Source organism: Triplophysa dalaica, chromosome 16, assembly GCF_015846415.1.
Source record: "Triplophysa dalaica isolate WHDGS20190420 chromosome 16, ASM1584641v1, whole genome shotgun sequence".
NCBI lineage: Eukaryota > Metazoa > Chordata > Actinopteri > Cypriniformes > Nemacheilidae > Triplophysa > Triplophysa dalaica.
In genome coordinates this window covers 22,545,432-22,755,625 of record NC_079557.1, presented here as the reverse complement: position 1 = coordinate 22,755,625, position 210,194 = coordinate 22,545,432, and the positions used below count along the sequence as shown (strand labels likewise).

General features: G+C 40.4%; 5 protein-coding genes and 1 long non-coding RNA gene across 9 annotated transcripts; 2 read left to right on the top strand and 4 right to left on the bottom strand.

The window, feature by feature from the left end:
- Nucleotides 1–89,066: 89,066 nt before the first annotated feature.
- On the bottom strand, nucleotides 89,067–113,034 carry plp1a (proteolipid protein 1a). Its single transcript, XM_056769312.1, has 7 exons — nucleotides 112,978–113,034; nucleotides 111,166–111,352; nucleotides 110,880–111,036; nucleotides 99,047–99,215; nucleotides 95,275–95,348; nucleotides 93,220–93,285; nucleotides 89,067–90,988 (listed from the first exon to the last, which is right to left on the bottom strand). Exons 1-7 carry the CDS (start codon nucleotides 112,979–112,981, stop codon nucleotides 90,908–90,910), a joined length of 738 nt encoding a protein of 245 aa, XP_056625290.1. The 5' UTR covers nucleotides 112,982–113,034; the 3' UTR covers nucleotides 89,067–90,907.
- A 9,976-nt stretch (nucleotides 113,035–123,010) lies between these two features.
- LOC130437758 (uncharacterized) lies at nucleotides 123,011–127,023 on the top strand. The gene is made up of 8 exons (XR_008909228.1): nucleotides 123,011–123,166; nucleotides 123,255–123,290; nucleotides 123,404–123,432; nucleotides 124,236–124,330; nucleotides 124,507–124,699; nucleotides 124,805–124,937; nucleotides 125,470–125,577; nucleotides 125,990–127,023. It is a non-coding gene; the product is annotated as an uncharacterized LOC130437758 (long non-coding RNA).
- Nucleotides 127,024–129,342: 2,319 nt separating this feature from the next.
- LOC130437716 (uncharacterized) lies at nucleotides 129,343–131,217 on the top strand. Its single transcript, XM_056769213.1, has 4 exons — nucleotides 129,343–129,444; nucleotides 129,546–129,704; nucleotides 129,848–129,943; nucleotides 130,437–131,217. The coding sequence occupies exons 1-4, from the start codon at nucleotides 129,343–129,345 to the stop codon at nucleotides 130,758–130,760; spliced, it is 681 nt and encodes a 226-aa protein (XP_056625191.1). The 3' UTR covers nucleotides 130,761–131,217.
- Nucleotides 131,218–134,064: 2,847 nt separating this feature from the next.
- On the bottom strand, nucleotides 134,065–137,829 carry LOC130437715 (retrovirus-related Pol polyprotein from transposon opus). The gene is given in 1 exon segment (XM_056769212.1): nucleotides 134,065–137,829. A coding segment is annotated over 1 exon segment (3,765 nt).
- A 534-nt stretch (nucleotides 137,830–138,363) lies between these two features.
- Nucleotides 138,364–173,303, bottom strand: LOC130438398 (uncharacterized). Its single transcript, XM_056770301.1, has 2 exons — nucleotides 173,244–173,303; nucleotides 138,364–139,999 (listed from the first exon to the last, which is right to left on the bottom strand). The coding sequence occupies exon 2, from the start codon at nucleotides 139,505–139,507 to the stop codon at nucleotides 138,605–138,607; it is 903 nt and encodes a 300-aa protein (XP_056626279.1). The 5' UTR covers nucleotides 139,508–139,999; nucleotides 173,244–173,303; the 3' UTR covers nucleotides 138,364–138,604.
- An 8,566-nt stretch (nucleotides 173,304–181,869) lies between these two features.
- Nucleotides 181,870–207,950, bottom strand: LOC130437997 (membrane-spanning 4-domains subfamily A member 8-like). 4 transcript variants are annotated; one of them, XM_056769728.1, is made up of 9 exons: nucleotides 207,734–207,950; nucleotides 206,571–207,296; nucleotides 198,898–199,100; nucleotides 198,282–198,392; nucleotides 198,119–198,187; nucleotides 196,524–196,676; nucleotides 192,719–192,835; nucleotides 182,570–182,636; nucleotides 181,870–182,420 (listed from the first exon to the last, which is right to left on the bottom strand). In XM_056769728.1, exons 2-9 carry the CDS (start codon nucleotides 206,623–206,625, stop codon nucleotides 182,344–182,346), a joined length of 852 nt encoding a protein of 283 aa, XP_056625706.1. In that variant the 5' UTR covers nucleotides 206,626–207,296; nucleotides 207,734–207,950; the 3' UTR covers nucleotides 181,870–182,343. The 4 variants fall into 4 exon arrangements, with proteins under 4 accessions (XP_056625706.1, XP_056625703.1, XP_056625704.1 ...); XM_056769725.1 differs by lacking the exons at nucleotides 206,571–207,296; nucleotides 207,734–207,950 and adding an exon at nucleotides 202,909–203,089; XM_056769726.1 differs by lacking the exons at nucleotides 182,570–182,636; nucleotides 206,571–207,296; nucleotides 207,734–207,950 and adding an exon at nucleotides 202,909–203,089 and having other exon boundaries at nucleotides 181,874–182,418.
- Nucleotides 207,951–210,194: the final 2,244 nt, after the last annotated feature.

Sequence of the window (210,194 nt, the reverse complement as noted above, 5' to 3'; positions counted from 1 at the left end):
CACATTCACACAAATGAACCCGATCGCCACATGATCATTAACCTTTCGAAGAATTACACACTCACACCAGCACAAACAACACTCTTACGAAGGGGCCTGACATTCATTCCCACGCTAAAATTGGCCAGGGACCGAAAGAAAAAATTAAAATTTGATTTACAGACCTATCATCGTAGGTTAAAGCTTAAGGTTTTCTTTGAAGGAAAACGTAAGGAATCAAAGAAACTACCATTCACACACAACTCCGATTGGACACCTTCACTATGCCGTCTACCAATCCAAATCAGACACATCATCACGGCAGACAATTATGCCCTGAGAAACTTGAATTGGGGGCAAAGAGTGACACCCAATTTAACCCGAGCGGAGGTCAGGGCCTTACGTGAACTACAAAATAACAAAAACATCGTCATTAAACCCGCTGACAAGGGAAATGCAATAGTGATCTTGGACCGACAACAATATGTTTGGGAAGCGGAGAGACAACTAAACAATGAGGACCATTATGCTAAATTATCCAGACCAATATATCTAGAAACGAAGGAAGAAATTAAGGACATCATACAGAATCTTTGGAATCTCAAATACATCAATCACAAACAGAGAGAATATTTACTGGGAAGCCACACTCCGAGACTGAGACAATTTTATTTACTTCCAAAAATACACAAGGACCCTACAACCTGGAGTACACCAAACGAAATCCCCCCCGGCAGACCCATAGTCTCGGACTGCGACAGCGAATCTTACTGTACCGCGGAGTACATTGAATACTTTCTTGGCCCGATCTCACGGAAGCACCCTAGCTATCTGAAAGATACGTACGATTTTATTGAAAAAATTGGCAAAATAAAGATTCCCCCTAATGCATTCTTATTCACAATGGACGTAGACAGCTTGTACACAAACATTGAAACCGAAGCGGGATTGCGGGCAGTACAAAAGTGTTTTGAAAAATACCCAAACCCACGAAGACCTACAAAACAATTAATGGAACTCCTAAAAATCAACTTGACTAAAAACGATTTCGAATTCGACTCTCAATTCTACTTACAACGAAAAGGCACGGCCATGGGTAAGAAATTTGCGCCCTCATACGCCAACATATTCATGGCTGAATGGGAAGAATCTGCTCTGGCATCGGCCCCATTGAAACCCCTTCACTACTATAGATTCCTCGATGACATCTGGGGAATCTGGACGTATTCCGAGGAACAATTTCTACAATTCGCACAACACTTAAATACACATCAAAGATCAATTAAAATAAAACACGTCATCAATGACACTTCGGTGAATTTTTTGGACCTAATCTCATTCAAAGGAACACGATTTCAAGAAACCGGACAGTTAGATTTCAAGGTGTACTTTAAATCGACAGACACGCACTCACTCCTACACAAAAACAGCTACCATCCCCGACATACGTTCAAAGGAATCGTCAAATCACAACTATTGAGATTCTACAAAATCTGTAATAATGAAAAACATTTCATGGAAGCAACCAGGACTCTTTTTAAGGCCCTAAGAATCAGAGGGTACACGAGGACATTTTTGAGAAAAGCCTTTAAACAATTCAAACAGAAAACTCAAAATGCAAAAAAAGACGACAAGATCATACCGTTTGTAAATACATTTTCGGAAATGAGTGTCCAACTCAACCTAGAAACTAAAGCAAATTTCCAGAAGTTTTTGTCACATACACCATATCTTAAAGAACACAAAATCATTTCCGCATTTAGGAGAAATAAGAATCTCAAGGATCTTTTGGTCAAAAGCAAATTAACCCCGATAAACACAAAACGGAGCAAAAGAGGGACCACACCTAAATATTATGAAACCAAAAATTGGATCACCAGTCACTACACAAAACACATTTTCAAATTAAAAAGACCCCTCAGTCCTCAGACCGAAAATTGTGTATACATAATTTCATGCCACAAATGTGCCAAACAATATGTGGGACAAACAAAAAATTCCATTCGAATAAGAATGCATCGTCACATACAGAACATCACAAAAAAAGAGGAGAAACACACACACATTGTCAACCATTTTAAAACACGATATCTCATCCTTAAGAGTCACAGGTCTAGAGTCAAACACACATTGGACATTAAAAGACAGATTAATGGCAGAAACAAGATGGATCAACAAACTAGAAACTCGTTTTCCGAGAGGTCTGAACGACTGAAACCAAAAAAGTACTCATGCTAAGAGCAATAACTTGGACCCACCATCCCCAATCCGGACCTTGACACCTAAAATTACACCCCTACAAAATAATGACCCTAACCCAATTTGGACCCACCCTACCAAAACTTCCTCCCTAAACCTAAAATGGAGACCCCTCTAAAATTCTCTAACCTAACAATTTTGGACCCACTTTAACGAAACTCTGACCCTAAACCTAAATGGAGATCCCTTAAAATCCTACACCCCCTAAAAAATGTGACCCACCCTACTACAACTCTAAACCTAAAAGGAGACGCCCCTAAAAATTCTCTAACCTAACAATTTGGACCCACTTTACCGAAACTCTGACCCTAAACCTAAAATGGAGACCCCTTAAAAATCCTATACCCTCAAAATTTGGACCCACCCTACTACAACTCTGCACCTAAACCTAAAAGGAGACCCCCTTAAAATTATTTAACCTAACAATTTGGACCCACCCAACCGAAACTCTGAACCTAAAACCAAAATGGAGACATCTTTAAAATTCCAGAAACCTAAAAATGTGGACCCACCCTACCAAAACTGTTCCTAACACCTAAACCTAAAAAGAGACCCCCTTAAAATGATGTAACCTAACAATCGGGACCCACCCTACCGAAACTATGCAACTAAAACCTAAATGGAGACATCTTTTAAATTCTAGAAACCTAAAAATTTGGACCCTCCCTACCAAAACGCTGAAAAAACAAAAAAATGTTTAACCTGATCATAAGCCGGGGTCTTTCGTGGACTGGAGATGGAGAGTGCAAAACTCATCCCTGGACATTGTTTGGGGTGTGAGATGTTTATTCCCCTAATAGAGCCAGTGCCTCTCCACCTGTTAGAGAGACCCAGGACATTGATTAATAAAAATAAAAATAAAAACAAAATTAATAAACAATTTGATTACTTACAACATGATGAAGGAAAATATGAATCCTCCCTAAAAGATTAAAACTCATATACAGCAGGAGACAAGAAACATCAACACTATGGAAACAAAACAGGTTTAAAAATTATTCTTATGTCATACATGATTGTCCTGATTTTTTAAGAAAAATTCATATGAATACAAACTAAAACCAGAAATAATTATAATAAAAACATGATCCTAAAATAAAAATCCTGAATGAACAAACCTAAAAAAGCATTGCTCTCAGAAGTGGGAGGAGCCCTGCTCACTCACTCTGTATAAATAGCAGCTGCGCACAACTCACCTTCACTTCTACTGAAACAACACACGAGAGCTTTTCTATAGAGCTATGAGATACTTATTCAAGCCAGCCTGAGGAAGATACAGATTGTATCGAAACGTCGCGACTGTGCTTGAATTTCACAAAATAAAAATCGATCGATCGATTCTACTCATTAAAACTTCCACTTATTATCCTGCACCTAGAAAAGGACGGATATAGAGTTTAGGAAATTAAATCTTTCCCCTCCTTATTTTTGTAAAACACCTTGAGACATCTGATTTCGGTGGGATCAAAAATAAGATACCAATATAACAACATTTGGAGACAATACTTTTACTGAACACCAGAAAAACAACACCTGGAAACCTTTAATAAAGAATTAAATGTCCAGTAATAAATATAACAACATTTTGAGACAACACTTTGACTGAACACCAGAACAACAACACCTGGAAACCTTCAACAAAGATTCTTTTATTGAGAGAGACGTATGAAACGGGTCATGTGGAGACATTCGCTGAACATGCATGATTCAGATAAACGGAGGCGTGGACCTCCTCGAGAGGATTATTACACGCAGAACCTATACCGTCGGGATAGGAGATTCACAAGAGCCCCGGGCAGGGATCGCTCTGGGTACGTTGAAAATCAAACAGATCATAGATACACAAAATCAGATCACACACGGAGGCCCTTTCGAAGGGATAGGTCTGAAGGAAGTAAAGAACGCGAATATATCCAAGCTTCCCCTCACTTCAGAACTACAACCAAAACCGTGTATAGAATCTTGCGTCTGGTACATCACCTACAAAACGTGACGACAAAGATTAAAAACAACCAACCGATTACATTCAAAAGAATGACAAACTATTTAATTGACACCGTCAAACCGGTTGCATCAACAAACAAATCACAACAACTATTAGAAGGCAACGCAAAAAACTGGGCCTACACGACACAATTGATTCTAGAACAACACTACGAGTCATTGATTGAGGTGTCAATTGGTGAGCTAAAAAATACTGTGACGAACGACGAATGGAGAGCGCCTTTCAGAATTGCAAAAAAGTGGGCCGTACGCAATTTTGGACGCAAATTTAGATCGGAAACTTTCGAACAGACGGAAGCACTCATTACCGCCGAATTTCCAAGTCGCACAGCACAAAGAAACAACGAGGCATCTACCTCACGTGTGGAAGCAGGACAAAGACCTCGAATGACCACGACCGAAACCCAAACATCTTCGGCCCCGGTCGAAAGCGCCTCATTCCATAAGGACTTTCCTCCTCTTCCTCCACCGGAAGGCGGTCCCGCCCCAAAAGAGCAAAGGACTAAAAAGTCCAAGAGAATCTCGGCACCTTGCGTGAACTTTACTCCAATGAATGAGATCGACATGTGCCCGACTCCTTCCCTACGCGTGATCGAGGAGAAGCCAACCGAGCTGAAAGATGGAAACGAGCAACAGTCTTCTCTGCCCACGGACACACATAAAGCACAAATTCACACACCGGGCAACACAACACCAATGTCATCCATCGAAGTGGAGCTATCGACCTACTCCGGATCCTTTGGAGAACAAAGAAGCCCACCGGAAGTACCGACGGAGGAACTTATTTTTCTAGACACAGACCCAGACCCGCTCACATACACACATCACACGGAACACAGATCTCACCAGAAATTGCTCTGGTGGGACGGACACGTACACGTACACAGGACAAAACTCCTGTCACACCAGACGATCAAACAACACCTACCAGGCCCGTCAGACACATATCGACGAACAAAAAATCCTCTGACTGGTGCCTGACGATAAGAAAGAAATTTGTGATCATTGGAGACTCAAATGTGTCAAAATTTCCTACGGTCATAGCTCCAGATCTACAAATGGATAGCTACCCGGCCAACTTCAAACATGCAAAAGACCTCATCAAAAAAGCCACCATCACCACGAACGTGGAACAATTGATTCTATCATTCGGAATCAATAACAGACAACAACGTCTCAAACAAACGGCAATCAAACAACTACAGAGCACTTACAGAGAAGCGAAGATCAAATTCCCAAAGACGGAAATCTTTATTCCTGTAATTAATTTCTCCCGGACACTACCGGTCGAGGACCAACTCATCATAGAAGAATTAAACACCTACATTAGAAAAAAGTGACACACATCCCGGCTTTGCCAAAAGAAAAATTCAAAGTAGAACCGGACGGCATACACTGGAAGGCGGACACCGCCAAAGCCATCCTACAACATTGGCAACAGCATTTAAACTCATAACCGGCCACATTCACACAAATGAACCCGATCGCCACATGATCATTAACCTTTCGAAGAATTACACACTCACACCAGCACAAACAACACTCTTACGAAGGGGCCTGACATTCATTCCACGCTAAAATTGGCAGGGACCGAAAGAAAAAATTAAAATTTGATTTACAGACCTATCATCGTAGGTTAAAGCTTAAGGTTTTCTTTGAAGGAAAACGTAAGGAATCAAAGAAACTACCATTCACACACAACTCCGATTGGACACCTTCACTATGCCGTCTACCAATCCAAATCAGACACATCATCACGGCAGACAATTATGCCCTGAGAAACTTGAATTGGGGGCAAAGAGTGACACCCAATTTAACCCGAGCGGAGGTCAGGGCCTTACGTGAACTACAAAATAACAAAAACATCGTCATTAAACCCGCTGACAAGGGAAATGCAATAGTGATCTTGGACCGACAACAATATGTTTGGGAAGCGGAGAGACAACTAAACAATGAGGACCATTATGCTAAATTATCCAGACCAATATATCTAGAAACGAAGGAAGAAATTAAGGACATCATACAGAATCTTTGGAATCTCAAATACATCAATCACAAACAGAGAGAATATTTACTGGGAAGCCACACTCCGAGACTGAGACAATTTTATTTACTTCCAAAAATACACAAGGACCCTACAACCTGGAGTACACCAAACGAAATCCCCCCCGGCAGACCCATAGTCTCGGACTGCGACAGCGAATCTTACTGTACCGCGGAGTACATTGAATACTTTCTTGGCCCGATCTCACGGAAGCACCCTAGCTATCTGAAAGATACGTACGATTTTATTGAAAAAATTGGCAAAATAAAGATTCCCCCTAATGCATTCTTATTCACAATGGACGTAGACAGCTTGTACACAAACATTGAAACCGAAGCGGGATTGCGGGCAGTACAAAAGTGTTTTGAAAAATACCCAAACCCACGAAGACCTACAAAACAATTAATGGAACTCCTAAAAATCAACTTGACTAAAAACGATTTCGAATTCGACTCTCAATTCTACTTACAACGAAAAGGCACGGCCATGGGTAAGAAATTTGCGCCCTCATACGCCAACATATTCATGGCTGAATGGGAAGAATCTGCTCTGGCATCGGCCCCATTGAAACCCCTTCACTACTATAGATTCCTCGATGACATCTGGGGAATCTGGACGTATTCCGAGGAACAATTTCTACAATTCGCACAACACTTAAATACACATCAAAGATCAATTAAAATAAAACACGTCATCAATGACACTTCGGTGAATTTTTTGGACCTAATCTCATTCAAAGGAACACGATTTCAAGAAACCGGACAGTTAGATTTCAAGGTGTACTTTAAATCGACAGACACGCACTCACTCCTACACAAAAACAGCTACCATCCCCGACATACGTTCAAAGGAATCGTCAAATCACAACTATTGAGATTCTACAAAATCTGTAATAATGAAAAACATTTCATGGAAGCAACCAGGACTCTTTTTAAGGCCCTAAGAATCAGAGGGTACACGAGGACATTTTTGAGAAAAGCCTTTAAACAATTCAAACAGAAAACTCAAAATGCAAAAAAAGACGACAAGATCATACCGTTTGTAAATACATTTTCGGAAATGAGTGTCCAACTCAACCTAGAAACTAAAGCAAATTTCCAGAAGTTTTTGTCACATACACCATATCTTAAAGAACACAAAATCATTTCCGCATTTAGGAGAAATAAGAATCTCAAGGATCTTTTGGTCAAAAGCAAATTAACCCCGATAAACACAAAACGGAGCAAAAGAGGGACCACACCTAAATATTATGAAACCAAAAATTGGATCACCAGTCACTACACAAAACACATTTTCAAATTAAAAAGACCCCTCAGTCCTCAGACCGAAAATTGTGTATACATAATTTCATGCCACAAATGTGCCAAACAATATGTGGGACAAACAAAAAATTCCATTCGAATAAGAATGCATCGTCACATACAGAACATCACAAAAAAAGAGGAGAAACACACACACATTGTCAACCATTTTATTAAACACGATATCTCATCCTTAAGAGTCACAGGTCTAGAGTCAAACACACATTGGACATTAAAAGACAGATTAATGGCAGAAACAAGATGGATCAACAAACTAGAAACTCGTTTTCCGAGAGGTCTGAACGACTGAAACCAAAAAGTACTCATGCTAAGAGCAATAACTTGGACCCACCATCCCCAATCCGGACCTTGACACCTAAAATTACACCCCTACAAAATAATGACCCTAACCCAATTTGGACCCACCCTACCAAAACTTCCTCCCTAAACCTAAAATGGAGACCCCTCTAAAATTCTCTAACCTAACAATTTTGGACCCACTTTAACGAAACTCTGACCCTAAACCTAAATGGAGATCCCTTTAAAATCCTACACCCCCTAAAAAATGTGACCCACCCTACTACAACTCTAACCTAAAAGGAGACGCCCCTAAAAATTCTCTAACCTAACAATTTGGACCCACTTTACCGAAACTCTGACCCTAAACCTAAAATGGAGACCCCTTAAAAATCCTATACCCTCAAAATTTGGACCCACCCTACTACAACTCTGCACCTAAACCTAAAAGGAGACCCCCTTAAAATTATTTAACCTAACAATTTGGACCCACCCAACCGAAACTCTGAACCTAAAACCAAAATGGAGACATCTTTAAAATTCCAGAAACCTAAAAATGTGGACCCACCCTACCAAAACTGTTCCTAACACCTAAACCTAAAAAGAGACCCCTTAAAATGATGTAACCTAACAATCGGGACCCACCCTACCGAAACTATGCAACTAAAACCTAAATGGAGACATCTTTTAAATTCTAGAAACCTAAAAATTTGGACCCTCCCTACCAAAACGCTGAAAAAACAAAAAAATGTTTAACCTGATCATAAGCCGGGGTCTTTCGTGGACTGGAGATGGAGAGTGCAAAACTCATCCTGGACATTGTTTGGGGTGTGAGATGTTTATTCCCCTAATAGAGCCAGTGCCTCTCCACCTGTTAGAGAGACCCAGGACATTGATTAATAAAAATAAAAATAAAAACAAAATTAATAAACAATTTGATTACTTACAACATGATGAAGGAAAATATGAATCCTCCCTAAAAGATTAAAACTCATATACAGCAGGAGACAAGAAACATCAACACTATGGAAACAAAACAGGTTTAAAAATTATTCTTATGTCATACATGATTGTCCTGATTTTTTAAGAAAAATTCATATGAATACAAACTAAAACCAGAAATAATTATAATAAAAACATGATCCTAAAATAAAAATCCTGAATGAACAAACCTAAAAAAGCATTGCTCTCAGAAGTGGGAGGAGCCCTGCTCACTCACTCTGTATAAATAGCAGCTGCGCACAACTCACCTTCACTTCTACTGAAACAACACACGAGAGCTTTTCTATAGAGCTATGAGATACTTATTCAAGCCAGCCTGAGGAAGATACAGATTGTATCGAAACGTCGCGACTGTGCTTGAATTTCACAAAATAAAAATCGATCGATTCTACTCATTAAAACTTCCACTTATTATCCTGCACCTAGAAAAGGACGGATATAGAGTTTAGGAAATTAAATCTTTCCCCTCCTTATTTTTGTAAAACACCTTGAGACATCTGATTTCGGTGGGATCAAAAATAAGATACCAATATAACAACATTTGGAGACAATACTTTTACTGAACACCAGAAAAACAACACCTGGAAACCTTTAATAAAGAATTAAATGTCCAGTAATAAATATAACAACATTTTGAGACAACACTTTGACTGAACACCAGAACAACAACACCTGGAAACCTTCAACAAAGATTCTTTTATTGAGAGAGACGTATGAAACGGGTCATGTGGAGACATTCGCTGAACATGCATGATTCAGATAAACGGAGGCGTGGACCTCCTCGAGAGGATTATTACACGCAGAACCTATACCGTCGGGATAGGAGATTCACAAGAGCCCCGGGCAGGGATCGCTCTGGGTACGTTGAAAATCAAACAGATCATAGATACACAAAATCAGATCACACACGGAGGCCCTTTCGAAGGGATAGGTCTGAAGGAAGTAAAGAACGCGAATATATCCAAGCTTCCCCTCACTTCAGAACTACAACCAAAACCGTGTATAGAATCTTGCGTCTGGTACATCACCTACAAAACGTGACGACAAAGATTAAAAACAACCAACCGATTACATTCAAAAGAATGACAAACTATTTAATTGACACCGTCAAACCGGTTGCATCAACAAACAAATCACAACAACTATTAGAAGGCAACGCAAAAAACTGGGCCTACACGACACAATTGATTCTAGAACAACACTACGAGTCATTGATTGAGGTGTCAATTGGTGAGCTAAAAAATACTGTGACGAACGACGAATGGAGAGCGCCTTTCAGAATTGCAAAAAAGTGGGCCGTACGCAATTTTGGACGCAAATTTAGATCGGAAACTTTCGAACAGACGGAAGCACTCATTACCGCCGAATTTCCAAGTCGCACAGCACAAAGAAACAACGAGGCATCTACCTCACGTGTGGAAGCAGGACAAAGACCTCGAATGACCACGACCGAAACCCAAACATCTTCGGCCCCGGTCGAAAGCGCCTCATTCCATAAGGACTTTCCTCCTCTTCCTCCACCGGAAGGCGGTCCCGCCCCAAAAGAGCAAAGGACTAAAAAGTCCAAGAGAATCTCGGCACCTTGCGTGAACTTTACTCCAATGAATGAGATCGACATGTGCCCGACTCCTTCCCTACGCGTGATCGAGGAGAAGCCAACCGAGCTGAAAGATGGAAACGAGCAACAGTCTTCTCTGCCCACGGACACACATAAAGCACAAATTCACACACCGGGCAACACAACACCAATGTCATCCATCGAAGTGGAGCTATCGACCTACTCCGGATCCTTTGGAGAACAAAGAAGCCCACCGGAAGTACCGACGGAGGAACTTATTTTTCTAGACACAGACCCAGACCCGCTCACATACACATCACACGGAACACAGATCTCACCAGAAATTGCTCTGGTGGGACGGACACGTACACGTACACAGGACAAAACTCCTGTCACACCAGACGATCAAACAACACCTACCAGGCCCGTCAGACACATATCGACGAACAAAAAATCCTCTGACTGGTGCCTGACGATAAGAAAGAAATTTGTGATCATTGGAGACTCAAATGTGTCAAAATTTCCTACGGTCATAGCTCCAGATCTACAAATGGATAGCTACCCGGGTGCCAACTTCAAACATGCAAAAGACCTCATCAAAAAAGCCACCATCACCACGAACGTGGAACAATTGATTCTATCATTCGGAATCAATAACAGACAACAACGTCTCAAACAAACGGCAATCAAACAACTACAGAGCACTTACAGAGAAGCGAAGATCAAATTCCCAAAGACGGAAATCTTTATTCCTGTAATTAATTTCTCCCGGACACTACCGGTCGAGGACCAACTCATCATAGAAGAATTAAACACCTACATTAGAAAAAAGTGACACACATCCCGGCTTTGCCAAAAGAAAAATTCAAAGTAGAACCGGACGGCATACACTGGAAGGCGGACACCGCCAAAGCCATCCTACAACATTGGCAACAGCATTTAAACTCATAACCGGCCACATTCACACAAATGAACCCGATCGCCACATGATCATTAACCTTTCGAAGAATTACACACTCACACCAGCACAAACAACACTCTTACGAAGGGGCCTGACATTCATTCCCACGCTAAAATTGGCCAGGGACCGAAAGAAAAAATTAAAATTTGATTTACAGACCTATCATCGTAGGTTAAAGCTTAAGGTTTTCTTTGAAGGAAAACGTAAGGAATCAAAGAAACTACCATTCACACACAACTCCGATTGGACACCTTCACTATGCCGTCTACCAATCCAAATCAGACACATCATCACGGCAGACAATTATGCCCTGAGAAACTTGAATTGGGGGCAAAGAGTGACACCCAATTTAACCCGAGCGGAGGTCAGGGCCTTACGTGAACTACAAAATAACAAAAACATCGTCATTAAACCCGCTGACAAGGGAAATGCAATAGTGATCTTGGACCGACAACAATATGTTTGGGAAGCGGAGAGACAACTAAACAATGAGGACCATTATGCTAAATTATCCAGACCAATATATCTAGAAACGAAGGAAGAAATTAAGGACATCATACAGAATCTTTGGAATCTCAAATACATCAATCACAAACAGAGAGAATATTTACTGGGAAGCCACACTCCGAGACTGAGACAATTTTATTTACTTCCAAAAATACACAAGGACCCTACAACCTGGAGTACACCAAACGAAATCCCCCCCGGCAGACCCATAGTCTCGGACTGCGACAGCGAATCTTACTGTACCGCGGAGTACATTGAATACTTTCTTGGCCCGATCTCACGGAAGCACCCTAGCTATCTGAAAGATACGTACGATTTTATTGAAAAAATTGGCAAAATAAAGATTCCCCCTAATGCATTCTTATTCACAATGGACGTAGACAGCTTGTACACAAACATTGAAACCGAAGCGGGATTGCGGGCAGTACAAAAGTGTTTTGAAAAATACCCAAACCCACGAAGACCTACAAAACAATTAATGGAACTCCTAAAAATCAACTTGACTAAAAACGATTTCGAATTCGACTCTCAATTCTACTTACAACGAAAAGGCACGGCCATGGGTAAGAAATTTGCGCCCTCATACGCCAACATATTCATGGCTGAATGGGAAGAATCTGCTCTGGCATCGGCCCCATTGAAACCCCTTCACTACTATAGATTCCTCGATGACATCTGGGGAATCTGGACGTATTCCGAGGAACAATTTCTACAATTCGCACAACACTTAAATACACATCAAAGATCAATTAAAATAAAACACGTCATCAATGACACTTCGGTGAATTTTTTGGACCTAATCTCATTCAAAGGAACACGATTTCAAGAAACCGGACAGTTAGATTTCAAGGTGTACTTTAAATCGACAGACACGCACTCACTCCTACACAAAAACAGCTACCATCCCGACATACGTTCAAAGGAATCGTCAAATCACAACTATTGAGATTCTACAAAATCTGTAATAATGAAAAACATTTCATGGAAGCAACCAGGACTCTTTTTAAGGCCCTAAGAATCAGAGGGTACACGAGGACATTTTTGAGAAAAGCCTTTAAACAATTCAAACAGAAAACTCAAAATGCAAAAAAAGACGACAAGATCATACCGTTTGTAAATACATTTTCGGAATGAGTGTCCAACTCAACCTAGAAACTAAAGCAAATTTCCAGAAGTTTTTGTCACATACACCATATCTTAAAGAACACAAAATCATTTCCGCATTTAGGAGAAATAAGAATCTCAAGGATCTTTTGGTCAAAAGCAAATTAACCCCGATAAACACAAAACGGAGCAAAAGAGGGACCACACCTAAATATTATGAAACCAAAAATTGGATCACCAGTCACTACACAAAACACATTTTCAAATTAAAAAGACCCCTCAGTCCTCAGACCGAAAATTGTGTATACATAATTTCATGCCACAAATGTGCCAAACAATATGTGGGACAAACAAAAAATTCCATTCGAATAAGAATGCATCGTCACATACAGAACATCACAAAAAAAGAGGAGAAACACACACACATTGTCAACCATTTTATTAAACACGATATCTCATCCTTAAGAGTCACAGGTCTAGAGTCAAACACACATTGGACATTAAAAGACAGATTAATGGCAGAAACAAGATGGATCAACAAACTAGAAACTCGTTTTCCGAGAGGTCTGAACGACTGAAACCAAAAAAGTACTCATGCTAAGAGCAATAACTTGGACCCACCATCCCCAATCCGGACCTTGACACCTAAAATTACACCCCTACAAAATAATGACCCTAACCCAATTTGGACCCACCCTACCAAAACTTCCTCCCTAAACCTAAAATGGAGACCCCTCTAAAATTCTCTAACCTAACAATTTTGGACCCACTTTAACGAAACTCTGACCCTAAACCTAAATGGAGATCCCTTTAAAATCCTACACCCCCTAAAAAATGTGACCCACCCTACTACAACTCTAAACCTAAAAGGAGACGCCCCTAAAAATTCTCTAACCTAACAATTTGGACCCACTTTACCGAAACTCTGACCCTAAACCTAAAATGGAGACCCCTTAAAAATCCTATACCCTCAAAATTTGGACCCACCCTACTACAACTCTGCACCTAAACCTAAAAGGAGACCCCCTTAAAATTATTTAACCTAACAATTTGGACCCACCCAACCGAAACTCTGAACCTAAAACCAAAATGGAGACATCTTTAAAATTCCAGAAACCTAAAAATGTGGACCCACCTACCAAAACTGTTCCTAACACCTAAACCTAAAAAGAGACCCCCTTAAAATGATGTAACCTAACAATCGGGACCCACCCTACCGAAACTATGCAACTAAAACCTAAATGGAGACATCTTTTAAATTCTAGAAACCTAAAAATTTGGACCCTCCCTACCAAAACGCTGAAAAAACAAAAAAATGTTTAACCTGATCATAAGCCGGGGTCTTTCGTGGACTGGAGATGGAGAGTGCAAAACTCATCCCTGGACATTGTTTGGGGTGTGAGATGTTTATTCCCCTAATAGAGCCAGTGCCTCTCCACCTGTTAGAGAGACCCAGGACATTGATTAATAAAAATAAAAATAAAAACAAAATTAATAAACAATTTGATTACTTACAACATGATGAAGGAAAATATGAATCCTCCCTAAAAGATTAAAACTCATATACAGCAGGAGACAAGAAACATCAACACTATGGAAACAAAACAGGTTTAAAAATTATTCTTATGTCATACATGATTGTCCTGATTTTTTAAGAAAAATTCATATGAATACAAACTAAAACCAGAAATAATTATAATAAAAACATGATCCTAAAATAAAAATCCTGAATGAACAAACCTAAAAAAGCATTGCTCTCAGAAGTGGGAGGAGCCCTGCTCACTCACTCTGTATAAATAGCAGCTGCGCACAACTCACCTTCACTTCTACTGAAACAACACACGAGAGCTTTTCTATAGAGCTATGAGATACTTATTCAAGCCAGCCTGAGGAAGATACAGATTGTATCGAAACGTCGCGACTGTGCTTGAATTTCACAAAATAAAAATCGATCGATTCTACTCATTAAAACTTCCACTTATTATCCTGCACCTAGAAAAGGACGGATATAGAGTTTAGGAAATTAAATCTTTCCCCTCCTTATTTTTGTAAAACACCTTGAGACATCTGATTTCGGTGGGATCAAAAATAAGATACCAATATAACAACATTTGGAGACAATACTTTTACTGAACACCAGAAAAACAACACCTGGAAACCTTTAATAAAGAATTAAATGTCCAGTAATAAATATAACAACATTTTGAGACAACACTTTGACTGAACACCAGAACAACAACACCTGGAAACCTTCAACAAAGATTCTTTTATTGAGAGAGACGTATGAAACGGGTCATGTGGAGACATTCGCTGAACATGCATGATTCAGATAAACGGAGGCGTGGACCTCCTCGAGAGGATTATTACACGCAGAACCTATACCGTCGGGATAGGAGATTCACAAGAGCCCCGGGCAGGGATCGCTCTGGGTACGTTGAAAATCAAACAGATCATAGATACACAAAATCAGATCACACACGGAGGCCCTTTCGAAGGGATAGGTCTGAAGGAAGTAAAGAACGCGAATATATCCAAGCTTCCCCTCACTTCAGAACTACAACCAAAACCGTGTATAGAATCTTGCGTCTGGTACATCACCTACAAAACGTGACGACAAAGATTAAAAACAACCAACCGATTACATTCAAAAGAATGACAAACTATTTAATTGACACCGTCAAACCGGTTGCATCAACAAACAAATCACAACAACTATTAGAAGGCAACGCAAAAAACTGGGCCTACACGACACAATTGATTCTAGAACAACACTACGAGTCATTGATTGAGGTGTCAATTGGTGAGCTAAAAAATACTGTGACGAACGACGAATGGAGAGCGCCTTTCAGAATTGCAAAAAAGTGGGCCGTACGCAATTTTGGACGCAAATTTAGATCGGAAACTTTCGAACAGACGGAAGCACTCATTACCGCCGAATTTCCAAGTCGCACAGCACAAAGAAACAACGAGGCATCTACCTCACGTGTGGAAGCAGGACAAAGACCTCGAATGACCACGACCGAAACCCAAACATCTTCGGCCCCGGTCGAAAGCGCCTCATTCCATAAGGACTTTCCTCCTCTTCCTCCACCGGAAGGCGGTCCCGCCCCAAAAGAGCAAAGGACTAAAAAGTCCAAGAGAATCTCGGCACCTTGCGTGAACTTTACTCCAATGAATGAGATCGACATGTGCCCGACTCCTTCCCTACGCGTGATCGAGGAGAAGCCAACCGAGCTGAAAGATGGAAACGAGCAACAGTCTTCTCTGCCCACGGACACACATAAAGCACAAATTCACACACCGGGCAACACAACACCAATGTCATCCATCGAAGTGGAGCTATCGACCTACTCCGGATCCTTTGGAGAACAAAGAAGCCCACCGGAAGTACCGACGGAGGAACTTATTTTTCTAGACACAGACCCAGACCCGCTCACATACACATCACACGGAACACAGATCTCACCAGAAATTGCTCTGGTGGGACGGACACGTACACGTACACAGGACAAAACTCCTGTCACACCAGACGATCAAACAACACCTACCAGGCCCGTCAGACACATATCGACGAACAAAAAATCCTCTGACTGGTGCCTGACGATAAGAAAGAAATTTGTGATCATTGGAGACTCAAATGTGTCAAAATTTCCTACGGTCATAGCTCCAGATCTACAAATGGATAGCTACCCGGGTGCCAACTTCAAACATGCAAAAGACCTCATCAAAAAAGCCACCATCACCACGAACGTGGAACAATTGATTCTATCATTCGGAATCAATAACAGACAACAACGTCTCAAACAAACGGCAATCAAACAACTACAGAGCACTTACAGAGAAGCGAAGATCAAATTCCCAAAGACGGAAATCTTTATTCCTGTAATTAATTTCTCCCGGACACTACCGGTCGAGGACCAACTCATCATAGAAGAATTAAACACCTACATTAGAAAAAAAGTGACACACATCCCGGCTTTGCCAAAAGAAAAATTCAAAGTAGAACCGGACGGCATACACTGGAAGGCGGACACCGCCAAAGCCATCCTACAACATTGGCAACAGCATTTAAACTCATAACCGGCCACATTCACACAAATGAACCCGATCGCCACATGATCATTAACCTTTCGAAGAATTACACACTCACACCAGCACAAACAACACTCTTACGAAGGGGCCTGACATTCATTCCCACGCTAAAATTGGCCAGGGACCGAAAGAAAAAATTAAAATTTGATTTACAGACCTATCATCGTAGGTTAAAGCTTAAGGTTTTCTTTGAAGGAAAACGTAAGGAATCAAAGAAACTACCATTCACACACAACTCCGATTGGACACCTTCACTATGCCGTCTACCAATCCAAATCAGACACATCATCACGGCAGACAATTATGCCCTGAGAAACTTGAATTGGGGGCAAAGAGTGACACCCAATTTAACCCGAGCGGAGGTCAGGGCCTTACGTGAACTACAAAATAACAAAAACATCGTCATTAAACCCGCTGACAAGGGAAATGCAATAGTGATCTTGGACCGACAACAATATGTTTGGGAAGCGGAGAGACAACTAAACAATGAGGACCATTATGCTAAATTATCCAGACCAATATATCTAGAAACGAAGGAAGAAATTAAGGACATCATACAGAATCTTTGGAATCTCAAATACATCAATCACAAACAGAGAGAATATTTACTGGGAAGCCACACTCCGAGACTGAGACAATTTTATTTACTTCCAAAAATACACAAGGACCCTACAACCTGGAGTACACCAAACGAAATCCCCCCCGGCAGACCCATAGTCTCGGACTGCGACAGCGAATCTTACTGTACCGCGGAGTACATTGAATACTTTCTTGGCCCGATCTCACGGAAGCACCCTAGCTATCTGAAAGATACGTACGATTTTATTGAAAAAATTGGCAAAATAAAGATTCCCCCTAATGCATTCTTATTCACAATGGACGTAGACAGCTTGTACACAAACATTGAAACCGAAGCGGGATTGCGGGCAGTACAAAAGTGTTTTGAAAAATACCCAAACCCACGAAGACCTACAAAACAATTAATGGAACTCCTAAAAATCAACTTGACTAAAAACGATTTCGAATTCGACTCTCAATTCTACTTACAACGAAAAGGCACGGCCATGGGTAAGAAATTTGCGCCCTCATACGCCAACATATTCATGGCTGAATGGGAAGAATCTGCTCTGGCATCGGCCCCATTGAAACCCCTTCACTACTATAGATTCCTCGATGACATCTGGGGAATCTGGACGTATTCCGAGGAACAATTTCTACAATTCGCACAACACTTAAATACACATCAAAGATCAATTAAAATAAAACACGTCATCAATGACACTTCGGTGAATTTTTTGGACCTAATCTCATTCAAAGGAACACGATTTCAAGAAACCGGACAGTTAGATTTCAAGGTGTACTTTAAATCGACAGACACGCACTCACTCCTACACAAAAACAGCTACCATCCCCGACATACGTTCAAAGGAATCGTCAAATCACAACTATTGAGATTCTACAAAATCTGTAATAATGAAAAACATTTCATGGAAGCAACCAGGACTCTTTTTAAGGCCCTAAGAATCAGAGGGTACACGAGGACATTTTTGAGAAAAGCCTTTAAACAATTCAAACAGAAAACTCAAAATGCAAAAAAAGACGACAAGATCATACCGTTTGTAAATACATTTTCGGAAATGAGTGTCCAACTCAACCTAGAAACTAAAGCAAATTTCCAGAAGTTTTTGTCACATACACCATATCTTAAAGAACACAAAATCATTTCCGCATTTAGGAGAAATAAGAATCTCAAGGATCTTTTGGTCAAAAGCAAATTAACCCCGATAAACACAAAACGGAGCAAAAGAGGGACCACACCTAAATATTATGAAACCAAAAATTGGATCACCAGTCACTACACAAAACACATTTTCAAATTAAAAAGACCCCTCAGTCCTCAGACCGAAAATTGTGTATACATAATTTCATGCCACAAATGTGCCAAACAATATGTGGGACAAACAAAAAATTCCATTCGAATAAGAATGCATCGTCACATACAGAACATCACAAAAAAAGAGGAGAAACACACACACATTGTCAACCATTTTATTAAACACGATATCTCATCCTTAAGAGTCACAGGTCTAGAGTCAAACACACATTGGACATTAAAAGACAGATTAATGGCAGAAACAAGATGGATCAACAAACTAGAAACTCGTTTTCCGAGAGGTCTGAACGACTGAAACCAAAAAAGTACTCATGCTAAGAGCAATAACTTGGACCCACCATCCCCAATCCGGACCTTGACACCTAAAATTACACCCCTACAAAATAATGACCCTAACCCAATTTGGACCCACCCTACCAAAACTTCCTCCCTAAACCTAAAATGGAGACCCCTCTAAAATTCTCTAACCTAACAATTTTGGACCCACTTTAACGAAACTCTGACCCTAAACCTAAATGGAGATCCCTTTAAAATCCTACACCCCCTAAAAAATGTGACCCACCCTACTACAACTCTAAACCTAAAAGGAGACGCCCCTAAAAATTCTCTAACCTAACAATTTGGACCCACTTTACCGAAACTCTGACCCTAAACCTAAAATGGAGACCCCTTAAAAATCCTATACCCTCAAAATTTGGACCCACCCTACTACAACTCTGCACCTAAACCTAAAAGGAGACCCCCTTAAAATTATTTAACCTAACAATTTGGACCCACCCAACCGAAACTCTGAACCTAAAACCAAAATGGAGACATCTTTAAAATTCCAGAAACCTAAAAATGTGGACCCACCCTACCAAAACTGTTCCTAACACCTAAACCTAAAAAGAGACCCCCTTAAAATGATGTAACCTAACAATCGGGACCCACCCTACCGAAACTATGCAACTAAAACCTAAATGGAGACATCTTTTAAATTCTAGAAACCTAAAAATTTGGACCCTCCCTACCAAAACGCTGAAAAAACAAAAAAATGTTTAACCTGATCATAAGCCGGGGTCTTTCGTGGACTGGAGATGGAGAGTGCAAAACTCATCCCTGGACATTGTTTGGGGTGTGAGATGTTTATTCCCCTAATAGAGCCAGTGCCTCTCCACCTGTTAGAGAGACCCAGGACATTGATTAATAAAAATAAAAATAAAAACAAAATTAATAAACAATTTGATTACTTACAACATGATGAAGGAAAATATGAATCCTCCCTAAAAGATTAAAACTCATATACAGCAGGAGACAAGAAACATCAACACTATGGAAACAAAACAGGTTTAAAAATTATTCTTATGTCATACATGATTGTCCTGATTTTTTAAGAAAAATTCATATGAATACAAACTAAAACCAGAAATAATTATAATAAAAACATGATCCTAAAATAAAAATCCTGAATGAACAAACCTAAAAAAGCATTGCTCTCAGAAGTGGGAGGAGCCCTGCTCACTCACTCTGTATAAATAGCAGCTGCGCACAACTCACCTTCACTTCTACTGAAACAACACACGAGAGCTTTTCTATAGAGCTATGAGATACTTATTCAAGCCAGCCTGAGGAAGATACAGATTGTATCGAAACGTCGCGACTGTGCTTGAATTTCACAAAATAAAAATCGATCGATTCTACTCATTAAAACTTCCACTTATTATCCTGCACCTAGAAAAGGACGGATATAGAGTTTAGGAAATTAAATCTTTCCCCTCCTTATTTTTGTAAAACACCTTGAGACATCTGATTTCGGTGGGATCAAAAATAAGATACCAATATAACAACATTTGGAGACAATACTTTTACTGAACACCAGAAAAACAACACCTGGAAACCTTTAATAAAGAATTAAATGTCCAGTAATAAATATAACAACATTTTGAGACAACACTTTGACTGAACACCAGAACAACAACACCTGGAAACCTTCAACAAAGATTCTTTTATTGAGAGAGACGTATGAAACGGGTCATGTGGAGACATTCGCTGAACATGCATGATTCAGATAAACGGAGGCGTGGACCTCCTCGAGAGGATTATTACACGCAGAACCTATACCGTCGGGATAGGAGATTCACAAGAGCCCCGGGCAGGGATCGCTCTGGGTACGTTGAAAATCAAACAGATCATAGATACACAAAATCAGATCACACACGGAGGCCCTTTCGAAGGGATAGGTCTGAAGGAAGTAAAGAACGCGAATATATCCAAGCTTCCCCTCACTTCAGAACTACAACCAAAACCGTGTATAGAATCTTGCGTCTGGTACATCACCTACAAAACGTGACGACAAAGATTAAAAACAACCAACCGATTACATTCAAAAGAATGACAAACTATTTAATTGACACCGTCAAACCGGTTGCATCAACAAACAAATCACAACAACTATTAGAAGGCAACGCAAAAAACTGGGCCTACACGACACAATTGATTCTAGAACAACACTACGAGTCATTGATTGAGGTGTCAATTGGTGAGCTAAAAAATACTGTGACGAACGACGAATGGAGAGCGCCTTTCAGAATTGCAAAAAAGTGGGCCGTACGCAATTTTGGACGCAAATTTAGATCGGAAACTTTCGAACAGACGGAAGCACTCATTACCGCCGAATTTCCAAGTCGCACAGCACAAAGAAACAACGAGGCATCTACCTCACGTGTGGAAGCAGGACAAAGACCTCGAATGACCACGACCGAAACCCAAACATCTTCGGCCCCGGTCGAAAGCGCCTCATTCCATAAGGACTTTCCTCCTCTTCCTCCACCGGAAGGCGGTCCCGCCCCAAAAGAGCAAAGGACTAAAAAGTCCAAGAGAATCTCGGCACCTTGCGTGAACTTTACTCCAATGAATGAGATCGACATGTGCCCGACTCCTTCCCTACGCGTGATCGAGGAGAAGCCAACCGAGCTGAAAGATGGAAACGAGCAACAGTCTTCTCTGCCCACGGACACACATAAAGCACAAATTCACACACCGGGCAACACAACACCAATGTCATCCATCGAAGTGGAGCTATCGACCTACTCCGGATCCTTTGGAGAACAAAGAAGCCCACCGGAAGTACCGACGGAGGAACTTATTTTTCTAGACACAGACCCAGACCCGCTCACATACACATCACACGGAACACAGATCTCACCAGAAATTGCTCTGGTGGGACGGACACGTACACGTACACAGGACAAAACTCCTGTCACACCAGACGATCAAACAACACCTACCAGGCCCGTCAGACACATATCGACGAACAAAAAATCCTCTGACTGGTGCCTGACGATAAGAAAGAAATTTGTGATCATTGGAGACTCAAATGTGTCAAAATTTCCTACGGTCATAGCTCCAGATCTACAAATGGATAGCTACCCGGGTGCCAACTTCAAACATGCAAAAGACCTCATCAAAAAAGCCACCATCACCACGAACGTGGAACAATTGATTCTATCATTCGGAATCAATAACAGACAACAACGTCTCAAACAAACGGCAATCAAACAACTACAGAGCACTTACAGAGAAGCGAAGATCAAATTCCCAAAGACGGAAATCTTTATTCCTGTAATTAATTTCTCCCGGACACTACCGGTCGAGGACCAACTCATCATAGAAGAATTAAACACCTACATTAGAAAAAAAGTGACACACATCCCGGCTTTGCCAAAAGAAAAATTCAAAGTAGAACCGGACGGCATACACTGGAAGGCGGACACCGCCAAAGCCATCCTACAACATTGGCAACAGCATTTAAACTCATAACCGGCCACATTCACACAAATGAACCCGATCGCCACATGATCATTAACCTTTCGAAGAATTACACACTCACACCAGCACAAACAACACTCTTACGAAGGGGCCTGACATTCATTCCCACGCTAAAATTGGCCAGGGACCGAAAGAAAAAATTAAAATTTGATTTACAGACCTATCATCGTAGGTTAAAGCTTAAGGTTTTCTTTGAAGGAAAACGTAAGGAATCAAAGAAACTACCATTCACACACAACTCCGATTGGACACCTTCACTATGCCGTCTACCAATCCAAATCAGACACATCATCACGGCAGACAATTATGCCCTGAGAAACTTGAATTGGGGGCAAAGAGTGACACCCAATTTAACCCGAGCGGAGGTCAGGGCCTTACGTGAACTACAAAATAACAAAAACATCGTCATTAAACCCGCTGACAAGGGAAATGCAATAGTGATCTTGGACCGACAACAATATGTTTGGGAAGCGGAGAGACAACTAAACAATGAGGACCATTATGCTAAATTATCCAGACCAATATATCTAGAAACGAAGGAAGAAATTAAGGACATCATACAGAATCTTTGGAATCTCAAATACATCAATCACAAACAGAGAGAATATTTACTGGGAAGCCACACTCCGAGACTGAGACAATTTTATTTACTTCCAAAAATACACAAGGACCCTACAACCTGGAGTACACCAAACGAAATCCCCCCCGGCAGACCCATAGTCTCGGACTGCGACAGCGAATCTTACTGTACCGCGGAGTACATTGAATACTTTCTTGGCCCGATCTCACGGAAGCACCCTAGCTATCTGAAAGATACGTACGATTTTATTGAAAAAATTGGCAAAATAAAGATTCCCCCTAATGCATTCTTATTCACAATGGACGTAGACAGCTTGTACACAAACATTGAAACCGAAGCGGGATTGCGGGCAGTACAAAAGTGTTTTGAAAAATACCCAAACCCACGAAGACCTACAAAACAATTAATGGAACTCCTAAAAATCAACTTGACTAAAAACGATTTCGAATTCGACTCTCAATTCTACTTACAACGAAAAGGCACGGCCATGGGTAAGAAATTTGCGCCCTCATACGCCAACATATTCATGGCTGAATGGGAAGAATCTGCTCTGGCATCGGCCCCATTGAAACCCCTTCACTACTATAGATTCCTCGATGACATCTGGGGAATCTGGACGTATTCCGAGGAACAATTTCTACAATTCGCACAACACTTAAATACACATCAAAGATCAATTAAAATAAAACACGTCATCAATGACACTTCGGTGAATTTTTTGGACCTAATCTCATTCAAAGGAACACGATTTCAAGAAACCGGACAGTTAGATTTCAAGGTGTACTTTAAATCGACAGACACGCACTCACTCCTACACAAAAACAGCTACCATCCCCGACATACGTTCAAAGGAATCGTCAAATCACAACTATTGAGATTCTACAAAATCTGTAATAATGAAAAACATTTCATGGAAGCAACCAGGACTCTTTTTAAGGCCCTAAGAATCAGAGGGTACACGAGGACATTTTTGAGAAAAGCCTTTAAACAATTCAAACAGAAAACTCAAAATGCAAAAAAAGACGACAAGATCATACCGTTTGTAAATACATTTTCGGAAATGAGTGTCCAACTCAACCTAGAAACTAAAGCAAATTTCCAGAAGTTTTTGTCACATACACCATATCTTAAAGAACACAAAATCATTTCCGCATTTAGGAGAAATAAGAATCTCAAGGATCTTTTGGTCAAAAGCAAATTAACCCCGATAAACACAAAACGGAGCAAAAGAGGGACCACACCTAAATATTATGAAACCAAAAATTGGATCACCAGTCACTACACAAAACACATTTTCAAATTAAAAAGACCCCTCAGTCCTCAGACCGAAAATTGTGTATACATAATTTCATGCCACAAATGTGCCAAACAATATGTGGGACAAACAAAAAATTCCATTCGAATAAGAATGCATCGTCACATACAGAACATCACAAAAAAAGAGGAGAAACACACACACATTGTCAACCATTTTATTAAACACGATATCTCATCCTTAAGAGTCACAGGTCTAGAGTCAAACACACATTGGACATTAAAAGACAGATTAATGGCAGAAACAAGATGGATCAACAAACTAGAAACTCGTTTTCCGAGAGGTCTGAACGACTGAAACCAAAAAAGTACTCATGCTAAGAGCAATAACTTGGACCCACCATCCCCAATCCGGACCTTGACACCTAAAATTACACCCCTACAAAATAATGACCCTAACCCAATTTGGACCCACCCTACCAAAACTTCCTCCCTAAACCTAAAATGGAGACCCCTCTAAAATTCTCTAACCTAACAATTTTGGACCCACTTTAACGAAACTCTGACCCTAAACCTAAATGGAGATCCCTTTAAAATCCTACACCCCCTAAAAAATGTGACCCACCCTACTACAACTCTAAACCTAAAAGGAGACGCCCCTAAAAATTCTCTAACCTAACAATTTGGACCCACTTTACCGAAACTCTGACCCTAAACCTAAAATGGAGACCCCTTAAAAATCCTATACCCTCAAAATTTGGACCCACCCTACTACAACTCTGCACCTAAACCTAAAAGGAGACCCCCTTAAAATTATTTAACCTAACAATTTGGACCCACCCAACCGAAACTCTGAACCTAAAACCAAAATGGAGACATCTTTAAAATTCCAGAAACCTAAAAATGTGGACCCACCCTACCAAAACTGTTCCTAACACCTAAACCTAAAAAGAGACCCCCTTAAAATGATGTAACCTAACAATCGGGACCCACCCTACCGAAACTATGCAACTAAAACCTAAATGGAGACATCTTTTAAATTCTAGAAACCTAAAAATTTGGACCCTCCCTACCAAAACGCTGAAAAAACAAAAAAATGTTTAACCTGATCATAAGCCGGGGTCTTTCGTGGACTGGAGATGGAGAGTGCAAAACTCATCCCTGGACATTGTTTGGGGTGTGAGATGTTTATTCCCCTAATAGAGCCAGTGCCTCTCCACCTGTTAGAGAGACCCAGGACATTGATTAATAAAAATAAAAATAAAAACAAAATTAATAAACAATTTGATTACTTACAACATGATGAAGGAAAATATGAATCCTCCCTAAAAGATTAAAACTCATATACAGCAGGAGACAAGAAACATCAACACTATGGAAACAAAACAGGTTTAAAAATTATTCTTATGTCATACATGATTGTCCTGATTTTTTAAGAAAAATTCATATGAATACAAACTAAAACCAGAAATAATTATAATAAAAACATGATCCTAAAATAAAAATCCTGAATGAACAAACCTAAAAAAGCATTGCTCTCAGAAGTGGGAGGAGCCCTGCTCACTCACTCTGTATAAATAGCAGCTGCGCACAACTCACCTTCACTTCTACTGAAACAACACACGAGAGCTTTTCTATAGAGCTATGAGATACTTATTCAAGCCAGCCTGAGGAAGATACAGATTGTATCGAAACGTCGCGACTGTGCTTGAATTTCACAAAATAAAAATCGATCGATTCTACTCATTAAAACTTCCACTTATTATCCTGCACCTAGAAAAGGACGGATATAGAGTTTAGGAAATTAAATCTTTCCCCTCCTTATTTTTGTAAAACACCTTGAGACATCTGATTTCGGTGGGATCAAAAATAAGATACCAATATAACAACATTTGGAGACAATACTTTTACTGAACACCAGAAAAACAACACCTGGAAACCTTTAATAAAGAATTAAATGTCCAGTAATAAATATAACAACATTTTGAGACAACACTTTGACTGAACACCAGAACAACAACACCTGGAAACCTTCAACAAAGATTCTTTTATTGAGAGAGACGTATGAAACGGGTCATGTGGAGACATTCGCTGAACATGCATGATTCAGATAAACGGAGGCGTGGACCTCCTCGAGAGGATTATTACACGCAGAACCTATACCGTCGGGATAGGAGATTCACAAGAGCCCCGGGCAGGGATCGCTCTGGGTACGTTGAAAATCAAACAGATCATAGATACACAAAATCAGATCACACACGGAGGCCCTTTCGAAGGGATAGGTCTGAAGGAAGTAAAGAACGCGAATATATCCAAGCTTCCCCTCACTTCAGAACTACAACCAAAACCGTGTATAGAATCTTGCGTCTGGTACATCACCTACAAAACGTGACGACAAAGATTAAAAACAACCAACCGATTACATTCAAAAGAATGACAAACTATTTAATTGACACCGTCAAACCGGTTGCATCAACAAACAAATCACAACAACTATTAGAAGGCAACGCAAAAAACTGGGCCTACACGACACAATTGATTCTAGAACAACACTACGAGTCATTGATTGAGGTGTCAATTGGTGAGCTAAAAAATACTGTGACGAACGACGAATGGAGAGCGCCTTTCAGAATTGCAAAAAAGTGGGCCGTACGCAATTTTGGACGCAAATTTAGATCGGAAACTTTCGAACAGACGGAAGCACTCATTACCGCCGAATTTCCAAGTCGCACAGCACAAAGAAACAACGAGGCATCTACCTCACGTGTGGAAGCAGGACAAAGACCTCGAATGACCACGACCGAAACCCAAACATCTTCGGCCCCGGTCGAAAGCGCCTCATTCCATAAGGACTTTCCTCCTCTTCCTCCACCGGAAGGCGGTCCCGCCCCAAAAGAGCAAAGGACTAAAAAGTCCAAGAGAATCTCGGCACCTTGCGTGAACTTTACTCCAATGAATGAGATCGACATGTGCCCGACTCCTTCCCTACGCGTGATCGAGGAGAAGCCAACCGAGCTGAAAGATGGAAACGAGCAACAGTCTTCTCTGCCCACGGACACACATAAAGCACAAATTCACACACCGGGCAACACAACACCAATGTCATCCATCGAAGTGGAGCTATCGACCTACTCCGGATCCTTTGGAGAACAAAGAAGCCCACCGGAAGTACCGACGGAGGAACTTATTTTTCTAGACACAGACCCAGACCCGCTCACATACACATCACACGGAACACAGATCTCACCAGAAATTGCTCTGGTGGGACGGACACGTACACGTACACAGGACAAAACTCCTGTCACACCAGACGATCAAACAACACCTACCAGGCCCGTCAGACACATATCGACGAACAAAAAATCCTCTGACTGGTGCCTGACGATAAGAAAGAAATTTGTGATCATTGGAGACTCAAATGTGTCAAAATTTCCTACGGTCATAGCTCCAGATCTACAAATGGATAGCTACCCGGGTGCCAACTTCAAACATGCAAAAGACCTCATCAAAAAAGCCACCATCACCACGAACGTGGAACAATTGATTCTATCATTCGGAATCAATAACAGACAACAACGTCTCAAACAAACGGCAATCAAACAACTACAGAGCACTTACAGAGAAGCGAAGATCAAATTCCCAAAGACGGAAATCTTTATTCCTGTAATTAATTTCTCCCGGACACTACCGGTCGAGGACCAACTCATCATAGAAGAATTAAACACCTACATTAGAAAAAAAGTGACACACATCCCGGCTTTGCCAAAAGAAAAATTCAAAGTAGAACCGGACGGCATACACTGGAAGGCGGACACCGCCAAAGCCATCCTACAACATTGGCAACAGCATTTAAACTCATAACCGGCCACATTCACACAAATGAACCCGATCGCCACATGATCATTAACCTTTCGAAGAATTACACACTCACACCAGCACAAACAACACTCTTACGAAGGGGCCTGACATTCATTCCCACGCTAAAATTGGCCAGGGACCGAAAGAAAAAATTAAAATTTGATTTACAGACCTATCATCGTAGGTTAAAGCTTAAGGTTTTCTTTGAAGGAAAACGTAAGGAATCAAAGAAACTACCATTCACACACAACTCCGATTGGACACCTTCACTATGCCGTCTACCAATCCAAATCAGACACATCATCACGGCAGACAATTATGCCCTGAGAAACTTGAATTGGGGGCAAAGAGTGACACCCAATTTAACCCGAGCGGAGGTCAGGGCCTTACGTGAACTACAAAATAACAAAAACATCGTCATTAAACCCGCTGACAAGGGAAATGCAATAGTGATCTTGGACCGACAACAATATGTTTGGGAAGCGGAGAGACAACTAAACAATGAGGACCATTATGCTAAATTATCCAGACCAATATATCTAGAAACGAAGGAAGAAATTAAGGACATCATACAGAATCTTTGGAATCTCAAATACATCAATCACAAACAGAGAGAATATTTACTGGGAAGCCACACTCCGAGACTGAGACAATTTTATTTACTTCCAAAAATACACAAGGACCCTACAACCTGGAGTACACCAAACGAAATCCCCCCCGGCAGACCCATAGTCTCGGACTGCGACAGCGAATCTTACTGTACCGCGGAGTACATTGAATACTTTCTTGGCCCGATCTCACGGAAGCACCCTAGCTATCTGAAAGATACGTACGATTTTATTGAAAAAATTGGCAAAATAAAGATTCCCCCTAATGCATTCTTATTCACAATGGACGTAGACAGCTTGTACACAAACATTGAAACCGAAGCGGGATTGCGGGCAGTACAAAAGTGTTTTGAAAAATACCCAAACCCACGAAGACCTACAAAACAATTAATGGAACTCCTAAAAATCAACTTGACTAAAAACGATTTCGAATTCGACTCTCAATTCTACTTACAACGAAAAGGCACGGCCATGGGTAAGAAATTTGCGCCCTCATACGCCAACATATTCATGGCTGAATGGGAAGAATCTGCTCTGGCATCGGCCCCATTGAAACCCCTTCACTACTATAGATTCCTCGATGACATCTGGGGAATCTGGACGTATTCCGAGGAACAATTTCTACAATTCGCACAACACTTAAATACACATCAAAGATCAATTAAAATAAAACACGTCATCAATGACACTTCGGTGAATTTTTTGGACCTAATCTCATTCAAAGGAACACGATTTCAAGAAACCGGACAGTTAGATTTCAAGGTGTACTTTAAATCGACAGACACGCACTCACTCCTACACAAAAACAGCTACCATCCCCGACATACGTTCAAAGGAATCGTCAAATCACAACTATTGAGATTCTACAAAATCTGTAATAATGAAAAACATTTCATGGAAGCAACCAGGACTCTTTTTAAGGCCCTAAGAATCAGAGGGTACACGAGGACATTTTTGAGAAAAGCCTTTAAACAATTCAAACAGAAAACTCAAAATGCAAAAAAAGACGACAAGATCATACCGTTTGTAAATACATTTTCGGAAATGAGTGTCCAACTCAACCTAGAAACTAAAGCAAATTTCCAGAAGTTTTTGTCACATACACCATATCTTAAAGAACACAAAATCATTTCCGCATTTAGGAGAAATAAGAATCTCAAGGATCTTTTGGTCAAAAGCAAATTAACCCCGATAAACACAAAACGGAGCAAAAGAGGGACCACACCTAAATATTATGAAACCAAAAATTGGATCACCAGTCACTACACAAAACACATTTTCAAATTAAAAAGACCCCTCAGTCCTCAGACCGAAAATTGTGTATACATAATTTCATGCCACAAATGTGCCAAACAATATGTGGGACAAACAAAAAATTCCATTCGAATAAGAATGCATCGTCACATACAGAACATCACAAAAAAAGAGGAGAAACACACACACATTGTCAACCATTTTATTAAACACGATATCTCATCCTTAAGAGTCACAGGTCTAGAGTCAAACACACATTGGACATTAAAAGACAGATTAATGGCAGAAACAAGATGATCAACAAACTAGAAACTCGTTTTCCGAGAGGTCTGAACGACTGAAACCAAAAAAGTACTCATGCTAAGAGCAATAACTTGGACCCACCATCCCCAATCCGGACCTTGACACCTAAAATTACACCCCTACAAAATAATGACCCTAACCCAATTTGGACCCACCCTACCAAAACTTCCTCCCTAAACCTAAAATGGAGACCCCTCTAAAATTCTCTAACCTAACAATTTTGGACCCACTTTAACGAAACTCTGACCCTAAACCTAAATGGAGATCCCTTTAAAATCCTACACCCCCTAAAAAATGTGACCCACCCTACTACAACTCTAAACCTAAAAGGAGACGCCCCTAAAAATTCTCTAACCTAACAATTTGGACCCACTTTACCGAAACTCTGACCCTAAACCTAAAATGGAGACCCCTTAAAAATCCTATACCCTCAAAATTTGGACCCACCCCTACTACAACTCTGCACCTAAACCTAAAAGGAGACCCCCTTAAAATTATTTAACCTAACAATTTGGACCCACCCAACCGAAACTCTGAACCTAAAACCAAAATGGAGACATCTTTAAAATTCCAGAAACCTAAAAATGTGGACCCACCCTACCAAAACTGTTCCTAACACCTAAACCTAAAAAGAGACCCCCTTAAAATGATGTAACCTAACAATCGGGACCCACCCTACCGAAACTATGCAACTAAAACCTAAATGGAGACATCTTTTAAATTCTAGAAACCTAAAAATTTGGACCCTCCCTACCAAAACGCTGAAAAAACAAAAAAATGTTTAACCTGATCATAAGCCGGGGTCTTTCGTGGACTGGAGATGGAGAGTGCAAAACTCATCCCTGGACATTGTTTGGGGTGTGAGATGTTTATTCCCCTAATAGAGCCAGTGCCTCTCCACCTGTTAGAGAGACCCAGGACATTGATTAATAAAAATAAAAATAAAAACAAAATTAATAAACAATTTGATTACTTACAACATGATGAAGGAAAATATGAATCCTCCCTAAAAGATTAAAACTCATATACAGCAGGAGACAAGAAACATCAACACTATGGAAACAAAACAGGTTTAAAAATTATTCTTATGTCATACATGATTGTCCTGATTTTTTAAGAAAAATTCATATGAATACAAACTAAACCAGAAATAATTATAATAAAAACATGATCCTAAAATAAAAATCCTGAATGAACAAACCTAAAAAAGCATTGCTCTCAGAAGTGGGAGGAGCCCTGCTCACTCACTCTGTATAAATAGCAGCTGCGCACAACTCACCTTCACTTCTACTGAAACAACACACGAGAGCTTTTCTATAGAGCTATGAGATACTTATTCAAGCCAGCCTGAGGAAGATACAGATTGTATCGAAACGTCGCGACTGTGCTTGAATTTCACAAAATAAAAATCGATCGATTCTACTCATTAAAACTTCCACTTATTATCCTGCACCTAGAAAAGGACGGATATAGAGTTTAGGAAATTAAATCTTTCCCCTCCTTATTTTTGTAAAACACCTTGAGACATCTGATTTCGGTGGGATCAAAAATAAGATACCAATATAACAACATTTGGAGACAATACTTTTACTGAACACCAGAAAAACAACACCTGGAAACCTTTAATAAAGAATTAAATGTCCAGTAATAAATATAACAACATTTTGAGACAACACTTTGACTGAACACCAGAACAACAACACCTGGAAACCTTCAACAAAGATTCTTTTATTGAGAGAGACGTATGAAACGGGTCATGTGGAGACATTCGCTGAACATGCATGATTCAGATAAACGGAGGCGTGGACCTCCTCGAGAGGATTATTACACGCAGAACCTATACCGTCGGGATAGGAGATTCACAAGAGCCCCGGGCAGGGATCGCTCTGGGTACGTTGAAAATCAAACAGATCATAGATACACAAAATCAGATCACACACGGAGGCCCTTTCGAAGGGATAGGTCTGAAGGAAGTAAAGAACGCGAATATATCCAAGCTTCCCCTCACTTCAGAACTACAACCAAAACCGTGTATAGAATCTTGCGTCTGGTACATCACCTACAAAACGTGACGACAAAGATTAAAAACAACCAACCGATTACATTCAAAAGAATGACAAACTATTTAATTGACACCGTCAAACCGGTTGCATCAACAAACAAATCACAACAACTATTAGAAGGCAACGCAAAAAAACTGGGCCTACACGACACAATTGATTCTAGAACAACACTACGAGTCATTGATTGAGGTGTCAATTGGTGAGCTAAAAAATACTGTGACGAACGACGAATGGAGAGCGCCTTTCAGAATTGCAAAAAAGTGGGCCGTACGCAATTTTGGACGCAAATTTAGATCGGAAACTTTCGAACAGACGGAAGCACTCATTACCGCCGAATTTCCAAGTCGCACAGCACAAAGAAACAACGAGGCATCTACCTCACGTGTGGAAGCAGGACAAAGACCTCGAATGACCACGACCGAAACCCAAACATCTTCGGCCCCGGTCGAAAGCGCCTCATTCCATAAGGACTTTCCTCCTCTTCCTCCACCGGAAGGCGGTCCCGCCCCAAAAGAGCAAAGGACTAAAAAGTCCAAGAGAATCTCGGCACCTTGCGTGAACTTTACTCCAATGAATGAGATCGACATGTGCCCGACTCCTTCCCTACGCGTGATCGAGGAGAAGCCAACCGAGCTGAAAGATGGAAACGAGCAACAGTCTTCTCTGCCCACGGACACACATAAAGCACAAATTCACACACCGGGCAACACAACACCAATGTCATCCATCGAAGTGGAGCTATCGACCTACTCCGGATCCTTTGGAGAACAAAGAAGCCCACCGGAAGTACCGACGGAGGAACTTATTTTTCTAGACACAGACCCAGACCCGCTCACATACACATCACACGGAACACAGATCTCACCAGAAATTGCTCTGGTGGGACGGACACGTACACGTACACAGGACAAAACTCCTGTCACACCAGACGATCAAACAACACCTACCAGGCCCGTCAGACACATATCGACGAACAAAAAATCCTCTGACTGGTGCCTGACGATAAGAAAGAAATTTGTGATCATTGGAGACTCAAATGTGTCAAAATTTCCTACGGTCATAGCTCCAGATCTACAAATGGATAGCTACCCGGGTGCCAACTTCAAACATGCAAAAGACCTCATCAAAAAAGCCACCATCACCACGAACGTGGAACAATTGATTCTATCATTCGGAATCAATAACAGACAACAACGTCTCAAACAAACGGCAATCAAACAACTACAGAGCACTTACAGAGAAGCGAAGATCAAATTCCCAAAGACGGAAATCTTTATTCCTGTAATTAATTTCTCCCGGACACTACCGGTCGAGGACCAACTCATCATAGAAGAATTAAACACCTACATTAGAAAAAAAGTGACACACATCCCGGCTTTGCCAAAAGAAAAATTCAAAGTAGAACCGGACGGCATACACTGGAAGGCGGACACCGCCAAAGCCATCCTACAACATTGGCAACAGCATTTAAACTCATAACCGGCCACATTCACACAAATGAACCCGATCGCCACATGATCATTAACCTTTCGAAGAATTACACACTCACACCAGCACAAACAACACTCTTACGAAGGGGCCTGACATTCATTCCCACGCTAAAATTGGCCAGGGACCGAAAGAAAAAATTAAAATTTGATTTACAGACCTATCATCGTAGGTTAAAGCTTAAGGTTTTCTTTGAAGGAAAACGTAAGGAATCAAAGAAACTACCATTCACACACAACTCCGATTGGACACCTTCACTATGCCGTCTACCAATCCAAATCAGACACATCATCACGGCAGACAATTATGCCCTGAGAAACTTGAATTGGGGGCAAAGAGTGACACCCAATTTAACCCGAGCGGAGGTCAGGGCCTTACGTGAACTACAAAATAACAAAAACATCGTCATTAAACCCGCTGACAAGGGAAATGCAATAGTGATCTTGGACCGACAACAATATGTTTGGGAAGCGGAGAGACAACTAAACAATGAGGACCATTATGCTAAATTATCCAGACCAATATATCTAGAAACGAAGGAAGAAATTAAGGACATCATACAGAATCTTTGGAATCTCAAATACATCAATCACAAACAGAGAGAATATTTACTGGGAAGCCACACTCCGAGACTGAGACAATTTTATTTACTTCCAAAAATACACAAGGACCCTACAACCTGGAGTACACCAAACGAAATCCCCCCCGGCAGACCCATAGTCTCGGACTGCGACAGCGAATCTTACTGTACCGCGGAGTACATTGAATACTTTCTTGGCCCGATCTCACGGAAGCACCCTAGCTATCTGAAAGATACGTACGATTTTATTGAAAAAATTGGCAAAATAAAGATTCCCCCTAATGCATTCTTATTCACAATGGACGTAGACAGCTTGTACACAAACATTGAAACCGAAGCGGGATTGCGGGCAGTACAAAAGTGTTTTGAAAAATACCCAAACCCACGAAGACCTACAAAACAATTAATGGAACTCCTAAAAATCAACTTGACTAAAAACGATTTCGAATTCGACTCTCAATTCTACTTACAACGAAAAGGCACGGCCATGGGTAAGAAATTTGCGCCCTCATACGCCAACATATTCATGGCTGAATGGGAAGAATCTGCTCTGGCATCGGCCCCATTGAAACCCCTTCACTACTATAGATTCCTCGATGACATCTGGGGAATCTGGACGTATTCCGAGGAACAATTTCTACAATTCGCACAACACTTAAATACACATCAAAGATCAATTAAAATAAAACACGTCATCAATGACACTTCGGTGAATTTTTTGGACCTAATCTCATTCAAAGGAACACGATTTCAAGAAACCGGACAGTTAGATTTCAAGGTGTACTTTAAATCGACAGACACGCACTCACTCCTACACAAAAACAGCTACCATCCCCGACATACGTTCAAAGGAATCGTCAAATCACAACTATTGAGATTCTACAAAATCTGTAATAATGAAAAACATTTCATGGAAGCAACCAGGACTCTTTTTAAGGCCCTAAGAATCAGAGGGTACACGAGGACATTTTTGAGAAAAGCCTTTAAACAATTCAAACAGAAAACTCAAAATGCAAAAAAGACGACAAGATCATACCGTTTGTAAATACATTTTCGGAAATGAGTGTCCAACTCAACCTAGAAACTAAAGCAAATTTCCAGAAGTTTTTGTCACATACACCATATCTTAAAGAACACAAAATCATTTCCGCATTTAGGAGAAATAAGAATCTCAAGGATCTTTTGGTCAAAAGCAAATTAACCCCGATAAACACAAAACGGAGCAAAAGAGGGACCACACCTAAATATTATGAAACCAAAAATTGGATCACCAGTCACTACACAAAACACATTTTCAAATTAAAAAGACCCCTCAGTCCTCAGACCGAAAATTGTGTATACATAATTTCATGCCACAAATGTGCCAAACAATATGTGGGACAAACAAAAAATTCCATTCGAATAAGAATGCATCGTCACATACAGAACATCACAAAAAAAGAGGAGAAACACACACACATTGTCAACCATTTTATTAAACACGATATCTCATCCTTAAGAGTCACAGGTCTAGAGTCAAACACACATTGGACATTAAAAGACAGATTAATGGCAGAAACAAGATGGATCAACAAACTAGAAACTCGTTTTCCGAGAGGTCTGAACGACTGAAACCAAAAAAGTACTCATGCTAAGAGCAATAACTTGGACCCACCATCCCCAATCCGGACCTTGACACCTAAAATTACACCCCTACAAAATAATGACCCTAACCCAATTTGGACCCACCCTACCAAAACTTCCTCCCTAAACCTAAAATGGAGACCCCTCTAAAATTCTCTAACCTAACAATTTTGGACCCACTTTAACGAAACTCTGACCCTAAACCTAAATGGAGATCCCTTTAAAATCCTACACCCCCTAAAAAATGTGACCCACCCTACTACAACTCTAAACCTAAAAGGAGACGCCCCTAAAAATTCTCTAACCTAACAATTTGGACCCACTTTACCGAAACTCTGACCCTAAACCTAAAATGGAGACCCCTTAAAAATCCTATACCCTCAAAATTTGGACCCACCCTACTACAACTCTGCACCTAAACCTAAAAGGAGACCCCCTTAAAATTATTTAACCTAACAATTTGGACCCACCCAACCGAAACTCTGAACCTAAAACCAAAATGGAGACATCTTTAAAATTCCAGAAACCTAAAAATGTGGACCCACCCTACCAAAACTGTTCCTAACACCTAAACCTAAAAAGAGACCCCCTTAAAATGATGTAACCTAACAATCGGGACCCACCCTACCGAAACTATGCAACTAAAACCTAAATGGAGACATCTTTTAAATTCTAGAAACCTAAAAATTTGGACCCTCCCTACCAAAACGCTGAAAAAACAAAAAAATGTTTAACCTGATCATAAGCCGGGGTCTTTCGTGGACTGGAGATGGAGAGTGCAAAACTCATCCCTGGACATTGTTTGGGGTGTGAGATGTTTATTCCCCTAATAGAGCCAGTGCCTCTCCACCTGTTAGAGAGACCCAGGACATTGATTAATAAAAATAAAAATAAAAACAAAATTAATAAACAATTTGATTACTTACAACATGATGAAGGAAAATATGAATCCTCCCTAAAAGATTAAAACTCATATACAGCAGGAGACAAGAAACATCAACACTATGGAAACAAAACAGGTTTAAAAATTATTCTTATGTCATACATGATTGTCCTGATTTTTTAAGAAAAATTCATATGAATACAAACTAAAACCAGAAATAATTATAATAAAAACATGATCCTAAAATAAAAATCCTGAATGAACAAACCTAAAAAAGCATTGCTCTCAGAAGTGGGAGGAGCCCTGCTCACTCACTCTGTATAAATAGCAGCTGCGCACAACTCACCTTCACTTCTACTGAAACAACACACGAGAGCTTTTCTATAGAGCTATGAGATACTTATTCAAGCCAGCCTGAGGAAGATACAGATTGTATCGAAACGTCGCGACTGTGCTTGAATTTCACAAATAAAAATCGATCGATTCTACTCATTAAAACTTCCACTTATTATCCTGCACCTAGAAAAGGACGGATATAGAGTTTAGGAAATTAAATCTTTCCCCTCCTTATTTTTGTAAAACACCTTGAGACATCTGATTTCGGTGGGATCAAAAATAAGATACCAATATAACAACATTTGGAGACAATACTTTTACTGAACACCAGAAAAACAACACCTGGAAACCTTTAATAAAGAATTAAATGTCCAGTAATAAATATAACAACATTTTGAGACAACACTTTGACTGAACACCAGAACAACAACACCTGGAAACCTTCAACAAAGATTCTTTTATTGAGAGAGACGTATGAAACGGGTCATGTGGAGACATTCGCTGAACATGCATGATTCAGATAAACGGAGGCGTGGACCTCCTCGAGAGGATTATTACACGCAGAACCTATACCGTCGGGATAGGAGATTCACAAGAGCCCCGGGCAGGGATCGCTCTGGGTACGTTGAAAATCAAACAGATCATAGATACACAAAATCAGATCACACACGGAGGCCCTTTCGAAGGGATAGGTCTGAAGGAAGTAAAGAACGCGAATATATCCAAGCTTCCCCTCACTTCAGAACTACAACCAAAACCGTGTATAGAATCTTGCGTCTGGTACATCACCTACAAAACGTGACGACAAAGATTAAAAACAACCAACCGATTACATTCAAAAGAATGACAAACTATTTAATTGACACCGTCAAACCGGTTGCATCAACAAACAAATCACAACAACTATTAGAAGGCAACGCAAAAAACTGGGCCTACACGACACAATTGATTCTAGAACAACACTACGAGTCATTGATTGAGGTGTCAATTGGTGAGCTAAAAAATACTGTGACGAACGACGAATGGAGAGCGCCTTTCAGAATTGCAAAAAAGTGGGCCGTACGCAATTTTGGACGCAAATTTAGATCGGAAACTTTCGAACAGACGGAAGCACTCATTACCGCCGAATTTCCAAGTCGCACAGCACAAAGAAACAACGAGGCATCTACCTCACGTGTGGAAGCAGGACAAAGACCTCGAATGACCACGACCGAAACCCAAACATCTTCGGCCCCGGTCGAAAGCGCCTCATTCCATAAGGACTTTCCTCCTCTTCCTCCACCGGAAGGCGGTCCCGCCCCAAAAGAGCAAAGGACTAAAAAGTCCAAGAGAATCTCGGCACCTTGCGTGAACTTTACTCCAATGAATGAGATCGACATGTGCCCGACTCCTTCCCTACGCGTGATCGAGGAGAAGCCAACCGAGCTGAAAGATGGAAACGAGCAACAGTCTTCTCTGCCCACGGACACACATAAAGCACAAATTCACACACCGGGCAACACAACACCAATGTCATCCATCGAAGTGGAGCTATCGACCTACTCCGGATCCTTTGGAGAACAAAGAAGCCCACCGGAAGTACCGACGGAGGAACTTATTTTTCTAGACACAGACCCAGACCCGCTCACATACACATCACACGGAACACAGATCTCACCAGAAATTGCTCTGGTGGGACGGACACGTACACGTACACAGGACAAAACTCCTGTCACACCAGACGATCAAACAACACCTACCAGGCCCGTCAGACACATATCGACGAACAAAAAATCCTCTGACTGGTGCCTGACGATAAGAAAGAAATTTGTGATCATTGGAGACTCAAATGTGTCAAAATTTCCTACGGTCATAGCTCCAGATCTACAAATGGATAGCTACCCGGGTGCCAACTTCAAACATGCAAAAGACCTCATCAAAAAAGCCACCATCACCACGAACGTGGAACAATTGATTCTATCATTCGGAATCAATAACAGACAACAACGTCTCAAACAAACGGCAATCAAACAACTACAGAGCACTTACAGAGAAGCGAAGATCAAATTCCCAAAGACGGAAATCTTTATTCCTGTAATTAATTTCTCCCGGACACTACCGGTCGAGGACCAACTCATCATAGAAGAATTAAACACCTACATTAGAAAAAAAGTGACACACATCCCGGCTTTGCCAAAAGAAAAATTCAAAGTAGAACCGGACGGCATACACTGGAAGGCGGACACCGCCAAAGCCATCCTACAACATTGGCAACAGCATTTAAACTCATAACCGGCCACATTCACACAAATGAACCCGATCGCCACATGATCATTAACCTTTCGAAGAATTACACACTCACACCAGCACAAACAACACTCTTACGAAGGGGCCTGACATTCATTCCCACGCTAAAATTGGCCAGGGACCGAAAGAAAAAATTAAAATTTGATTTACAGACCTATCATCGTAGGTTAAAGCTTAAGGTTTTCTTTGAAGGAAAACGTAAGGAATCAAAGAAACTACCATTCACACACAACTCCGATTGGACACCTTCACTATGCCGTCTACCAATCCAAATCAGACACATCATCACGGCAGACAATTATGCCCTGAGAAACTTGAATTGGGGGCAAAGAGTGACACCCAATTTAACCCGAGCGGAGGTCAGGGCCTTACGTGAACTACAAAATAACAAAAACATCGTCATTAAACCCGCTGACAAGGGAAATGCAATAGTGATCTTGGACCGACAACAATATGTTTGGGAAGCGGAGAGACAACTAAACAATGAGGACCATTATGCTAAATTATCCAGACCAATATATCTAGAAACGAAGGAAGAAATTAAGGACATCATACAGAATCTTTGGAATCTCAAATACATCAATCACAAACAGAGAGAATATTTACTGGGAAGCCACACTCCGAGACTGAGACAATTTTATTTACTTCCAAAAATACACAAGGACCCTACAACCTGGAGTACACCAAACGAAATCCCCCCCGGCAGACCCATAGTCTCGGACTGCGACAGCGAATCTTACTGTACCGCGGAGTACATTGAATACTTTCTTGGCCCGATCTCACGGAAGCACCCTAGCTATCTGAAAGATACGTACGATTTTATTGAAAAAATTGGCAAAATAAAGATTCCCCCTAATGCATTCTTATTCACAATGGACGTAGACAGCTTGTACACAAACATTGAAACCGAAGCGGGATTGCGGGCAGTACAAAAGTGTTTTGAAAAATACCCAAACCCACGAAGACCTACAAAACAATTAATGGAACTCCTAAAAATCAACTTGACTAAAAACGATTTCGAATTCGACTCTCAATTCTACTTACAACGAAAAGGCACGGCCATGGGTAAGAAATTTGCGCCCTCATACGCCAACATATTCATGGCTGAATGGGAAGAATCTGCTCTGGCATCGGCCCCATTGAAACCCCTTCACTACTATAGATTCCTCGATGACATCTGGGGAATCTGGACGTATTCCGAGGAACAATTTCTACAATTCGCACAACACTTAAATACACATCAAAGATCAATTAAAATAAAACACGTCATCAATGACACTTCGGTGAATTTTTTGGACCTAATCTCATTCAAAGGAACACGATTTCAAGAAACCGGACAGTTAGATTTCAAGGTGTACTTTAAATCGACAGACACGCACTCACTCCTACACAAAAACAGCTACCATCCCCGACATACGTTCAAAGGAATCGTCAAATCACAACTATTGAGATTCTACAAAATCTGTAATAATGAAAAACATTTCATGGAAGCAACCAGGACTCTTTTTAAGGCCCTAAGAATCAGAGGGTACACGAGGACATTTTTGAGAAAAGCCTTTAAACAATTCAAACAGAAAACTCAAAATGCAAAAAAAGACGACAAGATCATACCGTTTGTAAATACATTTTCGGAAATGAGTGTCCAACTCAACCTAGAAACTAAAGCAAATTTCCAGAAGTTTTTGTCACATACACCATATCTTAAAGAACACAAAATCATTTCCGCATTTAGGAGAAATAAGAATCTCAAGGATCTTTTGGTCAAAAGCAAATTAACCCCGATAAACACAAAACGGAGCAAAAGAGGGACCACACCTAAATATTATGAAACCAAAAATTGGATCACCAGTCACTACACAAAACACATTTTCAAATTAAAAAGACCCCTCAGTCCTCAGACCGAAAATTGTGTATACATAATTTCATGCCACAAATGTGCCAAACAATATGTGGGACAAACAAAAAATTCCATTCGAATAAGAATGCATCGTCACATACAGAACATCACAAAAAAAGAGGAGAAACACACACACATTGTCAACCATTTTATTAAACACGATATCTCATCCTTAAGAGTCACAGGTCTAGAGTCAAACACACATTGGACATTAAAAGACAGATTAATGGCAGAAACAAGATGGATCAACAAACTAGAAACTCGTTTTCCGAGAGGTCTGAACGACTGAAACCAAAAAAGTACTCATGCTAAGAGCAATAACTTGGACCCACCATCCCCAATCCGGACCTTGACACCTAAAATTACACCCCTACAAAATAATGACCCTAACCCAATTTGGACCCACCCTACCAAAACTTCCTCCCTAAACCTAAAATGGAGACCCCTCTAAAATTCTCTAACCTAACAATTTTGGACCCACTTTAACGAAACTCTGACCCTAAACCTAAATGGAGATCCCTTTAAAATCCTACACCCCCTAAAAAATGTGACCCACCCTACTACAACTCTAAACCTAAAAGGAGACGCCCCTAAAAATTCTCTAACCTAACAATTTGGACCCACTTTACCGAAACTCTGACCCTAAACCTAAAATGGAGACCCCTTAAAAATCCTATACCCTCAAAATTTGGACCCACCCTACTACAACTCTGCACCTAAACCTAAAAGGAGACCCCCTTAAAATTATTTAACCTAACAATTTGGACCCACCCAACCGAAACTCTGAACCTAAAACCAAAATGGAGACATCTTTAAAATTCCAGAAACCTAAAAATGTGGACCCACCCTACCAAAACTGTTCCTAACACCTAAACCTAAAAAGAGACCCCCTTAAAATGATGTAACCTAACAATCGGGACCCACCCTACCGAAACTATGCAACTAAAACCTAAATGGAGACATCTTTTAAATTCTAGAAACCTAAAAATTTGGACCCTCCCTACCAAAACGCTGAAAAAACAAAAAAATGTTTAACCTGATCATAAGCCGGGGTCTTTCGTGGACTGGAGATGGAGAGTGCAAAACTCATCCCTGGACATTGTTTGGGGTGTGAGATGTTTATTCCCCTAATAGAGCCAGTGCCTCTCCACCTGTTAGAGAGACCCAGGACATTGATTAATAAAAATAAAAATAAAAACAAAATTAATAAACAATTTGATTACTTACAACATGATGAAGGAAAATATGAATCCTCCCTAAAAGATTAAAACTCATATACAGCAGGAGACAAGAAACATCAACACTATGGAAACAAAACAGGTTTAAAAATTATTCTTATGTCATACATGATTGTCCTGATTTTTTAAGAAAAATTCATATGAATACAAACTAAAACCAGAAATAATTATAATAAAAACATGATCCTAAAATAAAAATCCTGAATGAACAAACCTAAAAAAGCATTGCTCTCAGAAGTGGGAGGAGCCCTGCTCACTCACTCTGTATAAATAGCAGCTGCGCACAACTCACCTTCACTTCTACTGAAACAACACACGAGAGCTTTTCTATAGAGCTATGAGATACTTATTCAAGCCAGCCTGAGGAAGATACAGATTGTATCGAAACGTCGCGACTGTGCTTGAATTTCACAAAATAAAAATCGATCGATTCTACTCATTAAAACTTCCACTTATTATCCTGCACCTAGAAAAGGACGGATATAGAGTTTAGGAAATTAAATCTTTCCCCTCCTTATTTTTGTAAAACACCTTGAGACATCTGATTTCGGTGGGATCAAAAATAAGATACCAATATAACAACATTTGGAGACAATACTTTTACTGAACACCAGAAAAACAACACCTGGAAACCTTTAATAAAGAATTAAATGTCCAGTAATAAATATAACAACATTTTGAGACAACACTTTGACTGAACACCAGAACAACAACACCTGGAAACCTTCAACAAAGATTCTTTTATTGAGAGAGACGTATGAAACGGGTCATGTGGAGACATTCGCTGAACATGCATGATTCAGATAAACGGAGGCGTGGACCTCCTCGAGAGGATTATTACACGCAGAACCTATACCGTCGGGATAGGAGATTCACAAGAGCCCCGGGCAGGGATCGCTCTGGGTACGTTGAAAATCAAACAGATCATAGATACACAAAATCAGATCACACACGGAGGCCCTTTCGAAGGGATAGGTCTGAAGGAAGTAAAGAACGCGAATATATCCAAGCTTCCCCTCACTTCAGAACTACAACCAAAACCGTGTATAGAATCTTGCGTCTGGTACATCACCTACAAAACGTGACGACAAAGATTAAAAACAACCAACCGATTACATTCAAAAGAATGACAAACTATTTAATTGACACCGTCAAACCGGTTGCATCAACAAACAAATCACAACAACTATTAGAAGGCAACGCAAAAAACTGGGCCTACACGACACAATTGATTCTAGAACAACACTACGAGTCATTGATTGAGGTGTCAATTGGTGAGCTAAAAAATACTGTGACGAACGACGAATGGAGAGCGCCTTTCAGAATTGCAAAAAAGTGGGCCGTACGCAATTTTGGACGCAAATTTAGATCGGAAACTTTCGAACAGACGGAAGCACTCATTACCGCCGAATTTCCAAGTCGCACAGCACAAAGAAACAACGAGGCATCTACCTCACGTGTGGAAGCAGGACAAAGACCTCGAATGACCACGACCGAAACCCAAACATCTTCGGCCCCGGTCGAAAGCGCCTCATTCCATAAGGACTTTCCTCCTCTTCCTCCACCGGAAGGCGGTCCCGCCCCAAAAGAGCAAAGGACTAAAAAGTCCAAGAGAATCTCGGCACCTTGCGTGAACTTTACTCCAATGAATGAGATCGACATGTGCCCGACTCCTTCCCTACGCGTGATCGAGGAGAAGCCAACCGAGCTGAAAGATGGAAACGAGCAACAGTCTTCTCTGCCCACGGACACACATAAAGCACAAATTCACACACCGGGCAACACAACACCAATGTCATCCATCGAAGTGGAGCTATCGACCTACTCCGGATCCTTTGGAGAACAAAGAAGCCCACCGGAAGTACCGACGGAGGAACTTATTTTTCTAGACACAGACCCAGACCCGCTCACATACACATCACACGGAACACAGATCTCACCAGAAATTGCTCTGGTGGGACGGACACGTACACGTACACAGGACAAAACTCCTGTCACACCAGACGATCAAACAACACCTACCAGGCCCGTCAGACACATATCGACGAACAAAAAATCCTCTGACTGGTGCCTGACGATAAGAAAGAAATTTGTGATCATTGGAGACTCAAATGTGTCAAAATTTCCTACGGTCATAGCTCCAGATCTACAAATGGATAGCTACCCGGGTGCCAACTTCAAACATGCAAAAGACCTCATCAAAAAAGCCACCATCACCACGAACGTGGAACAATTGATTCTATCATTCGGAATCAATAACAGACAACAACGTCTCAAACAAACGGCAATCAAACAACTACAGAGCACTTACAGAGAAGCGAAGATCAAATTCCCAAAGACGGAAATCTTTATTCCTGTAATTAATTTCTCCCGGACACTACCGGTCGAGGACCAACTCATCATAGAAGAATTAAACACCTACATTAGAAAAAAAGTGACACACATCCCGGCTTTGCCAAAAGAAAAATTCAAAGTAGAACCGGACGGCATACACTGGAAGGCGGACACCGCCAAAGCCATCCTACAACATTGGCAACAGCATTTAAACTCATAACCGGCCACATTCACACAAATGAACCCGATCGCCACATGATCATTAACCTTTCGAAGAATTACACACTCACACCAGCACAAACAACACTCTTACGAAGGGGCCTGACATTCATTCCCACGCTAAAATTGGCCAGGGACCGAAAGAAAAAATTAAAATTTGATTTACAGACCTATCATCGTAGGTTAAAGCTTAAGGTTTTCTTTGAAGGAAAACGTAAGGAATCAAAGAAACTACCATTCACACACAACTCCGATTGGACACCTTCACTATGCCGTCTACCAATCCAAATCAGACACATCATCACGGCAGACAATTATGCCCTGAGAAACTTGAATTGGGGGCAAAGAGTGACACCCAATTTAACCCGAGCGGAGGTCAGGGCCTTACGTGAACTACAAAATAACAAAAACATCGTCATTAAACCCGCTGACAAGGGAAATGCAATAGTGATCTTGGACCGACAACAATATGTTTGGGAAGCGGAGAGACAACTAAACAATGAGGACCATTATGCTAAATTATCCAGACCAATATATCTAGAAACGAAGGAAGAAATTAAGGACATCATACAGAATCTTTGGAATCTCAAATACATCAATCACAAACAGAGAGAATATTTACTGGGAAGCCACACTCCGAGACTGAGACAATTTTATTTACTTCCAAAAATACACAAGGACCCTACAACCTGGAGTACACCAAACGAAATCCCCCCCGGCAGACCCATAGTCTCGGACTGCGACAGCGAATCTTACTGTACCGCGGAGTACATTGAATACTTTCTTGGCCCGATCTCACGGAAGCACCCTAGCTATCTGAAAGATACGTACGATTTTATTGAAAAAATTGGCAAAATAAAGATTCCCCCTAATGCATTCTTATTCACAATGGACGTAGACAGCTTGTACACAAACATTGAAACCGAAGCGGGATTGCGGGCAGTACAAAAGTGTTTTGAAAAATACCCAAACCCACGAAGACCTACAAAACAATTAATGGAACTCCTAAAAATCAACTTGACTAAAAACGATTTCGAATTCGACTCTCAATTCTACTTACAACGAAAAGGCACGGCCATGGGTAAGAAATTTGCGCCCTCATACGCCAACATATTCATGGCTGAATGGGAAGAATCTGCTCTGGCATCGGCCCCATTGAAACCCCTTCACTACTATAGATTCCTCGATGACATCTGGGGAATCTGGACGTATTCCGAGGAACAATTTCTACAATTCGCACAACACTTAAATACACATCAAAGATCAATTAAAATAAAACACGTCATCAATGACACTTCGGTGAATTTTTTGGACCTAATCTCATTCAAAGGAACACGATTTCAAGAAACCGGACAGTTAGATTTCAAGGTGTACTTTAAATCGACAGACACGCACTCACTCCTACACAAAAACAGCTACCATCCCCGACATACGTTCAAAGGAATCGTCAAATCACAACTATTGAGATTCTACAAAATCTGTAATAATGAAAAACATTTCATGGAAGCAACCAGGACTCTTTTTAAGGCCCTAAGAATCAGAGGGTACACGAGGACATTTTTGAGAAAAGCCTTTAAACAATTCAAACAGAAAACTCAAAATGCAAAAAAAGACGACAAGATCATACCGTTTGTAAATACATTTTCGGAAATGAGTGTCCAACTCAACCTAGAAACTAAAGCAAATTTCCAGAAGTTTTTGTCACATACACCATATCTTAAAGAACACAAAATCATTTCCGCATTTAGGAGAAATAAGAATCTCAAGGATCTTTTGGTCAAAAGCAAATTAACCCCGATAAACACAAAACGGAGCAAAAGAGGGACCACACCTAAATATTATGAAACCAAAAATTGGATCACCAGTCACTACACAAAACACATTTTCAAATTAAAAAGACCCCTCAGTCCTCAGACCGAAAATTGTGTATACATAATTTCATGCCACAAATGTGCCAAACAATATGTGGGACAAACAAAAAATTCCATTCGAATAAGAATGCATCGTCACATACAGAACATCACAAAAAAAGAGGAGAAACACACACACATTGTCAACCATTTTATTAAACACGATATCTCATCCTTAAGAGTCACAGGTCTAGAGTCAAACACACATTGGACATTAAAAGACAGATTAATGGCAGAAACAAGATGGATCAACAAACTAGAAACTCGTTTTCCGAGAGGTCTGAACGACTGAAACCAAAAAAGTACTCATGCTAAGAGCAATAACTTGGACCCACCATCCCCAATCCGGACCTTGACACCTAAAATTACACCCCTACAAAATAATGACCCTAACCCAATTTGGACCCACCCTACCAAAACTTCCTCCCTAAACCTAAAATGGAGACCCCTCTAAAATTCTCTAACCTAACAATTTTGGACCCACTTTAACGAAACTCTGACCCTAAACCTAAATGGAGATCCCTTTAAAATCCTACACCCCCTAAAAAATGTGACCCACCCTACTACAACTCTAAACCTAAAAGGAGACGCCCCTAAAAATTCTCTAACCTAACAATTTGGACCCACTTTACCGAAACTCTGACCCTAAACCTAAAATGGAGACCCCTTAAAAATCCTATACCCTCAAAATTTGGACCCACCCTACTACAACTCTGCACCTAAACCTAAAAGGAGACCCCCTTAAAATTATTTAACCTAACAATTTGGACCCACCCAACCGAAACTCTGAACCTAAAACCAAAATGGAGACATCTTTAAAATTCCAGAAACCTAAAAATGTGGACCCACCCTACCAAAACTGTTCCTAACACCTAAACCTAAAAAGAGACCCCCTTAAAATGATGTAACCTAACAATCGGGACCCACCCTACCGAAACTATGCAACTAAAACCTAAATGGAGACATCTTTTAAATTCTAGAAACCTAAAAATTTGGACCCTCCCTACCAAAACGCTGAAAAAACAAAAAAATGTTTAACCTGATCATAAGCCGGGGTCTTTCGTGGACTGGAGATGGAGAGTGCAAAACTCATCCCTGGACATTGTTTGGGGTGTGAGATGTTTATTCCCCTAATAGAGCCAGTGCCTCTCCACCTGTTAGAGAGACCCAGGACATTGATTAATAAAAATAAAAATAAAAACAAAATTAATAAACAATTTGATTACTTACAACATGATGAAGGAAAATATGAATCCTCCCTAAAAGATTAAAACTCATATACAGCAGGAGACAAGAAACATCAACACTATGGAAACAAAACAGGTTTAAAAATTATTCTTATGTCATACATGATTGTCCTGATTTTTTAAGAAAAATTCATATGAATACAAACTAAAACCAGAAATAATTATAATAAAAACATGATCCTAAAATAAAAATCCTGAATGAACAAACCTAAAAAAGCATTGCTCTCAGAAGTGGGAGGAGCCCTGCTCACTCACTCTGTATAAATAGCAGCTGCGCACAACTCACCTTCACTTCTACTGAAACAACACACGAGAGCTTTTCTATAGAGCTATGAGATACTTATTCAAGCCAGCCTGAGGAAGATACAGATTGTATCGAAACGTCGCGACTGTGCTTGAATTTCACAAAATAAAAATCGATCGATTCTACTCATTAAAACTTCCACTTATTATCCTGCACCTAGAAAAGGACGGATATAGAGTTTAGGAAATTAAATCTTTCCCCTCCTTATTTTTGTAAAACACCTTGAGACATCTGATTTCGGTGGGATCAAAAATAAGATACCAATATAACAACATTTGGAGACAATACTTTTACTGAACACCAGAAAAACAACACCTGGAAACCTTTAATAAAGAATTAAATGTCCAGTAATAAATATAACAACATTTTGAGACAACACTTTGACTGAACACCAGAACAACAACACCTGGAAACCTTCAACAAAGATTCTTTTATTGAGAGAGACGTATGAAACGGGTCATGTGGAGACATTCGCTGAACATGCATGATTCAGATAAACGGAGGCGTGGACCTCCTCGAGAGGATTATTACACGCAGAACCTATACCGTCGGGATAGGAGATTCACAAGAGCCCCGGGCAGGGATCGCTCTGGGTACGTTGAAAATCAAACAGATCATAGATACACAAAATCAGATCACACACGGAGGCCCTTTCGAAGGGATAGGTCTGAAGGAAGTAAAGAACGCGAATATATCCAAGCTTCCCCTCACTTCAGAACTACAACCAAAACCGTGTATAGAATCTTGCGTCTGGTACATCACCTACAAAACGTGACGACAAAGATTAAAAACAACCAACCGATTACATTCAAAAGAATGACAAACTATTTAATTGACACCGTCAAACCGGTTGCATCAACAAACAAATCACAACAACTATTAGAAGGCAACGCAAAAAACTGGGCCTACACGACACAATTGATTCTAGAACAACACTACGAGTCATTGATTGAGGTGTCAATTGGTGAGCTAAAAAATACTGTGACGAACGACGAATGGAGAGCGCCTTTCAGAATTGCAAAAAAGTGGGCCGTACGCAATTTTGGACGCAAATTTAGATCGGAAACTTTCGAACAGACGGAAGCACTCATTACCGCCGAATTTCCAAGTCGCACAGCACAAAGAAACAACGAGGCATCTACCTCACGTGTGGAAGCAGGACAAAGACCTCGAATGACCACGACCGAAACCCAAACATCTTCGGCCCCGGTCGAAAGCGCCTCATTCCATAAGGACTTTCCTCCTCTTCCTCCACCGGAAGGCGGTCCCGCCCCAAAAGAGCAAAGGACTAAAAAGTCCAAGAGAATCTCGGCACCTTGCGTGAACTTTACTCCAATGAATGAGATCGACATGTGCCCGACTCCTTCCCTACGCGTGATCGAGGAGAAGCCAACCGAGCTGAAAGATGGAAACGAGCAACAGTCTTCTCTGCCCACGGACACACATAAAGCACAAATTCACACACCGGGCAACACAACACCAATGTCATCCATCGAAGTGGAGCTATCGACCTACTCCGGATCCTTTGGAGAACAAAGAAGCCCACCGGAAGTACCGACGGAGGAACTTATTTTTCTAGACACAGACCCAGACCCGCTCACATACACATCACACGGAACACAGATCTCACCAGAAATTGCTCTGGTGGGACGGACACGTACACGTACACAGGACAAAACTCCTGTCACACCAGACGATCAAACAACACCTACCAGGCCCGTCAGACACATATCGACGAACAAAAAATCCTCTGACTGGTGCCTGACGATAAGAAAGAAATTTGTGATCATTGGAGACTCAAATGTGTCAAAATTTCCTACGGTCATAGCTCCAGATCTACAAATGGATAGCTACCCGGGTGCCAACTTCAAACATGCAAAAGACCTCATCAAAAAAGCCACCATCACCACGAACGTGGAACAATTGATTCTATCATTCGGAATCAATAACAGACAACAACGTCTCAAACAAACGGCAATCAAACAACTACAGAGCACTTACAGAGAAGCGAAGATCAAATTCCCAAAGACGGAAATCTTTATTCCTGTAATTAATTTCTCCCGGACACTACCGGTCGAGGACCAACTCATCATAGAAGAATTAAACACCTACATTAGAAAAAAAGTGACACACATCCCGGCTTTGCCAAAAGAAAAATTCAAAGTAGAACCGGACGGCATACACTGGAAGGCGGACACCGCCAAAGCCATCCTACAACATTGGCAACAGCATTTAAACTCATAACCGGCCACATTCACACAAATGAACCCGATCGCCACATGATCATTAACCTTTCGAAGAATTACACACTCACACCAGCACAAACAACACTCTTACGAAGGGGCCTGACATTCATTCCCACGCTAAAATTGGCCAGGGACCGAAAGAAAAAATTAAAATTTGATTTACAGACCTATCATCGTAGGTTAAAGCTTAAGGTTTTCTTTGAAGGAAAACGTAAGGAATCAAAGAAACTACCATTCACACACAACTCCGATTGGACACCTTCACTATGCCGTCTACCAATCCAAATCAGACACATCATCACGGCAGACAATTATGCCCTGAGAAACTTGAATTGGGGGCAAAGAGTGACACCCAATTTAACCCGAGCGGAGGTCAGGGCCTTACGTGAACTACAAAATAACAAAAACATCGTCATTAAACCCGCTGACAAGGGAAATGCAATAGTGATCTTGGACCGACAACAATATGTTTGGGAAGCGGAGAGACAACTAAACAATGAGGACCATTATGCTAAATTATCCAGACCAATATATCTAGAAACGAAGGAAGAAATTAAGGACATCATACAGAATCTTTGGAATCTCAAATACATCAATCACAAACAGAGAGAATATTTACTGGGAAGCCACACTCCGAGACTGAGACAATTTTATTTACTTCCAAAAATACACAAGGACCCTACAACCTGGAGTACACCAAACGAAATCCCCCCCGGCAGACCCATAGTCTCGGACTGCGACAGCGAATCTTACTGTACCGCGGAGTACATTGAATACTTTCTTGGCCCGATCTCACGGAAGCACCCTAGCTATCTGAAAGATACGTACGATTTTATTGAAAAAATTGGCAAAATAAAGATTCCCCCTAATGCATTCTTATTCACAATGGACGTAGACAGCTTGTACACAAACATTGAAACCGAAGCGGGATTGCGGGCAGTACAAAAGTGTTTTGAAAAATACCCAAACCCACGAAGACCTACAAAACAATTAATGGAACTCCTAAAAATCAACTTGACTAAAAACGATTTCGAATTCGACTCTCAATTCTACTTACAACGAAAAGGCACGGCCATGGGTAAGAAATTTGCGCCCTCATACGCCAACATATTCATGGCTGAATGGGAAGAATCTGCTCTGGCATCGGCCCCATTGAAACCCCTTCACTACTATAGATTCCTCGATGACATCTGGGGAATCTGGACGTATTCCGAGGAACAATTTCTACAATTCGCACAACACTTAAATACACATCAAAGATCAATTAAAATAAAACACGTCATCAATGACACTTCGGTGAATTTTTTGGACCTAATCTCATTCAAAGGAACACGATTTCAAGAAACCGGACAGTTAGATTTCAAGGTGTACTTTAAATCGACAGACACGCACTCACTCCTACACAAAAACAGCTACCATCCCCGACATACGTTCAAAGGAATCGTCAAATCACAACTATTGAGATTCTACAAAATCTGTAATAATGAAAAACATTTCATGGAAGCAACCAGGACTCTTTTTAAGGCCCTAAGAATCAGAGGGTACACGAGGACATTTTTGAGAAAAGCCTTTAAACAATTCAAACAGAAAACTCAAAATGCAAAAAAAGACGACAAGATCATACCGTTTGTAAATACATTTTCGGAAATGAGTGTCCAACTCAACCTAGAAACTAAAGCAAATTTCCAGAAGTTTTTGTCACATACACCATATCTTAAAGAACACAAAATCATTTCCGCATTTAGGAGAAATAAGAATCTCAAGGATCTTTTGGTCAAAAGCAAATTAACCCCGATAAACACAAAACGGAGCAAAAGAGGGACCACACCTAAATATTATGAAACCAAAAATTGGATCACCAGTCACTACACAAAACACATTTTCAAATTAAAAAGACCCCTCAGTCCTCAGACCGAAAATTGTGTATACATAATTTCATGCCACAAATGTGCCAAACAATATGTGGGACAAACAAAAAATTCCATTCGAATAAGAATGCATCGTCACATACAGAACATCACAAAAAAAGAGGAGAAACACACACACATTGTCAACCATTTTATTAAACACGATATCTCATCCTTAAGAGTCACAGGTCTAGAGTCAAACACACATTGGACATTAAAAGACAGATTAATGGCAGAAACAAGATGGATCAACAAACTAGAAACTCGTTTTCCGAGAGGTCTGAACGACTGAAACCAAAAAAGTACTCATGCTAAGAGCAATAACTTGGACCCACCATCCCCAATCCGGACCTTGACACCTAAAATTACACCCCTACAAAATAATGACCCTAACCCAATTTGGACCCACCCTACCAAAACTTCCTCCCTAAACCTAAAATGGAGACCCCTCTAAAATTCTCTAACCTAACAATTTTGGACCCACTTTAACGAAACTCTGACCCTAAACCTAAATGGAGATCCCTTTAAAATCCTACACCCCCTAAAAAATGTGACCCACCCTACTACAACTCTAAACCTAAAAGGAGACGCCCCTAAAAATTCTCTAACCTAACAATTTGGACCCACTTTACCGAAACTCTGACCCTAAACCTAAAATGGAGACCCCTTAAAAATCCTATACCCTCAAAATTTGGACCCACCCTACTACAACTCTGCACCTAAACCTAAAAGGAGACCCCCTTAAAATTATTTAACCTAACAATTTGGACCCACCCAACCGAAACTCTGAACCTAAAACCAAAATGGAGACATCTTTAAAATTCCAGAAACCTAAAAATGTGGACCCACCCTACCAAAACTGTTCCTAACACCTAAACCTAAAAAGAGACCCCCTTAAAATGATGTAACCTAACAATCGGGACCCACCCTACCGAAACTATGCAACTAAAACCTAAATGGAGACATCTTTTAAATTCTAGAAACCTAAAAATTTGGACCCTCCCTACCAAAACGCTGAAAAAACAAAAAAATGTTTAACCTGATCATAAGCCGGGGTCTTTCGTGGACTGGAGATGGAGAGTGCAAAACTCATCCCTGGACATTGTTTGGGGTGTGAGATGTTTATTCCCCTAATAGAGCCAGTGCCTCTCCACCTGTTAGAGAGACCCAGGACATTGATTAATAAAAATAAAAATAAAAACAAAATTAATAAACAATTTGATTACTTACAACATGATGAAGGAAAATATGAATCCTCCCTAAAAGATTAAAACTCATATACAGCAGGAGACAAGAAACATCAACACTATGGAAACAAAACAGGTTTAAAAATTATTCTTATGTCATACATGATTGTCCTGATTTTTTAAGAAAAATTCATATGAATACAAACTAAAACCAGAAATAATTATAATAAAAACATGATCCTAAAATAAAAATCCTGAATGAACAAACCTAAAAAAGCATTGCTCTCAGAAGTGGGAGGAGCCCTGCTCACTCACTCTGTATAAATAGCAGCTGCGCACAACTCACCTTCACTTCTACTGAAACAACACACGAGAGCTTTTCTATAGAGCTATGAGATACTTATTCAAGCCAGCCTGAGGAAGATACAGATTGTATCGAAACGTCGCGACTGTGCTTGAATTTCACAAAATAAAAATCGATCGATTCTACTCATTAAAACTTCCACTTATTATCCTGCACCTAGAAAAGGACGGATATAGAGTTTAGGAAATTAAATCTTTCCCCTCCTTATTTTTGTAAAACACCTTGAGACATCTGATTTCGGTGGGATCAAAAATAAGATACCAATATAACAACATTTGGAGACAATACTTTTACTGAACACCAGAAAAACAACACCTGGAAACCTTTAATAAAGAATTAAATGTCCAGTAATAAATATAACAACATTTTGAGACAACACTTTGACTGAACACCAGAACAACAACACCTGGAAACCTTCAACAAAGATTCTTTTATTGAGAGAGACGTATGAAACGGGTCATGTGGAGACATTCGCTGAACATGCATGATTCAGATAAACGGAGGCGTGGACCTCCTCGAGAGGATTATTACACGCAGAACCTATACCGTCGGGATAGGAGATTCACAAGAGCCCCGGGCAGGGATCGCTCTGGGTACGTTGAAAATCAAACAGATCATAGATACACAAAATCAGATCACACACGGAGGCCCTTTCGAAGGGATAGGTCTGAAGGAAGTAAAGAACGCGAATATATCCAAGCTTCCCCTCACTTCAGAACTACAACCAAAACCGTGTATAGAATCTTGCGTCTGGTACATCACCTACAAAACGTGACGACAAAGATTAAAAACAACCAACCGATTACATTCAAAAGAATGACAAACTATTTAATTGACACCGTCAAACCGGTTGCATCAACAAACAAATCACAACAACTATTAGAAGGCAACGCAAAAAACTGGGCCTACACGACACAATTGATTCTAGAACAACACTACGAGTCATTGATTGAGGTGTCAATTGGTGAGCTAAAAAATACTGTGACGAACGACGAATGGAGAGCGCCTTTCAGAATTGCAAAAAAGTGGGCCGTACGCAATTTTGGACGCAAATTTAGATCGGAAACTTTCGAACAGACGGAAGCACTCATTACCGCCGAATTTCCAAGTCGCACAGCACAAAGAAACAACGAGGCATCTACCTCACGTGTGGAAGCAGGACAAAGACCTCGAATGACCACGACCGAAACCCAAACATCTTCGGCCCCGGTCGAAAGCGCCTCATTCCATAAGGACTTTCCTCCTCTTCCTCCACCGGAAGGCGGTCCCGCCCCAAAAGAGCAAAGGACTAAAAAGTCCAAGAGAATCTCGGCACCTTGCGTGAACTTTACTCCAATGAATGAGATCGACATGTGCCCGACTCCTTCCCTACGCGTGATCGAGGAGAAGCCAACCGAGCTGAAAGATGGAAACGAGCAACAGTCTTCTCTGCCCACGGACACACATAAAGCACAAATTCACACACCGGGCAACACAACACCAATGTCATCCATCGAAGTGGAGCTATCGACCTACTCCGGATCCTTTGGAGAACAAAGAAGCCCACCGGAAGTACCGACGGAGGAACTTATTTTTCTAGACACAGACCCAGACCCGCTCACATACACATCACACGGAACACAGATCTCACCAGAAATTGCTCTGGTGGGACGGACACGTACACGTACACAGGACAAAACTCCTGTCACACCAGACGATCAAACAACACCTACCAGGCCCGTCAGACACATATCGACGAACAAAAAATCCTCTGACTGGTGCCTGACGATAAGAAAGAAATTTGTGATCATTGGAGACTCAAATGTGTCAAAATTTCCTACGGTCATAGCTCCAGATCTACAAATGGATAGCTACCCGGGTGCCAACTTCAAACATGCAAAAGACCTCATCAAAAAAGCCACCATCACCACGAACGTGGAACAATTGATTCTATCATTCGGAATCAATAACAGACAACAACGTCTCAAACAAACGGCAATCAAACAACTACAGAGCACTTACAGAGAAGCGAAGATCAAATTCCCAAAGACGGAAATCTTTATTCCTGTAATTAATTTCTCCCGGACACTACCGGTCGAGGACCAACTCATCATAGAAGAATTAAACACCTACATTAGAAAAAAAGTGACACACATCCCGGCTTTGCCAAAAGAAAAATTCAAAGTAGAACCGGACGGCATACACTGGAAGGCGGACACCGCCAAAGCCATCCTACAACATTGGCAACAGCATTTAAACTCATAACCGGCCACATTCACACAAATGAACCCGATCGCCACATGATCATTAACCTTTCGAAGAATTACACACTCACACCAGCACAAACAACACTCTTACGAAGGGGCCTGACATTCATTCCCACGCTAAAATTGGCCAGGGACCGAAAGAAAAAATTAAAATTTGATTTACAGACCTATCATCGTAGGTTAAAGCTTAAGGTTTTCTTTGAAGGAAAACGTAAGGAATCAAAGAAACTACCATTCACACACAACTCCGATTGGACACCTTCACTATGCCGTCTACCAATCCAAATCAGACACATCATCACGGCAGACAATTATGCCCTGAGAAACTTGAATTGGGGGCAAAGAGTGACACCCAATTTAACCCGAGCGGAGGTCAGGGCCTTACGTGAACTACAAAATAACAAAAACATCGTCATTAAACCCGCTGACAAGGGAAATGCAATAGTGATCTTGGACCGACAACAATATGTTTGGGAAGCGGAGAGACAACTAAACAATGAGGACCATTATGCTAAATTATCCAGACCAATATATCTAGAAACGAAGGAAGAAATTAAGGACATCATACAGAATCTTTGGAATCTCAAATACATCAATCACAAACAGAGAGAATATTTACTGGGAAGCCACACTCCGAGACTGAGACAATTTTATTTACTTCCAAAAATACACAAGGACCCTACAACCTGGAGTACACCAAACGAAATCCCCCCCGGCAGACCCATAGTCTCGGACTGCGACAGCGAATCTTACTGTACCGCGGAGTACATTGAATACTTTCTTGGCCCGATCTCACGGAAGCACCCTAGCTATCTGAAAGATACGTACGATTTTATTGAAAAAATTGGCAAAATAAAGATTCCCCCTAATGCATTCTTATTCACAATGGACGTAGACAGCTTGTACACAAACATTGAAACCGAAGCGGGATTGCGGGCAGTACAAAAGTGTTTTGAAAAATACCCAAACCCACGAAGACCTACAAAACAATTAATGGAACTCCTAAAAATCAACTTGACTAAAAACGATTTCGAATTCGACTCTCAATTCTACTTACAACGAAAAGGCACGGCCATGGGTAAGAAATTTGCGCCCTCATACGCCAACATATTCATGGCTGAATGGGAAGAATCTGCTCTGGCATCGGCCCCATTGAAACCCCTTCACTACTATAGATTCCTCGATGACATCTGGGGAATCTGGACGTATTCCGAGGAACAATTTCTACAATTCGCACAACACTTAAATACACATCAAAGATCAATTAAAATAAAACACGTCATCAATGACACTTCGGTGAATTTTTTGGACCTAATCTCATTCAAAGGAACACGATTTCAAGAAACCGGACAGTTAGATTTCAAGGTGTACTTTAAATCGACAGACACGCACTCACTCCTACACAAAAACAGCTACCATCCCCGACATACGTTCAAAGGAATCGTCAAATCACAACTATTGAGATTCTACAAAATCTGTAATAATGAAAAACATTTCATGGAAGCAACCAGGACTCTTTTTAAGGCCCTAAGAATCAGAGGGTACACGAGGACATTTTTGAGAAAAGCCTTTAAACAATTCAAACAGAAAACTCAAAATGCAAAAAAAGACGACAAGATCATACCGTTTGTAAATACATTTTCGGAAATGAGTGTCCAACTCAACCTAGAAACTAAAGCAAATTTCCAGAAGTTTTTGTCACATACACCATATCTTAAAGAACACAAAATCATTTCCGCATTTAGGAGAAATAAGAATCTCAAGGATCTTTTGGTCAAAAGCAAATTAACCCCGATAAACACAAAACGGAGCAAAAGAGGGACCACACCTAAATATTATGAAACCAAAAATTGGATCACCAGTCACTACACAAAACACATTTTCAAATTAAAAAGACCCCTCAGTCCTCAGACCGAAAATTGTGTATACATAATTTCATGCCACAAATGTGCCAAACAATATGTGGGACAAACAAAAAATTCCATTCGAATAAGAATGCATCGTCACATACAGAACATCACAAAAAAAGAGGAGAAACACACACACATTGTCAACCATTTTATTAAACACGATATCTCATCCTTAAGAGTCACAGGTCTAGAGTCAAACACACATTGGACATTAAAAGACAGATTAATGGCAGAAACAAGATGGATCAACAAACTAGAAACTCGTTTTCCGAGAGGTCTGAACGACTGAAACCAAAAAAGTACTCATGCTAAGAGCAATAACTTGGACCCACCATCCCCAATCCGGACCTTGACACCTAAAATTACACCCCTACAAAATAATGACCCTAACCCAATTTGGACCCACCCTACCAAAACTTCCTCCCTAAACCTAAAATGGAGACCCCTCTAAAATTCTCTAACCTAACAATTTTGGACCCACTTTAACGAAACTCTGACCCTAAACCTAAATGGAGATCCCTTTAAAATCCTACACCCCCTAAAAAATGTGACCCACCCTACTACAACTCTAAACCTAAAAGGAGACGCCCCTAAAAATTCTCTAACCTAACAATTTGGACCCACTTTACCGAAACTCTGACCCTAAACCTAAAATGGAGACCCCTTAAAAATCCTATACCCTCAAAATTTGGACCCACCCTACTACAACTCTGCACCTAAACCTAAAAGGAGACCCCCTTAAAATTATTTAACCTAACAATTTGGACCCACCCAACCGAAACTCTGAACCTAAAACCAAAATGGAGACATCTTTAAAATTCCAGAAACCTAAAAATGTGGACCCACCCTACCAAAACTGTTCCTAACACCTAAACCTAAAAAGAGACCCCCTTAAAATGATGTAACCTAACAATCGGGACCCACCCTACCGAAACTATGCAACTAAAACCTAAATGGAGACATCTTTTAAATTCTAGAAACCTAAAAATTTGGACCCTCCCTACCAAAACGCTGAAAAAACAAAAAAATGTTTAACCTGATCATAAGCCGGGGTCTTTCGTGGACTGGAGATGGAGAGTGCAAAACTCATCCCTGGACATTGTTTGGGGTGTGAGATGTTTATTCCCCTAACGCCAAGGAACGAGGGGCCTCCCCAACTTAGTCATAAAACCCTGTTTTGACCAAAACTGTATACACAATTTTTTTTTCTTCAAAACAAACAACATTGAATATCCTGCAAGTGAGAATATAATATGCCTTAAATTACTTTCATGTAATGAAAACCTTCAACATCAGAAAAACATGTTTTGTTTAACAACACATTCACTTTAGACCCGTCATAACATGGAAATCAAAACCACAAACGCAGTGTGCAACAGATAAGAAACAATTAAGCCACAAAGGAAACAATTTATCAAAAACCTAATGAAAAATATGGTATAAAACAAGTAACGGGTCTCTAATTATAAATGGGCTACCAATATTTAAAAAAAAAAAAAAAGTTCCTTTAGCTGCTTTCACCAAATAGGCCTTCGTTAACACCGCAAGGTATCCAGACTATTTGGATCAAGAGCCTTCACTGGCAGTTGCATAAAGCTTCTTCCATCAATACCGAAGACCAAACATTTGAAATAAAAGCAATGATCAATAAAAATGTTTACACCACTCTTCAACTCTTTAAAACAACAGCAAACATAACACTTCAAGAAACAACATATCACATTTAAATTACATGGCTATAATCCAAATATACATAAAATATTCTGGGAAATTTAGATGCATTTGGGTCAATGAATCATTCTTAAAAAAAGGGCAAGATAATATTTAGGGCCTATGAATGAATTAAGCATGTTGGTAGAAACTCCGCAATATAATAAGTGTGAGGTGAAGTAAGAGGGAAAGTGTTCAGGATTAGTTTGATTTAAGAGTTGAAACCTCTTACAACTTGGGGCAAGGTATGTAAAGAACTATAGCAAGGAATTTACAGAAGAGAAATCAAGAGAGAAAGACATTGATGCTCTAGTACAATATTCCTTGCAGAGTGAAATGAAAGACAATAAAATCAATGTGCATGGAAGAATATCCTCAATAAGGAAATACAAATATCTTCAGTTGCCTTCATTGTCTTGCTAAAGAAAACTACATTGATAAGATTGCAGAAAACGTAAATGCCCATCAATTACACAAAGGTTTCCTCTGCAAACCATGAAACTTCTACAATATTTATTTTAATTTGTAATTTAGTATGATCTTAGTGTTCAGAGCAGTTCAGAGTTTAATTACCTTTTAATTGGACAGACTCTTCGTCAAAAACCCATTCGTTAACACCGCAAGGTATCCAGGGTTTTCAGGTAGAGTCCGTACAGATGGCTACATAAAAGTAAGCTTCTACGAGCAATTTTACAGAAAATTAACACAACTTGTAACATTTCTTTTAAATCCACATCTGTACACCAAAAAAAAAAAATATTCAACATCAAGAAATAACTTCAACATAAGAGCTAATTACATTCAATACATGCAATGATTCATCATTTAAATGTTTACATACAAACTCAAGGCAATTTAAATTAATTTAGAAACCAAATTTAATTAAATCTTACAATGGAGCACACACTTCCCACATAAATATTCTGCGCACCAAAAAGTTACAAATCAGGTGAATGTAAAACACTTCAAACATGCAGATGTTAAAATGTTATTTAGTGATACATACACCTGTTGAAAATAATCCCCAAACAATTTAATATACATTGTGTAAAACTGAATGAAAGGAATGTAAGATTGCAAACCACATGGGGAGTACAACAGAATGTAACCTGAATAAAGATGCAAAAAAAAAAAAAAAAAAGTTGTCAACAGAATTACAATTGTCTTTTATACACACAGTTTAGAGGTTGGCGTAACATTCAAATTTAAAACCAATTGCATTTAAGTGGGATGGCAAACTCACTTCAACAAAAGCTGCGTAGAAGTACTCCAATCATTCTTTGGTACAGCTGAAGGGATATAAAGACCAAATGGGGGAGCATAGGGTTTGGTTGAACTGCTGAACACACACACAAAAGGTAAATAATATCATTGGTGTAGTACCAGTTATTTTACACAAAAAAAAAAAAGCACTGTATAACACTACATACGCTTTATCACAGACCAGTCGTGTTACGGATAAGTCTAGTGCTAATTAAAATGTAAGCCACATGCCCCAAAAAAACCTGGCAGAAACAGTAACCCTAACCCTGTTTTGACGAAGGAGAAGAAACAAAATATCAAGACCACAAGTAAACCATGTAAATGAGAACATGATATAAAATGAGGTACAGAACAAGTAGCAACATTTCTCAAAGTAAAAAAAGAGATTCAGATATAAAACCGTCAGTAGACAAAGTAGTCCTTCTGTAATTGGAAGCAGCCTTTCATTAACACAGCTTTTGACCCAAATGACCTGGATACCTAGCAATCACTGGCAGACGCATTAAACTTCAACCATCAGTTTCCCCCAAGGAAAGGAAATGCAACATGCTAAAGAATATTTGCACCACTCTTCAAAACAGAAATGGCAGGAAACTAATGTAATTTTGTATTTAAATATAGAATGTAGAAACATCTTATGTCTGACCCAATGTTTATTCAAAGATATGGCCAAGCAGCTGTTAACGGTTCAAGACATTATTTAGGGCATGAGAATAAAAGGGGCAGGTTCATGGAAAATCAGCAAAAAAATAAGTGTGAGCTGGGGTAAGAGGGGTGAAATGTTGACCGTTTGTTTTGTTTAGATATTAGGGGTTCTCACAACCTGGGGCAATAAATGTAAGAAATAACTTATAGACAGTGTTGTAACAATCAATTACAACCTTGTGGCTTTGCTCAAGTTTCTTGCATGGGAAAAAAAGTCCAGGGTTCAAAGAAATGCAATAGATACTGAGCATAATTGAAGATGTGTAAGGTGTTGCACTCTACAGCTCCATTCCACACACTGTAGATGGCTATAGGGAGCATTGATTCTTGCATCGTCACAAATTGATTTACATTTAGCAGACGCTTTAATCCAAAGCGACTACCATTGCTTTATCCTATACATAGGTACTTGCAATCCCCGGGGATACAACCCACAACCTTGTGTTAACGCAATGCACTTACCACTGAGCTACAGTAAAGCACACATTTCACACTTTTAAGGCCAAGGGAGTTTACATAAGGCAAGTTTTTAAATGGAGGGGGAGCTGTACTTAAATGTATTTAGACTGATCATTTGTGAATTACTGCTATTATTAACTTTGCATCTTAATATGGTTAAAAAATTCCTTAAATGTAACAACACTCCGAAAATTTGTTTTTAACTTCTACACTGCAGCATGAACAAGAATGTCATGAGTCATATACACCAGTGTTAAAACTAGTGGTGGGCCGTTAACGCAGTGAGACTCTTATCGCGCGATAAAAATGTCGCCATTAATCCATTCTCAAAGTTGGGTTGGGAGCTGGGTCTATACTACACAAGCTATGATAACTTTCACCTTGATATTTTAGCGCAGATGTATACCAGCTTAACTGCACTGTACGAGGCGAGAACAAGATTTTTTTTAACTCGTCATTCGCGCCACCTCGTCATCTCATAACCAGGGCTTCATTCGCGCGGCAAGTAGGTCTATTGCCTCTTTGCATTAACACATAAATCACTCGCGCTTGACACGCCATTCGCGTTTGGTCTGAACACAACATAACGTTACTGTGAAATTACCGCATCAAACGTGACGTGCTAACATGGATGCAGCTATGAAGCCGCCGGGTTTGCTTCAGGGAATATTCATTTTTAAGAAGCTTCCCAATGGAAACATCGACAAGACTAAGGTTGTTAGCACCTTGTGCAATGCGGAATTGGTTAAAAAAAAAAAAAATAATAACTTTCAACAGGTACTGGTCTAGCTTTAGTTGAAACCAGTAACTTTGTATTGAGATCTAATGTATTATGGCTCCTGTATGACAGGTCGCTTGTTGCTCCCTCACTCTTTGTAAGTCACTTTGGATAAAAGCGTCTGCTAAATGACTAAATGTAAATGTACTGTAGGAGCTCTTCCAGTCTCAAGTACCACCTAAACGCAAAGCATCCCTTGGCTAATGCGAAAGTAAACACAAGTACATCTTATGGAACATAATTTATTTTCATCACCAATTATCATAGTAGAACATCTTTCTCAGGCAGTTTGTGATGCATTTTGGAAACAGGAGATGAGCCCCTGGTCTAATGCACCACCTGGCTTGAGAAATCCGTTCTCAAAGACTTACTTTTAGTCATTATTTGGGTAGCACACATATTCTGAATGCCTTCGGCAGAATTCAAATGAGCCATTTTAATCTAGATTAATTCCAAGATTAATCTAGATTAAAAAGAATTAATCTATGCCCACCACTAGTTAAAACCCAAGACATATTAAAGATCAGTTTGTGAATGCCATAGAACATTTATCAAGTGAAACAAAATGTTGATAATTTCACTTCACCACACACCTATAAAGCCTCAAAATGTAGTAAGTAAATTGACCTTATTTAACAAATTAAGCCATGAACAAAAAACCACTCAAGCAGATAGTGACTTTATACAACGTAACATTTATGTACAACATAAAAAAAAAATCAAGATATGCTAAAAAGAAAATAAAGTGTATATACCTAGCGTGTAAAAAGTTAAACTGCAAAAGAACATAACATACAAGAGGATCAACAATATACATCATTTACAAAGTCTGAAAAAAGTAAACAAACCTAAACTTTTGCGAATAAAAATAAAAATAAGAAACTTAAACAAAATAAAGTTTAATGTCCAGATAAAAACAAGGATGTAATAAACCGCTGCATAGCTAATTAAAAACAATGATGGAAAAATACAACAGAATACAATGACATGCAACACAAATTCAAAATACAATAAAATAATAAAATAAACCCATTTTCGAAACCAACTCAAAAAGGCCAGTAAACACATCATTCATACTTCTACACTTGGTTTGAAAGGACAAGAAATTCACTGGCAAATCAATGCAAATATTCATCTTGATTTATAAAAACTTTAATTTTAATTTGTTTTTAGTAATTCAAAAAGTTTCTGGTTAATCTTTGTAACGCAAAAACAAGATTACTGATTGAACAAAAAGTGAATCTGACTTTAACAAGATACAAATTACAAATACACCCAATGTTCCATCCAGATTAAGCACTCGAAAATGAATATAGCACATATTTTCAAAAGTTTGTACACTTACACACAATATTAAGTGAAAGTTAAAGACCTCGCTACATAAAACTAACTATCTGACAACATTTAAATATCGCCCAAAATGGCCATCAAGTACACTTCCATGAGATGCACAAATCACTTTACTCTACCGACAATGCAAATACTTCAAGTTGAAACGGAGCAAGAAATTTTATTTCAATTAAAAAAAAAAAAGTATTTAAGATTACATTCCATAACTAGCACCGAAACAGCTGAAAAAAAAACATTACTAGGCAAATGCTTCATAACTTTTGCACCAGTGCAAAAGCACAACCCAAAAAAATCGGCAGTTAGACAGAGATAGAAGTACCACTTAGACAGGACAAACAAACTTACGGTCATCGAAATGTCATCAACAAAACAAATTCCTTCCAAAACAAAAAGCCTTCCAGACATGCTCCTGATGAAGCTCCACAACTTGACACTGCAGTAAATGCTTTAGAGATTGTGCCAATGTCAGCAAGTTGTTACACACACACACACACAGTAGAGCTCAATGTGCTATGGAGGGATATAGGGGGAGTCTGAAAATCATCAATTCTTGTCTATACATTTTAAAATGCTAGAGAAAATCAAACCCCAAACAATCCCTAACCCTGAAAAGAAAAAACCTACACTTCTCTGAAAATGTTGTTTATAGAACATACAATTCCAGAGTAAAAAGCAGTAAAACCAAACCTAAAGACATCATCCTATTCAGTAGCTTTTTAAATGCATGTTTTTGAAGCCATGAAGAGAATGCCACTAAACATTTGTGATTAGAAAACACATATGACCTTGAGAAACAGACATTTCTTCCTGTGCAATCAAGGCACCTGCAGCTCTTCGGGTAAAAAGGAAACAAGAGCACGATAAGCAGTGGGGAAACACTAGCAACTTTGAAACATTTTTATGCAAATAACTGCATATACTGTACATTCACATATTTGGCAAACACTTCTGCCCATTAAACGTTGTTGTGTTTTGATTGTGTTTGATTCAAGTGAATATCCAATCACTTAATAATCAGACCTTGCAATAAGTTAAACAATACAGACCATACAGATGGAGGACTTTAGACAAGTTAAGTATTCACAAGGCTATTGCTCCCATTGAGCAAACAAATGACTATGTGGACAAAATGCTTCCACATGCAACATGAATCAGTGAACAAGTTGAGGACATACATTTATAATTCCTACAATCAACCCTCAAAATGCACAAACGTTACTTGTAACAAAAAGAATGGCTTCTGTACCTCAAGAGCCATCATTGTGGAAATCACAAACTAACCCATCTGCTGTAAATGTCATCTAAACTGAAAGACTGGGTAATTGCTTCAGATGGGTTTAAAGATCTACAGAAGCAAGGATATGTTAGTAGTGAAGGAAAAATAAGCTAGAGATAATTTCCAAAACAACAGTTCATATCCACTGCCAGTCTACCAAATCTACTGAAACACACATTAAAATCATGACAATACAATAAAAAAATAATAAACGGTCTTTGTATCCTTGCTCAAATGGAAGCAACAGCCCTTCTGTAGTTTGACAAAGTACTCAATATGGCTACTGTTAACAGAGACTAAATGCTTCAATAGAACAAACAGCATCAAGACACCAGTCAGTCATAAACAAGTAGTTGAATACTTGACAAAGTTGGTTAAAATCGTAATACAGCAGGCAGATTATCACAGAGTACATAACCCTAACTATTTATGAAGATAGATCTCCAGAAAGCATTTATGTGGTGTGTTCAGTCCAGTTCTTAGAGCGTACGTGATAAGCACAGAGCAGAAGTCTGATACTGAACCATGCCATATGATGAGCTGCTCTGGAATGACAGAACTACATAAATTCTATTGAATTGCGTTTAACTCGTTAATTTTATTAAATGGTGAAAAACATTGGCTTAAGTCAATCATGTAACGTACCACATTTAAAGTCTTGAACAAATAAAAAGCCTTAGTGTGTTTGAGGAACTAGCCAAATACATTCAGACAATCTGGAAATTTCTGAAAACTAGCTTGAAAAGGACTACATTTCCACTTTAGATCTATAGACTTTCATTATTTAGTGAGTAAAGCATACGCAGTTCAGAGAACAAACTGTCATTTTGCCTCAACCATAACATTTACCTTCCTAAAGAGTTTAGCTAAAACCACATTACACATATGCCTGTAACAAATGAACTCTAAATGCATCTGAAGCTGCTAACCCTAACCGACTCTTACAGTAATAACGGTTGGGTCAAAACTCTACAGTTGGATTTAAAATTCCAAGAGCAAGATTGAACAGCTTTAAAGCAGATAAAAGCAGAGAGAGAGGAAAAACAAACACTAACAACAAAAAGTTGAATTGATCGATCAACTGCTGTGAACAATATAAATTGCTCTCTTTAAATTGCTTTCCAGTGACAAAATTGTGGACTCCAGCAGGTAGATGTGCTGCACTGTGACAACTCTTCTAAACAAGCACGCTACATTTGTTTTCCCAAACATACACCACGAATGGCAATACAAGTTGTTTTACCTAACAAAGGCTTTGAGATGCCAAAAACATACAGTGGCTTCAACTTTAAAGATTATAAAGTGCTGCAAGTAATAAGAAACAAGGTAGAGAAACTCACCAACTGCAACATTCCAATGTAGCAGACATGACAGACAGTGATCACTGATTACTGAACCAAAGCAAACAAGCCAAGAGTCTCAAGGAACCTCAGGAATACAGAAACAGAAGTAAAATGTTAGCAGAACAGGTCAATAAAATCATTTTTTTTTGTAGTCCGATAAATAGATGACATGGAAACCATAACGTATTGTTTAAACCTGTTTCAATGTAAAATAAAACTGCAATAAACTCAGTGGTGACAATCCACATGCATATTCCATGTGCAGAGTTATGCATGCACAGATAAAGATACAATCCTTACAACCTTAAAGCACTGCAAGCTATAAAAAACATGTCATTGACGAGTCTCTGGATAACCGCCGGAGCATTCGACAGACCAAAAGCCGTCACACGATACTCTAAGTGGCCTTTGTGAGTGTTAAAGGCGGTCTTCCACTCATCCCCCTCCCTTATCCTGACCAGGTGATAAGCATTCCGTAAGTCTAACTTCGTAAAGATGGTAGCACCCTGCAAGAGACCGAAAGCGGACGACAAGGGCAACGGATGGCTATTCTTGACAGTGATATCGTTCAGTCCCCAGTAATCAATGCAGGGGCGAAGGGAACCATCCTTCTCCACGAAAAAAACCCACCCCAGCCGAAGATGAAGAGGGACGGATAATGCCGGAGAACAAAGAATCGGCCACATACCTTTCCATGGCCACCCTCTCAGGACCAGAAAGAGGTTAAAGGCGACCCTTAGGTGGAGAAGTGCTAGGTAAAAGGTTGATTGCAGAGTCGTACAGACGGTGCGGAGGTAGAGATGTCGGTCAAGACTTTCTAAAAACCGCTGAGAGAGAGAGAGAGAGAGAGAGAGAGAGAGAGAACCTTGTCGTTCCAGCCGCAAGACGAAGCCTAAGTGCGAAACTCAATGGAGTACTCAGAAACTGTCCTGCGACCTTGTTGTAAGAGGGACAATGAAAGAGCTGCCTCGTGGTTAAGTGCAGACCGATCAAACACCTTCCTAAACTCCTGGGAGAACAACTAAAAAAAAAAAACGCAGCAGGCATGATTATTGTTCCAGAGCACCGTACCCCATTCCCTGGCGACACCCTTCAGCTGCATGACCACGAACGCTACCTTCGACTGCTCGGTGGAAAAGCAGGAGGGCTGTAGGGAGAAGGTCAGAGAACATTGTGAGAGAAATGAGCGACAGGAAGTGGGCTGACCGGCGTAGGGAACTGGAGGATTGAGACGAGGCTCTGGTCGGCAGGAAGAGACTGCGTCCGTCTCGACCGGTGCTGCACTTGCAGAAGCTGCCGCTTGTATAGCCTGGGTCTGGTCCAGGTGCTGAGCGATAGCAGCAAGTTGATGGGAGAGAGTAGAGATGCCCACACGAATCTCCGCTACCTCCTGCTGTTGACGTCCTAAAAGCACTCCCTGGCTTGCGATGGCTTGCGATGGCTTTGCAAACGTCGACCTCTCCTGCAGAGTCCATTTTTGGTGGCGATGTACTGTCACCGTTGCGCAAAAGGACTCAGATGCAGGTAAGGTCAACACAGTTTATTAGACAGGGCTCCACAACAGCAACAAAAGATAGGTAGGGAACTCCTGACCAACACACAGGTAGACAGCTGGCTGAGCTCTCGGAGAAAAAACAAGAAATCCACTTAATCCAGGAAAATGTAAACGGGAACCTAAAAAGAGCAGTGAAGGAGAAAAATAATCCAAACCGGCTCAAGGGTTGCCACGTTCCTACAAATATAATGAAAACGTTAAGCGCACAGGGAGAGAAACACGGTTGAAAATAATTACATCGCCACAAAGAGAGCTGGCACAGCCAAGCTAAAATAGAGGGAAACACAAATGAGGAACAGGTGTGGGTAATTATCAAAGCAAGGAGTCTAAACAGGGTACCAGACGAGATAAATATACAAAGGACAAAATACAGCAGAAAAGAAAAACACCAACCAAAAAATAAAATAAAACTAAAGGCAAAGCCTGACAGCTGACAAGCACTGGTGAGATAGAAGATTTTCAGCTATATGTTTGTTGTTTTGCTCTTTGGTGGCATTGTAAGTTAGTTCTGGTTTTGTGTCTGTTTTTTCATCTGTTGATTCATTTGTTGATGTCCCAATCTTAAAATACACTAAAGGTTTGTTTTGAAGCAATATTAAGAAATGTTACTATCCTTCCATACCACATGTGCTACACTTACTTTTAAGTAGAATGTCTTAGTAGTTAGTGAATTTCAAACATTTGTTTCTCTTTTGGTAGTCTTCTGCAATTGTAACAATAGCTCTTGTCTTCAGATTTTACAATTTGGCACTATTTTCACAAACATTTCACTATTTCAATTCTTACTAATTAGACAACGGATGATGAAAAATGCATTTAATTCTTGTTTGCGTCTTGTTAATGAGGAATTCTTGATTCATACTCTACTAAATGTTTATCTCTGTTTTACATTTCCGTCTATACTTTTTTTTCTGCCATCAACGATTCTCTCTTTGTTGGGCATTGCAAGGCAACGTTTATTTATATAACACAATTCATACACAAAGGTAATTCAAAGTGCTTTACATAGAATTGATTCACAAAGAAAATGATACTTAATGAATGAGTTCTTTAGAAAGTAAATTAGTTAAAATCACAAGTGCTTAAGAATGCATAATACAAAAGGAAATTAAGTTTATTTTGAAATGCGTACTAAAAAGAATGACAAGTAAAAGGAAAAGAAGGCGGTTTATTTCAAACTACTACCATTTGTCTGATTTGCATAAAATGATGTTATTTTGTTACAATATTGGTCAGTCACATCAAAAAAAGTGATCAAAAGCATTTTTTGTTGGGGGGGCAAAATAGGTTTCATAGATAAGCAATAGATGCAATTACCTTTTGAGGCTTTTCCTCCTTATGGAGGGTGTCAATGATGGTTTTCTGCACAATTGTCAGGTCAGCAGTCTTTCCCATGATTGTGATTCATACTGATCCAGACTGAGAGACCATTTAAAGGCTCCGGAACCCTTTTCAAGTGTTTTGGCTTAATCAGCTGATTCGAGTGGGACACTTTTAGTCAAGAATATTGCACCTTTTCACAATATTCTCATTTTCGGAGATTGTGGATTTGGGGTTTTCATGAAGCCATAATCATCACAATTATGACAAGTCACGGCCTGAACTATCTTGCTTTGAATGTAATGAGTCTATCTCATATATTAGTTTCACCTTTTAAGTTGCATTAGGGAAATAAATGAGCTTTTGCACGATATTCGAATTATTCGAGTTTCACCTGTAAATCTCAACACTGCGCAAACTTCAATACTGGAAAATGGCCACTAGGTGGCGGAAAAACACCATGATAATTGGAGGACGTGTTGGCGGTGTCTATAGCAATTGATTGACAGCGCTCTGCACTCATTGTTTAAAAATGTTACAGAGTGGGACGCGAGGGTCTCGATCAAGAGAATAGAAATGGGATTAACACATTCCTGGTGAGTTGACTTTTAAAAGTCTCTCTCAGCACAGCGCAAATATAAAGGAAGTGATTGTTTGGCCTCGGTAGCGGAGGTATGCTGGGTTTGGATTCGTGGCAGAAGAAAGTAGTTCCCCATTTCCTTCAAAACCGGAGGGGTTTAAAGACACTCCGACGTTGTTTCTGGTTTATCTACACACTTGTGCCGTCGAACTGATGTATTCATGCAATATCGCTCGTGTATGTTGTGTTCTTATATCTGCGTGACTGTGATTGCCTCGTGCCTCGTGCCCTAATCACAGCCATGATGATATAAGAACACTACACGCACTTCTGCTCGAGCGATATTGTATTAATATACAAATAAATTGTCATGTATGTCTACATGAGCCTCACTCATGAACTTAAAGGACTAAAAAAAGGTTTCTATGAATAAATGGATTCGCTGAAAGAAGCACATTCATTAAAATGTAAATACATTTTAACCAAAATTGACACAAAGACAGCGTTTCCACATTTGACCACGAGATGACGCCGTTGTGAACAGTTTTGAAAAGCTTCGAGTAATGAACCATTCTATGATACAGTTGAGGGAAAAGCTTAATTTCAACATCACTAGTCTGGGTTCTTGTCAGAGAGGGGCATGAGGGGCATTACCCAATAAATAAAATATAGAAAGTTTCTCTCGTGTTTTACTGTTTGAACTGTTCATTCGTTCAAAGTCCTTCATTCAAGGGCGCCGCCTTGTTTGTTTACGCTGCAAAGCATTCTGGGAATTTGAGTGTGGGGAAATGAGAGGCGAACCCAGTCAATCATTGTTTGTGCACGTAGTCCAGTGGACATTTGCGATTTATAAATATATTTAGTAGTTCATTATATATACGTTGAATAAAAAGCGACTTGCTGACCTAACGTCTTTACTAGCACGGAGGTAATACAATTCCCAGAATGCTGCCGCGTAAACAAACATGGCGTCGCCCGTGCATGAATGACAAACAACCCACAACACAACTTTAAGGTAAGAATCATTTGTTTTAGTGAATGTCGAAAATAAAAAAAACACAAAGAGCACAACATGGACTATGAATCTTTCTTGTGTTAGGTTATTGTACTTGTTTGTTGTTAACTGTCAGTGTCCCGTATATGGGAAACATAACGCGAAGTTTGCGTCAATATTGTGCTTTAATTTCTAATCGAATCACGACAAACTATATATTATTGGAAAGCTCTGAGACTCTTGAATACACATCTGATCAGTGTCTCGAATAATAATCTATTTCGTAAGAGAAGTTGATACAGAAATGATAATTGATTCATAAATTAGTGTGGATCAAAAGTATAGTTTCATACAAATATATTGTTTTATATTGTTTCTGTGCTTTTGTATTTTTCAATGTGTCTGTTAATTGGAAAATTAAAAAATTAATAAACAAAAAGCATCTCAATGTCTGTTGTGGTCAAATTTCAGACAAAGCGTTAAAACCAATGGAAGCCTATGGGCCCCCTAGTGGATTTTGGTGGTAGGGCGGCTAAAAAACTCAAAGACCCCTCCAAAAATAATGTGCTGTATCATGACCAAACTTGATACAACACTTGGTGACCCTTTGTTCATTAGGTCTAAAGTCTGGTGAAACTGAGGCTCATGTGCACTCACTGGTAAACTTGTACAAAAAAGTCACTTTAACAAAAATACAAGTATGTGTACTATAAATTCATTTCATTTTATTTTAAATCTTGTTCGAAACTGAAATGATTAATGAAGCCCCTCCCAATTTCAGACCCTCCCTCTCAGGTAGATATAAACGACGAGACCTCACAGGACCAGTCTCCCACTTTCTTCTAGAACATCCGACACAGATTTCTTTTGCTGCAGTTTTTGGATTTTCTTCAATCAAGAATGGCTTCTCAAAGGTAAGTTGACAAGATTTGTATGGCATTTTTGTCCTGTTTTCTAGTAAAAATAAATAAAAGCTCAAGAGTTTAAAAGGGTTTCAAATGGGTGAAAGTAACAAACTTCGTTTTTTTCTGTCAAGATGAAGATTTGTCGATGTTTAATGTTCAGTTATCTTTGAACAAACTACTGCCATTAATACTGTAATCTCCACAGATATGTTAACAGTGTTTTTTAATTCATTTATTTAAGAGCCGTAAGTCAGTCATAATTTGATCAGCCCTGGCCCTGGACTGATTCTGACTCGCTAATGTCTCCATTCACATGATCATTATATCATGCTGCAGCTTCATTCACACATCTGAGGCCATCGCTAAACTGGTGGAGAAGGCCAAGGCCAAATCCCTGAAGATTCTGCAGACTGGCATAGTCTTCAGTTCTGGCCACTTGGCAAAGATCAACTCAACTTTATTTATATAGCGCAGCCCCCCCGGCCAGGCAGATAGTGCAAAACAATATGCAAACGGTGGTGAGGAACCCAAAACTCCCATCGAGAAAAAAACCCTCAGGGGAACCCAGGCCCAACCAGGGGATTCCAGTTCCCCTCTGGCAAAAGCTGCTGCCTCTGCACAAGCTCCACAGTGCTTGCACAACAAGGCTTAATAAAATATAAAAATTAAGGATTTAAGATTATCATTAACAATCTAATAGCATTTTAAATGTTGTAGGAAAAACAAAGTTGTCGCGTCCTTTATCCAGCTCTATCCTCTTAGCTCTTTTCAGGTCACCGCTTCCCATTCTCAGCTCTGCCATCAGGTCTGGGCATGAACTGCATCCTGCGGTAACCTTGGAACAAAGAGACAAGACTGGCTGAGAGTAGAGTACTGTTCTGCACTCTTTGATGCAACAAGTACATCATTTGTTGTTGGATGTGTTCCTGGTTCCGGTTGATCTAAATAATGCAGCCTAAATCCTCTGAGGATTAATATTATGGAGGTATAGTGTATGCAAGATTGAAAAGATGAGTCTTTAGTCTTAATTTAAACTGACAGAGTGTGTCTGCCTCCCGGACCGTGCAGGGAAGAATATTACAAAGTTTAGGCGCTAGATAAGAAAAGGATCTACCACCTGCACTCGATTTTGAAATTCTAGGTATTACCAACTGACAGGACGCCTGAGAGCGTAATGTACGTGGAGGTCTGTAATACAATAGAAGTTCAGTCAAATACTGCGGCGCTAGACCATGTAGGGCTTTATAGGTAATAAGCATGATCTTAAAGTTAATGCGATGCTTTATAGGTAACCAGTGCAAGGTGACAGAACCGGGGTTATATGCTCATACTTTTTTGTACGTGTAAGAACTCGAGCTGCCGCGTTTTGAACCAGTTGCAGTTTTTGTAATAGGCCCGCAGGGCAACCACCTAGAAGTGCATTACAGTAATCTAGTCTTGATGTCATGAATGCATGAATTAATTTCTCTGCATCTGACAGTGACAGCATATGACGTAATTTAGATATATTCTTAAAATGGAAAAATGCAATTTTACAGGTGTTGGCGACATGGCTTTCAAATGACAGAGTACTGTCGAATACAACGCCAAGATTCTTAACTGATGACGAGGATTTTATGGGGCATCCGTCAATCGTTAAGCAGTATTCTTGGTTGTTACACATTGAAGTTTTCGGTCCAGTAAGTAGCACTTCTGTTTTGTCTGAGTTTAGTAGTAAAAAATTGTTACTCATCCACATTTTTAAGTCAGCTCATGTTGATCATGTTGGACTCCAGTCCCATCGACAGGTTGGTGAAGCAGAAATGTGTCGTCTTGCTTTTTCTTTGTGTGATTTGCAGGAGCTGTGAATTTAGCTTTATTTAAATTCTTTCTAAAAGGTGGATTGAGGTGGTGGTGACTGATGTTCCTCCAGCACTGACAGGTGCAGTGGCACCAATGTCTTCCACCGGTACCAGCCCAGAACCTCCAGCTGTGGCAGAAACTGAGGAGACTGAGCCCTCTGAGGTTGGCAGTGACCTTTGAGATGTGAGAATAAAGCTCTTTGTTTTGAACGTTGTTATACTCACTTATATGCACTTTTATAACATCCTTTGTTTTTCACATTTCCGCGAGCCCGACATGCAGTGGAAGAGTCATGCGAGGAAGCTGATGGCAGAGAAGGGACTGTTTAGAAACACTCCCTGGATCATCCGCTCCTGAAAGACTTTGCCACTTACCTAGAGAAAGACGTCCAGAATGAACATTTCAAACAGGAGGTGAGAATATCATTTGAAAGTGTTCGTTTTAACATTGCAAAAAGTCTGAAAAAATCTGTCAAAAATCTGTGTGGTCATGTCAAATGCTTTTCTTTCTTTTCAGGTAGATAATGTGGCTAGTTTTCTTCCCTTCATGGACCCACAACAGCCGTCCCTGTTGTCTGGTAGGAACAGGGAGAAATCAAAGCTTGATCTCTGTGAGCCCACTGAGGCCAAATCGACCAAACAGACTCCGCTCAACTACCTGAAGAGCCTGAAAAGGTTAGTATGTTGGATGTGTTTTTATATTTGGACACTTCATTGGGCTTAAAGCTTCTGTGTGTAAGTTTCAGAGGCAACTATTGGCGATGTAGGAAATTTCAACCTACAGCTCCGCTACTCCCCTCTCCCTCCCTTTAGAGAAGCTACGGTTGCCGTCACAGGACCAAAGGGTTCCGTAAGTGATAGCGGCCATTATCGGTGTTGATAATTGCAATCTACATCTCACAGGCGAACAACAGACTGAAGTTACGGACACAGGACATAGATGTCGTCGTCTGAGACAGCTGAGAGTAACCTTTGCAAGTCAAGTGACGAGGTTTATTTACAAAGAAAAATAAATGAATTAAATTGACTCTAATCGTTATAGTGAATATTATTGTTACTTTTTTAACATTGCGTCAGTGATTTATTCGCTTATTTTGCATAGCATTTTTTGGCAATGTAACTTGGTTCGTAATTTACAGCATATTGAAACGGCTTGCCAATGCTAAAGACGTGTAATCCAACCGCGAAAATCTAAGCAGACGTTTTTCTCATCATCACAGAGTCAATCAGAGGATTTAACACTGGAAGTGAGAGGGAGAGGTAGGGGTGTTGAAGATGCAGGCAGGGCGAGGAGAGGCAGAGGAGCTAACGTTACCCAGGAGGACCGCACAAGAGAGGATGTGGAAGCTAAGAAGTATTACAATATAATTTATACAAATTATGATTGTAAACATGATTTCTAACTTGATTTGCAAACGGCCATGCAACAAGGACTTATGATACAATTACAAAGTGCTAAAAATTTTACAAGGAAAAATCCTGATGATCAGCTCATCTATTAGCTAAAGCTATCAAACAGTTTCCTGCTTCAGTGCCCTCCTTTTTGAAAAGAACCACGCCGATGTTTATTCAGGTTTTCTGCAGTATTTTTATGTCTCGACTTGCTGCATCGTATTTTCTATTTTTTGACGACACAGATTGACGCTCTGTCAGCTCGTGTGCAGTGTATGTGTGGTCTGCCATTAGCGCAAATTTTACTTCTTACTGCAACAAAGAACCGTTTCTATTTCTAATAAAAAACACGACAAGTAAATTTTGATATTGTTCTTACACTTATTTTGCTAATCCTTCTATGTATTGGCTTTGCAAGCTGCCTCCAAAACACAGCCGAAGAAGAAGAACATAGTCCCGTGCTCAGTTTGTCCGTGTAGTGCTACTATAGAAACATGGCCGTGCAATTTGATAAATTACATGTAAGGGTGTGCCCGCAGTGTATATACATAAAATTGCTCATTGTAAGGTAATATAAACATTTCGGTTCATTTTTTTTTTTAAGGTATTTCTTCACCACTCACAACATAGTTTTGATTTATATATTACATTTTGGTAAATAAATCCTTCAAAATGCTGTTCAGTTCAAAACACACTGTACCATTAAATGCATGTCATGACTTAAACGCTTGTCATTCTTTCTCCAGTACCACACGGTCAACACAGACCTCATGCACAGCAAAGAGCTGCCGTACATCGAGTACATCAAGTACATCGGGTCTCTGCAGAAAAGCTGCGCGAAATTGGTCAGCAAGGAAATCGTCCAGAAGAGGTAAGCATCAGCCCTCCTCGTGTGAAGACCGATGAGTGTTAAGACCTGCGACTCTTCCAGCGCGACTCCACCGAGCAAAGACACGACAGTATAAGGCACAACAGTTTATTTAAAACTGCAAGTGAGCTGCTAGTCTCCGCCCCCTTTTCAGCAGAAAACGTGCTGTGAGCCTGTGCTTCCAGCGACAAATAAAATAAAGTTTAGTCACATAAAGCAAACGAGAAACAAGGTCTCGTCTTTGAACACCAAACACATTGTTTTCGATTTGCACATCAACTTACTCCAGGGCCATTCCCGAAGCCCCCCCGGCTCTGTTGGTCCGGTCACGACCACATTCGGGAGAGAGAACCGCGTCACGTATTAACAAACCATACACACAGTTTCTGAAGTGAAGAAACTTAAGACAAACGCATCGCTATTTCTCTAAGTCAAATTAACGTTACACAGGACCATCCCGTCACATCTTTATAAGCCACAGACATTGCTTTCTAATAGTGAACGGACAAAGGTGTCACAGTGACATTTTATCTACTTTTAAGTTGCCGCAGGTCCCTGAGGTTAAAAAATACCTGTACAGACAATGTCTTTATTTGCAGCTTTGACTCGTTCAGTGTGGATGATTTCCATTGAAAACAAAATATATCCATTGCTCTCTTGTCTCCCGTGAGGTTGGGAACATTGTTCTGTGTGGGTCTGTGCAGCCAGCAACAGAACAGTTTGTAAGGTTTGCTACTTTTGCCATGGTGTTGAAACTTCACACACACACAAAAACAAAAATGGCGCCGGCGCAATGGGTAGACACGTTCAGAACAAGTGGCGGAAATATTATAATCAGAACGACTTTTTACATCATTACACATTATCTGAGTTGGCAGATGCATAAGAGACCGGATTTTAGCATGTAAACATGGAAAAAGTCTGTTTTTTTTCTTTAACATACCTTTGCTTTCATTTAATTGTAGACTAACATCATGTGTTTCAAGTTTATTCCTGTACTCTACGGCAAGGCACAATGCGCTCACTCTCACACAAGTCCCATTCACACCTTCCCTTCTACACATCTGTCTCTCTCCTGGAAAGGAAAACACTGGAAAAGGCAGCTTTCAACCAGGTGCCTTCCTACCTCTCCCAGAAAAAACTACTGGATAACAAGCAGTCTGGTTTCCAAACAAACCACTCCACTGAGACTGCAATGCTATCGATCACAGAACCACTGCGGATAGCCAAGGCGGAATCTAAATCCTCAGTCCAGATTCTGCTTGACACTGTAAATCACCAGATACTGCTAGCAACCCTATAATTTCTAGGAATCTCAGGCATTTTCTCATTTTATTTGTATATTAATTATTAACTTTTTAATTCAAACAGGCTACATAAATGCATTGTCTTTTTTAAACAACCCTCATTTAAGTTGTTAAAAAACGAATTGAGGGCAATGAAGTGCCATGATGTACAAGCCAAGCCATGTGCATAATTTACATGACAAAAGTCACAAACAGGGTAGCCAGAATATCTCCCTCTTTCCATGTCTTTAAGAAATTGCTAAATCAGGTTAACCCTAACCGCCACATAGAGCAGCCTTCACCTGGGTAAACCCCATCTGGCACTGCTCCGTCCATTGGACGGTATCTGGTGTCCCCTTTTTAGTGAGGTCAGTCAGCGGGCTTGTGAGGTCCGAATAATTGGGTACAAACCGTCTATAATATCCCGCCAGCCACAGGAACGGCCGCACCTCCTTTTTGGTCTTGGGTCTCAGGGAGGTTTCAATCGCGGCTGTCTTATCAATTTGGGGACGCACCTCCCCGTGACCCAAGTGGAAGCCCAGATACCTTACCTCTACTCGCCCAACCGCACACTTCTTCGGGTTAGCGTCAGCCCCGCACCCCTCAGCGAACTTAGAACCGCTCTCAAGTGCTGCATATGCCGCTGCCAATCATTACTGTATATGATGATATCATCCAGGTACGCCGTGGCATATGTCGCGTGAGGTAGGAGTACACGGTCCATGAGACGCTGAAAGGTAGCCGGAGCTCCGAATAAGCCGAACGGAAGCGTCACGAATTGGTGTAATCCGAACAGCATAGTAAGGCTGTTTTCTCTTTGGATAAGGGGATCTGCCAATATCCTTTCGTCAGATCCAATGTTGAATAAAAACGAGCCATCCCTAGCTGGTCAAGTAATTCGTCAATTCGTGTCATTGGATATGCATAGATCTTCGATACAGCATTCACCTTTCGATAGTCCACACAGAACCGGACTGAGCCGTCGGTTTTAGGTGCTAAACTATCGGGCTCGCCCAGTCACTATTGGATTCTTCTATTACTCTCATGTCCAGCATAGCCTCGAATTCCCTCTGACCCACAATTTTTTTGAGCTCAGGCAGCCTATATGGACGACTTCGCACTACCGAACCCGGTTTGGTCTCAATGTGATGCTCTATGACAGGGGTTCTCAACCTTTTGCAAGCTGGGCCCCCCAAAGCTGCTTCATTGCAGTTGGGGCCCCAGCGCCCCCCCCCCCCACACCACACAACCTTGGATGGATGGAAGGATGGATGGCCGGCCGGCTATTATCTTTAGGCCCACATTATTATTATTATTATCATCAGTAGCTGTAGGTAGGCTTATTATCATTACTAGGCTATTGTTATAATTGGCAGTAGAACCAGACTTCTAATGTGAGATTGCAGACATTATTATTATTATTATGAGTAGTAGTACGCCTATCATCATTACTAGGCTATTGCTATATAATTATATGAGGTTAAATGCTTTATTGTTGTTGTTGTTGTTGTTATTATTATTATTATCATCAGTATAGGCCTATTATCATTACTAGGCTATTGCTATAATTGGGAATTTGCACCAGACCTCTGATATTAATGTATGCTTTATTATGGTTATTATTACTAGGCCTAATAGTAGGTATCATCTGCATTTTGTAACAGAAGCTTGCAGGTACGTGATGTTAATGCGAGACCTGAGCCTGCTTTGCCTTGCAAAGATCCCCAATTCTTGGCTCAATGTTTGATAAACATAGTCTCAGATCATCCTCGATTTGTGCACGATTGCGGTATTTCGTTTTGAGTGCAGTCATTTTTGAGAATCCTGCCTCACACAGATATGTCGACGCGAAAGGAAGGAGAATCTTCATGGCAACGTCACAGAGTTCAGGATATTCCTGCATCAATGCTGCCCAGAATGACGAAAGAGGGCAGGAGTTAAAGAGTTCCTTCAGTCTACTGTCACTCTTCAGCTCAATAAGCTGTTCCTGCATATCAATTGATAGCTCGTTTGCTGTGCACACAAACGGATCTCGAACCCACGCAAAAGAGTGATAATCCTCTTTAAAGTACGTCGCAAATTGTTTTCTCATTGCTGACAGGTGCTCAGACGCTGATTGAAATAGGGATGAGAAATCGTGTGACGTGCCTGCATCAGTGATAAAGTCTGCAAGGCTGGGAAACATGTCGCAGTTCCCTTGACTGATGCGGCCATGCCAGAGGTCTAGTTTTTGTGTGAAGGCGTGCACTTTGTCTGCAAGGATCAAAATATGAGTTCCGCGGCCTTGCAAAGACAGGTTGAGGCCATTCAAGCGGTCAAATATATCGACCAAATAGGACAGAGACGCAAGCCACATAGTGTCATCCAGATGCTTCGCCAGATCTGATTTGATTTCTGTCAAAAACCACTTCACCTCCTCTCGAAGCTCATACAACCGCTGTAGCACCCGCCCCCTGGAGAGCCAGCGAACTTCAGTGTGCAGAAGCAGCTGTTCGTGCCCTGACCCCATCTCCTGGCAGAGGACCCCAAACAAGCGAGAGTTTAACGGCCGTGATTTGATAAGATTTATCATTTTCACGGATTGGTTCAGCACGGAGTCAAAAAGAACCGGCATTTTTTTAGCAGCTAGTGCTTCGCGATGGACCATGCAATGTGTCCATTTCACAAGTGGAGCTACTTGCTGAACTCGAGCAGCTAGGCCACGCTCACGCCCCGTCATTGCTTGCGCACCATCCGTGCATAGGCCAACGCATCGGTCCCAAGCCAAACCATTTTCAAGGATAAAAATATTAAGGACATTGAAAATGGCTTCTCCTGTAGTGTGCAACTGAAGAGGCCGGCAAAACAGTACATCCTCCTCAATCGCCTTGTCCCGTAGATACCATAGGTGAGGAGCTGTGCCTGCCCAGCAATATCAGTGGATTCGTCCAGCTGCAGCGCGTAGTAAGGACTCTTTTTTACAAACTCGATCAGTTGCTCTCTGATATCATTGGACATGTCTACAATTCTCCTAGCGACTGTGTCATTGGACAGTGGTACTGCACCGAGTTTGGCTGCTGCACTATCGCCTATCATTATTCTGCACATGTCTTGCGCTGCCGGCAAAATGAGAGTCTCTGCGATTGTATGCGGTTTACCCAGTTTACCGATTCTTTTGGCCACTACATACGATGCCTCCAAACACTGTTTAGACACAGTGCTGTGCACTGAAATGGTTGCCTGTTGCTGATGGAGGCCATCAAGCTTTCTTTTAAAATATTCAGCTGGCTTATTTTTAATGCCAGGATGCTTTGTTTCGAGGTGCCTTTTTAATTTGCAGGGCTTCATACTGTCGTTTGCCAGCACCTCGGCACACACGACACACTGAGGTCTCAGATCAGCCGTAACTGTAAACCCAAACTGCAGGTATGCTTCATCGTACCTTCTAAGCTTTTTTGCAGCTGGTGGTGCGTCGGTTGGCTTGTTGGTCCGCACAAGAAATTTCTCCAAAAAAATGTGTTTTTAAATAAAGTTTAGGCAATATGTAACTGTGTGTGTGGCTGTGTTGAGAGACGTATCAGGGGCTAATCAATCGGGACTTAGGGACGATCTTTAATTAAACAAACAAAATAATTATTTTGCAGACAATTCAGATTTTATTTGAATACTTAAAGATTGTAGTGTGTGTGTGTGTGTCTTAGTCGTGTGGGTTGTTTTAGCTAAGTGTAGCTACTGCCTAGCAGTTAAAAAAAAATACTGGCAAGGGCTGAGATTTGATCTAATCTTTAACAAAAATGTTTGTGGGTTTAGTCTTTAAAAAGACTGTTGGGGTTTTGTAGTAAAGGCCTATGTAAATCGAGATTGATAACAGACTAGCGAGAGCTGGCACAAGTGAACTTGGCAAGAGACTAGACTAGAGTGAATGGAGAGCTATGTCTTGAGTCAATTTAAATCGCAGTTATTTATTTTTGTATTTTGAGTGAGTGAACATTTACATTTACAACCCGCTCTGCAAGCTAGGGCGGGAACGGCGGTGGCCATCCGCATGCGCGATTCATTTGCAGCCTGGACGCGGAGGGGTGTGTGTCTCCTCTCTGCTCTGAGTGCTGCGTGAGGCTACTGAGAGTCTGACCGCCTTGAAGTGCTTTTGGACGGGAGAGGGGCTAACGGCAGCACCCGCTGCTCGTTGTGAACAGTAGGCCTAACTGCAGAGTGACTCGTGCTTTCGAGTCTCCAAACACCACAAAAGTCTCCAAAAACAACAGTAAAATTCGCTGGATTTGTCACATTGACAAAAACAAGTCGCCAGGAGGATGATTTGTTTGTGTTATAAGCAGTGCTTGAAGTGGGGGAAAAGGTGGCGGTACTCTCTTTGCATTGGCAAATCATTACATTTTTACAGTGAAAAACAAAACTTGGAGATATTGCTGTTACAACAATTTAGTGTTTTTTATTTATTAACAACATAAATGTATTTAAAAATGTTTTTTTGTGTGCGTGGCTGCGTGTATTTCACAAAAACTAAAGGAAAGCTTTAGCTGTAGCCTATATTCTGACTAGTTTATTCGTTTTATATATATATATAGGCTATATATATATAACTAAATAGGACCTCAGGTTTTATATGTTTGCAATCTCTGAAACTTCCGCCCGTCATAAAAATTAATTCTGATGGTTCAATTTTCTGCATTTTTCGCATCCGTAGCAATTATTTTGAGGGTTGTTTTTGACAATTGAGAGCCACCAAATGACGATTATGAAAAAACGAATAAGACAGTTTCGGACCTTTGAGGCTTGCGCAGCTTCTCGAGGAGAAATCAAACAAATGAGCGCCGTTTTCTAAAGTCTATGAGCGCAGCACACACAAATAAACTAAATTGACACAGTGCAGTTAAATGTGGTGATTTTATATTTATAACTTTTGAATGCAGTTCAGCAACATGCATCACACGACCTGACGACCAAGAGAGCTGACAATTGACCGTCACTTAATTTACCATCACCTCACGATTGAAAATGTGACATTGATTTCATATGACAGTTCAACAAACAAGTTATTAATAGTAAGTCACTTACATTTTTGACGAAATAATGACTGTTTTGGTCTATTTTAGCAGCGAAAATAGATCCGATGAATCCAAACAAAGATCACAGCATAGCGCATCTCACAGCAACAATCAATCTTGTTTTGAATGATTCAGTGTTTTGAACGAATCGATTGAGTCATGGATTCAATGACCCATGCACAAACATCTGTCTCATTCTTGATGAATCGGCCGTTTGAACGAATCGTTTGAATGAACGACTCAATGACTCGCTTAATAAAACCGCTTTTCACCTGCATTTGCGCTCACTATCCACAAACCAATCAAATTTGTTCAAAACTCTTTTTTTTTAAATCAGTCCAAACACATTTTAATTTTTATTCAGGAGTTATGTATATACACAACTATAACTTTTTATGAAAGTAGTTTAGTGATAAAAAAAATGTTAAAAAAAATATTTTTTCAGTTTTTTTTTTTCTCGCCCATCCTGTAGTCTACTCGCGTCTCCCCGGGAGAGTGTCCGCGCCCCCCTGGGGGGGCGCGCCCCACCGGTTGAGAACCAGTGCTCTATGAGATTCGTGCAGCCGGGCAGGGGCGAAAAAACATCCGCAAACTCTGTCTGCAATTTCGCAATTTTCTGTCTGCAATCTCCCCCTGGAGCTAGAGCAAGTGACTGCACTTTGGTGTTCGCTTCTGGCCGAAGATCATCTACTCTACTCACTGTCGTCGCCAGCATCACGGTGTTCGCCTCACTCCACTTTTTGAGGAGGTTAAGGTGATAAATCTGATGTGCCCCGCTCCTGTCTGATCATACTACCTCATAATTGAGATCTTCTATTCGTTGTGTGACCGCCCACCCCCCCCCCACCGGTCGCTCTTGCTTGCGCCCCGAAACATCCGCACATAATTGTCCCTGTAATATCGAAAATAATGGCCAATTCGTTCCCAAAATTAGCGGATTAGCGGATGTCTGAGGTGCTCGTTAACAGCCACCTCTACACTATGTTTTTGCCCCCGAAATTGTATGGTCAGCGGCACCAAGGGGCAGTTCATCACATCCCTGTGTACACACCTTACCTTAACCCTGCGGCTCATATCCATTGCCACAACTTGAATCAGGCTTTGGTGAATTGAGGTTTGGTTACATCCTGAATCCACCAACGCCTAATATGTACCCCCCTTATACTCACAGGTATTAGGTACAGCCTGTCCTGACCGAGGACAGCCTGTGGGTTGTCCGGAACCCGGATCATCATACCGACATCCATCATAGGACATCGATCGATAAAATGTCAGGGGTACCCACAACGCCAACAGGCCGGCTCAGAAGTCCCCGCCGCCCCAGCGGCAGGAAGCAGGCCCCTGAATTGGCGAGGCTGAAGGAATGGGAGAGATATGGGAGACCTGCAAGTGAGCTGATGACCTCCGCAAACGGTGATCCTGGCGAGGCTTGCATGTTGGCGGCGGCTCCTTCCTTTCTTCCCGGGTTTCAACACCACTGTAACAATTTCAAAGACAAGAAAGAAAGGAGGCGGGGTCGGCGTGGCTGGGAAAACGTAAATCCTTTTATTTGAAATACTTCCGGGTTGCAGGTACCCGCTCATTAACACTTTTCACACTCCTTCGTCGACAATTCTTTCTCCGTGGGGATTTCCTGGACGCACCGTATCTCTGGCTCCCTTCACGCATATTTTCCCAGCCGGTTTCTCTCTCTCCTTCCGCTTCCTCCGTTGAGCCTTAAATGCGTCTCCTTGCCAATTACTAGAATGAGAAGCAGGTGTTTTCACTAAACCGTTGATCTGCTTACTCACCGTCTTTCTCCCGACACTCCCTCTCCGCGCAGACCGTGCTGAACCACGCCCCCCTTGCCACACATGTCTTTGGCAAACTGACTTGATTTATCATTTTTTCACGATTACCTTAGTCTCGTTTTATGGTAAATCAGCTGCGTGTCATGGCCGCATCAAAGAGTACCAAACTCAACAGAATGTTCCATTGCAAAACTCACACTCAGGAGCTGCCCTGCGTTTCTGCCATTTTGGAGTGAGAAACTCTGCAATCCAATAGCTTTTTTCTACTGTGATGGCAATATCAGCTAATTTGTTTTAAAAGATATAAAATGTATCAGAAATCCCACCTGAACGATGAAAATACACGATGACAAAATCATTGCTCCCTAGAAACGATATGAATTATCAATTATTAAGATTATAAACACTATTAATACCAACAAATTAAGGACATGCTTTAGAAAAATTTGCATTGTTGTACAATAAATGGGTAGGTCATGTATAAATTGTGTGCTACGGTGTGACACGTCAAATTGTAGGAAACGAACTGTTAATATTAGATTTTATATTATTAATATTCACGTTTCTCATATAAAACACGTATAAGATTAGAATTTATTCTTATTTATTAGAATGATCTTGCTTGTTCTATAAACACCATGCACTGGGCTGTGTTTGACCTTTCTGTGATTTTTCTTATTTGCTCCTGTAAAGATGCTTTGGAACAATGCACATTGTGAAAAGTGCTATATAAATAAACTTTAATTGAATTGAATAAGAAATACTGTTCTTCATTTTTTTCCCCTACATTTTTGCTGTCATCCCATAGGACAAATTTGCATATTAATCAGCCAAATTCCCAAATTTTAATGGAAAAAGCTAATGGGTAATAGCTGTATTTAAATTGAAACCATTAGAATTGGGTTTCTATTATTTTTCAGCAATGCATCCTTACTAAAGAAGATAATAGAAACCATTACAGAAATTCTAATGTTTACCATTATGAACCAATAGCCATTACCATTTATAAAATGTTTTTTTTTTCATACTTATTGGAGTAATATTAACCAATAATAGTAATAGTAAATGTGTATAGTTGCATTAAATGAAAAAAACATAATAAAGCAGGCTAAATGGTATGATTCCAGAACTGATGACTGATGATATATAAGACAATACATCATTTACTGTATGTGTCATAAAATTTACTGATGACTTCCCAAAAGGCACCAGAGTTTCGCCTCCAAGTTTTCTATTCTCTTTGGCTGCATCACCACCTCGGGGTTACGATTATTTTATAAGAATTCAACGGTCAATTATTTCTTAACATTACTGACTGAGGCAACCTCGCGATAGAGTTATACAGTGGGAGGTGCACGTATGAAGAGGAGGTGGGGAAGGGCAGTGGGTGGGCCGGATTGGCCACCACCACGATAAAAGCATCTGCCAAAAGCATAAATGTAAATGTAAATGAATCATTATCCAATCTCATCAGAAGACAACTGAAGCCCAGCAGCTGATGCAGATTGGACTGATGCACACAAATATAACCGGTTAACTGACTATAATACCCCTGCCAAAGAACTGTATTTCCTTTGTCAGGAGTTTGTTTCTACAAATATTTTGTAATAAAAAAAATACAAAGCAAAAAGTCTTTATTTAGAATTGAAGCTTACTGTAAATTGAATCTGCATATGAAATATTGGTCTTATTTCTGAATTGTATTTGAAAATTTTATGCCAATACATGTCAACTCTACATATATTTAAAAAAATTATCTCGGCCACTGCATTAAACTGCTGCCAGTGATGTTGTCTTTTTGAAAACCTGTTGTGTTTTCTATTGCAACCCCCCTGTATGTCGTCACCTCCGCACTCCTGACCATTTTACATTTATATGTATGCATTTGGTAGAAGTATCTTTCCAAAACAACTTCCATTGCACTGCTCTATAGATTTGCTTGTAAGTATGTGCAGTCCCCTGGGATCAAAGCCATGACCTTGGCGTTGTTAGCACCATGCTCTGACCACTGAGATACAAGAAAGCTGACCAATGCTCCTTTCTGCAAAAAACAAGATAAAAAACATTTCAATGTCTGCTCCTTCTCTGGCCTTTATGATTCATGGCATAGTATTTTTAAATAATAGTGGCTGAAGGCATCATACGTTGAATGCCTAATTGGAATATTATTCAGAGTAATGTTACCTTCATCTTCAAGGCTTTGAATGAAGTCCTTCAAAAAAGTGTACAATTCTTGATTCCCTCTGCCGCTTTACTGATCCCACCTCACTTAAAATGGGTGACAGGGCCATCACGAGAAAAACTGCATCAGGCTGCGAATAAGAAAGAACAACGTTATACACCACTATACACCACTAAAAAGCAATTGGGTTAACATGGAAGTAAAAACACTTACTTTTTTTAAACTGGCCAGGAACAAATTCTGTGTGAAATAAAGGCTGATTTTGTTTCACCATTTTATGGAGGCCATCGAGTTCCAATCCTTGGCACATTTTCTGGAGCATTTGCAGGATTCAGCTAGAGGAATGCAGGACACCAGCACTACTTTTAAGAGTAATGTCAGAAGAAAAAATTTAAATGTTATTAAAGTTACTGCATATCACAATGTTATGTAAAATTTTATCAGTTCAGTTTCTTACAACATAAAGTCTAAATATGGCATCCTTAAGAGATGCAAACCTGGCCATACTCTGGTCCACTGAATTCCTGACGCAACACTAGACATCTGCCATTTAACAGAAAATATATATCATGTGATTAATGCACAACTTGTGAATGAAGTACGGTAAAATGCTGCTACATCCGAAAGCCAGAGGGCGCTCTTGTGCAGAAACTCCAAATACGCACTGCAGATGAAGTCCATAACACACTTAGTTTTAGGAAATGTCTAAGGACATGTTTTTGTCACTGATCCCCAAGCCTCCTTAGGTATTTTCATGAAAATTAAGTATATTTAAAATGATCATGTTTGACGGGTGTTACTTTTTTAAATGCACGTTATAAGCGACTCTAACCCGCACTGCTTTTACATCGAGCAACATTTCCTACTGATCCCAGAGCCGTGCTTCACGGACAAGCTGTGCATCAATAAAATAATCGATACATGGCATTATCGCAGACAGCTCGGTTTCAGCAGGATTTAGTGGTATCCGCGGTTTACCATGCACATGTCTACGCAACACTAAGGGTCTGCTGCCGTCTTATTGTAGACTTCTCCCTGTTCCCAGAGGTTGTCTGACCCTGTAGTTGTGTTGCTTGCTGTCTAAAGGATGCTGTGACCTGCTCTCTCTGAACCTGTCCTGCATCTGTTACAAAGATTCAAAACTTGTTATAAAGCCACTGTGGCTATACAGTACTTAATGGAATATTATGCCTAATCAGAATCAGAAGAGGAATTTTCATTGGTGTTGGAAGCTTCTAGTACAGACATCCAACACAATGACAATACAATATAATATTTACAATTAACAGTCTAAAAGATTAAAAAACATGCATATATAAAATAAATGACTATGGTATAGAAAATGGGGGATAATAGCATATAAGTAGAGGTAGTGTTATATTCATGTATAAATAAAATGTACATAAAATAAGGCACTATAGTGCACACTATAGGAGTAGTGAAGTGGAATATTGCTCTTAAGGAGAAGTTATCTGTTTAGGAGGGAGATTGCCTGGGGGAAGAAGCTGCTTCTGTGTCTGGAATTCCTGATGTTTGGTGATCTGAAGCACTGGCTAGAGGGCAACAGTTCAAAAAGCTTATGTATTCCCAACCAGTAAGTGGTCGGTAGTCCGCACTGTGGTAACTGCGTGTAGTAAGAATGTAGGGGTCTACTGTTAATGACATGATATAGGGTGTCGCCAGGACACTCGGTGGCAAGGTTTGGTTGAGAAGAACGTGTTTGAGATGCACAGGCTATGGTACGAACAAAGTTCTAACAGTCCCAGTCCATTTTCATTGAGCTTGCATATGCCAAAATGGCCCATATAACTGGGCCAGGAGTTATTGTCGGCTCTGAACCCGGGCGTTAAAATCGCCAAATAGGAACAAGTGTTCTGTGATGGGGATCTCTTTGATGATGGTCTCAATTTCTTCATAAAATTCATCCTTTGACTCAGATGAGGAACAAAGTGTAGAGGCGTAGATGCTCAGGATGTTGACTGGGCCTGAAGAGGTAAAGAGGCGGAGAGAGAGGGTTCTTGGCGTACCTTCAGAAGGCGGCTCTATTAAGGATGGCATGGAGTTCCTTACCGTGAATCCAACGTTGTGTTTTTGAGGCTCTTCAGGCTCCTTTCCTTGCAAGAAGAATGTGTAATCCTGTTTTCTGAGGTTGGCGTTGGAAGGTAGTCTGGTCTCCTGTAAAATGGTCTCAATGATTTGTTTAAATTAGCATTTTCTAATATTTTTTTAAATGTGTTATACTTTTGGTTTTGTTGTTGCTGTTGTATGCTCGTGTGTGCAATTTCATAATCATTTGCGATTTATAGACTTCACCTCTAATAGAGAGGTGTTAATGCGTTATTTGCATGTTAGTTCATTCTATGAATCACACGTAGGCACTTTGAGAAATTGTCGTAAATCAAATTTATGCAAAAATGAGGCCCCTATAATAGAATAGAAAAGAATAGCTTTTTTATTGTCATTGTAGTCAGAGCAAACATCGAGATTCTTAGTGCACCTCTCGCAAAACCTGAACAACATATATGTGCCTGCCAATTATACAAGGAGGCTACTGAATCTAGTCATATGGTGCAAAAAAAGTGGCAGAGCAGCATATTTGGCTAATAGAATTGACTAACAAATACAGACAACAGAAAGATCTTAGGTGCATCTAGAAATACAAACAGAGCATAGCTGTGTTTTAGTTTAGTATGGTACAGATTTTATTTAAATAACTGTTTAAAATGTTTGTTGAGGGTAATATTGGTGTTAGGGTTATAAATAAATGTGGGTTTATTTGTTTAAGTCAAATAAAAAATCACCATGTCCTTGGAGTGATTAAATAAACAGCACATTTTTAATTCTGGGGTGAATTATCGCTTTAATATGTCACAATTACAATTTTGTTGGGAATGTTGATGGTACAGTTTTGTCTGTGCACTGATGGCTAAAAACCACAGTAGATTTGACATCCAGCTCTCTCAGGCACAAAAAAAACAAAATTATAAAACTAAAGTAAAAAAACTAAAAGCACTTGCTTTTTATTTATTGTACTTGTGCTAAAACCCTTCCTGTCTCTGAGTAATTGAAGAGATCTAGAGACACCGATCTATTTTATATTTTCATCAGTTACAAGTCTTAACTAACAAGAATGAACTTTCACAAGAACTTGAAGGTAGCATCATTTACAGAAAATAATGACATTACCTAAAGAAAAGCAGGGTGAAAAGCTGGGCAAAATGCTTATTTTAAAAGTTCAAAAAGAAAAGAAAAAGATGATAAACTCCAAAGTGCTCCTGGATGGTGCTGTTACTAACAGTAGAAGGAAGCAGTGAAGCCCAGGAGAGAAACTTTAACACCGTGGACTGATGCCTTTTCTCCCCAGATACCGTAGAACAGCGAAGTTAAAGGTGGTAGACACAGTATATGTGAGCTAAAGAGAACAAGAAACAAGAGATGCAGTAAGACAAAGAAGTCTGATAAATAATACTTATTTTCTATCCAATTGACTTCTGACTAAGAGAGTGACCTGTTTTCTAGTAAAACTTGAGTGCATATGCTGTTGTTTTCTTTATGGTTCATAAGGTATGATTAATAGGAGTTGCTTTCTGAGCCAGGTCAAAAGATCAAAACTCTAATGGACAAAAACTTTCTTAATTTATCGCTGGAATCACTTTCAGGGCCATTTTTCCAGCTACTGAACGATAAAACATGACAATGCTGTTTGGCAATTGCTGATTCTGATGTGGTTTCATTTCTGCATTAAAAACTGTGGGTTAACAGCAGGATATTGTGTACAAAAAGAACATTAGTACCTCTGTATATACACTACTGTTCATGATTACATGAAAAAAAAATTGTTTGTTACAGATGTAACCTCAGTTCCCTGATGGAGGGAACGAGACATTGTGTCAAACCGACAGATGGGGTTCGCCCTTAAGAACCTATCAACTTCGACTAGCTTCAAAAAGGCCAATGAACTTTGCATGCCGGACTCCGCCCCCAGATATCGTGGTATAAAAGGGAAACCACGTGCTGCATTCATTCACCTTTAGTTCTGAGGAGCCTGAGCCTCTCTTCTTGTCGGAAGAAGGACACAACATCTCATTCCCTCTTTCAGGGAACTGAGGTTACATCCATAACCAAGACGTTCCCTTTCTGTCGGTCTCTCGACATTGTGTTGAACAGCGCTGTGCCGTATCACAATCTCTAGTGAAGTGAGGAGGACTGGCCTGGGGGTGTCAGACGTGAGCGCTTTCGTGAAATTGTAATTTTCCAGTGGTTAGGTAGGTAGGGGGTCCCAGAGCTTTTTGAAAAGGTGGGAAGCCCCTGCCTTCGGTCCTCACGGGCTTAGTTAGAGGATGCTCTGCACAAGGAGAGCTTGTTCTTTTCTCGTTGACCTGTAGTCCCAATCGATCTAGGTGCCAGAGTACTAGGTCCCTGTGTGTACATAACAGATCTTGAGAGTGTGCTAAAATAAGCCAGTCATCGTGATAGTTTAGTACCCGCACACCTCTCTCTCTGAAGGGAGTGAGGGTAGCTTCCATGATCGTTTGTAAAGACTCGAGGAGATAGGGACAGACCGAAAGGGAGAACTCTGGACTGATATGCCTGAACCTTGAAAGTGAACCGTAAGAACGGGCGACGAGGAGGGAGAATCAAGACATGAAAGTAAGCTTCCTTCAGGTTGATTGCCATGAACCAATCCTGACATCCGATAGATACCAGGATGCGCCTCTGCGTGAGCATCCTGAAAAGCAGCTTGTGCAGGTCCCCAGCCCGAAGCACGTGAGCATCCCTGCCTCTGAGCGAGGTTGGAGGATGCCTCCAAACTTGGGTGGACGTCTGAAGAACTCGATCAACTGGATCAGAGTAGCCACTGTGACGGTGTGGGAAGCTTGAGCCAAGCTCCCCAAACACTGTCGTGAAGAGCAGCTTGAAAAACACCCAGAGAGAGAGGAAACTCCTTGAAGTGGGCTGATGGGACAGGCAGAACCCGCCCCGGATCGACCAACCAGTGATGGGATGGCTTGGGTCGGGCAAAAAGGTGTTCTCGATCTCCCTGGGGTCTTCCCATTAGGGCCACTTTTACCTCCGCGCTGCTGCTGACGGTCTCCGTCATCTTCCGAGGGGCTCCCTGAGTGGGGGCACTGGAGGGCGTCAAGGAGGACCAGGGCTGCTGGGAAGATCGGTGCATGGAGAAGGCAGACCTTCTCGCTGTCATTCATCTGTGCAAGGTTTGGGTAGGGTTGTCTCTCTTGGAACATAAGTGTGGACATTGTCCGACAACAGCGGGACATGCCATGCTGGAAAAATTTGCTCTTTTAAAAAAAATTTGAACACTTTTGGAACTGCGATACACCAAGGGGAAGTCGCCGCAGGAAGGGACAGTCCGCTGCATCACGTCGTAAGATTCCATAGCCCATTGGTTGAACTCGTTGGTTCGGAAGAGCAAAATGTGAATGAATGGGTTCCGTCTTCCTTATATACCCGGTATGAATGGGGCGAAGACTAGAATGCCATGCCATTCAACAAAGTTTATTGGCCTTTTTAAAGAACAAACAGAGTTTATAGGTTCTCAAGTTCAAAATCCATTCTGTCTCGACACAACGTCGAGAGACCGACATAAAAGGATTTGTGGTTGTGTTCTGTTTTGTCACTTACCAAAGCCAAGACTGTCATTCCTGCACCAGCAAATGCAGCCAAGTACAAATCATAAGTCAAGAAAAACTGGAAGAAAACAAGTTTGAATGTCATCAATTAATCTCATTTTATTTTGTCATCCACTATGTAATCAGATACGTGACACATATAATTTCATTACAGCACTATAACAGTCCAACTGCAATCCATGACATGCGTATTTTTACATATACTGTATTATGGCCAGTGTTGGGCAGTAACGAGTTACTAGTAACGCGTTACTGTAACGTAGTTACTTTTGACAGTAACTAGTATTCTAACACATTACTTTTTAAATAAAATAACTCCGTTACCATTACAATATGGTGCGTTTGTCCGTTACTTTTTTATTTATTAATTCATTTTGGCTGAAGTGTAGCCTACAGCCTAACCTGTTTACAGCGGCGACGCATTGTGGGAAGAAAAAGACGCACGTGGGCGTGTTTGCGTTTATTCAAGTTTGTGCGGCGGTCATGGCGAGTCAAGACGAGAGCCAGACGAGTTTCTCAAAGTGGAAATATGCTCATTATTTCACTTTATTTGAGCATAAAGACAAAAACATTTAAGTCAAATGTAAGCTGTGTCTTTCTGGTTCGAAGGTCCTATCTACTGCGATAAACAGCAACTCCAATCTGTCGAAGCACCTCCGGAAACTACATGCCTCGACGAAGCTAGAAGCAAACCCGGTGTCGGTAGACACACTCGAAGTGAGTCAAGCTCCTCCAGCCAAACAACAGCGACTAGATTTTAACCGCACTGTTAGCCAGGGACAGATCAACAAAGCTATTGCACGGTATGTTGTTGAAAACATGCAGCCTGTCTCTACTGTGGAGTCACCGGCTTTCAGGCAGCTCGTTAGCATGATAACTTGTTTAGGCGGCACACTAATTTTATTTTAAATGCATTATGTTGTATTGCTAGGAAAAATGCTGTTTTTTTGTTTGTTTTTATACAACTGCAGATTTTGCACTTTGAATACACACAGCTTACTTTACATAAGTTGGTGACATGCAACTCTTAATTTGTGGTTAGGTTGAAAATTGCATAATAGCATTTTTTGGTGCTGAGTTTCTCCAAATTTATTCTGAATCATAATTCAGAGATTGCTTTCATTTAATTATTTCAAAATGTTTTGTTATGTTGTACATTGTTGATAGTTTTCATACTTAAGCTGTGAAAGGAACATTTAAAGGGCTGAACACAACAGCTTTTATGATACAGAAGCCACTTTAGTTTTTTTTATTTTTGATTCTGAATATATTATTCAGCCTGTTTTGTGTTATTTATCACAGAAATCCTTGTGGTATTTTCAGTTTGTGCTGGTCTGACTTAAAATGGTTGGAAATAAAATAGTGTTAAAAAATTACTGTGTTCAAGTCAGTTTTGTGTTTGTATAGACCATAACGCATAAAAGAGCATTAATGGGAACAATCTTAAAAAAAATACTTTTACCAGTAATGCATTACTTTTTGGTTTAAGTAATCAACAAAGTAATTGAGTTACTTTTTGAATGAAGTAACTAGTAACTGTAACTAGTTACTGTTTCTTAGTAACTAGCACAACACTGATTATGGCCAACGTACATCTTAACAATTATTCACTTTAATGTGTATTAATAGTGCTTTTTAAAGTGCTTTTCTATTTTTCTTGTCTCAATTATGTCTCTTGTGTTTTCTTATGTCTCTTTAAAATGTATTGAGTGTAAAGCTGCTTTGCAACATTTACATTTATGCATTTTTGCAGACGCTTTTATCAAAAGCGACTTTTATTGCCTGATGCTATAAATTTGTTCCTGAGGAAGTGCAATCCCTAAGATCGAACCCATGACCTTGGTGTTGCTATAGTGCCATGTCCTAACCATTGAGCTACAAGAAAGCTAACATAGAACAATTGTGTAAAAAATGTGATCATATAAATTTAAGACAGAAATGTGACTCCAAATCCTGTGTTGCGTGATCTTTATATTTGATAATCCTTTAAGGAAGCTCTTCTGAGGAATTGCAGTAAGGAGCTGAATGGCTCAGGGGGATGTCTTACCTCTCTTGTCTTGCATATATTAGACAGAGTCACTCCACAAGCTTTTCCTGGTACCGCATTCCACGGAAGTAGACCTTAAAGTCATGAAACACAACAACATGTATTAGAGATCAGGACATGATGACGTTTAATTGCATTTTGTGTCAGTATCAATAACACTACATAAATCTAGAACGGGGTTTAACAGAGTTCAAGCATTGGCATACCATAATATCTACATTTATTACACTGTCCTACTTTTGTGTCTGGTTAATTGTCTCTTCTTTATCATTGTAAGCATGTTAACACACGTTTACTAACTATAAACATCAACGTATATGAACAAGTGTAAGAACTGATCAAACTGGTTAAATTATGCGGCCAACACATTTCAGAATACTTCAAATGTAAGACGACTTCTGATGGGAAGTACTCAACCTCCTTACTTGAGTACAGATACTACTAGTCAACTATTACTCCACTACAAGTAAACCCTAACGAAATTTTACCATGGTTTTAATACAGTTAAAACAAAAAACATGGTTATTGTAGGAAAACAATGGTTATCACAAAATAACCCTGGTTTTACAAAACAGGTTTTTGTAAAAAATATAGTTAACGATGGTTTCTGTAGTAAAACCATGGTTCCCCTGTCAGTTTCTCAATGTTGTGTCGAAACGACAGATGGGGTCCTCCCTTGAAAACCTAAACTAGTCAATTTCGACTAGTTTAGAAAAGGCCAATGAAATTAGACAATGAAATTTGCATGCCGGACTCCACCCCCAGTGCTGCATTCATTCACCTTTAGTTCTGAGGAGCCTGAGAGCCTCTCACGACTGCTGCAGCGGTTGGCACGTGTTTGTGGCAAGAAGGACACAACGTCTCGTTCCCTCCATCAGGGAACTGAGGTTACATCCGTAACCTGCATCCGTGCTGCATTAATTCACCTTTTGTTCCTCGGAGCCTAAACACATGATCGACTACGAGACTTCAAAATCTATGCCGAATTACTGCTGGAATCTTACGACGTGATTCAGCGGACTGTCCCTTCCTGCAGCGACTTAGAGAGAGATTTTTTTTCCTTTTTGGGATGGCACCACAAGACGCCGTTCGTTTGCAGAGCGTAGGCATCTGGTGGGTACATATGTCTGGAGTAGCGAGTGAAGATAAGGTGGTGCCGAACCAGTGGTGGTCTTGTAGGCCAGGAGCAGAGTCTTGAATTTGATGCAAGCATCTATAGGGAGCCAATGTAGCTTAATGAATAAAGGAGTGACATGTGCTCTCTTCGGTTCATTAAAGATAACTCTTGCCGCAGCATTCTGGATCATCTGTAGAGGTTTGGTTGTGCAAGCTGGAAGTCCACCCAGTAGCGCATTGCAGTAGTCCAGTCTGGACAGGACCAGAGCCTGTACTAGGACTTGCGTAGCATGCTCTGATAGGAAGGGTCTAATTTTCCTAATATTGTAGAGAATGAATCTACAGGACCGGGCGGTGCTAGCAATTTGATCTGTGAAGTTGAGCTAATCATCGATCACCACTCCCAGGTTTCTTGCCTTTCTGGAAGATGTGATGGTTGATGAGCCCAGTTGAATGGAGAGGCTGTGATGAGTCTTTATATCGGCCGGGATTGCAAGCAGTTCTGTTTTTAAAACGTTCAGCTGCAGGTGATGGTCATTCATCCAGAGCGAGGTGTCGGCTAGGCAAACTGAGATGCTTGCAGAAACCGTCGGATCGTCTGGGCGAAAAGACAGGTAGAGTTGTGTATCATCCGCATAGCAGTGATAGGAAAAGCCATGTTTCCGGATGACAGAGCCTAGGGAGGACATGTATACCGAGAATAGCAACGGACCAAGCACTGAGCCCTGAGGCACACCTGTGTCGAGATGTTGGGACTCAGACACCTCTCCTCTCTACTTCCCCTGGGCGTCTCTGTAGTTCCTGAAATGTTCAAGTTTTTTCTCTAAAAGATAACATTTCTCCAGCGTGGCTTGTCCTGCTGTTCTCATGGGTGCAATACACTCATCGAGGAGGGGGGCGGACACGCCGGCTGCCTCAAGTGTTGGGTTTCGGTGAACCGCCCCTACGGCCCTGCGGTCTGCTAGGGCGAGCACAGAGGGTGGTATGAGGTTTACTGTGAGCGTTAATCCGCCAGCCACAGGCTTGCGGAGCGTTCGCACCTTGTCTCACTCATCTGACTGCTCCCCAAAAGACGGTCCCACCGTCTTGTTCCTCAACCACATATTCGGAAATGGTGCATGATGATATGTCCCTTGCAGCATCGGAGGGTGAATTACTTCCATCTGAGTTCGACGATTCCTTGCAGCTCCCTCCTCCGGGGGGTCGAGCTCGGGAAGAAGCAGATGTCGAGGCCAAACTGTCCCCTCTCTCCACATATTCATGCATATCGTCCCCCGCAGTGACTCGACCGCCCTCTGTCCATCGCGATCCTGTGCACTGTCTGCTTCCCAGCAGCCCTGGTCCTCTTCTACGTCCTCTGGCTCCGACCCCCGCCACTCAGGTGGCCCCCGGAAGAAGACGTTGAAGAGGAGACCACCACCCCGTCAGCAGCCGCAGCGGAAGCAGAAGCGGCCCTCATGGGAAGACACCAGAGAGATCAAGAATACCTTTGGGCCCGACCCCAGCCATTCCATCCCTGGTTGGTCGATCCGGGACGGTTCCTGCCCCATTCCAACAGCCCACTTCAAAGAGTTTCCTCTCTGTCTGGGTGTTTATCACAGGCCCTCTCACCCTCTTCATGACGGTGTTCCGCAACTCGATGTCACAGCGAGACACAATGTCAAGGATAATCAGCAGCCCTCAACACGCTCAGTCGACAGTGTATTGTGGTACATCATCGCCAGGCAGGTAAGTCAGCAAAGCCGATCTCCTCCCCGGGGGCTTCCCCACAGCTAGAGATCCGCACTGCCAGCCATCGAACCACCCCCTGGGAGGTCGATGAAGCAGATTGTACCCCTAGCCCCTGTCTCGGTCCCTGGGAGCCTGAAAAGACCTTTCCGAACCATCCCGGTTACTACGGGACAAGATCCGTCTCTGCTACGAGATCCAACTTGGCAGACGACAGCCCAAAGTTTCGCATACTTTCAACCTCAGGCTCCTTGGACACATGGCATCCTCGGCGGGGGTGATACCCCTGAGGTTGATGCACATGAGACCGCTCTAACACTGGCTACAGAGTTGAGTTCCCTGGAAAGCGTGGCACACCGGCAGCAGACTAACCCATTGGTCTTCAATGACCTTTCTACGGTCAAGGGTCATTTGTATTACCATAGTTCAGCAATAAACATAGCTACTATAATGAAATCACTATAGTGATTCTACTATGTGGTTTTACAAAAAATACCATCCCTGCTGAAAAAAAAGATTTCAGCGACACACATTCTAAGATCACCAACCCTCAAATAACAGCTTCATGACTTTGACATCACGACAGACCTGGCCAGCTTTACCAATCAGAGCGTTTCGGAGGTCGCCGGGCAAAGAAAGAAACGACTTTCTATTTTTGGACCTTTTTATAAATGTAGTCTTTCAAAATTAGTGAAGTTAAAGTCACAAGCACTTAAAATACTCAAAGTAAAGTACAGATACTCGAAAAGTGTACTGAAGTACAGTATTCAGGTAAATTTACTTTGTTACTGTCCACCTCTGGAATTTTGTTTGTAATGGAGTCATCACAACCTCATGAAAATCAATTGTGATTTAGTCATGAATATATGGAGCGGATCAGGAAAGTCGGACAGAAACAACTCTTGTGAATGCATCGAGAGATCATTACCGTACTGCCTGGCGTCAACGCACAGCTGGTTAATGCTGGACGGCGTCTCGGTTAGAATGTTTATAGTATGACAGGTGTTTGACATGTTGTAGAAGAAGTACACAGGAAGTGCAGAGAGGCAAAACACCAGTAACCACACGACAACCAGGAAGTATGTGATCACGATGAACTGCGGGAGGAATACACATCCTGTTAATGCCTGCACTTTAAGAACAGTTAAAAATGTTTTTTTCTTTGTTACGGAACACTAGATGAGTACTCCAGGGCCGGACTGGGCCCAAACTCATCCAGGCCACAAACCACAAATAGAGATATATTTTATTAAATGTAGAGCGCTATGTAATCATCAAACAATGCGTCATCGATGCTTACTTAAACTGACAGTGCATTGTTTATACAAATACAGTAAATACATTTAAATAAATACAGTTAGGCTTCAAAAAGTTTCAAGGAAACACATTAAAATGTAGCATGTGGCCAAATCAAAAAAGCACATTTTAACAAGTTATACTACAATAAATCTTAAAGGTGTCCTGAACTGGCATTCTTTATGGTTTTATACTGTTATATGAGGTCTATATGAGGCGTGGTTTTTACATTCAAAAACATAAAAATCAATGAGTAATGGGCTATTTTCTGCTTGGGTTTTGAGACTGGCTTGACAAATCCTCGGTTTTAATTATTGGCGTTCCGCATTGAAGACTTGGAAGTAAACGCCCACTGCTATGATTGGATAGCTGTTTGAATAGGAGCGTTTTGTGAATTTGGTTAGAGACCAAACGTTAGGTTACACATTGCCCTATTTGCACAGGATTAGTCTTATCAGGGGACCTCATGTCAAAATCTTGGGTTAAAATTTATGTATTAATTCATGAATCCTTTAAACTGAAGATTCATTCTATTCCTAGGTTCCATAATAAAAAAATACACAAAATATGCTTAATTGTATGTGTGAAGAGAAAAAAAATGCAACGTGCTGTCAATATTCTCTCTTGCACTGCTTTATGACTGTTTTCTCTTTAAATGCTATTGACGCTAGAAAGGTGAATGTCACATTGTTGGCGGTCCCTAAGTTCACAAATATGAAACGTCCAACGTCAAGCCAACTTTATGTCTATGGCATTATTTCAGAGACAAATGTTGCGAGCGCATTATTACAAGGCGAGCGCGCCTTCATGCAATGCGAGCGCGCAAATTTATCCGCTCTCACGCCGATTTCCTTTGCACCTGCACAAAACTGAACATGCGCTCCCAATTATAGTCTTATGGAAAGCCAAAGTATCCATTAACGCCTGGAAGGCGTCTAATTGCACACTGCTGCGTCAAAAGCGTGTGATTTGACAGCGAACGTATGGAAAGCCGTTTGGGTCATATTTCTATGGAAAGCCAAAGTATCCATAAACGCCTGGTAGGGCGTCTTCTTGCACAGTGGCGCGTCAAAAGCGTACGTTTTGACCGCAAACGCGCGTCATTGACCTGTGATTTTCCATGTAAACGCACGTTCTCGACGTGCGCTTCGAGTTGTCGGGAAACGCGCGTCGAAAACGTGCGCTTTTTGTATCAAAACGCGCGTCCTTGACGTGTGATTTGCTATTGAAAACGCGCGTTCTCGACGTGCGCTTGGGAGCTACCGAAAACGCACGCTTTGAGCGCGCGTTTTATCCTGCCAAAAACGCGCGTTTTCGACGCCCGTTTTTGGACGGATAAACGCACGTTATGAACGTGTAGTCAGGTCAACAAAGCATGCAGTGAAAACGTGTATTTCAAGTGTCCAAACAGGCGAAAAGAACGTGCTCTCTTCAGGTCGAAAGCGTGTGCTCATTCTTTGGCGATTCAGTGTGTCATGTTTTGTCCGCTAGGTGGCGTAAGGACTCTTGTTGAAGACAACCAAAATAACATGGAATTATCGAGGACAACTGAGTGTAATGATGTGAGTTATTATAATAAACGGAAAGTGGATCATGATTGTTCAGTTATTATAAGTGTAATTTAGCTCCACAAAAAAGACAGAGCCTAATGAGGCGCCGTATTGAGTTTAAATCAAACTGCGCTTATGAATACATATTTAACAGCGTGCATACACATATATACATTCCTCAGATTGACATGTATTCTTTTGGATGTTCAAGCAAACACATATGAAAAACATGTGCGCACTTATGAGAAATCCATACCAATACATCTTATGTTAGTAATGCATGCATATACACTTTTTCGCGCAAACATATAAATTCGATGCGTGAAAACACACATACAATACTCGCACATACATATAAACTCTGCGGACACACACGTCTATGCGTATATACACATCTTTTAAACACTCGCACATACTGTACATACAAAATATGACACGCTTTAGTTTGCATGCATAGTGTTTTCATTTATGGATGTGCGTGATATTTTCAGTGTTAACGGAAGGTAATTCAGTGTAAACGGAAGTATTCTTCATTTAGATCAACATGAATCTGAGAGCGATAATAGCTTTAACGTTTATTAGTGCTTTGCTTGCTTTTGCACGTTGAAATGAAGATGATATAGCCGATTTCTTTAATAGCGTTTTAAAGTGCCAAACACCGTGTCCAATTTCAATTTTTTGAAATTATAATGGGTTCTAATGCGTTTCTAATGTCTTTTGTGGTGTCGCGTGATTTTTTTGCAACCAGAAAATGGCTGTTTTTTTTAATTACCAGAAAATAACGTTCCCTGATGGTTCTTTTTTAATGGTAAAAATATTCAAAGCTGGTAAATGTCAGTGACATGTGCAATACAGAAAATATAAGATGGCATTAACACATGTTATACTGACCAAATTAAATGAATAAATGAACTCTTTAATGGCTGAAAATAATAAAACCAGTTAAGCTAAATGAAAATACAATTATATAAATGCATGTGTATTTCTTAAGTGTGGTTGTCTGTGTTACTGTGTCTGCGCTCGAGCACGTGCTTTCCGCGCACTCCCGCCATTTAAAAATAAGTGGTCATTTTACCTCACTCACTAACACATTAGTTTAGCGGTTTATTAATTCATTTAAAAAAACATCCCCATTTGAGAGTAAACTTATATTTTCGTGGTTTTCGATTTATTTGACATCTAAATCAACAGAACATGATTTAAGGACTAAAATTCGGGGCTTTTGATTGTTATTTCTAAAGACTTAGCCGCGCAACACTTCTCTGTTGAGACAAGAATATTGTTAGCGTGAAGATAATTAAATGTTTATTCTTTATTCTCAAAGAAATCTGCTATAAATATTCTGTTGAAGTCATTGGTTATTTTATTTAAATATCTAAAATGTCTGGTGTTGAGGTTGGCCAACACACAGTGTACTTTTATTATAAACTATATATACTGCGCTGTTTAAATCAGCTACTTCAGTAATGAGAACGGAATTAATAGGCGAAAAGAATTATATAATGCATTGATTTCATCCTCCATGTGTGTGATGATTTATTTTACTTATTTTAATTAGATTAGACAAGCGATGGATAAATGGATGTATTCATTACTGACATGTTGTTAGGCCAAACGGACCCGAGAAAAATATTTTAGGCTAACGATGCTTTTGGGAAACGCAGCCCTGGTCTCTTTCCCAGAAAGATTTTGGTTATCTTAACGGAAATAAAACGTTAGGTTCACGGTTTCTATAACGTTAGATTAACGTCCCAGAACGTTATGGGAACCAAAAACTAACGTTCTATTAACGTAAAGAAACTTTCCAGGAGAACCAAAAACGAACCTTAGAAAATAACGTTATGGGAACCAAAAACTAACGTTAGGGGAACGTTGGGAACCAAAAATTGTTAGCTGGGTTGCACAAGCAAAGTACTTATAAACGTCAAGGCAATTATCTCCCTCAGATTAAAGGTGATCTAAATGAAGAAGACTTCCATTTACACTGAAATGCCTTTTGTTTACACTGAGAAGTTCACCCACATATGACATATGTATGTATGCATTACTAACATAAGATGTATTGGTATGGATTTCACATTAGTGCGCACATGTTTTTCATATGTGTTTGCTTGAAAATCCAAAAGTATACATGTGACCAATGTATATATGTGTATGCACGCTTTTAAATATTCATAAGGGCAGTTTTATTTAAACCCAATACGACGCCTCACAGAGCCCGTCTTGCGTATGAAACATGAAACTTTTCTCTAAAACGGGCTTGGGGATAGCCAATGGATAAATATCTTTAATCAAACCCAACACTTTTTGTAATAGTTGTGAGGTCCAAATGTATAAGCCACATTTACCACATTTCTCCCTGAGATTCAGCCTCTTTGCTGTGGTGCTTCGGCTCATTATAAAATAATATTATAATGCAATGCGGTGGTTAATGCCATTTAACACAACACTCTAACATAAGCTAGAATGCGAGTCGCTTGTTACATATGGTTCTCACGAGCAGGCGAGTATAATAATTGATAAAGCATATATTAATTTTTATATTCTCACAATAATTACACATGTTCTTTATAAAATATTGAGAACATATTATGAAATGTTCGACAATCGAACATCCTTGCAGCATCTTTATATATTTTATTTTGGGAGGTGCGTTTGGAATATTCATAATCCACACATCAAACCACTTTGGAAATCCTAAAGGAAATTGTAACGTTAACTTCTAGTTCATTGATTAGATTAACCCAATTTAAAGCGATTTCTTCATCAGTCTGCTGTCCTGTGAAACTCCTCTTTGATAGATTTGTGACCAGAAAACAATACAATCTCTGAGAGAGCGTGAGAGCGAGGTTCAGTTTCCTCCGCATATACATCACAATTACAATGTTCTCTGCATCCACTATGTTATATATGGATATAAATAAGTAAAACAATAAAAAATGTAAGTAAATATAAATAAACATAACAATATATATATATATATATATATATCCGGGGGCACGGTGGCTTAGTGGTTAGCACGTTCGCCACACACCTCCAGAGTTGGGGGTTCGATTCCCGCTTCCGACTTGTGTGTGTGGAGTTTGCATGTTCTCCCCGTGCCTCGGGGGTTTCCTCCGGGTACTCCGGTTTCCTCCCCTGGTCCAAAGACATGCATGGTAGGTTGATTGGCATCTCTGGAAAAATTGTCCGTAGGGTGTGAGTGCGTGAGTGAATGAGTGAGTGTGTGTGCCCTGCGATGGGTTGGCACTCCATCCAGGGTGTATCCTGCCTTGATGCCCGATGACTCCTGAGATAGGCGCAGGCTCCCCGTGACCCGAGGTAGTTCGGATAAGCGGTAGAAAATGGATGGATGGATGGATGGATATATATATATATATATATATATATACACATTCATATATACAAATAAATATGGAGACGTGGAAAAATCCTCTCCCGACGTAAATTTCACTCCCTAAGAATTAATGCAGCCATACTCATCTAGGATCCAGTATAAAAAGCCATGCCAGTCCGTGTCTGCATGATGAAATGTTCAATAAATGAATGTACAAACAATTTCTAGACATGTAAAAGAATAAAAAACGAATAAAAGTGAATTTTTAATTTTGAAAATCATTTGACAAATCTTGTTTGCGTTTTCTCTCCACAGTTTTACTTGTTTTAAGTACCCTAAACTCCACAAGACTAAATATTTTTCATATAGAAAACGCATTGGTCTAAGAATTTTTGATATTTGTTCTTGAAATAAGACAAGAAAACTCAGCAAGAAAAGCATTTTTCAGCGTGAATTAATCTTACGCTTAAAAAGGAGGAGACCGAAAGATACTTTGGGTTTTCCGAAGAAAAACCTGCAAAGGACAAGGCCGGATTCTCGAAACTGTTTTTAAGATTATGTAAAAATGTTATTAAGATGAATCAATGAAAGTTTTGTCAGAATGTTCATAAGTGCGATTCTAGAACATTTCATGATAATTTCTCAATATTTTATAAAGAACATCTGTAATTATTGTAAGAATAGAAAAAGTAATTAATATTTTATCAATTATTATACTGGCCTGCTCGTGAGGACCACATGTGTAACAAGCGACTCTCATAGCTTATATCAGAGTGTTGTGTTAAATGGCATTAACCACCGCATTGCATTATAATATTATATTATAATGAGCCGAAGCACCACAGCAAAGAGGCTGAATCTCAGGGAGAAATACAAGAGGTCACATAAATGTGGCATATAAATAGTACCTCACATCTACCTTAGAAAGTTTTGGGTAAAATTAAAGATAATTATCCACTCCACGGCCATTTTAAAGAAAAGTGTCATGCTTCATACGAAAGGCAGGCTCTGTCTTTTTTGTGGAGCTAAATTACACTTATAATAACTGAACAATCATGATCCACTTTCCGTTTATTATAATAACTCACATCATTACACTCAGTTGTCCTCGATAATTCCATGTTATTTTGGTTGTCTTCAACAAGAGTCCTTACGCCACCTAGCGGACAAAACATGACACACTGAATCGCCAAAGAATGAGCACACGCTTTCGACATGAAGAGAGCACGTTCTTTTCGCCTGTTTGGACACTTGAAATACACGTTTTCACTGCATGCTTTGTTGACCTGACTACACGTTCATAACGTGCGTTTATCCGTCCAAAAACGGGCGTCGAAAACGCGCGTTTTTGGCAGGATAAAACGCGCGCTCAAAGCGTGCGTTTTCGGTAGCTCCCAAGCGCACGTCGAGAACGCGCGTTTTCAATAGCAAATCACACGTCAAGGACGCGCGTTTTGATACAAAAAAGCGCACGTTTTCGACGCGCGTTTCCCGACAACTCGAAGGGCACGTCGAGAACGTGCGTTTACATGGAAAATCACACGTCAATGACGCGCGTTTGCGGTCAAAACGTACGCTTTTGACGCGCCACTGTGCAAGAAGACGCCCTACTATGAGGTGTGATATGTGCAAATTTGGTTACTCGCTAGCAAACTGACGTGAGAACAAACGTGTATACGCTCGCATGCCGACTGGCTAAAATCCCATTGTATTCAGGCGTCAGACGTAAAATATGAGACGTCAGACGTAATGGTCACGTGTCGGTGCTGCGCGCGAAATCGCGCGGACGTCGAGGCGGACGTAGCTTTGAAAGCTTTTTTATGGAAAGCCGTTTGGGTCATATTTCGCCATCAACCAGACGCCTGGTGTTCAGAAGACGCCTGCTTTTACGGCGTTTAAGACATACAGACGCCTGCTTTTACGGCGTTTAAGACATGCAGACGCCGTAAATTACGGCGTTTAATACATACAGACGCCTGGTGTTCAGAAGACGCCGTAAATTACGGCGTTTAAGACATACAGACGGCTGCTTTTACGGCGTTTAAGACATACCGACGGCTGCTTTTACGGCGTTTAAGACATACAGACGCCTGCTTTTACGGCGTTTTAAATGCAATGTGAAACGCCGTTCATTTCGGCGTTTGAACTTCCATAGTACGCCGTAAATTACGGCGCTTCCGTGTAACAAAGACGCCGTAAAAAGCGGCGTTTTCTATAATATTAAAATCAGCCCAGCCTTTTCTACACAGTCCCGCCCCTCCACTGAACAGAAAGACATGTGTAGTAGAATGTCGATCTGAATAACGTTTCCTGTTTTTAACTGTATTGCGAATAATGCTTAGACTTTCATAATGTGAAATTTTTCCATTGGACGCGTTTATCCTCCTTTTCGTTTATCATATGTGTACGAGCAGCATACTTTAGAGCGAGTACGTTCATGACACTTCGTGCGTTAATGTTTGTGAAATTAATTGACTTCGTGCGCGTTGTTATCGTCCTCGGTGGCGTAGTGGACTGCGTGCGCAGCAGCGGAACTTCATCTCTTTTAACGATTGGAGTTCGACTCCGCGATCCGACAATATTCTTCATTCCTTTTGAATAGTTCTATTGAGTCATGTCTTTAAATGTTGGAACACTACCTGTTGATGGCAACTTATTAAATGACAAGAAACGCTTATTACAAGCCAACGGTCTAAGGCCTTAATGCATGCAACAGCTGCGGGCTAAGTCTGCTTACTGTACTGTGGCTGTTGTGAGTATGTTTTTATTGGTTAAAAATTATTTCCCATCTACGAACCCGTTTGTATTTCCATTTACATATAGACTGCACATGCTGCATGCATTCAGTATAAACCCCTATAAGCATTTGACGATCAAAAATCTAAAAATGGAGGAGACTGTTCACATACAGAAACAATAAGGGAAAGTCTGACCAAAAAATATATTGTCGGGTTATTATTTTATAGCAATTTTTAAAGGAAAATATGGGCCTGTTTTATAACTTACTTATTGGTAAATACAGAACAACAAGCAAAAAATGTGCAATAACGAAAGTTACAGCCGACGCATAGCCATCTTAAGCTAAATTGTCAAACAAAAATTAAAGCCAATTGATTAGGCTGTTTAATGCACATTTACGGATTCTCAATTACAAAAAAAAAATAGAAATTAAATAAAAAAAATGTACACACAGTCGCCTAACTGTGCAGAACGTAAAAGGTATGCAACACAAAAGCACTGGATATTTAGGTTATAATATACGCTCCATCCACATCGAGCTGAGTTTCTTTATTGAAAAAATAGGTGCTTTGACGAGTAAAATAAATCATATCTAAATTAAAGTTTGTTTCTCATTCTCAGTCTGTTGATGTCGGCTGCGGAGAAACGGCTGACTACATAAATACTGCCTTCTTTTAGAGGTTGCTAAGCGATCATGTTTGTTAAAACGTTTTGTATTTTGGGATGGCTATTTTGACGTGGCAGTCGACGCCGCGTTCACTTATCTTAGATTTCGTGTGGGACTTATGCATAACTGCATTATGTATGTGATTTGTATTCATTTTCACGAATAATAAATAACTCCCTTAACTCTTATTTGCTCTACCAAATTATTTAGCCTTAATTATGCGTGCGTGTTGTTCTTTTCAGGAGGGTCATGGGCTTTATTATATTTATATAGGCTATTTTATAATTGATGGTAATGTATTAATGTAATCAATTTATATATGATTGCAAAATTAAGATGTTTAATTCAATTAATTAATCTGGATGCAAAAGTAGCTAATATTGAAGAGCATCTGATGCCTGCGGGTTCAGGTGGCATATAGTTTCTTAACGCTGACGTACCGTGTTTTGAGTCAACTTTTGTTATCTCTAACTGACTTGATTCTAATGATCTGAGTAGTCCGTTGGTTATTTTATAATGCGCATATCTGCAATGCATTTGGGTTCTATTGGACATTGAGTGACGTATAGTCAAGTAGCCTAAAAATACCTTAAAAATTGATTCTAAATGTAACCGGAATATAGTGACCTGTCGATTGGGCTGACGTGCTCAGATTTTCTATTCGGAATCCTAGCAGCAGCGTTCTGTTTCAGCTGCAGCTGTCTGATGATCTTTTGAGGAGGGCTAGTGAGCAGTCCATACAGGGATCCACCCTGCTGGAGATGATGAACAAGTTTTCTAACTCTTGGTTTGACACCAAACATCTTGAATTAAACATCTTAATTTTGCAATCATATATAAATTGATTACATTAATACATTACCATCAATTATAAAATAGCCTATATAAATATAATAAAGCCCATGACCCTCCTGAAAAGAACAACACGCACGCATAATTAAGGCTAAATAATTTGGTAGAGCAAATAAGAGTTAAGGGAGTTATTTATTATTCGTGAAAATGAATACAAATCACATACATAATGCAGTTATGCATAAGTCCCACACGAAATCTAAGATAAGTGAACGCGGCGTCGACTGCCTCGTCAAAATAGCCATCCCAAAATACAAAACGTTTTAACAAACATGATCGCTTAGCAACCTCTAAAAGAAGGCAGTATTTATGTAGTCAGCCGTTTCTCCGCAGCCGACATCAACAGACTGAGAATGAGAAACAAACTTTAATTTAGATATGATTTATTTTACTCGTCAAAGCACCTATTTTTTCAATAAAGAAACTCAGCTCGATGTGGATGGAGCGTATATTATAACCTAAATATCCAGTGCTTTTGTGTTGCATACCTTTTACGTTCTGCACAGTTAGGCGACTGTGTGTACATTTTTTTTATTTAATTTCTATTTTTTTTTTGTAATTGAGAATCCGTAAATGTGCATTAAACAGCCTAATCAATTGGCTTTAATTTTTGTTTGACAATTTAGCTTAAGATGGCTATGCGTCGGCTGTAACTTTCGTTATTGCACATTTTTTGCTTGTTGTTCTGTATTTACCAATAAGTAAGTTATAAAACAGGCCCATATTTTCCTTTAAAAATTGCTATAAAATAATAACCCGACAATATATTTTTTGGTCAGACTTTCCCTTATTGTTTCTGTATGTGAACAGTCTCCTCCATTTTTAGATTTTTGATCGTCAAATGCTTATAGGGGTTTATACTGAATGCATGCAGCATGTGCAGTCTATATGTAAATGGAAATACAAACGGGTTCGTAGATGGGAAATAATTTTTAACCAATAAAAACATACTCACAACAGCCACAGTACAGTAAGCAGACTTAGCCCGCAGCTGTTGCATGCATTAAGGCCTTAGACCGTTGGCTTGTAATAAGCGTTTCTTGTCATTTAATAAGTTGCCATCAACAGGTAGTGTTCCAACATTTAAAGACATGACTCAATAGAACTATTCAAAAGGAATGAAGAATATTGTCGGATCGCGGAGTCGAACTCCAATCGTTAAAAGAGATGAAGTTCCGCTGCTGCGCACGCAGTCCACTACGCCACCGAAGACGATAACAACGCGCACGAAGTCAATTAATTTCACAAACATTAACGCACGAAGTGTCATGAACGTACTCGCTCTAAAGTATGCTGCTCGTACACATATGATAAACGAAAAGGAGGATAAACGCGTCCAATGGAAAAATTTCACATTATGAAAGTCTAAGCATTATTCGCAATACAGTTAAAAACAGGAAACGTTATTCAGATCGACATTCTACTACACATGTCTTTCTGTTCAGTGGAGGGGCGGGACTGTGTAGAAAAGGCTGGGCTGATTTTAATATTATAGAAAACGCCGCTTTTTACGGCGTCTTTGTTACACGGAAGCGCCGTAATTTACGGCGTACTATGGAAGTTCAAACGCCGAAATGAACGGCGTTTCACATTGCATTTAAAACGCCGTAAAAGCAGGCGTCTGTATGTCTTAAACGCCGTAAAAGCAGCCGTCTGTATGTCTTAAACGCCGTAATTTACGGCGTCTGCATGTCTTAAACGCCGTAAAAGCAGGCGTCTGTATGTTTTAAACGTCGTAAAAGCAGGCGTCTTCTGAACACCAGGCGTCTGGTTGATGGCGAAATATGACCCAAACGGCTTTCCATAAACGCACGTTCTCGACGTGCGCTTTGAGTTGTCGGGAAACGCGCGTCGAAAACGTGCGCTTTTTGTATCAAAACGCGCGTCCTTGACGTGCGCTTTGGAGCCACCGAAAATGCGCGCTATAAACGCACGTTATGAACGTGTTATCAGGTCAACAAAGCATGCAGTGGAAACGTGTGTTTCAAGTGTCCAAACAGGCGAAAAGAACGTGCTCTCTTCATGTCGAAAGCGTGTGCTCATTTTTTAGCGCTTCAGTGTCATGTTTTGTCCACTAGGACAAGTTGAAGACAACCGATGAGTTGTGTGCGTGAGCAACAGAATTCTGCGTGCGTGCAGAGAGGTTCGTGCTCTTACACATCAATATTGACTTAATTTTATGCTACAACAACGTGCTCTTGACATTAGTCAGTAAAAGCATGCCATACACATGAGAGGAAATTGAGGGAAGAATTCTTCATTTGTGCTTCACCAACAGCCAAAGCATGTGAACACTTGCACCCGTCACAGCTGCACTCACCGATGTGCTGAGACAGCGGCCACAAACAGTGCTGCGAAACTCTCCAAACGTCTGCCGCACTGCGCTGGTGGTGTAAAAGCCCTCGGCTAACAGCACGATACAGTACAGGAAGAAGAAGGATGCCAGGCCATAGATAACAAACTGGAAATATTCAATACTACAGTGGAGAGAAACAAAGAAAACGAACCATTAAACAGTTAACACTCTATAGTTTCCATCACAGCGCTCTGCTCAAATGACGTGAACTAAAACAGGTGGATTGGGATCTGATGTTACAGACACCCACAGGTACGCTAGTGTGATGTAGTCCTGCTGGTCTCGTGTGAAGTAGGTCTCGATGAGTCTCTCGCTCTCGGTGAGGGCCTGATGTCCACAGCCGCAGAACAGAGCGACACCAGAGAAACACAGAAGAGTGGCCGCCACAGAGATGTACGGCACACCTCCCAGACAGCGCATACAGCATTCATAACAACCTGCGTTCAGTAACAACAAAATACACATATGATGCTTGAAAATGATTTTGGGTCGTTTTGTAAATCATTGACAATATTCAGTTAAGTGCAAGTCAAATAAAACACGCTCTTTATCTTCCTGCAACACTTCAATTATTATGCCGTGTGATCATGTTTGGATCAGCTTATCAATCCTCAACGTCCTCAGCAATACCACATAACAGCTTAATCACCCTTTAACACAGGAGTACCCAGTCCTGCTCCTGGAGATCTACTTTATGGGGTTACAGTCATGAGATGTAACCATGTTTGCATGATGCAAACATAATCTAAAAAAAATCTCACATTTACATACTTGAATTTTGTCTTACATATTTACTTTTACTCTACTACAGTATGAACATTACAATTACAGCTCATTCTCAATAAAAACAACCTCAGGCATCTGTTCGCCATCCATTCAAGTGTGCCAAATGAAAAGCAGTGCAGATGATGGGAACAAGAGCGCATAAAGCAGCAGCTGCGGCTGGGAGCCGGGACACTGGGAGCACTGGTCATGTGCTGGTGTGGGGGTGGGTGACAGAGCTGGTTTGTACCAAGACATGAGTAGTGTGAGAAAATGAGGAGGACCAAGAACGAGAGTGTCTCTTTTTGTGACTGCACTGACAATAGCCTTTGTCCGGATGCAACACAAGGGCAGGCTATGACACGCAAACAAAGAGCTGCTGCCACCCTACTCTCCTACACACTGACTGAAAATGAGAGTAAGACAGTGAATAAAACTTGAGGCGATGGGGGACGGAGGGTTCTGCTGATGCTGAACCTATAATGCTTAATATTTAAGGATTTAGCATTTCTAAGACACATAATTTCAGATCTAGTGCCTATAAATGTTTAGAGGTTAAGAGATGATAATAAAATAAACATCCGCACATCAAAGCATACATTTAATCAATTAGACTTACAAATGAGGTAAACAATAGAAGCAATTGGAACAACAAAAGGAAAACCTAAAACATAAGTGTAGTAAATAGCCTACCACAGTACACAGTACACAAAGCTAAGGATTCTTTTTATAGGATTGAAAGAGTAGAAAGTAAATATCAGTCAGAATTAATCGGTCAGCATCACAATGACCCTTCGTGATTTCACGCTGGTTCAAAAATGTGTTTCAAGATCTACATGGAGAATGGTTTTACTCAACAAAATGATACAATTTCATTATAGAATTGAAATAGAATTTAGAGTAGGCTATAGACGGCATAATATAGTTGAAGTAAAGGGCACTGAGCTGGTATATAAAAGCGCAGATAGTTCCACAAACATGTTATTTTTTTAAAAGATAAAATAATGGATATGCTGTTCATGTCCTTAATAAATGAGATGAACTACACCTTTGAACACCCACACAGCTAAAATTTTAGTAAAACAAGCAATCTAATTCACTGTCACATCAGTTACTTTTAAGTTGTTGCACTTGTAAAAAACTTTGAAATTTGTTTGCAGATTGTATAAAATTTTGCTGTCTGCTACAATGTGAGGCCTATATAATGCTTTCTGGGTGTAAACTTAAGTCAAGTCAAGTCAAATCTAAAACTATTATGAATTTAATGTAAGATATTAAAGAGGGAAAATGAGGTACATACCCATGTCTGGAGGCAGTTGTTTAGTGTGCTGTAGTAAAATGTCACTGACTGCTCTCACAGTCTCCAGCACAATGATGGAAGCTGACGACGGCCTGAAGAAACAATGTGCCTTTTCAAAGCACTTTATGACAAGCCCAGAGCTCAAAGTGAAGAATGACTGGGGCCATGATGCCAACATTCCCCAATCACTTGATTAAGGACTGGGCGATATGGCAAAAATGTAAACTCAATCTTTTTTTCTATATTGATCGAAAAATCTATAATAATCTATGTAAAATAATTTATTTTAAATACAGTTGTTCACAAAACAGTCTAAAAAATGTTATTGTAAATCCAGTTAAAATTAAATAAAACCAAGTCATTGATATTATCTTAATAGACATGTACTGTTGGAACTATAGGATAAGAGGCCATAAACAACATGTACCAGTTCATTCAGTAAATGAAGTTCAGTAAAGGGAGTGTTCATTCAATACATTCAACCAATGAAAGGGCTCCGTTACTGCGTACATTCGAACGCTATTGGCTCATCACCTGCGCACATACATAACACTGCAATAATGTCTTGCTCAAATAGTGGGACTCTTTCAAAAGGATATGTCACATAAACTGTAGTACATTTCTTTAATCATGCAAACATCTTACATACAAGATTCACTCTTTTAATGTGCAAACAAACTCACTTCATTGCATCTCTTTTCTGTACAGGGCAGCGCTGGTTTGTTTCATATCTTTGTGCTTGAGTTTCGAAGTGACTCGCTGGCAATTGCGCCTCAAATTTGCTTTGTTTAACCGGCGATTGCGAACACTTGATAAACCGCGTTATGACAACTCGAGGTTAGTTTAACTTTCATTCCCGCCTCCAGTCATGTTTTCCTCCTTATGTCGAGTTATCTTTTCTAAGTGCAGTATAAAATGGACTTTGTAGTTTGATGCGTATGCTAAAAGCTGCACGATGACTGACTGTTGTTGCTTTTATTTCTACTGTCTGTTAGATTAATCCATATCTAGACAAATTACAATATCTTAATTATCATCGTTATTGAAATAAATTCTACCGCTATTCGTTATCATATTGTTTATCGGTCCAGCCCTAAGTGATACCCAGCTGACAAATTTAGGTTCTAAAAACATTTTCAAAACATTGCACTTTGGTTGTGGAAACATTGCTGTGGAATGTTTCTGAAACGTTAAAATGACCAGTTTTCTTGTTGTGGTTATAACATTTTTAAGGGTTACAAAAACATTCTTCTATAACGTTTGACTAACTGTATATCCGACTAAAATGTGACGCTCTTTAAACATAAAAAAAAAACATTCTAATGATGTTAAAATGTCCAGGTTTCTTGTTGTGATTATAACATTATTTAAAGGTTACGAAAACGTTTTGTATAACGTTTGACTAACTTAATTTCCAATTTAAAAATACTAAGAATGCTAAATTGTCAATTTTTTGTGTATTAGAATGTTATTAATAGGTTACAAATACATTTTTTACAACATTCTTCAAACTTTATTTTCATTCAAAATATGAACATTAATATTGAGTATTGACAATTTCTTAAAACATTATTTTTTAATAGGTTAGTATTCAAAAGTGACATGAAACATTTAGGTAACTAAGGTATATGCAAATTAAATTTAAAACTGCCTTTTAAAACATAAAAAGTATCAACAATTTAAAAGAAAAACATATTAAAACGTATATTAATAGGACACTACAATTGTAATCTGTTTGTAGACTGGCCTCCTGTGCACACCCGTCTTCTGTCTCCTTATTCTCCACCTGTGAAGTGAACAGATCATAATTTACTATTTTTGATCATGATAAATTCAGCTGGGTATTAAGGCTAACACACACTGATCCAACACACACCAACAAACTCCAACATTAACATTGACATTGATTTAACAAACATATTTGATCCCATTTGTTGGAGAATTGTATTTCCAGAAAGGTCGTAACACTGCAAATGTAAATAAAACCAGAATGCAATGATTACACGTCTCTAAACTCACGTTATTCACATGATCAAATGTTTGAATGAGACATCTTCTTTGGGCCAAAGATCAATTTGAAGTCATTGCATTTTATTTTTAGTTACATTTTACAAAGTGTCCCAATTTTTTCTAGAAATGGGGTAGTAGATATGGATTTCCAGTGGTTTCTTAATAACAATGTTGTGAAACATTAAATTTCCACTTTCTTTACAAAAGCTTAGATCTGTAGGATCTACAATGTCAAACACAGATTGATCCATCAATATGATACCAAACAAAATTATTTTATAATAATATTATACATTTATAAATTTTATATTTGATGTAGTACCTGAGACCGATCAGACCCGCAATAACTAATTACATTTCTTAAATCATGCAGCAACACCCCTCACCCCACCGGTGAGCTTGTCTACCCCCAATCTTCAATTTACACCAAGGGCAGGACCAGATCTCTGGTGACCATAGCAACTCACACCAATCCATCAAGATAAGAGTATTTTACGACCGAATGGAATGTAGGGAGCTGAACTCTCTTTAACTCACTTTGGGGACAGACATACAATCCTAAATGCATTTATATGGAAATGTACATATATTCATTTATAACATTTCCATTTATTAATGTTCTTGTTGTTATGTCTGTTTTAAACATTACTCCAAAGTATCCATGAATGTGTGTTTAACTACTGGAATTATTAGATGTGTATTACTCATTTAACCAAGATGATATTTAGATCATGTTTGGTGTCTATGAGCTACATTTGTGATGTCCTTAATGTTGATGTTTGTTGTGTTTTGGTAACTCTTTTCATATTAGTTTTATCAAACTCTTAAAAGTCTTCTTAGTGAACATCCAATCAGCTTTCACATGCAAAACACCATCTGAAAGACAAAGACAATCAACTTTCCCTCCAAAGTTTCCATCTCCTGATTGGACCAGTCACGTCTGTAGGATGTGACATCCTTACAGTTTAAAAGAGACCACGAGAAGAGTCTCTTTGTTTTTCGGGGGTTTTTTAGGAGTTGTTCTTCAGGTTTGCAGTTTGTGGGGTTTGTTCTTTCTCTCCCTGCGTTCTGCATCTCCAAAGGATGGACTAGAAGAAGACTTCACCTTTAACTCTTAAGTTTGTGCCAGGCTGCGGCCTCGTCTTTCCAGATACAGATCCTCTGCATAAAACTGGTGCTCTCTGATCACATCCAGCCAAGACCACGTGGAGCCTTAACAAACTGCATCAGGACACTTTCTTTCTTTTGATGGGCAAGACATGCAAGTATCAAACTTAGTCTTATTAATGGATGCATAAGGCATCATTAATCCTTTTAACAAAGGTGCTGTACAAGAAGAAACTGATGTTTCGTTCAGGCTATTGATCTTCTGAATATCATTTAATTTAATTTAATTTAATTTTAATTTAATTTAATTTAATTTAATTTAATTTAATTTAATTTAATTTAATTTAATTTAATTTAATTTAATTTAATTTAATTTAATTTAATTTAATTTAATTTAATTTAATTTAATTTAATTTAGTCATTTGGCAGACGCTTTTATCCAAAGCGACTTACAGTGCACTTATTACAGAGACAATCCCCCTGGAGCAACATGGAGTAAAGTGTCTTGCTCAAGGACACACTGGTGGTGGCTGCTGGGATCGAACCAGCAACCTTTGATTTACCAGTTCAGTGGTTTAACCCACTAGGCCACCATCTCACTATCATATACTGCCATAAATCCATGCTCTGTTCTTCTCTCTGCTTCAACTTCAACCTTCTTCCAATGCTAAACTGTATGTGTGTGTATGTTAGATTAGTATGTGTCTAGTCTAGGTAATAAAGTCCTGTTTTATTTCACACGTGATGTTGTTTGTAGTTCATGCTCATGATCCGGAGTCCCTAAACATGCCGATTCTTGCTACCTGCTCATAATGCTGATTGATTTCCCCATATTAGGAATTTCCATTCCATTCCATTTTCTACCGCTTATCCGAACTACCTCGGGTCACGGGGAGCCTGCGCCTATCTCAGGAGTCATCGGGCATCAAGGCAGGATACACCCTGGATGGAGTGCCAACCCATCGCAGGGCACACACACTCACTCATTCACTCACGCACTCACACCCTACGGACAACTTTTCCAGAGATGCCAATCAACCTACCATGCATGTCTGGGGAGGAACCCCATGACACCAGGGGAGGAAACCGGAGTACCCGGAGGAAACCCCCGAGGCACGGGGAGAACATGCAAACTCCACACACACAAGTCGGAAGCGGGAATCGAACCCCCAACCCTGGAGGTGTGAGGCGAACGTGCTAACCACTAAGCCACCGTAAACACCCTTTCTAAACCGTGCATGATAGACAGAACATGATCTGACACGGTTTAAACTATGTACTGGATTTGAATCAGCTTTGTGCTTGAGTAGACTTCAATAATTATGACTCGGATTGCTTAATATTAGATCTCTCTCAAATAAAGCACTTTTTGTTAATGATCTGATAACCGATCATAAAATAGACATGCTCTGTTTGACATAAACATGGCTAAAGCCAGATGATTATATTACTCTAAATAAATCCGTTCCTCAAGATTATTACTATAAACACGAGCCTCATCTAAGGCTCATCTTAGGCATGTCATAATCTTCATGGAAACATGGCTACACAGCGGCATACCGGACAACGCTATTGAGTTAGCGGGCTACAACACACACCGGGCGGATAGAACGGCAGAGGAATCCGGTAAGACAAGAGGAGGTGGACTGTGCATTTATGTCAATAAAGCTTGGTGCACGAACTCTTTTATTGTCCAGAGACACTGCTCGGCTAACCTTGAGTTTCTCATGGTTAAATGTAGACCGTTTTATCTGCCACTGGAATTCACGTCAACCATTATAACGGCAGCTTACATTCCACCGGATGCTGATGCCAAGCTTGCTATGAAAGAACTTCATGCAGCCATCAGTAAACAACAGACTGCTCACCCGGAGGCTGCATTTATTGTTGCGGGAGATTTTAATCACTCAAACTTAAAGACAGTGCTCCCTAAATTCCACCAGCATGTTTCCTGCCACACAAGAGGAAACAAAACTTTGGATCATGTCTATACAAACATGGCTGAAGCTTACGCCGCGACACCCCTCCCCAACCTGGGTCAATCTGATCACCTTTCTTTGTTCCTCAACCCCAAGTATTCACCTCTCATTAATCGTGTGAAGCCATCAGTGAAGACCATCAAGGTGTGGCCTGCGGGGGCAGACTTCACACTCCAGGAAAGGTTTCTACAAACAGACTGGAGTATGTTTGCTTCTCATGCCACCAGTGGCTCTCACACGGATATAGACAGCTACACCTCCTCTGTATTGGACTACATCAATACCACCATTGATAGTGTCACAACTCAAAAGCAGATCACCATATACCCTAATCAGAAGCCATGGATGAACAAGGAAGTGCGCCTTCTGTTGAAAGCACGCAACACCACCTTCCGATCAGGTGATGGACATGCCTATAGTACTTCCAGGGCAAATCTGAAGAGGGGCATCAAAAAGGCCAAGCACTGCTACAAGTTAAAGCTAGAGGAGCATTTTACCAATTCTGACCCTCGACGCATGTGGCAGGGCATCCAGGCCATTAGTGACTATAAACCCAACCACTCCATCCCCATAGCCACAGATGCTGCCTTTCTGAACGAGCTTAATGACTTTTATGCACGCTTTAAGAGAGACAATAAGGAACCCGCCACCAGGCTCACACCTTCCACCGACCACCCAATCATCACACTAAATTCCACAGATGTTTTCACTGCACTAAGCCGGATAAACGCGCGCAAGGCTTCTGGCCCTGATGGCAGCCCTGGTCGCGTACTCAGGGCATGTGCGGAGCAGCTCGCTGGGGTCTTCACGGACATCTTCAACCTGTCCCTCGCCCAAGCAGTGGTTCCAGCAGGGCAGTGTTGGCCTGCTCACCGGGAGACTGCATTCATTCATTTATTTATTTATTTATATAGAAATTAGATGTTATTTATTAGAATGAACTTACTCGTTGTATAAATACCATGCACTGTGCTGTGTTTTAACTTTTCTGTTTTTCCTGTTTCCCCTTGTGAAGCTGCTTTGAAACAATACACATTGTGAAAAGCGCTATATAAATAAACTTGAATTGAATTGAATTGTTTCAAATCCACCTCCATTGTGCCCATTCCAAAACATTCCAGCCCGACATGCCTGAACGACTACCGCCCTGTAGCACTCACACCTATTGTTATGAAGTGCTTCGAGCGGCTGGTCCTGTCACACCTAAAAGACTCTCTACCATCCACACTGGACCCATACCAATTTGCCTACCGTAGCAATAGGAGCACAGATGATGCAGTGTCCATGGCACTGCACTCCGTGCTCACACATCTGGACAATAAGGACACTTATGCACGCATGCTGTTTGTAGACTTCAGCTCTGCTTTCAATACCGTCATCCCTTCCAAGCTAATCATCAAACTTGGAAACCTAGGCATTAACAATTCAACCTGCAACTGGATTATGGATTTCCTGACGAACAGGCCTCAGCTTGTTAGGTTAGGCAACATCTGCTCCACCACAACCACCCTCAACACTGGTGTACCACAGGGCTGCGTACTGAGCCCCTTTCTCTACTCCCTTTTCACACTCGACTGCAGGCCTGTGAATGGAACTAACTCCTTCATCAAGTTTGCAGACGATACAACAGTTATTGGTCTCATCAGCAACAACGATGAGACTGCTTACAGGGAGGAGGTACGGCACCTGGCCACATGGTGCTCAAACAACAACCTGCTCCTTAACACCTCCAAGACAAAGGAGATCATCGTGGACTTCAGGAAGGCGAAAGGAGGCACACACGACCCCATCCACATTAACGGGACGGCTGTTGAACGTGTTTCCAGTTTTAAGTTCCTGGGGACCCACATTTCGGAGGACCTGTCCTGGACCACCAACACCTCATGCCTGGTCAAGAAGGCTCACCAGCGTCTCTTCTTTCTGAGGACACTGAAGAAGAACCAACTGTCTTCAACTATCCTGGTGAACTTCTATCGCTGCACGATAGAGAGCATCCTGACCAACTGCGTCACAGTCTGGTACGGGAACTGTTCTGTTGCTGAGCGCAAGGCACTGCAGCGGGTGGTGAAAACAGCCCAGCGCATCACAGGAACTACACTCCCTTCCATTGAGGACATCCAGAAGAAACGCTGTCTGCGTCGAGCTCGCAGCATTCTCAAGGACTCCTCTCACCCCGCTCATAGACTGTTTACTCTCCTGCCTTCCGGTAGGCGCTTCAGGTGCCTCCGGACAAGAACCAGCAGACTAGGAAACAGCTTTTTTCCCAGAACTGTTTCATTACTGAACTCTGCTCCCCACTGATTTCACTACCTCTCATAACTTTAACTTTAATGCTGCTATTACAATGTTTACATTGCACTACAGGGCTGCCATGCATGACTGAACTGTACACACCAGTACTTCATGTATCTGCTCTACCGGACTGTTTACACACACTCAGCATCATTTGCACTCTATTCTGCTCACTTGCACACCAGGAATATTACACTGAATGCTCATTTGCACTAATGGACTACTCTCATAACTGCATTAACTCATCTACTGCACTGTTACTTTCAGAACTGCATTACCTCATCTACTGCACTGTAACTTTAATAACGGCATTAACTCATCTACTGCACTGTAACTTTAATAACGGCATTAACTCATCTACTGCACTGTAACTTCAATAACTGCACTAACTCAGCTACTGCACTGTAACTTCAATAACTGCACTAACTCAGCTACTGCACTCTAACTCATCTATTGCATTGCATCTATCGCATAACTAACTGCATCTACTCATCTATTGCACTATAGCTTCAATATCTGCACTAACTCATCTACTGCACTGTAACTGTATATCTGCATCTACTCATGTATTGCACCGTACCTTTAATAACCACATTAACTCATCTACTGCACTGTAACTTTAATAGCTAATGTCTGTAATTAATGCACACTCAAGTCACTTGCACTATTGTATAGTCTATATTGTTATCTGTTCATAACCTCCTGTACACTAATGTTCACAGTATATAGCCTTCTGTATATATTGTTCATAGTACATACCGATTGTCATATTTTTATAGTACATGCCCATCGTAAATTATTTTCCTAATATTGTATTCTGTATTTATTCACACTGTATATCTGCACTTGCTAATTGCACTTCTGGTTAGACCTAAACTACATTTCGTTACACTGTACTTGTATGTGTGTAATGACAATAAAGTTGAATCTAATCTAATCTAATCTAAAAAGGTAGAGGCAGAGGTGTCACTGCACTTTACAATAATTCTTTTATCACCTCTCAGAAGTCTAAATTTAAATACAATTATTTTGAAGTCATGGTACTACAAGTATCAACAGCTAATACTAAGGACAACATTTTTTTAAATTTATTCTAGCTATTGTATAAAGGCCTCCAGTACGGCATACATTTTAGGACATCGTCAGACCTCAGCGTCAGTACTCCGGTATCAGATAGAACGGCATCGCGCTTCAGACAAAGCGGCATCAGTTCTCAACAAAACAGCGTCGGTGAACAACAAGGCATCGGGTAAAACGGCCTCAGACTAAAAAGTATCAGCTCTCGTGCAACAAGGCATCGGGCAAAACGGCCTCAGACTAAAAAGTATCAGCTCTCGTGCAACAAGGCATCGGGAAAAACGGCCTCAGACTAAAAGGCATCAGGTAACTCTAGAAATGGCAACGGCCACCGCGTGACGTCATTGTCGCAAACCGTTTTCAAACAGCACTTTTACGGCAGACAAACAGGTACACGCGAAAGGTACACATTTCCATGAGTTTGCTAATTAATTGATAAAACTTGTTGGGACATTTTCCAGCGAGTTTAATTGGAGGTAAACAGCCTTTAACCTAGGATTGTAAACTATGTACAATCCAATGTTGGAGGGGTATTGCAATTTAAAAACATTATTCGATTTTCTTGTATTGTCTTAAAAATTACAAATGTTTGATCGCTTAAAATGTTTATGATACGTTATGGCATTCTATAAACACACTTTATGACTTGATGAAAGCGTTAAAAATAAACTAGTTAACTATAAACTGGTGTTCTGCTAATCAAAGTGAAATGAGCAAACTTATTTTTCTTTGAAGGTATGGATAAGATAAAAGCATACGATGAATTACGTAAACAACTGGAAAATGGTATGTAATGCAAACAGTAATATTACATTATAATAGCTTTGCTTGTGACTGGATGCATACTACAGGTTGTAATATGCTTGAAATTGATTTTTCACTCAATTTTATTTCTAGATGAACTTACACAAAAGGGCTTTGATGCCAGAGTAAAACATTTATTGTGTGGAGAAGACGCACACAGTGAAGGAAGTCAAGGAACATTGGGTATTCCAGTTTTTATTCACCTATTGACCTATTCCTTTTGCTCTGTATTTTAAATATTTTCTTCTAATTTTATAGAGACAAAAGAAAAAAATGAGAAGGCATTTATGGGTAAGGACAATTAAATGAAATTAATGCATCATAAAAATGTTTGTTTTGTTGCTCAGTTGCCAGTTCCTTTATTTCAGGGTGCTGTTACTGTGTGTTACTGTACGGTAGGAAATATTAACCAATCTCTTTATTCAGATGCAGCACAAGTATTTACCAAGGCAAAACATTTAATAAAACCCCAGGTGAAAAAATGTCAGTTTCCCCTTCGTTGGAAAGAAAAGTCCCTCTTAAAGGTGAGAGCTTATGGTGTTGTTATAACTATTTAACATGATTAGTGTAAGCTTTATGGAATGTTACCAACCTTATATTTCTATTGTATTGCAAGATAAAAATGAGTCCCATGGAGTGGAAACCAAGAACATCCAAAAAACCAGGCAGATATCAAAAAGTCATTCTTGAAGAAGCCCCCCCAAGGATCCTAGTGGCAGGCACAGAAGATTATGATGAACTGATACGTATTGCTCAGGATTCATTTTGAACAGAAAAGGAAAGAGAGGGAAGTACATTTACTCTTTGCCATTCAGATGGCACAAGGTGGACAAAGGAGCAGTTTTGCCAAGAATATGGATCTGTCTCTGAGATTCCAACTCCCTGGAAGAGAACATTTTATATTGGACGTAGAGAAATGGGTATTGTACTGTAGATTTTGAAAGGAGATGTTTAATGTCTGAGTTATGATCCCTTTAGTTCTTATAACATATCTTGTTGTGTCTACAGATATTATCTGCCTCGGTGAAAGCAGTTCAGCATTAGGTATGTTTTCAATTCCAGTGACAACATTATGCATTTTGCTAATACTACTTTATTGTTGCTAATGATTTGAAATTAATATATATATATATCTATTAAATGCTCCTTTTTTCAAGGAAATGATGAAATGGAAGACTCAGACATGGTAAAACAACATTAATTGGTTAATTTTGTCAATATTGTCTCTATAAACAATGTCTTAAGAAGATGTTTAATTAGGCCCTGATACTTATTTAGTTTTTTTTTTTGACGATAGGATTTCCAACCTAAGAGATCTAGATGTGTAGGAAGATCATTACAACAAAGTGTAGAGAGATATAGGGTAGAGGGTCAGGGAGAATCCTTAAGTTTAGGTAAACGTTCTAGGAGAAACACAAGTGCTGATTCAGAGAGATCTTTGAGTGGAGGCACAGGAACATCCACGAATTCAGATCAAGGTGGTGCAAGATCCGCTAGTGCTGATTCAGGTACAGGTAAATCCTTAAAGGAATAATGCACCCAGAAATTAGGCATTGTCATCATGTTGTTCATAGTAGCATTCTGTTATTTTTAGTGTGGAACACTAAAAGGCTTTTGAAACACTTCTTTATGCACCTAAATTAAATTGTGAACATCTTAGGTCATTAATGATTGGCTGACATTACATTAAAAATAAATAAATAGACGTTAAATATTGTCTTGTAATAATTCAATTTAAGCTGCTGTAAGCTGTTCAGTATGGATGAATAAAACAGAGCTCTAGAGGAAGGGAAGATACTAAGTTAATAATATGGTAGATATGTTATCATATATCTATTGAGGATTCAGAAAAATGTTGTATGGATTCCTTTCTATAGGATGCCTGACAAACATGACCCTAAGAACAGTATGTAGGAGAGCTAGGCAAAGTATTTTGTATAAAGTGTAAGTTTGACATCATTTTCATTTGAATATTTTCTTAAATTCCAGATCAGGGTGCAAGGGAGACCTCAGTTCCAGAGATCCAAATTGCAACTCCTAATCCAGAGAGGCCCATGGAAGAAGGTGTTTGCCCACAAAATGAGGTGTTTTATGTGTCATCTAATGTATTCACCATTTTACCATCATTTAAGTAATACAACTAGTCAAGTAATACTCAATGTTAAAAAAAAATCTAAAGCTGGAATCATTCCTTGATTAAAAATACAAAAATGGTTAAATGTTGATGTAGATTTTGTCTTCGTTATTTGATGTCTTACAGTGTATTCTCAACGCCTGCCATTAGTGGACGAATCACTAATCAATTACAGTGAACAGAACATGTTGGGTGAAGGAACATTTGGGAAAGTATATCGAGGTTCTTTTCAGGGAACCCCCGCTGCCATAAACAGGATTCCATATGGCATAGCAGGACTTCAAGATCAGGACATACAGCATGAGATTCTCGTCGCAATGTACAATATTTTTTTATCTTGTTTTTTTGCATAGGCTGGTAAAGGCCTGCAAAATGACTATTATACATTTATAATATGACAATTTTACATGTATGCAATTTCTAGGCGATTGAGCCATCCCAATATTGTACGACTTATGGCAGCAGCCCACACTGAAAACACGTTCTTGCTGGCCAATGAATACATTCACGGTACAACCCTGGATAATGTGCTACACAGTGACAATGCTTGTGTTAAGGTGAGTCTGTTTTTGCATGTAACATTTGTGAAAAAGGTAAGATTTTGTTTATATTTATAGCACAGTTGTTGGCCCCTTAAAACTGAAAAGAACAAAAATTAGTTATTAAGCAAGTATATAAAAAGTGTTTAAAACGATACAATGGTTAGCCTAATAACAGTAATTGTAACAGTAAGTTGTGCCAAGGTGGTGTTCATTACATGGGAACTGTTATTTGGATGTTATTTCACTTAAACACATGTAAAGAAACCCACAATTTATGGTTTAAACAGGGATGTCTTCGAAGAAGTTACAGATCGCAGAACTAAGTGTAATCATGCAATCATTTTTTAGTGAATATTGGGTTTAACCAGCATTTGACATGCTATTGAGTACATACATTTACACTCTTCAATAAGGTTTTTATCTTAGCTCCTATGAGTTTTTTTAAACATGTACTCCGTGTTAACTGTCATGAGATTTGTGATGCAAATAAAAAACTCAATATTCAATATTCAATTCAATATTTTGTAATTTCAATTTATTTTCTTAGCTTGAAGGAAACGATAGTCATTTTGTTGCCCTGGACATTTCAATGGCTGTTGAATTCATTCATTCAAAAAATGTCATCCATCAGGATCTGAAGCCTGACAATATCCTGGTAAGTAATGTGCTTAACAGCTGCTTATGGGGATGTTAAAATAAGTTATTAAATGTTTTTAAGGGATACATCACTCCAAAATGAAAATTCTGTCATCATTACCTCGTGTCATTTCAAACCTGTTTGACTTTCTTCTGCAAATGAAGATATTTTGAAGAATGTTGGTACCAAAGGCCGATGGTCCCCATTGACTTGTATTTAATGGACACAAAACCAATGCAAGTGAATGGGGACCAGCGGTTTTCTGTTACATACATTCATCAAATGATCTTCTTTTGTGTTTTGCAGATGATAGAAATTCATCAAGGTTTTAAATGACATGGGGGTGAGTGAACAATGGCAGGATTTTCAATTTTCATCTCCTAAGAGATTTGCCAAACTGCTTATTTTTTCCCATCTTTTTTTAAAACAGATTGACCAGTTCTTCAAAAAGGCTGTGCTTACTGACTGGGGACTTGCCAACATAAGGGGCACAGTTTTATTGCGGCAAGGAAGCAGATTCACTGGAGGGAAAATAGGACCAATGGGTGGTACTTTTCTTTACATGGCTCCAGAATGTCTAATTGAATTCGAAGAGGCTTCCAGAAGCTCAGACATATGTAACTTTGTCTTTGGGAGTAACATACCTTGAACTTTTTACTAAGTTGAAGCCCTGGACAGTAAAAAACCAGAAGCAGTTGTGCAGCCTGTTGACCAAAAAATGCACAACCACACGCTCTGGAACATCTGTGTGAAAGATACAGTTTCATATCTATGATGGTACACTATGACCCAGCATCAAGACCTGAAGCTTCATCTGTTGTTCTCTCCTTAAAAACTGTTGAGGGGCTAGATCTCCAGAGCCGTTATGGTTACAAATGGTAAAGAAAAATCGTGTCAAAAGTTTACATATAACCTGCAGAAAATGGAAAACGTTGCAGATATTTACTTGTAGTCAACAACACCAAAAAAAAACAATTATTATTTACATTTAATAACTTAACTTACAAAAATAAGCCAGTTCAAAATTTTCCACACACCTCATTTTTTCTACTGTAAAATGTTAACTGAACAGTTAATGTCAGTTATTTGTCATAGCTGTTGAAGAGTTTCTTGTTCGGTCAGAGCTTACAAAACATAAGAACTGTTCAGTTAACATTGTACAGTAGTTAGAATTAGGTGTGTGGAAACTTTTAATCTGGCATATTTTTGTTGATTACTAAATGTAAACATCTGTTGTGTGAACTAGCTTGTTCAGTGCAGTTTCCAATTAAAACAAATTATTGTTCAAATAAATTCTTAATTTTCAAAATCCTTCTTGTTTTTCTGAAATGTGCAAAATTTTTCACATTCTGCAGGTTGTATGTAAACTTTTGCTCGTTAGCCAATGTTCTTTATCTGTCAGGGTGTTCCTTATTCCTGATGTTAAAAGTTTAAATATTTTCTGTGGTTTGGATGAGAAATTACAATGTACAAATACTCAGTAAAGATTTCATCTTACATATTTTGTTTGGTCACTTTTATTCATTCATATATTGTATTATATCAGCATCTCTACAGATTTTTTAAGTACCTAAAATTTAAACACCAGATCATTTTAACTACAAGCTCTCATAAGCAAGTAACTCATATATTTTATTTGCTTCTGCAAATGTGGATGGTATCGGAATGTCTCTTTTCTCCTAACATGATGTGAATTTCTCCACCAACATGATGTAAGCTGCCAGAGACCCCTCTGGAGATGATGGAAAGCTTGTATCTCGAAGAATGGCCCCAGATATTGTTTTGAATGCTTCATTTGCAACCAACAGTGGTTCATCTGAAGCACACACAAATTGTTCTGCATATTGGAGAAGGTCATCATCCACTGTGCAAAGCATATCACCAAAACCTACATCGAAGAGAATTTTTTTTAGACAAACTACCAGTTTGCATCCAAGCATTTTAAAGGAAGAGTTCACCAAAAAATGAACATTGTTGTTACAAGCCTGTAAAAATTCTTTGTTGTGCTAAACACAAGTGAAGATATTTTAATTAACGTATGTAACTTTGTCTTTTGTCCTACTACACTGTAAAAAATCCAACTTGCAAATTGTAAACTCAGTTTAAAAATGTAAGTTAAGTGGACAAATTTTGGGGAACATTGTTGAGTTTACTCATAAAAACGAGTTATCTCCATGTTTATTACTGCTTTGTTCAGTGAATGTAAGTGCGTAAGTTGAATAAACGTAACATTTAGATTTCATGGTTTGACCGTTAAACTTCCTATTACTGCGCATGCGTGGTACCTCTTCGCGGTATCTTGCGCGGGGTTTCCTCTAACAGCCACGCCATCGAAAGGACTGGATTTCGCCTAGTTCAGGTAAGATTTCTTTTAGGCTTATTATTGAAATTAAACTGCGCACATGGATTGTAAAGTGCAATAATATGTGTCTTAAAGTCAAAACTCGGTCTGATGCACGTAGTTATATTTTACAACGAGTTAGCGATCTGCATAGTTCAGCTGCTAACATATAATATGTGCATAAAATATACGGTTATACGCTGGTATTTAACACAATAAAACGTAACGTTAGATATGTGGATTATGTGTTGTAGACATGCCAATATCGTCCATTCATGCTTACTTTTATTTTGTTTACGTAGTATTCTCGTTCCAGTAAACGAGTGGTGCGAGTTTAAATTTATTTGTTATCTATTTTCCACTTTGGCATCAAACTAATACAGAAAGCGTGAGGATTTTATTAGACGTCGCGTTATTCCGACCACAGCACAGTCCAGTTGACAAAAGTTGTCATTTATGTCGGATATGAGAGAAATAAAATAAAGGTTAAAAAAAGGGAAACGGAAACAATTCACGTTGCTCGTTTGCGCAATATCGGGCCGTTTATATGAAAAGATCCAGTTAAAAGGGAAAACAGCGGAATTAACAACGTCGCAACGCCTTAAATCCACATATAATTCACCGTGTAAGGTTAGTCATACGGTTATGTGTAGTAGCCAAATGATTTTGCGTGTTTTAAAGTACTTCATTCTCAAGTCTGCATTATCCAATTAAAATGTTGTAATTTTTTATGTGACTACTAACACCGTGTCTTCACCGGATGCGACTCGAGAAGAAACAATAGAACACATTAGAACACATTATAATTTTAAATGTTGTCCACACCGGACGTGGCGTGGCGTCCTGTGTAGACACGGTGTAAAAACGTTATTTTTTTATTCATCTTGCTTTTGAAAAACGTATAAATACACAACAAATATAAATGAATGTTAAAAAAACTGAAACTGATTTTTGTCTTTGGAGATTTCGTATATATTTGTGTGTGTGTTTAAACATTTAATCTGCAGTGTTTCATTTATTTTAAAGTAACATATTTTTTTCCTTTTTCCTAGATTTGGAATGCAGTGTAAACTTTGCAAATTTGCACACAGTAGCAGAGAGGTCCTCCTAAAACACTACAGGTTTCACCACTATCAAGGGCGATCCTGGCAGCAGCCTTGCCTGTATACTGACTGTATCTGCACTTTCAATACTATAGGTGCGTTAAAATCCCATTTGACAAGAGAACACAAACAGACCGGTGCAGTGACAGAGCACTTCAATTTTACATGCCAGTTATGTGATTTTAAAGATGTTTGTCAGCCATCTCAGTTTTTAAACCACATAAGAAACCATTTAAAGAGAAAGGACACAGTCAAATGTCCTTATAAAGGTTGTGAGTTGACAACCAATGTCAGGAATTAAAGAAGAAACGTCTCAACATGGCATTTGTTGACTCAAAAATGGAATTGACATTCTCATTGAGAAGAAAGGAGATAGTTGAAGAAGAACCTCTTGTAGCTGATATCCTAAAACAATGGCCAGCATTGTTTTTGGTAGATCAAGTAAGTTTTAAAGATTAATTTGTTTTTTTTGTTTTCCTTGTAAGATGAGTGGACTTACTGTAAACTTACTGTATTCTTATTGTTAATTGTTTTTTTTTTAGATATGTGCTGAGTTTTACAGAATCACACAAATAAACCTGAAGAGTGCATTTTTCTCTCCTCTGGATGAATATGCACCACGGTTGATCAAGTTGTATAGGGTACGCGGTGGAGCACATGAAAATGATTTGAAGACCCTCCTGGACCAACTTCATCATCAGGTAATTTAGAGTGTGTTCCTAAATCTGTCGTTAAGGACAACCTTTTATGATTTGTTTGTGTGTAACTTGGGTATTTTAGAATCAACCTAAACACAGTTTTAAGTGTATAATTTTTTCCATATTTGTCTTTCTTTGTCTCGCAGACCTCCGATGTTCTTGCTCACAGAAAGGCTACAGCTCTCAAAGGTCTACCTTTGTTTATGAGGGAAAAGCCTGAACATTTCCTGAAGACTTGCCTGGTAAGATGATTTATCAGCACATACATTTATACTTCAAATCTATCTCCAGATCCTATCAGGGGGTAACAGCTTTGTCTTGAATCAAAAACTGCCATGACATAGAAGACTAAGTGATGGTATAAAGTAGTTCAGTGTTTGGATTTCTGATTTCATCTGAAACATAAAACAAATTGTTTATTCTTAAGATTGATAATAGTCAATTACTTCTGTATAACACTGCCATTGAGATGGAGACATTCCATCTGATCTCCAACCAGTGGAAGAAAAATACAGCATGAAACTCAATCATAAGATGAATCAGTAATGTAGCAAAAACCAAAAGGCAAGTGATATTAATATCAAATAACACACCAGAAAATAAGTATAGATAATATTAACAACAAATGAAATGATTTGCTTACCCTTGTGTTTTTTGCTCTTACTGTCTGAATGCAGTTACATAATTCAAATAAATATGTTTTTTGACCTTGTTTTATGCTGCTTTTTTCTGCAGGACACAGAGCCAGAAGAAAACCATACAAAAGGGATGAAGATGGGGATCTTAACCATCATTAAAGATGACGTTGCGACCATCCACTCAAACCCAAATCTAAGGTGCCTGTCTCTGGTTCTAGAGGACCATATCGTGCTGGATAATGTGCAAGACCTTCCCACTGCTATGGCTCTTCTCTTTGGCTTGATTTATGCCTTGAACATGAACTGTCCTAAAGAACTTAAATACACCTTTGAAGTGATTCAAAAGGTGTTTATTGGTCTTGACCCCCAGTGCTCAGCAAGAGTCCAGTCCTTCAAAAACAAACTTTTAATGTCTAAATAGCTGGGTACGTTAAGCGTACGGCAAGAACCATGCTCTTCTTGTTGTTCCAGCCGATGTTTAAAAGTTAAACAAATCGGTCAAAAATCTTTTCATATAATGAACCTTAAATATTCTTACAGTTGTATAACTGGATTGCTCAAACACATTTGTTCAAATGTTTTGAATTCTAGATCTTGTTCATATTACGAAGCCTTTTAAGACTGTCCCTCGTGACCTTGTTACTCTAGCACTTTAAAATAAGTTGTGATGTAATAGCACGGATAAGAATACAGAGAAGGGCAAGCACTTAATTTTTCCTAAGTTAAAACATATGTCGAAAGAGGAAATATTTTCAGTTTTATGTTATGTATTTTAAATACTCATTTTACAGTTGTGGAACTGGATTACTCAAACATATTGCAATTTGTAGAATTCTGAAGTCTTCATTGATACAGCACTTTAAAACTGTTGCTCTTGCAATTTGTTACTCCAGCACTTAAAAAAGATGTTGTGCTGTAATGTCACTTTAAAAGCATGCCACTTAAGGGTCCTCCGTGTGACCACTCGTTAATAAAAAATTTCTGTAATGATGGGATAGTCTTTTGTATTATTTCTTCAGCATGGTTTACACAATTTACAGCATGGCTTATAAATTTGAATGCAAGATCATTCAAAGATAAATTAAAAGATAAAAAAGCTGAATCAACTTAAAAAAATAAGGCAACCAGCTGCAAAGCTATTTTGAGTTGACTGAACTTCATTCCCATGCAGTTGTTGCTACTCGTTTTTTAAAATTCACTTAACTCCCCTATCCACCTTCACTGAACTTTCAAAAATGATTTGGCACAACTTCAACCACCGAAGTTGAGTGAACTCAAAAATGCTTTGCAGCTGGTTTCTTTATTTTTTTAAGTTGACTCAACTTTTTATTTTTTACAGTGTATGGGAGCCAATAGTGACCCAAAATTACTTGGATACAAACTTTCATTAAAATACCTTCATTTGTTTTCAGCATAACAAAAAATGTTTACAGGATTGTAACAACTAGAGGGTAAGCAGATAATGACAAAATGTTCATTTTTGGGTGAACTATTCCTTTAATCAAATTAATACATACCTTGTGGCGGTGATGTGAACAGAATGTCTGGCTTCCCAAATGGACCTGCAACGTTCTTTTGCTTGCGAATATCATGAGTGTTCCATAGTCTTTGTTCTAAGGTAAGATCTCTCTGAAGAAGGGGAAGGTGTGTGTGTTGCAGACAATTTCTGTTGGACAGCATCCATTGGTTACTTAATTTGTTTAATGCAAATCACACAGGTTTTAGAGTCTGTTGAGTAAAATTATTTAACTTACATATGTACAGGATTGTCCAAATCAAGGATGCCTGATTCCATCATAGTCTAAAATAAATATACATATTGCTTGGTAATTGTGGTGTTGTACACCAAGAGTAAAATAAGATTGCAACTATGCAATTGTATGTCAGTATCAGTGTTACGGCTTAGCTCGTTACTCAAACCGCAACAAAGAAGGAGTCAGAAAACATAAATACGTTTTTAACAAAATTGAATTTATTAAAATGTATAAAGCAAAAAGGAAATATAATTTAACTCAGCTAGGGGGCAACAAAAGAAACAGGTTTTCTCGTATAATGGAAAATAAACTAGACATGTTGAAGATTACCAAAACACATAACAGTCAAGAAAAGAAAAATAACTGAGAGGGCAGATAAAACGTCCTCTCTCAAAGAGAGCTACTCCACACTCTTTATTCGGACAGAAGGTATTCCCACTAACAAAACTCAGGTGTAACTAATTGTTTAATCAAGTCACTTAATTTCCATCCTGCCCGTGTGTGACGGAGGGAGCGGTACAGGTTAAATAAACATTTGAGTTTGTCGACTACGCCACCCGGGTCACCCGGGAAATAAAATAACCCCAAAGTTTTATCATTAGGTCACACAGGTCCGATTCTCATAAATTAAGGTAGGCGGGAAACGTGGATATCAAAAATACAAAATGTTTATTGAAACACTGAATTTTTAAAATAGAAAGGACATTTGAAATGGCCTGGTCATGGGGTTTATTCTCTCACAACACTCTCTCCAATGACCATGAAAGACAAATACACAAAACACTAACTTACAGGGCTGAGGTTACCCACCGGAGTGATCACCAGCACTAGTTATCCAAAAGCACACTTCTACACACCACAATGTGAACTAGATCACACGCACACACACTTCAAGAAGTGTCACACGGCAAACGTTAAAGCAGCACCACCACCACCACTAAAGATCCTCCACCAGTGGGACCCCAGCTCCTGAAAGGAAATCAAAAAAAGAACAAAATAAACAAACCTTAAACGAAAATACATACAAAAACCAGTCATGTGGAATTTCAACTCAATCAGAACTATGTGGGTAAAAGCCACTACAATAAGGGCTCAGCAGTACACAAGTATTCAAGCGCAAACCCACACAGTTCACAAGAAGAGAAAAGGGCGCTCAGACGAGGCCGCAGTCTATAACAAAGGTCACATGAGCTGAAGATTCATCCACCCAAAGTTATCTAAAGAAAATTAACAATCCGCAGGAACAACCATAACGGCAGCAGCAGTCTTTCTTAGGTAGTAATAATAGAAGTGTAGGTGAACTGTACAACAGTAGCAGAGAGCAAACGAGTCACGACGATAATCACCAGGACAAACAAAGGGAGGATCCTGCGGCAAATACGGATGACAAAAACAAACAAAACAGCATTACTAATAGTTAGACATCACCGCTGGAATTCCCCGTTAACAAACACACTGACTTACCAACTGAGCACTAAGAGAGTAGATGAACTTATTATCAGTTCGCAGGCCGGACACGCAGCGTTCAAATACCCCGCTGCAAAGCTGAAGTACAGGGACTGCACATTAATCAAAATTACCCACCCCTCGGCAAAACCGTTAACCATAAAATAGCTTTCGCTTACCAACAAAGAGAGCAATCATACAGTCCACAGGAACAGATGGAAACACTAATAGAAACAGACAGGCTGGGGTGCAACCCAAAATCATAAGTATCAGTGTTTGTCATTAAAGTTTAAGCGAATGCTACCTGCCAGCAGCGCATACCTGAAGCCACAGTCACACAAATAGGGGAGGATCCGGGCGTGACGCATCCCAGGCTAAAACACTTCCTGAAATACTCAGCACTCGCTGTTGATTGGTGCCAACATGTGTCAATCACAACCACTTACCTCACTCACCCTATCACAATCCACCCCTAGCTTATGCATCGTCGCCCCGACGGTGAACTAAGTAGAAACCAACTCACAGTCAGTCCCAAGGACGGAACCAAGCAACAGCCATACTGCCCACACTAGACACTGTACCTGGCACCAATGACCGTGGAAGATGGTTTACATTAGAGTGCTGCCCAGCAGTAGTTCTTCCAGTTCTCCTCACCACACTCTCGTCCGTCTCGGCGGAATCTGAAGGGGAGCCCGTTACTGGTTGCACACTCTCCTCTGCCTCTGAAATTTCTTCTACTCCCTGGGTTTCAACCGACCCCCGAGGGACAGACTGAGTGATACCCAAAGGTGTCTGCATAACACTAGCCTGTGGTGTATCAGGCACCAAGACAAACAAGTCTCCCTCGTCTAACTCCTCTTCCCGAGGCCGCACAGGTTCCACTAATGGAACATCCTGCAAGATGGGAGAGGGATAACTGCCAATCTGAAGCTTTAGCAAAGATCGGTGCACATGCTTTAATTTACGTAAATCTGTGGTGGGGGCAATTGTATACACCACACCTCCTTCTTTAGGCGCCTTCAAGATCTGGTACACCACTGAACTCCACAGGTCGTGGATTTTATGTCGACCTCTCACGCTATAATCGCGGAGATATACCAACTGACCCTCCTTCAGTGGTGATGCCCTTACTTGTAAATCATGCCTGACCTTTCGGCGTTCAGCCGCAGCCCCCGACCGTTCACGAGTACCCTCAAATGCCACTTGCAAACGATCCTCATGCTCCAGGACCCATCGATGAACACTACCTGCCAGCGGCTCTTCAACCCTACCAAGCAGAAAGTCGACTGGAAGTCTAGGCTCCTGTCCAAACATCAAAAAATAGGGACATTCCCCTGTGGCTTGGTGGGGAGTCGTATTGTAAGCAAACAACACCTGGGGAAGACAAGATGGCCAATCACCCTTCTTTGATACTGGCAAGGTGCGCAACAGATTGTGCAATGTTCGGTTGAAACGTTCGCACTGGCCGTTTCCAGCAGGGTGGTATGGGGTGGTACGTGACTTTTCAATACCGTACAAATGACACAGCTGCTGAATAAGGGCTGACTCAAAGTTTCGGCCTTGGTCCGAATGGATACGACCAGGCACCCCCAATTTAGAGAACCACTCGACCACCAAGACCTGGGCCACCGTTTCAGCTCGTTGATTCTTAGTGGGTACAGCCTGGGTGTACTTAGTGAAGATATCGGTCATGACTAACACATCCTCGAGACCAGAGTTCGAAGGCTCCAATACTGTGAAATCCAAAGCTAGGATCTCATTTGGCCTTGCAGCCAACAAATGCCCCATGAAGCCAACAGGAGCGGACTGGACACCCTTGGCACACTGACACCGCTCACACTCATGGCACCAGCGAGCAATGTCCGAGGACATCCCCGGCCAGTAACATCGCTGCCACACCAACTGAGTAGTGCGCTCTACTCCCTGGTGCCCATGAGGTTGATGCAATTGTTTCAACACTTCTGACTTCAAGGCTGTCGGCAATAACACTTGGAGGACCTCCTCTCCACCATCTGGGCGAAACACCCGACGATAAAGCACCTGCTCCTTTTCCACCAGGCGATCCTACTGCCGGAGCAAGATCACAGCAGACCTAGACAGTCTCTTCCGTTCCTCAGAACTGGGTGGCAATTTTCGCCTCCAAAACACCAACAGCTCTCTGATAACTGAATCGGCCTGCTGCTGAAGGGAAATATCACTGATGGAACAACCAGGAAAGGACACAATTTGGTTTACCTGAGTCACCAATCCACCTTCGGTAGCTTGGCGCAACGCAACTGGAATAGCTGTACCTGGGTACAACTCTTGAACTTCCTCCACTACAGGAAGATTTTGGCGGGACAAGGCATCAGCATTGCGGTTGCTCTTACCCGATCTATATTTAAGCTCAAAGTCAAAGGCTGCCAACTGGGCAGCCCACCGCTGTTCCATGGCCCCCAACTTGGCTGAGGTCAGGTAGCTAAGAGGGTTATTATCCGTGTAAACCACACACTTATGTCCCAGTAAGTACTCCCGAAACTTTTCCGTCATGGCCCACTTCAGCGCAAGAAACTCAAGTTTCATAGAACTGTAGTTAGATGTATTGCGCTCAGTGGGCCTCAGACCTCGACTACCATAAGCTATGGGACGCACCTTACCTTGCTGTTCTTGTGAGAGGACTGCCCCTAGCCCCCCATGACTGGCATCCACCTCCAAAATAAAAGGGAGGGAGAAGTCGGCATTAGCGAGCACGGGGGCTGAGGTAAGTTTACCCTTTAATTGTTCAAAGCTACTCTGACACTCCATAGTCCAGGCTTCTACAAACTCCCGGGATGCATACTTTGACCGCTTTGGGGTTGCTAGCTCTGCCACCAACCTGTGGAGGGGAGCAGCCAGCCTCGCAAACCCCTCCACAAAACGACGGTAATAGCTAGCAAACCCCAAGAATGACCGCAACCTTGCAACACTAATTGGCTGAGGCCACTGAGAAACCGCCTCAATCTTACCTGGGTCTGTGGAGACCCCTTCTGCTGAGATCACGTGACCCAATAACTGCACTTCACGTTTAAAGAAGGCACACTTGGACAATTTGGCCTTCAGCCCTTCCCTCAGTAACCGGCTTAAAACCACCTCCATCCGAGCTAGATGTTGGTCAACTGAGGAGGAAAACACAACAATGTCATCCAGGTACAAGAGAAGAGACTGGCACTGTTGGTCTCCAAACAACCTTTCCATTAATCTTTGGAAGGTGCCGGGGGCATTGCACAGCCCAAACGGCATCCTGTTCCATTCGAAGAGCCCAAATGGAGTACAAAAAGCAGTCTTGGGCCTATCTGCCTCACTCACAGGGACCTGATTGTACCCGCTGGCAAGGTCCATGGTAGAAAACCAACGTGCCCCCGTCAGTGAGTCCAACGTCTCCTCAATGCGGGGTAAAGGAAAAGCATCCTTCCTGGTCTTAGAATTTAACTGACGGTAGTCTACACACATGCGCAGACTACCGTCCTTCTTCTTAACCAAGACAATGGGTGAAGCATATGGGCTGCAGCTCTCTCTAATTACTTGGGCCTCAAGAAGTTGGTTAATGTGTGCCTTCACTACCTCGTACTCAGACGGTGGGATGCGCCTATACCGCTGCCGCACGGGGATCTCATCTAACAAAGGAATGTCATGGGAGATGAGATTGGTACAACCCAAATCCCCATCATGTATGGAAAACACAGATGAATAGTCTTCAAGTAGAGCCCTCACCTTACATTGTTCCTCTACTGATAACATAGACAAATCTATTGCCCTGATCTGCTCTTGTACAGACGGTGAAGCCTGCGCCACTTGTGTACTCACCCTAGCTGAAACCTCCTGAACTTCAGTAACCTCTGAGGGCAAGCTAACAATATAACCGTGGTTGAGAGTACCTACAACCGTGCTAGCATATATCACGACATCCCCAGTGCCCACATTAACAACAGGGACATAGGCCGTACCATTGTCCACCTGGACTAATGCAGGAGACGCCAACAAACCTGCTGGAAGACCAGAATCTGATGGCTCAAACAGAACTGTACCACTTGAGTACTGTGCAGAGCATGTTACGGCAACCAGTTTCATGGTGCCCCCTGGGATGCGACACGCCCGACGTCCACGCACCTTGACCTGACCCCCCCGATCTGAGACCGGCTGGACCTCAATATGATGGCAATGCTGTAAGGCCTGGAAAACCGAAATAGGGGCCTGTGACACGACTGGCAAATCAAAGAGACTCGTGCCATGCTGGCCAAAGAGCTCCCGGTAGCAGCGGCTCAGGATGTTCATACCTAGAACACCGGGAACCCGAGCAGACAACCCACCCGGGGGATCTCTGACCACCAGCACTCCGCAACCCAAGACTACTCGCCCACAAAGCTGTACATCGAGCTCCAAATAGCCAATATAGGGAATTGAGAGGCCATTTGCGGCCCGGAGTTGTAACCAACTCAACTCAACTCAACTCAACTTTATTTATATAGCGCTTTTTACAATTTTCATTGTTACAAAGCAGCTGTACATGAGACACATTTAATACAAGTATGAGTTCTAAAGCAGCCCCCCCCGGCCAGGCAGATAGTGCAAAACAATATGCAAACGGTGGTGAGGAACCCAAAACTCCCATCGAGAAAAAAAACCTCAGGGGAACCCAGGCCCAACCAGGGGATTCCAGTTCCCCTCTGGCAAAAGCTGCTGCCTCTGCACAAGCTCAACAGTGCTTGCACAACAAGGCTTAGTAAAAATATAAAAATTAAGGATTAAAGATTATCATTAACAATCTAATAGCATTTGAAATGTTGTAGGAAAAACAAAGTTGTCGCGTCCTTTATCCTGCTCTGTCCTCTTAGCACTTGTCAGGTCACCGCTTCCCATTCTCAGCTCTGCCATCAGGTCTGGGCATGAACTGCATCCTGCGGTAACCTTGGAACAAAGAGACAAGACTGGCTGAGAGTAGAGTACTGTTCTGCACTCTTTGATGCAACAAGTACATCATTTGTTGTTGGATGTGTTCCTGGTTCCGGTTGATCTAAATAATGCAGCCTAAATCCTCTGAGGATTAATATTATGGAGGTGTAGTGTATGCAAGATTAAAAAGATGAGTCTTTAGTCTAGATTTAAACTGACAGAGTGTGTCTGCCTCCCGGACCGTGCAGGGAAGAATATTCCAAAGTTTAGGCGCTAGATAAGAAAATGATCTACCACCTGCACTTGATTTTGAAATTCTAGGTATTACCAACTGACAGGACCCCTTAGAGCGTAATGTACGTGGAGGTCTGTAATACAATAGAAGTTCATTCAAATACTGCGGCGCTAGACCATGTAGGGCTTTATAGGTAATAAGCAAGATCTTAAAGTTAATGCGATGCTTTATAGGTAACCAGTGCAAGGTTGACAGAACCGGGGTTATATGCTCAAACTTTTTTGTACGTGTAAGAACTCGAGCTGCCGCGTTTTGAACCAGTTGCAGTTTTTGTAATAGGCCCGCAGGGCAACCACCTAGAAGCGCATTACAGTAATCTAGTCTTGATGTCATGAATGCATGAATTAATTTCTCTGCATCTGACAGTGACAGCATATGACGTAATTTAGATATATTCTTAAAATGGAAAAATGCAATTTTACAGGTGTTTGCGACATGGCTTTCAAATGAGAGAGTACTGTCGAATACAACGCCAAGATTCTTAGCTGATGACGAGGATTTTATGGAGCATCCGTCAATAGTTAAGCAGTATTCTTGGTTGTTACGCATAGCAGTTTTCGGTCCAGTAAGTAACACTTCTGTTTTGTCCGAGTTTAGTAGTAAAAAATTGTTACTCATCCACATTTTTAAGTCAACTATGCAATCCTTTATTCGATGAAACTGCTGGGTTTCATGAGGCATCGAGGAAATATAAAGTTGAGTATCATCAGCATAACAGTGAAAGCTAATTCCGTGTCGCTTTATTATATCTCCTAGAGGTAGCATGTATAATGCGAAGAGCAGGGGTCCCAAGACTGAGCCCTGTGGTACACCGTACTGGACTTGTGATTTGCGGGACACCTCATTGTTTATTGCTACAAATTGAAAACGGTCGGATAAATAAGACTTAAACCATTTCAATGCTATTCCGTTAATGCCGACGTAATTTTCGAGTCTATGTAGAAGTATGCTGTGGTCAATGGTGTCAAATGCAGCACTGAGGTCTAGCAGCACCAATAACGAAATACAGCCACGGTCAGACGCTAAAAGCAGATCATTTGTAACTCTGATCAAAGCAGTCTCTGTACTGTGACATGCTCGAAATCCAGACTGGAATTCATCATTAATGTCATTCCTTTGGAGGAAGGAGCATAATTGAGTTGAAACTACTTTTTCCAGAACTTTAGATATAAAAGGTAAATTCGATATAGGCCTGTAATTCCCTAGTTCTTTAGGGTCGAGTTTGGTTTTTTTTAAAAAAGGCCTTATAACAGCCACCTTTAATGCTTTAGGCACATAGTCCTAATGTCAGAGATGAGTTAATAATACTAAGAAGAGGATCTATAATTTCTGGGAGCATTTCTTTCAGTAGTTTTGTAGGTATAGGGTCTAGCATGCATGTTGATGATTTAGATGATCTAATGATTTTAGACAGTTCATCGTGATCTACTGTAGAAAATAATTGCAATTTCTCCTTAGGGGTGCTGTAGTTAGTTTGTTCAGTGGATTTCACTACAGGTTGCATTGTTATAATTTTTTCTCTTATATCTTGGATTTTACTCGTGAAGTAGTTCATAAATTCATCACTGTTATGCTGATAATCAGAATCTGACGTCGATGACGACTTATTTTTTGTTAATTTAGCCACGGTGTTAAATAAGAACCTAGGGTTGTGATGGTTTTCCTCTATTAGTGTTGAAAAGTAGGCGGATCTAGACGTTTTTATTGCATTCCTGTAATTTCGAGTACTATCCTTCCATGCTATACGAAATACCTCTAAATTCGTTTTCTTAAAGTTGCGCTCCATTTTACGGGATGCTTTTTTTAGAGTCTGAGTGTGTTCATTATACCACGGTGTTGGGCTGCTATTTTTAATTTTCTTTAAACGCAGAGGAGCAACTGTGTCTAATATTTCCGAGAAAGTAGAGTTAAAATTTTCAATAGTAGTGTCAAAATCGTCAACGTTATTACTCATGCTAAATCTTTTAGACAATTCAGGCAGATTATCGAGAAACGCATCTTTGGTAGTTGAAGTAATCGTTCTACCATATTTGTAACAAGGAGTTTGATTTGCAGCCGTAGGCCATTGAAGCAAACATAATATCAGATAATGATCCAAAATATCTTCACTCTGCTGAACGATTTTAACATCGTCCACATTTATACCATAAGAAAGTATTAAATCTAAAGTATGATTACGAAGGTGAGTGGGTCCTGACACATGTTGACTAACGCCCATGGAGTTAAGAGTGTCTTTGAAAGCCAGTCCCAAGGCATCTGTATCATTGTCTACATGGATATTAAAGTCACCGACGACAAGGACTCTATCTGCGGCCAGTACTAGTTCTGATAAGAACCCACCAAAATCTTTAATAAAATCTGTGTGGTGCCCTGGAGGCCTATATACAATAGCTAGAATAAATTTTAAAAATGTTTTGTCCTTAGTATTAGGTGTCGATACGTGAAGTACCATGACTTCAAAAGAATTGTATTTAAAATTAGACTTCTGAGAGGTAATAAAAGAATTCTTGTAAAGTGCAGCGACACCTCCCCCTCTACCTTTTAGACGAGGCTCGTGTTTATAGTAATAATCATGGGGAACGGATTCATTTAGAGTAATAAAATCATCTGGCTTTAGCCATGTTTCTGTCAAACAAAGCATGTCTATTTTATGATCGGTTATCAAATCGTTAACAAAAAGTGCTTTATTTGAGAGAGATCTAATATTAAGCAATCCGAGTCGTAACAGCTGATTATCTGTATTTTGTTCATGTTTGATTTGTTTAACGTTTATTAAATTACTTTCAAGAGGTTTACGCAATATCGTATGTTTGCTAATCCGGGGGACAGACACAGTCTCTATTTTATGTTGTTTGTAAGAAGGGATTATTACATGTTGTATATTTTGTGTATTCTGTAACGCGAGACGGCAAGCAGACAGTTGGTTAACCAGTGGCATAACCTAAGCCGTTCCTGACCCCATGACCCAAAATTCGTCAAGAAGCAACTTGTAATGGTGGACACCATGGAACCAGTATCCACCAGGCAAGGCACATTAACCCCACCCATACACACATCGAGTTGCGGACACGTTGACATAAAACGAGACATAAAATCTTTATCCATCAAAACACCCGAGCCGGTCTTTTCCCCAACCGAGCTGTGGCCCTTCAGCTCAGCGGGAACTAGTTTTCCGACGGTTGCCTGGACTGCGATTGCACACCCCTGGTTAAAATCGAATCTGCGCGCGCTGGTGGAAAACGAGAAGGTCTCCATTCCCTATCGCAATCCCTGGCAAAATGACCAGGCTGCTGACATCTTCTACAAATGATCTGATTTGGCCGGTATGATTGCGACCGTGGCTGCGGATTTTGAATTTGAGCCACACTTTGAGTCAATTGATTCAATTGCTGTTGCTGCTTTTTCAGCATTTCTCGCAATTCGCTCAAATCAGAAGTCGCTGCAATACTACTACTCCCTATGTGCTGAGGTCCCTGTACCTCATACTGAGTACCATAAGCAGAAGGGACTGATTGGCTTCGACCACGTGCTCCCCCCGGCATTCCCTCACGTTCCCAGCGCGTAGCTTCACTGCGGACCTCCAACAACATAACAGTGGGTTGACGACGGACTAACTGCTTTAATTCACGTCGAAGAGCACCATCTCTCACGTGTTCAACGAATTGATCTCGCAGTAAAATATCTGCATTGGGCATACCATGGGGTGATTGACGTTTCACTTTTTCCAGGAGATTCAACAGAGCCAGGGAGAACTCCAACAAGGTCTCCCCGTCCTGTTGCTTCCTGGAAAAAAACGACTCTTGAAGGGCTACATATGAACGCGTACAACCATACAATTCACGTAACGCCTGAATAATTTTGTTTGGATCCTCCCTCTCGTCCCTTGGCCGATATCGAATTTCCTCCCTCGCTTCTCCCTCCAAGTGATCAACCAAGAAAAATGCCTGATCAATAGTAGAGAGATGGCGAAGTCTCATACAGGCCTGAGCCTCCTCTACCCACTCGTCAATCATAACCCCAGACCTACCGTTGAATTTTGGACACTTGCGATCGCGAGGAACAAAAACAAATCTATCAGTCGCTGATGCACCAGCACCAGTGACGGGAGGATCTACAACGGCAGAAATTGGTGCATTAGAGGGGCCAGGCTGTGCAATTGGCACTCGTTCCTGTCTATTCAATTCAATTCAAGTTCAATTCAAGTTTATTTATATAGCGCTTTTCACAATGTGTATTGTTTCAAAGCAGCTTTACAGGGGCAAACAGGAAAAACAGAAAAGTTAAAACACAGCACAGTGCATGGTATTTATACAACGAGTAAGTTCATTCTAATAAATAACATCTAATTTCTAAATAAATAAATAAATAAATGAATGAATGAATGAATGCAGTCTCCCGGTGAGCAGGCCAACACTGCCCTGCTGTGGCGAGGAACCCAAACTCCAATGATTGATTAAAGGAGAAAAAAACCTCGGGAGAAACCAGGCTCAACCGGGAGGGCCAGATCCCCTCTGACGTGTCATAGCTGCACTCAGACTGGTGACATGTGATTTTAGTTTAGCATTTAATACCAAATATTGTAACTTCAGCATTAATAAGACAAATAGTCCGTCTTTGCTCTTGGTTGGGGATGTAGTGGTCTGAGCTGGGATGGTCCGATGGTCATATTTCTCTTGGCAGCTGGTGGAATTGCCTTAGATGGAGCTGGGATGGTCAGTCAGTCTGCAGCTATCTGGTGTAATCTCAAATTGGGGATGGGCATCTGTCGGTCGTCTGGACATGGTGGAACTTCTTCCTACCTCGGGATGGGCATCTGTCGGTCGTCTGGACATGGTGGAACTTCTTCCTACCTCGGGATGGGCATCCCGAGGCAGAGGCGGAAAGAGAATAAAGAGAATAATTAGCGTAGCTGCTGTTCATTAACTATGCATTAAGTGAAAGCTTGGCTGAAAAGATGTGTCTTTAATCTAGATTTAAATAGGGAGAGTGTGTCTGACCCTCGAATAGTATCAGGAAGGCTATTCCAGAGTTTAGGTGCTACGTATGAGAAAGCTCGTCCACCTTTGGTGGATTTTGTTATTCTAGGTATTGTCAAAAGTCCTAAGTTTTGAGATCTCAGCGAGCGTGATGGGTTGTAACGTGATAAAAGCTCGGTTAAGTAAGTAGGTGCTAAACCGTTCAGGGCTTTGTAAGTAATTAAAATAATTTTAAAATCAATGCGATACTTAATGGGTAGCCAGTGAAGCGATGATAAAACTGGGGTTATGTGATCGTATTTTCTTGACCTAGTAAGAACTCTGGCAGCTGCATTCTGAACTAACTGTAGTTTGTTTATCGATGATACAGGACAACCACTAAGTAGAGCATTACAATAGTCAAGCCGTGAGGTCACAAATGCATGAATAAGCTTTTCTGCGTCTGCAACACATAAACTATTTCGTAATTTGGCAACATTTCTAAGGTGGAAGAAGGCTGTTTTTGTGATATTTGAGATGTGATTTTTAAATGACAGGTTGCCGTCTAATATAACGCCTAGGTCTTTAACTGTATTTGTTGGAGTAACAGTGCAGCTTTCAATTTGCAGGCTGTAATCGGAGATATTCGGTTTACTTAATTTTGGTGCTATAAGTAATATTTCTGTTTTGCTAGAGTTTAAAAGGAGGAAATTACTAGTCATCCAATGTTTTATGTCCTCGATGCACTCTGCCAGTTTGGATAGCTTAAAGGAATCATCTGGTCTTGATGAGATATATAGCTGAGTATCATCTGCATAACAGTGGAAGCTAATTCCATGTTTTCTAATAATGTTGCCGAGGGGCAGCATGTATATGGAGAAAAGCAAGGGTCCTAAAACCGATCCCTGAGGTAATCCATAATTTACTTGCGTAAGATTTGACGATTTCCCATTTAAATGGACGTATTGATATCGGTCTGTTAAGTAAGATCTGAACCATTGCAGTGCCTGTCCCTGAATACCGATATAATGGTGTAAACGATCTAGTAGTATTTTATGGTCTACAGTATCGAAAGCAGCACTAAGGTCAAGCAGGACTAATAGTGAGATGTTACCTTTATCTGAAGCAATAAGAAGGTCATTTGTAATTCTAACGAGCGCAGTTTCAGTGCTGTGATGCGGTCTAAAGCCAGACTGAAACTTTTCGTGCATGTCATTATTTTGTAGGAAGGTACACAGTTGAGTTGACACTACTTTTTCTAGTATTTTAGACAAGTACGGGAGATTTGAAATCGGTCTATAGCTTCCGAATTCATTTGGGTCTAAATTTGGTTTTTTGATAAGAGGCTTAATTACAGGCAGTTTAAAGGGTCCTGGGACATGTCCTAGATTAATGGACGAGTTGATTATGTTACAAATGGGCTCAATTACAGCAGGTAGTAACTCTTTTAATAAAGTAGTCGGAATGGGGTCTAATAAGCATGTCGTCGGTTTGGATGTTGCAATAATTTTAATTAAATCTTCCTGATTTATAGGAGAAAAACACTCTAGCTTTTCTTTTTGGGTGACGGTTGAAACTAATTCTTCCGACAAACTTGGAGGTTTGGTTTTAGCTATGTTGTCTCGTATTATTTCGATTTTCTCGGTAAAAAAATTCATGAATTCATTGCTACCAAGGTGCGGCGGAATACCCAGGTCAGGTGGAGTCTGTTTGTTTGTTAATTTAGCAATTGTACTAAATAAAAACCTTGGATTGTTTTTGTTATTTTCTATGAGGTTACGGAAGTGCTCGGCTTTTGCTGCTTTTAGTGCCTTTTTGTAACAGCTTGCACTCTCTTTCCATGCAATTTTAAAGACCTCTAATTGGGTTTGTTTCCATTTTCGCGTTTCTCTTTTTAGGGCGCGAGTGGTGTTATTATACCATGGTGCTATGTTCTTTTCATTAATCTTTTTTGACTTCATAGGTGCGACTGCTTCTAATGTATTAGAGAAAATAGTGCCCATGTTGCTGGTCATGTCATCGAGCAATTTTATATTCGTTGGAAAGGTTATTAGAGAAGTCAGATCTGGCAAGTTCTTTACGAAACTATCTTTAGTAGTTGAGGTGATTGTTCTACCCTGTCGATAACGAGATATACAATTGATTTCTGCAGTGCGCAGTGTACATGTTATAAGATGGTGATCGGAAACATCGTCGCTTTGAGGTATAATATCGATATTGGTTAGATCGGCTCCGTGAGATATAATCAAGTCTACGGTATGATTAAGGCGATGAGTAGGTCTATTGATGTATTGTGTTACACCACAAGAGTCTAGTAGTTCTTTAAACGCCACAGCTAATGGATCGTTAGCACTGTCTACGTGGATATTAAAATCTCCAACAATCAGTACTTTATCGACGTTAACCAATAGATCCGATAAGAAGTCTGCGAACTCTATCAGAAAATTAGTGTAAGGCCCAGGGGGTCTATACACAGTAACCAATGTAAGAGAGACCAATGATTTTTTACTTTTGTTTGGAACTGTTATGTTCAACGCAAGCATTTCAAATGATTTAAATGTATGCATTGTTCTCCGAGTAACGGTAAGAAGGTCTCTAAAGATTGTTGCGACACCACCACCTCGACCAACCGGACGTGGCTCATGAATATAACCGTAGCTTGGAGGAGTAGACTCATTTAGACCAAAATAATCATTTGGCTTAAGCCAGGTTTCAGTGAGGCAAAGTATATCAAAACTGTTGTCTGTGATCATTTCATTTACAATAACTGCTTTTGGATTTAGTGATCTAATATTAAGTAGCCCAAACTTTAGGCGTTGGTTTTGCTCATTAAATATATTGTCTTTTGGTTTAATCATGATTTCTCTGACTTTTAAATAAATTATTATTTGGTTGTATTATTCGGGGGACAGACACAGTCTCTATGCATTTGAAAGCAGTTACATTCTTAACTGTAACATTCTTAACAGTTGGGTGAGAAGAACACAGACTGTAGTTAAAATTTGTACTTACTAGTCAAATGGTGCATAGCGTCTTTGAGATGTTGTCAGACAGAATTTCCACTCCAATGCTGCTGGGGTGCAGCCCGTCGGGGCGGAAAAGCCTAGGTCGCTCCCAGAACAGATCAAAATTATTTACAAAGAGCAGCTTCTGTTCAATACACCATGACATTAACCATTTATTAAGCATAAATAGTCTACTGAACTTTTCGTTCCCTCGTCGGTAAGTTGGAAGCGGCCCTGATACGATGATCTTCGCCGTGGGCGATGCGTTGCGAACAGTATCGACCAGACTCCTGAAGTCCCTCTTCAGGATCTCCGACTGCCACATTCTCACATCATTCACCCCCGCGTGCAGAACTACGGCTCCTACTCTTGCATCCTCCTTCAGAATCGCAGTTACCTGCGCAGACACATCGAGAACACGGGCGCCAGGAAAACAGTGAGTGCGCACCTTACCTTCATTGAAGGAGGCGCGTACGTTCCGGACGATTGAGTCTCCGATGACCACAGCGTTGGATTTCGTCTCGCAGAGGGCGGCAAAGCGATTTCTCGTAGAAATCTCGAAGACCGGTTGCGGCGGTGGGGGAGAGGTCATCGCTCCGGTCCTGGATTTCGCCTTCCGCGGTGTGTGTGCAGTTGCAGGAGTGAAGTTCATTTCGGCTCATCGTGATCTTGAAGCCTGGGCTCTGTACATAGAAACACACGGAGTAGAAGTGATAGGAGTATTACAATCACGTCGAACACTTACCGCAGCTTTGCGAGCGTCAGCCCGGGATGTTTCCATCGCAGTTTTACGTTCTCGCAGACGTGTTTGCCTCTCGAGTAGATCGTGGATCTGCTTCTCCAATACTTCCAGTTCTGACTGAAGTGCGAAGAAAGATTCATCATCTGCACTCAAAGGTAAAGTTAAACACATATCTGAATCATTAGCCATTAGTGGTGTCATAATGAGAACAGTTTGGTATGGGATACACTTAAGGATAGGTTTAACCCTCTGTGAGTTATCAATTTACAATATAAATATTAAGAAATAACAGGAATAAACGATATATTAGAAAAAGTTTGACGGAGCTCTGTCTCAAACCACGCTCTCTCAGCAAACAGGAAGGTGACTAGTTGTCTCAATCTTTCATTATCGGCCTTTAATTGGGCTACTAACTCTCTCAACTCTTGTAATTCGTCATCCATGATTACAAACCACACAATCACCTACCACTACTGAAAAAAAAATATGAAACTCAGTGGGTCTGCTCATCACACTGACCCACAAAATAAATGGACTGCTGCTGCCTGGTATCTTTCAAAAAAAAAAAATACAAAATATCCACAAAAAACAAACAAACCAAAACACAGGAAAGAAAACAAGCTGATACCCACGTCCCCACGCTACACAATTGAGATCCTGCCGACTACGCCAGAATGTGACGGAGGGAGCGGTACAGGTTAAATAAACATTTGAGTTTGTCGACTACGCCACCCGGGTCACCCGGGAAATAAAATAACCCCAAAGTTTTATCATTAGGTCACACAGGTCCGATTCTCATAAATTAAGGTAGGCGGGAAACGTGGATATCAAAAATACAAAATGTTTATTGAAACACTGAATTTTTTAAATAGAAAGGACATTTGAAATGGCCTGGTCATGGGGTTTATTCTCTCACAACACTCTCTCCAATGACCATGAAAGACAAATACACAAAACACTAACTTACAGGGCTGAGGTTACCCACCGGAGTGATCACCAGCACTAGTTATCCAAAAGCACACTTCTACACACCACACTGTGAACTAGATCACACGCACACACACTTCAAGAAGTGTCACACGGCAAACGTTAAAGCAGCACCACCACCACCACTAAAGATCCTCCACCAGTGGGACCCCAGCTCCTGAAAGGAAATCAAAAAAAGAACAAAATAAACAAACCTTACACGAAAATACATACAAAAACCAGTCATGTGGAATTTCAACTCAATCAGAACTATGTGGGTAAAAGCCACTACAATAAGGGCTCAGCAGTACACAAGTATTCAAGCGCAAACCCACACAGTTCACAAGAAGAGAAAAGGGCGCTCAGACGAGGCCGCAGTCTATAACAAAGGTCACATGAGCTGAAGATTCATCCACCCAAAGTTATCTAAAGAAAATTAACAATCCGCAGGAACAACCATAACGGCAGCAGCAGTCTTCCTAGGTAGTAATAATAGAAGTGTAGGTGAACTGTACAACAGTAGCAGAGAGCAAACGAGTCACGACGATAATCACCAGGACAAACAAAGGGAGGATCCTGCGGCAAATACGGATGACAAAAACAAACAAAACAGCATTACTAATAGTTAGACATCACCGCTGGAATTCCCCGTTAACAAACACACTGACTTACCAACTGAGCACTAAGAGAGTAGATGAACTTATTATCAGTTCGCAGGCCGGACACGCAGCGTTCAAATACCCCGCTGCAAAGCTGAAGTACAGGGACTGCACATTAATCAAAATTACCCACCCCTCGGCAAAACCGTTAACCATAAAATAGCTTTCGCTTACCAACAAAGAGAGCAATCATACAGTCCACAGGAACAGATGGAAACACTAATAGAAACAGACAGGCTGGGGTGCAACCCAAAATCATAAGTATCAGTGTTTGTCATTAAAGGTTAAGCGAATGCTACCTGCCAGCAGCGCATACCTGAAGCCACAGTCACACAAATAGGGGAGGATCCGGGCGTGACGCATCCCAGGCTAAAACACTTCCTGAAATACTCAGCACTCGCTGTTGATTGGTGCCAACATGTGTCAATCACAACCACTTACCTCACTCACCCTATCACACGTGCACTGGCGAGAAAGAAAAAAACCTAAGGTAGGCAGAGGGGGGGGGTCGTAACAATCAGACGTAAACGTAATTGGTTCAAAGTTATGTCAAGGTGTGTTACTGGAGCAGTATGGGATGTTCCGCCCCTCTGTACAACCGGAAATAGAAAAGAGTCTGTTAGAACGTGGGTGCTCCGGTGGTAGAGAGTATGGCCACACGTGTTTAACTGCTGTCAAAAATAAACATCTTTCTGCTGAATGTATTGTCTCTCGCCATGTTCTATCCTGTTACCATTCCCGAGGGACTGTTCCCTAAGACACAACAGTAATCTTTTTGGTAATTATAATCAATCAACATTTGTTGGACAAAACTAGCAGATTCAAGCAAATCAAATCCTTACCTCAAATGTAACCTGCCATTTTTTAATCCATGTTTTCTTCAACATGCTATTGAAGAATTCAGCTCTCTAAAAATATGTAAAACAATGCAAGAATCACTGTAAATTCTCATGCCTGGTTGCACAGACAAGGCTTAAAGGGGTCATATGACACGACTGAAACGAATATTATGGTTGTTTTAGACATAATGCAATGTGTAAAAAACGCGGTAGTTTCCTCATACAGTGCATGTTTGTATCTCTGAAATGCGCAGATTTTTTTACAAAGCTCATCGCTCTGAAAAGCGAGGTGTGCTGTGATTGGCCAATTAACCAGTGTGTAGTGATTGGTTGAATACTGCAAGCCTGTGAGGGAAATGTAACGCCTCTGACCATATTTGGAACATCAGGTTCCTCTTCAATCTTACTGACAGGTACACCTACCTTACTTACTTGTGTATACATTTGTGCGGTCTTAGTCAAATCAGACCACCAACTGATGTAGATTTGTGGGGGTGTTACACGAGGTGTTTCAGGCAGGTCTTGGTGCACTCTAAACAAAGGCTGGGTTAAAACAACCCAATTTGGGTTATTTTGGTAACCCAACCCATACGGCAAAAAAAAATATTTTTTCTGACCAAAATATATGCTAAATATATGCTAAATATATGTTATACACAGTGAAGCTCAATGAAATATATTTTTAATTGTGAAAATGTATTTTGATTTAACAATCACATACCAAAATATATTTCAAAATGTATTTCAGGGCAAGAAAATATTACTGTAGACATACATTGTCCAGACTAATTCAAATAGTGCTTCCTCTCCTTCATTTGCGTGCAGTACAGTCTGCGCATGCGCAATACGTTGACGTAACCGTTAAAATAATATTTCAAAATTTATTTCAAAGGTAAAAAAAACGTCTAGATATATAAATAATCCTAAAAATATACTTTTGTTTGCTAGGTGCTAAAAATATCAAGGGTTTGGTTCATTTAAAACGTGATGACGTCATAACGTCAGAACCGTTGACGTTGTCTCAAAGCGCGAATTCTGACTGAACTAAAGACGAGTAAAGCAGCTGATGTTTGCGTTAATTAAGTGGGTGGAGGATGGAAAATTCCCAGTTCTGCCCACAGACCATATTCGACAATTTGACGAAGATAAGTATGCTTTGGGAATGGAGGAAAAGGATTTGTACTTAGTGGAGTGGCGCCGAGGTGTCAAGGAGCCTAAAGGCGGGTGGCCAGTTTACGAGGCCTCCACAATCAAAATTGCAGGTGACCATATTTCATTACACTATTTCCAATATGCTTTCATTATTTTTTATTATGTATTCTGCACCCATTTCAGCTTGCTCATATGCACTTTATAAAATGAATGGACGAGGCAAATACAATTTTATAATCGAAAAAAAATACTGTTTTTCGCTCGCTTTCTGTTTATTCCCAGTTTAAAAAAATGTTTCTTTTCCACGCTGCCAAGAGACAACCTGTGAAGATTTACTAATAGAAAAAGTGCAATATAAATAGTTTGTCAAACTTAGAATATGACATCCAAAAACGGTTGTATAATCATAAATATAATACCAAAAGCAACAATGTTTTTTGTTCAAATCTTACAGTGCTTGTTTTTTTATATTCATGGCATGTGATCATGCTCCTCTGCCTCAAAGACGTCACCCTTAAAGGGACAGTTCACCCAAAAATGAAGTTTCTGTGAGATCTGTTTGTCTGTCTCTATCAATTGTCTATCTTTTAACAGATTAACCAGTTGGTATAATTTGTATATATTCTGGTCAATTATAACACTAGTGAAATTCAGTTGAGATAATTGGGTGTGAGAGCCCTGCTAATAAATATCAAGACCTATTATCAGTGTGACCATGACAGTATAAGCCTCTAGCATTCTACTTCCTCAGAAAGGGAAAGGACTCTACAAATAAAACTTCAGGAAATTGAAGCACAAATACCCAAGCCAGACACTCTTAAGAGAAAGAGTAAGCCTTGTATGAAACTGCTAGAGATGAGAGAACAACCAGCACCTAAAAGAAAGGTAAGTGTTAGTCAGAAAGTAATATATTTATTATCCTGATAGTATATAATTGTTGTTGTTTTCTGTCACGTATGTTAAGGCACACATCACCGCAGAAGAAAATGATCTGAAGGTCTGGAATGAAAAAAAAATCGAACATTTACAGCGTGTGATAAAGCAACTGAGGGAAGAGAACATGACTCTAAGTAAAGAGAATGAGAGACTGAAGAATGAAATACTTGAAAGTATGAAGTAATATTGAATATACGATTGTGAGCGTGTGTGTGCTTACACCATACACAGTTTTTCAGTATCTACTCACACTTCATTTTACTACACAGAAATCCCACCCCTCATTCTGGCTACAGAGCATTTACTCAGGGAGGTTAGAGTTACGTTCATTTTTAAATGGTATAAAGGATTGTTATGCATTAGGTTAATCAAAGGAAAAAAATGTATCACAGTGCACCACAGATCTTTAGTCTCTGTTGCTTATAGTATTATCTCTTCTGCATATTCATTTCAGCCTATCAAATCAAAGGCAAATATCCTCGATGTAAGTTCTACATACAATTTACAACTAAGTTTGTTATTATAACAAACTAAGTATAAGTCCATGTTGAACATTTTAGACGTTGTTCTTTTCCATTAATGCTCATATGATATGGATAAATAAAAATTAAATTGTATACTCCTATAACTCCTAATTATAAAATTTCTCGCCTACAGGTGTCAAGCCTCCACCTCAAGAACCTCTCCTGTATTTTCCTAAAGTAAGTATCAGCTGTGTTTTTAGCTGTGTCACTAAGCATACAGTAGCTATTTAAATGAGTGTAAAGAGTAAAAAGAGAGTAAATAACAACTTGGTTTTTAAACCACGGCTGCATTCAGATGTAGCTACATTAAGTCTATGTATTTATTAATCTAAATCTCAGCATTTTGTGGTATATTGAAACTATCCTGCTATAGAGCTACAGTTACACCTTTATGCCATGAGATAAAAACGTATTTCGTAACAACAGTTGTTCAATATGAATAAATGAATGAAGCAATTACAAATCTATCTATGTATTATTTTAGCCTGTGGAATCACATGCAGATCTCCTTGATGTAAGTTAAACTGTAGCGTATTTTAAACATTTAAATTTTCTGTAAAATTATTTATAGCATCCTGCTAATTTGATCATGACCGTGGTAGCTTTCGAAAGAATAGCATAAAGATATTGAAGCATCAATGGACTTGTTCCCTACAATCACAGACGGCCACATCAATGGTTCGTGCTCTTTTAATGGCTGCCTTCCCACTAGAAGTACTCATCCAGAGCAACTTGAAAGGTAAACTGTTACAAAAACCAGGTCAGCTTCTTCCCACAGAACTTTCCACTTCCAATGGCACTTGTATTAGAAAAAAGGCAGGTGATTCTGATTTTCCTTTTTAAGTAAATCTGCCTTTGTTCCATAAGAAATTGCTCCTGTTTTACTGGCAAATTACTACAAGTGGGATTTTTTTTTATCTGGCCATCTCCGAATGAAATGATCAAGTGCAATGCAGGAGTGTAAAAAAAGACAGAATTTCACTTCTTTAACAACAGTTTCTATACTATACATTCTTGCCAATGAACCTAATCTTTATTATTCAAAATACCTAAATTGTTTTTTTACTGTTTTTTTTTTTTGTAGGAGGTAAGAGTAAAACAGACAGTGTTGCGGAGAGAAGAAGTGCCCTTGACAAGTACACCATGGCAGCCATATATAGTAAGTCAAGACTTTTAGGAAAATTTCCTAGAAAAATTCAGTTATATTCAAAGTGATTTTTATGTCTTGCAGTCAAGAAGAGGTTTCCAAATGTATCCAAAGGAGCTTTGGGGATTGCAGTTAATTCTAAACAGGGGGAATTGAGACTACTTGAAAAAAAGAAATGTTTGTAATTTGTTAATAAATAATGTTGTAATTTTTTAAACATTGTATGTGTTATATGGTTACAGGTGTTATACAACTAATAAAGTTTGTTCTTTAAATGTGACGTGCAAATATATTTTCTTGGTCCGAAATAATATGAAGAGCAAAGTACATTTAATAAGTGCTTTGAAAATATAAATATATTTTTAAAATATATTTCAAAATATTCAAAAATATATTGTGGGGAAATATATTCGTTTAAATATATTTTGAAATATATATTTCACAAATACATTTTTTGGCCATTTTTTGTATATTTTGAAATGTATTTAAAAATATGTTTAAAAATATATTTTTTTACCGTATGGGAACGTTGGGTCAAATATGGACAAACCCAGCGTTGGGTTATATCAACCCAGCCATTTGGGTTAAATCTTTGACCCAAAATGCTGGGTAGTTTTATTTATATCAACTATTACATTGCTGGTTTAAAACAAACGCAAAATGTTTGAAAATAATAATAATAAAATCACAGAATTACTTGAGGCACTAGTAAGATTCAAAAGTTGAAGTTTTATTAAGGATCAAAATGCAAGACCAAAGGAATTCATAAAAACTTGCAATATTTTAATGCTCAATGAACAATAAAAGGGCATATGAAACACGTCGATGCAATTTATGTTTATACATATTAAGAAAAATAAACATCAATAAATTACATAAGTTTAGATTTTAACATATACATAAAGTCGCACAAGAAAATATCAATAGTTCGACAACTGTCCACTTCGAAACTCATAACTGTTTACAAAATATAATTAACAAAGTTGCACAAGTAAAATGCTTTAGGGCAATTCCAGCATTATGGATGTGACAAAAACACTCAGAGAATGTATTTGTTACCAATATACTGAACCATCTATTTTTATTTTACTAAACCCTTGTTGATAGAACTACACTAATATGATAAAATATCAGTCTATGCACAAGTTTTCTATTTTAAAGAAAGGAAATAAACAAGCGTTATGGATGTGAAAAAGGGACACTGTTTTCGGGAGGCAACTAATTTTGTAGGATTTCTGTGAACTAAAATTTACAAACCTGAAGCAATAATACCTTAACTTGAAGAGAGACCTCACACAGGTAATTGAACCACCAAATGTAGATAAGGTGCAGTTAGTGCAGTAAAACCTTTGGTAAAAAATGTTCATGGTATTGGTTGACATTTGCAAGGAATGTATATAAACTCACAATTTATTAGCTTTAGTTCTTTCGGTTCCAGCACTGCTTAACCTGACAAATCCACGGAGCAGTCTTACTGAAGAGGATTCTTTTCCTGGGAGTTTGTAGACAACAGTGTGGGGTGCACTTTTGGAAGTGGATGTCCAGCAGGAGGGTTTCTTTATCAATTTGTTCATCTAAAAAGAGACAAGAGAAGAATGTAAGGAAACTGGCCTACCCAGAGCACAATGGATTATAATGAACATATAAAGAAGTACATTAACATTTTACCTAAATAAAGTGTACCTTTATCAGGACATCCAAGTTCCAGTCTACTTTCCCCTGAATAGAATGATCCATTAATATTAGCTGTTATTCTGCAACCTGTAAGTGGGGGGGGGGGGGGGGGGGGGGAGAGTGGGATCTAGTACAGAAAGTGACATACAGTCTTAAAAAAATAATATTATAAACGTTAAAACAAGTCTTAACTAATTCTACACACTCGGGAATACGTAGAAGGATAAAAAGACCAACAATTGTTCGTCTCATATGCCCACAATTAATTATATTGCACGGATAACCACTAACGTTATAAGAGCCAGCGGCTATTCCCGCAGCAATAGAGCTGCTCTCAGCCGAGCCACGACCGCTGATGGCCGGAGGTGTCGTCTTAACAAAATCTCAAAGAGGCGTTATGTTTATATATAAATCACGTATTTGAGTTCTTAACAACTACATTCTCTTCTAAAAGACTCTTAAAACTACGTTCCGTCACCGAACATTAGTGGTATTAAATTGTTAAAAAGCTGTAAGTTAGAACAACGTGGGCATAACGTTACAGACTAGCTAACGAAGCTAGATTGTAACGTTACTTTTCAAATTTAATGCGAACAGCCGAATTTTGCATACTTTTGCATTTTTTTGATGTACAGAAATAGTTTTATACATTAAAAACTCGTAAATCATACCTTTTATTCTCCGAATAACAGCTTTCCGAGATGAAGTGGATCAAAATGCCCGCGATGGTAAAGTTTGTCTGATGCGTCGTGGAGTGGGAGGGGTTTACTCTCTCAACTGTCACTCAATTGGACCCGACTGGTAACCCAGCGTTTGGGTTACTCAAAAAATGACCAACACTGAGAAAATAACCCAACAAAATGACCCAACAGACTCAACCCAGCTGTTGGGTTAAACAAATAACCCAGCATTTTTTAGAGTGTGAGCATTCGCTTTTACATAGAATGCATAATTTTTTCCCACACTTTGATTTCTGCAATTTCACGTGTTTAATACATGCATGGGCAACTTATAACACACCGAAGACACATAAAAACAGGTGTTTGCAACATATGATCCCTTAAAGTGATTATTATTAATTGTCTTATAAGAACTTAATTCTAGTTAGATAGATAGATAGATAGATAGATAGATAGATAGATAGATAGATAGATAGATAGATAGATCAGAACAAATATGAACATGAACATAGAACAAATATGATATGAACATGTGTCACAAATAAAAGTTTACCTGATTATGTACTGACTTGCCACTCTGAAGGAGTCTCATCCTTGATCAGTAGCCTGCCTGAAATGAAATGCCACTTGCATCTGTCCAACAATAAGGTTCTCTGTTCCCCTGTCTGCCCGTACGATCCGTGGGCAACCTTAAATAAAATAAATAAAAGATATGCAAGATATTTAAACCTCATACAGATTAAGTTTTGGTCAACTTGAAAAATTTCTAGAAGTCAAAAAAAAAACATAGCACCGTGTTCTCGAACAGCATCATAGAAGTACCTTGTGATGAAGCACTGTTTTCTGTTAGAGGTGCCAGCCTTAAGCCAAATAATTTTTCTAGAAAATCTATTAAGACATTGCAAGTATTTCAAAGCAAACAACAGCACATCCAATAGAAAAAACTGCATTATAATAAATACATTTTTAACATTACACTTTTCTTTTATGTACAGGTTACATACCCATCAATTCCAAGATGCACCCATACTCCAAAGAATTTCAATTTATCATTTCCTATAAACAATATAAAAGTTTTTCATAGAAACATTATAGAAGGCATCTATAATTGAAACAAAGCATCAACAGTCTACTTTTATGTACCCATGTCTTTAAAAACCAAATAAATATACTTTCTTCTCTGGACACAAAAAGTTAATACAATGAAAGTGAATGTTTAAAAGTGTCAAGGATTACATCAATTATTCCTTTTACAGTTATCTATCCCTTTAATAATCCTTACCATAAATGTGCCAAATATGATTTGGTCCACGACTAAAGTACTTCCTTCGTTCAATTTTCTTTTTTCCAGGACATCTTTTGATAAGTCCACTGGCATCAAGCTCTGCCATTATTACGCCTACATCATTCCTAGAAATAGACAAAACCATATACGTATTGGCATAAGGAATGTGTCTGGGCTAAATCTGACCATGTTAGTTTAGTTTAAATACATATACCTGTAGCAAGGCCGGATTCCTCTGACATCCCGTACCCGTTTATGCATTGCACGGATACCCTGCCAAGGTGACCAGTGTTTCAACTCGCTCTCAAAATAAACAAAATTTTGCATTAGACCAATTAATTAAATACAAAGGAACTTTATAAAAAGTATTTTCAAAATCAAGTATTTTTTAAATGCAGGTTAATTGAAAATGCACACCATTATAGCTTGCCGTATTTCGTTAAGGGGCCGGTTGTTACTCCTCCGCCTCAAACCAAGAGATTTAAATATTCGTCTTAAATGCCTTTCACTGTATGAGGAAAAAGAATCCTGTGAACAAGCTTATGTCGCATTTTAAGAAAGCTCAATGTATTTTTGTATTACGAATTTACAGGCCTATTTAGTATTATCAGTAAAACAGTAACAAACAACAATTTAAAAATCACCTGATTTTAAATCCAGAAGCACCAAGAACAGAGCACATTTCTTTCTGTTTACATCCATTGGCAAAAAGCAATTGTATCATTTTATCCACTTAAAGTCAAGGCAATTTGATTTAATTTATAATCTGCCTAGCACATTTAACGTTGAAAGTTAAAATTCAAATAAACAAGATTGATCAATTCTGGGCTACAAGAAAAACCTAGTAGCTAAAAAGGTAATATAATAAATAGTATGTACAGTAAATCTTGTAATGTGTAGTAATAGTAACGTTAGCCTTCAACCAAGCTCAAAACGGATACTTCTCTCTGTCTCCATTCTTGATTGACTGTCATAAAAACACACACACAAACATATAAGAAAGATAATTAACATTAATTTAAGCATGCTAACTGTATTAAGCAATTTAGGCTAGAACATGTTGCATATATATAAGTGTAACGATTAAAACTAGTAAAAACTCATGGAAATGTGTACCTTTCGCGTGTACCTGTTTGTCTGCCGTAAAAGTGCTGTTCGAAAACGGTTTGCGACAATGACGTCACGCGGTGGGCGTTGCCATTTCTAGAGTTACCTGATGCCTTTTAGTCTGAGGCCGTTTTTCCCGATGCCTTGTTGCACGAGAGCTGATACTTTTTAGTCTGAGGCCGTTTTGCCCGATGCCTTGTTGTTCACCGACGCTGTTTTGTTGAGAACTGATGCCGCTTTGTCTGAAGCGCGATGCCGTTCTATCTGATACCGGAGTACTGACGCTGAGGTCTGACGATGTCCTAATATGTATGCCGTACTCCAGGGCACCACACAGATTTTATTAAAGAATTTGGTGGGTTCTTATCAGAACTAGTACTGGCTGCAGATAGAGTCCTTGTCGTTGGTGACTTTAACATCCATGTAGATCAGTAGTGTCAAACTCAAATCCTGGAGGGCCGCAGCTCTGCACAGATTAGCTCCAACCAAATTCAACCCACACCTGTTTAGAGGTTTCTAGTATTCCTAAAGACCTTGATTAGATGTATCAGGTGTGTTTGATTAGGGTTGGAGCTAAACTGTGCAGAGCTGCGGCCCTCCAGGAATTGAGTTTGACACCTGTGATGTAGATAATGATACAGATGCCTTGGAAATGGCTTTCAAAGACTCTTAACTCCATGGGCGTTAGTCAACATGTGTCAGGACCCACTCACCTTCGTAATCATACTTTAGATTTAATACTATCTTATGGTATAAATGTGGACGATGTTAAAATCGTTCAGCAGAGTTTTCTCTACGGCTGCAAATCAAACTCCTTGTTACAAATATGGTAGAACGATTACTTCAACTACCAAAGATGCGTTTCTCGACAATCTGCCTGAATTGTCTCAAATATCTAGCATGAGAAAAAATGATGACGATCTTGACATTACTATTGAAAATTTTAACTCTACCTTCTCGGAAACATTAGACACAGTTGCTCCTCTGCGTTTAAAGAAAATTAAAAATAGCAGCCCAACACCGTGGAATAATGAACACACTCAGGCTATAAAGAAAGCGTCCCGTAAAATGGAGCGGAACTTTAAGAAAACTAATTTAGAGGTATTTCGTATAGCATGGAAGGATAGTTCTCGAAATTACAGGAATGCCATAAAAACGTGTAGATCCGCCGACTTTTCATCACTAATAGAAGAAAACCATCACAACCCTAGGTTCTTATTTAATACCGTGACTAAATTAACAAAAAATAAATCGTCAGCGACTTCAGATTCTGATTATCAGCATAATACTGATGAACTTATGAACTACTTCACTAGTAAAATCCAAGATATAAGAGAAATGATTACAACAATTATTATAAATTATAACAATGCAACCAGAAGTGAAACCCGCTGAACAAACTAACTACAGCACCCCTAAGGAGAAATTGCAATTATTTTCTACAGTAGACCACGATGAACTCTCTAAAATCATAAGATCATCCAAATCAACAACATGCGTGCTAGACCTACTAAACTACTGAAAGAAATGCTCCCAGAAATCATAGATCCTCTTCTTAGTATTATTAACTCATCTCTGACATTAGGACATGTGCCTAAAGCATTTAAGGTGGCTGTTATAAGGCCTCTTTTAAAAAAAAAAACTCGACCCTAAAGAACTAGGGAATTACAGGCCTATATCGAATTTACCTTTTATATCTAAAGTTCTGGAAAAAGTGGTTTCAACTCAGTTATGCTCCTTCCTCCAAAGGAATGACATTAATGAAGAATTCCAGTCTGGATTTCGAGCATGTCACAGTACAGAGACTGCTTTGATCAGAGTTACAAATGATCTGCTTTTAGCATCTGACCGTGGCTGTATTTCGTTATTGGTGCTGCTAGTCCTTAAGTGCTGCATTTGACACCATTGACCACAGCATACTACCTAGACTACTACTACTACTACATAGACTCGAAATTACGTCAGCATTAATGGAATAGCATTGAAATGGTTTAAGTCTTATTTATCCGAACGTTTTCAATTTGTAGCAATAAACAATGAGGTGTCCCGCAAATCACAAGTCCAATACGGTATACCACAGGGCTCAGTCTTAGGGCCTCTGCTCTTCGCATTATATTTGCTACCTCTAGGAGATATAATAAAGCAACACGGAATTAGTTTTCACTGTTATGCTGATGATACTCAACTTCATATTTCCTCGAAGCTTAATGAAGCCGAATAATGGAATGCATAGTCGATTTAAAAGACTGGATGAGTAACCATTTTTTACTACTGAACTCGGACAAAACAGAAGTGTTACTTACTGGACCGAAAACCGCCATACATAACTACCAAGAATACTGCTTAACTATTGATGTATGCTCCATAAAATCCTTGTCGTCAGCTAAGAATCTTGGTGTTGTATTCGATAGTAGGTTAGGATGAGCTGAGATGATAGAGCTGAATAAAGGACGCAGTAACTTGACACGATTTCTCTACAAAATTTCAAATGCTATTAGATTGTTAATCGTAATCTTAAATTTATAATTTACCTTATTAGTACGTTTATTTATTTTTTACTTAGCCTTGTTGTGCAAGCACTGTTGAGCTTGTGCAGAGGCAGCAGCATTGTTTGTCTGTCTTTTGTGTTTTCAAATTTTTCTTGTTTTTCTAGGTGTATGACTTTAGTTGTTTTACTTGTAATCAATGAAAAAAATGATAATTCAATGAAAATTGTAAAAAGCTATATATAAATAAAGTTGAGGATTATTTACTCAATCATCACATGTTTTGGCTTAAAGGCAATGTCTTCAAATATCAAGTTAAACAACTTAGTTAAAAAGACTAGTAGTTTGATAAAATTAACCAGCGGTTGTGTGAGTTAATGTGATTAATGTGATTACTTAAACTGGACCAAAATGCAGCAGTCAGAGTTCTTAGAAGAACAAAAAAATACTGCACTGCACTGGTTGCCAATGAAGCATTGTGTAAACTTTTAAGGGGACATTTCATGAAAAACAGACTTTTTCCATGTTTAAATGCTAAAATCGGGTCTCTTGTGCATCTGCCAACTCAGAAAACGTAAAAAAAAACAAATAATTAACTTTTTCTCTGCAAGCCTGCAAGCACTTCAGAAATTGCGCTCTTACTGACGTAAGTAGCCGTTCTTATTATAATATTTCCGCCCCGTGTTCTGAACGTGTTGAACCATTTTGAAGTTCCAACAAGATGGCAAAAGTAGCAAAACTGTTGTGTTGTTGGCTGCACAGAACAATGTTCCCAGACTTAAGAGAGTAATGGATTTATTTAGTTTTCAATGGAAATCATCCACACTGATCGAGGCAAAGCTGCAAATAAAGATTGTAAGTACCGGAATTTTTTAAGTAAGACCCCAGGGACCTGCGGCAACTTAAACACATCTTGACACGTTTGTCCCTTCACTATTAGTATGCGATGTCTGTGGCTTGTAAGCATTTTTTTGGAAACTTCATTTAAACTCAAACAGGCTGTTAATCTTCTGATCAGAAGTTTAAGATCATAGACCAAAAAACTGAGTTACAACAACAGAACTAAAAGAATAAATAGTGAGTAGCCCCACTGTTCTTGTTGATCACTTCAAACACTCGTTTCAGCATGCTTGATGCCACTATTTCCAGGAGGCTGATAGCAACATTGCTCGATGTGGTGAAGATGGCTATATGAATGGCATCCACATTCTGGAACTATTATGGTCCGTTATGGTAAACATCCCTTGCCGTCCATCCCAAAACGTTCTAAATGGGATTTAAATCAGGGAAACATGCAGGATGGTCCAAAAGTTTGACGTTAATTCTCCTGGAAGAAGTCCTTTTTCAGTCGGGCATTGTTAACTGCAGTGTTGACCTGTTGAAAGACCCAGTCAAGTAGGTATGCCCTCTGCAACATGTCCACATAGCCAGCCGCTGTTTGACGGCCCTGCACAACCTGAAGCTCCATTTCCCCATTGAAGGAAAAAGCACCCCATATCATGATGGAGCCTCCAACACTGTCCCACGTAGTAAACATCTTCAGTGGGATCTCCCTGTCATGCAAGTAATGTTGGAAGCCTTCAGGACTATCCAGGTTAAAAAAAATCTTATCAGAGAATAAAACTGCAGTGATGGCACGTTGCGAGAGCCCTTGCTCATGCAGCTCAACAATCCAGCCACGTTCAAAGACAGAAAGCCTTTTTGCCTTTACCATCAGGAGATCATTACAGTGTGACTGCCTGAAGAACAATGACATAAAAGCCATATTTTTGGGCAAATTTTAACTTATTAAGGCAATCATCAACTTCGCAACTCCCGCTCGGTGACATTGACTTGCAGCTACTACAGGAACAACGTATGCAACCCCACAAATGAATCCCTATTGCGTATTATAGATGGTTTGAGCCATGATTGCAGAAAACCCACAAGCTCCACAATGCAAATACGCCATTGCCGACCGGGATTGCAGTGTCACAAAAGAAAACCCATGGAACGCCAAAGTGACTGAGCAAGGCAAAACAAGAGCAGTGAGGGAATAACGCGGGCCGTTTACACGAGTGATAATGAGTGTCAGCAGGGCGTTGCACCAGCTCCGTATATCTCTCATATGTCTGATATGTTAAGTTTGTATTAATGTTCTTGTGGCAGGCGGTTGACTGTGAGGTGGTTGCCGGCCTTAATTACTTCCGTGTTATTGTTTGATTGTTTTGATTAAACTTTATTGAATGTTAGCCGGTTCTCGCCTCCTTCCTTCCCTACTTTGAACTGTGTTACAGTGACGAAAATAGCAAACACAACAAATAGGCAATTATCATGCTTTGACGTAACACATGCTGCCACAAAATGGCAGTTTATTTAAGTGTTTTATGTTGGGTTTGTATTTGTTGAAAACTTCATTTGAATAAAGCAACTTGTCAAGCTACTCTTTGGAAGTGTATTTGTCTCAAGGTTTTGCTCAACATATTTCATATTATTGGTCAAGTTAATTATTTCTTTATATTAGCAACTATCAGCTATAAAAAAAACTGTGCCGGCTTTAAATGTCTCAGAAATGTTCTGGCCATTTCAACAACTTCCGAACTTGCACAGTACACAGAGTTTTTTTACAATGTGTTCCTCGTTTATTTTCTTTGTGTTTACAATCTTATCTGAGAACAATGAACAATGTGTGCTGTCCATGGCCCTGAATGGTTCAACATTTTCGGAGTTTATAAAAAGCTTAACTGTTCTACAATCGTTTTAGAATGTCCTGAACACTAGAATAACTTTTTTTGCCCTGTAAAATGACAAGAGATCAATAAGTATGCTACTGTATTAGCTGCTTAATTTGTTTAGGAACAAATATAGAGTGAACAAAAGTGAATTGAATAATTCCAAAAGAAAAATCCAACCCATTTAAGAAAAATAGGTTCTTATTAAGTTAGACCTTATCTGTCATCCATCCACAGTGCGAATGGGTTTAACGTAGGTCTGTATCTGCATCTTCGTCACTTGGCATGGCACAAAAATTTGTAAGACTTTTTGTGGGCTGTAGAGAAATGCTCCTCCTGTTCGGTCTAACGCACGAAAAAAGCATTTCAGGAAACCGAATGTCCATTCAATGATATTTCTTGTCCTGCAGTGGTCCGATTGTAGCGCTCCTCTGACTGTGACCTCTGGTTCTGGACCGGAGTCATCATGCTGGGATGTCTAAGGTAAACATAGTCACCTTCAGAACAAGAACATTTTAAATAAAACATTATTTTTCTCGTTTTATGTTGTAAAAGCAGAATGGCAAAAACTATTTGGCCATACCTAATCGCCAGCCTGTCCATCCCTCACATTCTTGAAAAGTGTGCAATTCCGAAAAGTGAATGGGTTTTAAACAGACCCTGGGTATTTAGCCACAACGTTGGTAATTAAAGTTTTGGAGTCGCACACCACCTGGATGTTGGAGATTTTGGAGAGCTTCCAGACGTTTTGGGAATATTATATGCGTATGCATTATTTTTAAAAGTGACTTCAGTACCACGGACAACACAGAGGAAAATGCGGACTATGAAATCCAAGGTTAACAAGACACAGTATGTTGAAAAGAACCAGAGGCCAAGAAATAAAGGGAGGCAATAAGTTTTGATACACCTGGTATTGCCTGACTCCTCTAAGATGAGGGTTCAAAGTCCTCTTTTATTTCCTGTAGCAAATAAAAAAACATGGCTTGGCAAACAATAATTATGAATAATGTCTTCTGTTATTTCAAATAAATTCATACGTGTTGAAAAAATCCTCTCCCTTCTACCATGTACTCTATGATCTATGCGGTGTCTCCTTCTAGTATCTGACTTACTAGTTGAATAAACAATTGAATCAAATGGGTCAACATTAGGACAACACAAAGCACACATGCAATAAAACATGTCTCACCAAACCTACTACGGTGTACAGAGCTAAGTTTATATATATATATATATATATATATATATATATATATAAATAGATAGATAGAGAAGAACAGATATAAAAATCAGAAATGATCGGTCAGGTGCTGATGGAAGAGATGTGTTTTCAGCCGATTCTTAAAGATGGCCACAGAATCTGCTGATCTTGTAGCAGCAGGCAGATCATTTCCCAAATTTGGAACTGATCCAGGGAAGGTACGTTTTTTTTACCTTTTTGGGATGGCACCACAAGACGTTGTTCATTTGCAGACTGTAAGGATCTTGCGGGTACAGAAGTCTGTATTAGTGATAAGGGGCTGCCAAACCAGTGGTGGTCTTGTAGGCCAGGAGCAGAGTCTTGAATTTGATGCAAGCGACTAGAGGGTGCCAATGTAACTTAATGAAGAGAGGAGTGACGTGTGCACTATAACCCAACCCTAACCCTTATTTTCCTGATAATGCAAAGGATGAATAAACAGGACGGAGTGGTGCTGGCAACCTGATCTGTAAAGCTTAGCTGATCATCGATCACCTCTCACAGGTTTCTGGCCATTCTGGAAGATGTGATTGTTGATGAGTTGAGTTGTGTATCATCCGCATGACAGTCTTATGAAAAGCCATGTTTCCAAATGACAGAGCCAAGGGATGTCATTTATACAGAAAAGAGCAACGGCCTAAGTATTGAGCCCTGAGGCACACCTGTATTGAGATGTCAGGTGTAGTAGAGTAGCCGGGGCGAGACCGTGGTTCGAGTCCGGTGAGTAATTGTGAATGAACGCCAGCTGTGCGCACACCGGGCTCGAATCACAGAGGAGATGGGAGCATATAAGCGAATGAGCGACCGGACCGTCGAGGAGAGAGGTGCGGGCCCGAAGTGTTTGTATATGTATTTATGTTTTACTGTGTTGTTGTTCGCCGGCGGTCGTCCTTTAGGGGCCGCCGGCTGTTGTATTACTTTATTAAATGTTTTAAAATGTCTTCCGGTTCCCGACTCCTTCCTTCCCTACTTGAATCGTGTTATATCAGGACTCAAGAGACCTCACATTTCCAGGATACTCTAAATGACCTACCTGAGAGCGAAGACCTGAAACATTGTAGCACCATTCCGGAGACACCCATAGCCTTGAGGTCAAAGGCAGATAGATCCAGTAGGATGAGTACAGATGAGTTCGATTTAGCTCTTGCCAGACTCAGGGCTTCAATGACAGAGAGCAGAACAGTGGAATGACCGCTTGTCCAGCAGGTTGTTCTGCATGAGAAAGAGCTGGTTACATACAACACGCTCAAGAGTTTTAGCAATGAATGGGAGGAGAGATACCAGTCTGTAGTTATCTAACAGTGCAGGATTAAGAGTGGGTTTCTTCAGTGGTGGGGTAATACAGGCTTCATTGAAGACTGCGGGAAATGTAACAGTGGTGAGAAACGAGTTGATATTGTGGGTCAGAGAGGGAACAACCGATGGATTATAATCCATTGATTGGATAGCAGTTTGCGTAGTTGATAGCCAGTGATCCCGAACTGGACATAAGATCAGGCGATCGCGGGTCTCAAATGTTACGAGAGTTTCCATGATAAATAAACAAACGGGGAGACTCCCGGTAATTTATGGATATCACCCAGCACCCAAAATAATACCAAAACACTTCAAAACAGCCTCCATTTTCTGCAAACAGTATATATTATACAGTGTATAAAACCTTGAAAATTAAATATGAGTCCACCAAATCACAGAGATGGCGATTTCGCGTAAGCTTAAGATCTCAGACAACATCTGCAATAAATACAAATGACTAGACGTTCCCAGGTAATACTATTCCAGTGTGAATAGTGCTCAGGGCACATCAAGCGATCTCTAACAAAGCCATTGCTATCGGATCCAATATTGAAGGCACAGCACTGCTTTTTAATTTTAAACTCTCCACAAATCCAGTGTCAATCTCTGCCTGGTTGACGAAGGAATCCTCAGAGAAATGAAACGAAAAAACACTCCATGTTTTTCCTGCATGAGCCAGAACATCTTTAAAAATAAACCTTAACCCTGCATTACTAATATCAAAATTTGAAGGAAGGTTATGCAGCGACTGTATTCTTCCACAACCAGGGGTGGCAAAATATTTAGCTATCTTTAACAGCATGTTTGTTTATTGCTTGCTCGCTCTATCTAGTTCCGCACCACTGTTTCTGGCATGCGTGAACCAGTGGGCGGGGCTAAGTGGCGGTTCTAGACCATTTTCACTGGGGGGGCCAGGCTGGGTCCAGGTGTACTGTTAGAGGGGCCATTTACATTTAGATCTTATTGTTGTCATATCATTTTCTGCACTGCAGGCATTAACAGGCAAAATACCATGGATATAATCATTCAACAATGAATTTGCATTTTATTTTTTTCATTTGCATTACATAATCAGTACTAGTCACACTAACTGTAATTGCATATCCATTATATTTTTACATTTGCATTACATATTCAATATCAGTCACATTAACTGTATTCTACGATTTTTGTGTTTTTTTGCAAAAAGATCAGCAAATTCATCTGGATTTAAGGCCTTTGCCCTCCTTGACTCAATACTTAGAACACCTAAATTGCTTAATCTGTCATCTGACATTGTGGACCTGAGATAGGTTTTCACCAGCTTTAGTGCAGAAAACTCCGTTCACAAGATGCAGTACTAACAGGGATTGAAACAGCTATCTTGCATAGTTTAAAGAGCTCAAACAAAACTTCTTTATAAGGTTCAATGAATAATGCCAGCTCTACTACACTGGAGGGCTTCTGCATGCCACTCTGTATTTTCCTTTCTAAAATTCTTCTGAACTGATGTAGTTCATACCCCAAGTCCTCAATATTTGATTCATACATTCTAGCAAATGGAAACAGGGACTTTTCTTTGAGAAACACATCACTTGTAGGGTTTAGAGTTTGGATGCCAGTCATTATTTCACAGTTTTTGCTAGAAAACCTTCTGTTAAGCTCATTAAGCATCTGATCTAAAACAGGGTAGAAAAGGGTTGTACGAAAACTATCTTTTTTACTCGTTCTGAATCTGAGCTCTGACCCACTGTACTGAGTACCCAGTCTGCATTAAATTGAGAGCTCAGCTTTTTTGGTCGTTTTGCAGGGGGCTGTATTGCAGTATCACATTGCTCAGCTGTGTTCAACACTTCATTCCATAGGTCATCAAAAAATGACTCATCCCTGTAGTCATTCAAAGTCTGAACTAAGGCTTCAACTAAATCAACAGCCTTTGATAGGTCAAGTGATGAAGACTGTAGCATATCTGATAGAAATTTTGCTTCTCCAAACACTTTATGGAGGGTAACAAGGCACACAATGAACTGTAAATCTATATGTGCAAGCAGACCTCTAGCCTCAACAGATCTGTCACCACTGTGTTCTTGGACTATGTCTTGCAAGACTCGCTTAATGGCAGGCAATCTATCCATAATATTATGTAGAGCCATATATCGACATGCCCAGCGTGTGTCACTTAGCCTCTGAAGCTCTCTAGCCGGTGCACCTGGGTACATTTCTTTCTGTATGCCAAGCCGTTTTTGATGCACATATGACCCAGATGTGAAGACATTCAGTCTTTCTAGTAAGGAGAAGAACTCTCCTACCTAAGGGATAGCTTAGACTGTATCCACTAAAACTAAATTCAAACAGTGTGCATTGCAGTGGATGTAAAAAGCATGCTTTGCTTGTTCTTTAATGCGTGCCTGGACACCTGAATGCTTCCCACTCATAACTGAAGCACCGTCATATGCTTGGCCTACTAGGTTGTTTTTATATTCAAGACCATGACTTTCTAATATGTGTATGATTTTGTCAGTAAGCCCTGCTGCATCTAGTCGATCAGCCGATTCAAAGTGGAGAAAGCTCTCATGGACAGCTCCACTGAAATAGTACCTGAGTACTAGAGATATCTGCTCCTTTTTTACATCTTTTGTTTCATATGCCATTATGCTATAGACCTCACTGTCTTTCACTTCTTCTATCATTTTAGTTCGAACCATGTCTGCCAAACAACTCAGAACCTCATTCTGAATGCCTTTGTGCAAAAAAGGTTGACTTCCATTCATAATGCAAAATATACCAGCAGATTTAACATGTTTAGCTGTTGTTTCTAAGATTGCCATGAAGTTCCCTTTATTATCTGACTCTGCAGACTCATTGTGTCCTCTTTGTGCAATGTTTTGTGTGGCTGTAAGTAGTAGTATTTCTCCTATTGTTTTAATATAGTCCCGATTTTCTTGAACCTGTTAGTTGTGTTCCTTGTTTAGGGCATTTACCAGTGTTGCATTACTTTTTACAGCTTTCTGATAGTCTCTCCATGTAATCATTGCTTGTTTGTGCCGCTCTGACCTTGCATGAATTGCAAATCCCCCCTGTTTGTAAGTTGCCTTCTTCCAATTGTTAAACCCCAGTTTCGAATCAAATACCGTCTCTGAGACTTTGGGAGGGCTAAAATGCCTGCAGGCATAACAAAACACAGAGTCTGATTGTTTGGAATATTCAAGCCAGGGGTGGATATGGTACCAGGCTGCCTTGAAGCTCCTCCTCCGGTCCCCCATCAGAGTTCTTGGATATAGATTCATCATTGGCTGCACCGATGTTTCTTCCCGGGATTTGCTGATATCTGCCAAAGAAAAAATATATGTATTAAAAGTATGCATCCCCTTTTCAGCAAATAGTTTTCTTTTACATAAATATTGAGAATTAAGTGAACTTGTTTGTCTAACTTAGTATTTGCTGATGAGAATGTATTTATATATTTATTTTACCACCTTCATTTTTACTCTGTCATGTCTTTTTGTTGTTATTACTACCGTTATGATTTCTTATGCCTGTTTATTTACCTTTTTACCGTTTTTTTTCTTCTTAACCTGAATGTATAATGTAAAAAAATCATAAAAAATATTTGGCTAATTTTAGATATACAATTGGTTTCAGGCAACTTCTGAAATCCACCTGATATCATAAGCTCATAGCATGTTAAATAAGAATTAATTTCAATCACAAATGTATTCATTTCTATACACCATTTAACCTGACTTATTGAACTGCTTTACATATGTATTCAACGGCACAAACCTGATGGTCCACTGCTAGTGGACACACGTGGCTCCTCTGTAGGTGTATCACTGTCAGCCTCAGTCTCTCCATCTGTCTCACTTCACTCCTCTAATATTCCTTAACTCTCCGTCTCTTCAATGGACAACTCTTCCTGCTCTCTCTCTGCAGGCTCTCTGCTCTCTCTTGCTCTCTCCACAGCTGAACCATTTGGTTCTGTATCACTGTCTCCTTATATTTTCTTTGGAAGAACGACATGATGTCCTTCTTTCTCTTCATTTTGGTCAGAAGCTGAGAACTAACGAGCAAAAGCAATGGGGACCAAGAAGCTTATGTATTAATTTACTGAAAATAACTGACTTGCTAGGAAACTAACTATGTCTAAATAACAAACGGCCAGGTTAAAATTAGCTGATCTAAAGTTATGCATTTACATATACATAATACAACATATTAACAACTTTACTCAACTCTATATTTCCTTCTTTGCTTGACGTCTTCAACTATAATATTCGCGCAAAACTTCCACCAACCTGCAGATGCACGTTGTGTTCCGCTTTAAACAGTGTTGCCACGGATGTAAAAAACGATCGCGACAAAAAATGTTTTGTAAAAATAATTTCACACTCTACATTTAGGGGGGCCACAAGGGGGTCCAAGCTTGTTGTCACAGGGGAACTGGCCCCCCTGCCCCCACCCTAGAACCGCCTATGGCGGGGCTAGAAAAGTAGTCGTTGATATTTTTCTGTGGAGGTGGTGTTCATCCTATCAATGTGGTCATAGATACGTGCATTCCAGAACCTGGAGTTCGCTGGGCCTGGTGTCAATAACAGATGTAATCTCAGTAACACGGGTGTTTTCTGTTCTGACACTCACATGATGTTCATGTGAATATGATTCGCTCTTATATAACAAAAGCCCAAGTTCAATTTAAAATATTATTCATGCCTCCTGTAAACTATACACTTACATGTATGCGTAGTTGTATGTGTAATCCCTGGGCTCCAACCCATGACCTTGGCATTGCTCTAAACCACATGTCTGTCATGGCTAAATAAAATATTTCACATCAACTTTCACATCATTAAGAATGTCATCCTTCACTTTTATATATAAATTTGGGATTGCTGTTTAGAAATGTATGTTTTTTAAGGCAATGCATAGTGCTTGTCAATGTTTAACTCTCAACTCAATTTATTTAGCGCTTATTTATAAAGAAGCTGTACATGAGACATATTTACAATAAGTAAAACAACTAAAGGCATATATCTGTAATACCAAGAAAAAGGTGAAACACAAAAGACAGACATACAATTGCTCCACACACACAATATGCATACATACTTAGACACATAGACATAGACTCACACACGCACAGTGAAAGCAGACATTTGAGATAAAGGAGAGAGATCCACAGGTCAAATATTAAACATACTATAAATTCCATCATGCAATATTAATTATGTAAAACCTTTGAATTCTAAAGCAGCCCCCCTGGCCAAGCAAATAGTACAAAACAGTATGCAAACGGTGGCGAGGAACCCAAAACTCCAATCGAGAAAAAAAACCTCAGGAGAACCTAGGCCCAACCAGGCCCAACCAGGGGGTTCCAATTCCGTTCTGGCAAAAGCTGCTGCCTCTGCACAAGCTCAACAGTGCTTGCACAACAAGGCAAAATAAAGAATAAATAAACTTACTAATAAGGTCAATTATAGATTTAAGATAATCATTAACAATCTAATAGCATTTGAAATTTTGTAGTGAAATCGTGTCAGGTCGCCCCGTCCTTCATCCAGCTCTATCATGTCAGCTCTTGTCAGGTCACCGCTTCCCATTCACAGCTCTGCCATCAGGTCTGAGCATGAACTGCATCCTGCGGTAACCTTGGAACAAAAAGACAAGACTGGCTGAGAGTAGAGTACTAGAGTAAATCCTCTGAGGATTAATATTATGGAAGTGTAGTGTATGCAAGATTGAAAAAATGCGTCTTTAGTCTAGATTTAAACTGACAGAGTGTCACTGGCTCCCAGACAGTGCAGGGAAGAATATTCCAAATTTTAGGCACTAGATAAGAAAATGATCTACCACCTGCACTTGATATTGAAATTCTAGGTATTACCAACTGATAGGACGCCTCAGAGCGTAATGCACGTGGAGGACTGTAATACAATAGAAGTTCACTCAAATACTGCGGCGCTAGACCATGTAGGGCTTTATAGGTAATAAGCAAGATCTTAAAGTTAATGCGATGCTTTATAGGTAACCAGTGCAAGGTTGACAGAACCGGGGTTATATGCTCATACTTTTTTGTATGTGTAAGAACTCGAGCTGCCGCGTTTTGAACCAGTTTTTGTAATAGGCCTCCAGGGCAACCACCTAAAAGTGTATTACAGTAATCTACAGTTATCAGTTTTGATGTCATGAATGCATGAATTCCTTTCTCTGCATCTGACAGTGACAGAATATGACGTAGTTTAGATATATTCTTAAAATGGAAAAATGCAATTTTACTGGTGTTGACCACATGGCTCTCAAATGACAGAGTACTATCGAATACAACACCAAGATTCTTAGCTGACGACAAGGATTTTATGGAGCATACGTCAATAGTTAAGCAGTATTCTTGGTAGTTACGTATGGTGGTTTTCGGTCCAGTAAGTGACACTTCTGTTTTGTCCGAATTCAGTAGTAAAAAGTTGTTACTCATCCTGTTTTTTAAATTGACTATGCATTCCATTATTCGATGGAACTGCTGTGTTTCATGAGGCTTCGAGGAAAAATAAAGTTGAGTATCATCAGCATAACAGTGAAAGCTAATTCTGTGTCGCTTTATTATATCTCCTAGAGGTAGCATGTATAATGCGAAGAACAGAGGACTAAAGACTGAACCCTGTGGTACACCGTACTGGACTTGCGATTTGCGGGACACATCATTGTTTATTGCTACAAATTGAAAACGTTCGGATAAATAAGACTTAAACCATTTCAATGCTATTCCATTAATGCCAACGTAATTTCCGAGTCTATGTAGGAGTATGCTGTGGTCAATGGTGTCAAATGCAGCACTATGGTCTAGCAGCACCAATAACGAAAAACAGCCACGGTCAGTCGCAAAAAGCAGATCATTAGTAACTCTGATCAAAGCAGTCTCTGTACTGTGACATGCTCGAAATCCTGACTGGAATTCTTCATTAATGTCATTCCTTTGGAGGAAGGGGCATAATTGAGTTGAAACTACTTTTTCCGGAATATTAGATATAAAAGGTGAATTTCGATATAGGCCTGTAATTAGAGGTCTCAAATTTTCTAGGGTCGAGTTTGGGTTTTTTGACAAGGGGCCTTATAACAACCACCTTAAATGCTTTAGGCACATGTCCTAATGTCAGAGATGAGTTAATAATACTAAGTAGAGGATCTATAATTTCTGGGAGCATTTCTTTTAGTAGTTCTGTAAGTATTAGATTAGATTAGATTCAACTTTATTGTCATTACACATATACAAGTACAGTGTAACGAAATGTAGTTTAGGTCGAACCAGAAGTGCAATTAGCAAGTGCAGGATATACAGTGTGAATAAATACAGTATACAATATTAGGAAAATACTATACAATAGGCATGTACTATGAAAAGAAAAAAACAGTCGGTATGTACTATGAACAATATATACAGAAGTCTATATACTGTGAACATTAATGTACAGGTGGTTAAGAACAGATAACAATTTAGATTATACAATAGTGCAAGTGACTTAAGTGTGCATTAATTATAGACTTTAGCTTTTAAAGGTACGGTGCAGTATATGAGTTAATCGGTTATTAAGGTTACAGTGCAGTAGATGAGTTAATGCAGTTATTGAAGTTACAGTGCAATAGATGAGTAGATGCAGTTAATAGAGTTACAGTGCAGTAGATAAGTTAGTGCAGTTATTGAAGTTACAGTGCAATAGATGAGTAGATGCAGTTAATAGAGTTACAGTGCAGTAGATAAGTTAGTGCAGTTATTGAAGTTACAGTGCAGTAGATGAGTTAATGCAGTTATTGAAGTTACAGTGCAATAGATGAGTAGATGCAGTTAATAGAGTTCCAGTGCAGTAGATGAGTTAGTGCAGTTAATAGAGTTACAGTGCAGTAGATGAGTTAATGCAGTTATTGAAGTTACAGTGCAGTAGATGAGTTAATGCAGTTATTGAAGTTATAGTGCAGTAGATGAGTTAATGCAGTTATTGAAGTTATAGTGCAATAGATGAGTAGATGCAGTTAATAGAGTTACAGTGCAGTAGATAAGTTAGTGCAGTTATTGAAGTTACAGTGCAGTAGATGAGTTAATGCAGTTATTGAAGTTATAGTGCAATAGATGAGTAGATGCAGTTAATAGAGTTACAGTGCAGTAGATAAGTTAGTGCAGTTATTAAAGTTACAGTGCAGTAGATGAGTTAATGCAGTTGAAAGTAGACCATTAGTGCAAATGACCATTCAGTATAATATTCCTGGTGTGCAAGTGAGCAGTATAGAGTGCAAATGATGCTATGTGTTTGTAAACAGACAACATGAAGTACTGGTGTGTACAGTTCAGTCAGGCATGGCAGCCCTGTAGTGCAATTTAAGTTAAATTAAAGTTATGAAGGGTAGTGGAATCAGTGGGGGGCAGAGTTCAATAATGAAACAGCTCTGGGAAAAAAGCTGTTTCCTAGTCTGATGGTTCTTGTCCAGAGGCACCTGAAGCGCCTGCCGGAAGGCAGGAGAGTAAACAGTCTATGAGCGGGGTGAGAGGAGTCCTTGAGAATGCTGCGAGCTCGACGCAGACAGCGTTTCTTCTGGATGTCCTCAATGGAAGAGAGTGTAGTCCCTGTGATGCGCTGGGCTGTTTTCACCACCCGCTGCAGTGCCTTGCGCTCAGCAACAGAACAATTCCTGTACCAGACTGTGACACAGTTGGTCAGGATGCTCTCTATCGTGCAGCGATAGAAGTTCACCAGGATAGTTGAAGACAGTTGGTTCTTCTTCAGTGTCCTCAGAAAGAAGAGACTCTGGTAAGCCTTCTTGACCAGGCATGAGGTGTTGGTGGTCCAGGACAGGTCCTCCGAAATATGGGTCCCCAGGAACTTAAAACTGGAAACACGTTCAACAGCCATCCCATTAATGTGGATGGGGTTGTGTGTGCCTCCTTTCGCCTTCCTGAAGTCCACGATGATCTCCTTTGTCTTGGAGGTGTTAAGGAGCAGGTTGTTGTTTGAGCACCATGTGGCCAGGGACCGGACCTCCTCCCTGTAAGCAGTCTCATCGTTGTTGCTGATGAGACCAATCACTGTTGTATCGTCTGCAAACTTGATGAAGGAGTTAGATTCGTTCACAGGCCTGCAGTCGAGTGTGGAAAGGGAGTAGAGAAAGGGGCTCAGTACGCATCCCTGTGGTACACCAGTGTTGAGGGTGATGGTGGTGGAGCAGATGTGGCCTAACCTAACAAGCTGAGGCCTGTTCGTAAGGAAGTCCATAATCCAGTTGCAGGTTGAGTTGTTTATGCCTAGGTTTCCAAGTTCGATGATTAGCTTGGAAGGGATGACGGTATTGAATGAGGAGCTGAAGTCTACTAACAGAATGCGTTCATAAGTGTCCTTATTGTCCAGATGTGTGAGCACAGAGTGCAGTGCCATGGACACTCCATCATCTGTGCTCCTATTGCTACGGTAGGCAAATTGGTATGGGTCCAGTGTGGATGGTAGAGAGTCTTTCAGGTGTGCCAGGACCAGCCGCTCGAAGCACTTCATAACAATGGGTGTGAGTGCTACAGGGCGGTAGTCGTTCAGGCATGTCGGGCTGGAATTTTTCGGAATGGGCACAATGGAGGTGGATTTAAAACATGCTGGAACCACTGCTTGGGGAAGGGACAGGTTGAAGATATCCGTGAAGACCCCAGCGAGCTGCTCCGCACATGCCTTGAGTACACGACCAGGGATGCCATCTGGGCCAGCAGCCTTGCGCCCATTTAGCCTTGGCCTGGATGCCCTGCCACATGCGTCGAGGGTCAGAGTTGGAAAAATGCTCCTGTAGCTTCAACTTGTAGCAGTGCTTGGCCTTTTTGATGCCCCTCTTCAGATTTGCCCTAGAAGTACTATAGGCCTGTTTATCACCTGATCTGAAGGCAGCATTGAATCAGCAGTCGCTGACGACTTATTTTTCGTTAATTTAGCCACTGTGTTAAATAAAACCTAGGGTTGTGGTAGTTTTCTTCTATTAGTGATGAAAAGTGGGCGGATCTAGACGTTTTATGGCATTCCTGTATTGTACCTCTAATTTAGTCTTCTTAAAGTTCCGCTCCATTTTTCGGGTTGCTTTCTTTATAGCCTGATTGTGTTCATTATACCACGGTGTTGGGCTGCCATTTTTAATCTTCTTTAAACGCAGAGGAGCAACTGTGTCTAATGTTTCCGAGAAGGTGGAGTTAAAACAACAAACCGGTAACGGCTACTAATGAACACTTAAAAGAGTGTTAATATAACCTACCCTTCCCATACATACATACATTACCTAACCCAGCAAAAGTGACAGTATTGCAAACGTGACAACTAACCCATGGGTTGGGTTTGTTCTACAGTCTAGAAAATTCTGTACGAACACACATAACTAATATTATTCGGTCTATAAACTAAAGGTGGATGTTTGTGCATCTGTCTATAGATGTCCACGCATCTATCATCCAGCCATCCCTCAGCTCTACATATGCTGTTTATATAATCCTGTAGGCTTATATATAGCCGTGTAAAAATTAAGAGACATTCCACATTTTTTACTTCAAATCATAATTTCTACATGTATTGTGTCATTCCAGTCCAGTGTCTTTTAAATTTGAACAAAATCAAACATCAGGAGTGACAAAGTCATCCAACAGCAATGTGAAAGACTGACAGCATGACTAGACACATGTCTTGTCACGCAAAACTGTGATGAAAATCCAGGTTGAAAATTCTTTCTACTTGTTCAGTAAATATATCCATGACAATACATAGGTGACACTTTGTCCACAAAACTGTGTTGTCATGGTTTCTACTGAAGTAAAAGTGGAAACTGAGGATAATGTTAGATAGGGAGATGTTAGGTATGGAGAAAGTGCAACTTCTGTGCTTTCTGTGTTTCTTCATCATCATCCAATGTAACAACATCAGGACACAACTTAATATGTCAAGTTAGGACTTGAAGTGGGTATGATCTGTTGCATTTCTTGCACACTGCCTTTGGCATGTTACAGAAAATTCCAGAAGATGGAGGCAAGGGAGTTGTGTCTTACTCATCTTGAAGAGGAGCTATGTAGAGGACTGAATTCTCTCCTATTTTGGTAGCTTTCACAAGTCTGCCTGTGTACCCACAGTCTGCAGGTGATTGGTTATTGGTCTAAACGTGGTAAGTCAAGTGATAAACGAGAAAAGGGGATACTTATAAGCGTACACACTCCTAGTGGTGGGGGCTCTAGTCTGCTGGACAGACCGCAGGCGGAAAGCCACTCAATGCATCCTCGTCCCATCCGGGGGTCAGGCATCGAGATTCCAGAGGCCTGGCTTGGGGTGCCAAACGTACCCTTCCCCTGCGAGAAGGTCTTCGTCAGGGGAATCGGCCAGGGGGGGGTGTCGTCAGAGGCGTGAGCTCTGAGAGTCAAGTAAGTCAAGTAAGGCGCAACTAGCAGTACTTGGAACCGCTCTTCCCTGACTTTGCACAGGCCCTGTGCAAGGAGGCTCACTGGGGGGAAGGCTTACTTCCGCTTGTCCCACGGCCAGCTGTGCACTAAGGCATCCGTGTCAAGGGGACCCTCAGTCAGGGAGTAGCAAGCGTGCAATGGGCGGAGTCCGGGGAGGCAACAGGTTCCACCTTTTCCTGGCCGAACCACTCCCTTATGAGCTGGACTGTGCGAGGATGGAATCGCCACTCTCCGCGGGGCGTTCCCTGACGAGAGAGAGCAACGGCTGTCTGGTTCATGTTGCCAGGGATAAACGTGGCCAGCAGGGATATGATCACCTGCTAACTCCACAGGAGGAGGCGTCGGGCGAGTTGTGACATCTGATGTGAGCGTATGCCCTGTTGATTGATGTACGCCACGTCAGTCGTGCTGTCCGACTGGACTAGTACGTGTTTGTCCTGCACTAGGGGCCTCAGCCTCCCTAGTGCCAGAAGGACAGCCAAAAACTCTAGGCAGTTGGGAACCCGATCACTGACCCGATACTGCATGCTTGTTGCACACTGCACCCCACCCCACAGGGAGGCTTCTGTCGTATCATGGCGCGCATCGAACCTGCCCAAGCGGGCCCCAGCTCAGAGAAGGGTCAGATCTGACCAGGGTATGAGGTGTGCAGACACTGAGGCGTAATCATAATCATCCTAGTGCAGGTGTGCCGCCGTCCAAGGAACCCGACTCTGAGGCCAGTGCTGAAGTGGCCCAGTGTGCATCAACTCGAGAGGGATTACCCCTGCCAAGGACGCCATGTGCCCAGGAGCCTCTGAAAGTGATTCAGTGGGACCCTGGAGTCCGACTGATAAGTTTCATCCAGTTCAATACCAACTGCGCAAGCTCGTTGCTGAGACATGCTGACATACGGTCAGTGTCTAGTTCCACACCGAGATAAGAGGAGCTCTGCGCTGGGGAGAGCCTGCTCTTTTCCCAGTTGACCAGTAGGTCCAGACGGTCTAGGTGCCGAAGCACGAGGTCCCTGTGACCATTCGTGGAGACAGGGCCCTAGTACTGAAAAGGTTAGGGTTAGGTTTTATGGGTCGATTGCCACAAACCAACCTTATTGACGAACCCAAGACGGGCTTCTGTATCAGCATCCTGAACGGTAGCTCGTGAAGGTGCTTGTTCAGGAGGCGTAGATACAGAGTGGGGCGCAGCCCCCCCCCCTTTAAGGCATTATATAGTCCAGGCTGTAAAACCCAGATGACATCTCGGTTAGAGGGACAGGTTCGAAGGCAGCTTTCGCCAGAAGGGCGGCAACCTCGGCCTGAGCACGGGAGCCTTCACCCTAGAGAAGAATGCCCAAAACTTGGCGATTGCCTGGCGAAACTGGATAGCATAACCGAGACGGATCGTCTTCTCTAGCTCGCTTAACGGGCTGGTGCACTCTTGAGTGCCCAAGAACCATGGTTAGGGAACCGGAGGGATGATCTGCTTCACTGTGCCGTGGGAGGCTGGTTCAGTGGCTGACAGTGTGGTCCCCTTGCACAGGGTGGGACCCAGGGGAGGTTGACTGCTTTGCCTACTTACCTGCTCTGTGTTCCCCCAGGCCAACGCAACGTCACATGGAGATTGCGGAAGGCAGAGATGTCACCGGGGGGGAAGCCCGAAGAGAGAGAAGCATCGTATTTCCCATGGCTCTCTCCATCCCCATGGCTCCCCTGTCAGGGACGCTCTCTTAGGCGGGTTCCGGACGGGGTAGAGGCCCCCCTCCGCGAGGCTCTGCATATCTGACAGGCCATCCTTGAAGGGTGCAGTATCAGAGGGGCCACCGAGGGGCTTCGCATCTGAGGACAGGAGGTAGCTGTCAGGTGTTATGACAGAGCACGTTGTCGAATCTGACCACTATGGGACGGTACACCACCGCCCATCGGGGATGAGCCAGGTGAGCATGCTGGGGCATGGATGATCCGCAAGCTTGACATCCACGGGAACCCCCGATCAACCCCGCCGTTCGCTGAAGTGGTCGACCTCGCCGAGGCGGCAGTCGTGCTCAGGAAGCAGACGGGTTGAGGCAACATTCCAGAGAACCTAGCCACTGTGACCGCAACACCTAATCAACAAACCATGGTACTGCATGCTTGAACTCCAGGCGACTGCCAGACACGGTCCTTGTAACTGGTTAAAATGGCAATTTTTGCACGATTTACAAATAGCTTAATATATTACACTGGCCTAGTGGTTTCTGGATATTTTACTGCAAAAAAGCTATAAAACTGCACCTTTAATGGAATTTACATAGTTTTCATCTCATTGTCTACATCTTCACACAGTGGGGTTAGTTGTGTGTTACAACAAACCCTGCTTTGTAAACCAGGGCTGTCAACTTTTGAATTAAGCTTGGAGTGAGATTTTTCTGCCGATTTTTCATAGCGTGGTGCTGAATTTATGGTTATCGACCACTCAACAATCAATTAGACAATAATCCTATGCACACACTTCTTTACTGCGTTATGTAGGATAGCAATGTTCTTTAATGAAAGACTCACTTTAAACTCACAGAAATAGTTGATATTGCATTCATTAGTGGTCTTTGAAAGGGACATTTATATCAAGGGTTCCCAAACTCTGAGTCATAAGAAGGGCCTCGGTTGCGCATGCGATTGCATTAAGATAAAATGAAGGAAAAAAGATATTCATACATTCATGACTTCAGGAATAGATTATTGTAATTCATTGTTGGGAGATCTCCTCCACTGCTTCTGAATAAACTCCAACTGGTTCAAAATGCAGCAGCCAGAGTGCTCACTAGATACCATATAAGCCTAATTCTTTTATCACTGCACTGGGGGCCTATGAAGTTCAGAATAGAATTCATAAGCCTGCTTATAACTTAGAAAGCATTGAATGGTCTAGCGCTTCAGTATTTTTGTGAACTATTGTCAAGTTACAATCCATCGCAAGCACTGCAGTCGCTAAACTCTGGTCTGTTAATAGCTCCCTGAATAATAAAATCTTATTAGGTGGTCGATCTCTTTCATACTTGGGTCCTAAACTGTGGAATAGCCTCCCCTGCAAAGTTCAGCAATGTTTAATATAGCTTTCATCTAACTCACCGATTACACTATTATCTCGTGTGTAAGCAGTCTATGCCGCAATATCGTTAGCTTTGTGGAACCAAATACACACCATAATGTGTAAATTTCTTAAAACTTTCAATGACCGGCCTACACTAATATCAGTTTGTTTTGTTTTCATGTCCTGTCTTTGGGTTCTCAAGGGCTCCAGAGGTCATCAGTCAAGCTCTGGGTCTGGCCCAGTTCATGATGGCATGTGCCAGATGCTCATGATGATGGCCAATCCACCTTATGACAACTACACATAAGGTATAAGGTATTCACAACCTATAGATGTCCAGAACCAAAAAAATATTGGACTGACCTAAATATCTCCTGTACATCTATATATTTTCCTCTTTTCTCTTACCAGCCCAGGTAAATATTCCTGTCGAATCTTACAGTAATTATTTTCTCTGTAGTTGCAGCAGTGCTATTTTAATATGCCAGACGAGAACTGACTCTCCCGGCTTAGTTTGGCCCCTCCCAAAGTTTTCTTTCTTCAGTCTTACATACGTATACATATATTGTGGAGTTTAGTTTTTTTGCCACCGCACTGGCTATCTCACTTTGTTTCATACATAAACGACTTGCGTTAAAGCCGTTAACATACTTTAACAAATATGTTTGTTTTGAAATTATTGCAAATTGTTCTGGTATATTGTACGTTCCCAGTGCTGATTCCAATAGTCACAAATTTGGAGAGGGAACCAATGCGCAGACAGCAGTTTGCAAACAATAACTTTTTTTAAATAAAAAGCCCCTGAGGGGGCAAAAATAAAATAAACAAGAACCAAGGGTAGATAAAGAACCAACACTTCCAACAAAACAAAACACTTCCCACGAGGGGGCAAGACAAGAACTAAACCATAAAAAAATCACAACTCACTTCTTAAGGGACAAGGCAGGAACAAGGTGGACAGGATTACAGGACTTGTGAAAAGCTCTATTTAAATAATATTGAATTGAAAAAAGTTTACCCTAACCTTAACCCTAACAATTACACTAGTTTAGTGTAAACTCCTGGTGTTTTTTATCAAATGTAAGTGTCTTTATTAACTCAATAAAGCGAAGCACGGGAAAACTTCAAATCAACAGCTACAGTAAGAAACACAGATAGAGGAGAGCCGACAGTAGTTGAAATTCGGGGCTGATCCAAACAAGTTTGTCTTGACAAAGTGGATCCAACATAAAAGCTGCTGAATTTGCTGCGGTGGCATTTTATCTTTTATATAATTGCAGTATATCAAATCTCATATCACATGATCCTCTCTTCTCCTCTTCCTTGCACATGTGACAATTACCCTTGTTTAACAAACTTTTTTCATGTTTTGGTTAAGACACATATCAGACATTTTTTATTCATTCTTTATTTTTATTCACTCTATTCCTACAGATTATATTAAGCAATTACAGTTGCTCAAGCCTTTCCACTTTCACAGATGTTTATGCACCATTCTTCACTTAACTCAAAAAATCTGAAAAACATTTAAGTCTTAAACAGATAGAGTTTACACATATATGGTTGTGGAAAAACTGTCATTATTATCTGATAAAGTGATTTTTTCATTTCTTTTCATGTTTTCATTTCTCAAGAAAAGACATCATATTTTACCATATATTTTGTATTCATAAGTGACACATTTTTTTTCACTTAACTGTCCACCTTTCTAAGATTGATATTTATTTGCCTTCGCTGTATTGCGGGGGACGTTCTGCAGGATGCTGATGGATGAAAGATCTGCTGTCCACAGGTATCTGCAAGGGGAAAACCTTTTTATTAATAATATTATGTAATAGTTGTTGAGCCCATTATTGAGTGCTTCACACATTTTCAGTAGTTGGACACAAAACACTAAATATAAATAATGCTTTTTTTTCCACACTGAGAGTACTCTTTCTCTTATCTCAGAGTTGATATAACTGGGCCTGAAATCATAGGACTGTGGAGGTAAAACTTGCGGAGCAGACTGCACCTTTGGGAAAAAATGCACATGTGGGTGTTTAATGCCTTCTTTCTGTGGGATGGCAGAAATGTAATAACACTGGCAGATAGTTTGAGTATTACACATTTTTAAACCACACTGTTCTGTACACTGTACAATGCTGTATCTTATCATATCTTCCACCCACACCCCACCCCACCTCTTTGACCATTTTCCATTATCAGGGAGTGACGCGCTGCAAAGATGCTTATCACAAAGGTACAGGTATCGTCAGATGTTTAATTAAGAATAATTTTTTAAAATTAGATCACTTTGACACTAAGAGTGACTACATCATTCTTTGAAGTTTGCTTTCCCTCCAAGGATATGACATCGCTTCTAGGAAGTCATGTGATTCATGTCATATATTTATGATTTTAATGGGCAATGTAACAGGTGTAACAGGGTGGACTGGAATTTGAGAGACATGAAATGATTTTGTGATTTCACCAATAAATAATAGTATCCAAGGAATTTAAGCGAATAAGTAAATGTATATAGTAACACTAAAATCTTCACATTTACAAATATATGTCAACTTTATTTTAAAGTGAAGACGAAACAATTGAGGACATTTGTACTTTAAAAAGAAGTGTACATCTACTGTATACATGTAAAACATAAAGCTGATTAATGCATGTCACATGAAAGCTGATAAACCTTTTTTTAACATTAAATTCAGTTGAAAGAAAAAGTATGTGAACCCTTTGGGCTTACTTGGATTTCTTCATAAATTGGTCATAAAATGTGTTCTGATCTTCATCTAAGTCACAACATTAGAGAAACACAGTCTGCTTAAACTAATACCGCACAAACATTATACACTTTCATGTTTTTATTGAACACAACATGTAAACATTCATAGTGCAGGGTGGAAAAAGTATGTGAAACCCTAGGCTAATGACTTCTTCAAGAGCTAATTGGAGCCAGGAGTCAGCCAACCTGGGGTCCAATCAATGTGATGAGATTGGATGTGTTGATTAAAGCTGGCCTGTCCAATAAAAAACACACACCAGTTTTGAGTTTGCTGTTCTGAAGAAGCGTTGTCTGATGTGAACAATGCCTCGCACAAAAGAGCTCTCAGAAGACCTACGATCAAGAATTGTTGACTTACATAAAGCTGGAAAGGGCTACAAAAGTATATCTAAAAGCCTTGATGTCCATGTGTCCACGGTAAGACAGATTGTCTACAAATGGAGAAAGTTAAGCACTGTTGCTACACTCCCTAGGCGTGGTCGTCCTGTAAAGATGACTGCAAGAGCACAGCGCAGAATGTTCAATGAGGTGAAGAAGAATCCTAGAGTGTCAGCTAAACACTTACAGAAATCTCTGGCACTTGCTAACATTGTTGTTGACAAATCTAGAATAAGGAAAACATTAAACAAGAATGGACTTCATGGGAGGACACCACTGAGGAAGCCACGGCTGTCCAAAAAAAACATTGCAGCACGTTTGAAGTTTGCAAAAGAGCACCTGGATGTTCCACAGCACTACTGGCAAAACATTCTGTCGACAGATGAAACCAAAATTGAGTTGTTTGGAAAGAACACACAACGCTATGTGTGGAGAACAAAAGGCACAGCACACCAACATCAAAACCTCATCCCAACTGTGAAATATGGTGGAGGGGGCATCATGGTTTGGGACTGCTTTGCTGCCTCAGGCCCTGGACGGATTACTGTCATCGATGGAAAAATGAATTCCAAAGTTTATCAAGACATTTTGCAGGAAAACTTAAGACCATCTGTCCGCCTACTGAAGCTTAACAGAGGATGGACGATGCAACAGGACAACGAGCCAAAGCATAGAAGTAAATCAACAACAGAATGGCTTCAACAGAAGAAAATACGCCTTCTGGAGTGGCCCAGTCAGAGTCCTGACCTCAACCCGATTGAGATGCTGTGGCATGACCTCAAGAGAGCGATTCACACCAGACATCCAAGAATATTGCTGAACTGAAACACTTTTGTAAAGAGGAATGGTCCAAAATTTCTTCTGACCGTTGTGCAGGTCTGATCTGCAACTATAGGAAACGTTTGGTTGAGGTTATTGCTGCCAAAGGAGGGTCAACCAATTATTAAACCCAAAGGTTCACATACTTTTTCCACCCTGCACTATGAATGTTTACATGTTGTGTTCAATAAAAACATGAAAACGTATAATGTTTGTGCGGTATTAGTTTAAGCAGACTGTGTTTCTCTATTGTTGTGACTTAGATGAAGATCAGAACATATTTTATGACCAATTTATGAAGAAATCCAAGTAAGCCCAAAGGGTTCACATACTTTTTCTTTCAACTGTACATTTTTGGAGCAATTTGGTTTACAGTAAATGCTGCTTCTTATGAACTCCCTACGGCTGCAAAAATTCAATGTTTGGAAACCCAAGGTGTGCTTAGTTGACTTTATTTACACTCACGCAATCTCCAACATTCCTGTGGAGAAGAATTGTATATGTTAAAAGCTTATGGGTTTTAACATTTGAGTGAAGAATTTAGCAAATAAATATTTTTATTGTAACAAATGTAAACATGGTAAATTTGAGCAAAGAAGGCTGTAAAATAAATCTGCATTGTTTCTCCTTTCAATATTTTATTCATAAGATCTACAATATTCCAATATTTCCAATATTATGTAAAACAATTTGAAGTGGGGAGAATATCACATTATGAATAAATGTTTTTCTCTAAAACCAAAGAATCTAGTTTTGATGTGCAATATAAATTCTGTCGAGCTTAACAAAATACAAAATGGCTTTAAGGAAATAGTTAAAATAGTAAAAAATCTAATTTCCAACATCAGGGTAATGATCAATAAGAATTAATGGACTGGAGATGTTGAAAATCTTGTTGAAAAAGGGGGTTTGTCTATATTGTAGAATAAGACAATTAAGTTTTACTTAAAATTAATATTACATATAGGAATTTTTTGTCTTTTAAAATAGCTTTTGATATAATATTTGACCTGTGTTTCTCTCTCCTTCATCTTAAATGTGTGCTTCTCAGTGATAACCACTGTCTGTGTGTCCGTCTGTGCTCGTGTGTCTGCGCGTCTGTGTGTGTCTATGTGTGTTAGTGCACGTGCATATTGTGTGTATGGACTGTTTTTTGTGTGGGGTGCTGGAATCGGTGTGTGTGTGTCTGATTTCTGTATTTTCACATTTATAACTTAAATGAATGTCTCTAAAATTATTTTAGTGGTAGGACAACTTTTAGCTGGACGAATTTTACTGACGTTGCTACCTAAGCAGCCTCCTATCAGCTGAAATTGCACTTGTAACTTTGGTGTTTCGGCCGGTACAAGCCCTGCCTATCCCCTGCTTTACGGCATACGGCACATTTTTACTCATTGCCTGGGACAGTTTTGCCAACAGCTAACAATAAGATGAATCAATCTAGTTCAACGCAATTCTCCAAACCATCACTATGGCAGAGCCAACAAATAATACAAAGTGGAAAACAGAGAGAGTGATCGGACACGAATAAATATCTGATGGACTTACACTCAGTGACGCTAGCTGCAAGAGGCAACGGGTTGCCAAACGGTTGTAGACCATATGTTAGCCTTCCTGCTCCTGGATTTGAAAGTCTTATGTGTTAAAATTATTTTTACTGTCTGGTACTTTTGAGTTTATTAGTCATTTGGCTGTGCTCAGGTTCTTTATTTTGCACACTAACGTTCCTGGTTCACAATTTATAACCATAAGGTAGACATGAGATAATGTAGTGTTCCCAGGTCTCAATACCTTTCATAGCATGATCATGCCTCTTTACGAATTTAGTGTTATGCTTGTAAATGATGACTACCAAACCACAATAAATGTTTTATGGTCAAAAGTTTTTTTTTCCTTAGTTCATTCACGTAGACCAATGTTATCGGTATATAAAGTTACTGTTACTTTTTGTAGATTTGTTTGTTCAAAATTCAAAAGGAGAAACGATGCGGAATTATTTTTACACCCTCTTTGCTCATATTTACCAAATGTCGGAGCTATTCGCTGGTTTCTATTGTGTTGGACTCTTTTTGACGCGTTTCGTGACCAGATAAATGAAGAGCCGACACCACATTTCGTTTATGTCATTTATTTTCCTACTCAAACATTAACTCATAGAATGAAATAAAATAAAGAAAATTATACATCTGCACTCACATCCAAATACAACGAACAGTGCATGCCTGTACGCTTGATGCATTTGGTGCAGTCAAAAATTATTTTGACCTTACTCGCCCTAGATGGATGCTACATGTGGACACCTTTAAGGCATAAGCACCCTCCAGTGGTCCGAAGTAAAATTACAACAAGGATAGGTTAAAGGTCCAGTGTGTAACATTTTAAGGCTTTATTGACCAAAATGTAATATAGGATACAAAAAGTGGGGTAGAAATAAGTTACAAAATTAACCGAAATGTTTATATTACCTTAGAATGAGCCATTTTGAAGCGCATACACAGCGGGCACACCCTAACATGTTATTTATCATATTGCACCGCCATGTTTGTACAGTAGAACTACACGGACAAACGGAGCGCGTTTCGTAAAACAGAGGATGCACAGACTCTGTTGTTCTTCTTCGGCTGTGTTTTTGAAGATGCTTGCAACCCCACTACGTGGAATACGCACGGAAAACAAGGAGCTGCAGAAAATGAGGAAGAACAAGTCACTGGTCGTGTGTTTTATTAGAAATAGAAACGGTTCTTCATTGCAATAAGAAGTACAATTTGCGCTAATTGAGGACCACACTTACTCTGAACAAGAGCCAATAGAGCGTCAATTTGCCTTGTCCAAAAATAGAAAATCAATGCCGCCAGGCGAAGTCGAGACAAATAAACAGCAGAAAACCCGAATAAACATCGGTATCGCCCAGAAACTCCCACGTGAGATAGAACTGTTCACCATCACTGACAGACCTGCGGATCATTCACAATCACCAATTCACGAGTTTGCCTATGCAGATAATTGAGTAGGTTTGAGGGTATGCGTATTTGGCGTACTGTCGGGGAGAGGGCTCTGAGCTTGTTAATTCTTCCGAGCTCAGAGAACTCCCCCTGTCCGGGGTGAGGGCTCCGAATCCGGCATTAGCCTAATCCCGGAACACTCCCCACCCCCTTTTGTGTCCTGCTGGAGACAAGGGGCTCCAGGTGAGGAGCCGGGGTGGTGGTGGGATGCTTGAGACTAAAGAGAGAGTGAAGGTGTCTTGACTATTTATAGAGACTCTCTCTCTCTCTCTTTTGATCTGATAGGTCGATTGCTGTGATTGCTGTTTAGATGGAGTTTAGATGGAGGCACGTGCCCTTGTGGGGTGGTTGCTGATGCGATGTCGGCCTCTAAGTGAGAGATGTCTGCTGATGCAGAACGTAGATTGAGGCGCAGGGCCTTGAGGGGCAGTCTCTTCTGCGATGCAGGCATCTATGGAGTGATGTCAGCTGCTACAGAACATAGATGGAGGCACAGGATTTTGTGGGCAGGTCGCTGCTGCGACGCTTGCCTCTAAGGGAGTGATGTCCGGTGCTGTAGAACGTAGATGGAGGCACGGGCCCTTGTGGGGCGGTTGCTGCTGCGATGCTGGTCTCTATGTGAATGATCTCTTCTGTTGCAGAACGTATATTGAGGCACTGGCCCTTGTGGGTGCTGCTGCCATGCTGGCCTCTGAGGTAGTAATGTCTGCAGCTGGAGAACGTAGATGGAGGCAGGGGCCCTTGTGGGGCTGTCGCTGCTGCTATGCTGGCCTATAATTAAATGATGTCTGCTGCTGCAGAACATAGATGGATGCACGGGCCTTTGTGGGGCGGTTGCTGCTGCGATGCTAGGCTCTAAGGGTGGGGATGTCTGCTGAGCCAGAACACAGATGGAGGCACAGGCCCTTGTGGGGCGGTCGCTGCTGCGATGCTGGCCTCTGAGAGAGTGATGTCTGCTGCTGCAGAACATAGATGGAGACACGGGCCGGTGTGGGGCGGTTGCTACTGTGATGCTATGCTCTAAGGGGGAGGATGTCTGCTGCTGAAGAACGTAGATGGAGGCGCGGGCCCATGTGGCCGGTCGCTGCTGCGATGCTGGCCTCTAAGGGAATGATCTGAAATGAATGAGTTCTTCCTGAGTTTACGGGATGAGGGTAGGTTGATGCTAGAGGATCTGGGAGATTAGGGTCTGACGGGCTTCTTTGATGAGGGAGCGGTCCAACCAGATGTAGCTTTTGAAGCCCTCTGACGTCCAGCGACCAAGAGCTTGGATCTGAGGCTGGGAGAGACCTATTTGGGCGGCTGTGGTAGCTGCGACCATGCGAAAGGAATGGCTCGAGAAATGTTCTTTGGGGATGCCGGATTGGCGCAAGACTGTTTTAAGATGATTTTGGAACCAAAAACGTGAGACTGGACGACCGGAGTCATCTATGAAGAGAGGGTCGGATGGGGATTTTGCGTGTGATCTCCTGAAATGTAGGTAGGCAAGGAGGGTTTGGTAAGGCTGGATGGTTGATTGAAGGTTGAATATGTAGATGAAATGGCTTCTTTTGAATTGATCCGTCTTACTTAACTTAATGTGGAAAGTGATTGTTTCTGCATCAAGCAATGCTAAGGCAGAGATGGTGGGTGTACTGTAGGGTTGAAGCTGGATGTAGTGATCATTTCAAAGCATCTGAGAAATCCAAAAGAGGCCAGAGTGAACATGGCGTTGAGTGTGCGGGGGGTGTGCATGGAGTGGTAACCTCTGCGGAGGGTAGAAATGCATTTGGTCAATAGATCCAAAGTTATAGGTTGTCTTGTGTCCGGGCAGGCGGGTTGAGCTCTTTGTATTCCTTTGATGAGCATGGAGGCTTGAGTACTGGCTATAGCTGGGCAGGTTGAGTTAAAAATGAGTTTGTGGAAGAATTGAATTCCTCTTAGGTACCTGAATGAGGTGATGGTAAGCTGAAAGAACCTGGAAAAAGGCATGTTGTATGTTTGGTGGAATGACTTAAAACTCCTCCACGCGGTTAGGTCAGACTGAAGGGTCCTGAGTGAGACGGCTTGTATGATAGAATTGAGTGAGTACTTAGTTGGTGATTTACGGGAACATCCGTTCCGAATAAGGAGGTGCTGGTGTTGGTAGAGAAGCTAGCAGCTTGAACTTCTGCCAGAATCTGTGATCTGATGGTTCCTGAGACAGGAGGCGGTTCCATTGCCGGTGTGTTAGCATTGCTGATGGAAGAGAGAGAAGGGAGGGGATGGCAGCTGCTTGAGTGGCAAGCCGAGACATGCTCGCGCTAGCGGCGGCTTCTAAAGTGGCTGTGTAAGGTCTCGGGATCAGAGCCCGAGTCACTAGCGGAGGCAGCCTCACGCTAGAGGGCGACGTAGGCACCGCTGGCCAAGACACTTGGGCGGGGTATCCATGAGCCAGGGCTCCGGGTGGTAGTAAGCTAGCGTAACTTGTGTGGCTAGAAGTGTCAGCTGCTGGCACGGCATTGGCGGGAGCTGTGCTCTGGAACGACGCTGAAGGGATGATCTGCGGGAATCTCTCGCCTGGGTGGTCCATGGCATCCTGGGAATTCGTGGCGCTAACCGTGCTGGCTGATGGGTGGTTTGAGGCGGCCGGCTGCTGCAACCTCTCGATCTAAGGCTCTTCCTCATGAGGGCAGGGGTTCGATCTGGACATGTGGTCGAAAGTGGTTTTATGTTGCCGCAATCTGATACTGAAAGGTCTGGGGAGTTGCTTGCTTCTGGCCGGGGACTGCCCGATAGCCCAAATGACTGGCAGGTATGCGATGATGTTTAGTTTCGCATGGCAAGTTTGTGACGTATAAATGTTACTGGCACCTGAGTGAACGTACAAGGTCTGAAAACGATAGTTGCAAGTTTACTTGAGTAGGTGATACATGTGCTTGAAGATGGAGTTATTCCGGTGTGTATATGATGCTTAGCTTTATGTGCGAGCAGGAAGACTCAGAGAATGAGCTTGACAATGTCACCCAAACGTTCTCATTAAAATTGCTGTTATGCTGGGGTAGATATTCGAAGTTGGGTTCAGGTTGGCAGACGATAGACGATGGTGATCTATCTTGCATTTAGCAACCGTTAAATACACAACAGCGGCACGCATCGGTATTACTTTAAAGGTAATGGCGGCGTGCATTGTTTGGGCAGCCGTTGCAACAGCATGGCAGTGGATAGAGCTAAATGTATTTTCTATTAAAAAGATTGTACTCACCCAGCTTCTTGCATAACGGTGAGTTCGGCGGTTCAAACACTAGTTAACCTAAGTTTTTTTACATGGTAGATTGTTAGGTATCGGAATATTAGTCTGGGTTGATTGTGACTGCATGGACTGATGGGATTAATTATTTCACCCAAGATGTTTGTTTCTCTTGCAGAAGATGGGTGTTCACCCATTGAAATGTTAACGTGTTTGCATTAGCGTATTGTTATTGGATTGGGTCAAAATACTGCGATCTTAGCATATATTTACTGGTGCCGGCGTCTGAACACTCGTGTCCCGTTAGCAGTGAGCTAGCGCTAGCAGCGAGCTAGCATTTGCAATGAGCCAGCGTTTAGCAGCGAGCTAGCGTACTGGCAACAAGTGCATCTGGGAACGAACGAGGTGACGGGCGCGACGTAAACCAGCGTGGATCAGTTCCCAAAACTGCGGGGAAAATATCAGTGGAAATGTTGCTTTACGTTTCGGGCCTGCTGCTTTGCTGCAGCGTTTTCGAGATCAGTAGGAGCCCTTGAATACCTTACATCCTGAGTTGATCAAATCCATTTAGAGATTGTTTTTTTTGTTTTATTTTTATGCAAACAAGCTTCTCCTTTGCGTGTGTATGAGCAACGCTGTTGAAAAACTTTCGAGATGTGATTATTACTTCTAAACATCCATGAACATAGCATCGAACGAAACTTCTCGATGCTTGAGACTGAAGAGAGGGTGAAGGTAAGATGTCTTGACTATTTATAGAGACTCTCTCTCTCTCTCTTTTGAACTGATAGGTCGATTGTGATTGCTGATAGCCGACCAGCCGAGTTGATTATCTGCTCCTCCCGAACTTAGTTAATAAAACATCATTTTGTGGATAGATTGATGCTGTCTTTCATACAAGTTCAACATTAAAATGCGCCGCTTTCACACCATATCCCATTGCTCACACTCATAAGTTATATTCGCGAAGACAGAGCCAGGACTGTAGATACGCGGACAGTATGAAATGAGTGCATCATCCGCGCTCGTGGCGCTTGCTTGGGAATCAAAGCACAAAAACGTCTACATCAAGGAAGAACTCCCATTTATTGTCACATGATATGATTAAACAGATTTTAAGTAGAATGCACCGCAACAATAAAGTGAGCTCTACATGACAGTTAGGCCACTGCATGCGTGAGTCATTTTGCATTTGATCACTGACCACCAACATTAGAAACACTGAAGAGCGATCACGTGAAGTCCCCCAGCACCCTGAAATGTGATTAATGATAACGGTCACATTAAAAACTCACTCAGGTTATTTACACAGCCAGGAAATGATTAATGCAGAACTTAAACTTACAATTTGCATAATTTGCAGAACCAAAACATACAACCACTGAATGAAGAGAAAGAGCGATGCACTTGCAAAACGGAACATTCATCAGGCAAAATATATTTCTCTTTACTATTTTCCTATCAGCCGACTTTCAGGGATCGTCAGGTAACGTCTCAAAGATCGACCAGTGGTGTAAGGGATAAACCCCACCTAGCCGTGGATCAAGGGGTTTAAAGGCATGCCGTGGTGGCCAAGAACCACCAGACGCAAAGCAGAGTACATTAAAATACTTTAATGCACGGCAAGTGGTGGTTTATCCCGCTTACTATGGTCATTTGCCAAAATAAATCTGTTATTGATGTTTATAGTGTAATCTTTGACCAGACAGGTGAAAATCACAGTTCTTTTTGTCAGTTAATTTCAAATGTAATCAAACTGAATGGAACTACCCATGCATTACACGGTTTTGATGCACACCTTCCAGCCAATCAGAATCAAGTATTCAAACAGACCATGGTATAATTCCATTTAATATGGAAATAAGAGGTGTAAAAAGATTTGGGAAGCACTGATTTGGCGCATAACTCACCTGAGGAGGACAACAGCAGCAGGTGACTTTACAGGCAAATGCAGACAGACAGATAGAGATGAGAAACTCAAGGAAGGCGAATAACAGCAATACACCATTGATTCCCCTGAAGAGAGTCTGAGAGAAGAATTAACATCAGCACAAATAATAATAACAAAACATTTACAGCCTACACAGCCCAGAATCTTTAAGGTTCAAACATTAATAATTAATACTTATAATTAAAGTATTGTCACGAGTATTGTCACTATTTTGCCTGAGCGCCCCTGTTGTTGTGGACTTTGAAGTAAATTTTTGTTCTGTGCCATGTTTGTAGTTTTTATTTTGTTATGTTATATTGTTATGTTATTGTAGTGGAGTAGGCCGGGAGATGGAGGAGATTGGGAGCATAAGAGATCGAGCAACCGGACCATCGAGGAGAGAGGGCCGGGCCCGAACATGTTTAAATTTTTTTGTATGTTCTTTTTGATTTTTGATTTTCCTTTAGTGTTTTTGTTATAGTTTGTTTTAGTGGCCGGCAGTCGGCCGTGAGAGGCTGCCGGCTGTCTTTGTAGTTTGTTATTATTTTGATTCAAACTTTATTTAAATGTCTGCCGGTTCCCGCCTCCTTCCTTTTATTGAACCTTTCTACAGTTGTTATATTTCACTGCTTTCACTGTAGGAGAAGTGGAGAAGGATTCTGGACTTCATAGCTGAGTCTCCTGAACTCTTCTACAACGCATCATTGTTTTTTCAAACCACTTAACGTAAAACCACACCCCTGGCACCATGACTCGCATATCTAGTGATTTCATAATACCGTAGATTAATACTAAAATATGTTGTGTAAATCTAAAAATAGAAAAGCTTAAATGACTTTAAAATAAAAATAAATAAATAGTAGTATAATAGTCATTTGCACCATATTTGAGTTTTTTTTGTGTTTTCTTTATTCACTCTGATTGTTATTGATAACTGTTTTTTATTATTGTAGTTGAGTAGGCGGGGTGAGACCGTGGTGCGAGACCATTAATGAGCGCCAGCTGTTCGCACACCGGTCTCGTATCACGTAGGAGATCGGGAGCATATAAGAGAACGAGCAACCGGACCGTCGATGAGAGAGGACCGGGCTCGAACATGTTTTACGCTTGTATGTGTCATGATTACGCTATCATGTCATGTTTATTCTTGGTCTTGCAGCAGAGTCATGGCATAGCCTTTGGAAAGACATGGCTTTCCTTATATTGGCTTGTCATGCGCTTTCTCGTATCTCGCCTGTGTTTCCCACCATTTTCGTCTCGTTAGCTTTCCCTAAGTCTTTGATCTTTGTCACCAGGTCCCCATTAATTATCCTGTTTTTGTTCCCCATAAATACTCCTCGTGTTCCATTGTCTTGTGTTCGGTCATTGTGTTTTATGCTCTCTGTGTCATGGATTGTCTGAGAAGACATGGCAGGAGAACCCAATTGCAGGCAGACAAGGCGAGACGATGGTATGGGGTAAACAGATATTTATTATACAAAAATACACTATAAAAGGACAAAACAAAACCCACGATGGGGAAAACAAGACAGGATTATATGTAATTGAAAACAAGGACACGGACTTACTAGACTAGAAAAATAAAACACTAGAACAACACTAGAATACACTTACTAAGACTACACAGATGCAACGAAGAACAGGAACAAGGGTAACAGTAACTACTTAATAAAGGTATCACGCTAAAAGAGAGCAAAGACAAGATACAGGGTACAGCTACAAGCACAATGAACGAGCACAGGACAATAAACACGAGGGTGTTTTAAAGGGGAGACAGACAAAGGATAATTAACAAGGAACAGGTGCTGGGGTTTAAACACTAATGGGAAGGTTAACAAGGAAACAAGATGGCGGGAAACACTGACGAGACACGAGAAAGAGCGTGACATATATAAACCAAGCCATGACTTTCTCAAACAAAACCCTAAGGCTATGCCATGACTCCACTCCAAGAACAAGAATAAACATGACATGATAGCGGAATCATGACACTCTGTGCCTTGTAAATTGGATTACCTGTTTCCCATGCTCGTGTTCCTGTCTATGTTATCCAGTCTCGTCTAGTAAGTCTTTAGTCTTGTTAATGTTAAGTGTTTGTTTAGTATAGTGTTCAATCAGTCTTCATACAGTGCTTGTATATTATTTCTTGTTCCTGTTTTCCCCCTCGTGGGTTTTGTTTTGCCTATTGTGGAGCTGTTTATCCTGGGATTCTCCATGTTTGCGTGCAATTGGGTTCTCCCCTGTCCGAAACCCTAACAGTATGTATGTTTTACTTCGTGTTTTTGTTTTGGTGATTTGTTTTGTTCGCCGGCGGTCAGCCGTGAGGGGCCCTCGGCTGTTATTATTTATATAAAAACTTTATTTAAATGTCTGCCGGTTCCCGTATCCTTCCTTCCTTGCCTTGAGCTTTTCTACATTGGTGCCGAAACCCGGGAGGAAGGAGAGACATGCTGTCGGAGTTTCCTCGCCGCTGAGGGGCCTCGCGGTGCCGGAGAGTTCGGGCAGCGCGGACCAAGGGCGTCCACCAGTGGCTGCCCGAAAAAGCTCAAAGTCCAAAGCTTCGTTGGAACAGCAAAGTTTGCTGCCGCGCCCCTGGGTCGAGGTGGGGTGGCTATCGTCCAAGCGGGAGAGGGGGAGTTGCCGCCGTCCGCCAGAGGCCGGAGCCTGCATCCGTTTTCTTTTTTTTCTCTCCCCACTCTCTTTCCGGTCGCTCCAAGGGCTCCCCTCTCCGTTGTCTCGTCTCCTCGCTGCATGCCCCCAGGGGAAAGGTACTCCGAGACTGGGAGCCTCCCCATGGGAGGGGGGAGCAAGCACAGTCTCGGGGGTGCCCCCGGCCTGTGAGGGGCGATGGGGGTATGTTGTGGAGTAGGCGGGGAGAGACCGTGGTTCGAGACCGTGTTTCGAGACCGGTGAGTAATTGTTAACGAGCGCCAGCTGTGCGCGCACCGGTCTCGTATCACGTAGAAGATCGGGAGCATATAAGAGAACGAGCGACTGGACCGTCGATGAGAGAGGACCTGGCCCGAACATGTTTTACGCTTGTATGTATGTTTTACTTCCGTGTTTTTGTTTTGGGGATTTGTTTTGTTCACCGGCGGTTGGCCGTGAGGGGCCGCCGGCTGTTATTGTTTATATTAAAACTTTATTTAAATGTCTGCCGGTTCCCGTCTCCTTCCTTCCCTACTTTGAATCTTTCTACAATTATTATTTCAATTATATTTTTTTGTGCTGGATAGTTTTCCCATCACATATCAAATCATAACGCCTTTATTTTCAATGAAATGTTAAAAATAGCAAACAATTATTTAATAATAAAGTGTAGGGTAAAATTAGGGGGTAGGTAAAAGTTGGTCTTTAATATAAAAATTTGGCTTTAACTTGCAGACTAGCATTTAACTTGCAGTGTAGCATATAGCGCTAAGATAATATGCTATTTGCACTAGGTGTGAATAGATTCCATCACACCACTGCTGCTATTTTAGTTACTGTTGTGTGTTTAAATATTGGACAGTCTCAGTTAAAATGAGGACAAACTCTCTGTCACCGTTAAGTAGCAGGTGACTAATTTGTACTTTTACAGAACTGGTTATCACCCAGATATTATTTCTGCACATATCGCTTATGCAAGGCGAATCAAACCTATAATGGCCAATCAGCGCTATAGCATAGCTGACTAATGAAATAAAAGCAGAGATGTTGCAGGGTGGGGTTTGCACTTAAATAGTTTAGGGGAAAAAATTATTGTAATTACTCAATAAATGTCAAAATAGAAGTTGATGACTTACCTCATCCTGTCTATATGAATTGCAGTAAGGGTCATTATACCCGTCGCAGTAATAATAGCCCATTGGTCCTATGGCCAAATCCAGTGAAAATAAAATAAGTGCTGTGCCTGCAGTTATAGCACTGAAAATGTTCATTCCAAGTGAAGCATTCACCTACAGCCATAAAAAACTTGGTTAACGTACAAATAATGTATATGCAGTGTGATCAACTGGCACATAAATGAGCAAACATAGGGTCCAAGCACTACTGCCTTATGTGAAAGATTAGGTCATCCAATAAAATGTGTTTTCACAGTCCAGTCAATCTTCACAGATTTAATTCATTTATAGCGATTATACTGGTGGCAAAAGGAACAACTGGAAATTCTGCCTCCTAAAAATGCTTTGTTCTGTGGATCAGTGGTAGCAACAGATTCCCAGTGAACACACATACTGCAGAAATGTATACAGTAGCTTAAATGCACTTAGGATAAATTTGTCTGTTAAATGCAGAAATGTAAATGTACTAGTGGTGGGCATAGATATATTTTTTCAATCTAGGAATTAATCTAGGTTAAAATGTCTCATTTGAATTCTGCCGAAGGCATTCAGAATATGTGTGCTACCCAAATAATGACTAAAAGTAAGTCTTTGAGAACGGGTGTCTCAAGCCAGGTGGCGCATTAGACCAGGGGCTCATCTCCTGTTTCCAAAATGCATCACAAACTGCTTGTTGCACAAAGTTCTACTATGATAATTGGTGATGAAAATAAATTATGTTCAATAAGATGTACTTGTGTTTACTTCCGCATTAGCTAAGGGATGCTTTGCGTTTAGGTGGTACTTGAGACTGGAAGAGCTCCTACAGTACATTTACATTTAGTCATTTAGCAGACGCTTTTATCCAAAGCGACTTACAAAGAGTGAGGGAGCAACAAGCGATATGTCATACAGGAGCCATAATACATTAGGTGCCAATACAAATTTACTGGTTTCAACTAAAGCTAGACCACTACCTGTTGAGAGAAAGTTTTTTTTTAAACCAATTCCGCATTGCACAAGGTGCAAACAACCTTAGTCTTGTCAATGTTTCCATTGGGAAGCTTCTTAAAAATAAATTTTCCCTGAAGCAACCCGGCGGCTTCATAGCTGCATCCATGTTAGTACGTCACGTTGATGTGGTCATTTCACAGTAACTTTATGTTGTGTTCAGACCAAACGCGAATGGCGCGTCAAGCGCGAGTGATTTATGTGTTAATGCAAAGAGCCAATAGACCTACTTGCTGCGCGAATCGCGCGAATGAAGCCCTGGTTATGAAATGATGAGGCGGCTTCTGCTTCCGCGAATGACGCGAATCACGCGAGTTGAAAAATCTCGTTCTCGCCCCGTACAGTGCAGTTAAGCTGGTATACATCCGCGCTTAAATATCAAGGTGAAAATCATCATAGCTTGCGTAGTATAGACCCAGCTCCCAACACAACTTTGAGAATAGATTAACGGCGACATTTTTTTTAACGCGCGATAAGAGTCTCACTGCGTTAACGCCGTTAACGGCCCACCAGTAATTTCTGCACAGTGCTTGGACCCCTGAAGGTAATAACTGCTGTTTACATACCAAACACACACTGGAGGGTAAATGTATCTTATTTTCTGCAGAAATGCAGAGTGAGCCTGCGGTAATGTACTGAGGGGAGAAAAGGCAAAAAATTAGGCTTGTGTTGAAATATGTAGCTTGTATTATAAAAGACAGAACACTTGATAGGATGATTGTTTCTTACGATAATAGATCCCCAGAAAACGATACCACTTAGGACAGAGATGGAATTTGAATTTGTTACAGACACAATGCCAAACAGGAAAGTCAGCACACCAATCATTATCTGGACCGTCTGTGTAGGACAAAATGAGCATATACAGTCTGAACAGGGCAACATCAAATATTAAATATTAACTATTATGTCATTGTATTTGCGGATGTGTAAAATCAGATTATTATTATCGTCTCTGTGACTGATACACTTTAATTTGACCATTGTACTCTGTAAATGTTAAAACTAATCTCATGTTTGTTCAAATAACATTGTGTATGTTTTGTTAATATTTACCATGTATTCCAGGGTTTTCTCACTTCACACAAATAGAAACCAGATGAAAAGTTCAGATGCAAACCCCTCGTTTCAATGAACATTTTTTTATCAACCTCAGCTCAATAGCAGATATTTCAGAGCAGTCAGAGGTTGGTATGTAGCGGGTTCTTTAAGTCGAATGATTTGAGAAACATACTGTTCTATGTGTGGAGAGCATTTACTCAATATTATACTTTGACGGAAGTGGCTTTCAGAGGGTTTTCCATCTGAACTCTTCAGTTATTTGGGATAATTAACAAGTTCTAACCCCAAGGGCCTTTGGTTGGCCTGTCAGAAATCCCTGAAGTCCACGACAAGGTGAAACTCCTGCTGACTGTTGTAAATAGACAGGCACAGGAACATTTAACACCGTTGTCACTGGCGTTGTTTGTGTTGGTGCCTGCAATTGGATGATGAGCGTTGAAGAAGTCATAGGTATGACAGTGCTGGTCATTCTGAATGTCACCTGACCTAGCAAATCAAAGCATGAAAATGATACCATTATGACATACTGTAGATTTGAATAATATATATATATACAGTGGCAAGAAAATTCCTTTTGGAATTTCATTGTTTTCTGAATAAATTTGTCATAAATGTGATCTGATCTTCATCTAATTTAAGTGTATTGACAAACATAATGTGTCTAAAATTAATAACATAAAAAAATTGCCTGACATTGAGAACAACCAAAAAAACTCATAGTGCTTATGGAAAAAAAGTATGTGAACCCTTGAGTTAATAGAACCTGGACACCTGAAGTCTCTTTAAGATAATAAGTTTGACTGATAAAAACCCCTCAAACTTTTGGAGTTTGCTCTGCACAAGAACACGCTTATGTGAACCATGTGAGTTTATGTGAGTTATGTGAGCTTTCAGAGGATCTATGATTAAGAATTGTTGGTTTACATAAAGCTGGCAAGGGTTACAAAGTTATTTCAAAGACTTCAGAAATTGACCAGTCTACAGTTAGGCAAACAATCTACAAATGGAGACACTTTGGGACTGTTGCTACTCTACCAAGAAGTGGGCGCCCAGTCAAAATGACATGAAGAGCACAAAGATGACTCATCAATCTGGTACAGAAATAACCCCAAATGACAGCCAAAAGATTTGAAGGCATCATTGGTATTTGCTTACATCTCTGTTCATGAGTCTACAATACATAAAACACTGGACAAGCAGGGTATCCACGGCAGGACACCATGAATGAAGCTACTACTTACTAAAAGAACATTGCTGCACGCATGAAGTTTGCAAAAGAGCAGATTAACACTCTGGTTTTGTTGAGTGATGAAACTAAGATTGAACTATTTGGAAAAAACACATAGTACTACATCGGCTGTAGAAAGGGCATGGCATATCAACATGAAAACATCATCCCAACTGTAAAGTTTGGTGGAGGAAACATCATGATTTGGTCCTGCTTTGCTGCATCAGTGCCTGGCCATCTTGGAATCATTGAGGTGAAGATAAATTACCAAGTATATCAGACAATTCTTCAGGATAATGTGAGAATGTCTTTATGTCAGCTGAAACTGTGTAGAAGGTGGGTGATGCAACAGGACAACGACCTATAATATCGGAGAAAGTCCACAACAGAATGGCTTCAGAAAAACAAAATCTGCCTTTTGGAGTTGCCAAGTCAGAGCCTTGACCTCTACCCAATAGAGATGCTATGGATTGACTTGAAGAGGGCCATACACATGAGACGTCCAAAGAATATGACAGAGCTAAAGCAGTTCTGCCAGGAAGAATGGGCTAAAAATGTTTGATATGATAGGGGCGGCTAAGATTTCTCTCGGAGCAGATCGGGAGGTTTAAGATTCGATCTGTGAACGCCTCAAATTACGTGATAATCTGGGCCAAACCTCGGACCCAATCGAGGTTCTGGACCTGATTTTTTCAAAGATTCTCAGGAGGGGAAATCGGGATAAAATCTGACCGAGAATACTATAATCTGATCCAGGCTTAAGCGTAAATGAGCATGAGTCATAAATAGTATGTCCGAAACCTCAGTATGCAAAAAACAGTAGGCGAGAAATACCTGGATGGTCTGCTGCTTCCACCGAGATTGGTGAGTGTAAATAACGCGCTCTCTGTGCAACCAAATCAGCGTTTTTTATGCCGTCACATGGCAGTTTTTACGCCGTCTGCAATCGTGATGCCATATTTTGCAGTGCAAATACCGTTTAAGAACCCGTTTAATCTAAAGCGTAATTGTGACACCATCAGACTTAAAAACAGATCAGCTCGCGCAGCACAGAGAGACGAAGCACGGAGAGACACGTCTAAAACGGTCATTTTAAAAGGGAAGAAGACCTGATTTATATCTGCGCAGCTCACAAATGACGTCACAGAACAACTAATTGATAATGAAATTCGTTGACAACTACTTTCATTATCGATTATTATTGATTCTATCGATTAGTTGTTTCAGTTCTTACATCATTTAAGATGGATAGTCATTTCAGGGCGGAAGTGCATTTCCCGATTTAACTCAAGATTATGAGGGTACATAAATAAATAAATAAAATGATCCACAATGATAAGCTTTCTGCTATAAACGCTGCAATATTTCATGATAAAATAAGACTGGTCTTTTCTTTCACTGGGACTTTTAGTGACGGTTCTATTCGCTATTCTGATTTCGTCAGTCCACCCTGTTCGTTTAATGACATGTTTAGCTTAAAATGGCATATTAAGCAATTGTATTCCATTGGAAATAATACCATATTTTTTCCATTCCTATTCTGACTTTCAACAACACAAAAACATGTTTTTGAAGGAATTGTCTCATCTGTTCCACTGATTATATGCTATCGAACCCCGCAGAAACAAGGGAAGCCTCGTCCTCCACCTGCTCAGAAGAAGTGCCGGGGCATGCTCCAGAAGCGGACGGATCCGTCTCCCGAGCCTCAGCAAGATCAAACCGCAAACCCCAGGATGAGGAAGAGGTGTCTCGGTCTCGCTTAAAAAAGGCGAGCCGAGCACGCAGAACTCGGAATTCAAAGATATCACGGAGTTCACACTCTCCCTCAAGTCCCTGGGCGACATGGTCAGCCCCAAAGCAGAACTCATGCTTATCGAAATTGGAGAGGATCAGGGAGGAACACATCTCCGATTCCAAGTCAGCCACGGTTTTATTTTGCTTATTTTTACACTAGGCCAAGTAATCTAGAAAGTTCTCCGTCACTAGTGCAAGAATCTTAGTAATATTTTTTCTTTGAATGAAAACAACGAAGAGTTAGACTCCCAAAGCGGAAGACAAAAAGAACCTGATGACGCGTCCGCATTCACGCGTATTTATAACCCGCATGTGTAATTAGCCACGTCACCTGCCGAGGTTATTTTTGACACACGTGCTTCACAACCGGTCGAACAAAGTCTGTTCCCCCATAGCGTTTGAAACGCAGTATCGAGTGTAGCGTTTGATGGGGAACTCTGTTTTTTAACGGCTCTGGCCACTATAAAGGTGCGGTCCGTTTGGCCGTAAGTGGACGGCGTCGTGGATTTCACATTGTACTCCGCCATCTGAAGTGAGATTCCCAGCAAATCATAAAATTACTACAATAGCACAAAAAACAAGTGATGGTCACTGTTCTCTATTTATAAATGAGACAACACAGTGTCTGTTAAGATCAAAAGGTAAAACAATGTTAGAAGAGTGTTGTCTGTGGTAATGTATAGCTACTGTAAAACAACGCAAGAACACGGGAGTGCCGTACGTAACGTAAATTCTATTCAAGTTTGTTTATATAGCGCTTTTCACAATGTGCATTGTTCTAAAGCAGCTTTGCAGGAGCAAATAAGAAAAACAGAAAAACACAGAGAGGTAAAACACAGTACATGGTGTTTATAGAACAAGCAAAATCATTCTAATAAATAATATATTATAAATAAATAATTAAATACATGTGCAAGACTTTCGATGTATTGCTCGATATGGAAATGACGGGAAGAATAACGAAATGCAGCCTAAATGGTAAAACTGTTCATGCTACAAACCAGTATATTTAAAATTAAGACAATACTATTAAAATAACCTGGTTAGAACCACAAGTTCTCGATTTCAATCAGCAAAATGAGTTGTTTTGTACAGCTGAAATATGACATCGGAATACACAGACAAACTGAAGCTGACAGCACATTTGAGTAAGAGTTGACTTCAATGTGAGTCATAAGATCTCAACTTTGCCGAAACGTATATAATAAACACATTTTATGATATTAAAATAAAAACTTCTTATTATAATAAGTGCCTAAATTGCTAACTTACCGATAAATAAGACAGAACTTGTTAGCTTTGATACCGCGTTCACAGAAGGCGTCTTATCACACAACGAACTCAGACTTTTAGTTTCGATTTGACCCTCACCTGACGCACCTTGTAACTTTGATTGGTCCACCTTGGCACTAAACGCCTGTGATTGGCTCATACCTGATCCATTGGGAAGATCAGGAGTCTGTTGGTGGACTTGAAAGGAAATACATTCTGAATCTGTCATTGGATTGTAGACAAACACGGAAGATATAGAGTTTATTGTTTATTGCCATAAAACTCTGTTCTCTTACACAAAAAGTTATTATTAAATGGTACAATATCCCCGGTTTATTTATAGCATTATTATATTCGGTATAATTTACACTCACTGAAATTCGTTTTGATGGGAGACATATATTGTTATTAGGGTTCGAGCCCGAAGGGTTAGAAACCTATTATATTTGTTAAGATTTTTATTCTTCTTCTTATTATTATCTTTCTGCCCTAAAACTGATACTGCAGCCCAAACCCTAAGGCCGACAGAGCAATTAGTCCTTGTCGCTACTCGGATACACGGAGCCAGCCAAATCGACCCATAGGTGGCGCTACAGAGATTAAAAACGCGTTTGCGCTTGTTACTCCTAAACCGTTTGTCGCACACCCAAGTGTCTTATATCAGTGTAATCACTGGCTCAAACTTAAAAAACGTATATCTCCGATGTCATTTCCGTCATTATAGATTTTTCGCTAATTAGCATTTTTTAACTAGCACTAATTAACTAGTCCCTGGATTTTTGCCCTATCGGAACCAAACCAACGCTGATGTATTCTGTTGACTGTGAATGTAAATAATATCGAAAAAAAGTTGAATTTTCAATTCACGGTCGCTAGGTGGCGCTAAAAAGTCCAAACCGGAAGTGGCATATTTAGTTATGGCCATAACTCGTGAACTGTTTGCGATATCTTCATGGGGCTTGGTACGTATACGTAGACGCTCAGTCCGAGGTCACATTAAAAAATAGGCGGCGATCCGCCACCAGGTGGCGCTATAATAGCAATCAACACAAAAATGGCTATAAATAGGCAACCTTTTGCCCGCTTGACTTATTATTTGGTATGGTGTGTCTTTGTGTCATGTCCCATGACTGTTTAAAAGGACATTGGCGTATCTGAAAAAACATGGCCGCCATCGGCCGATTAATTTTGTGCACTCATTACACCGGGTTAACAAAGGCTGATTGAAACGACACTAACTGGCCTTATTCGTCCCATGGTCCTGAAGGTCTGTAAGAAACATGAACTTATTCGGCCACCGGGGGGCGAAATAACGCTTTTGGAGTGCATAAACAACTGTGTATCATGTGACATTTGACATATACCCAAACTATTTACATCATATGATAGCTCTCTTCATTCTGAGCAACTTTGCCTCTAGAACCACTTCTGTCGATTGAAAGGTTCGTGATTTATCGCTAATGATGATAAAAACATACTTTCGCGAACTAGTCGTTGATTTTTCGAATTATCGGAACGAAAACAATGCAGATGACTTCTGTGGAAAGTGATTGTAAATATTTATCGAAAAAAAGTAGAAATTTCCTTTCACGGTCGCTTAAGGGGCGCCAAAATATAAAAATGGGAGGAGCCTTGTCCATTAAAAGGGCCAGACCATCGCTCTGAGGTCACCTAAAAAAGAACGTGGCGTTTGAACAATAGGTGGCGCTATAACAGTAAAAAAGTCAAAATTTACACGTATTTCATTGCTAAAACAATTGTGTATCACGTGACATTTGTCATTTACACAAACTAATGATAACATATGATAGGGCTCCTCATTCTGAACAACTTTGCCTCTTGATCCATTGAAGTCAATCAATCGGTTCCCGAGTTATTGGTGATAATTTTAAAACCCTACTTTTGCACACTAATTTTAGGTCTTTCCAGTTTTTTCAAAATTTCCACCACAGTACAATTCTCTGGACTCTCTAGATAAATAATTATCAAAGACATGTTGTACTTTTTCATTTGTGTGACCATAACAGGCCATAACACCTTTATTATATTAACGTGAAACATGTAATTTAAATGTCGCTACTCCTTAATAAATAATCCAACTGACTTGCCATTTAGCACTATTATACATATTATGACGCAAAACAAGCATGCAAAATGTGATGGTCATCGGAAGGGGCATGTCTTCATAACAGTCAAAAAGGTGAAATATCATTCATTTCAATGGCTGTTTTATAGTCACCAGATCACAATGCAGCAGGTGCCATACCCCACCCATAGCAACTAAACTGTTAACTTAGCAACTATTAAGCTAGACCTCTATCTCTGCAATAGAGCATCGTAGATACACTAGGGTTGTTTCGCATGACTTGTGGTTTGATGTGTTATAAATTGGCAAGTGCCATTCCATGCCCATAGCAACCAAAGGGATTAGCTTAGCAACATTTTAGCAAGATCTATATCTCTGCAACTATATTAAATGTTTCTGACATTTTACTTTGTGCGCTAGAGTGTCGTCCGTCCTGGATCTGTTATGGTGCGATTCCCGAGCCTGGTCGACGATGGCAGACGTACCTTAGATGCCTTAAATCGCTCGAACCCGCTAAATGCTGCTTGCAGCTTTAATTATTATTTGATTGTTTGCTCATCTGCAATGCATCTCTGAAACAAGTACTGTCAGATGTCTGTCTGTTGTTTACAATAGAGGGTAGAACTATTCTTTGAGATCATATTACACCAGTTTTACGTTCTGAACTGGTTGCCTGTGCGCTATCCAGTTCATTTAAAAAATATTCTCTTAGTGTTTAAATCATTGAACGGTTTGGCTCCTGCCTATCTATCAGGTCTATTGATTGAACATCGGCCCCTCTTGTCTCTTCAGTCGTCCAACCAGAGATTATTATGCATCCCAAGGTCGAAGTTGAAATGGAGGGGTGAAAGCGCTTTCTCAGTTTCTGCACCTAGACTGTGGAATGCTCTGCCCCTCTCTATTAGATCTGCTTCTTCAATATCTGTTTTTAAATCCATGTTGAAACCGTACCTTTTTGATAATTGACTACTTATATTGTATTGTTTTGTTTTAGTAATTATTGTGTATTGTCTTATTTTAACAGTTTTTATTGTGCAGCACATTTGTCAACCCATGGTTGGGTTCAGTAGTGCTATATAAATAAAATTGACATTGACTTTCCCATGTGATCACACCCCCTTGAGTGCACGACAATTCAGCCATGGGGTATATATACATTGCGGGAGCATGACGTACTTCCGCTTAAGTCTCAGCCAGGCTGTTACATCCGGAACCATAGGGAAAAAAAGGCGTTTGGCTTCAGGAGTCACATAGGATTACGATCAACAACATGAGTCTGATTATTCAAACATTTCGCCATACGTCTACAATCGAAAAGGATGTAGCAAAGTTTAAAGTAGGGAAGGAAGGAGGCGGGACCCGGACGAACATTTAAACAAACTTTAATCAAAATAAACAAACAATAACACAGAAGTGAAAGACCGGCGGCCACCTCATGTTAAACACAAACTTAACACATGTCCGGGCCCTCTCCTCTCTCGTCCGTAGTCCTGTCGCTCGTCCTCTTATGTTACCGATCTCCTCCGAGAGATATGCAGGACCGGTGTGCGCACGGCTGATTCCCACTATCACTTACCCCACAGGCCCCGCCTCACAGCTCTCATCTCGCCTTCCGCGTTATATACCCCCATCGCCCCTCAGAGGCCGGGGGTTGCCACCGAGACACGCCAGTCTCGGCATCCGCAGCCGCTGGGGGTATGCACCAACGAGACGAGAGAACGGAGACCACACCACTCTCGGTCCTCAGCCCAGCCGAGAGGCTCTTGCTCTTTGTACTATGCGGTGGTGCTGGATGTTTGGTGGACGGCCCTATCCTCCTCCGCCTCCTGGCGATGGCTTCTGGCTGAGGGCAGCCGGCTGCGAGTTTCCCGTTCCCTGCTCCTCCCCTTTTCATGGAGGACGGCAGCAGGCTCCGGCACAGGGAAAACGACGATAGCCCCTCTTCTACGGCCACCATCCCACCTCGGTCCAGGAGCATGGGGGAAAGCTCTCCATCCCAGCCGATTCATCTCGTTCCAGCACCACTGCCCGAACTCATCAGCACTGTGATAAACCTCAACAGCGAGGGCTCTCAGACAGCATGTCTCTCCTTTCTCCTGGGTTTTGGCGCATTCAATGTAGCCACATTCAAAGTAGGGAAGGAAGGAGGCCTCCTAAATTCTTAAACAAACTTGAAGAATTTCTTCGTTTATATTGCTAGTTCGGGTAGGCTGAAGGCTAAAAGTTGCTTGTAAGGACAACAATGTCTCAATCCAGTGATTTCCGAATCTTGTTCATTGATGCATAAACCTTGTTTGTGGTTCTGTAACATATAAATATAAAACAAACATGAAATATAGAAAAATATCACAAACAAATCAACTAGTAAATACTTTAAACTACTATAAATACTATAGATTAACAAACAAGCAACAACTCTGAACGCTTATATACATGCGCTGCCCACGTGCAAGCGGCTGCTTCTCCACGTGCGCAGGTGCTAATTTAGCCAATAGCTCTGAACACTTATGCTATTACGCTATACTACTACCGAGTGGTTGTGCCAAGAAAAGACATACTTAAATATACACATATTTATACATACACACTTAACATGAATGTTAACTACTTAATATTTGACAGTCAATGGCGCAATCACGTAACGGTATTAAAGTAAACATATGAATATGATAGCACCGAATGCAACAATTACATGCAAACAACCAAACAGATAAAGGTATGCATAATTCGGGTACTTACATTATGATGCACGCACACATATGCAAACAATGTACACTTTGAAAATTAGATCCACCTATTTCTTATCTAAGCTTTACAGAGCACAGCTGAACTCTGTACTACCGTTCACTTTCTTCCCGCTCCGTTACCTGAAAACCGCGGCACAAACTTTGGTACAGTCCATTTCAGTTCAAAGGATAGGGGTGATCGGGAGAGTCCATGTTTTAGGGGGAATACTTTCTACAAAACTCACACTCATCAGTCTACAACTAAATATGTACTACACATATTTTACATATCCATAGGATGTTACAAAGCAGTTTTGTAAAAGGAGCTAATAGTAGCCGTTTTAAGGGGTTTACTATTTTTAGACATATTTTTTTTGACATCACATCTAAAAAATTGTCCGTAGGGTGTGAGTGTGTGAGTGAATGAGTGAGTGTGTGTGCCCTGCGATGGGTTGGCACTCCATCCAGGGTGTATCCTGCCTTGATGCCCGATGACTCCTGAGATAGGCGCAGGCTCCCCGTGACCCGAGGTAGTTCGGATAAGCGGTAGAAAATGGATGGATGGATGGACATCACATCTACATTTGAATCTCTTTTTAGCTCTACAAAAATAGGATTGCCCTGTGTAAACTTGCATTTCTGAAAAACTTTGGGGGTAAAGTTTTGTTATTAATAAGACTAAAGGTAGCAAGTAAAAAAATAAAAATAAATTGATTGAAAGTTTTTTTAGTTCATAATTGCACATGAAAAGACATTCTAAGACACCCAAACTACAGGATAATATTAAGATTATCATGCCAAAGGACGCCTCTTATGTCATCTCACCGGGAAACTCAAGTAGACAAAGGGACATCGCAGTTAATATCATTTGATCTATTGGTCCTATTATGGAAAAAGTGTATTTCCACCATAGATGAAGGAAATGCAGCGGCTATGCAAAAGGTCTAGAGTGTGTAACTGTACCGTTTTAACTGTACTACGGCGTATCTGCGGTGAAAAGCAAATGTTTCTGTGGCAATTAGTTGCAAGGGATTTATACGTTATTGTAGCAAAACTGTAGCAAGGTGTGTAACATTCAATCCTGGAATGCTGTATCTTTTCGCGCTCTGAATGATTCTATGTCTGTAAATCCATAGCTGCGGGAACGTATTTTGAGCAGGGGATGCTATATGCTTCTTTGTGAGCTACAATGAGAGCTATATGCTCTCATTGTCTGTATCGAAAGTACCAACGTCATCACCCCGATTTAAAATCCTAAAAATCAAACATGTTTGATATGATCGGGGCGGCTAAGATTTCTCTCGGAGCAGATCGGGAGTTCTAAGATTCGATCGTGAACGCCTCAAATTACGTGATAATCTGGGCCGAACCTCGGACCCGATTGAGGTTCTGGACCCGCTTTTTTCAAAGATTTTCAGGAGAGGAAATCGGGGTAAAATCTGGCCGAGAATCCTTTAATCTGAGCCAGGCTTAAGCGAACATGAGCATGAGCCATGAATAGTATGTCCGAAACCTCAGTATGCAAAAAACAGTAGGCGAGAAATAGCCGGACGGTCAGCTGCTTCCGCCGAGATTGGTGAGTGTGGATAGGATGGACACTAATCTATCCCATGATGCCACGGGAGCTGAGCAACGGTCACATATCAAAAGTAAATCAAATACATGTAGCCTAAACCTTTAAGGTGAACGTCCGTTTCTAATAAGTGATGAATATTAGATAAAATATTTTTTTGTGATTAAGTAATGTTTTTATCAGCGCCTATGTACAAGGTTGTTACGTCATACGTCATAGGTCAAAGAATAAATGGGTCACAAGACCCTAAAACATGGCGTATGCAGTATGTCCGAAACTCATACGTCTCCTACTCATACTATATAGAACGTACTGTTTTAACGGCCGGTAGGTAGGTGCTTATTCAAATTCAGTCCGTACTGTCACAGTATACCATTTCAGACCTAGTGAATGTGTCCTTGGACACTGATATTGTAAGCAGAGTGTTTTTCCACTCAAGGGAGCGTGTTCACATGGTGTTCATGTGGGGAAAGTAACGTCACGTCCATATTCAGAATGTATGTAAAACTGCCCTTTTTGATGTTTATCAAATGTGTTTACACAGCAGATTTTTTCCAGATCTTTGGCAGACATCTTATAGGGTAAAATACACGTTGTCATTATGACACAATAAAATGCCTTCATTAATACATTCATACAAATCTTTACTATAGCAATCTAATGCTTTATACATTATGTAAAGCATACTGATGATTCCCACCCCTCGTATCATGAGTTTCTCCTTCTCCCCACTGGCATCAGTATAGAGTCAGCAAACAAAAGACGTTGTTAAAATGGTTCTTCACGTTGTGAAAAGTTTATAACATTTTTAAGGTTTCTATTTAATACGACAAAATGTATGATTTTTTTAATTATAAATAATACTTGTTTTGAAACTTTTTTGATAGTTCCTTTGCTTTTA

Excerpts from the sequence above, each read along its gene's own strand:
- LOC130437997 (XM_056769725.1), bottom strand. The coding sequence starts at position 203,068 with ATGAGCCAATCACAGGCGTTTAGTGCCAAGGTGGACCAATCAAAGTTA. Across the intron at positions 196,677-198,118 it reads TACCCTCCAGTGTGTGTTTG|GTGAATGCTTCACTTGGAAT; the intron begins GTATGTAAACAG and ends TTATGGCTGTAG. Across the intron at positions 182,637-192,718 it reads GCTGCTGTTGTCCTCCTCAG|GTGCAGTCTGCTCCGCAAGT; the intron begins GTGAGTTATGCG and ends TTTTTCCCAAAG.
- LOC130438398 (XM_056770301.1), bottom strand. The coding sequence starts at position 139,507 with ATGCTACCTCTAGGAGATATAATAAAGCGACACGGAATTAGCTTTCAC.
- LOC130437716 (XM_056769213.1), top strand. The coding sequence starts at position 129,343 with ATGGAATTGACATTCTCATTGAGAAGAAAGGAGATAGTTGAAGAAGAA. Across the intron at positions 129,445-129,545 it reads CATTGTTTTTGGTAGATCAA|ATATGTGCTGAGTTTTACAG; the intron begins GTAAGTTTTAAA and ends TTTTTTTTTTAG. Across the intron at positions 129,705-129,847 it reads TGGACCAACTTCATCATCAG|ACCTCCGATGTTCTTGCTCA; the intron begins GTAATTTAGAGT and ends TTTGTCTCGCAG.
- plp1a (XM_056769312.1), bottom strand. Across the intron at positions 99,216-110,879 it reads GCCGCTGTCTCAGCACATCG|TTCATCGTGATCACATACTT; the intron begins GTGAGTGCAGCT and ends TTCCTCCCGCAG. Across the intron at positions 95,349-99,046 it reads CGTTGACGCCAGGCAGTACG|GTCTACTTCCGTGGAATGCG; the intron begins GTAATGATCTCT and ends CATGACTTTAAG.